The sequence below is a fragment of the Podarcis pityusensis genome (assembly GCF_964106645.2).
Source record: "Podarcis pityusensis genome assembly, chromosome: 6".
Taxonomy (NCBI): Eukaryota; Metazoa; Chordata; class Lepidosauria; order Squamata; family Lacertidae; genus Podarcis; species Podarcis pityusensis.
Window position 1 is genome coordinate 90704153 of NC_138030.1, and position 288358 is coordinate 90992510.

The window sequence follows — 288358 nt, forward strand, 5'->3', positions numbered from 1 at the left end:
CAGCGTCTCTCAAGGTATGGGAAACTTATTCTGGAAGATTATTGTGATTTCGAGGAGATTAGTTATCTGAAATCGTCAACTCTTCCTGTCTCTGGTTATCCACCTATCTCTTCCTGGCTCTGGTTATCTATGTTTTATTACTTTCTCTATCCCTTGTAAAAAGACTTTGATGTGTGATCTGTTGGCAAATGGCACTGGTCAGTAAAAGCCTTTGATATATGGCCTGGCTTTTTGTCTTTGATACCTAGTTTTTGAGCATGGCAGTCAGAAGTTTGCGCACAGGCTGTTGGCCACAGAGTTGTGCATCGAAGGCTACCTAGGGGTCACTTTGCCACTTCTTCAGGGCTTCTCAGTAGCAGATTGAAGTGTTGCTCGGTAATATACCGTATTTTTTGCTCTATAAGACTCACTTTTTCCCTCCTAAAAAGTAAGGGGAAATGTGTGTGTATCTTATGGAGTGAATGCAGGTTGCGCAGCTATCCCAGAAGCCAGAACAGCAAGAGGGATTGCTGCTTTCACTGCGCAGCAATCCCTCTTGCTGTTCTGGCTTCTGAGATTCAGAATATTATTTTTCTTGTTTTCCTCCTCCAAAAACTAGGTGCGTCTTGTGGTCTGGTGCGTCTTATAGAGCGAAAAATACGGTATATTTCACTTGCTGTTCAGAGTAAAATCTGTAATCTTCTCACCCACTTGCGCTTGGATTGCTTCTGAATCTAATTTTAAAAGAACCATCTTGCATTTGGCAAGACAGTAGGGCTGGGAGAGTGTTGGGATGAGTCTGGGGAGACGGGGGTATTTGGCAGGCCCCCAGCTGCTTCCAGCCCTCTGGCCGGCAGCCGGGAGAACTCCGGTTCTCAGAACAGCATCAAAAACTGCGACTCAAGCCTCAGAGACCTTTAAAGACTGAGCACGCAAGCCAGCAGAGATAAGAACTCTTTGCAACAGAAGTAGCAGACAGAGGCATATGTAAGCATATTTACAAGCATTTATTCAGCAGCAGGACAAAGGAAAAACATGTCTGCTTCCCTTCCTGTCCAAGCAAGCAGCATAAGCAAAGCTATATACAACAGAAGTTCCCAGCAGGCTGTGCTGGAAGTAAATAGACATGTGACATACAGCAACTCCACATGCCTGTTCTAAAGGTGGAATGGAACTATATCCTGATAGAGAGAACCCCGTCTGAAACCCTGCAAAGCCAATACCTGCCAGTTTTGACCATTCTGAGTTCATACTAGAGGCACCAACTTTTGAGGGAGAAAATGGGGGGATGATGTTGCAGCTTCAATGGCTGATGGCACCTTCTCCTCCTGCCACTATCAGCCAAGGACTGTTCCCCCACTTCCCCTCTGCGTCAGGAAGAGGAGCGGACAACTGAAGACATGCTTTGCTCGGCTCCACACTAGGCTCTGATTTTTTGGGAACATTGGGCACCCCAAAAATATTGGGGGCCCCAAAGTGTTGGGCCACCAGGAGTTGGCGCCCCTGGTTTATACCAATGGTCTGACATTGTATAAAGCAACTTCCTTCCTTTCTAATCCCATATTATGCATAGAGAGATGGACCTTCTGAACTCTTCCCTGTTCTGCACCACCTTACAAAGGTGACTGTCAGTCTTAAAAATCTCAAGATACCGGCTGGAATTATAGTCTCTCTGTGTGACTAGGGGAGTAAAAAAACACATTAATTCTTGTCATATATCCAACGCCACCAAACATACATCCCTGGGTATCTTTGAGAAGGCATATATGCAAGGGCCTGAAAAACACTATCAACGTTCTTGATAAAATACAGAAATCATTATTATGATTAGGAGTATTCCATTGTTATGTGGCATATATCACAGTGACTAGTGCATTGGCTCTTATTTATCCAGTTAAAGGAGGCCTTTTATAGGGATTTGTCTATTGAAGACGGCATTCATTTGAAAATTTACTATGGAGTCAGTTCTACTGAAATCAAACTATCGGTGGTACTTACTTCTGAGTGCAGAAGTATAGGATCTGCATGTTGAGTTTCACCAGCTCTTTAAAAACTAGGAATATGTTAAGCCCCCTGTTGTATGGACAGTCCGACCTTTGATTTTTGATGGCTAAAATATCAATTTTGTGCTCTAAAATACAGCTCTTTTTAATGCTATATATAGAAGAAACCAGGTCTCCCATTCCCCTAGGCACCCTTCTAAAGCATAATGTTAAATAATCCTGCAACCCAAGAGGCCAATAGTGATATCTCTTTTTGCCACAAATAGTTTTCTTGAATGGAGATAAAGTGATAAAAAGTTGGATTTAATTCCTGGCACACATATTTTTATGAATAAAATATTACCCACTGCAGCTTTCTTCTTCTTTTTATATTGCCTATAGGATGCAAAATGTCAAATCTTTAATCAGAATGAAAGACTGGTGGTCACTTATATCTTAAAGGCAGAAGGCATTAAAAATTCAACTTCTGCTACAAGGAGAAGTTTGGCAATGGGCAATTTACAGTTTGAACACGATGGTGTATATTAAACAGATCTTTACGAAAGTCATTGTCCTGATAATGGGGAAGGCATTTTAAGTGAGGCTAAAACTTCATTTTGACCTCCAATAGAATTTCACAAAGGCAAAACTAAACTAATAAGGGGGGGGGGAGAGAAACATGCACATTCTTTTATAGCACAACACACCACCAACCTACAGAAGTTGCTGCCAGAAAATCTGGAAAGTGTCAACAAAAGATTGAGGTCATTCCAAGGGAAAAGACAGCTCTATGTTTGCCAAGGTTGATTCCCAACCACAATATACACAGAGTGAACATTTTCTGCCTTTAGATCACATTTGTGGTAGTCATGAATGGGGAAACTCTGTCACCTGATAGGAGAAATTTGTTGTTGTTTTTGTTGTTGTTTAGTCATTTAGTCGTGCCCGATTCTTCGTGACCCCATGGACCAGAGCACACCAGGCACTTCTGTCTTCCACTGCCTCCCTCAGTTTGGTCAAACTCATGCTGGTAGCTTCAAGAACACTATCCAACCATCTCGTTCTCTGCCGTGCCCTTCTCCTTGTGCCCTCCATCTTTCCCAACATCAGGGTCTTTTCCAGGGAGTCTTCTCTTCTCATGAGGTGGCCAAAGTATTAGAGCCTCAGCTTCACTGTCCTTCCAGTGAGCACTCAGGGCTGATTTCCTTCAGAATGGATAGGTTTGATCTTCTTGCAGTCCATGGGACTCTCAAGAGTCTCCTCTAGCACCATAATTCAAAAGCATCAATTCTTCGGCGATCAGCCTTCTTTATGATCCAGCTTTCACTTCCATACATCACTACTGGGAAAACCATAGCTTTAACTATACGGACCTTTGTTGGCAAGGTGATGTCTCTACTTTTTAAGATGCTGTCTAGGTTTGTCATTGCTTTTCTCCCCAAGAAGCAGGCGTCTTTTAGCCTTTCTCCTGGGCATTGTCGGCCAATTGGTGCCAAAGAAGGACAGAACTACAGCAGCAAGAATACTCATTGCAAAGTATTGGAAGACACAAGATCTACCCACTCTGGAAGAATGGCAGATGAAGGTGATTGACTACATGGAATTGGCAGAAATGACTGGCAGAATCCGAGACCAGGGAGAAGAGTCGGTGAAAGAAGAAATTTAAAGACTATTTACAGAAATATTGTAAAATTAATGAATCATAGAAGGATGTTGGATAGAAACTAAGTGGTTTCCAGCTGTAATGCTTTAAGAGATACGAAAAAAGGTTTACAAATGGGTAAAAGCTTAATGGTAAGGATTTGCTGAACTAACAAACTGAATTGGAATACAAAAAAGGGAGGTATGAGGAGGTCCGGGGAAATAAGGGTAAAGAAGATATGCTATGGGAAGTTAACGTGTTTTTTAACTGTTTTTATCTTGTATGTTTTTCCTTATTTTTCTTTTTTTGTTATATTTTAAAAATTTTATTCTTTTTTCTGTATTTTGTATTTTCTTATATTTTTATTTTTTGTTTTTGTATTCTTTGAAACTTTAATAAATATCATTAAAAAAAGAAGAAGAAGCAGGCGTCTTTTAATTTTGTGGCTGCTGTCACCATCTGCAGTGATCATGGAGCTCAAGAAAGTAAAATCTCTCACTGCCTCCATTTCTTCCCCTTCTATTTGCCAGGAGGTGATGGGACCAGTGAGGAGAAATTTATTCATCCCCAAATAGTGGCAAAGCTACCTCAGGCATCCCTGGATTATTCATGGAATGCACATTATTTTTTATGATGACATCATGGCATATCTCTTAGAACAAAGATGGGGAGTTTGTGGTCCTCCAGATGTTGTTGGACTACAAATCCCACCATCCCTGACTACTGATCATGCTAATCATGCTAGCTGATGCTGATGGGACTTGATGAGTCCATCCTCAGGTCCTTCATCCCTGTCCCAGAGACTAACTTCTAAACTTCCAGGGACCCGTTTAATGTATTAGCTATTCCATACAATGCAACCCTATGCAATATAAGGGATTTCTGCAACTTGATGCAGGGAGTGAGGGATTGCCATAATTTTAGTTTTGTAGCAGTTATGTTTTATCGATGGTTAAAATTCTTCATCTGTGTTCTTCAGCTAGCTTGTTTCACCCTCCAAATCGTCTTTGACGCATACAGTGTGAAGAGTGTGACATGAAGAAGAAGAAGATCTCCACACTTACTCAGCTTAGTCTTATTTGGATTTTGAGAAGTGGCCTCTCTGGAACCGCAGCTAGCTGAGGCATATATATTGAGCTAGTGCTTAAATTTTGCCTCTGGGGAAAGATCGTTAGTCTCAAGATGAGAAAAGATGAAGAAAGTCAGGTAATGCTACACAGACAGTAATTAGTACAGCAGATTGCAACTCCTAGCTCTCCCCCTTCCTTTTTTATAGCGTGCAATTAATTTTCTTCATTATATGGAAGGTGGAGCTACGGGAAATTAGCTTGACTTCATTACGTACCCAAAAGTTGAACACTGAGCTGAACAACGGCAAACTTGAGTGCTTGTCAGTTCACAAATAATGAGGATATGGTACCCGCTGTTTGCTTTATTTTGCAATATGAAGGTCTGTCAAGGATTTTGCTTTGCATTTCCAATGGGAATTCCTGCCATATGATTCAGAATGTGATTAACCAACTTGAAATAGTTTGGTAAACAAAAGCAGAGTTAATAAGAACGAGAAAAAAAGTGGATATATACACACAAACATTGGGAGTTGTCAAGGCCTGTTCAGAAATGACAAGCCCTGTACACAACAAGAGCAGATGGCTAAATCTAGTGGTTGGTTGTTTATTATATGTATTTTTATGCCAACATTCAGATTATTCCCCAGGACAGTTTACAATAAGAATGAAACAATCAACATGTAAACACAAAGGGTTGTATACAGCATTAGTCGTACTCAGAGTAGAGCCATTGAAATAGATGGACATGATGAATCTAGGTCTAATTATTTGAATTGGTTTGCTCTGAGTGGAACTTAGTTGACTGCTCCCTCCCACACAAAACAAACTTTGGCTTCTCGACCATTCTGGACGCAGTTGTTTTGTTAGCTTTTCGCCTCTTTAAATTGTCCTTATTAGTTTGTCTTGTTGTCTCCCCACTCTCTTCTTATTTCATTATTATTATGGGTGCAATCCCTAATGAAATGTGATGCACACACACATGGTATCTGCATAGAGGATAAACCTGGGAAACAGTTTTGACCGTTGGCAACAATCACAGGAAGATTGGAATGTTGCTGAACCATCAATACGTGTTTATCAAGCACTTAACACTATGGAGAAAAAAAGGACTAATTGTACAAATGGTGTGTACGTTTGATTGCAACTGACAAAGCTACCTGCTGGTGCTCATGGTGGCTCTGGTCAGACAGTTTTTTAAAAAATCAATATTAATTAATTTTAATTTTAGTTAATTTTAATATTAAAATAATATTAAAATAAATATTAAACTTTGGTTTCTCGACATACGATTTGGGGATATTTTCAGCACAGTTTGGTGCATTTCAGTCCAGTAGTGTAAAAAAATTGCTCATTGGCATAGTGATTCTACTCATATACCATAAATGGAACACCAACATGCTCTTCTTGATCGGTTCCTCTTCCTCCTCGGTTCCCTCAGGAGGTTGTAGACTCTGCTTCCTTGGAGGTTTTTAAGCAGAGACTGGATGGTCATCTGTCATGGATGCTTTAGCTGAGATTCCTGCATTGCAGGGGGTTGAACTAGATGGAGTCCTTTCCAACTCTACAGTTCTATGATTCTATGCCCCTTTGAACACGTCAACATGGCAAGGGACGCGGGTGGCGCTGTGGTTTAAACCACTGGGCCTCTTGGGGTTGCTGATTGGAAGGTCAGCAGTTCAAATCCCCATGACGGGTTGAGCTCTCGTTGCTCTGTCCCAGCTCCTGCCAACCTAGCAGTTCAAAAGCACAAGTTTCAACCTAGCAGTTCAAAAGTGCAAGTAGATAAATAGGTACTGCTGTGGCAGGAAGGTAAAAGGTGTTTCCGTGCACTCTGGTTTCTGTCATGGTGTCCTGTTGCGCCAGAAGCTGGCCACATGACCCAGAAAGCTGTCTGTGGACAAACACTGGCTCCCTCAGCCTGAAAGCGAGATGAACGCCGCAACCCCACAGTCGCCTTTGACTGGACTTAACCATCCAGGGGTCCTTTACCTTTTTTTACCTTTACATGTCATAGGATGCCAGGATTAGACTCCCACCACTCCATTCTGAACAAGGGAGAGTGGTGAAGAGTTTTGCTGTGTGAGAGAGTTGCATGGATGGTGTGTGCACACACAATTTTGTTGTCCTGTCTCTTTTTCTGCTCTTTTGAATGTAGCAACCATTTTGCGACTGCCACCCCCGGCACTACCACAGAATTTTGAATGGGCTCACTGGCTAGATGCATAAAGAACTCTGCTATATTTCCTGCAGAATAATGTAGGAGTGAGTTTTTTTTTATGTCAATCCCAGTGGACTTTTTGCTGCTGTAAATAAATATGTTTAGGAATGGGCTGCCCTATGCCTTTAGGTTTCACACTTTCCCTATAATTGGCTTCATGAAAATAGAGAGAAATGTATATTTCAATGCATGGTTGAAATGTCAGCTTTTTCTCAGGTCTGTATACTGTACTCTGTTAATGAAGAGCATTACAGTAACTGGCAGCTGCAAATTTAGATAAGATAAGCTGACCAATAAACAAGGCACATCATTATGTAGAGAGAGAAATGTAAGTGTGATTATTATTATTTGTTTATTTTAGGCTTTGGCTTTTGCAAGTACATGACACACCATAGAAGCTGGAATCAGGGGGATGGAGATTGGCTTCTGTGTATCAAAGAAATAATTATGAAGCGAGCTCTTTGTCTTTAGTGCATCTCACTGTAGTCTACAAAGGGTAAAGGTTGAAGATTTCAAGAGATATATGCATCCAACTGGGTCTCTGGCTGGTTTCAACATTCTCCAGGTTTCTTCACAGTCCCTCCCTTATTCACAGATAAGTCTATATTCTTTGTGCCCTAGAAAATCCACTTCAGTGGGTGAAACTATTAAAATAAACACAGTGCACCTGCTCCATTTAGAGTTCACCTTGTTCCACTGTGTCCTCTTGGCACCATCATGTTGCATCTTTCCTTTCCATCCAACAGGTAAGTAATAATTCAATAGACTAGGATTGGGTGGCATATCATGCTTCCGCATATATCGATAGCATAAATTCTACTGTCAGGCAGAGTGAGGTATTCACTGCAGGTGGTGAATGCTGGGAGCCTTCCCGCCTGGTCATTTCCACATGGCCTATCCTGCATCCCATAAGCTATTCTGTTGCCATTGGGTACAGCAGAGGAGGACACTGGTCGCTCACCAGTTGAAATTCCACTGTCACTCTGGCTTCTGTGCATGTAGGTAAAGGTAAAGGGACCCCTGACCATTAGGTCCAGTTGTGACCGACTCTGGGGTTGCGGCGCTCATCTCGCTTTATTGGCCGAGGGAGCCGGCGTACAGCTTCCGGATCATGTGGCCAGCATGACTAAGCTGCTTCTAGAGAACCAGAGCAGCACACGGAAATGCCGTTTACCTTCCCGCTATTTATCTACTTGCACTTTGACGTGCTTTTGAACTGCTAGGTTGGCAGGAGCTGGGACCGAGCAACGGTAGCTCACCCCGTCGCGGGGATTCGAACCGCCGACCTTCTGATCAGCAAGTCCTAGGCTCTGTGGTTTAACCCACAGCGTCACCTGCGTCCCTTCCACAGCGCCACCTGCATGTAATGGGAAGCAAAGGGTCTATGTATTTATGCAAAACAATTAGATTGATTTTAAGCATTTCCTACCAATTTTTTTGTATTTGTTTCTGGCTTCTGCTGTGCAAGGATGGGGAAGGAGCAGCAAAAAACATTTGCTCACATCAGGAAGGAAAGTACAGCTTATCAAACTTCAACGACTTTTTTTTTATTATGATGATGATTTTCAGTTTTATACATTTCAATAATTTTACAAATAATTTTAACATTTCAAAGCTCGACTTCCTTCCCTTCTTTCTGCGCTTCCTTAAATTTATTTTTAATATTTTCTGCATATCCAGATTAACTTAATTTGCTCATTTATTCATCTACTTTAAATATATGCTCTTATAAAACTGCAGGTTATTACAATAATCCTGCCAATGTTCTTTCCTGTTTCAATGACTATTAAGCAGCCTTGTAGAAAACACACACAGACATACGCAGATAAACATTGATAACCGAGACTTTCTCTCATTGTTATTATTAAAAGCAGATAAATGCCTCCTCCTGGTTTTGGCAGGTTTAAAGGAGGAGGTCTGTATTTATTAGGGGATGCAGGTGGCACTGTGGTCTAAACCACAGAGCCTAGGACTTGCCGATCAGAAGGTCGGCGGTTCAAATCCCCGCGACGGGGTGAGCTCCCGTTGCTCGGTCCCTGCTCCTGCCAACCTAGCAGTCCGAAAGCACGTCAAAGTGCAAGTAGATAAATAGGTACCGCTCTGGTGGGAAGGTAAACAGCGTTTCCGTGCGCTGCTCTGGTTTGCCAGAAGCAGGTAAAGCGAGATGAGCATCACAACCCCAGAGTCATCCACGACTGGACCTAATGGTCAGGGGTCCCTTTACCTTTACTGTATTTATTGAATCACCCTGGTTTCCTTGGAGCAAGCAAGGTGGGAAGAGTTGCTTGCTAGGTATAAGCCCGCTAGGTGTTAAGAAGAGATTGGTATGCATATATGTCACTGTAACATTACCACTGTGTATGCCACTGACTGATGCCCACGTTACTTCTCTGAGACTGGGACCACAGCAAAGCACAGTACAAAGAGAGGAATAAAGCAGCTGGGTCGTAATGTCCCCACTTCTGTTTCTCTAAATAGTATGTGGCTCTGCATCTGCTAATATTAAATAATGTTCCTCAGAAGTTCTAAATATGAGGGGAACCTGGTGGCGTTGACTCTGGTCTGTGAAGCCTTATGCTACAATGCATTTGTTTGTTTTTAAGGAACTAGAAGAGCCTGTATCATTTTCTTCAGGTTACAGAGAGGCTGTGTTGCGTGTCGAGGTCCCCAAGCTACCCCCCAAATAACTCACAACGCACACTTCATTTTTGTTTAAGGTTTTTGGCATAATTTTGGCCACAACTTTATTTAAATACAAAACCGTGAGTGGTTGTTTAGGCATTGGTTAAGACTATCTGTCCCTCCGCCTGGGGACAGAACTGACTTCCGGGCACCACCGAAAGACAGTGCGGGGGAAAGCAAGTCGGGGAGAAATGGAGCTGAGTCACAGACCCTCAATTCTCATCCGCATGCTCCCCGAAGGCTTGCCGGCCCTAGTCCCATTCCAGGGATTGGACGAAAAGATGGCAAGCCCCAGGATTCCTTTAACGGAATTCGCTTTCCGCAGCAACCATGGAGGGGCAGACCCAGCCTATCCTAACCCCTCCTCCACCAATTTATAACCAATGCCTAACCGCAACCTTACAAGTTGTGACGATTTGCTACACAGTAGGCAAAAACCAAATGGCCCAGCCAATCAGCCAGATGGACAAAATTCCTACCAGGCCCCTGCCCCAACGGCAGACGACCCCATGACAGGCATAGCAAGGTCAATGCAACAACCCCTTACTCAAGGGCGGGGGGGCGGGTGATCCGTTGCACGCAGCAAAGAGAAAGCTCCAGGCTGTGTGCAGAGTATTTAAACATTTTACCCTTCCCACCAAAATTGCAACATAACTTTTACCCCAGCAACCCAGTGAACCAATCACTGCCCCAGGCCATCTTTAGAGACTCTGCCTGGTAACAGAGGGGTGGCTCAGCAGACCCCACTGCAACACGTGCTCTCCATGAAGGAGAACACGCTTTGGTGAATCACCATAAACTATGGTTTAGCACAAAGTGTGTTCTCCATAACAGAGAGCACGTGTTGCGGTGGGGCCCCTGAAAGCCACCCCACTGTTGTTGGGGCAAATTGGCCACATGCTGCGATTGGGCAAGGAGTGTTGTTGGGGAGATTGTTATGTTGCTAAATGGTGGGAGGGGTCAGAGGTCTTAAATACAGGGCTCGCAGCCTGGGGCCTTCTCTTGGGCTGCGTACATTGGATCACCTGCCCACCCTCCCTGAAAAGGGGGGGTTCGTTGTCCTCTGACCTTGCTATGCCTGTCATGGGGTCGTCTGCCTTGGGGCAAGGGCCTGGTAGGAATTTTGTCCATTTGGCTGATTGGCTGTTGCCATTTGGTTTTTGCCTACTGCGTAGCAAATCATCACAACTTGTAAGGTTGGCGGTTAGGCATTGGTTCAAATTGGTTGGTGGAGGGGTAAGTTCCTACCCCTCCAATGGTGGTGCTGCATAGGGAATTCCGTTAAAGGAATCCAGGGGCTTGCCATCCCTTTCCTCCTAGTCCCTGGCATCGGACTTGGGCTGTGCAAGCCCCAGGGGGCATGAGGGTGAGAGATGAGGGACTGATGCCCAGCTTCATTTCTCCCCAGTATGGTTCTCCCTGACTGGCTTCCGCTGGAATCCGGAAGTCAGTTCTGTCCCTGGGGCAAGGACAGATAGTCGTAATCAATGCCTAAGCAACTACTCACGTGTGTGTATTTAAATAAAGTTGTGGCCAAATTCATGCCAAAAACCTTAAACAAAAATTGATGTGTGAAGTGTGAGTTATTGGGGTGGCGTGGGGGACCTCGAAGTGCAACGCACATGAATTGCAGCAAGACTTGGGCTCATGTACTCCCATCCCTTTTTATGTTCCTACATGGCCAGGAGATGGTTTCAGAAATTTGTACAACCGGTTTTAGTTCACTGTGATTTGTTTTGTTGTCTGGTGCACAACCTTGTGGTTAATGCTAACTATATGCTAACAAGCCAGCTTGACACTCTGAAAGTTATGGTTGATGGCAATTCTGGGTCCAGGTCTGATGGCAAATTGTGGTTAATTAAAAGCAAATGCTAAAAGCTTTCAAAGATGCTCCTCTCAGCGATTTAGGGAAGGCAGAGTATGCATGCCTCAGGCTTGCTATGGCTCATGAACATTCTGCTGAACCATGGCTAAGGGTGGGGTAGCCAGGGGGAGAGGGCTCCAGGGACAGAACTGATTTATTCCAGTTTTCTTTCCATCCTCCTCTTGTGCAAATATCCTGTATGTGCCATGGAAGTGTGGACAGAGGACTCACACAGTCTCCTAAACAATTAGGTAAATGAAATCTATTATCATTGGCTTTGATTGATTGACTGCTTCCAAAATCCACATTTCTTAAAAATTAGAAACATTTAAAATAACAAATGAGCTACGAAGAAAGAAATGGGAAGCCATACAGGGGACTTAATCCTGTCTATTTTAACCAACGTCCACAGTGAATACCATGGAAAGACTATACACAAAGCAATCCGATAGATGTCTACTCAGAAGTAACTCCCAGGTAAGTGGGCGGGAGGTGCAACCGTATTGTATTATTTCTGCTCTAAACTTCCAGGAGTGTGTTCTTTTAAAAGTGCGAAGGCGCAGTTCAGCCTATGCTGAGTTCAAATTATTTCAGTGGAAGGAGTTAAGTAGTTACTCAATGAAGCTTAGAATTCCCATGATGGAAGAAAGACAGAATATAAATGTAATGGATACGTTTTAATAAAATGAAATTAAATGTTCCCCAGTGTGTGTGTTTTTACCACAGATTACCTCTTGCAACCAGAGCAGAATGTAATATTATGTTTATTTTAAATTATTATAAGATTTGAGGCATTTTGAAACAATCTGGAAATGTTGTTGTAATGCTCTGGAAACAAGCAAAGAGCCTTTGTTGTACAGTCAACTTGAATGGAATTGTTTGCAAAATGTCACCAGTATTTATGGTCTTGTGTTGTGCAGCAAATCACTTTGCAAACTGTGTCCATGTCACTTGTGACTAGTAGCCTTTATTAGGGAGTAAAATTTACTACAGATAGTAGGGTTATTCAGCCATGGCTGTTCAACTGCGGCAGAGCTAAAAAACTTACGTGGGGTGGTGTCAGGTTTCCTTTAAAAACCAAACCTCAGTGTTAGTAAAACACAGAGACATATATCACCATTTTTATATTGCTGTAATGGCAGCTATTTCAGTTGAAATGTTGCAGTATTGCAAGGCAATAGCTAGAAAGCTTGATTTGCAGTGGGATTTCACAGGCCAGGCCAAAGTAGGTAAGGTAAAGTAAAGCTAAAGGACCCCTGGACAGTTAAGTCAGAGGTGACTACGGGGTTGTGGCGCTCATCTCGCTTTTCAGGCCAAGGGAGCTGGCGTTTGTCCACAGACAGCTTTCCGGGTCCTGTGGCCAGCAGGACTAAACTGCTTCTGGCGCAACGGAGCACCATGATGGAAACCAGAGCGCACGGAAATGCCGTTTACCTTCCCGCTGCAGGGGTACCTATTTATCTACTTGCACTGGCGTGCTTTCGAACTTCTAGGTTGGCAGGAGCTGGAACAGAGCAATGGGAGCTCACCCCGCTGCGGGGATTTGAACCGTCGATCTTCCAATCGGCAAGCCCAAGAGGCTCGGTGGGTTAGACCACAGCGCCACCTGCATCCCCCAGGCAAAAGTAACGGGTATTGGAAGGCTCAGTTTACTTTTATGCTGTGTCTACAGGTTGTGGGAATTATTCTAGTATGACACATACATCTGGGCAGACTTGCTTGGTCTTATTGCTTCTGTGTGAGAGCTGAGTGTGCCCTACAGGGAAGAAACTGGTGTGATGGGCAGCACTACAGTGGTACCTCGGGTTACAGACGCTTCAGGTTACAGACTCCTCTAACCCAGAAATAGTACCTCAGGTTAAGAACTTTGCTTCAGGATGAGAACAGAAATTGTGTGGTGGTGCCGTGGCGGCAGCAGGAGGCCCCATTAGCTAAAGTGGTACCTCAGGTTAAGAACAATTTCAGGTTAAGAACGGACCTCCGGAACGAATTAAGTACTTAACCTGAGGTACCACTGTACTGCTAATCTTCATTTTGCGGAATGTCTTGTAGGTTTCTGAGAAACAACTTACGAAAATCTTGCTAGGATGGTATCTGAATGTACAGAGATTTCAAGGTCAAAATGACATACACAAGGCTCACGGATGACATCTAGGGAGATAGGAATGCTTTCTCTGTTGCAGAAAGCTATATATTGTGTGAGTGTGTGCTGATTAGGAAAACACTACATGTATCTGATTATGTGGACACAAAACCTTACAAGACTCTGTTATTAAGGCTCCTTGGGTGGAGCTTTGCACCATTACAGTGTTACCTCAGGTTAAGAACTTAATTTGTTCTGGAGGTCCGTTCTTAACCTGAAATTGTTCTTAACCTGAAGCACCACTTTAGCTAATGGGGCCTCCCACTGCCGCACGATTTCTGTTCTCATCCTGAAGCAAAATTCTTAACCCGAGGTACAATTTCTGGGTTAGCGGAGTCTGTAAACTGAAGCGTTTGTAACCTGAAGCATCTGTAACCCGAGGTACCACTGTACTCAGAATGGCTTTACCTATACAGTGCCCAAGCTGCTTGATTTCCAACCCTACCTTGTAGACATGTTGTTCTGTTACAGAAGCAGAAGTGAATCATCTTGTGAAAATAATACAACCCAGCATTGTACTCTCTTCAGTATGTTTCAACAAGGTGTTAGCTGAACCAAGCATCATACAAGGACTCCTGCAGCTGTGCATCTTGGTGTGGATCACATGGATGCAACATGAGCAAGGAAAATCACCCAAACTGATATAATACGTGTAATGAACCCAGTGGCTTTCAGATTACGTTCTAGGGGAGCAGTGGAGTTTCTTAGGAGTTTATCTGAGATTCCATAACGAGAAAGCCAATTTAGCAAAGATAGCACGCCTTATTCACATCAACATCCTACCCCTTTGTCCATGGAGATCAGGATAGCATATAAGATTTTTTGCTTTTGTTTTTCTCCACAGCAACCTTGTGAGGTATGTTACTGAGCTTCATAGTTGACCAAGGATTCAAACCCAGATCTGCCCATCCGAATAATAATAATAATAATAATAATAATAATAATAATAATTTATACCCCGCCCATCTGGCTGGGTTTCCCCAGCCACTCTGGGCAGCTTCCAACAGAACACTAAAATGCAAGTCCTTAGTCCAACACCTTATCCACTACAGCCCATTTGTCCTCCTTCCCCTGCAGCACAGAGCCATGGGGTAGTGTTGTTGGGAGTCATTCTGCACAGAAACATGTTTGTACCTTTAAGAACAGTTTCTGTAAGCTCTGGGCTGATTGGGTGCAGCTGGCCATGGCTACAAAAGGAGAAAAGCTGCAGTTTGTACTTTGCCTGCAGAAAAACACCCACAAGTTTTGCTGTTTGTTGTTTTGAAATAAAGCCTTTATTTAATTTGGTTTTACACCAGTCTCATAGTGTCACAGTCTCTGTCATCTGCCACCAGTGGAAAATCCCCCTCTAACAAGTGTTGGGTGTGTTTTATAGCAGAGGTGAGGAATCTTCAGCATTGGGGCGGCATGTGGCCCTTGGGCTTATTTTGAAAGTTGTCTGCCAGCTATATGGCAGAGAGCATTCAAAATAATAGCTACATATGTTCTTCCCTGCAACAGTTCACTGAAGGGGGAAAGGGGAGGGGAGGGGAGGGAGAGAGAGAGAGAGAGAGAAAGAGAGAGAGAGAGAGGTCTAGCAGAAAGTGGGGAAGGAAGGTCTGTGTGCAAGAGAGAAAAGAGATGGCTCTGATAGATTCCTCCAAATGAACCAAATGAATGAAGCCCTCAACAGAAGGGGGAAAAAAGTTTTTCGCCTCTGTTCCAGAGCATGCATGGGCAGAAGTTAGACCACAGTCACTGCAACAGATATGACATTATGATATAGAATAGTAGGAGGTGACAACTCATCTTTTCCCTATGAGGTTAGGGCAGTGGCCTTTATGGACCCAATCAATGAATGCTCTTCCAAGCCTGGAGAATGCATCTGATGGTGGCAGTGATAAACAGTCATGATTCTTAGACTATGGAAACCTGGGCGGGCCTGTGACATTCCATCTATTCAGAAATAATGCCTGTTGTTTTCATCCATTGATCAGATTCATGCCATTCATGAAACAGGACCTATAACAGCTCAGTGACCTCTGCAATAACATGACCATAGGTTCCCCCGCTTTTCTTCTCCAATACTTGTATCTGCAAAAATCATCATTTTTTTAATAAAGAAAAAGAAAAAAAGTCTTGTGATATATAGAGTAATTTGTGTATTTTCTGGGACCATACCTTAAGCAAGGATTTTCACACACACAGTTAAATTGCTGGATTGATAGCATCAGATGAACCATATGCCAGTGGCAAAGAAAAAAATGCATCTTGATTAAGAAAAAATAAATAACAAGAAATCTCTATAGGCTGTTTCAAATGCAGTTCACAGGCCCTGGAGGTCAAAATTGATTTTTGTAGTACCTGAATTGCTAGCTGGGAGATTAACACATAAGTCCAATAAGATGATTAAATCTTTACATGGGAAAAAAGAATCCAAATATTGCAAACTTTAGATGAAATGGAAGGATGCTCCTCCTGGAGAATGATTTAAGCCCAGTTCTTTTCTCCCACAGAAAAATAGAAATTGTCTTTCCCAAGTTGGTTGGACTTTTGTACGTTGCAAACGGCCATGTTAAAAAAAAAAATAATCTCCTGTTTTGGTCCTAAATTGTTAAGCCTCTTTCGTGCTTCTGTGCTACCACCCTATTTATGGAATCCCTTCTCCAGGCCTCAGCTGAACTACATATTTAAAGCACTATTATGCTACTTTAAACAACCATGGATATCCCCAAAGAATCATGGGAATGTACTTCGTTAAGAGTGCTAATAATTGTTTGGAGATCCCTATGCCCTTCACAGAGTTACAATTTCCAGGGTTGTTTGACAATCAGTCCCTCTTCCCACGGAACTCTGGGAACTCTAGCTTTGTGATGGAAAGAGGGGTCACCTAACACAACACAAGACCTTTTACAAACTACAGTTCCCAGGATCCTTTGAGGAGAAGCCATGACTATTTCAAGTGGTATAATACTGCTTTAAACCTATATTGAAGATAGAGGCACAGAGACACTTGCATGACATGAATCTTCTTGTCCTTTTGGTGCGAGTTTTATTCTCCTCTCCCTTTGGTGCTTGGTTTGACAGCTGGTGTTTATTGTGGCTGTTCTGCTGTTGTCTTATGTTAACTTACAGGATAGTTGTGGCTGAAGTGTAGGCAGCTGTCCAAGATGAGCCCAGAGAGTTGGGATCCAATGGAACATGCAAATGCATACAGGAACCAGGACAGCCTAGCTCCTCAGCCAAGAGCCCACCCCAAACAAGAGGCATTTTTCTAGCTCCTTCTGTCTAGGAGGGCTCTTCAGAAAGCTTGAGTGGCTAGGGGATAGCTCAGTCAGTAGGGTAGTGGAGCAGGGGTGTAGTGTGAGGAGGGCCAGTGGGCCATAGCTCACATAGCTCATAGTGTCTCTGGGTCCTGAAGCCTGGACTGGCCTTGCCATGCACTCGTCCCCCGTTGCTGAATGGCCGACCAGCCAGTGTTGGGGGGATGTGCCCACCAAGGGCTGCATTGCCTGGCTGGGCTCCCCCCTGCATGGGTGTACGGGCAGGTGGCGGCAAAGTTTGGGCTGGCATAGCAGGTTTCGTTCACCCTCTATGTCTAGCCCCTGGTCCTGCTTAGTGTGAAGATGTGCCCCGGGCACCAACAAAGGATGCTATGCCACCGGTGATGGGGCCTTTCTCATATCACCCAACTTTTTCAGGTCAAAAACTGGGATGTGCGTTTTCTGGGATGCGTTCCCAGGCAAGTCACGTTACCCACACCATGATCTTGCCCCCCCCCAAAAAAAACACTTTTTGGGGTGCGAACTTGCACAGCGCTCAAAAACACAGCCCTAATAAAGTGCTTTGGGGGGGGCAAGAGCATGGCATGAGAGCATGGCACGTGAAATGGCTATTGCACAAAAAATGGGATGCCCCCTTTTTTCTGGGACACTTGGTGGGTATGCCCCCCTTTTGGGGTCTGCCTACGAGTGTAGGATGTGGCCAAAGGGATAACCTGGGAGAGCAATAGATGCAGCTTCTTCTACAAAGGACTACATCCCAGCCACACAAGTCACGAGGTTTCTACACACACAGGCCGCTACATCCAGGTAAGCAAGGCACACCATCGCATTAACAACCCATTCCAGCCAGGCAAAAGCATTCAAGGAGTTGTGCTGGCATGTGCCAGTGAGGGCCAACCTTAGAGAGAGCTGTGGTGTGAGGATAGTCCCGAGGGTCAGAGTGATGGCGCTGGGCGGCTTCATTCAATGTCCCCACCCTGTTGTGTTAAATGATCACTTGAGTCTGTCTATTCTCCTTCAATTCCCCTGAAAGCTAGAATTCTCTTCAAGGATTGCTCCATGGTACCAACTCTCTCATTCCTTGTTTCTCAGAGTCTGCTTTTTCTTTTGTGAAGCCTTTGGCCAGCCACCTAGTTTTTCATAATGCCCACATAGGTCTGGCTACATTTGCTTATTCGTTCCGTGTTAGCCTGGACTCCCTCTCTCCCTCTGATCACTTCTTCTACTGAGGTTTCAGACTGTAAACCTCATTGAAAACGGCATCTTTTTCTTGCTTATTCTACTCTCTAAAGTGGCGTGCACACTGATGGCACTATATTAATAGATTCTGCGGGTGACGCTGATGACAATTAATAAGAGAAATCTTATTATCTGAAATTACAGCATTCTGAATTTGCCATGTATCTCCTATGTCAGGGTAGCTCAGTTTCAGCTGATTTCCCATTTATCCATCCCTTTGAAAGCCTTGAGTGCCCTCATTAAATATGGTTGTTTATATCTTATGTTGAAACCAGCTTTGCAGCAAAATTATTATAATGCGAGAATTGTGCACATTGATTAAATGTGTCTGGTTCTTGGATTCCTCCCCCCCACCCCTTGCAAGTTTTTGCCTTGCCAGAATTGTCAAGGAAATTGGGCATTCGAAATGAGGACAGCCTTCCGAGGATGCCTTTTTCGAAGCCTTCGGTGACATTCCACATAGCTGACTTCAATATTAAAGCTTAAAGATCATGATTGTTGCATGGCAAATCCCCCTCCCCCCTTGAGAAATAAAGACACAGGACATGGTATATAAGGTTAATGGGAGGAAAATGGCCACAACTTTATTGATTGCAGGAATTGAGCGGTATTGGCTTAGGCATTGGTCCTATCAGCTAACCGGCTTCAGCCCGATTGCATGAAGACCGGTGAGGATTAACCACCAGTAGGGGGAGTCCTACTGATGTACATCAACTAGGATCTCCTCTGGGGTCACCGCTCGGGGGCGTGCCTTAGGCCCACACCACCACAGGCTTTGGACAGGGCAACGCCCCCCAGAATCCTTTACTGGACTACCCTTTGCTTTGGGGGAAGGTGATGGCACTTCCTTCCCCCCTCATTTGCATAACAATACCCCTACCAATGCCTAACCGCCAATACCGAGAAGTTGTGATGATTTGCTACGAGGTAGGCGAAAAACCTAATGACAGGTGCCAATTCGCCAAGTGGAAAAATTCCTACCAGGCCCCTTGACGGCGATCAACCGAAGTCCATAGCAAGGTCAGAGGAGAAACTAAAGGGTGGGCAGGGTGGGAAACCTGATCAGCTGGAGCGGCGAGGGGTGAAGAGAGGGCGGTCTTTGGGCGCACCGGGCATAAATAGCCCAGGCCACGCCTCCCTGACCAGCCAATTGGCTAGGCAGGGAGCTGATGTGCCTGAGGATTCCCTCATTCTCGCGGGGACTGCAATCCAGCCCCCGCTTGTGTGGGGAGGGTGTGGGCCCGCAACCCCACCTCCTCGCCAGTTCGGAAGTGGCTTTGTAAAACAAAACAAAAAATAAACAATTCACATTCCATTGAGTGTATGGTTTGGTGTTTTCTTAACCTTCTTCGGTATATTTTTATATTTCAAGACAGCAGCTTGTAATATTCTGAATGCTGGGTTTTGTAGCTGGTTAGAGCACTGTGCTGAAAACACCAAGGTTGCAGGTTCGATCCTGGTATGAGAAAGCTGCATATTCCTACATTGCATGGGTTCAACTTTGGGTCTCTTCCAAGTCTACCATTCTGTTATGTTTTGCTGAGGATCATCTGGGTGTAGTTGAATTGAACTGGAAACTGAATATGAACCTGTGGCGTTCGTACAGAGCCCCTGGTCATTTCCCGAACTATTGACCTGTACACCATTGCTTTATTCTTCCGCTGCCACCAACCAGGTTTCTTCTGGTGAAATACTGAGTCTCAGTCAGGTTGTAAAGTCAACAACGAAGATTAAAGTTTATTGAAGAACAAAGAAGTTTTAAATATATTCAGAACGGTTTCTCAAATGTGCGCCCTTTAGATGTGGCACTACCTCACACTGTCACACTCTTCTCTCTCAGTTCTATCCCTGTTTATCGCTCTAGCTGTCACAACTGCTATGTTCGTCTTTTACTGGCGCTGTCTGGCTCTTCTGTCTCCCCATGGTAAAATCCCTAGGCTGAGCATCAAAACCAGGTAGGCTCCGCCTCTGAGCTTTCTCATTGGTCAATCTACATTAACCATTAACTGTACAAACAAAATCACAAGGAATGGGAAAACACCACAGAACCAAACTAATTTATTTTGTAAAGGGGCAAGCATGAAGTGGAACTAGTTCCTTTTCCAGCATGTTGAACTTGAACTGGAAGTAGTACTTTCTCAAAAATGAACTTTCTAAGCTCTCATGTTTCCAAATTTCAGTCACTGGGAAACAATATTGGGAGATGGTGATTGCCCTCATCTCCTGTTTGCAAGATTCCCAGAAGCACTTGGATAACCACTGTGGAAAAGTGGATGCTAAGCTGGGAAACTTTGGTTTTCTCCAGCATGACTTGTCTGGATATATGTCTTATAGGAATAGGGAATGATATTAGGGGGTGGGGGGAATTTGGTTCCGTTCACATTTAAAGGCGAATCTTCCTAACTTGAATTTTAATTAATGACTGATGTTTTACTATGTGATATATATATATACTGTAAGCCACCCAGAAAGTCTGGGGAAACCTAGCTAAATGGGTGGGGTATGATGATGATGATGATGATGATGATGATGATGATATTCCTGACAGAATATGTTAACTGAAACACAGGCATCCTTTGAAATTCGGAGAAGTGCAAATTTTACAATACAGTCCTCCAGCCAACTAATGTGTACAGAACTACATATACCAGGGTAAAGAGTGCATAAGAATGCATATATTAAGGGAGATAACAGACCAAAAGCATTATATTAGGAAGAATTGCTTTGCAAAAATGTGTGCATTAGGCAAAACTGCATATAAAATTCAGACTAAAATGCTGATGAGGACATTTATACAAACTCATGTGGAAATGTGGAGGCTGGATAAATCAGAAACAGAGAAACACATATCAGTGGGTTTTCCTGACCCCCCCTCCCATAACCTAGGAAACCTTCAACTATTTCCTAGATAATGGAATGAGGAAAAAGCAAAATGAGCTGTTTTTCATACAAAGAATTTATCATAAAGGCTGCCCTCCCCCTTTGATTTTTTAAAAATCTACTTGACTTGCTAGATGCGTTGAAAATCCTTTCATTGTTTGCAGAGCCTAACCAACTACAACACATCCAGACCCTTGTATTGAGGAAACTGTTTATTCATTATTACGGCGCTCACTTTTAAAATGCAGACAGAAATGGTTCAATAGTTGAAGGATTTAATCCTACCTATCGCAAGCCTCTGAAAAATGTGAGGAATTGACCTTTGGAAACTAGAGCTTGTGTTCCGCCAAATTCCAAAGCCTTTTGGAGCACTTTGGCTTCTGACTGCATTAACAGTACAGCGCCTGAAAGGACAGTGTTGTGCAAACGTGAAACACAAATAGCGGCGAGACTCCCCTTTTGTCTTATAGCACTGCCCATGCAGAACAGATGCAAATGTTGTACTCAATACAAGAGGGGACAAGCACTTATCTGGTGCCATTTGCCTCTGCCTGCGCACATTCCTTCTTTGTCAGAAGCGGACGCAATTGCATTTCGAGAAACACTCAGTGCACCCATTAATGTGATTTTTATTACCAGCTTCTGCTTGCTTAAGGGCTGCATCATCAATCAACTTCTCTGGGTTTTATTCAGCCTCAGACCCTGCTGCTGACTCATTCTACTCACTGAAGATACCATTCTCTGCCTGCTTCTCTCTCTCTCTCTCTCTCTGATGATAGCCGGCGTGGAGGGCAAAGTTCTGGGGAAAGTTGCTCTCCAATCTCCAAAACACATGGGGAGGTGAGACTCCTTACGGGGTCCTTGCTGCGAGATCACATTCACCCGGTGCTATACCAGCTGCACTGGCTCCCGGTGGGGTACAGGATCAGGTTTAAGGTGCTGCTTTTAACCTTTAAAGCCCTATACGGCCTAGGACCCTCGTACCTACGGGACCGCCTCTCCTGGTATGTCCCACAGAGGAACTTACGGTCTTCAAATAAAAACATCCTGAAGGTCCCAGGCCACAGAGAGGTTAGGCTGGCCTCAACTAGAGCCAGGGCTTTTTCGGCTGTGGCTCCGATCTGGTGGAACGCTCTGCCACAAGAGACTAGGGCCCTGCGGGACTTGACATCTTTCCGCAGGGCCTGCAAGACAGAGCTGTTCCACCAGGCCTTTGGTCAGGGCGCAGCCTGACTCCCTCCTTTGGCAATCTTCACAGAACTTTAGCCTAATGGTTGCCATCAATTTGATTTGAATTAATTTTATAATGAAATGATTTTAGAATGTTGTACTATTTTATTGTTGTTAGCCGCCCTGAGCCCGGCTTCAGCTGGGGAGGGCAGGATATAAATAAAATTTATTATTATTATTATTATTATTATTATTATTATTCATGTGATAATTGACGAGTGTGTGAAATTGGGATTGTCCATTATTATTCTCTTGGCCAAATGGGTGGGCTGAGACCGGAGACCAATTTTTCCCTCTGTCTGCAGAACTCCTTGTCAGCAGCATCTGCTGAGCTCTGCACTCATCCACACAGCCCCCTTTCTCAACATGTCAGTCAGGCATCACAAAGAGGTTGTTATGCTGTATCTTAGGTGATTAATTAGCACTGGGGGAGATGATGGCTAATGCGTAATAAGTGTGTCACTTTGCTTAGGGATGAGTATTAATTACAATCTACTGAAAGGAAGGAGAACGGATGGATGCAGGTCCTCACCCTATCATTTGCTGGTCCATTCTATCACTCCACTGATTTCTTCCTCCTCCAGTTTCTCTCCCCCTTCCTTACATATTTTCTTAGTAACATTATGAAGGAGCTACTAAATGCAGCCTGGTTGCTTGTACCTGGGGAATGCTGGCACAGTATCTTACCACATCCCCTTCCTTTTCCAACCAAGAACAAAAAGTTTGCTTATCACAGCCTTGTCTTTATCTGCCATTGCAGATTACAGAGGTTGACTCAATGTCCTCACTGTGGAAGGACGTGTGGATGCAGAATTGGCCTCCACAGTCACTTACGGGCTCATTGTTAAAACCGTGTTTATGGAAGACAATCTTATATGGATACGAGGGATCGCCAAAGAAGAAAGAAGAAGAAACAGAGGTTGAACTCCTTTTTCCAAGTTGTCTTGCCTGGGCTAAGACCTGAACTCTCAGGTTTAATTTCCCTGATGGGTTTACACCCAGAGATGAAGGGGAGAAATTCACTTTGGCTTGGATTTTAAATGTGAACCTATCTTGATTTCATGAAACACAGCAGTCCTTCAAAATTTGCACTTATCTGAATTTTGCGATGCATTTCTCCAACGAATAATGTGCAGAACAATGAGTACGTTCGGGGAAAGTGTGCATAAAAATGTATATACTGATGCAATTAGCATACAGAAATTACATTAGGGAAAACTGCTTACAAAAAACTGCCTTGTGGAAAATTGCACATAAAATAAAATAAAAATATATATATTAAGAGAGATACACAAAATAAGGCTGATGAATTTTCATGAGGGGAAGACTGTAAACAAATGAATAAACTGACAAATTGCTGTGGAGAACTAAACGTAAGTTTGGGGAAAACCAAGAACTGAGGCTGGTATCCCATTATCTAATTCTCTGTTTATGCAATAGAACTTGCCCCCTGCTTCTTTCCTTGCATGCATTGCCCCCCTGCAGCTCTGCACGTCTGCTATGGAGGGTTGGGAAAACCCCCAAACAGACTTGGGGGTCATGCAGGGAGATGGAAGAAAGTTCTGTTGTGCAAGCAGAAATCCTCGTGCTGACAAAACAAATTCATTAGGATACTGCCCTGAGAGATAGCAGAACCAGCAGGTCCCCCCATTCTTCAAACTCTCCATTTCCACCCAGGTTTTCCCCTCTACATTTTCTGCCCAGTTTAGGTGTTTGGTCTCATTGAATCTCAAAAATGTGACAAGGATTGAGGTCACATTTCTAAGCCCAACCCCCTCTGGCCTGTCATTTGTACACAGTGTGAGGGCAAAGATCTGTGCAGTTTAGATCCCTGAACATTTTTTAAAATTTCTGTTGTCTTAATTTTGCCTTGTTCTCACCTGCTGCCAAAATGATATGTCCCAGTAGTGGAAATACATCCTTCAATCTCTCACCTGTAGCAGCCACCTCTTTCTTGTGCACCTTCAAAATGACTTGAGGGAATTCCCCGCCCCCCATCAGCACTGAATCCTTTCAAAACATGTTTTAGCAGACATTTTAGCAGACATTTGGCCACAGGGAAATGCATTGCACGTGTTTTCAGCATGTACCAGTGCAAAGTCATGCTTTTCCTAATCAAATGCTAGTGTGTGTGCACATGGTCATGAATGTGAACCGTTGTGGAACGATGATGGGAGAAGGATGTTCAAATTGTCAAACTACCCTTAGTGCACAAATAATGCATATATAGTGAGTGGACTTCCCTGATTTTGTCTATCATCACAAAGGCTAGCAGGGAAATATATGCTCCTGGAAAAGGGACACTGCCAAGTAGAAGGTAGGGAAGAGGGAGCAATTCAATTCAGTCTGCAATTTCAATTATTTTGGGGGTGCTATGGCCCATCAGCCCCTGTCTGGGTGTCCTGACAGAATTAGCTTCCATTGGATCCCTTTAATGGATCCATTGGATCTGATTCCTTGGAGCAGGAAGCCAGAAGACCACTCAATATTGCCTCAGCAGCACTGGACAGCAACTGCTGCTTCCCTCCAGCTGGCAGTAAGTGTCCATTGTAACGTTCTGGTATTTCGCCAATTGCAGTAATACAACGTGGCAGTTCATAAAGATGTAACTGACTAGAAATTAATTCATATTTACTAGTGTGAGTCTTTCCCTTTGATTTTTTTCTTCTTCTGGGAAAGAACTTTTAAAAAGAAATTTCTTCTTGGAAAGTTACAAAGGCAGAAGCAAGAAACCTTCCCGTCTTCAAAAAAAGGCTGTCTTATTTCCTTATTTTCTTTCTGCCTCCCTTTTAGTTCCTTATCAAAGATGTTCAAAGACTGTTCAAGAATCTAGACTTCAGGATGCTTATCCAAACTGAACATCTAGCCCTTCTGAGATTAGCTCATGAATACAGTAGTTAACTTGCTGTCAAACCATTCACAGTTTTTTGTTGGGTTTTTTTTGGGGGGGGGGTAATTCAATGTAGCATAACTCTGTTCTGGAAGAGAATAAAGGCTTATGACATGTACGATGTTGATTGCTGCCATAGAAGTGCTGGTATTTAAGTGTTGCTAAAGTTGTGAGTTTTGAAGTTTTACACTAAAGTTACAGTCATACTCAGGGCTAGTGGGAAAGAGACTGAGTACTAACTGAGGAAACTCTTGATGGGGATGTCATCTTTGCCATGAAGTGACCTTAGGCAAGCTACTCCCAGCCTCAGTACCCGCATTTGCAACATGGGGATAATAATTATGGTTTATATTACATGAGTATTGCAAAAACTACATCTAAAAAAAAAAGGACACCCGGACAGTTAAGTCCAGCCAAAGGTGACTATGGGATTGTGGCGCTCATCTCACTTTCAGGCTGAGGGAGCCAGTGTTTGTCCACAGACAGCTTTCGGGGTCATGTGGCCAGCAGGACTAAACCGCTTCTGGTACAACGGGACACCGTGATGGAGGCCAGAGTGAATGGAAACACCGTTTACCTTCCTGCTGCAGCAGTACCTATTTATCTACTTGCACTGGTGTGCTTTCGGACTGCTAGGTTGGCAGGAGCATTGGGAACACACCCCGTTGTGGGGATTTGAACCACCAACCTTCTGATCAGGAAGCCCAAGAGGCTCAGTGGTTTAGACCACAGCGCCACCCTAGGGATGCTTCCAGTCTATCACTATTTGTGGTAGGCCACTATTTTTAATAATAATAATAATAATAATAATAATAATAATAATAATTATTATTATTTATTATTATTATTTATTTATACCCCGCCCTCCCCAGCCAAGGCCGGGCTCAGAGCGGCTTACAAGCAATAATAAAAACAAGATGAATGATTACAACTTAAAAACAAAAATAAAATACAACATTAAAATAATGGAACATTAAAATATTAAAATGTAGCCTCATCGCAGGAGGAGAAGGAAAAGAAAAAAGAAAGAGAGGGAGGGAGGGAATCAAATTGGCTCCAAGCCAAAGGCCAGGCGGAACAACTCTGTCTTACAGGCCCTGCGGAAAGAAATCAGATCCTGCAGGGCCCTGGTCTCATGAGGCAGAGTGTTCCACCAGGCCGGAGCCAGAGTTGAAAAGGCCCTGGCTCTGGTTGAGGCTAATCTAACTTCCTTAGGGCCTGGGACCACTAGGGTGTTGTTATTTATGGACCTTGAGGCTCTCCGTGGGGCATACCAGGAGAGGCGGTCCCGTAGGTACGAGGGTCCTAGGCCGTGAAGGGCTTTAAAGGTCAAAAGCAGCACCTTAAATCTGACCCTGTACTCCACCGGGAGCCAGTGCAGCTTGAAAAGCACTGGATGAATATGCTCCCATGGCAGAGACTCCATGAGGAGCCTCGCTGCAGCATTCTGTACCCGCTGGAGTTTCTGGAACAGCTTCAAGGGCAGCCCTGCGTAGAGCGAATTACAGTAGTCAAGCCTGGAGATGACCGTCGCATGGATCACTGTGGCCAGGTCGGGGCGGGAAAGGTAAGGGACCAACTGCTTGATGCAGCGAAGGTGGAAAAATGTCGCCTTGGCTGTTGCTGTAACTTGCGCCTCCATGGAAAGGGAGGCGTCAAGGATTACACCCAAACTCTTAATGGAAGGCAATGGCACTAATTGGGCCCCCGCAAGAGAAGGAAGTTGGTCCCTCATCCCCATGCCATCCCAACCTAGCCATAGGACCTCTGTCTTCGAAGGATTTAGTTTCAATCGGCTCCCACGAAACCATCCAGCCACAGCTTCCAAGCATCTGGTCAGTGTGTTCGGGGCCGAATCGGTGTGGCCATCCATCAGCAGATAGAGCTGAGTGTCATCAGCATATTGGTGACAGCCCAGCCCAAAGCTCCGGATAATCTGGGCAAGGGGGCGCATAAAGATGTTAAAAAGCATCGGGGAGAGAATTGCGCCCTGCGGCACTGCACACACCAAGGAGTGGCGCGACCACATTTCCCTCCCTAGTGCCACCCTCTGTCCCCGACCAGAGATAAAAGAGCACAACCAGTTACGGGCTATGCCCTGTATCCCCACGTCTGCGAGGCGGTGGTCCAGAAGATCATGATCGACCATGTCAAAGGCTGCTGACAAATCTAAAAGGGTCAGCAGTCCTGACCCGCCTCGATCCAGTTGTCTACGGAGATCATCTGTTAGGGCAACCAGAGCCGTCTCCGTCCCAAAACCAGGACGGAAACTGGACTGAAATGGATCAAATGCCGATGTTTCCTCCAGAAACCTACCAAGCTGTTCAGCAACCGCTCTCTCAATTACCTTACCCAGGTATGGAAGATTTGAAACTGGGCGGTAATTGGATAGGTCTAAGGGATCTAATGAAGTTTTCTTTAAGAGTGGACACACCACTGCTTCCTTCAGTTCCCCTGGGAATGTCCCCGTGTCAAGGGACAAATTGATAATTTCAACCAGGGGGGTTCGCGCAACATCTGGACACTCCCTAGTCAGCCAAGACGGGCACGGATCAAGGAGGCAGGTGGTGGGCCTACCAACATGGAGGAATCTATCCACATCAGTAGGGAGTACCCGATCGAAATGGTCCAACACTGGACCTGAAGTCAGTCAAGGGGCCTCCAGTTCAGTCACTGTATCTAAATTGGCAGGGAGGTCACGGCGGAGCAACAGGACTTTCTCCGCAAAAAAGCTCGCGAATGCCTCACAGCTGTGGGTCAAATTTGTGCTTAAATTTGGTTGTCCTCCTAAGCACGTTATTGACCTAATTATTCTAAAAAGTTGTGCCGGGCGAGAGCTAGCATATGCAATGGAAGCTGCAAAGTAAGATTTCTTAGCAGCTTTCATAGCCATCTCATAGGCTTTCATAAGCGTCCTATAAGATGTTCTTGAGGCTCCGTCACGAGTCCTTCGCCATACTCGCTCTAGCCGTCTGAGATCCCGCTTCATTTTCCGGAGCTCCTCAGTAAACCACCTAGAATGTGACCTGTGTGCAAACAAATCAAGATGAATGCTCTATAAACAGGCCATCTGGAAGGCACCTAGATAATACATGGGAAGCACTTTGAACAGTAGTTAAGCAGTATTATGTTAAATGGTAGTATAGCTGTGTGTGAGGGAATGAACCAGATAACACAAGAGACAGTAAACTTTCAGTTTGCTTGGAAATACAGCTAAACACTTAAACATAATTTACTTAAATGCGAGGCCATTAAGATGGCTGCAGAATGAAAAACAAATAGGTACTAGGTGCAGTGAGGAGAGAAGGGGGAACTGAAAAAGAAGGGTAAGTAGATGAAATACTGAAGGACTAGACAACGTTTTAATGCCTGGTTTCCAGATCTTCTGTTTTTGAAACTGACATATTGCCCTGGCAATGATAGAAGGATGCTAATTTACATTCTCTGTGAATCTGGATATACATCCCAATGTGCTGCCCAGCAGGAAAGCACTAAATCTGTTGAAATCCCCTGGCGGATGCCCCACTGTCATGTTTTACTGTATCTACACACACCCAAAGATGTTGATTCATGTAATAAGCATAAATATCAAAGGCAGCTAGCTTCCTGTGAGCTACTTTGTAGATACCCAGAAAAGGAAATAAAACTGGTGTGTCCCAATATAGTCTGATAATATCTCTTGAATTTAGCCATTTCACATGGCCAATACTTGGATTAGGAGAAGGTTAGTGGTTGTAATCTTGGGGCCCACTAGTTCTCACATTATTCTGGAGCCCATAGCTGCTTAAACCACTCATGGATATCTGAAGAAGTGTGCATGCACACAAAAGCTTATAGCAAGAACAAACGTAGTTGGTCTCTAAGGTGCTACTGGACAATTTTTTCACTCATGGACAGTCAGTCTCTATGATTTGACATCATCTAACCGTAAGAGCTTCATAAGTAAGGAAGACTCATACTCAGATCAGTGGCATAGTATGAAGGGGTCAGAGGGGTTGTTGTGTTGGGCACAAAATTTGTGTACACAAAATTTCAGAAGAAAAAGAAACTACTTTGAGGGCTTTCTCTTTTTTTAACAATCAAGTGGTGTGAAAATTTCATGAAATAAATAAAAATAGAATAAATGACCAGCACCACTCTCCCCTCCCCAGCTTCGATCTCCCTGCTCACCATCACTGCCATCACCCAACCCTGAGAGGAACCATGGGTTAGGGGGCACAATGCTTGCCTTGCCCTGGGCGTTGGCAACCCATGCTATGCCACTGACTCAGATAGTGTGAGGTCATTGAGGTGGCAGAGGAGTTGACATATTAGCTAAAATGGGGAGGAACTAGACTCAGCTGGAAGGCCAGATTCTGATGTGGCAAACCCATCTTTCAGTCACCTGGCATCATATTGACAGCAGGTCATTGAAAGTTCAAGCCAGGGCTACAAAGAGACATTCTTCCTTTGCAGTCCCATCTTGAATTCAAGCCAAAGTTGCAAAGGAAGAATCTTGGAACTTAGCCATGCCTGACATCAGATGCCCACAAAAGGTGGGTGTGGTTCACTCAACATTTGGTAGACCAACCTTTAAGGGCTGTTGTTGTTGTTTAGTCATTTAGTCGTGTCCAACTCTTCATGACCCCATGGACCAGAGCACGCTAGGCACTTCTGTCCTCCACTGCCTCCTGCAGTTTGGTCAAACTCATGCTGGTAGCGGCGGAAATGACTGGCAGAATCCGTGACCAGAGAGAAGAGTCGGTGGAAGAAGATTGGAAGAAATTTAAAGATTACCAACAGAAACATTGCAAAATTAAAGAATGTTAGAGTGATGATGGATCGAAATTAAGTGGTTTCTAGCTGTACAGGCTTTAAAGTTATATACAGATCAAGATTAAGGATCAGGATTAAAAAGGTTAAAAGAATGGAAAATTGGCTATTAATAGATAAAAATTTAATGTTATATTATATTGAGATTAAGGATTGGGATTAAAAAGGAGGGAAAGGAATTGCTGGACAAACAAACTGAATTGGAATACAAAAGAGGGAGGTATGAGGAGGTCCAGAAAATAAGTAAATTTAAAAGTAGTGATGAAAAGATGGAATTGTTTTTAACTGTTTTTTCTTTTTTTTTCTTTCTGTATGTTGTATTGTGTATTTTTCTTTTTACTTTTAAATTCTTTTTTTTATTGATGTGTCTCTTTTTATCTGAAACTTTAATAAATATCTTTTAAAAAACAAACAAACTCATGCTGGTAGCTTCGAGAACACCATCCAACCATCTCATCCTCTGTCATCCGCTTCTCCTTGTGCCCTCCATCTTTCCCAACATCAGGGTCTTTTCCAGGGAGTCTTCTCTTCTCATGAGGTGGCCAAAGTATTGGAGCCTCAGCTTCATGATCTGTCCTTCCAGTGAGCATTCAGGGCTGATTTCCTTCAGAATGGAGAGGTTTGATCTTCTTGCAGTCCATGGGACTCTCAAGAGTCTCCTCTAGCACCATAATTCAAAAGCATCAATTCTTCGGCAATCAGCCTTCTTTATGGTCCAAGGGCTAGGGGAGGACTAATTAAGCCCCTGGGATGGAGGTTTCCCACCAGTGACCTACAGAGCTTTCACACTATCCTACCTTTGCGGTGGGATTCCATCACATATGTATTCAGATTCTGCAATTATAATTAACTGGGAGGCCTTGGTCAATAAACCCACTTTGCCAAAAGATCAGCCTTTTAGCAATAAGGAAAGTGATGGGGGAATAACACTGAAAGTGTGAGACAACACTTGCTTTGATGCAGCAGTGTCCTAGTAAAGAAATCAGAACGCATTCTCATTAAATAGCAAAGTATAATCTCCCTGCAAGCAAATCAGGATGAATTGTTTTGTTTTGTTTTTTACAGAGGAAACTTTGTGCTTTTTTAAACAAAACAAAAAACAAAAAAACCCACACCACACACTTTGATTGCAATTTGGTAGAGCCACTGGGATTCAAATAAATTTATTTGAATGTCTCCTCTAGCCTGTGGCTCAGCAATTGTTCATCTTTGATTTCGGTCATTCGGTCTTTTTCTTCTTTGCAAGGGAAGAGAACAAGCATGTGCAAAGGTCTTGTAAAAATGAATAAAACTACAGAAGACTGAATGTGGCAAAGCTTGACCTGCAGAAAAGGTACTGAAGTGATTCATTCACCGGGAGAAACTCAAGACATCCCAAATGCCCAAGGATGGTGAAGTGCTATGTGAAGGGAAAGCAACTCAGGATATGTGAAATTGGTCAGAAAGTAGGTGAGTACCTTGGTTTTAGAACAGCTTGGTTTATGAACAACTTGGAAATCGAACGCTGCAAAGTCGGAAGTAGGTGCTCCAGTTTGTGAACTTTGCCTTGGAAGCTGAGCATGTTCAGCTTCCTGTTGAGTGTGTTCCATTTGTAAATGGAGCCCCCCACTGCTTCCTGTTGAGTCTGTTGGATGTTGAGTCCTGAGCACCCATGCAACACAGAGGTGATATTTAGAGCTTTTGTTTTTGCTTTTTTTGCATTTGTGTGTGTGTGTGTGTGTGTGTGTGTGTGTGTGTCGCTTTTTCATTTTTTTGACGATGATTTGTTCTTCGTTTTATGGGACTGACATGTGACTGTGGCTTTTGACTTTGTTTTTGTGACTGTGGCTTGTGACTTTGTTTTGTGACTGTGTGGAACCCAGTTCAGCTACTGATTGATTGATTGTGTGACTGCAGAAATGGATAAAAGCCCCTCCACCCAAACAATGACTATCATCAGTGCACGCAATAATTTTTTTTTTTTTTTATCATCTACAATACTGTCTTTTTTATTTTATAGTACAGTACATTGATTATTGCTTTCATTTTATGGATCAGTGGTCTCGTTAGATTGCAAAAACCATGTTAAATTGCTGTTTTAGGGGTTGTTTTTAAAAGTCTGGAACAGATTAATCCATTTTACATTACTTTCTATGGGAAAGCATGTCTAAGTTTTTGAACGCTTTGGTTTTGGAATTTACTTCTGGAACAGATTAAGTTTGGGAACCAAGGTTCCACTGTATGTGTTTGACTGAGATATTAAGTTATTGGGTTGGGTTGCAGTATAGCATCTATGATTTAGTGGGCTGGCCCAGTATACCTGAAGGAGCATCTCCACCCCCATCGTTCTACCCGGACACTGAGGTCCAGCACCGAGGGCCTTCTGGCAGTTCCCTCACCGCGAGAAGTGAGGTTACAGGGCACCAGGCAGAGGGCCTTCTCAGTAGTGGCACCCACCCTGTGGAACGCCCTCCCATCAGATGTCAAGGAAATAAACAACTATCTGACTTTTAATAAGACATTTGAAGGCAGTCCTGTTTAGGGAAGCTTTTAATGTTTGATGTTTGTTCATGTTTTTAATATTTTGTTGGAAGCCGCCCAGAGTGGCTGGGGAAACCCAACCAGATGGGTGGGGTATAAATAATAAATTATTATTATTATTATTATTATTATTATTATTATTATTATTATTAATTTGTTCTATTAGACCACAATGAAGGAATGATTTGCACCACCTCAAAAGTGAAGTTGAAACAGAAGCTGAGTTTTTAAAAAAGTGCTGGACTGAACATTTCAGAACTGCACTGATTTTAACCAAATTTTGCATGATGGTTCCTGAGATTTCATCTATGTTTGGATACATTTGGACACCATTTTGAATCAAGATGGCTGACTGACCCCTTCAGAACTGCACTGAGTTTAAAGACTGATTTCAAAACTGCACCAATTTTTTGGTTTCTTACCATTTATTTGCAATGCTGGGTAAGACACTGCTAGTACTATATATAATAACAGCCAAAGGGCACTCACACACTATGCTACAGAAAACATTGAATTTATGCTGCAAATGAGATGTGAAATAGTTTACTTTTGTTGCACTAGGAACGAACCAGGGGGTATGTGTATGCTTGTTAATTCTTGTTTGCAATTTGGTTCTCCGGAAGCTCAGCTGCAAGACCACTGGGAGAAACACAATTTGCACCCACTGATTGTCTGAGTACTTAAAGGCCGTGGAGTTTTAAAATGCATAAAAAGGTAAAGGGACCCCTGACCATTAGGTCCAGTCGTGACCGACTCTGGGGTTGCGGCACTCATCTCGCTTTACTGGCCGAGGGAGCCAACATACAGCTTCTGGGTCATGTGGCCAGCATGACTAAGCCACTTCTGGCAAACCAGAGCAGTGCACGGAAACGCCGTTTACCTTCCCACTGGAGCAGTACCTATTTATGTACTTGCACTGCGTGCTTTCGAACTGCTAGGTGGGCAGGAGCAGGGACCGAACAACGGGAGCTCACCCCATCGCAGGGATTCGAACCGTCGACCTTCTGATTGGCAAGCCCTAGGCTCAGTGGTTTAACCCAGAGTGCCACCTGCGTCCTTAAAATGCATACCAGGCCCTTAATGGTGTTTGTGTATGTGTGGATCTCTAGCAGTAGTTGAATTGTAAAAGCTGAGGTAGGAAATGATATCTTCGTAAACAGTTCTTTGAATTAGGAGCTGAAATCAGAGCTGTACTCAAGACATACTGATCTTCCAGTGTTAAGTTCTGCCTTGTATTATGGATGTCAAGATAGCTTAGTGCTACAGGATTGATAGGTGATAGGCAAGCTTTTATCTGTGCAGAGTTTCATACATTTTGTGTTTAATGCATTACTTTCTATGCAGTATTTTTAGAGCTTTGAGAAATGCCGCCTCTGTATTATAACTTTGGAGGCCCATGAGTTGAGTTGAGAGGAAAGTAAAGTTCCAGTTATTATCGCTATGTTGCACTGGTTCTGAGATTTGCTAGTTCATTCCACTTGTTCCACTGCCTCCCAGAATATCAGAAGGAAATTGTGGAAAATCAAAGTACAACTGAGAGCTTATTGGAACAATGGAATGTTAGTGATTGCTGTTATTTAGTTTATTCATTTATATACAACGTAATTCTCAGATGGCTTCTAAGCAGTTTACAAGCCATTAAAACTGATTGTACCACAAGATTTTTTGTTTTGTTTTGTTTTTTAATGTATAGGTTCCCTCAAAAGCAGAGAGTACATCCCCTTCTAAAACAAAATACATCAGAGCAAAAGTTTATTTTCTTCTCCAGTATACACCTCACCTGCTCTATCTAGAGGTAACATACAACAAATTTTTAATGCGTCATTTATCAATCTTATGGTTTATGGATGAGCTCTCAGACAGGGCATAATACTTGTCTCCCCCTCCTTCTCTGCCCCCTCTACAACACTCTTCCATAAAGGAGCAGAATAAGCAAAGCCACAGTAGTATTTAGCAACCAGATATGACTGGATTTCCTGAAGTAGAAGGGACCAGAGAGGCAGGCGTCTGTGTGACCTTCTAGTTACAGCTACACATGCAAGCAGTGTTTTGAATATCCCAATTCTACTTGCACATGTTATAACAGGCAGCTTAACATAGCAGCCTAAGAAGAGAGTCACGGAAATGGACCACATTTAGCACAGCTGGTCCTGTTACCAACATTGACTCTCCAGATGAGTCCAGGAAGTCCACAAGTAGGACAAAGAAATATTAAACCTCCCATTTTTTGTTCCCCAGCACCTGGAAGTCAGAGGTATTCTCTTTCATAATCATTGTAAATATTCATTAGTGATCCCTCTTAAAAGGTAAAGGTAAAGGGACCCCTGCAGTGGCGTAGCGTGGGGGGTGCAGGGGGGCCAGCCGCACCGGGCGCAACATCTGGGGGGTGCGCGCTCGCACTCGCAGCTCTCTGCCCCTACCTGGCTCACTCACTCTCTCTCACTGCAGTGCTGGCTGTGCGAATCCGATCCAAGCCACTGGGTCGCGCCCACTGTGGAGGGGGTGGGTGCCAGGCGTGCGGTGCGGAGAGAGAGCGAGGGACTATCTGGGGGAGGGACAGTGCAGCGGCCGCCCAGTGCAGCGCTGAGCGTGGGAGAGAACCACACCAGACCAGACCAGGCAGCAGCAAGAAGAAGCTGGCAGCGGCGGCAGGTTAGGGGTTAGGGGGCGCAAATTACTTGCCTTGCCCCGGGTTAGGGGGCGCAAATTACTTGCCTTGCCCCGGGTTAGGGGGCGCAAATTACTTGCCTTGCCCCGGGTGCTGACAACCCACGCTACGCCGCTGGACCCCTGACCGTTAGGCCCAGTCATGACCGACTCTGGGGTTGCGGCGCTCATCTCGCTTTATTGGCCGAGGGAGTCGGTGTACACCTTCCGGGTCATGTGGCCAGCATGACTAAGCCGCTTCTGGAAAACCAGAGCAGCACACGGAAACACTGTTTACCTTCCCGCCAGAGCGGTACCTATTTATCTACTTGCACTTTGACATGCTTTCGAATTGCTAGGTTGGCAGGAGCTGGGACCGAGCAATGGGAGCTCACCCCGTCGCGGGGATTCGAACCACCGACCTTCTGATCGGCAAGTCCTAGGCTCAGTGGTTTAACTCACAGCACCACCCGCACCCTGTGATTCCTCTTACTGGTGTCTAAACCAGTAGCCACAAATTGCAGCTCAGTAGTAGAGTGCCTGTCTTGCATGCAGGTCTCAGGTTCAATCCCCAGCATCTCCAGGGTCGGGTTGGTAGAGAACCCTGCTTGGAAACCTGGAGAGATGCCGCCGGTCAGGGTTGGCTGTATTTAGCTAGATAGATCAGTGGTCTGACTTGGCATTCATCATAAATGAAACAATAAAACCAAAATTACAAATAAAACCAACCAACAAAAAAAACAATAGATACAATACAGGTTTTTTGGCACTCATCTGTCTCAAGAGTCAATGGAGTGCACCTCTGGGGGTTTAGTCTAGGGTTACCATAGGTTCCCGGTTCCCAGGGACAGTCCCTGGATTTGCAAATCTGTCCCTGGGAAATGTGGCAGCGGCAGCCTCAGCAGCCCGGAGCCAGCCTGGAAGGGCAGTTGGCCCTGGCTGGCTTCAGGAGCTGCTCGTTGCTCACTGCCGTGGCATCCTTCATTTTTCCTCACTGGAAATCCCCATATGATGTGAGCAACACATCATATGGGGACTTCCAGTGAGGAAAAACGGCAGGTGCCACAGCAGCGTGCAGCTCCTGAAGCCAGCCAGAGCCAATTGCGCTACCAGGCTGGCTCCGGGCTGCTGAGGCTGCTGCCACCACTGCCAAAGGGGAACTGGGGATATCCAGCTCTACAGATCTCCTGCCCTCTTCCCCCTTTGTTTTTACTGATCAGGGGAGGCTCGGGAGTTGCGGGCGGGTGGCTGTTGCCCAGTTTTTAAAAAACCTGAGTATTTATGTTTCACAGGGTGCAAAAGAAGGACTTTGCACCTTTATACAATATGTATGTGTGTGCTTGGGCCCAGGATCTTTTGCCTCACCATCCCCACTACTGACTCCCTGTTGCCACTCAGCTTAAAAAAAAAAAAAAAAAAAAAAGTGTCCCTGGATTCATTGAAAAATATCTGGTAACTATAGTTTAGTCAAACCGCTGGAAAGCAGAGCAACATTTTGGGCATCAACTTGGCTGTGGCAGTTGCTGGAAGGAGGCGTACAAGACGCCATCCAACCATTTTAGGAAGAATCACAATCATATGGCAGTGAATTCCATCTCTGAGCAAGGGCATAGAATTCAGTACTAAAAATAGGCTGGCAGTTTCCCTGCCATCAGATACTAATTCATCTCTTTCAGGATATCATCTTAGCAGGTTGCACAATCATGGTTGATTTTTCCAAAAGAAGTTGACCCACTTTCCCAAAAACACAACTTGCTTGACATTGTGTAAAGCATGCATTGTCCTTTACAGTTTGCTGGGGTTTTTTGGATCCAGAATTGCTATCGGTGTTGCGTTCTTGTTGTTTTAAAAAAGGAAACAAACACAACTGACTACCTATCTTCATAACAGATTGCAATTATCTCGCCACATTTAGAAACGGAAGATCTGCAATGACTGATGTCAGATCACTTAAGCAAATTAAGAAATGATCCCTATCCATATTGTAATTTAGTTTCTTCAGATATGAAGTACATGGGCCATCTATGAATAACAGCCAAACAATTATATTTAATTCTATTCCTGAACAGAATAGAATTCTATTTAAAGAAGTTGAAAGAAATGAGAGTAGGGAGGTGATTATATATATATATATATATATATATATATATATATACACATACATACACTTTTGTATGGAGTAAAAAATGACCCAAGAGAGCCTTTGCGGGCATACATACATTACATAATTTATGTTCACTATCTACTAAATATTTGATTCTTTAATATTTAGACAGGAATTCTAGTGATGGAGCCCTAAAGGGATAAGCAATTCATGCTCCTGGAGGTTCCATTGAACTCAGCGATTCTTACTTCCAATGAAATGTGCTTGGATGGTCACCCTGCTGTTCTGGGGCTCATGAGTCAGTTCTGTGTACATTTTTGTGGAGGAGGAGGAGGAGGAGGAGGAGAAGAAGAAGAAGAAGAAGAAGAAGAAGAAGAAGTTGTTGAAGTTGTTATTGGGTGACTTGCAACATAATATTAATAATAATAAAGCGATCAAACATTAAAAACTTCCCTAAACAGGGCTGCCTTCAGATGTCTTCTAAAAGTCAGATAGTTGTTTATTTCCTCAACATCTGATGAGAGGGCTTTCTACAGGGCGGGCACCACTACCGAGAAGGCCCTCATCACAAAGAGAGTTGAGTTACTCCAGCATGCCATTTCCAAGGGTGGAAGAGCATTTCAAGCACATAACCCACCCCAGTCTCCAGCATGAAGTCTACAGTGGCATAGTCCAGAACTAGCTGCACCTCATCATCTCCTGGTTGTGTTGATCAGTCCCTCATGTGGAGAGAGGATTTGTCCTTCATGGTTAGTCTGGAAAACGCAAGTCAGAAAATCTTGGGAATTGTCTCTTCCATGATGAACCTGCCCAGAAGCTCCACCCTTTGGTGGAGGCTCTCCTCCGTGTCCCCTTAAGTTTGTTTGCCCAAGAGCGGAAGCTTCCACCCTGATCTGGTTTGCATGTAATGCTAAGCCAAACCATGGCTTAATGCAAGTGTGCGGGTTTCCAGAAATCACATATACCAAGGCTAGTTTTAAAGTGGCCCCTTCCTTCCTTCCCCCACATACAACCTGTGTGATGTGGGAGCCTACACTAAGCTTTAAAGATTTTTATGTAATGGAAAAGGGAGGGAGAAACACTGTGTGTTTGTGTGTTTTGCAACACTCTTAAAGGCAGGGGAAAAACTCTAATACACCTCAAAAACTTAAATGATGATAGTCTGCCACCCTGAAGAGATGAGGGATTTTTCTACCACTCCACAGTCTTTGGAGCATTTTCATTTTTATGCTTGCAGCCCCACAAAGTGTTGAATAAAAGGTAGACAATACATTTCAGCCTGGCATTATCAGACACTTGAGCAGTGTTTCCCAAACTTGGGCCTCCAGCGGTTTTTGTACTACAATTCCCATCATCCCTGACCACTGGACTTGCTAGCTAGGGATGATGGGAGTTGTAGTCCAATAATAGCTGGAGACCCAAGTTTGGGAAACACTACTCTAGAGAGTCACTGCTACTCAGTGTCACTGTACGCAATGGACTTATTATTTGGTAAAGTAACTTCCTATGTTAATCTGAGTTTTCCTACACACAATCTAAATCAGTGGAATTTTCTGGAAAGGGGAAAAGATATACACAAAATGAAAGTCCTGTTCACCATTGCAAGTGTCACATCTTTCTGTCTCTGCGGCTGGCAATCTTTTCCAGAACTTACGTTACAAATTATAGTGAATTGCCTCATATCTAGGGCTCTGCTCTCATCTACACTATCAATCATGCTGATTGTTGATATTCTGGGGCGAATGCACATGTTAAAATAACACTAAACTGACTTGAGGTCAATTGCATAAATCCATGTTGTCTGTTCCTTGTAATTTTGCGATAATTTCATTCTGATACACGTTGTCCTGAATAGTTGGAATGAAAAAGGGAAAGAGTTATATGCTGAAGGGACTACAATTATGGGCCCAGTTCCTGAAATGCTTGGTTGTCATTGCACCACTGGACAGGATGATTGTGTGTGTGTGAGTGCGAGACCATGAATTATTGTTGTCACATGAAATGTGGTACGAAAAGTGAAAGGGGTGGAGAAATGACTGCTGTAAAGATCATCCAAGTGGAGGACAATCATGTGAGATGGCATGACTGTGATGCTATGTCAGGGAGAACAAGAAGCTTGGGAGCAGTTTACAGCCAATACATGCAGGTATTGTCATCAGACTTTCTATTTTACTATATTTCATAGGTTCCTTGACCATCTGTGATCGTAAAGAAAAAGCATGCACACATACATTTTACTTTATGAAGCTCTTTAGATATGTTAAAGATACTTGCTCAATATGGGTGCTTTTAGATTATTGGAACAGATTGTTTCTGTCTAATGACTTGACAGCCATGTCATTTGCGGTTGTCAGGTGTGCATGCAGGAGCCAGGCCCTGTGACCAGTAGGGCTTCACAGGACTGGGGCTTTCCTAAGTTTGTTCTGAAGAGGCAAGGTGCGGCCACACAGGTGAGGCCGATTGGTAACTCACAGCACCTGGTGGCAAGAGCTGGGAAGGGATATAAAGTCAGCATTTCCCTTTGGCTCTTTGCCATAGCAATACGTTCCCTGCCCTGCTGGGTTTGGCTTTACTCCTTGCTTCTTGATCCTCAGAACCTTGGCTTCGTGACTCCTTGGTTCCTGACCCTCGGACCCTTGGCTTCGTGACTCCCGGCTCTCTGACCCTCGGACTCTTGGCTTCCTAACTCCTGGCTTCTGGACTCCCTTTCCTGCTCCCACCCCGCCATCTTCCCCCCAGTCCTGACGTCCCCAGACAGGACTTCAATCGCCCGTGAACCGGACCGTGACAGCAGTTTTCAGAGGGCAAGGAATCTTATCATCCAGAAAGATACAGCAACCATTTTCAACCATCTCATTAACAGTAATCCTTCCTTTAGAGAAGACACTTGTACACGATACACAGAGTGCCCAGCCTGCCACCCCCAGGAAGCACAACAAAGGGAAAATGGAACCACATATGGGTAAAACAGCCACAACTTTACTGAATACAGGAGGATGCAATGGAACTAACCCAAACTTTGGACAAAACAGGCCATAGTCAGAGCTCTCTTTTAAGGCTGAGGTAAGCCCTGCCTTTGCTAGAAATCTGCCTGCAGCAAGTACACTCTTGGTGAATCCCATGAAACCCACCAAGTTCAGATGCGGCTGCTACCTCTCTGGGACTGGCTGTGGAGGCCTCACAAGATGGCAGCGCCATGAAGAAGTGCAGAGAAGCCTGAGTTGTATTGCAAACTCACATTTTAAATCTGTGAGCAATAAATTGCTTTACCAACTGCCTAATGCTTCAGACATTTAAATAGGCTGATCTACTACCCATTCCAGTCCACATGACCCAGAAGCTGTCTGCAGACAAACACCAGCTCCCACAGCCAGTAAAGCGAGATGAGCGCCGCAACCCCAGAGTCGTCCGCAACTGGACCTAATGGTCAGGGGTCCCTTTACCTTACTACCTATTTACTCCAGAGCAAGTTAACAAAACTCTTGCAGAGTAAGTAGGTTGTAAATTGTGCCCAAAATTTCCCTCCAGGAGAAAGAGGGAGTCATTATGGGGGCAGGAGAAGTCCAATCATTTTGACTGTAAACTCTGGGCGTATTTTGACTGTGTAGTGGTTAACAAAGAGGCAGGTGCTAACTCTGGAGCATGGAGAAGCATGTTTTGAACAGAACACTTTATCTCATTTCAGTCTCTAGTAAAGAATGTTACAATGATGAATGACTTCCAATTCCCTCACATTCCTCCTTTCCAGTGTTAACAAAGTTTTACTCTGTACCGAACTTCAGTTCTACGTCATGTGGATTGTACTACACACAATGGGAAATCTTAATATATGAGAATGGAAAAATTTCTACCAGTAATAGGGGTTGTATGGGCTGTTAGTGGTAGGGAAGCAGTTGGCACTGTGGTCTAAACCACTGAGCCTCTTGGGCTTGCCGATAGGAAGGTTGGCGGTTCAAATCCATGCAACGGAGTGAGCTCCCATTGCTCTGTCCCAACCTAGCAGTTCGAAAGCATACCAGTGCAAGTAGATAAATAGGTACTGGGAACGTAAAACAGCATTTCTGTGTGCTCTGGCACTTGTCACAGTGTCCCATTGTGCCAGAAGTGGTTTAGTCACATGACCTGGAAAGCTGTCTGCAGACAAACGCCGGCTCCCTTGACCTGAAAAGCGATATGAGTGTCACCCCCCATAGCTGCCTTTGACTGGACTTAACCATCCAGGGGTCTTTTACCTTTATTTTACCGGAGGGGTAGTATCTCTGGTGGAGGAAATGTCCTGCTCACTTTTGTTCATCTTTGGTCCTCACCCTGCACTCAATTCTTACCTGTGGCTCCTCAAAGCTGTTAGCACATAACAGTGCCCCTTCACCGGGAAATGGCTTTGACTGGCCAGCTAAACCAGGTGAGGGTAGCCTATGGGTCTCAAACCCTTTGGTAAGTTAGGAACTTCTCCTGCATGCAAAGACTGGCTCCGGCGGATTGAGTGGACAAAATTAATAGTAGGTTCAATGGTCAATGGACACTGAGGTCCAGTGCCAAGGGCCTTCTAGCGGTTCCCTCACTGTGAGAAGCCAGGTTACAGGCAACCAGCCAGAGGGCCTTCTCGGTAGTGGCACCCGCCCTGTGGAACACCCTCCCACCGATGTCAAGGAGAAAAACAACTACCAGATTTTTAGAAGACATCTGAAGGAAGCCCTGTTTAGGGAAGCTTTTAATGTTTAATAGAATATTGTATTTTAATATTCTGTTGGAAGCCGCCCAGAGTGGCTGGGGAAACCCAGCCAGATGGGTGGGGTATAAATAAATAAAAATTATTATTATTATTATTATTATTATCATCAATAAGGCAAATTCTGCACATGCTGTAGAGGGAGGTGAGGGGCAGATGGGTCTCATCAGTCTGGGAAGGTAGCCCATCTAGGAGAAAGAAAACTCTGGTCCTAAACCTATGCTGCCTTGTGGGATATCTTTGGGAGAAGAAAAGGCTAAGGAGTAAACCTTACACAAATCTGGAACGAAGTCCTTAAGATGGTTTGATGGTGACTTGTACACTGCCTTCCTACAACTCTTTCAGCCAAGCTGGTGCCAAACATATTGTCCTGCTTTCCTTTAGACCACATCAGTGAGGCCGAGGGGGGGGGGTATGTCTTGCCATCTGGGCAGCCCAGGACTTCCATACACACCACCCAGGTTTGTGCCCTGGGGAGGTCACTTTGTTACTACTAACGGAGTGGATTGGCTTCACCCCCGAAGGCACACTCTATTGCCACTTGATACAGATGTATGCCAATAAGCTGGATCCCAATTTGGCATCCATAAAAGAGCCCAGTTTGGCTCAGACCAATTGAGACACTGCCAAATTTGGTTTGGGAGTATGAGCGCACTTAATTCTCCCCACTATTCACTATTGAGAGCCAGCTCTAGAGCTGAAGGCATAATCCAGTGGGCCTCCTATATATGCACAGTGTCCTGTTTTATTGGAGCTTAAGGCTCACAAGGAAAGTTTGGTGGTGCCTCATCAAGAGGCCAGATCAGGAGACCAGGACATCTGCAGCACCTTGGAGAGCTCCTATGATCATATTGTTGAAGACTTGCAAGTCATTTTTTTCTTCAGTCACCTAGTACCGGCCTTGCATATGTTGCTTAGATCTATAAAACCAATAATCCTTCCCCAGAAGAGCTGTCTGGCTGTTAAAGGACCCTCATCTTACTCTGCAGCCCTGAGGCTCAGGAGACAGGGGTACTATGGAAGACTGTCGCTCTGTATTGGTGGCAAGTTGGTAGGATCCTGAAGGCAGTTCTGGCAGTTCTTCCCCTACCAATGATGCTGGAGGCACATCCTCCATTGTGTAGTGTGTGGTATCTGGGTCATGACACCAGTTTGGCTGCCCTCTCTATGGTACATCGAGGGTCCAGGAGACTCTTTTAGTCATTGTGTCGGTTGTGACCATGCTTTTCCTCAACAATGGTCTAGAATGATTGTAAGAGGGCAAGCCCATAAATTTAGCAAGGTCTGGGAATCACAGCAGCTAACTTCCTCATGAGACAAGCCTGATGATGGTCGGTCATTGGAGAAACAAAGGAGCTGATGGACAGCTATTGGCTCCTGAATGGAAGTCATGAATCAGGCAGAAGACTCTTTCAGGCACAGAGGGAGAAGTTGCCAGGGTAACAAGGGGTATGATGTCACCACAGGAAAAAGTGTCATTTGCAGGAGGCTTTTGAAATGAAGCTTGCCAGAGTGATGGGGGGGGGGGATGCTGGAAGTGGGAGAGGGTGAGTTGTTTTCTGCAAAGGCTGCTGGGAAGGAAGAGGAAGCAGTGGGCAGAATTTCATATGCACTGGCTAGGAGAGGCTGCACTAAGAGACTGGGGGTGGGGCATGACTGTCTGCTCCTTGGACCCAAGCTTGCTAAAGATATGAGAGGAGCAATGAGAGACACTCTTTTCTGCACTCCCTCCATTGAAGGCTTCAGGTGTATATAGATTGGGGTGGCTCCTGCTCCAGAGTCCAGCATGGCGGTGTCAGGTCTGACTGCTGATCATTTGGTGAGAGGAAGGACTAGATTTCATCGTCCCTTTGAACAGATGTGATGTTAGCATTTAACAGACTTGGACCGAAAATGCACAAATCTTGAGCAGCCCCACAAAATGCGCGAACAGACTTGACATTGCAACCCTGGGATAAATAAATGCAGCTTATGACTCAGTGAGTTACATTTTTTTGTTTACAGCCCTCGTTGGCTGTTCCTATAGTAACAAATCAATATTGTACTTTCTGTAGGTGGAAAGCATAGCACACAGGGATAAATATCTGCTAAATGACTCTGGCGCACCTGTAGACTTCGGTTCAGGTATTCCACATCCACACTGGGAGTTAAGCCAGGTTTATTTTTATGCAAATACGTTTGCTACGTGTATGCTGGCATTCCAACAGTGTTTCTTGCACTAAACAGCAAATGTCTGGCTGATTCTGGTTCAGTATCAAGACCAGAAGATGTATGTCATCTTTTCACTGTAATTTTAACTGCTGTTGTAATTTACTGCTTGCTTGGACTGAAATGCTTTTATATTGTTATAATGAATTGTATCTTTGCCATTGTCCTGTAATTTTATTTGTGAACATGCGTAAGCGTTTTGGGTTTTTTGCCTGGGAAGACACCTGCATAGAAACACAGAACCATAGAGGTGGAAGGAACCCTGAGGTCATCTAGCCCAGGAATCCCCCAACTCGGCCCTCCATATGTTTTGGGACTACAACTCCCATCATCCCTAGCTAACAGGACCAGTGGTCAGGGATGATGGGAATTGTAGTCCCAAAACATCTGGAGGGCCGAGTTGGGGGATGCCTGATCTAGCCCAGTCCCATGCAGGAATCTCATGTCATGCATCTTTTTTTAAATGTCATGCAAAGTAACTAGTGCTGTGATCTGAGAAGTCAGTAATCTCTACATTGACTATGCTCTGATTTCATTATCAAAGGCAGTATGCCTCCGAATATCAGTTGCTAGAAATCACAGTTTGGGAGGATACTGTTGTACTCAGGTCTTGCTTGTGGGCTTTTCGGAGGCATTTGGCTGGTCACTGTGTGAAGAGAATGCTGAACTAGGTGCATATGGTAAGGTTGGTAGTACAATAGCTTTGTAAACAAGCATTTTGGTTTCCCTGTGAATGTCCCGGTCCTCAAAATTTTTACACATCACTTGGGAAGACAGGTGAACTACTATCAGGGTACCGGAAGAAGCAAAGATCACCAATGTCGAAGCAATGATTCTTCAACATCAACTTCGTTGGACTGGTCATGTTGTGCGGATGCCTGATGATCGTCTTCCAAAGCAACTACTCTATTCCGAACTTAAAAATGGAAAGCGTAATGCTGGTGGTCAACAAAAGAGGTTTAAAGACTGTCTCAAGGCAAATCTAAAAAAATGTAATATAAACACTGACAACTGGGAAACACTGGCCTGCGAGCGCTCCAATTGGAGAACAGCCTTTACCAAAGGTGTCATGGGCTTTGAAAACACTCGAACTCGGGACGCAAGGGAGAAATGTGCTAAGAGGAAGGCATGCTTGGCAAATCCACACCATGATCAACTCCTGCCTGGAAACCAATGTGGAAGGACTTGTGGATCCAGAACTGGCCTCCACAGTCACTTACGGACTCATTGTTAAAACCGTGTTTATGGAAGACAATCTTACTCAGCTACGAGTTATCACCAAAGAAGAGAAGAGAAGAAAGAAGAAGAAGAACTAGGTGGGTCTTTGAATTGATCTAGCTGGCTCTTCTTACATACTGACATGCAGCCTTGACTGCTGTTTCTGGCTCCACTTCCTTGTCCCATACATGGAGTGGCTTTTTATTTATTTTATCACAAAAGTTGATAACTTTGCAGGTGCAGGGCAGTAAATTAGTTCATCACATCAACATCATCATCAACTTTTTTTGCACTAGCCATAGGCCATGACATTATTCAGAAAAATAACAAAAGGAAAAACAGCAATAACCATAAAAATCCTTAGGCACCACACATACAATATAAACCACGGTCACAACTACTAAGATTGTTTGTTGCATTAAATAGAATAGCAGAAGATTCTCTAGTAAAATGTGCCAAATTAAATATCTGAATACCGTTTGCAGTTGACTGCTATTTTATCTAGTTCTTTCCTCCTGAACTTCTTAGCTGCCAACACATATAGTGCTACTTTATAAGTTACAAAGTCATCAGTATCCCTCAGCAGCCATTTTACCCTTTCCACCCTATTCAAGTGAGTTCCATTCGGAAAGAGGGGTTTTATGAATCGGTCTCTTGGGTCTATATATAACGGGCACTGCAATAAATAGTGGCACAGGTCCTCCACACAGGATTGCCCACACAGACAAAGTCTTTCTTCATAATGTACTTTGCCGTAGCATGCACCCAACACCACTGAGGGCATCGATTGGAATCGTAATTCTGTGAAAGCAATTCTAAGCATGGCAAGTGGGAGCTTTGACAGGTAACTGGCCTGGGTATACTCCATTTTAATAAGTGGGAACCATGGCAAACTCTTGGTAGAAGCCATCATGGTTAGATCCCTTTCTGCATCGGACCTGAAGAGACAATCTCTTAAGTGCCTCTTGTCCATCTTCATAGTCACCTGAAAATCTTGTAATTGGTATTGGGACAAGAGGCATTGGATACCATCCTTCCAACATTTGGTCTGTTTCTGTTCTGTGTGTGACATAGTGGGGAATCTCTCCTCTGAAAGTAAAGTAGTTAACAAGCAGCACCCATGAAACAAATAGCCACCTGTAGCCACCTTACTTCTTGTCAAGAATGACTTCTCATAAGTGGAAACTCTCCTCTTCCTCCTCCACATTACCAGATCTCCTCTGTTGGACTCCTACTTCACTTGAAATAAACACAGCCTATCAGTAATGCATGGTTTGCTCCTGATAGGAAATGCTGTTAATGCTGAGAGAGGGAAAACAGTAATTCTCATCCATCATTTTAGCACACTTCACTGTGACTGAGCAGAGATAAGGGATTCTTCTCACACTACCATTTCCAGCCTCCTCAAATCTCTTCCGTTTCCTTTTCGAGTGCCATAAATGTTTGTGAAGGAATTTATGACTGAACTCTCTGTGGAGTCACCTCTGCGATGTAGCTGTATGGACCCACAAATGATGTGAATCATAATAATTAATGGTAATAATATTAATAATAATTTTAAAGCATGGCTTTAAAAAAAAATCAGCTGCCTTGGAATTTTGGTTTTTGTTATTTGGCAAGGAGGCATTTCCCTCTGCAATTACTCTTCAGTCCTTTTGCATGTAAATTAGACTTGCGGCAAAATACCCCATTGCTCTGTAATGCAGAGTGTTTGCTGGATGGACAGTCATAAAGCCATGCACACCAGCTGTGCTGTGCTTAGTATCGTCATTTATTCACTGTTTTATGCTTCCTTGTGATATGTTAAATGCAAGATATTGCTTCAAGGGCATCAGGCTTTTATCTGTTGAATGTCACTTCTTAAAGAAGATGTACCCTTTATTCAGTGTAACAGGACCCCTTGCAGGGCAGAAAAAGCTCACCCCTACCCAAATGGAGATTGGTGCCAGGAAAAAGTAGGTGGTAGAGTCTGCCTGCAGGAGAAGAGGGGAAACTTGGAGACTTGGGAAGTGGGGAGGATTGGATTACAGAACTGGATGGGGAAAATGGTACTGGTCTGTTCCCTTACAGAATGGCAGGGGCTGAGTGGATGATGCCTGCTCATTCCTTTTGTGACGCAGCTCTTTTGGTGAGCTGAAGATGACAGACCTTATTCTTCACCTAAAGATAAACACCAGAGTTGAGGGAACTGGCCCTCCAGATGTTGCCAGACTCCATCAGCCTCTGTCAGCATGACCAATGGTCAAGCATGATGGGAGTTTTGGTACTCCAGGAATTGATGGGCTACAAATTTTGCTATCCTTGATGCATCTTGAAGTTGGGTTGCATGCAAGATCCATACTCAGATTCCCCAGGCTCTTCAGATCCTCGCCTGATTAACAAGAAGGCCCGACGATGGTTTAAAGCATGTTTAATGGCATTAATCCAGTGTCCAGTCAAAGGCGACTATGATGCTCATCTCGCTTTCAGGCCGAGGGAGCCGGTGTTTGTCCACAGAGAGCTGTCTGGGTCATGTGGCCAGCAGGACTAAACCGCTTCTGGCTTAACGGGACACCGTGACAGAAACCAGAGCGCACGGAAATGCTGTTTACCTTCCTGCCGCAGTAGTACCTATTTATCTACTTGCACTGGCATGTTTTTGAACTGCTAGGTTGGCAGGAGCTGGGACAGAGCAACGGGAGCTCACTCCGTTGTGGGGATTCGAACCACCGACCTTCTGATCAGCAAGCCCAAGAGGCTCAGTGGTTTAGACCACAGCGCCACCTGCGTCCCTGTTGGTTTGAGAAGAGTGAATTAGCTAGTTTCTTTTTCAAATGCAAACAAAAGTGAATTTCTTCCCCATCCCTGCTCTGATCTTCATGTGCTGAATCCTGCATTACCTACTATACCTACCTACTGACTTGTTGGCTTGTTCAACCGCTGTTGCCTGTAACTTCATAGCCATCTACTTGTGCAGCTACAATCAAGCTGCTCTTGACTGGAGTGGAGGATGTTCACCACCTCCATGGAATCGATAGAGATGGAACATTGTGAGGGAAATATGTATTTGCTCATCTGTATTTTTGAGCCCCTTCCTTTTTCTGCAATCCCCTCATGCGCTACATTTTGCCCACATTTAAAGCTAGTTTTAAATTGAACTGTAGCCTTGTTAACCCTTATTTGTGTAGCAATAAAAGCACGTATGGCATGCTGAATGAAATATCCACCCCTACTTTCTCCTTCCTCTTTCTTTTACACTTTAGGAAAGGATGGCTATTCACCCTTATCATTAAGGAAGCCATGTTGCTCTGGGATTTGAATGCGGTAATTAACTATAAACTAGAAAGAGATTTTGGTGGGCAGAACATCTAATAAAGGAGGTTAATTAGCTGGCTGAATGGCAACAGCACCATGATATAGGGGCACTGAATAAGCTGAAAGCAATTAAGGGAACTATACATACATCAGAATCTCTAATTTCATGAATGCTAGCAACTGCTTTGTATGATTAAAAATGGCTCGGCTCTTTAAAATACACCCGCACTACAGTGATTTCCCCTTCTAATTGCTTGTTTGTTGGGCTGCATTTCAGGAAATGTATTTAGTAATTAATTGTCGTAGGATACACTGCACTACTGTATACTTCTTTCTATTTTTTTTTTTAAGTAGAGATGCACTGTGGTAAAGTAAAGGAGGCGATCATTTAGCAATCTGCTACTTCAAATCTCCCTTAATAAGCCATAGCCATCTCCTTCTTATGTATATTGCTTGGGTGGCAGCTTTTGGGCTCATGGGTGACAACCTTAGAATGAGAGACCTTGAGCTTGTGCCTCCAGCCAAGTCAAAATACCTTTGGGGTGGGGTATAGCAGGCAAAGATGGAGAGGTTCGGCAAGTTCATACTCCACCCTCTCTGCTATCAACCCCTCCCTCTTCTTATATATGCAGAAAATCCAAAATGGTTGAATGTCTCCATCTTGTCTTTCTTTTGGCTGACATATGCAGCAGCTGCAAATTCCATGATAGAACTGGACTTTTCTTTATGTTTTTTGAGCTGCTGACATTGTGAAAAACACAACAGACACACAATGCTGTGTGGAAATGACCCTGGGTGGATCACAGTGACCACTGGGTGCTATCACATCTAGCCCTATTACCATAGCTGTCAACTTACAGATTTGAAAATAAGGGACCAGCAGCCTCAAAAATAAGGGATCAGCAGCCAAAATAAGGGATTTTCCAAGCACAGGTATGTTCAACTTCTGAGCCCCTCCAAGCCAAAGGCATAAAGCCCAGCCAGCAGCCAAACGAAGCCTCAAGCGGTGGTTCCCACAACGCAGCAACCCGACAGTGGGGTTGCAGCAAGGAAAACCACCGTCACCTCTCCGCTGGGAAGCGCTGAGCAAAGGCGAGTCCCCAGGCAACGCAGCCGATTTGATTGGCACAAGGCATGCAAGCTCCACCCCCCAGTCGTTCTTAGACACATTATTGGGTGAGCAACACAGCCAAGCAACACAGTTGGAGCCTCCCTCCTCCCTGGCCGGCAGGGAGGGAGGGAGAGGAGCTGCTTCCTTTGAAACCCGGAAAATTTAAGGGACATCATCAATAAGGGACAGCAGCGGGACACAGCGCTGGGATAAGGGACTTTCCCGCCAAATAAGGGACGGTTGACAGCTATGACTATTACAAATCCATCAGAAAGGTTCTGAATGCAATATAAGTGCACATTTAAATGTGAGGGATTTTTCCTTCTTTTTAACTTTGGGTGGAATTGCACTCTTCCAATCATTCTGTCTGCCCAAAGATTTCAGCTTGCCAGGTGGAGAAATCCCCACTCTTCTGTCTCCCCATCCCAAGCCTATTATCAGGGAGGTGCAACAGGAGAGCCCAGGGCACAGGGTTTCTGCTGATGGGGCTGGTTCTGGTTAGGTGAATCTTTGATAAATTGTTTGGTGCTCCCTTACAAACTACTCTCTCATTCTTACTTAATTCCCACTGAATTCAATGGCATTTACTCCCATATCAGTGTGTACAGCCTCAGTCTTGGAATGAATTAGTTCAGTTTAATAAAGTTCATTGAATTAGTTCCAAAATCTCAACTACACGCGAGAGTCGTTCCCATAGTTGCTGATGAACTGAAAGCAAATTAAGCTTCTTTGGGAGTAGAACTTTGAACAATTTCTTCAAGTTCATTTTCTTACATATGGTGTTTACTCTTTGGGTATCTAAAGATAATAAGAGTTGGCGGAAATAAATAATTCACATTCCACAGTGCATGTGTTGAAGTTTCCTTAGTCTTCTTAAGTATATTTATTCCCCAGCACAGCAGCTCACAACTTTCTGAATGCTGATCCCTCCCCCACCATTATCATTTGGGTGAACTTGAACTGTGAACTGAATGTGATCTGAACTAGTTCATTCTGGAAAGGGCTGAAGCTGAACTCGAATAACTTCCTTTTTTGGTCTCATCGAATTTGAACTAGAACTAGTTCCTTTTAAAAATGAACTTTCCAAAGTTTGGTCTTTAAAAAATATTATGCAGGAATACCATCCATACTCTGCTTTTGGTTCTCCTTTTCCACCCCTGCTCACTACAAAATTCATGAGTGTCTTGGCTATATACATCAAAGCTTAATTTCATATGTATAATATATGTACAGTCAAAAAGATATAAGGATGCTATTCGACCAGCTCATGTTTCAGGAAAAATAATAATAACTTGGCCTAGTTCTGTAGGCTTTTTTCTGATTAATTGGATGTAAACATAACAGGAAGGCTGGAAAGGCAGAAGGTTGAAACAGATACTTCAAAACAACAGCCTTCAAATGCCATCATATTTGGTGCATATAGCTGAGCCATATTACTACTTGCTAAACTGCTTATTCAAAACCTGACATCCTTTGGGGTGGAGGAAGAAATCCCTGTTATTTGGAGTAAGTTAGAGCTGTTAAAAATAGTAAAAAAAAGAAGAAAAAGGCAGAGTCAGACCACCTAATAAATACAGTATAGACCCATGCATGGTTTGGTCCACTGATTATGCATACATAAATAATTTTATTTGTATGCCCCCTTTCCACAGTTCAAACCATGCTCAACATGAAAAGAATACATAACTGCAACATAACAAAAGCAGATATAAACAACAAATAAAACATTTTAAAATGCACAATGAAACTGAACAATTTCCACAGAAATCACAAGATCTAAAATAAAGATACAAAAACTGAATCAAAACCAGCAAGGACCACCCCCAAAATGAAACCCCACAAACTTCACAGGACTCACAGCCAATATGTGGCTTAATCTGCCGATGAGAAGTTCTATCTGCACATCGGTCCAAGGGAGGAGAGATGGGGAGGCTTGCTCCAAAATGCACGGCAAACTTTTATCCTCCCCATCCCTAGTCCTTAACCGTGCAATGTCAAGGAGTTGTCAAGCGAGCCCAGGTCAACCACAGGGCAGGGAAAAATGGGAGGTATGCAATGTAATTAACTTTTTATTACCTGAAAATAACAACACAGTACAGTCCTCTGGTTCATCTTAATCCAGTTAAGACGTTGCTGAAACTGAACATGAGCCTCAGCCTTCCCCCTCTTGCCTCTCACTCTGGATCCCTCCCAAGCAGACGAAGGCTGCGTCAAGGAAGTGAGCTCTTCCTCTTGGCCTGTCTGGCCCGTTGCTCAGCAACATGCAGGACTCTCCTCGAGCAGGGTGACAGATGAGGAGGAGATCCAGCAGGACTGGGATTGTCCTGCTTCTTGGTAGCAAGGACAATCTCTGAGTCCTCTCTGTCAGAGTCTGCGCTCACACTGTCACTCTCAGCCTCTCAGCCTGTCCTGGAAGACCCTCCTTCTCCTGAACCCCCTTGATTGCTCAATCCCCCCTGCTTCTAGCACCTCCCTGCTCATTTCTTCTGCAGACTACTCTTCTACTCACTGAGTAGAGCCAGTGTGGTGTAGTGGTTAAGAGCGGTGGACTCGTAATCTGGTGAACCGGGTTTGCGTCTCCGCTCCTCCACATGCAGTTGCTGGGTGACCTTGGGCTAGTCACACTTCTTTGAAGTCTCTCAGCCCTACTCACCTCACAGAGTGTTTGTTGTGGGGGAGGAAGGGAAAGGAGAATGTTAGCCGCTTTGAGACTCCTTCGGGTAGTGATAAAGTAGGATATCAAACCCAAACTCTTCCTCTTCTTCAGTGTCCCACCATCACAATCCAGGATCTAAGTCATCATCTTCTGTGTCCTTCCTGGGACGGGAGCTCTTGGGTGGGCGGCTTCCACCACTCTTCCTCATCCAGCCAGTCCCTGACAGCAAATGAGATTGCTGCTATGGATGTAAGGAGGCCGTGATTTTCCTCCTGTCCTGCTTCCATTGCAATTAGTGCTATTTCCCTTCTGGGATGTGGGTGGTGATGTGGTCTAAACCACTGAGCCTTTTGGGCTTGCTGATCAAAAGTTCAGTGGTTTGAATCCCCACGAAGGGGTGAGCTCCCGTTGCTCTGTCCCAGCGCCTGCCAACCTAGCAGTTCGAAAGCATGCCAGTGCAAGTAGATAAATAGGTACCTCTGCAGCGGGAAGGTAAACGGTGTTTCCATGTGCTCTGGCACTCATCACGGTCCTCTGTGCGCCAGTAGTGGTTTAGTCATGCTGGCCACATCACCCGGAAAACTATCTGTGGACAAACGCCGGCTCCCTCGGCCTGAAAGCAAGATGAGGGCCGCAACCCCATAGTTGCCTTTGACTGAACTTAACCGTTTACCTTTTTACCTTTACCTTATTTCCCTTCCACTACATTAGATATTTTATTCCTCTCATTGCTATGGCCAAAACTCACTTAACTAATTAATTTCCATGCATTTCAATGGAAGAGAAAATAAAGAGGGAAGTTATTATTTACGTATTTCCAGAAAAGGGAGGGGGGCAGCAAATTTCCATTTCCTGAACATGCAGATTGTGGCCATTTCTGTTCCCATTTTCCTTTCTGATGGAATTCTCTGACATCCCTAATTACTCAATGGAAAAAGGACGAACCGGGGCGTAAGCATGACTTAACTTTGAGGGGTCTATATCCCAAATGGCATATTTTTGATTTCTTGTCTGTCTTCATAGCTTCTAAGTTACACTGCACTGAATGTCACTTATTTTCTATAATCTGTCAACAGTTGTCAACATGCAATCAATAACTTGCCCATGGATTTGTTATGCTGATACAGTAGTAAATAGAATGTTATTGATTCCTCGGCTTTGAACAAAAGTAATTTTTATGATGTTGCTCAGATCTGAAACTCAAAAGAATAGCTACTGAGTTTTGAAGAGCTCTTGTCAAACCAGAAACTAGTCCAGGAAATACTACCTTCCCTTTTCCTTTTTTAAAAGAATTGCCTTGGAAAGTACATATTTTTGTTTAAACCTGTGCTTGTCATATCTTCCACTTCCCAAAGTAGTGGCAATAAATGCCGGCCTTTAATGCTTTTTTGTTGCAAGAATAATCAATAGCTGAGTTCTGAGAATTGTGTTTTGCCACGTTCTATATAGCACTTGAGTTGGCACACAAAGCTATAATTCAATAGCAGCAGAAATCACATGGTGTCATGTGGCTTGTATATAATTTTGCTACCATTTCAAAGGGGGTTGGAAGGAGATTTCAGCTGTGCAGATATAATGTTGGTAACTGCTTTTTTGGACTTTATTCTTTCCTTTCCTTAAAAACATGAAACTTTCCAAAAGGGAAATCATTTAAGGTAGCATTGAGCCTGTTGCCTTGGAAGTGGGACGTATTTGTTTAAGCGCTTCCAAATCTTACTACACTGAGCACCACAACTTTAGGATGAGTTTATTTTATTGGTTCCGTTAACAAGGTTGTTTCACGGCTTTGCTCAAGGTCTGCACTTTCCTCTGCCGCCTTTCTGATTTCACATAGGCATTTCCTAAAATTAATTCAAATTCTGACACATACACAGCTTACTGCAGTATTCATGGTGGTTTCCCCCTGCTATTTGCCCTAATCTTTTCCCTTCCTAATACTATCCTTCTGCGTAAATGATCTTGTGTGGTGCCAGCCAAGACAGTTTGCTGCTGGACTCCAAACTCCAGATACCACCCTCGCTAAAGCCAGTATTTTGAAAAGTCTTGCTATACCTTTCACATGTCAACTCCTGCCATTGTCATCCATACAATGACGCCTGGAAAAGGTTGCTTCATCCTGCTGGATGACAAAGCTGACGAATCATGACGGTTGATAAAACCACACAAGCACTTCATGGTTTCTTTTTGTGCTGTGTTTTATTCAGTGTGCACACGATTGTGTGTGAGGGTGTGCAGTGAGCATGGGCAGAAATTAAAACAAAGATCCCAAACATCCCTCGAGGTGTCACTACTCTTTACAGAGAACTGGGAGGTGGGATGTGAAACTATATGGGTTTTAGCCTGGGATTCAGGGAGTATCATTCAATGCACCTGTTCCTCATTTGCTACGTGCCCCTGTTTTCAGCCCATGCTGATCTCTTTTTCATCTTGATATATCAAAATCATTTGTGAACACAGAGGGCACAGTATTGCAAAGTGCCTCGAGGTTCTTGCAGGGTATTGCTTGCTTGTTTACAATCAAACTGAATGTAGATTTTATGAAATAAATGCATAAACAGAGACTCTCCTGAATTATCTGTGTGTTTGGGCAAGGGATCAGGAGGGTTCTTCAAGGATTCTGGGAATCCATATTAAAATTAATACAAGAACCTTGAATGTGGCCAAGTAACTTATGGGGAATGGTGCAAGCTTTTTAAATATTGGTGTTATGCACTGGCCTTACATAAGCTTGGGGTTGGACTAGATGACCCTCGTGGCCCCTTCCAACGCTACAACGCTATGGTTCTATGAATCTCAAGTCTTTCTATGATGTCTCAGTAAGTCTAAAATTACTAATTACACCTGGTGAAGAAGTGTGTCCCTTCTACAAGCATATCAACCTGATTTATAATCCCTACATAGCCATGAAGTTCACAAGATGACCTTGAACGAGTCACTGTTTCCCAGCCCAATCTACCTCAGAGGATTGTTGTGCAAATAAAATGGGGAGGGGAGAACCACGCAAAGCCCGTTTAGCTTCTTGGAGGAAAATATTAAATGTATATAAATTGTCAGGAGTTCAGCCTACACTCGAGTAGGACCCTGGCAGAGACGCATGCCTGACTGGCATGTTCCCTCCCTCCTGGTCGATCGTTTGGGAGCTTCATAAGCTTTCTTCAGCCCAAACATCACAGCGACTGATGCCAACCAACACCGGCACACTTAGGGATCTGCAGAGTTTGCGCATCATGGGTGACAGACCTCAGCAACTCAGCGTTTTGGCTAATCTACTTTATTTACATATAAACACACATGGAGCACTGCAACATGGCTCCCTCTCTCTCTAGCATCAGACATAAAAGAGAAAAGGGACAATAGACCCACTTCACGGAACACAGTAACACAAACATCCTGTCTTCGTCACTTCCCACTCTGTGGAGTCAAAACATATACCGTCATGTGATAGACAAAAATCCCATGACTGCAATCATGGAGCAGGAATTCTAACATAAATGGCATAAACACATACATACAACATAACAAGAGTCACTCAGTAGAGCTGCCCAGAGAGAGATGGTGTCTGTGCTTCCGAGGAGTAGTGACATGTGGTCTGGAAGATGGGCTGAGACATAGTGGGGTGGAAAACTGATCCCCCTGTCCTCCATAAGTAGTTGGGACAGAGTTAAATATTTTTGCCTCTTAGGCCCCACCTGCTTTAAATGCATACTGCAGATGAAGCCAGGACTAGAGAATCTCTCACACATTTTTTGCTTCTGCCGACAGCATAAAAGATGCAGGCAGGGTGCTGGCTTTCCTTCAGCTCAACAGCTCTTCCAATATAATCTCTTAAATAGCATCCTTTTCTGGGTTTCTATTCTTTGTTTGACATTCCCCAGAAGACCTTTAATATGACAACCTCTGGTGTGTTTTTTGCTTTGTTTCTAAGCTCTTCTTTGGACTATTTTGCTAGTCATTTTTTAAAATTTACTTTTGGTGAATGTAAATACGGTACAAAACAGATAGCTCATTTGAAAGTGTCCTGGGAGAGGCAGAAATGTTGTCAATGCAGCAAGAAAAAGTGGCTTTCACCTATACAGCACTTGCCGGCTAATTTAAAATAATGAGCTCTCTTATAAATGCCAACACATTTATTTCTTTAATGCCGGATGGATGTGTTCCATGGCAACTTCTGTACAGCACATTTCTCCTCTGGGTTCATCCTACAGCAGAAAGTGGAGGTGGATACATTTTACTGCTTTAAATACATAGCATTCTAGAGGAGCCAGAGTTCAGTGGCAGAGCATGGGTCTTGAATATATGAGGGTCCATGTTAGGTCCCTGACATCTCTAGAGATAGTAAGAGACTCTCCATTAATAAGGCTGGGTTAGGATTCATCCTCGTTGATCTTGGAGAGATGTTTGCATCACCAGGCTACCTGAACTGATTAATCTGCCTTGTGTAGGATGGCTTCTTACAGTGCAGGGTATCATCCTGTTAAAAGTATAGCAATTGTTGTCAGCATTCATCTTTCTCAAGAGAAAATGGACTGCACCTGCAGGGGTGAAGTCAAACCGCTGGGTTTGCAGCATCAAATTGACCTCCCTGGGGTGCATGTCTGGGCAGTGTATATGGAGGTTCTGGGCTGCCTAGATGACAAGACCCCTCTCTTGGCCTCAATGATGTGGTCCAAAGGAAAGCAGAGCAATACTAATTTGGCTGTGGGAGTTGCCAGAAGGAGGGATACAAGGCACCATCTAACCATCTTAGGGACTCCACTCCAGGTATGTGTAGGGTTTATTAGCCTTTCCTTCTCCCGAAGATATCCTGCAAGGCAGTGGAGCTTTCCTTCCCAGGTTGATGGCCGCCATCTGCCCCTCACTTCCTTCTTGGTCGGAAGGGCCTTCTCGGTAGTGGTGCCCGCCCTGTGGAATGCCCTCCCATCAGATGTCAAAGAGATAAACAACTACCTGACATTTAGAAGACATCTGAAGGCAGCCCTGTTCAGGGAAGTTTTTAATGTGTGACATTTTAATGTATTTTTAATCTTTGTTGGCTGGGGAAACCCAGCCAGATGGGCAGAGTACAAATAATAAATTATTATTATTATTATTATTATTATTATTATTATTATTATTATTACTATTACTACTACTACTACTACTACTACTACTATTACTTCTCTCTACAGCACCTGCAGAAACTGCCTTCTTGACCGTTGGACTCCCTATTAATGTCATCTGCTCAATCTGTCCTTACACCTCAGTATTGCAATTATGGGAGTGCTGTTGTGTTCATGTCCTGGTTGTGGGCATCTGGTCATGTCAGGGACTGGACTGAAGGGGAAGAGATTGAGGAGGAATGGTGGAGATCACACACCCCTTCTTCTGAATCTTCCAGAGAAGAGGAAGGCAGTATTGAATTACAGTAATGGTTTGAGGAAGGTCACAGCTCAGAGACAGGTGAACAGAAGAGTTGGGATGTGTTGGGAAAAGAGAAAGGGGGAGACAGAGACAGAGCAGCCAGCTGACATGTTATCACTGGAGAGCATTTCTGACCCCCCTTTTCCAAGAACCTGGCGTGCGCTGAAAGTGGAAGAGCAAAGGACTCAAGAGACAATTAGCCCATGGTGGCCGCCGTAAGGGAAAGTGCTGTTGCTAGGAAGGGAGGGGGTGGAGTTCAGTTGGAGCAACACCATTAATGGGAGACAGACTGCATTCCTTTGTCTCACACCATGAAAATCGAATAAACTCATTAGCAGGAACTCTTCTTTGTTTTCTCTGCTGCTTGCTGCCACTGGGGGAGGGACAGAATTCCCCAAAGCCTGACAGGTTGGTCACCAGAACTGACTTTGCTCTGTCTACAGCCAGCAGGTTCTAGGCTTTCATTACTTCTTGAGTACTGTCAGTTTTCAATGAAGGCTTCAATTCTTATAGTGAATAGGAAAAAAACCACGGCTATGGTTTGAATTGTAGCAAAAACACTATTTCTTAAATCGTAACTATATTAATCTTCACTAAGAATGGATTTCATCAAACACTGACTTTTCAATTCCAGTTCACAAACTAAATCTTCTTCCCTTCCCAATTTTCTACCTATTCCTCATTCTCAAATTCCTTGTTGAAAAATCACGCAATTCCATAATTTGTAAACATTTGAATAGTGCAGTAAGGATAATTTATGAAGATGTGTGCAAATTGATCGGATCCACATTTGCACAGTGAATGGAGTTTATAAGCTTCCTTCGTAAAGGATTCAGATTTGGGGAGGTGGGTTTGCACTACAAAACCACCCTGCATATAATATGGCAAATTTACTGAAATTCAATTTTCTTTGTTGCCTTGCTTCAGCAGCTAAATGTCTGTTCATTAGGAAGTAGCACAGGAGACCAGCTTGGAAAAAACATTTGGCAACCTTCTATGGGGCCTGAGGGCAAGAGGAGCTGAGGGCATGTAGGTAGGATTAATATTCATCATAGGAACTTAGGAAGCTGCCTTATACCAAGTCAAACCAATGACGTATTTCCCTTAGTGCTGCCAGCACTGACTGTCAGCAGCTCTCCAGCAATTCATGAAAAGGGCTCAAACCATCTGTCTTAGATGGAACCTGGGATCCTCTGTATGAAAGACAAGTGCCCTGCCACTGAGTTATGACTGTTAGAATTCCTGCTCCATGACTGCAGTCATGGGATTTTTGTCTATTGCATGACGGTATATATTCTGACTCCACAGAGTGGGAAGTGACGGAAACAGGATGTTTGTGTTACTGTGTTCCATGAAGCGGGACTATTGTCCTTTGTTCATTTTCTCTTTGCTGTCTGATGCTAGAGAGAGAGGGAGCCACGTTGCAGTGCTCCGTGTGTGTTTATATGTAAATAAAGTAGATTAGCCAAAATGCTGAGTCGCTGAGGTCTGTTACGCAACTGCGCAGACTCTGCAGATCCCTAAGTGTGCCGGTGTCTGTTGGCATCGGTCACTGTGATGTTCAGGCTGAAGAAAGCTTTTGAAGCTCCAGAACGAATGACCAGGAGGAAGGGAACATGCCAGTCGGGCATGTGTCTCTGCCAGGGTCCGACTCGAGTGTAGGCTGAACTCCTAACAATGACCCCCACCCCCGTTCACCAATAGGGTTGTCAGCTTCTATTTTGTCCTTGCTCCTGTGCCTTTCAACAGCAACCTGAACACAAAAAATTAAGCTGGGGAACCTTTGCTCATCACTTCTTTTTGTATCAGTGATGAAAAAGTTACCAAGCTTCAGCACATCAGACTGGTGCTAAAAGCACAGGAGCAGGGCTTGGGGGGTAGGAGGGGGAGACTTGGCAACCAAAGCCATGCTACTTGGTGAGAGGAAAGAGCTTCAAGGCAGCAGGTCCTCAGGATATATATTCACATATATTTTAAAGCCCCAGGATCTACAGGTTGGTTGTACCCAAAGCTAGTCCTGAGAGCCAGTGTGGTGTAGTGGTTAACAGCGATAGACTCGTAATCTGGTGAACCGGGTTCTATTCCCTGCTCCTCCACATACAGCTGCTGGGTGACCTTGGGCTAGTCACACTTCTCTGAAGTCTCTCAGCCCCACTCACCTCACAGAGTGTTTGTTGTGGGGGGGAAAGGGAAAGGAGATTGTTAGCCGCTTTGAGACTCCTTCAGGTAGTGATAAAGCGGGATATCAAATCCAAACTTGTCCTCCTCCTCCTTGTTGTCTTCTAACACCTCTAACTACATTCAGATGTACAACATTGGACTTTGACTGAAAAGACTTGGGTTTGAATTTCTCAGTCAACTATGAAGAGTGACTTTGGAGAATCACCCAACATTATTTGAACTCTCGTAATTTCCGTAAACTAGAGGAGATTATATCCATAGACAAACGCCAATTAAGGGATTTCCATTTCTCCACTGCATGTAAATAAACTTCAAGTATGGGGTGGAGCTCAGGAAATGTGAAAACAGAGAGTATTAAGATCTCAGATCACCTCCACCTTTTGTTGGAGTGATTTCCTTACCAAGAAATATTCATATGTTGCAACCCCTGGTCTCTTGCCTTGCTGCAGTCTTGTGGTATACCAATCATAGACACACTGATCAGAACATCTTCTGCCCTGACATGCATAGGAAAAAACTGTTTTGAGGTAGACTGGACTGCCTACCTTTTCTCACAACTGCCCAAATGACCTCTGGTTCTGTAGAAACTGTTGATATTTGGAGGTGTCGCAGGTTGCTACGGTTACTCGCAAGGGCAGGTTCCAATTAGCTTACAAAGTAACAGGGTGTACTTATGTTTAGCATCGTTCTAAGTATTATTGGAATCTATTACCTACTTCCCATACCCCAGACCTTTCAAGGCAGCTCTTCTCCCATGAGAAATAATTAGGGCAAAGCACAATTGCTCAAAGTAGCTCAAAGGTTGGCGCAAGGTTCTGAGAAATGTTGATGTTGTAATGAGCTATTTGGTTGTTTAATTTTAAATACTAAAAAGTTTAATGTTAGCAATTTTGTGATCAGTCTTTTCTGCTAACATTCAATGGAGAAGAAGAGACCCTTAGATGATGGGACAATAAAAAAGTGAAAAATAAACATCATCTTCCGTATATGCTCTGAAAAGCATCTCTTCTCTGTTTTTTTATTTATTCATTCTGTTTATCAATTTAGAACCGTGTGTGCTGCCTTTCACTGTTGCAGGTCCCAGAGCAACCAACAAAGAAATTAACAATAAAACCATAAATACACTTGTCATTAAAATAATGTGTGTTCACAAAATAAAAAGCTGCAGGCAGTAAACACTTCCCAGGCTGAGATCCTATTCACTCTTATTCAGGAGTAAACCCTATTGAACCCAGAAGGCAGTCACCTCACCTTGGCCTCATGGGTGGGCTAGTCCTGCTCAGAAAGCCTTACTTCTGAAAAGACATGCATAACATTGCACTGTATATCAACTGTACTAAGTTACTGATGATGTCAATAGGACCCAAGTATCATCTAACTGGACCATAAAGTATCATCTAACTGGACCCAAGTATCATCTAGCTGGACCATAAAGAAGGCAGATCGCCAAAGAATTGATGCTTTTGAATTATGGTGCTGGAGGAGACTCTTGAGAGTCCCATGGACTGCAAGAAGATCAAACACATCCATTCTTAAGGAAATCAGCCCTGAGTGCTCACTGGAAGGACAGATCGTGAAGCTGAGGCTCCAATACTTTGGCCACCTCATGAGAAGAGAAGACTCCCTGGAAAAGACCCTGATGTTGGGAAAGATGGAGGGCACAAGGAGAAGGGGACGACAGAGGATGAGATGGTTGGACAGTGTTCTCGAAGCTACCAGCATGAGTCTGACCAAACTGCGGGAGGCAGTGGAAGACAGGAGTGCCTGGCGTGCTCTGGTCCATGGGGTCACGAAGAGTTGGACACGACTAAATGACTAAACAACAACATCTAACTTCTCCCACTGAAATCAATGGGAACAAAGTACAACTTACTTCATTTGGATCCAAACCATTGATTTCATTGAGATTTATATGTGAGGCAACCTTGGCAGCCATTTCAATCTTTCACTCTTTTCGAAAGGAACATAATATTTAATGATTTTTTTCTCTCCAAAAAAAGAGAACATGACATATAAACAGCCCAAATAACAATTGCCTTACAAACTTGCTGGAGGGGGTAGGAACTGCTTCAGGACTAATCTGTTTATTGTTGGAGTTAAGCTCCTATTCTTGGACAAGCAAATCTTTTTTCCCGGAGACTTTAGCTGTTTCTTTATTATCAGCTCTGAAGTTTTGTTTTCTCAGGCTCCTGTACTGTCTGATAACCCCCAAATGGTTTTGAATTAACACCCTGCTGTGTCTGTAGAGTAGCATGTATATCGTCCAGAAAGAAAACCAGTCATATCGCATAATAGACAAGAAAGGAGGGTGCTGTTATTCATTATTTTCCTCCCTAGTAGCTGCTGACTTTGGCAGAAATGCATTTTCAGGGCATTTGCAATCCTCATTGTTTATTTTCCATTTGCACTAGTAAATGTTACTGTCATGATAAATGTTTGCAAAGTAAGTTTCACAATCTCCAGAACAATTGTGTAGACCACTCTGCTTTATGCACAACATTTTGTGCCTGCGGTGGGAGTAGCAAGGAAGAAGAGAAACAATATCCAATGTTGACATGGAGATAGGCCACATTTTTTAAAGAACCCAGAGCTTCTTGTCACTCACAGTGGGGATGATTTAAGGAACATTCAGATGGATGCAAATGTCCTAGGTTATCCATTACGTTCTTGCCTTCAATGCACAGCTAGCCCATGATAACACAGCTGCCTCAGACAGTAGAAACAGAAGAAGGGGTACCTCTGCGAGTGCCCCACCTGCCCCACTGTTGCTGCAGAAGCAACCCATTTAAGGAAGGCTTCAATTGTTGCAGAGCAGAAGAATGTTCTACTGCCTAGCTTTGCTGCCAGTCTCCCCTGCCTCTAGGGGCAGAGATGGACAAGCAACAAAGCTCTGTGGGATCCCTCACCTCTCTCAAGTCAGCAAGAAGGGAGGCATTACACCACCCAGCTTTGGGCAGGAGGGAACTTTAAGACTTCGCAGGCACCAAAATAACTCACGCTGCCCTTGCCTTAGTAGACTACATTGTTCTCTCTGTGTTGTCTCAATTGGAGCATCCAGCACTGGTTGGTTCAACTCTAGCTCACTTCACTTTCTGTTTCCTCTAACTGGTCTCCTTGCCTCTTCTGTATGCTTGCTATTTTCTGTGGGTCTAGGCAGGAACTTGCGTCCTCCTCAAGTGCCTTCAGCTGTGATAATGGCTCTGGCTTGCTTGCCTTTATGGGTCTTTGACTTCTAGTTGGCTAAAATGTAGCCTACTGTACAAACGTGCCTGAAATATACTCGGAGTCCTGTAGAGATTTCATGCTCTTTATTGCAGCTTGTAAAACAGTGATTGAATTGCCCCCCAAACCTCAGGCTTTTGTATACATTATTTACACAAGTCCCGTGTGATTGGCTGATTCTGCTTCCCTCCTGGAGCCTGATTGGTCTTTTCCTGCAGGCCAATCAGTTGCTGCATTCTACGATCCTACCAGCCTAACAGGCTGATTAACTTCTTCCTGCAGCCTGATTGGTCTTCTCCTGCAAGCCAATCAGTTGTGGCATTCTAGGATCCTACTTGCCTATTGTTCTAGGATCCAAGGTTAGTACATAATACCACCATTCATTGCCACAGCCACTCTTTTGTCACTGGCCCTGCCCACCAGTGGTGTGTGGCATTCAGAAGGTTGCCCATGAGGGAATGTGGGCTTTGAGCTGGAAAACGGTCCCCACCTGTGTCCTAGGGTATTGTTGGAAACTTAAAATGGTAGCCACCAGACTGAGAAGCCAAGGAGCGCAAGTGAGTTTTACACATACACACACTCCAAAATTAGCTTTTAGGCCTGCCTTTTTGTGACCTCCAATTGGGACTGCAAAACAAAGGGGGTTTTGTTCATCCCATATCACGTTCTTGCATCGAGAGCCATGCATTTCTCTGCTAGTGAGACTAGAAGTACGTTCAAGAACCAAACCAATGATTCATAAATAATGGAGAGCCGTAAGTGCAGGGTGCTTGTGTATGGGGAAAACAAACATCTTCATGCTTTATATTTTAGAAAGCTCAGTGGAAAATCTCCCATCACGCTTGATGAAAATATGAGCAGGTTGCAGAGGCACGATGCGAAACAGAGCATTGTTAATGCCTCTGTTTCCTAAAGTTAATGCCTACAAATTTGTCTTTGTTACTATAAAAAAGAAACCACACTCTGCACCTACCCTGTGCAAACTATCCATTTCCATATGATTTTAATCTGAGATGATGAAAAGGGAAGTTACTTTGAAATCATCAGTTGCCTTTTCAGCTTGTCTGGATCTAGAGATGGGTGAGATGATTATTCACTGTGCTCCCTCTCCATTTTTGTTCTTTTGTTCTTTTTGTCTTTATTGAAGCCTGTTTGAATATATAACACTCTGTTTTCCATTGTTCGTAATCATTTCTCCAGGTTAATACTGACATAGTATATATATATACCAGAGGGAAAAGAACTGAGCAGGAGTTACAAGCCATGACATTCTATCTTAAAGATGGAGAACAGATATTTATAAATAGGTTCTTTTTGTAAAAACCCAGCCAATTCTGTTCTGATACTTACCCATGAGCTGTTTTGTTTCTAAAAAGGCTAGCTTCCACCCTGCTGTGTTCACTGTCTGTTTGCAATTAGAAACTTGCTTAAGTGCAACGTGCAAAAGACCCATGGCATCACATTTTAAAATATGAGCACTTCTGCATCAGTAGCTAATGTGTTCTTCCACATGGTTTTTGAAGCGGGATCTATAGGGGGGATGCTCCAGCTTTGCACACGCATGTAATTTCCTTATGTGCCATAGAAATAAATTTGCTGCTAGCTGTAATAGGGCAATTGTAAATAAAGCAGACCCTCCAAGTGTCCCTATTTTCCAGGAACAGTCCTGGATTTATAGAAACTGTCCCGGTTTCTGATTTGATCCCAGAATATCCCGCTTTTCCTTAGGACGTCTCTATTATTATGTAGAAGGGTATGGTAAAGGGACCCCTGACCATTAGGTCCAGTCGTGACCGACTCTGGGGTTGTGGAGCTCATCTCGCTTTATTGGCCGAGGGAGTCAGCGTACAGCTTCTGGGTCATGTGGCCAGCATGACTAAGCCACTTCTGGCAAACCAGAGCAGTGCACGGAAATGCTGTTTACCTTCCCGCCGGAGAAGGTACTTGCACTTTGAACTCTACTTGCACTTTGATGTGCTTTCAAACTGCTAGGTTGGCAGGAGCAGATTTATAGAAGAGCAGATTTCAAAGGATAGCTGTGTTTTGGCTCACATATTGTTTGGGAAAGCATGTATTTGGTAGGTTAGCCTTTAACTGAGACTCAAACTGAATTTCTGCCCCATCCCTAGCCAGTATCTGCTTCACTGTTGAAAGTGACTTTTACAGGCTTGTATGTATTAGGGTACGAGTAGTAGCAAGGTAAGCCATTGAGGAGGGATTAGCTGTATGCAGATGATTGGAAGGAAGGTAGCAGTTGACTTCTTCTGTAGCTGTAGATTTTGACCCAAGCTGCAGAAGAATTTTCAGGGTGTGAGCATTATAATGTTCACCTTGTATTTGAGGTAAGTATCATGAGCAACCAGAATCCACGCTTTGAGGATTCCAAACTTGGGTGGCATTTACTTTTTGTGGAGAGGGGGACAATTTTTAAAAAAAAAATCAAGTGGAAATAATGGGAACACTGAAATCAGTTGGCTTTTGTTAGAGGCCCTGTACGAAAGTCCATGAACATTAATAAAAAGATTCGCCTTGACCACATGGGAGGGCTTAAAGAGATCCATTTAGGTTGTGATTCAACAAACCAAGTGCTTTGCTGAATTATAGCCTTACAAAACTGTTGATTGCAGGGTATTTTTTTCAGAGCAGGGCCATCCGCTCTGGAACTCACTCCCACCTTTCAGTTAACCTTCAGGGCATGTTTCAGATCTGATTTATTTCCCAGGCTTTTGCTGAGAAAGAAATGTATTAAAAATGGAGGGTTCCATTTTTCACGGATAGTGATGGTGACATGGTGTGTTTGTCTTCTTTGTGTCTATGTTTCTGTAAATGCCAATGTATGTATTCACCAAATGTTAGGTAAGTACTGCGGTAGTGGGTTAATTACAGCAAGGGATGATGAGACTGTGTCGCCCCAAAATGAGCACTGTATATATATGAATTCCCAGGAGTGATGGCTCAGCCCTGTACAAGATGTCTGAATTAAGAGGCGATTGGAAGGCCTGGCCTCTTTTACACTACAGTATGGAGAATCCTCGGGTTACATACGCTTCAGGTTACATACGCTTCAGGTTACAGACTCCGCCAACCCAGAAATAGTACCTCGGGTTAAGAACTTTGCTTCAGGATGAGAACAGAAATCGTTCTCCGGCGGCGCGGTGGCAGCAGGAGGCCCCATTAGCTAAAGTGGTGCTTCAGGTTAAGAACAGTTTTAGGTTAAGAACGGACCTCCGGAATGAATTAAGTACTTAACCCAAGGTACCACTGTACAGAGAAAGAGAAACATGGGTAGGAACACGTGCAAGGACGTGATGCTAAATGCAATGGAAAAAATGTGTTTTCAGGATTTTAGCAGAAGAACCCAATATGTGTTGACACAAATATGTGTTTCCCTTCCACACAATCTGATGCTTTTTGAATGTGTTTACATCCTATTTCCTTAAAAAAAAAATATCGCAAGATTGTATGATAATTCACATTTAATTTGTATTTTAAACTTCTTTTTCTAAACTGTGTTGAAATGTTCAAGAAGTGTGAATGTCAGTAGATAATTAAGTTCCAAGCCACACATTTATCCAGGAAGTACAAATTAAGTTTCTTCACATTGGAATTCACAAATATCAAATTCCTTACAAATCCCTGTGCCAATCTCATTCCACATCCACGGAATGGATTGTGCTATTATAAGTCCTCAGTTCATTGTCCAGATCTCTCACTGCACATTAATATCGTATGCTTCCTACCCTGCAGAGTGAGCAGATAGCTGCTCAAAACTACATTTTCCCTTAGGGCATAGGAGTCAACTCCTAGGGGCCAAGGCCCCTTCACCCCCAATAAAATATTTGAGCCCCCCCCCCAGTTAATGGGCATTGCTATTCAAATGGTGTGTGTGTGCTTTGTCATGTAACTGATTATGCGGGGTGGGGCTTACCTGCCCCCTCCAATATTTTATTCAAGTTGGCCCCCCTGCCTTAATGTATGCAAAACTGGCAGAAGCATTTGCCAGCCGCTCTAATCCATTTTCCTCTAGAAAAGTAGAACTTGAAGCTCAGTCTATAGCTCAGTCTCTCATATCACAACCTTGACACCCACCTCCTCTTTCTTTGTCTCCCCGACACCCATGTTAGATAAGTTCAGCAACTCTTTCCACAACGAAACTCTCTTCCCAAGGAAGAACAACAAAGATTGTGGGCTGGGCTGCAGAATCTTAGAGAACAGGCTGCATCTCTTCTCCTTCAGCCATTGTTGTTGTTGTTTAGTCGTTTAGTCGTGTCTGACTCTTCGTGACCCCATGGACCAGAGCACGCCAGGCACTTCTGTCTTCCACTGCCTCCCTCAGTTTGGTCAAACTCATGCTGGTAGCTTCGACAACACCGTCCAATCATCTCGTTCTCTGTCGTCCCCTTCTCCTTGTGCCCTCCATCTTTCCCAACATCAGGGTCTTTTCCAGGGAGTCTTCTCTTCTTATGAGGTGGCCAAAGTATTGGAGCCTCAGCTTCAGGATCTGTCCTTCCAGTGAGCACTCAGGGCTGATTTCCTTCAGAATGGAGAGGTTTGATCTTCTTGAAGTCCATGGGACTCTCAAGAGTCTCCTCCAGCACCATAATTCAAGAATAAGATAGATGTCCTTTGGCTGATCACCCTGAAACAGATATTTCTAATCCCCAGCTAACCTTGGGGGAGCTATTGACCCTTCTACATCCTACTTCCCTGGAAAGGCATGACTTCCTCAAATAGTCACATCCACACTCTCTCCCTGTGGCTTTAAAGAGGCCACAAACAGAAGTTTTGTCAGGTGTGGATTTGAGTTTCAAATTGCTGCATGAACAGAAGAAGCCTGAAGTTAGTAAAAGATTCTGAACCTGGCAACTGAAAACATTCCAATTAATTAATATATAACCTATTTAGATCATTGCCAGGAACACTCCTGGTCACCTAGCAATTTTTTAAAAATAAAATGTTTGCTGTAACAGCCTCTTAAATTTAATCAATTGCAATATGCAGGGATACAAATTCTAGGTTGGTTCCTCACGCCGCCTCCACCTTTTAACCTTTTAAAAAATTATCTCTTCTGAGCATTATGCTTTTCAGATAATTATATTAACATGTATTAAAAGAAGTATACTGGGACTTGAAATTCACATACCAGAAAAGTGCCTCTATTCTGACTGCTAACCAGAGAGCAAGCATAACTTCAATGGTTAGTTAATGATAATGAAAAAAAGTTTCATCATTTCCAATTAGATCTTTTTAGGGAGCGCTAATTATTATCCTTTTCAGTCAGAGATACAAAGGACAGAGGAGTAAAGAGCTCTTCCATATAGTCGCCACTAACCTTGATCTGTCCTAAAGATTAGATCAGATTTAAAGAAATGTTCCCTACAATATTCATTTAATTCCTAATTGGCAGTCTTTAATAATTTAAAAGTGATTGCTAGTTTTTAATACTGTTTCACAATTTTAATTGTGTCTGGCAAGAGGCCTTTCACGTACTCAGAGCAAAAGGGGTAGTGATTCCATCTGTTCTAAAGGTTACAGTGGTCTCATCTACAAGATTTGACCTTCTTGCTAATTTCTATTCATGCAGGTTTACGGTGCGCACTCACACAACAGAAGGAACAAAATACCTGCGCACCTTTTATATAAACCCATTCTTTACATGAACTGGATATACTGATGATGAAGACACTGGGGCACTGTGGGAAATGGAACACAAACATGGACCTGAGCCACACTGGGAAATGTCATGTCAAGAACAGGACTTGAGAACTATGAGAAATGTAGCGGAAAAATTGGCCCACAAACATTATGACACTTTCTTTCTTACTTACTTTTCACTGAAAATGTTGTCCCCTTTGAAAGACTGATCATTGTATCACAAATCAGTATGCGACCACAGCTGCATGGAAGTTATTGGCCCAGAGATGGAAAGAAGACAGTGTCCTGACCAGAGAAGAATGGCAGATTAAGTTGATGGATTATGCCAAAATGGCAAAAATGACCGGAAGAGAAAGAAGGTACATTCACCCCTTCAGACATGGCACCCAGGGCACACCGCCCCCCACCCCCACCCCTTGCAATGCCACTGGTGTTAGCCAATCACATGAGAACTACTAGAGAACTCTCTAGAATTCAGTTACCAACCGATTAAATGTAGACACTCAGTAACACATTCAAGCATTTACAAATTCAGTGAGTTAAATTACTGTACTTAACTATCACTGCCATTTTTAGGTGCCAGGCTAAGCCATTTTTATTCACCCAATCTTATGGCAGTTAGGTTTTTGATATTGTATTGGTTTATTATTAACTTTGCTGCTGTGGTGCTAATTTCTTTTAGTGGAATGGGATTTGTCGTTTTTATTACAGTGTTGGAGGAGCAGTATAGGAAATTTAGTTTTGTACGTTGTTTTTTCATTGATCTAACCTGTTTGTATTTTAGTTTACTTTGAGAGACTTTTTAAAAACAAAATGACAAACAAATACAATAAACAAAAAACAACCTTGGAGTTTGACTTAATTGTCTGAATCTTCTGGAGAGTGCCATGTAAAAAATAACTACATTCTCTGGCATTGTAAATGTGTGTCCAAAGTTGTCCTGTCTCCTGAGTCAAATGCATATACTGTGACTTGTTTAATTGTTCCTAATTTCCTGCGTTTTTAGGTGGGTGGGGTGGGGAGAAGTAATTTAATATCTGAGTTGAGCAAGGATCCTTATCTGATAAATGCTGAATTATTTGCAAGTTGCAGCAATGGAAGTTCCATGAGAGATGTGACTACTTTTCAATTAGCAGCTGTCTCTGAAAACCTAATTTCACAGTTTCACAATTTAGATTCTCATTTCTAATGCAGTTATCTTTTCTTTCTTTCTTTTTTTTAAAGGAGCTTCTCAGAGTAGTAAATTGCATTTCAAGTTCTAAAACTACTATATAAAAATCCATTTTGAGAGATAAGGCCTGTTTTTTTAAAAAAGGCATGATGCATTGAATGGAGTAGGGGAGGAAAGTGCCCTAACAAAATTATTTCAGTATTACAGATGGACACTTTTTAAGTGAAGACTGAAACTGGATGATTGATTTGCAGGTGAATGATGCACTGACTCTGTCTGGTCCTTATAAAGAATCCAATTCCCTTCTGTTCATTACAAATAGTAAGAATGGAGAAAGATTGGCGTGTTCATAGTTTAGAAGAAGCCAAACTTTTGGAAATCAATTTTGTAGAGGAACCTTGGGGAAACCTTTTGCTACAGGAAACTGGGTAGCCCAATCAAGTAACAGATTACCGGTCTGACAAGTAAAACTGTGCTTTATTAGGTAGCCAATAGTGAGGTCTGAAAATCCAGTAAGTTCTGCCATCTTCTTGGCTTTCCGTGCAACCTATCAGATGCAGCCAGGCTGAAACCATATGGCAGCCAAAGCTCCACCCCAGTTCAGACTAATACACAAAATTCTCTGTAGTTTGCCTCCTCTTTTATTCACCACATTCCATTCTGACTCAATTCCTGAACTGCTTGCTTTACCCATAACCCACCTAACACTGCCTCCTTACTCACCGGGCTTTGTTGCCCACAATGGCGTATCATGGGGGTCAGTTGCCCCGGGTGCAAAATTGTTAGGGGTGCAAAATTTCAACACCCAGTGCTGCCTCAATACAGCTGTGTGCTTCTGTCACTGGGTTCCACTGAAAATGGCTTCTCCATGAGAACCAGGAAGTGAACTCTCCGGATAATGGAATAACTCTTCTTTCCTTATTTCTGTGCTCTCCTGGGTGACACAGATACTGTTAGGCAGTTGAATGTGCATGCGTAGTCCATCTGTTTTCCTTCTCTCCAACTCCCTGCTCTGCACGGCCCTAGGTGCTAGCAACCCACACCATGCCACTGGCTGCCCACCCCACTAGAGAGAATAATTGAGCTGGCATGACAGGCAATTGAACAATCTGACATCTGAACAATCAAACCTGATGACATCATGCAATGGCAGCAGGGCCAGCTTGGGATCTTGCTCTGGTTCAATTTCTCCCTATCCAAGCACCATACTACAGCTTTCTGCTGCCTATGGGGATCTTACTGCCCACCTGCAATGGGGTTTAGGATTGCTACCTATGTCTGTCCTTTTCACAGTTTTGATAGATTTCTCTTTCTCTCTGTGTTTGCATTTTTGAGCAGCTGAATTATATATTTGCACTTGTGGCGGATAATAATTCGAGGATAATTACATTGCAACACAAGCCAACATGGGCATGAACCTTAGCTTGGCATCCTCTCGCATCACGAATTTAATATGCAAAATGCACTGATATTTGCTCTGACCATCCTGCTTGCTATGAATTCCTGATCTGGCCCTCTGGGCTGAATAAGCTGCATGTCCTTCTTCTAATTAATTGATACGGTCAATGTAGAATTCAACTGAAATAGATGGGGTTGGGAGGGGTGGCAGTGGAATGCAAGAAATAATATTTCCTTATCCACAGTACTGGAACAACCTTTGTGTCTATTCCTTGAAATGCTCACTGGAGCAAAGGCAGAATGAAACGTGTCCATTTGGCTGATTTCAATCATCTATTTTATACATTCTGCCAAAGTGTAGGCAGAATCCATTCTGTACTCTGGCTTGCCTGATGGGAGCACAGAGACGGTAAATACAGTTTGCAGTTAATGTGCTGCCATGATTTACTGCTTAAGTATAGTGAGGGACAGGTTTTATGGGGCAGACTTTCAGTATGATGAGGCAAAGATTGAGAAGCACATCACATGGCCCCATAGACAGGGCAATAAAGACAGTGAGGAGGTGTTGCTCACACATGAGAATAAAAAAAATCTATTGATTTTCAAATTTAAGCAAGCATTTATGCTTATGAATGTCACAGCATCATAGCCTTGTAGAGGCTGTATTTTTTTAAGGCTTTACATTATTCACAATGGAAGCTGCTCCATAATGCAGAGAAGCAAAGTGAACTTGATTCTCCTTTCCTTCTCACGGTGCCGTGAACTTCAATCTATTCTGAATAATCACTTGCTTAGCAGTAAAACTGTAGAAAAGCAGAGGTACATACTCCTCAAGTTTCTGCCCTGCAGATTCATTCAGACCTTTGCCATGTTACTCTTGCTGCTGTTATTCTAGTTTTGGTAGTGATTTGTATACCGCTTTCAAACCAAGAAGCATTTCAAGGTTGTTTTCAGAGAAAAGGATGGAAGCAAGCACAAATGTATTAAATACATTCCAAATAAAACTGGGAACAGAAGAAGAGCAGCAAACTTCCATTTCAGTTACTGCCAGACTGCAGGGGGTTGGATGCTGAAGTTGGTTCAGAATGTAGTATCAAGAGTGCTGCCTCAATCTGCCATCACCAACTAACATCTTTGTTGATGGAACCACACTGGCTGCCTATATACCATTGGGCAAATTTTATGGTCTGGTGTTAGTATATAAAGTCCCTAAGAGCTTGGGATTTTGCTACTTGAGAAGATCAATACCCCACATAATGCACCTTATCTTTTATACTCCATAATAGCTGCCACAAAAGGGATGCGGGTGGCGCTGTGGGTTAAACCACAGAGCCTAGGACTTGCCGATCAGAAGGTCAGCAGTTCGAATCCCTGGGATGGGGTGAGCTCCCGTTGCTCGGTCCCTGCTCCTGCCAACCTAGCAGTTCAAAAGCACGTCAAAGTGCAAGTAGATAAAAAGGTACCGCTCCGGCAGGAAGGTAAACGGCGTTTCCGTGTGCTGCTCTGGTTTGCCAGAAGCGGCTTAGTCATGCTGGCCACATGACCCGGAAGCTGTCTGCGGACAAACACCAGCTCCCTTGGCCAGTAAAGCGAGATGAGCGCCGCAACCCCAGAGTCAGTCACGACTGGACCTAATGGTCAGGGGTCCCCTTTACCTTTAATGGCTGCCACACTGAAGTAATCAGTAGGGAGTTATTTTGGTTGTGCCATATGTCTCCAAATTCTCATCCATGATAGCAACTGAGCCTCTTGGGTTTGCCTATCGGAAAGTCAGCAGTTCGAATCCCCGCAATGGGGTGAGCTCCCATTGCTCTGTCCCAGCTCCTGCCAACCTAGCAGTTCAAAAGCCAGTGCAAGTAGATAAATAGGTACTGCTGCGGAGGGAAAGTTAGCGGTGTTTTCGTGCGCTCTGGTTTCCATCACGGTGTCCCGTTGTGCCAGAAGCAGTTTATGACCCAGAAAGCTGTCTGTGGACAAACACCAGCTCACTCGGCCTGAAAGTGAGATGAGCACTGCAACCCCATAGTTGCCCTTGACTGGATTTAACCGTCCAGTACTTTTGTTTTACCATGAAATTCTCTTCCAGTTACTATTAGACAGGTGTCAACCCTGTTGAGATATCAGTGCCTACTGAAGTTTCTAGAACGTCATTGCAGATGAAGCCTGAAATAAAACACTGATGCCCATAGCTGGGTTTAACTACGGGACACTTCAAACATGAAAAGAACATGCAAAGGGAAAGTTATCAGTGCAGGAGCTAAACAGCCATATTTCAAGCACATGCCTGCAGCTGTAAGGGCAACAAGCCCCTGTCCTTCTGCCCTGAACCATTTCCTTCTGCCCCCAAAACAACCTTCTGCATCACCATTCTCCAGGGCCCTAAACCACCAAGTGGATGAACACGTTGTCCCCAAAGTCTTCCTGAGTTACAAGCTCATCACTTTCAGAGGTCCCTAAGGAGGTCACCAAGCTGTCCTACCCACTTCCCTTCCTGTACCTCCTTGCCACAAAAGAGGAATGAAACACAATTTATTCCCACTTTACTGCCAAGGAGAACTTTTTAATGATCTGCCTTGCCCCTCGCATTGCCACACACAGCTTAAGCACACAACCAGAAGCAAGCCCTGATTTTATTGTGCAGGACAATCTGGCCTCAGGGTATGAATCCACAGCATGGTCTCCTCAGCCAATCTGAAGTGATGAGGAAGTTCATATGGGAGCCAGGGCTCCTGGAGATATCCAGGTGACCAATGACTCTAAATTGGTAGAGGAGCCTCCATGCACAGATCAGGCTCCCTGCTTCAGAAGTTATGCCCCTACATGGTGGACGTGTAAGTGCTGTGTAACTTGGGAGACAGGGCTAAATGAGTCACCCTACTGCTCCCTTCACCACGGTTTCCCCCTTCATGTGAGAAACAATGTTGAAAGACAATTGGAGACTGTAATCCTGTACCTCAGGGACAACTGACCTCTGGCCTGGGAGCCAAATGTGGCCTACAAGTTCTCTCTTAGACTACATCCACCCTTGGTCCAGAATTTTGAGTCTACTGTTTAAAGTGTTCATTGTTTTCTGCTATTTTTACCACCATTTTATGGATTTTACTCTTATTGCCGTTGTTGTGCACTGCCTTGTTGTTGCATTTTGGGGCAGAGACTGGGTGTGTGAGACCCATACATTCTGAGCAACAAACAAAACTGTAGAACGTACCTCCCTCGCCTGTCTCTGAGCGGTGGCCTATATTTGGAGCATTTTATTGGTGTGACATTGAAATAGACTCTGTGACCTGGTTTCTAAGAGCAGAAGCAACCGTTCGCTCCATTTCTCCCCCTTGTATTTAACTACATTAACCCGCTTGCATTGTTACAATCATTAGTGGCATTAAGCAAATTGCCTCCCTTGCACATTAGATAATAGCATTACAGGTGCTTTTATCCCCTGCTGGTTAGGAAAGACATGTGGTCATGGAGGCAAAAGAAGGGAAACAACAGAAAACAAGCCTCTCTTACATTACGGTACCTTAGAAAGACCGAGCCACCATCTTCTGAAGTCTTTGGAGAATGCCCCATTGAACTGAGCAGGTGTTGAATTTGTCTTTTAAAAACCTCAGAGCACTTCTTGATTTTTTCCCCTTATCTCTGAGTATCTAGGTCACCAGTGCAAAAGCATCTCACAAATGCAGCAATTTCATGCCACAGACTTCCTCAGCTTTGAGCTGGGGCGTAAGTGTTGTGGGTGCATCCGTAAGCCTAAACAGGTAAGAGTGGAAATTCAATCCTTTGCTGGAACCTTTTTGTAAATAATAAATAAGTAGCTAAGTCCCATTCCATAATGAGAGGGACTCAGTCAAACTAGGAAGACTTGGCGAGCCCAAACCTCTATTTTCTGCCAGTTAAAAGGACAAAAAGTCAAAAGCAGTATGTTGTTGTTGTTTTTTAATTGCCAAGAGAGCCGGATTTTGGACACTAACAAGCGTATTCAGAGCTCTTTGAGGTTGCTTCCTGACATTAACCCATTAGCTTCACATCTGGATGGCTGTATTTCTTTATGCCTTTGAATTCCACCCATTGCCTCATCTGGGTGTGAAATTGGGACACAGATGCTCGTGTCAACCCAACTCCACCCCAGATTTGAAACAACACAATGGTCAGTAAAAATGAGAATGAATAAATAAGAACTTGTTTTGTAAAAAAAGAAAGAAAAAGGGAACAAGCAATGCAAATAATCAATGCAGGGAACAGAACTGATGTTTACCTTCAGGACTGGTGCCAGCAATCGGCCAAGTTGGGCACTGACTGCAGGCTCCAGGGGCTCAATAGGACCTCAACCTACCTGGGCCCCCTTAATCTTTGGCACAAATTGGTGCCTCTGTTTGCGGCCCAGGTAATTTAGAACTTAATTGCTAACATAGGCACCATAAATCTGGCCCAAAAGGCAACCAGCGTAGCTGCTTCAAAATTTGTTTTATATGTGAGCATCTCCAGGCACGTACCAGCTGTTGAGCCACTGCATTTTGCAACTAGTTGCAACTTTTCAATGGCTGCCCAACATAGAGCATATTGCCTATATTGGAATTTAACAGGACATGGGAAACTGTGGCAAAGCTGTCCTTTGGGATAGCTCCCTCAGGAGGATATAAACTGGGATATAAATTGAATAAATAATAAAAATCCATCAATCGACGAATCTTTGTCCAGAAATTGTTATAGCTGGCACACCAGCTGAACTGAGCAAAGGGACACTTTGCCTCTAGTGGCAAAGATGACTGAAGGAGCACCCCTAAACTATGCGACTGTTCCTTCAAGGGGAGTGCAACCCACCTACTGCTAACGGTGGAGCATATGCCAGCACTGCCCAGGGCAGGCGTGCTCCCGAGGGGCATGGGGCATGCTCCCAAGGGGGGGTGCACTCCTGAGGGGCATGAAGGGTGCCCTCCCATGTGCCACAGTTCAGGGTGTGGGAATGTTCAGGGATGCAGGAGAGCATATATTGTTTGATTATAGCCTTTCCAACTTGTGTTCACAATCTAGCAGAGTAACATTCCCCTTTTTAAACTTACAGCGGATGTGTTTGCTCAGGCTCGCTAATGCCTCTATAATAACTGTCCTGGTATTTCCCCCTTATTCTCTTATAAAAGATAAGACATGACACAGTCTTCTGTAAAAGTATAAAAAGAGTTTACTCACATTCTGTTCACAATCGGATTCCAGAAGGCAGACTTAGCTTAGAAAAGTAACATACACCTTCTCATAAGGAAACAGTCCCTTTGTCCGCCAAGAAAGCATCTTTGGCTAAGCAGATGTTGCTTCTTCGATGCATGTAGTCAAAAAGAGAGAGATGGCTGCCCTGCCCTGTGCTTTTGTTGTTACCTGCACAGGTGAGGCCACACCCACCTCTAGTCACATGCAGAGGAAGTCTGCCCCAGGCCAGAAGGAAACAGGAAGTTTACCTGCTGGGTGGACAAACATTCCTCCCCATGTGTAAACATGTTCACTCTAGGAATGTTGTACTTGACTGCTCTTGTGTTTCACATCCCACACAGGGTAGGAGAGGGGCGAGGAAGCTGCTGCTCACTCTCCTCCTGCTCTCTGCAGCCGAGTCAGACACAACCTGGCAATGGGTGCACCTCGCCACGACTGAGGAGGGCTGCTCTCTGCCGCCAGGTCAGAAGAGCTGCTGCCGCTGGGCACGAGGTGTGCCGCCCACTCACCTTCCATTTTGTCACCCCCTCAGGCATGACACCCAGGGTGGATCGCACCCGCCACACCCCTCTTCCTACCCCTCTGCCTACAGCAGGTTGACCAAGCAATTCCAGGACCTGAGAACCACCACCCACCCACAGAACCTTCATCTTGTCTGCATTCAACTTCAATTTATCAGCCCACATCCACCATGTTACCACCTTTGGCCCTGCACTGCCTCTCCTGATTCAGATGGTACTGAGAGATAGTGAAAGAGAGTACTGGGATTTAATCATTGTTTTCTTCTTGACGAGCATGATGAATTTCTTGGTAGAACCTGATAAGCAAAGGTAGATGCATCTGCTGTTCGGAAACCAGACTTCTTTAGTGAAATTTATTGGTTTAGCCAATATAGGTGAAAAGCAAATAACATAGCAAAGAGCTGAGGTTCAGTACTGCTGCTGGGATATGAAGGACTCAAATGTGGCTTTTGCCAGCTGGGCTAAAAATGTGATGCCTTACCTTCACCCTGTAGTGGGTTGTTTCCAGATTTGATGATGGATAGCCCTGTCACTCTTGGGCACTGGGTCATATTTTGTAGAGAGCATCAGAGATGGTTGCCAGCACTGGATCAAGTAATTGCTCAACACAGTTTCTGAATTCTGTGATGTACTGTATATTCAGACACACAGTCAATCACTGCTCACTTTACAACCAGTGGAGGCCAAAGAAAATATTCACTTCTAGGGAAACTTGATCAAATTATTGAGATACCCTAAATATTCTGTCACTTATATTGAGGTATTCATTTAGTTGCTGTCCCTTCTGTAAATCAATTGGACAGTCTTTAAATAAAATGGAAAATGCACCTGAGGAAAGCATGCCTAGTTTTAAATTAGGCTCTATCTGATAATTATGTAGAGAAGGTGGTTAAAACACTTCTTTAAGAGTTGTGTGTATATCTAGACTAAGAATGTAAAAAAGGCATCATTTGCTGTTCCACCCACTATTTGTTGCATGCAACACTGTTTCATTTCTACTGTAGTTCACCTTCCACAAAAGAATTGCAATATTTGCCTTGATATCAGCTGTGGGGGACTTAAGTTAATTGTTATCACGTTATTCTGTTACATTCATTTAAATGCAAATTGTGTGTGTGTGTGTGTCTAATCAATTGCATATTGTTTGTGGACTGAATGCAACAACAGTGAATACTAATCATATTTCCTGGATTTATTTCCATTCCAAACATGAGGATCATGAGCAAACAACTGGGAATTTCCATTCCTGTTTTCATTAGAATTCTCTGGTATTCCAAATTTATACAAGACCTATGAAGGCTGCACATGCAGACAGCCTAGAACACTAGAAGGGGCTTCTAGAGATTTCAGATTTGCAAAAAAAAAAAAAAAAAAAAAAAAAAAGATTACAAAGTGGGATGACGTAAGGCATCATCCCTTTACCTACAAAAAAACTCTGTTCCCCCTCAGTAATATGAAGCTAGACTATCTTTCATAATCCCTTCCCTCTCCTTTATTCTGTCCAAGCGATGAGGGAGAGGAAGTTGCTGGAACACATCCCTATGTCTGCAGTTTTTGCACCAATCGCCCACAATACACTAGGGATGAAATAATATCTTTTCTCACCCTCCCCAAACTTGCAGGAAAATCAGTGCCGCTATCTTTTTTGAAATTTAGCAGGATACATGCCATCAGAAAGTGTAACGTTACCTGCCAATTTAAACCCCCACTCACACACACGGGAGGGGGGTGTTATAAATATGGTATTTTAAAAATGTAAAGATGTCCAACACAAAAGGCTATTTGGACCTATTTGAAATTTGGCAGGTTTCACCCACACTGTAGAGGCCAGCGTGACTGAAAATGTCATCAACTTCTCCTAAAAAGAAAAAAAGTTAAAGTTGTGTGTTCCATCCCCCCAAACACAAAAAAACCAAATGGTGGTGGTAGAAATAATGAAACAGACTCAGACCAGCCTTCAGCTGGAATGAGCCATCTATAAAACATCTCCCACTGAGGTGGGCTGTTTCCTGAAGCTCTATATTGGACTCTGAATAAAATCTTATGGTCGATGCAGCTTCCAACTTTGGGGAGTTAAAAAGATCAACTTCCAAATATATTTTATTTAATTCCTGTCACTTGTTTGTGATGTGCTAGGAGCCCTACTTATATGTTATTGCCTGTTCTCAGATTGGGAGAAACAGGGCTATATATATTGATATTCCAGTGTTCCCATTGTTTTATGTCGAGGATTATTAGTGCGCTTACTCAAATGCACATAGATAGCTGCCCGATAGAGTCAGACCTTTGGCCCATACCGCTCAGTATTGCCAACACCAACTAGCGATGCCTCTCCAAAGTTTTAGGGCAGAGGTCTTCTTCATTCCTACTTGAAGATGCTGGGATTGAATTTGGGACCTTCAGCATGCAAACCAGATTGTCTGCCACTAAGCTACAGACGTTGGGGACGAGGCCTAAGCTAGTAACATCCATTTATCCTTCCCATGTTAAATCTTTAGAAAGAGAAGAGATGGTGACCACTGTTGTGCCATTAACTTGTAACATGTGAGAGAGCCATCTTCTGATCAGCTAGCTGCATCAGTTCAACATCACTAGTATTATAATTTTTCAAGGTGAGAACAATTTGCATACATTTTAAAAGCCACCTGACTTTTCTGTTTGCAACTCTGTGTGTGTTTGTTATGCTTTCTGAATGGCTCTTGAAAGTGGAATATGAAAATAATTTTCTGTGCCAAAGCGTCACAGTTTCAAACTCAGGTCTCTGGTCCATAAGTCTGTCACTGCTGCTCAGCTTAATTTTGAACTGAATCAACACCTCTTCACAATAAAATTCAGGAACTGTAAATGATGGATACTTGTTTTAGTCTATATGGATTTTATTTGGGTGATTGTGTTAGCATGGGCGATCTGGTTCTCCGTAAATTCCTGCCAGATCGTCCGAATCCCTTTTGATATTTATGACAAAAACCTGCCATAGGTTCACTAATTCCGAATGGAATACATCCAGCACAAGGACTATGCATTCCTTTTATATTAGGCCATTGCTTTCATGTAGCCCTTGCATAATCTGAACTAAAAAGCGCTGGCCAAGACATCTCCATTCTGGCAACTTGATGCCTTCGACTTGAGAGTGGCTTAATTGTGTACACCAATGGCCAGGAACCAAAATTTTCCTTAATGATCCTGTGTTCAAGGGAAGCAAACATAACTTGTTAACAATACATAATTAAACATCATTAAGTGGAGCATTTGACAGCAAAGTCCTCTCCTTCAATCAATTTATTCACTTGGCTGGATTTAATCTTCTTCCACTTCCCATTCTTTCAGCTCCGGTTAATTAATGCATGGCACACTATGTTCTCGCAACCTGGGAGCTGTCAAACTAAGTTGTTTACTATTGTTCATGTAGAACATTTGCCTTTAAGGGGAAGAGGACTTGAGGACAACCTAATATTCCTCCTCCTGCCTCGAATACAGATGAACCCGGTGCAAGGCAAAAAAAGGTCTCCATGCAGTTGGTTTATCTCCACTTTATCTCAGAGAGAAATGCTGGAGTTTGCTGCATTAGGATACATAGCAAACAGAGCATAAGTGGCATGCTGGGTGGTTGGGCATCTGCTGTGCTAGCTTCCTGACAGGTCAGTCACTGTTGCTTACTGGGAGCAAGAGGGGCAAGGCAGTGGGGAGGTCCTCACAGTGAAAGCGCATTGGTGAAGGCAATCACCTTCCCAGCCTTTCCCTTCTCAGTAAGCAACAGCAACCCATCCAGCAATAAACTAGCTTTGTGAGTCCACTCCAGTGGGCCAGGCATTTCTGAAACACAGCCAGAAGTATTTGTCAAAATCAGCTGTAGCAAGAAGACCTTGAAAGTACCTTTTTTTATTTTTAGAAGCAAGGAAAATAAGGACAGGAGCCCAGATACAGACTGCAAAAAACAACGCCAAGCAAAAAGGCATTGATGGAGTTATTGTTTGCGAAGTCTTTGAGGTGTAATTTTAATTTGAGGTGCAGCGGCCAGTGGGTGGGCACTGGGCAGAACTTGGTCTAATTTGGAGCTCCCTGCTGCGGCATCTGCAGGCATTTCAAGGGAGAATACAATAGCTTGGACAAGGAGATTTGCGTGTCGAGGTCCCCCAAGCCACCCCTAAATAATTCACAATTAACACATAATTTTTGTTTAAGGTTTTTGGCATAAATTTGGCCACAACTTTATTAAAATACATAAATGTGAGTGGTTGCTTAGGCATTGGTTATTGTCCCCTGCCTGGGGACAGAACTGACTTCTGGATTCCAGCGAAAGCCAGTAAGGGAAAACAATATTGGGGAGAGCATGGAGCCGGGCACCAGACCCTCACCCCAACCCCCCCTCGCATGCTCCCAGGGGCTTACACAGCCCTAAGCCCCATTCAGGGGTACGGACAAAAGAGTGGCAATCCCCTGGATTCCTTTAATGGAATTCCCTTTCCACAGCAGCATTGGAGCGGCAGGCACTGCCAATCCTTACCCCTCCACCAACCAATTTTTTAACCAATGCCTAACCACAACCTTACAAGTTGTGATGATTTGCTATGCAGTAGGCAAAAACCAAATGGCACCAGCCAATCAGCCAAATGGACAAAATTCCTACCAGGCTCCTGCCCCAAAAGCAGATGACCCCATGACAGGCATAGCAAGGTCAAGCAAACAGCCTAACATTAGGGAGGGAGGGCGGGTGATCCGATGCATGCAGCAAGAGAGTCCAGTCAGCACTGCATGACTTGATTTTATAACCTTTGTTCCGTCCCCCTAAATGGCAACACCAAAATTTGCCCAGTAACCCAACCGCCCAATCACTGCGGATGGTCATCCATACTAACCCACCCAGCAACAGAGGGGTGGCCTGTCAGACCCCACTGCAACACGTGCTCTCTATGAAGGAGAACACGCTTTGCAAGATTTGCAGATCTGCAATTGCTGGAAGATTTCTCAGTAATGAATATGAACTGAATTTGGAGGTTCCAACTCAGGCAAAATGTATGCCCAATGGAAATGATTACTATTTCAGTGGGAGATTTAAATTTATGGTTGAATCTTTGCTATGAAATTAATTGAGCTCCTGAGAACAATGGGATTGGATCATGTCTTAGCATAGCCTGGATAAGATAAACAAACAGTCAGACATATGTTTCTATCTTTTTTTAAAAAATAATAATAATCAGTGAGACTCAGATGCATTTAGATGTGGTAGGCTCATGTTCAATGTCATAAAAAGGTGGCTTAAAATAATCAATAAAAGTATTTTTTTTATTGGAAAATTAATAAACGCTTAAAAAAAATCAATAAAAGTATGAGAGGTGTTAGCACTGCGCCCAAGTAGTCTGTTCCGTATTTTAGATGACATTTCCATATCTCATTTCCTTCTGCACATTTTTCTACATTATTGTTATTATTATTAGGAATTTGCATTCTGGAACAAGCTCTGGCAATCCAGTGAAGATTATGTGCTTTTGATAGAATTCCTAGAATCACATCTTTCCAATCTCTTTTAATAGCAGTTTCCCTCTCAGGAGTAAGATTCTGCAATATGCTTCAGAAGCTACATGGCATGCGGCATGAGCTTGTTTATTCATATGGCAATAACCCAAACAGGTTTTATTGTCAACCACTGCATAAAATTCAGATGTGGTGCTCTGCAAATTCCATTTTTGTATAGGGAATGGAAATGTGTCTTGCTGAAGGATCATGACTCACTGGAAGTGGTAATTATGTTCCTTCTGACAAGTTAGCATTAAAAATATGCCCCGCTTCCTAAATGTACATAATTTTCATTTTCTCTCTCTCTCCGTCTCATTGTTGAGAACAGAATTTTTCGGTACATGCAAACGTAGTGATGAAATCAGGCGTCTGCTGAATTTGCAGATGCTGAGAAAATGCATAAGGCTTCTGACCAGAGTACATTTATACAGATAACAACTATCATATTCAAGCTACACATCTGAAAAAAACACAGTTCCATTTATTACTGCTTTTTCTCGTATCGTTGCAATGCAGTACATCAGCTTTTAGAATGATGTGACACAATATACACATTTCTGCTCTGCATCGGAATTTCTGCAGATCCATTAAGAAAGGTCATTTAGAAAAAGGGGGGAAAGAAAAATCCATGCTTAGCTTGATTCATTGGTTTCTCTCTACCCACTCTGATCAGGTTATTTGCAGAACATAATAATACTTCTAAATCTTTTCCTATTCCATTTGCTCCATATCTTCAGTAAGCTGTAATGTCAAAAATCTTTAGTCTTCTGATATAGCAGTTTCAACCTGCAAAGTGCTTCTAGTTAATGAAGCAATTTTGTTAACATTAATGTTGTTCCCAATAGATGTGAGAAATAACTTGTCTGTATCCCATGCTATTTCATCTAGATATATTTGCATGGCTCTAAGCAGCATTGGAGGATTGCAAAAAGGCATGATGAGACAAATACATCTGGGCACATTGACCAATAGCCTCCTCTGTGCTTTCTCTCATTTCCCATTCTGAAACTTATCCTGCCCCTTCCTCCTTCCCAGCACGCGCACATCAATCCTAATTCTTACGCAACTCTAATGGTATTCTCAGAATTGTTATTGTTTCAATAAAATTATGAATGAAGAAGAGAAGAAGAAGAGTTTGGATTTGGGTTAAACCACAGAGCCTAGGACTTGCTGATCAGAAGGTGGGCGGTTCGAATCCCCGCGATGGGGTGAGCTCCTGTTGCTCGGTCCCTGCTCCAGCCAACCTAGCAGTTTGAAAGCACGTCAAGTGCAAGTAGATAAATAGGTACCGCTCCGGCGGGAAGCTAAACGGCGTTTCCGTGCACTGCTCTGCTTCGCCAGAAGCGGCTTAGTCATGTTGGCCACATGACCCAGAAGCTGTCTGCGGACAAATGCCAGCTCCCTCTGCCCATAGAGCGAGATGAGTGCCACAACCCCAGAGTCGGTCACGACTGGACCTAATGGTCAGGGGTACCTTTACCTTTACCTTTACAAGGAGTCTCAAAGCAGCTAACATTCTCCTTTCCCTTCCTCCCCCACAACAAACACTCTGTGAGGTGAGTGGGGCTGAGAGACTTCAGATAAGTGTGACTAGCCCAAGATCACCCAGCAGCTGCATGTGGAGGAGTGGGGAATCGAACCCGGTTCACCATATTACGAGTCTATCGCTCTTAACCACTACACCACACACATTGTCAGGGGCTGGGCAGAGGAGGAATGGTGGAAACTGCTTCCCCAGCTTGATCCTTCCAGAGAAGAAGAGGACAGTTCAGAATTACAACAGGGGCTTGAGGGAGAACACAGCTCAGAGGCAGATGAGGGGAAAAGCTGGGAAATAATGGGAGAGCAGGAGTAGGAAGCACCAGGAGAGCAACAGCTAATGGACACAGTGTCTTTAGAAAGCATTCCAGGCACCCTCCCCCCTCTCCCAGAACCCAGTGAGCCCTGAAAGTAGTAGAGCAAAGGGCTCAGAAGCAAAGGGCCCTCAGTGCCACTCATAGGGGAGAAGGTGATGAATGAGGAAGTGGGGGGAAAGGGGGATGGAGATTCACTCAAGACAACACCATTATTCCAAGAGGCTGCATTCATTCCAAGCCTCTATGTGTAAATATTGAATAAAAAAGCAGATGGTAAGGACTTTTCCTTGTCTTACCCATTCCTGGCAACCTGCCGTGGGGGTTTCTTCCTCTGCTGCCTGACACACATATACAGTGGTACCTCAGGTTAAGAACTTAATTCATTCTGGAGGTCCGTTCTTAACCTGAAACTGTTCTTAATCTGAGGTACCACTTTAGCTAATGGGGCCTTGTTGGGTTGAAATGAGCGACAGACGAATGGCAAGGTGTCATACGAGAGGCATCTCTCGAGCAAGTCTCGGAGAGTCCCTTTTATTGAATATTACAGCATTTGCCACATATGTGCTTATTGCTGATTGGTTAACACAAGTACAAAGCAAAGGTTACATATTACATTAATCACCAATAGATTAAAGGTTGGGAAAGGGAGCACAGAACTAGACAGGCATGAAACCTCCTAATTAAATTATAACTAGTGATTGATATAGCAAGACTTGAACAATTACTAGTGACTGATCATGACATGAAAGAACATAACAATCGCGTTCCATAGATGTGGTCAACTATGCATTAAGAACAGGTCAGAGTATAATGTTTTCATGAACTCAATATGAACTGAACATTCTAAGATGATGAGGGAATGTCTTGGTATTAGAACGGTTTGTGCAGCATGTGCAGAAGAAAAGCTTAGAAGCAAGACTTCCCATCATGCCACAGTCATGTGCAGAAGCAAAGCTTCCCTTCAGGGCCTCCCGCTGCCACCGCGCCGCCACTGCATGATTTCTGTTCTCATCCTGAAGCAAAGTTCTTAACCCGAGGTATTATTTCTGGGTTAGCGGAGTCTGTAACCTGAAGCATATGTAACCTGAAGTGTATGTAACCCGAGGTACCACTGTACAAAGTAGTCAGTTACACTAACTGTTGTGCATGGGTAGCCTAAATATTTGATTAGAGCCATGGTTCCCAACATGGGGCACACGCCCCACAGGGGGGCAATTGGATTTTTAAGGGGGACAACTTGGAAGCTTGTTTAGACCATGTTAATGGCCTTTAAGGCTTCTTCCACATGAATATGAGTTCACTTTTTGAATAATAAGAATTATATGTCATGCGGGGGGCATCAGGATTTGACAGGTTTTTAGGTCGGTCAGGGCCAAAAAAAGGTTGGGAACCACTGGATTAGAGTAAAATCACCCTTCCTCCCACAGACACACAGACCAAGTTTTAAAGTTATCTAGCAAATAAATTGGCCATGACATATATACTAATTTCTTCTGTCCTACTATAAGCTCTGCTCAAAGCATTTTTGCCGGGTTTTCAGTGAACTTGATAATCATTCAAAATCCGTTTGCCAGCAACAACAGCAGGATGGAACACCATAAGCCTGCTGTCTGAGCTCTGCAGCCATCACATGAGGTCCTCCTACCTGACCTTCTGTCATTTTAGGTTAGTTTATGTCCAGCAGATGGCCTTTTCAGTCATGGTGCCCAGTTGATGGATTAGCCTCCTTGCCTATGCCCACCTGGATCAGGTTAGATGTCATTTTGGAATCAGGTGAAAACCTTTTTACTTGTTCAGCACTGCATGATCTAGCATATGATGCAAGTTGCTTTGCTTATGGCTTCATCCATTCTGCTTTTGGAAGGCAGAAACTATACATGGAAATATTAAGGAAGCAGGAACTTGACTGGGACTGGACATCCTTTATTTGATTATAAAAAGAGACTACTATTTTTGCTTTTTTGTTTCTTGCCTTTGAAAACTAACATACTAACATAATTATATCTAATACGACACAAGGTTATTGGGATTTGATAATACTTTAAAGGGTATTGAAGGGTTTCTCTGTTCTTTTGGTCATGAAGTTTTGATTGAAACCAAGGGGAGTACGATATTAAGAAAAATAAGGAGATATAAGGAAAGTGGTAAGAAAATAGATTTGTAAACGTGTTAAAATCTGTTAAAGACACAGAAAGGGTAAGAGAGAAATTGTGCGCCCTCTAGGGGAGAGAGTGGAAACTAAAGCTGATTATTGAGAAAATACCCGCAAAATGTCAGGGAAAAATGGGAAAAAAGTAGGAGGGACACCAGGAGATAGAAAGGCATCCTGACAAGAGGAAATTAAAGATTTAGACATTTTGTGGTTAAAAATTAAGGAGGAATTTAAGCAAAGTGAATTACATATGGAAAGCAAACTAGGAGAAATCCAGGAACAGATAGACAGAAAGATAGAAGGCACTGTAGGAGAACTCTCTAGTAAGATACAAGATTTTACAGTTAAGTCAAAAATAATTGAAGAGACAAACAAAAAAATTCAAAAAGAAATGAAGGATCAAAAGAAAGAGACAGAAAAAATAAAGGACGAAATAAAAGAGTTAAATAAAACGCAAGATCAAATATGGGATAATTTAGCCATGGCAGAAATGCGTCAGAAACAACTTAATTTGAAATTTAGAAGCGTGGGAGAAGAAGTGAATGAGAACATAAAAGAAAAAATGATCAAAGAACTTGCAAAATGGTTGGAGATAAAAGAAGAACAGGTAGCATACACGGTAGAAAATGCATTCAGAATAAGAGTGAAATCCCAACAAACTAAGTCAAAAAAACTTCCTGGCGATTGTTTAGTTATATTTAACTCAATTGAAATGAAGAACACAATATTAAGAACAAGCTATTAAAAAAAATTAATGATTGGAGGTCGGCCAATTATTATTTTTAAAGAAATTCCAATCAGAATCCTGTGCAAAAGGGAAGGATACAGACAAATAATAAATGTCCTGAAAAGAAATGAAATACAGTATTGATGGGAGTTCCCAGAGGGAATTTCCTTCTATTACAAGGACAAAAGATTTAAACTGACAGACTCGCAAGAAGTGAAAAAGTTTTTGAGAAGATATGAAAAGGAACTTGGAAAAGAAGAAGAAATTTGCTCTATGCGGGGCTGCCCTTGAAGTTGTCCCAGAAACTCCAGAGGGTGCAGAATGCTGCAGCGAGGCTCCTCACGGGGTCTCTGTCATGGGAGCATATTCACCCAGTGCTTTTCCAGCTGCACTGGCTCCCGGTGGAGTACAGGGTCAGATTTAAGGTGCTGGTTTTTACCTTTATAGCCCTTCATGGCCTAGGACCCTCGTACCTATGGGACCGCCTCTGCCAGTATGCCCCATGGAGGACCTTAAGATCCATAAATAGCAACACCATAATGGTCCTGGGCCCTAAGGAAGTTAGATTAGCCGCAACCAGAGCCAGGGCTTTTTCAACACTGGCTCTGGCCTGGTGAAACGCTCTGCCTCATGAGACCAGGGCCCTGCAGGATCTGATTTCTTTCCGCAGGGCTTGTAAGACAAAATTGTTCCGCCTGGCCTTTGGCTTGGAGTCAATTTGATTCCCTCCTCCTCTTTCTTTTTTTCGTTTCTCCTCCTGTGATGAGGCTGCATTTTAATGTTTTTAATGTTTTAATGTTGTATTTTAATCTTGTTTTTAAGTTGTACTCATTCAACTTGTTTTTATTATTGGTTGTTAGCTGCCCTGAGCCTGGCCTTGGCTGGGGAGGGCGGGGTACAAATTATTATTATTATTATTATTATTATTATTATTATTATTATTAATATGGACACCTTGTCCTTCCCCTGCTTATTGAAAAGACCAACCTAAACCCCCATAAGCTGTGCCTCCAAATAGTTCTTTCTAAACTTGGAAGGCAATGGCATAGCCGTCATGAAAGAAAGCAAAACAGCCTCTCAAAGGGAATTTGAATAAATGCCTTCAGTGGGACAATTGAAGGTTGCGGATTCCGGAACACTTCCTCCATGTACAGGCTGTTCACATTTTCCTATCTGCCTGAATTGAACCATTCTTTAACATAAGTAGTAGTCTTCTTTCCATTATCAACCCCCTCCCCTTGTTGGTTGGGAAAGCAGATGCATATTGTGTTCTTGAATCTGCATCTGGATAGATAAAAACAATAGCATTGACATCAAGCCCACCAGCCTCCCAGGCTGTCCAAGCAATCTTTGTGTTGCACAAAGTTAGCCTCTTGCAGTTGCCAGGTTTTCACACCCTGAATTATGAATGTTCTCCTCTGAATATGGTTTATTTCCTGGGATATGGTACCCTGGGACATTATGCAAGCTCTTTTCCAGCTTTTCCGTGGACCAAAGCCAGGGTTTAGCGTACACAAGGCAGTGTGAGCCAGGCCATTTCTTCCTGCTGAAGAAAAAGAAGGGGAAAGAAAGTCCTTAATATATTCAAAGATGTTTGCAAGTGCTTTGCAATCTTTTCTTTTTTTTTTTTCAAAAAAAATATTTTTAATTTGATTTTACAAGTCTGAAATTATAATATTTGTAGATTCCTCCAAATCTCTGGACTTCCCACCTTCCCCTCCATGGGTCCTATTGTTAACCTTTTCAACTGCATATTATTCAATAGTCCATTTTTTTTATATCACTCCATTATCTCCGTGGTACTTGCTACATTATAAGTGCTATTGCAATCCTGCTAATGTTTTCATCTGCAAGATAAACTATATATATTTCCCCCCATTCTTTGCTAAAGTTTTGGTCTTCTTGGTTCCTGAGCTTTCTGGTCAATTTTGTGCTTTGCAATCTCAAGTGCGCAAATTAATAGAATTATATTAAAGACATCTGTGGTTTTGCCTTTGCCTTTATGTAATATAACCTGGTTATGGCAATTGTTTTTTCTTATAGTACTTTGCCCGTTCCACCTATTATGATGGAATTATGATGGTAATGCCTCTCTAAACACCCACCTGGTGCCACTCCACTCTTTCCCTCAAACCATAACTTCATGCCACCTCTTCCACTGAAGCCTTTGCCTTAACCTCGTTTCAAACCCAAACTTTAATTTGTACCCTTTCTACCCTTTCCATTTCCCCCCAGTTGGTCTCCACCTGTCAAAATTTAGATTGTAAGATCCCTGGATACAACAAGTCTCAAGAGACCTGTTGTTTTGAATCTCCAGATTGGAGTGGTCTTCTACTTTTGGAAGAACCTCCTCTGGCGGAACGACAGGACTGGCAGCCTCAGACAGGACCTGTCTGGCTTGCAGTTAGCAGGACTGCGGTGGAGCAAATCCTCATGCTGTTGATGCCAAAGTTATTTCTCCCTGCTTTTTGGTTTCCCGCTGCATGCCTTCCCTCTTCTCCTTTCCCTAACTAGGGAATGGAACAATTTTCACCTGGTTTGGGGCTAAGAAACAAGAGCATTGTTTTAGGCTTCTCAGCTTAGATTTCCACCACACCACAAGACTGCTGAACTGAACGAACTAGGGTTACCTACAGGGCCGTCTTAAGGATATCCAGTGCCATGGAGCAAAGATCACTCCGGTCCACCCCACCCCCCGTTTCCTAGAGTTGTCAAGCTGTTTTAAGGGAGGGACCCCAAAGTTGTTGACCTTTTTTAGGAAAGGCTGCTCCCGCCCTCTCTCGCTGCTGCCCCATGCTGCTCCCACATTGGCTCCCGCGGCAGAATCATGGGGTGGGGCTGTGCAGGCGGGCATGAAGGGGATGGCACGGGGGGCAGGCGGGGGTCTCGCCTGGGTAGGGACAGGTGAAGCAAGCTGGACCGCCCGCATCGCCGCAGCAGAGAAGTGCGCTCACTCAGCCGCAGTCTCGCCATCCTTGCTTGGGGAGGAAGAAGGAGGGAGGAGAGAGCGTGACTGGGAGGAGATCAGGGAGGGGAAGGAAACACGTTTGTGTGAAGGAGTGCAGAGGTGGTGGGGGCAACGGGAGGAGGCAGGCTCTGTGCAAGGCAGTAGAGAAGCAGGGGAAGGAGGGAGGGGCACTGGGGGCAGCAGTTGCAGCATGTAGCCTTGAGCGTGGGGATCTTTTGAGGTAGAGTGGACGGGGGAGGGTTGGTAGAGTCACATTTATTATGCGAAGAGCTTGGGATGCAAGCACACACCACACAGCCGAGGAGGTGGTGTGTTACGGAGCCAGCGGAGAGAGCTCTGGACTGCGGGAAAGCATCTGGAGCCTTCCCCGCCTCCAACGGGCACTGGAGGCGCGCAGGCACCAAGCCCCTGTTCTGCCTCACTTACCTCCCTGCTCTCCCCTCCCCGGCTTCTCTACCTGGCGCCCTGCACTGCTTGGCGCCCTCGTTCACCGCGCCACTAAACCAATGGTAAAGACGTCCCTGGTTACCTGGAACAAGCAGACAGACTCCACAAGGAAGAACAGCATGCCCATGCCTCAGGAACATCAAGTGCTTCCCAGCAGACCCCTGGACTGGAGCTGTTCCTTACCTCATGGAGTGAAAAGCTAGCCCAAACAGTTGGACACACTTCAGGTCAGCCACCGCAGAGCTGAGTCTTCTTCTCCCCACCCATATTGGACTGGGAGTAGAGACAAGGTCTGAAGGACACCAAGTCAGGAAAGCATCTTTGCCACCACAGGGTCAGCTCTGTCCCACCAATACTGCCTCACCAATGCGCCTTGCCTTTTGCAGCCACAACGGAGTCAGAGACCCTGTGTAGACAAGCTCTCTCCCCTTAGGCAGTGAGTCATATCAGTTCCTTGCAGTGCCAACTTGAAAAACATATGGTCAGGGCCCAGATAAGCCCTGCCCCACATAACTGATCACGTGACACAGTGCACACCCCCCCCATTTGAATGGGAATGCCCATCAACTTTGTGGGGGCCCAGCCCCCTCAAATACTTTATTGTGGGGGGCCAAATCCCTCACGGCCTCTAGGAGTTGGCTCCTATGGTTCCTTGCTTGGGGGGGGGGGGACATCTCTTCTTCTGAACTTTATTTCCCTAGGGGAGGGAGTCCATATAAAGTTCCTGCCATGGACCAGAAATGGAATAGACCAGGAAAGTCATTGTAAAGGAAGCAGCTACTGGTGGGCTACCCCAATGACATCCTGAGAGGAAAAGATATAAGAAATGTAATATGAGTAAGTCACCATCATACAATCTGCAGTGGCAGATTCATGGGACACAAAAGCACTGGTCTCACCCTCTTTCTGGATTACATCATAATGAGGAATTATCTGGCTCTAGAGTCTTTTTCAAAGAAGGAAAATGAAGTGACCTTATAGTCACCATCACCTTCTGTCTCTTGGCAATGGGGGGGGGGGAGCACACTCCTTTCTCACAGGTCTGGCACTGACTCAGGATCTGACTAGACCTCTTTCCCTGAGCAGGGAGAGCTATCAGAAGAGGAAAGTAGAAAGGTCACAGGTCAAGAAAGATTTTTCTCTCCCAATTTATTTCTTCTTCAAGTTTCTCGGGGTTCTAGAACTGCAGGAACAATATGATGATGCTGGCAGATGGAAGGCATCTAAAGAGGCCAACCAGGGCCGTCTTACCCATAGGTGCTAGGGGTGCAGGGCACCCGGGTGCTGGGCTCTCAGGGGCGCCGGGCTGAGAGTCTGGGGCCGAGATTTGGAGTTCAGGGATTGGGAAGAGCCGACAGCCGCTGCCAAGTGGAACAGAGCCTCGCGGAGCACCACAACTCTTCTGCTCCTCCCTCCTACATGCCTGGGATTTGCAGGCCATCAAGAGGCCCGCCCAACATACGCTGCTCACACGAGCCTCAAACTCGACTGTTGTTGCGCTGGGCTCTGCTTGCCCCCCCCCCAAGCACCCGGCCCCGGCCTTGCTCTGCTGCCACCTCAGGCTCCTCCGTTGCTGCTGAGGCAGCCAGCCAGGCCAGCTCTGCCGTGCATGCCTCGCCAGCCCGCCCTAAAAAAGGTCAACAACTTTAGGGGGTCACCAGGCAGATCTTTGGACCCCGGCACCGCATATGCTTAAAACGGCCCTGAGGCCAATGCTGCTTTTCCCTAGGGGAATTTGACATTTTCTCTCATCCTCCCCCCTGCAGTACTTGACAGAGTAATCCAAAAGGAACAGGGCACACCTGTCAGAAGTTGGGCACCTTATTGTATCACCTCTGCATTTTACACTGTGAACCAAGAATTGGGGGGGGGGGGAGAGTCAGCTGGCAGTTTGCATCAGTGGGATGCTCCGTTTGGTAGATGAATTAATCAGCTACAAAGTTAGGGGTTTGTAGTCTAGGCTTAGGGAACCAGGGTTAGGGAAATAGTCTAGAAAATGTGTAGGTATTATTTGTTCTAGTGGGTAATGAATCAAATGGCAAAGCCCCCCCCCCCCCGCTTAAAAATGGTTTAACTTGTTGCCTTGCTAAAAAGTAAAAATACAGATTGGGGTTTTTGGGGGGAGGGGGAGTGAAGGTCTGAGCCATTGTTACTCACCTCACAACTAGGTGCTCTGCCACTCAACCCAATACAAGGAGCCAGTAAATGTCCAAAAGTTCAACGTGATTTGTAGTGGAGGCAACCAAGGATGGAGAGGAGATATCTGCTTGGTGGCAGTGGCAAGAATTGTTGTTTAGTTGTTGTCGTTGCCTTCCTTTCCCCTCATGGTTCAAGCTGCAGCCCATGCTGTCACACCATGCCATCCCTTTATCCAGTGTGGTGTAGTGGTTAGGAGCAGCGGACTCGTAATCTGGGGAACCGGGTTCGCATCTCCGCTCCTCCACATGCAGCTGCTGGGTGACCTTGGGCCAGTCACACTTCTCTGAAGTCTCTCAGCTTCACTCACCTCACAGAGTGTTTGTTGTGGGGGAGGAAGGGAAAGGAGAATGTTAGCCGCTTTGAGACTCCTTTGGGTAGCGATAAAGCAGGATATCAAATCCAAACTCTTCTTTCTGTTGAAACATACTGAATAAGTATGGCTGGCCATTTGAAATGATAGCAGAGGAGCTTCCCAACAGGTGAGGCATTGTAGCAAACCAGACGTCATACTATTTTCACACAAGGGGCATGTTATCTATCCATTGTTTTCCTGCATGCATTGCAGGGGGGGAAATGTGTTCATGATTGAGCTGCAAACCAGCTCTAAGTTGGTTTTGTCTTTGCCTTTGTAACACAACCACCTGCAGACATACCACAGGATCATACGCCCACTAGGAGTTGAATTAGTTTCTCCATGAGAGTTGTCACAGCTGGAACCAAACTGAAGAGAAAGAAAGCCTCTGCCTGACGCAGAAAGAAAAACTTCCTAAATAAATAACAGTAGGATTTAGGTGCTACCTCAAGGGACAGATGCGAAGGAACAAATAAGTCAACATTCTGTTTTAGATGCTTGGTAATAGGTCACTTCCCTGCTGCTCAGCTTATTGTAAACACTTCACATATCGGATGATGTATTCCCTCCGTGATTCTCTTGGAGCTGGTTTGATCCTCTTTGAGTCACTAAGCAATAGCACATCTGTAGCAGGCAAAGGCCTCCCCAAAGCAATTGCTCTTACTGCAGCATGAAGCTGATATGACTTTGCTAAACTCAAAAAGCCTTTTTGAGATTAGAATTAAGGTGGGTGCTGTCTACACACACATAACCGAATAAGACTTGCTGTGGTAGGAAAGCTTCAAACAAGCTGAAACAAGTTTTGATTTTTTGGACAGACTGGTTTGATGAGCTCAAGCCACTTGTATTATTTCATATTTTAGCAGCATCAAGGAGGCTCTCCCATCTTTGATAGTTTTATGGGGTTCATTTTAATTAATTTATGTTTTCTTCTTCTTCTTCTTGCTTCATTCTCAAATGACTTCACTTGCCTTCCTCTTATGGTCAATATATGCATCCCCACTGCTGAGGCAATGAGGAGGCAATGTGTGTATATGTATGTAATGACTAGATTAGACTGATGATATGGTTTTATTTGTAGATGTGTATTTTTTTGTTTTTTGTTCTTTTTTCTTTTATGTTTTTTTTTCCTTTTCCTTTTCTTGTTTGTACTGTTTTATTTGGGACTCAATGTTTGTAATTTTTGTTGTAATTTTGCATTGAAAATAAAAAATAAAATGAAAACAAAAACAAAAAAACAAAAAAACAGTTAAAACAGATTACAATCTCAGGATTGAAACTTGTTCATGTCTTATCCACATATAGAGCAACTGGGGTGGGTGGCTTTGATGCCATGTTTTTAGATCCATGCCTGGTGCCACCTCTACTTCGTGTGTGGATTCCACTATGCATTGTCCACACTTGCCTATAAGGAAACTTCAGTCTGTGATCTCCAGCTCCTGTACTGGATAGTCAAAGGATGGGGGACACCTAAAGTGATTGGTGTCCCAATCATGTGGGATCGACACATGAGCAGAAGCTCACACCACATTCCCCCCCCCCTTACATACAGCTGCACACAATCTGCATTTGTTCTAGGTAAAGGTAAAGGGACCCCTGGCCATTAGGTCCAGTCATGGCCGACTCTGGGGTTGCGGTGCTTATCTCACTTTATTGGCCGAGGGAGCCGGCGTACAGCTTCCAGGTCATGTGGCCAGCATGACTAAGCCACTTCTGGTGAACCAGAGCAGTGCACGGAAATGCCATTTACCTTCCCGCCGGAGCGGTGCCTATTTATCTACTTGCACTTTGATGTGCTTTTGAACTGCTAGGTTGGCAGGAGCAGGGACCGAGCAAAGGGAGCTCACCCTGTCGTGGGGATTCGAACCACTGACCTTCTGATCCGCAAGTCCTAGGCTCTGTGGTTTAACCCACAGTGCCACCTGCGGAAGTGGTAAAAAAGAAAGATAAAGGACCCCTGAATGGTTAAGTTCAGTCAAAGGCAACTTTGGGGTTGCCGCACTCATCTCACTTTTAGGCTGAGGGAGCTGGTGTTTGTCCACAGACAGCTTTCCAGGTCATGTGGCCAGCATGACTGAACCACTTCGGGCACAACAGAAGAAACACTGTGACGGAAACCAGAGTGCAGTGGTACCTATTTATCTACTTGTACTGGCATGCTTTCGAACTGCTAGGTTGGCAGGAGCTGGGACAGAGCAACGGGAGCTCAACCTGTCATGGGGATTCAAACCGCCAACCTTCCGATCGGCAAGCCCAAGTGGCTCAGTGGCTTAGACCACAGCACCACCCACGCCCCTTTTACATGTAGAACAATACATTTACAGCATAGGGTGCGCCAGTTCAAAGAGGAGTAAAACTAAAATCAAGGTCCTTTGGCCCTAACCAGTATGGACAATGGTTAGAGAAGATGGGAGATGTAACCCAACAGTATCTAAATAGCACGGCATTGTCCATCTTTGCTACAGGCTAATGGCACAGAGTGCTGGCTTAGGACTGTGGAGATCTGGGCTCAAATCCTGACTCAGATATAAAACTTTCTGGGTCATCACAGTCTCTCAGCCTAACCTACTGCACCAGGTTTCTGTGAAACAACCATGTATTCTGCCCTGAGCTTCTTGGAAGGAGGCAAGAGAGAAATTCAACAAACACCAGTTTGCTGTCTTGGCTTCCTCAAACTAACCTGTGAATTGTTGTATGAAGCAGGTGCTATGAATATGCTGACAGAAATATAATTTTGCAGTTTGCTGGGGAAAGAGAAACAACTGCAAAAGTAACTTCTGGTGTACATAATCGGTATGTCCACAGTAAACGAAGGTTTTAAAAATATACTAGCATCACAATGCAATATGATCTGGAACCTTGTTTTGATCCCAGTGGTTTCATTTAGCTTGAATGCATGCAGAATTCGAAAATAAACTCTCCCTCTCTTGTCAGTGGCATTCTAAGGACTTTGACATTTAGCCAAGGTGACCACAAGTAGCTAACTTTTTCTCCCTCTCTTCATTTAACAAAATCGATAATGCAAATCGCAATGTCTTAGAAATACCAGGGCGAGGGTCAGCTTTATAGAAAATTCACTTTAACTTGCATCATTGCATCTTATTACAGAGAGAGGGTAGGGGGAAGTCACTGGTTTAATTAATGCCTATGCTATGTGGCGCTGAAGGGACAGCTTATACAGGCAGCCTGCCAGTGGGGGCTTTTATTTTGCTTCGTTAATAAAGGGGAACAAATGGTCTAATTTGAAGCTTGCCTACTTGTCTTTTGTTAGGTGCCAAGCTGTCAATGCGAACACATGCAAGCATGGAAAGGGATTTTGACGCTCAGCAGCTACCTCATGCTTCGGTGGTCATAACTGATAACTTGCTTGTAGTACAGAACAAGTCCAGTTATTTTACATATAACATACATCAAAGCCCAGGGTAAGTGTGGGGTTTTTTGGGGGGAGTGTTCTTTCTTCCTTCTCCTCTTGTTCTTCTCATTCCAGCCTGGATATAAGATTCAGAAATTAATTCAGGAAAGCAACAACGCAAGGAAGCAGAGCAGGTAAAAGCCCACCTGAGTCTTTGGGATGGGTGATGCATTTAAATATGCATAAACACATGCCTGCAGGGCAAATGTAGCCCCTCTGAGATCAACCCCTGCAAAACTCTGAGCTGATGCCTCCCCAAGGAGAAATGAAAGCAGTGGGGATTTTCAGGAAGAGGTATCAGTGGACAGGAAGGCATAGAGGATCAACAGTTTATTGGCCCAAGAACAGACACCAACAATGGGAAACATTTTAATAAAAATTCAGAGGAGCCTCTAAGACCTTCTGCCATAACTGAAACAGCAGGCCTAAGAAACTGCCCAGGTCAGGTAGCCCTCAAACTACCAGGTCCTTATCAGTAAAAGAGTATCAGCCAATTACAAGCTCTGCCATAACAGGGGAGAGAAGGAGAGTAGGATAGGGAGTCTCACCAATGCATCACCTCTTCCCCATGTTCCTGCCATTTCAACAGTTTTAGAAGCATGAGACCTTTAGTGTTCTGGGACAGCCCTTGTGACTCACAGAATTGAAAGGAAATTCTAAACTGCCATGTGAGAAAAATTCTAAACTGCCATGTGAGAGAAAAACAGAATCCTCTTTCATGAGAGAAATTGGAGGCTAGGTTTTGGGCCCAGCGCAACGCCCAAGATCACCATTGCCATAGAATCAGTGAGAAGGAGGGGGGGAAATGCCTTGATGCAATGAAATCCATACTGGGCTTAGTGGGGGGTGGTTGGTTGTATTATTATTATTATTATTATTATTATTATTATTAGTATACCACCATATACCCACAAGTCTCAGGGCAGTTAAAACATAAAATCACAATATAAAAACACAAAATGCATAATATTAAATTAATAAAATGGAAAACAAAAACAACCAAGTAAACTGCCCCCCTCTCCAACACATTTTAAAATGGCACTAGGTGTCAATCAGCCAAAGACCTGGTTAAAGAGGAACACCTTTGCCAGGTGCCTAATGTCAGGAGCTCGTCCTACACTCGAGTAGGACCCTGGTAGAGACACATACACGACTGGCATGTTCTCTCCCTCCTGGTCAGTTGTTCGGGAGCTTCAAAAGCTTTCTTCTGCCTGAACATCACAGTGACCGATGCAAACAGACATCAGCACACTTAGGAATCCGCAGAGTCTGCACAGTTTGCGTGACAGACCTCAGCAACTCAGCATTTTGGCTAATCTACTTTATTTACATATAAACACACACGGAGCACTGCAACATGGCTCCCTCTCTCTCTAGCATCAGACAGCAAAGAGAAAAAGGACAATGGACAATAGTCCCACTTCACGGAACACAGTAACACAAACATCCTGTCTCCGTCACTTCCCACTCTGTGGAGTCAAAACATATACCGTCCTGTGATAGACAAAAATCCCACGACTGCAGTCATGGAGCAGGAATTCTAACACCTAAACGTGTATAATGAAGGCTTCAGCTGAACCTCCCTAAAAGGAGCTGGTAGCAACCTGACTTCCTGAATTATGATCAGAAGTGCTTCCTTAGCCAAACCCACAGGCTCCACACTTTAAGCCATTAGGTTATATAACTAAACTAAACGATAGCATTCATTTTCATGTCCCCTTCATACTGGGGGAATCTCACCCCCCCTTCCCCATTTTTCAGATGATATATATCCATAGGGAAGTGTGTTATATGGATTTTGTGTTAAGTCGTTTTCTATTCCGCCATCAATCCTCAAAATTAAAGTCACACTGACTTTGCCTCAACTGTGTATTCCCTGATGTTCCCTTCATCTGATGCATTTTAAAAGAATAAAGTCTTGTTCATTTTGTGTGAGAGAGGGAGAGGTGGAACAAAAAGGAAAACAACTTCATGTGAACAGCGTTGTTCTACTTGACCTTCAGTTTCCAATAATAGTTCGTAATACAAAGTATTTCCTCAGAACAGCTGTTGTGGATATGCTTCTGTGCCTCCCCGGGTTTAATGGCTTTTTAATAGGTAGAATTGTTTGAAGCATTCTGCCGTTGAAAAATATTTCTCACTTCTTAAATAAAGGAGAGTGTCTTATTGACTTTTAAAGAATTACACTATTTTTATGCATTGGAGCTGTTCTCACCTAATTCCTTTCCCACTTCTTCAGCTAAGTAGATTTACAGGCAGCAATCCTATGCAGACTTCCTTGGAGTAAGTCTGATTCCATTTTTACCTCATTGGGATCAGGCTGTTAGGGCACATTCACACAGAACGTGTTGATTAATGGATGGCAGGAAAATCAAGTGTGGGAATTTGCATGTGTGAATGAGAAACATCACTTTGAATCAGTTCAAAAGCTCTGTACTTGTCAGATTATTGGTGGTGCAACAAGCATTGAGGGCCCTCCTCAACCGTTATACTACTGAGGAAATTTTTGTGACCGGCTTTTGGACTTCCTCAATGTTCTAGAACAGCTGTGTCTGTATTCTTTATTATTCTTTATTAAACTTATTAGTTGCTTGTCACCTGAAGGTCTCCTAGTGACTTACGGCAATATACTGTGGTACCTAATGGGGCCTCCTGCTGCTGCCGCGCTGCCGGAGCATGATTTCTGTTCTCATCCTGAACCAAAATTCTTAACCTGAGGTACAATTTCTGGGTTAGCGGAGTCTGTAACCTGAAGCGTATGTAACCTGAAGCGTATGTAACCCGAGGTACCACTGTACAGTAAAACCCTGTTATATTAATAATGCTTAGGCTTTCCTTCCATGTAAATTATTTCTCAAAGAGCTAACAAATAAAAAATTAGTGAGACTTAACACCATGTTGCTGCCTGTAACCTGAAGCATATGTAACCCGAGGTACCACTGTACAGTACATAATAGGTAAAGGTAAAGGACCCCTGGGTGGTTAAGTCCAGTCAAAGGCGACTATGGGGTTGTGGTGCTCATCTCGCTTTCAGGCCAAGGGAGCCGGCGTTTGTCCACAGACAGCTTTCCAGGTCATGTGGCCAGCAGGACTAAACCACTTCTGGTGCAACAGAACACCATGACAGAAACCAGAGTGCAAAGAAACACTGTTTACCTTCCTGCAGCAGCGGTTCCTATTTATCTACTTCCGCTGGCATGCTTTCGAACTTCTAGGTTGGCAGGAGCTGGGACAGAGCAACGGGAGCTCACTCCGTCACGGGGATTCAAACTGCCGACCTTCTGATTAGCAAGCGCAAGAGGCTCAGTGGTTTAGACCACAGCACCACCCATGATATGTACCTTTAGTACATAATACCATAGGGGGGAAAGAAGGGAAACCATATAATACATTAATATTTCATATAAGCTAACATCCTGGGGGGGGGGGCACACATACTAGCCATATAAATGCTAGTGAGCAACATTAACAAAAACTCAACCCCCCCATGAAAAAAATCACTCACATTTCCCCCCCCATTTAACCTGCCCATCCCATCCAGAAGTCTGGTGTCAAGGCCAGCTCTTACAAATCAGTGGAAGGTGGATTGGCAAAGATTGACTCAATCCCTCTTCCGCTCCCTTGGATCAAAAAGCCTTCTGTCCACAGAGGGGCACCAACTGTGTGCTCTGTTTGCAACACAGTTCCAATACTTATTTTAAGTTATTTTCTTTTATATCCCTGGAGTCTAAGACTCAGGAACCACTGCTCAAGTCTTTGCTAGGGATAAGAAAGGAAGAAGCATTCATTGTCTGCATTTTTTGCAGCCGACTGATCCAATTTGACAATTCCAAACTTGCTTGCAGATTGGAACTCAGTGCCTGATCAGATTTCACACATCTCTGGAATTTGCAAAGTAGTGTGCAACAAGTGTGCACAAAAATGTGCATTTTATGGTTAATATGTGTATCTTCTGGAGAAATGCACTGCAAAGCACTAAAAAAATAGGATTCATCTCAATAATTTTATGCATTATTACTGCTTGTGTATTTTTAGAAACTGCCCTGGGAGCACAATGGCATGATGGATGTTCTACAGATTGGAGGAATAAACAGACAAATCTGCTTTATATTTTGGAAATTTGTTGTTGTTAAGGTATCATTACTAAATATTGCATGAAAGTTCCTGAGATAAAGGAGCAGGTTTTCATCTATGTTTGGATAAAATTGGATGCCATTTTGCATCAATATGGTATACTAAATCTTCCAGAGCCGCATTTTTTTGTTTCTTAGAATTCCCAAGCAAAGATGAGTATGAGGCTGTTAATAAATAAATAACAGGAGATGAAAAACATTTCATCCAACAATTTGACACATACCAGACAAAAGAGAATCAGTTTCCTTCCAACTGAACAGTTTCTGGAGGTGGAATAGAAGCAACGCAACAACTGACATATCCCAGGAGCAGGGCAAACATTTTATAAAGGTACAAAACACAAAGTTGAGTCTCACATCATCATTGTCAAGATGACTGGAAAATTAGTAGTCTGAACCAAACCAAAATGCTAATTTTCATCTGCTTTAGAAAGATTAATTTTTGTGTGAGAGAAAGCTATGGAAGAATGCTTTGCTTAAACACATTCACCCATTTTTCCCTACCGAAAACTAAACAAATATCAAAAATCCATAGCTGTGCTTTCAAATAGATTCTGTAATAAAGTTGAATCAATACTACACATGGCTAGGAAATATAACCAAATAACAATGACAAACATGCAATTTCTAATCCTATTTAAACACACTTTGAATTACTAATCTGGTACAAGTTATAGTATGTAATAGACATTTTAGCAAGGGAAAGGTGAATTTTTTCTCCTTAAGTGATGGATATTTTACTCCTGTATCCCTAATATTCAAGGGAAGACTTTGCCAAGATACAGTAAAACCCTGTTATATTAATAATGCTTAGGCTTTCCTTCCATGTATATTATTTCTCAAAGAGCTAACAAATAAAAAATTAGTGAGACTTAACACCATGTTGCTGTGTATCCCCATCTTTAAGAGGAGTTCTCCAATTTTAGAGGAGTCTTGTAAACTGTTCAGGCCTCTTTGGAGGGAAGGGATTGCAGGATGAAGGATAAGGGATAAAAGTAATCAATTCCTCCCCCCACCCTCGAGGGCTGTGTGATCATTTTGTAGCTACATAGCCAATGGATTTGAGGAGAGTACCCCTAGAACCAGGCAAAGGGCCTTTTCGGTAGTGGCGCCCTCCCATCAGATGTCAATGACATAAACAACTATTTGACTTTTAGAAGACATCTGAAGGCAGCCCTGTTTGGGGAAATATTTAATGTGTGGTTTTTATTCTGTTTTTAATCTGTTGGCAGCCACCCAGAGTGGCTGGGGAAAACCAGCTGGATGGGTGGGGTATAAATAAATTATTTATTATTATTATTATTATTATTATTATTATTATTATTAGCTGGTGATGTGTTTCCCCCCATTTATGGGTGGGGTGAATTTGTCACACTCCTCCTCTCCTAGAAAAAAAGTACAGGCAATATTTTCCTATGGGAGAATGCTATGGCCTGAGGGCAATATTTCTCAATGGGGAAAGGTGGTGATAGACTATGTAAATCTGTTCTGCCCTGCATTCTCCCTTCTTAATCAGCAACAACCCTCTCGACCTTTTTCAGTGTGGGCCTACAAGCTAGTCTTCTGCTTTCTAGAGGCTGAGTAGATATATTTTTGGGAGACTCTAATTTGCTCTGGGTTTTCTCTTTTTCACCTACTCCACACTGTTGAGTGATGTTGTCTGTTGGAGTGATGTTCCTTCAATTTGGGTAATTGGTATGTAGTCTGGACAGGTGAGAAGATTTCAGAAAGGATGACAGTGATGGGTTGTGGGTGTACTTTAGTCACTGTTGTCAGGCATGGCCTGTGGGTACTGGGGACCTTTTGACCTGATGGGCACATTGGAGTGAACTTTGGTCAACAAGGCAATATGAATAAATGAGTAAATTAAGATACTTTGGAGTGTGCAGAATATATATATTTATAAATTAAGGAACAGCAGAAAGAGGAGGAAGGAAGTCAAGTTTTGAAATGTTAAAATGATTGTAAAATTAATGAAACGTATAAAATTGAAAATCGTAAATAATAAAAAAGGAATGTCCTCCTAGGCATTTTGGTCCTCCAGGAAAAAAGCCACAAGTGGGGTGCCACAGGGTTATGGCCTGGGCACATTGCTGTTCAATGGCTTTACAAATGACTTGGATGAAGGAGCTGAGGGGATGCTCATCAAATTTTCAGATGACACCAAACTGGGAGGGGTATCTATTGCTGCAGAAGACAGAATCAGGATTCAAAATGACATTAACAGATTAGAGAACTGAGCACAAGCTAACAAAATGAATATCAATAGAGACAAATGTAAGGTTTTGCATTTAGGCAAAAAGAACCAGATTCACAAATATAGGAGGGGGGGACACCTGGCTTACTAGCAGTAGAAGTGAAAAGGATCTAAGGGTCTTGGTGGACAACAAGCTTAACATGAGTCAACAGTGTGATGCAGCAGCAAAAAAAGGCTAATGCTATTCTTGGCTGCATCAACAGAAGTATCATGTCCAAGTTGTTGTGACGTGGGGTTTGTGATTTCAGCTCTCCTGATATAACATGCTGGAGACAGTTCTCTAGTAACACTTCTTTATTAAAGCAACAAGACTCACTACTGGGGAGAGGAAAGCTACATTTATAGGGACAGGGAACTAGCAAGAAAGGATACATTTTGGAGGGAACAATATCAGGCAATCACAGTCCTGCCTTTTGGAGGGAACCAATAAGACAGAGGATCCAAATACAGCAGCTTAAATGAACCAATAGTAGCTGTACCCTCTGGAACCAAAAGGCAGTTACTTTACTCTAATGCAAATACAGACAATAATAATACAGATATAAAATCCTTTGACTCAATACACAACACCCCTTCCCCCCTAGTGAGCACAGCAGACGTAATCTCTCAGGTACTGTGGGGGCCTACAACTTCTACTTGATCTCCTGACAACAGGTGTTGCAGGTTCTGAATTGGGTGTTACCTGTGGTAGAGGGGCTGCTCTAGGGGTTTCGTCAGGAACAGATGGAGTCCCCGACATCTCAGGGTCCCCTATCTGTACCTCGTCATCGTGAGAACTAGCAGACCCTGGTTCATTTGTTAAAGCCCCTGGTGATTGCACCTCTGTGCCATTTTCACTCTGGTCTTGCAGCTCTGCGTCGTTAGCCAAGGATGAATTATCTGGCTCCTCCCTGCTGAGCGCCCGGCGCCTCAGCTGATCTATATGTCTCTTCCACACTTGCCCATTTTCCAAGGTCACATAATAGGACACAGGTCCACTAGCCCGGGTGACCACACCAGCCACCCACCGCGAACCTCGTGAATAGTTCCTCACCCAGACCAGATCTTCAGGGGCGAGATACCTTGTTGTGTCAGTCTCAGCCTGCCCATTGGAGGATGGGTGAAAGGGCGCGGATGTGACCCCTCTTATGAAGTTATCAGCCAAGAATGCCCTGAATTCTTGGGATACAAAAGCTGCCCCATTATCTGATACAATGGTCTCAGGTAACCCGTGGGTTGCAAACAGCTGCCTCAACACCTTGATGACGGCAGCTGATGCCATGCTAGGGACCATCGCCACTTCTAACCATTTGGAATATGCATCAACGATAACCAAAAAAACCTTTCCTTGGAATGGCCCAGCAAAATCTAAGTGCAGCCGGCTGCAGGGAGATCTGGACTGCTCCCACCAGTGGACTGGTGCTCTGGCCACTTCCGGCCGCACCTCTTGGCATGCCTTGCATGTTCGTACCCATTGTTCTATGTTCTGGTCCATTCCAGGCCACCACACATAACATCGGGCTAGCGACTTCATCCTGACCATTCCCGGGTGTCCCATGTGAAGCGTCTCAAGAACCCTGTTTCTCAGTGGTGCTGGGATGATCACCCTATCTCCCCACAGGAGACAACCCTTATGCATGGACAACTCGTGCTGCCTAGTCGCATAAGGCCTGAATTTGTCTTCATGCGGACCACCTGGCCACCCCCTCCCCATCCAAGTGAGCACACGGGAGAGAACAGCATCTTTCCTCGTTTTCTCAGCTATATCAGTAGCCGTTACAGGAGCCCCCGGAAGTGTTTCCAGCATCATTATGTGCTCCGCTGGAGCAGGATCCTCAGTGCTCCCGCCAGGAAGGGGCAATCGACTCAGCGCATCCGCGTGGCACAACCGTTTCCCCGGCACATGGGTCAAGGTGTACTGGAACCCGTTCAGGAATATAGACCAACGTAACATTCTGGGGGAGAGAATTTGTGGCGTTTGTTTGTTCGGGTTGAACAACCCTAACAGTGGCTTGTGGTCCGTTTCAATGTAGAAAAGGCAACCGTACACATAATCATGGAACTTTTTGATTCCTGCCACAATTGCAAGCGCCTCTTTGTCAATTTGAGCATAGTTGTGCTCCGTGGGCGACAACGTACGGGAATAGAAAGAGATGGGCTTTTCCGACCCATCCGGTTCCCTATGACTTAGCACCGCCCCCAGGCCGTATTGAGAGGCATCACATGCCAGGACCAGAGGCTTTGACTCGTCATAATGAGCAAGGACACTCCTGCTACTCAGCATTCCTCGCAAGGAGTCAAAAGCCTTCTGCTGCCCCTGCCCCCATCGCCACACATTCTTTTTCTGCAACAGTCTATGTAATGGTTCAGCTACCGAAGCTTTCTGGGGTAAGAACGAATGATAAAAGTTAATAAGTCCCAGGAATGACTGCAACTCCGTCTTGTTCTGTGGTTGTGGCGCCTCGATGATGGCCTTAATCTTAGCATCTGTGGGGTGGATGCCTGATGCATCAATTTTAAACCCCAAGAAATCCACAGTTGGCACCCCAAAACTGCATTTTTCCTTTTTCAGTTGCAACCCCACCTCCTTGAACTTGAGCAACACTGCACGAACACGCGCAACCAGTTCCTGTGGGTCTTTTCCAGCAATCAAAACGTCATCAAAAAATGGCAAGACCCCCGGCAGACCTCTTAACAGGTGTTCCATGAGCCCTTGAAAAATCCCTGGGGCCACACAAACTCCAAATTGTAATCTGTTAACTCTGAACGCCCCTTTATGTGTGACAATAGTCTGTGCTTCCGCTGATTGTGGGGTTACTGGCAGCTGTTGGTAAGCTTGTGCCAGGTCAATTTTGGCGAACACCTTGCCCCCAGCCAGTTTAGCCAACAGATGTGATACGACTGGAATGGGGTATGAGTTTCCCCTGAGTGCCTTATTGATAGTACATTTGTAATCTGCACAGATCCTGACTTCCCCATTTGCTTTAAGGGGTGTGACGATTGGAGTCTCCCACTTAGCAGAGTCCACGGGTGAGAGAACTCCCTGCTTGACCAATTTCTCCAGCTCTGCTTCGATCTTGGGTTGCAGTGCAAATGGCACTCGCCTTGGTTTGAGTCGGATTGGGGCCACCCCAGGGTCCAACTCCAAGTCAACTGGGGGCCCTTTATAACAACCCAGTTTTCCATTAAAGAGACCAGCAAATTCTTTGCATAATGCCTCGCTCATCTCAGGGCAGGTTTGGATTGAATTAAGCCCTGATATACTCAGTCCTAGGGCGGGGAACCAGTCAGTGCCCAGGAGACTGGGGCGACTGCCCTTCGCAATCACCAGTTTGAGTACAGCCTGTTTGTCCAGGAACTGTACTCTCACGGCACACATTCCCATAACATGGATGCGGCCCGCTGAGTATGACTGCAAGGTTGCCGGGAAGGGTTCCAGAGGGGGCAACTTACCCCTGGGGAAGAATGTCCTCGCGGTCTGGTCCGACACGATAGTGAATCCAGATCCGGAGTCCACCTCCATGTCGCACTGCTGACCCTCAATCTTCACCTTGACGTGTACCTTGCCTTGTGCTGGAAACTGCACGACCCTCCCGTTGATCTCCGTAACGTAGTGGCAGTCCTTTAGAAAATGGGTTGCTGCGGGCGGTCTGCGATGCTCCGGTCTAGGTGCTCCTGTCGCTCCCAACGCCGCCGATCTACAGATCCTGGCGATGTGACCTGTCTTCCCGCACGTCCGGCACATAGCATCCCGGAAACGACAACTCTTCCGCTCATGGTTTCCGCCACAACCTGGGCACCTGCCTCGGTGATCTTTGTGCACTGTGCAGGCCTGACTCACTGACTCGACCCCACGGACTGGGCTCTGGCTCGGAGTAGCCTCTAGCTCGTCCATGGCATGCGCAACTTCTATCTGTGGCTTAGGGGCCTTGAGACTGGCATCAAGCTCCTCTCTTTCATACTTCTCCGTGGCGGTGGCCTCCTTCAAGGCTGAAGCAAGGGTAACCTCTTCTTTAGCCACGATGCGTCTTCTGGCCTTCTTGCTGCTCAGACCACCGATAAACCGATCCAGGAGAGTCTCTTCCAGATTTTGGAAGTCACAGTGCTGAGCGAGCTTCCGCAGTTCAGCCAGAAATGCAGATACAGACTCCCCAGCATGCTGCTGCCTCTTATGAAACTCCATCCGCCGAGCCATCTTGGTCTCAGTAGGCGCCAAGTGGCTTGTCAGGCCGGCAAGAATATCTTTGAGAGATGTCTCACTTAGCTTCGCTGGAGCAAGCAATGCCTTGGCCAGCTTGAAGAAGAAGAAGAAGAAGAGTTTGGATTTGATATCCCGCCTTTCACTCCCCTTCAGGAGTCTCAAAGCGGCTAACATTCTCCTTTCCCTTCCTCCCCCACAACAAACACTCTGTGAGGTGAGTGGGGCTGAGAGACTTCAAAGAAGTGTGACTGGCCCAAGGTCACCCAGCAGCTGCATGTGGAGGAGCGGAGACACGAACCCGGTTACCCAGATTACGTGACTACCGCTCTTAACCACTACACCACACTGGCTCTCTGAAGGTCTCAGGCCCACAGTAGCTCAGGAATGTGGCCCTTCTTTTGCTGGCATCGGTGATCCCTTGAGCCTCTGCGAAGAACTCGAAGCGTTCGACGTAGTCTTCCCACGTGTCGGGCTCTGATGGCTGGAAGGGCTCCAATACCCTTGGACTCTCCATTGTCCTGTGGCAGGGTCGTCTTCTCAGCTGGCCAGTGAGTCTTGTTCTTAGCTGCAATCCGGACTCTGAGGCAGGGCTGCGTTTAACCGCTCCTCAGCATTCCGGATCCCATCCTCGTCGCCAGTTGTTGTGACGTGGGGTTTGTGATTTCAGCTCTCCTGATATAACATGCTGGAGACAGTTCTCTAGTAACACTTCTTTATTAAAGCAACAAGACTGACTACTGGGGAGAGGAAAGCTACATTTATAGGGACAGGGAACTAGCAAGAAAGGATACATTTTGGAGGGAACAATATCAGGCAATCACAGTCCCGCCTTTTGGAGGGAACCAATAAGACAGAGGATCCAAATACAGCAGCTTAAATGAACCAATAGTAGCTGTACCCTCTGGAACCAAAAGGCAGTTACTTTACTCTAATGCAAATACAGACAATAATAATACAGATCTAAAATCCTTTGACTCAATACACAACACAGATGAAGGGAAGTAATTGTGCCACTCGATTCTGCCTTGGTCAGGCCACACCTGGAATACTGTGTCCAATTCTGGGCACCACAATTTAAGAAGGATGTTGTCAAGCTGGAACATGTGCAGAAGAGGGTGACCAAGATGATCAAGGGTCTGGAAACTAAGCCTTACGATGAACGCTTGAAGGATCTGGGTATGTGTGCTGGTCCCGTGGGTTACCCAAGAGGCGGGGTCCAAGTCCGGTCCATCGTCAAAGGTGCAACATGGAGGCAGTCCGTAGTAGCTGACACTGGGTGCAGGGCAGGGAGTCGGGTGAAGTCAGGAACAGACATGCAAGCAGGGAGCCAGGGCGTGTCAGTAGCTCAGGCAGGAAAGCAGGACAGGGTTCAGGCAGGAACTAGCAACCAACAATGTTCCTCCAGCAATTTGGGACCGGGGCTGGCCGGCTTTTATCAGCCCGAGGCACAGGGCGGCCCTGATTCTCTGGTGACTCGCCTCTCCTGGCCTGGAGGCGAGCACTCCTCCTGCGGGAACTTAGTTCCCTCCGCCTCTCTGCCCTGAGCCTCTGCAGCTCAGGAGAGACTGGAGGGTTACCGGACCCAGAGGCAACCTCAGCTTCCTCTGACGGGGCTGAGAGTGGAGCACCTGCAGGCAATGGGTCCTCCATCACCTCAGAAGCCAGAGCAGACTCAGCTGGTGCCTGCACCTGAGGATCCAGCACAGGTGAGGACCCTTCAGGCTCATGCCCCAGCCCCGGCTCAGCTGGTTCTGGAGGTGGGGAATCCTGTGCAGGCTGGATCCCTCAGGTTCAGCATCCGAGTCCGAATCCCAGGCCATGACAGTATGTTCAGCCTGGAAATGAGAATTCTGAGAGGAGATCTGATAGCCATCTTCAGATATCTTAAGGGCTGTCACATGGAAGAGGGAGGATGCTTGTTTTCTCCTGCTCTGGAGGGTAGGACTCGAAACAAGAAAGGAGATTCCAACTAAACATTTGTAAAATAAAACTTTCTAACAGTAAGAGCTGTTTGTCAGTCAAACAGACTCCCACGAGAGGTGGTGGGCTCTCCATCCTCAGAGGTTTTTAAGCAGAGGTTGGCTGGCCATCTGTCAGGGATGCTTTCACTGAGATTCCTCCATTGCAGGGGGTTGGACTAGATGACTGTTGGGGTTCCTTCCAGCTGTATGATTCTAGGAATCTGATGCATCTAACCTAACTTATTTCAAAGGGTTGTTATGGGGATTAAATGAGGAGGGGGAAGAGAACCATGTATGCCATCTTGAACTCCTTGGACAGAAGGTTGGGCAAAAAAAAAAAAAAATGTAATAAAAGAGCTTGATAGAAGAGGTACCTTAGCTGCAAGTTTCCTGGTAGCAGCATCACTGCAGCTTACCGGAAGAGGGGCAAGGTGGGTGGGGGGCAGGCAGCACTGTGCAGGTGAATGCTGACAGGAATGACCTGCCTTTCTCTTTTTTATATATATTTCATTTATGATTTTCAGTTTTATACAAACCATGCATCAAAAAGAAACTGCAGTCTCTGTTGTACCTCATTCCTTTTTTAAAATGATTTTCAATTTTACACATTTCAGTAATTTTACAATCATCTTAACATTTCAAAACTTGACTTCCTTCCCCCTCTTTCTGCAATTCCTTAAATTTGTTTTTTTATATTTTCTGCATATCCAAATTAACTTTGTTTGCTCATTTATACAGCTACTTTAAATACTCTTATAAAACTGCAGGTTATTACAATAATCCTGCTAATCTTCTTATCTGTTTACAGTTTATTTCTAAATATTCAATAAACCATTTGCGTACATGAATAAATTTTATACAATTTAGGTAGTTCTGTCCCTATAATTCCTTAAAGAAAACCTTCTGGGTTTTTTAAAAAAATAAAAGTTATTTTGTGCATCCTTTTCAATTCATTATATATCATTTCCCAGTAAGCTTTAACCTTACTGCAAGACCACATATGATAAAAAGAACCTTCTTTCTCTTTACACTTCCAACACTTATTTGATTTAGATTTATACATTTTTGCCATTTACTCAGTATTACGTACCATTGATATAACATTTTCATATAATTTTCTTTCATGCTGTAAGTTTTATATCCATATTCCACAATTGTTCCCATGCTCCCATATCTACATTATAACCAGTATCTATTGCCTAATGTATCATTGAGGAATTTACTTGCTCATCCTTGGTCTCCCATTCCAATAATATCTTATACATTTTAGACAGCACTTTTACATTACATTCCAACAGATCTCTCTCCAGTTGTGATATTTGTTCCCCAAACCCTCGTATCACATCTTTCTTAAATACTTGGTCCAAATGATGATATGGTATTCATGTTGTAAAACAGCATGATAATTCCTTAAATTCTTTTAATTGATACTTCCTCTCTCATTTTAATAAGAAATATCTAAAAAGTTTGTTATCTTGATTTTTTATTTTTCCGGTAAGATTTGCCATTTCTGCATATTCCATAAGTTTTTGTATCCATTCTTCTTTTGCTGGGACTTCTTCCTCTTCTTTCCATTAACATGACAAAAGACTAGCATATTTGTAATACAACCTTTATTAGAATAGAAGAAAAAATATTTAATTGGGGAAGGGGGAACTGGACTGTGGTGGGGGAGCTCAGCTTGAGCTGCTGGCCTCACTGTTGCTGCTGCCTGGAAGAGAAAAGAACAGAAAAGGTTCTTAAAATTTTCATTTATTATTACTGCAAGGATCTCCAAGTGGCCCACATTATTCTCCCTTCCTCATCCAATCCCTACACTCTTCTTAAATCAGGGAGCTGCCTCCCCCCCCCACCCCCCAGCCAGCCAGATTCTCTCTGGCCTCCCTGTTTTTCATGAACCAAGATCAACACTCACCACTGGTGGAAGCACTGGTGGCATCCATCGCCTGGTCCTTTGGTCTCACATAGATGGTTCTCACTTTAATTCTCCTTCCTTCCACGATTACACTTTCTTCCCTCATACAGTCCAGGGGATGGATTTTGATGGAGCGGCAACAGGAGGCCAGCAGCTCTCGAATCCCTCACAGACCGGAACATCTAGGGAAGAAAAAAAAGAAGGTCACGAAATGGATTCTAGTTATTTCCTCGATACTCTCTATCTCTGCACTGCAAGCCATTTCCCTCAAAGCATCTACGGGGGCCCTGAGGACAATCTTTAAAAATAATTCTAACCATGACCTGGTTCCCTATGTTTCCAAATCTTAAGGAATAGCAAAAGAAACAGACTGTGGAAAGAATAAGAGATCCTACTTAAAAGCGTGATGAAGAAATCTTAATTTTTTTTCAGCAAACACAATTCACCCAAACCAACTTGTTTCTCACTCAATAACCTCAAATAGTTGCTCTACCCAAAGTTCTCAGCAGGGGAACGTGTCACAATGGAGGGCATGACACGGTTACTTTAGCTACCTTCCTTAACAATGGGCATTGTTCCCCTTAATATTTATTTCTCAAATATATCTTTCAGTGGGTTAAGTGGTTTTATTCAATTTATTTAGAAAAGATCTAGAGCTGGCTTCATCCAGCACGGTGCTTTTCTGGACAGGACAAGAAACACCTTGCAAACACACACACACTTTTCAACATGGAGGGGTCACCAAGGGACAACACTTCTGGCCTAGATGACGGCTGCTGTTTCTCACCTAAGAGTTAAAAATAACCCCTCTCAACACCCTGTAGTAATCTGTCCAGTATTATGATGGACAGGAGCAGGGCTTCACCCTTAGACCTCCTCATCCCCATTTCTTTCAGTTTCTGCCTAGTGTGTTCTGCCAATAAACAGTTTTCCTTAGGCTGCAAGGAAGTAAAATGCTATGAGTTTGTGGGTGCCAGACTCCACTGTGCCATAAGTTTCTGGGTGCCAGGCACTGAACCCCTGGACACTGAGCATCTGGGGAGTTGATCTAAGCTTTGTTTAAAGGAAGCCCAAGCTCTACATTTGATTATTGGCTATTAAAAACTGGTTGAAACCATTGTATTTCATTCACAAAAGAAAATATGACATGTGATTATGATAAAGGTTTATAGACAATGGGTGACACATTTATTGATCCTTCTTGTAGGTTATTATTTGTCTACTTTAATGTTTTATTTATGTATAGTAATCAGTAAGGAGTTGAGGTGGGAAGCAGTTTTGAATATGAACTGGTGAATGACTGTCATTAATCCAGATCCATTTCATAGAATCATAAAATATTAGAGTTGTAAGGAACCCATGGGTCATCTAGTCTAACAGACTATCACAAGAAGTAGTGGACTCTCCTTCCTTGGAGGTTTTTAAACAGAAGCTGGATGACCATCTGCCATGGATGCTTTCACTGAGATTCCTGCATTGCAGAGGGTTGGACTAGATCTCATACTATATATAACTTACTATATATATCTTACTATATATAAATTAAACATTGGACATATAATAACTTACGGAAAGGATCAATAAATGTGTCACCCATTGTCTATAAACCTTTATCATAATCACGTCAGCTTTTCTTTTGTGAATGAAATGCAGTGGTTTCAACCAGTTTTTAATAGCCAGTAATCAAATGTAGAGCTTGGGCTTCCTTTAAACAAAGCTTAGATCAACTCCCCAGATGTTCAGTGTCCAAGGGTTCAATGCCTGGCACCCAGAAACACATGGCATAGGAGAGTCTGTCACCCACAAACTCATAACATTTCACTTCCTTAAGGGGGGAAATTCATACTGTTAAGCAAGGTCGCTAAAGTAATGGTGTCATGTCTACTATTATGACACATCCCCCTGCTGAGTGACTTGGCTGAGAAATTTGGGAAGAGCAACTATTTGAGAACAGTTGCTCAGAAGAAAAGAGGTTTTTCAGAAAATGCAATTGACACAATGAAGATTTCTTCATCCCGCTTATAAATAGGATCTCTTATTCTTTACATAGTCTGTTTCTTTTGCTATCCATTAAGATTTAGAAATATAGGTAATCAGGTCATGGTTAGATTAATTTTTAAAAAATTGTCCTCGGAGCCACCTTAGATGCTTTGGGGAAAATGTCTAGAACCCATTCCCTGATTATCTTCCCTCTTCTTCCCTAGATTTCAAAGTCTCCAAAGACTCTGTGGGCTGCTGGTCTCCTGCTGCCGAATTTGGAAAATCCATCCCCTGGTCTGTGAACAGTGGGAGGAGGTTGATGTAATCAAAACGGGAAGCTGGAGGTGGTAAAAATAAGACAAATATATGTAAGACCATGACCATGGGTCATGTGGCCATCATGACTATGCCACTTCTGGCAAACCAGAGCAGCTCACGGAAACACCGTTTACCTTCCCGCTGGAGTAGTTCCTACTTTGAAGTGCTTTCAAACTGCTAGGGTGGCAGGAGCAGGGACCGAGGAACGGGAGCTCACCCCGTCACGGGGATTCGAACCGCCAACCTTCCAATCGGCAAGCCCTAGGCTCTGTGGTTTAGACCACAGCGCCCTTTCCAGCCTTGGGAGGAGTGCAGGGAGCATTCATGCAACACATCCATGCACTGCAGCCAATACACTAACATGTCACGCCACACTGTTGGGAAAGCTCTGCTCTAACCACTATACAACACTGGTTCTCTTGATCCAAAGAAAGAAACATAAGAATAGCATTCTCTCCATTGTTGTTAGGTGGATCAATTGAACCAAGTGGTAGCAAGGAAAATAGAACATGTACAAACACCCCCCCACCCCACACCCACCCCACACTCCTGCAAACAAAGGATGGAGGGGGAAGAGTGCATTTGTTGCCGGGGGGTGGGGATCAGCTTTGTTGAGTGACCTAGCAAAGTCTCTCTGTTTCTGAGTGGAGAGCTGAGTGGATACGATTTCTGCACTGCACACACTTCCGCAAGACACTCTCCTGCAAATGGGATGCTGCTGCAGCTCAGAAGATGCCCTTATCTCGAAAAGCCAAAAGTGTAGAATACAACAAGGCAGAGGAAGAAGAGGAACAACTTCAGAACGATGTGGCTAAGTGTCAGAGGCAGCCACAATAAAAGGAGGGGGGAGAGAGAGAGGCAAGGCAGTTGTGATGGAGACTGAAAAGGAACATTGGCAAATCCGACTTTCTCTTTCACAGGTAGGAGAATGGCTTTGAAAAAAGCCGAACTTGTGCAGTTCCCATTGTGCATCTGTGGGCGGGAAGGGGGGCAGGCCAGGTGGACAGAATCCAAAGATGAACAAGCTGCCTGCACACTGTGTAACTGTCCTTTGTGAAGACTTCCAAGAAACTGTCTTAAAAGGAGGAACGAGCGCAGGAAAGAATACTGATGAGGGACCCTGGCCTAATAAAGAGTGGAAACAGACATTGTAGGCTGCAACCTACAGATTGCTTACGTAAGGGTAGCATTACCGAGTTCAACAGGATTACTCTGGAGAAAGTGGCTTGACGATAAAGACTTCTCTCCGCGGAAACTGAGGCATTCAGAGGTTTCTCCCCCTGCCACACTCCACTGTTTTAAACAAACACTTCAGAGTACAATTCCACATGAACCAATTTGATAAGATTAATGGAGTCTGCTTTATTGAGTCTATGGATGGACACCTTGTACCACAGACAAGCTTTTGAGAACTCATTCAGGGCTTAACACAGGGGCTCCAATGGTGCCAACGTGTATGCCATTAAAAATGACAAGGGAGAAAACAATGGTTAGGGTGCAGCTCAGTATATAAAGCTTCAGCCAGTGAAATGTTTGCAAACCAGAACCCCTCTCCCCATGTTACTTAAGATAAGCCCTAGCATTTGGCCCTCCAGATGTTTTGGACTACAATTCCCATCATCCCTGACTACTGGTCCTGTTAGCTAAGAATCATGGGAGTTGTAGGCGAAAACATCTGGAGGGCCAAAGGTTGGGGATGCCCGCCCTAAGCCAACATGGGACGAGTGCAGGTGGGGGGTTCTGCCCCTTGTTGCTGTTGTCACTGTTTCTGAAGAAAGTGATGCTAGCCTTGGGAGGAGCTGCAGTCTCCCTCAGAGTGAGGCATTCTGGGTAAGATAGCTGAGAGAGCCCCTGTGCCCTGGTGTGGTTTGCCTTAGCAATGAAAATGCTACCGATTTAGAAATAAAGCTTAACACTACTAAGTTAGTCAGTGACTTTCAACTCCCTACCTCCCTTAAATTTAAACTACTTGCTGTGGAAACCCACAGTGCCACAGGAACTCTCACAACTGCATTCTCCAGAGCACGTTGTTCTGAGGAAGCACTCCCTTGGCTGTTGCTAGAGTGAGGCCTGGAGGAAGGGGTAGTGATCCTGGTGGTGGCAGCAGAAGCAGCACACTCATGGAAAAAATGAGCAGTGCAACCGGAAAACAATTTCCTGCATCTGAGAAAAATCGGCTTGGGCCTATCTCATCGTTCCATTCACAGTAGCACATGTTAGAAGGAAAGAGAAAGCCCTGATATTCACATCCCTGTAATAAGCTTGGCTGGACTGGTCTTGTTCAGGCTGTGAGGGCTCCAAAATCCTCTTTGCTATGGTGGCGAGCCCATGCAAACAATTATCATTTGTGATGATTCAGTCGCCCAATTTACACATGTTCAATATGTGCACAATCGCTCATACGGCATCGCACCGAACCCAGAATTGACCCCAAAATGTCACAAATGTATCGCAAAAAAGGGGCGGAACAGGGTGTTTGAAGGTTTTCTCAATGGCTCTTATGGTAGCTCAGAACATTACCCCGTGTAAATTGGGGGTGGGAGTGGTTGCTTGTTCTTTGTGTTGAGAATATTTGAGTATTTTCTCCTGTTTTGAAACCGCTTTCATTTGATAGAAGACTTATTAAACTCACTGTAACCTTTCAGAATATAACAGGGGCAAAGCAGTACTGCCCACAGTAAGATTAATCACTGACAGCAAAGGAAATGGGGAACATATTTCCTCATCTGCAACCTCTGCCCTGGCAGTAGACCTGGTTTCAGCATCGAAGGGGAATGTCGGGTATGGCTTTGTCCCACTTTGACATTCTAGTGAAAACGTGGCCTTTCCTTACTTCCCATCTGCGACAGACACTCTCTGCAGGGTGGTTTATTAATTATCCCTAAATATAAATAGAAATCAGCAGGTGTGTGAATTTCTAGAAATGGCACTTTAATTGAATTGCCGAGCTATACTTGCACTGGACCATCAGTCCTTACACATGCATGCTCAAAATAAAAAACACAAATAAATGTCCCATACCCCACCCTGCGAAGAATTGATGCTTTTGAATTATGGTGCTGGAGGAGACTCTTGAGAGTCCCATGGACTGCAAGAAGATCAAACCTCTCCATTCTTAAGGGAATCAGCCCTGAGTGCTCACTGGAAAGACAGGTCCTGAAGCTGAGGCTCCAATACTTTGGCCACCTCATGAGAAGAGAAGACTCCCTGGAAAAGACCCTGATGTTGGGAAAGATGGAGGGCACAAGGAGAAGGGGACGACAGAGGACGAGATGGTTGGATAGTGTTCTCGAAGCTACCAGCATGAGTTTGACTAAACTGCGGGAGGCAGTGGAAGACAGAAATGCCTGGCGTGCTCTGGTCCAGGGGGTCACGAAGAGTCAGACATGACTAAATGACTAAACAACAACAACAACACCCCACCCTGCATTATTTTATATTTCTTTTATTTGCACGGGTCCTTTTGCATTTCTTTTAAAAAAAAGACTTACTGTAAAATGGGATTTTACTGCATGCTTGTCACTCAAGTGGATGATGGCAGTTCTAGTAAAGGTAAAGGTAAAGGACCCCTGGATGGTTAAGTCCAGTCAAAGGCGATTATGGGGTTGGGGTTCATCTCGCTTTCAGGCCAAGGGAGCTGCTGTTTGTCCACAGACAGCTTTCTGGGTCATGTGGCCAGCATGATTTCTGGCGAAACCAGAGCAGCACATGGAAATGGCATTTACCTTCCCGTCACAGTGGTACCTATTTATCTACTTGCACTGGTGTGCTTTCGAACTGCTAGGTTGGCAGGAGATGGGACAGAGCAACGGGAGCTCACCCCGACATGGGGATTCGAACTGCCGACCTTCTGATTTGCAAGCCCAAGAGGCTCAGTGGTTTAGACCACAGTGCCACTTGCATTTCTATATGAGCTCTACTTCTAGCCCCATGAGGCAGTGGTTATTTTGGAATCCCAAAAATTCAGAAGTCCAACTTGATGCTGGGCAATGCATTTGGGGAGGATTCTAAAATGGCTGTCTCCTCAAAAGGATGAGAGTCGAGTGGTTCCCATAGAGATGTATCATCACTTGCTTGGGTAAGGATGTGGGAGCGGGAAGGGGTGACGGGGGAAAGAAAACAGAGCAAAGGGAAGTAGGGTAAGAGTAACTGGCGGGGAAGGAGGAGAAACTAGCAAAGAGGAAGGAAAGCATCAGACAGGGATCAGGGAAAAAAGAGAAGTAAACAATTTATTAGTTTGTCTTAGGGTGATATTGAGAGAGGAGGGTAGCCATTTTCTGAAGGCCTTATCCCCACATGGTATAGATTTTAATGCTTTAATTTCCAACATGGCCCAAGTGATCTACATACAGGTCCATAATCAAGAGACAGAAGAATGGAAGCTGCTCTTCACAAACACTGAAATGAATCTACAGTTTTCTTCAAAACACGAATGCCCCATATTCACATGGTGGTGGCAGCAATGAAAGAAATTCATAATTTTCACTGGGGGAAAGGCAAGGAAACCCCAACCTAGTGCAAACCTGGTTGGGAGGGGAGGAATGGTTTCCAGCCCTAGTCCACCAGTGACCCAAAATAGCCCAGTGAAGGCTAACTTAAGGGTGGGTGGGAAGCTCATGGGGCAAAATGCTCCTGAACTCCAGTGTGGGAAGCCTCTACTCCCTCCCACTCCCATGGGGCTCCATGGAGATAATGACATCAGCAAAAACTCTTGCCCACCATTGCTCCTCACCAGCCATGGGCAAAGGGGTTCCAGAACCTAATTTGGCCTAGAATGCAGCTTCTTGGGGGGGGGGGGGGGTTTAAGGTTACCAGATTTTTTTCAATGAATCCAGGGACACTTTTCCACTTCCTACTAAATAGATGGATTTTGTCAGGGGACTGATTTGTAAATCCGGGGTCTGTCCCGGCAAACAGGGACGCCTGGTAACCTTAGGTTAAGTGGGATGATGTTACAGTAGAACAACAACAACAACAACAACAACAACAACAACAACAACAACATTTTATTTTTTTATACCCTGCCCTCCCTTGCTGAGATAAGATGGCGCCTGGCACACTTCCCCTGTGCTGATAGGAAAAACTTGAACTCTTAGCAGAGTTCATAGCAGAGTTCTGCAGCGGTAGAAAGTGTTGCCTTGTGTGTGGGTAATAAATCAGACTGAACGCAGGCTTCTTGCTAATCTCTAACAGCCTTTAATGAGAAGAAAAACATCATAAATCTGTCCCGGCGAGAGAGCAGACATTCTTTCGTCTCTCAGCCAAAAACGAAAGGAAACTCTCACACAAAGAAAGATTCCCGTATGTGAACCAAACCACGCGTCAGAATGTGAGACGTCACACAGAACTGTTTAACCCTGTAAGTTCTGGTTCTCCTCACTTCCCTAGCCAAGACCAGGCTCAGGGCAGCTAACAACCAATGATAAAAATATGTTGATTAAAATACGATTTAAAAAACAAGATTAAAGTACAACATTAAAACATTAGGATGCAGCCTCTTCACAGGAGGAGAAAGGAAAAAGAAAGAGGGGGAGGGAATCAAACTGATTCTAAGCCAAAGGCCAGGTGGAACACCTCTGTCTTACAGGCCCTGCGGAAAGAAATGAGATCCCGCAGGGCCCTGGTCTCATGAGACAGAGCGTTCCACCAGGCCGGAGCCAATGTTGAGAAGGCCCTGGCTCTGGTTGAGGCTAATCTAACTTCCTTAGGGCCAGGGACCTCTAGGGTGTTGCTATTTATGGACCTTAAGGTCCTCCGTGGGAGGACTGCATGTGCCATCAGAACTTTGTGTGTCACTTCATGCAAGACTTCTGCAATAAATACAGCATGGAAAGCTTATTGCCGAAGATAGAAGCTGCTGTTCGTTTTTAAAGGTGGCTTTCCTCATATCTTTGGTGGAAAAGCATGCATACAAACTCTTTTACATACTTATGGGTCATCTATGAATCTTTGCTGACACCATGTTCGTTGCCAGTTTTCTCAGGAAGTTTTTCCTACGAAAGGGTGGCTTTACTTTTGGGGATCAGGAAACTTTTTATTTCTTTCCCAATGTAAGCATTTTTATGTTATTTTTTTGGGGAGGGATCATTGTGGAGGAGAAAAAGTAGATTGTTTAGCAGTCTAGGCTAACCTACATTTCTTTCTCCCTGATTTCTATAACTCTTTACCAGACAGCCATCAATTTTTCATTCAAATTATTTCAGATATTTGTGACTAACCTACATTTGTGCAGTTCTGGCAGCTCTGGATTAAACTCCTCTCTGGAGAAGATATGTATATCAAATGTGCAACATAATTCTCATGCAAACGTCTTATCTGAAAATGAATGGTCAGGAAAGAAATATATGTTTTTTTCAAAGATTATCACAAAATTGTTCTAGTGCATAATTTTAAAAATGTGCCATGGAACCAGGGGGTGGGGTGGGGAAGAAAAATTGGGATTTGTTCTATCAAATCCAGTAGCAACATGATCATAGCTTGTGCTCTACACCCACCTGCTTTAAAATAGCAGAGTGTTGAATTCCACCCCTTTACTACAAACATTTCAACATAAATTAACATGAATGTTATACTTCAGCCGATGAACACACACGGCCATTTCCTGTAATAATAATAATAATAATAATAATAATAATAATAATAATAATAATATTTATTTATACCCCGCCCTCCCCAGCCAAGGCCGGGCTCAGGGCGGCTTACAAGCAATAATAAAAACAAGTTGAATGATTACAACTTAAAAACAAAATTAAAATACAACATTAAAATATTGAAACATTAAAATATTAAAATGTAGCCTCATCGCAGGAGGAGAAAGGAAAAGAAAAAAGAAAGAGAAGGAGGGAATCAAATTGGCTCCAAGCCAAAGGCCAGGTGGAACAACTCTGCCTTACAGGCCCTGCGGAAAGAAATCAGATCCTGCAGGGCCCTGGTCTCTTGAGACAGAGCGTTCCACCAGGCCGGAGCCAGAGTTGAAAAGGCCCTGGCTCTGGTTGAAGCTAATCTAACTTCCTTAGTGTCTGGGACCACTAGGGTGTTGCTGTTTATGGACCTTGAGGCTCTCCGTGGGGAATACGGGGAGAGGCGGTCCCGTAGGTACGAGGGTCCTAAGTTGTGAAGGGCTTTAATGGTCAAAACCAGCACCTTAAATCTGACCCTGTACTCCACCGGGAGCCAGTGCAGCTGGAAAAGCACTGGGTGAATATGCTCCCATGGCAGAGACCCCATGAGGAGCCTTGCTGCAGCATTCTGCATCCGCTGGAGTTTCTTGGACAGCTTCAAGGGCAGCCCCGCATAGAGCAAATTACAGTAGTCAAGCCTGGAGGTGACCGTCGCATGGGTCACTGTGGCCAGGTCAAAAGAATATGCATTTCTGGAATAAAATGCGCAGTTGAAAGAAGGATTTATATGTGGTTCAGTGGCAGTACAGGGAGCAAAGAAAATGTCTGTAAAAAGTGTGACTTGCCCACAGCAATCCATATAATCCAGGACACCGAGCAAAATTTTGAGTGCTAAGTGGTCCCTCCCTGATGCTTGAGTAAAGAGAATGCGAGAGGATGACAAGCTTGCACTGAAAACCTCATTAAGCAGCATCTTGAGATGGGTGTTTTTAGCTCCCCCCACCCACCCTTTGCTTTGGAAGCCTTATAAGAATCTGCTGAAGGTGACGGACAATGGGGAACATCAAGGGAGGGGTGTTTCTAGGACTAAAGAGAAATTCCCTTGTTATTTTTGCTGTTGGTGCTGCATGCTTTTTAAGTACAGTGGTACCTCGGGTTACAGACGCTTCAGGTTACAGATGCTTCAGGTTACAGACTCCGCTAACCCAGAAATAGCACCTCAGGTTAAGAACTTTGCTTCAGGATGAGAACAGAAATCAGGCAGCGGCGGTGTGGCGGCAGCAGGAGGCCCCATTAGCTAAAGTGATACCTCAAGTTAAGAACATTTTCAGGTTCAGAACGGACCTCCAGAACTAATTAAGTTCTTAACCCGAGGTACCACTGTAACCTTGTTATATTTGTAGTATTGGAATGTACCATATTTTTCCGTGTATAACACACCTTCATGTATAAGACTATTTTGGGGGACTCAAATTTAAGAAAATAGAGTTGTTGAGCTTTTTTGGGGGGGCGGAATGAAGAAAATCACTAACCCGGATGACAAACGCTCAGAATTGCTCGTGTCGCAGAAGCCAACTGCCGTCTGTCCACTCACCAACAGCAGCCGGAATTCGAATGCCCAACTGCCACAGTGGCACCCAATCAATGGCAGCCCTTGCCGCAGCAACCAATCACCCACCAAATCTTCTCTGACAAGCTGTGGCTCGGAGCTGCAACCAATCACCCGTGCCCACAATGCACTGCCCGTGTATAAGCCCGTTTATTAACATTGTTTTTGAGTAAAAAAAACACCTAGTCTTATACATTGAAAAGTATAGTAATTTTTTGGGATGTTCCATTTCTGGTTGATTTGCAATGCTATTGGCATTGGTGAGGACTGTAGGGCCTGCTCCCTTTCAAGGCTTTCACCAGCCAGCCTAGTTGGTGGGGCCCAGGCCCTCACACTTCCAGGTACTTACTTACCCTGGGAAGCTGAGGAATCGGAGGGGCCACTGGGGCGCATTGGAAGATGGCTGACAATAACATCTCTCCGACCCACAGGGGGTAATTAGGAGGCTGTGATGGGAGTAAATAGCCTCCCTACCCCCCCCCCAGGATTGTGGGGGGGGGGTTGTCCTTGCCTGCTGTGCCCTATACCACCCCCGAATTTGACGGCATGGGGGCATTAGGCAGAATGCCCTCCTGTGGATTTCGGCGCTCCTGGACGCCGTCTCTGATCCGCGTCGCTAGCTGAAAGAACTTCAAAAGGAACAATTAGGAAGAAGCGAATGCACATATTTCAAGGAAGGAGGGGGAGTAAAGACTGCTAACTGAAGAGTTCTCTGATAAACAAGATGAGTCGGAAGAACAAGAATCAATTTTGAGAAGACAGCCAAGACTCGGTATGGCAAAAGGACTGGATTGGGAGGGGGGGAAAAACCTCTATGTGATTAAACAAGAACCCCCCCCCCCAAGTCAGAAATGCCACTTTAATGACTTAAGCTGTGGATTTACGACTGTGTGGAGATAAAGTTTCTAACCAAAGCATGTTTTAAGAAAAGCGTGGAAAGTTTAAGAGCTCTGGAATGACGCAGTTAAAAATACCGTCGCCATATTGGTAAGCTCTGTCGGAGGACTTGTGTCTGGGAGGAGGAAAGAGCTGTTTTTATACTATGGGTGAGACTCCTCAGTGGGACTTAAGAACGACAGACCCTGAGATTAATGATGGAAAGAGCGATGTTATTTATGAAAGTGATGATATATGGAAACCATCACGATATGAGGATTGGTCGAACGGAAAAATCCACACAGGATATAATTGGTGTTTATCTGCTTAAGGAGATTATCTGAAGAGAGCATAAAGGAAAAAGAAAAATGTACGAGCAAGATGAGGCGTGGAAACAGCAAGATAAGACTGGATAGAATTATGAACTTTATCTGGACTGATTTGGATATGAACGCAGTAGCAAGAAGATGATCGGAATCCCCCTTTGAAACTTGAAATATGGGTCCCCTCAACAAAAATTTAAAATTCGGCTTTGTAATTCGGAATTTATGTGATGTGATTTGATTTGATTTGATTTGATTTGATTGGTCGGTTAATAAAAATTATATTTTTTTTTAAAAGGGAAGCTGAGGAATCATCTGCTGCAGAGAGGACTGCATGGCCCATTGCGCAGGGCTGGACTCACTGGAGTGAACTCCTGGGGAAGTGATGGGGGCGGGCGGATGTTCTGCTGTTGCTTCCCTGCTCCAACTGTCCATGTGTTTTGAAATGTTCTTACACAGTAGGTGGCATTTTTGTTTTTTTGCTCTGTTCCTGGTGGGTTGGATGTTTGGTTGGGGCTCTGGGTTGGTTTAGTTTTTGTCGGGAATGAGCCAGCTCCTAGTGAAACTCCACAGCCAGCTGCAGAACAGAGAGAGTTAGATTTGCAGCCGGCTGAACAGCGGCCAGTGCCCAGTGCAACTGCCACAGGCATTGGAATGCTGGTTGCCGAGGGAACGATGGAGAGTGGGCTGGAATGCAGCCAAAGCTCTCTGGGAGATCAATTAGGCACAAACAGGCAAGGAGATAGTCTGTCTGAACCAGATCAGGTTGGAGCTAAGCCAATAAGTCCCAAAAGCTGGCGAATTGGGGGGGGGGGGAGGGGGGTTGCTAGACAGGAAGAAAAACCAAAGACGTAAGAGTCGTAAGTTGAATATCTTCTGTAGATCCCAGAATGACTTTTTAGAAGGGTCATCTGAGTAATGATGCCGGATGCTTTGTTTAAGCTACCTGTTGTTTTTGGCAATAATGCTCCTTTTTAATTACCTACACCAGGCATGTATAACAGGATGATCACGATTTACTGGTCGATCGTGGGGATGTAACAGGTTGATCACGGGGTGTTCTGTGGTGATCCCCAAAAGATGCTTAGAAATTGTTTTGCACCTCCTTTCCCCCCCAAAAAAGCTCAACAACTCTGGGCAATAACAATGGGTAGATCACTGTCAATTTTTTAATACTGGGAGTAGATTGCAGTCTCTTGCGAGTTGGATGTGCCTGACCTACGCTTACTGTGTTATCAAGCTGAGAACCTGGACTCCTGACAGTTTTGGTATAATTGTATTCCCCCCCCCCACTGTTTTATTGGCTATTGTATTGTTTATACTTTGATCTTAAGGGGAGAGGGTCAGGGCTGCCTGGCAGTGGGCCCCAGCCAACAGAATGGCTAGTGCAGGTTTCATGGGCAGGGGGGATGCACTGGGACACCCGATCTCAGTGATCATGGGCAGCAGGAGGACTTACGCTAAGACCAGACCATGTCATTACTGAGGAGGCAGGTTTAGTCATTGTTTGAAGACTATCCCCGCCTCTGGGCCTGGTTTTGACTGGAAAGATACTGGAATCAACAAGGGAGACCCACATAACCTCCAGGTGCTGCTGTGCAATGCCACGTCAATTATTCATAAGACCACTGCCATCCATGACTTGATCGTGGATGGAGGACTTGATCTGGCATGTGTAACAGAGACTTGCTTAGATGAAGCAGATGGGCCAGATCTTGCCACTGCTTGTCCACCAGGTTTCTCTTACGCACAGCAACCCTGGTCATAAACCCCCATCGTTTAGCCCACACACTGAGGTCCAGCGGTGAGGGCCTTCTGGCGGTTCCCTCCCTGTGAGAAGTGGGGTTACAGGGAACCAGGCAGAGGGCCTTCTCAGTGGTGGCACCCCCCTGTGGAATGCTCTCCCATCAGATGTCAAGGAAATAAACAACTATCCGACTTTTAGGAGACATCTGAAGGCAGCCCTCTTTAAGGAAGTATTTAATGATTGATTCTATGAATATTCTGTTGGGAAACCCAGCCAATATTTATATTTTATTATTATTATAAATAATAAATGATGATGATGATGAAGATGTTTTAATACATCCCTGTTTCTTTGTTGTAAGCTGCTTTGAGCATGATTTCTTTGTAGAAAAGCAGCCTACAATGAAAATGAAGGAAGGAATGAAATCAAGCCACCCAGATAGGTTGCAATCCTAACAAGACTTACCTTGGCCCTCTTTAATTCAATGGGACTGACAGCTGAGTAGACATAGTTAGGATTACAGCCATGGATGGCTTTGTGATGGTCCAATAACTCCTTCATTCGCTTTGACTTTAGGGCACCACAGGACTCTGTTGCTTTTGCTATCAAAGACTAACAAGGCCTGCGAACTGCAAATTTATGAACTGGAAAAGGAAACACACAGGCAAGGTAACTGATCTGTAAATATTTGTTGACAACTGAGAAATATGTGTTCATTGGGTGCTATGTTACATAAAAAATAGGTATATTTCCACATCAGTGGATGTTGAAATGGAACAAAAGCTTGTGCAAAATAATACAGTTGCAGCAGAACTAAAAGTACTGGATACAAACAATAGTTAGAATGGACTGGGGCACGTTTGTACATTCCTAGTTTGAACTGGAGATATACACTATTTTCCTCCCACTCTCTTAGTCATCAGGTGACACCTTACACAAACCTCTGAGCTTTCCATTGCACAGACATTCATTGATGGCAGACAGATTAAAAATGTTAATCATATTCACTTTCTAACAATTTCACCAAAGAAGTCCATGGGACTTACCTTATTTTATTCTCTCAGTACGCTGAAGAATTGATGTTTTTGAATTATGGTGCTGGAGGAGACTCTTGAGAGTACCATGGACTGCAAGAAGATCAAACCTATCCATTCTTAAGGAAATCAGCCCTGAGTGTTCACTGGAAGGACAGATCGTGAAGCTGAGGCTCCAATACTTTGGCCACCTCATGAGAAGAGAAGACTCCCTGGAAAAGACCCTGATGTTGGGAAAGATGGAGGGCACAAGGAGAAGGAGAAGGCAGAGGACAAGATGGTTGGATAGTGTTCTCGAAACTACCAGCATGAGTCTGACCAAACTGTGTCGGACACGACTAAACGACTAAACAACAACAACAACAAGCCCTGTGAGGTGCGCTAGAACAAGGGAGAGTGGCTGGCTCAAAGTCACCAGATAAACTTGTGAGTGATTGAAAAATTGCGTCCCAGTCTCTCCAGCACTCTTTCTGCTCCATTCACTTTGGGTGGCAGAAAAGAAAAGTAAGGTGCCCTGCCAGGAAATAAAAGATTTTCTATCTCTTTTAACATCAGATGTAAAGCCAGCACCCAAGAACCACACTGAAATGCTTTCTGAAATCATCCTCATTGTGCAAGATTTTCTCCTCTTCTCTCAAAAGCAGGTGGTTGTGGAGGAAGACAGTCAACCTCCCATTCCATCCAAGTCTCCTGCTGTGATTAGAAACTCAAATCATTTTTCTTCTTCTCTTGTAAAAAAAAGGAAGAAAAAAGTTCCAGGTGTAGAAATATTACTTTTGGTGCGTTGATTACTATGACAACCCTTCAGAGATTTGTATCTATCTTTACGTCTGAGGTTTTGCTCTCACTGAAAAGAAGAATTACCTGGGTTGGATCTTGATGGCCATTTATTTTTAATCATTTTCTTTGGATACCATCCTGACAGAGAAAAGGAAATCTGCCTGGATGCATCCAGATTTATTTTTTTTAAGGTCTCTTGCAACAAATTCTGTACTTCACATTCTCTGCTAGTCTTTTAAATAGGAAAAGGAGCTCCCCACCTTGCAAGAATTGAGGGGAAATTGTTTTAAGAAGTCTAACGAACAAACAGGGATATCAAACAAAAGCTGAGGATTAAGAGATAGGCAGTTTATAGAAGAATTTCATTCCAATAGATGGGCATTGGTCTTTTCAAAGCTTAGTTGTGAAGCTGGCCCATGTAACTTTTTCAGCTGTTAAATGTTGAAGAAAATTAAGCACAACAAAGTATCAAACATTAAAAACTTCCCTATACAGAGCTGCCTTCAGATATCTTCTAAAAGTCAGGTAATTGTTTATTTCTTTGACATCTGATGGGAGGGTGTTCCACAAGGCAAGAAGGCCCCTTTGCTTGGTTCCCTGTACCTTCACTTCTCGCAATGAGGGAACCGCCAGAAAGCCCCTGGGGCTGGATTTCAGTGTCTAGGCTGAACCAATTCCCTAGATTGCTGCCTCCCTGTTTCCTCTGCTTGTAATTGATGTAGAGAATCCAAATGCTGCAACACTGAGGTAAAGTTGTTGTAAGTAAAAGGAGATATATTGCCATAAAGACATACTGCTGGAGGGGGTGGGGCAGTACTAAGCCTATAATAGTTGAAGCCTGTTCCACCATTTGGTTTTCTGTAGAATGTTTCCTTTCAGTAGGAAAATAGCTCAAATGGTGTTCGGTTGTGATTTGTGTTGCATGTGATATAAGTGAATGGGACACAAAGGCAGTCTTTCACTTTTATGTGCGCGTAATGTGATTTGTTTGTTTGTGCTAGAGTACTTTGTGCCCACAGCTAATGGATTCTCTTGACTCACCTGGGTTGCATAAAGAAAATTAATAGGACTACAGAATATGAGGGAGAGGAGATGGGGCAACTTTCATTTTCCACAGTTAACATTTCTGTTCTTCCTACATTGTTTTAACTTATTTGACTGAAGATGGAAAGTTCACTGGTGATGAAGGAGTCAATTCAGCTGTTACACATCTGGAACCCTTTGAATGGGGCTATAAAACTGCAAATCTTCATATATAAATCTTCTTGTGAATTAAGGATGTTCGAGGAATTCATTCTTTTGAATTCTGATCTGTGCCTCCACAGATGCTTTCTTAGATCATCCTGGTACTACACTTCCTAATATTCCATCAGAGATCTTGGCTAGCAACAAAAAGGTGTTGTTGTTGTTGTTTAGTCATTTAGTCGTGTCCGACTCTTCGTGACCCCATGGACCAGAGCACGCCGGGCAAAAAGGTAGCCAAATGCAAAAGAAAGCTGTTTAGAAAAGTTCGTTTCGGGAGAAAATTAGTTTAAAGCCCATATTTATATGTGATTTGTGTGTAGACTTGAACAATAAATAATTATCACACTGATGCAGGAATGGAACAGATTTGTGAGTGAACACGCAGGAAACTCCTATGAACAGGAACCTGACTGATTTACCTGTCTCTGCTGGAAAATACATTTGCTGAACTTTGAAACTGAAATAGTACTGCACTGCCTGGAAATGTGCTAGGTACCATTGCTTACTCTGAGATTCAGTAATTTATTTCTGCATTCCAAATTTGATACAGCCTAAGCAAGAAGAACAATGGTTTTCAAGCACATTCTCATCCATTTCTCTTTAGCATTACAAATAGTAGCTTGCATAGCTATTCCTTCGTTCTGTGATGGAAAGAAGAAAGGCAAAGGCTGTCAGGGGAAGCTGGTTACCCTAGGGAAGGTCTTATTCATTTATTTATTTTTAAATAATATTTATTAGTAGTTTCAGAATTATAGAAAATAAAGAAAAAATAAAAAGCAACACAATAATACATAAAAAAAAAAAAAACCGCAGAAACCAATACAACAGTACAGCAAAAAGATAAAAAGAAAAAAGGAAGACAAAAAAAACAACACAAATCCCAAATTACATATCTATAACTTCCATTTGCTTGTTTCATTGACCTCCTCACACCTCCCTTCTTGCATTCTAGTTCAATTAGTTATTTCAGCAAATTCTTTCCATCTTTCTCAATTTTTGTTACAAAATTTATCTTAACAATTTAACCTAATAATTAGCTCAACAAATCCTTTCCATCTTTCCCCATATTCTGTTATTCAAATTACCTTAGTTTATTTAACCTTATCTTACCCTAAAATACCTTAAAGCTTAAGTCTTAGTTTTCAAACATACATAACTCCTGATATCATTTCTGCTAGAGTCATATAGTTTCATTCCAACATTTTCCCTAATATTCATTAATTTTAAGCTAATTCCCTAAATAGAAAGTTTTTATTTATAATTTTTTCCCAATCTTCATCCAGCGTCTCTTCTTCCTGGTCTCGGATCGTGTCAGTCCTTACTGTCTATTCCATCTAGTCCATCAACCTGGAAGCCTTATGTCTGAGGCCCTTAAGTCTCTTCCATGTCCCTTCTGCAGTTCTTCTACTTCTTGTTTATACTTGCCCTTTTCCTTGTCTTTTGTTGGTCTATTTCTTAATTTCTTTCCTTTCTCATTGAGGAGTAGGTCCCTGGGGAATTCCAACCCAAAATTGTCTCCATCTCTCTTCATCAAACCCGCCCATTCCCCACAGACCCACTCCCCACAGTCATCGATATAATCCAAAAAGTATTTAAAGGCATGTTTCCAGGTCTCTCCAAAGTTAGGAACCTTCTCAGCTCCAAACTCCCCCTGGCCCACTCCAGCTTCAATCTTCAATGACAGGTCTTATTCAAAGTGACCATAAGAATGCACAAGCACACCAACGTTCAAAAAATTAGGTACTATGCAGGTATGGGCCAGTGTTTCCCAAAATGGGCAATACCACCACCTTGGGGAGCAGTATTAGCCTCATTTGCAATTGGGAGGCATTGAATAAAAATAAGGAGGCAGTGGAAGCATAAAAAAGAGGAAACTTTCTGTATCCAGGAAACAATTCCAAGAAACAATTCTGTATCCAGGGCAGCTGTCTACCAGCTCCATCTGGTACGCAGGCTGAGACCCACCCTGCCCGCAGACTGTCTCGCCAGAGTGGAGCCTACTCAGCTTATCTCCCGCTTGGACTACTGCAATGCGCTCTCTGTGGGGCTACTTTTGAAGGTGACCTGGAAACAACAACTCATCCAGAACGTGGCAGCTAGACTGGTGACTGGGAGTGGCCGCCCAGACCACATAACACCAGTCTTGAAAGACCTACATTGGCTCCCAGTACGTTTCCGAGCACAATTCAAAGCGTTGGTACTGACCTTTAAAGCCCTAAACAGCCTCGGCCCAGTATACCTGAAGGAGCATCTCCACCCCCATCGTTCTGCCCGGACACTGAGGTCCATCTCCGAGGGCCTTCTGGCAGTTCCCTCACTGTGAGAAGTGAGGTTACAGGGAACTAGACAGAGGGCCTTCTCGGTAGTGGCGCCCGCCCTGTGGAATGCCCTCCCATCAGATGTCAAATAGATAAAAAACTACCTGATATTTAGAAGACATCTGAAGGCAGCCCTGTTCAGGGAAGTTTCTAATGTGTGACATTTTAATGTATATTTAATCTTTGTTGGAAGCCGCCCAGAGTGGCTGGGGAAACCCAGCCAGATGAGCAGGATACAAATAATAAATTATTATTATTATTATTATTATTATTATTATTATTATTATTACTTTTGGAAAACCACTGAAACATGTTCCATCTGTTGTGTAATGATGCTTACCACCCGCTTGGGCACTGTTGCAGGACAGCGACAACGCCTCCCCAGGATCTGGCAGTCATGCTGGAGGCGAGGGGTTTTCCTGCACTTGGATGAACCCAAGGGATTCATCCCTTTTGGGATACCGTTTTGGGATACCGTTTGGGATGGTAGCCTCTAGCTACCATCCCAAACATACCAAACAGTCCATTGTATATAGCCAGGCACTACGTTACAGCCGCATCTGTTCCAATTCTACAGACAGAGACTCTCACCTAAGAGATCTACAGCAAACCTTTTCAGAACTAAAATACCCAGCAGATGAAGTTAGACAACAGATCAACAGAGCCAGACTTATACCCAGAGAGAACTTGCTGCAAGACAGACCCAAAAAAGAAAATAACAGAACACCTCTAGTCATCACATACAGCTCCCAAGTTAAAACAGTACAACGCATCATCAGAGATCTACAACCTCTCCTGGACAATGACAGTTCTCTTTCTCAAGCTCTGGGAGGAAGACCTTTCATTGCCTACAGACAGCCACCCAATCTTAAACAACTCCTAACCCACAATAATACTACAACCAGACTTAACACGGACACTGGCAGCAGAGCCTGCAATAAACCCAGATGCCAACTTTGCTGCCACATACACCCGGACAACACCATTACTGGCCCCAACAACATCACACATACCATCTCGGGACTATTCAATTGCTCATCATCTAACATTGTGTATGGCATCAAATGCCAACAGTGTCCTTCAGCTCTCTATATTGGACAAACAGGCCAAACCTTACGCCAAAGAATAAATGGACATAAATCTGACATCAAGAATCACAAAACAGAGAAACCAGTAGGAGAACACTTCAATCTCCCAGGACATTCTATACAAGATCTCAAAGTAGCTGTTTTACTACAAAGGAATTTCAGAAATAGACTGGAAAGAGAAGCTGCTGAATTGCAACTCATTACCAAACTTAAAACCATGGAGAAACCTGGTTTGAACAAAGACATTGGATTCTTATCCCATTATACATGACTAAGCCATTTCTCACCTTCTCACCCCTTGCCTTTTCCTGTAAGACCCATTACAGTCGTTAAGAGTCGTCAGCAGGCTCATCCCAGCTATCTGCCAATCTCCCATTCCCACCACCCTTCTGAGTAATACCCCTCCCCACCTTCTCACTATATAGAAGGATCTACTTCTGTTTCAGTGTATCTGAAGAAGTGTGCTTGCACACGAAAGCTCATACCAAGAACTAACTTAGTTTGTCTTAAAGGTGCTACTGGAAGGATTTTTCTTATTTTGACTATGGCAGACCAACACGGCTACCTATCTGTAATTGGATGAACCCTGTGTGTAATTTGAATATTACTATGGTGTCATATTTCTTCTTCATGGATCACTGCCTTGTCAAGGCGAAGGGGCTTGAATAACTCAGAGAAGCTATGAGCTATGCCGTGCAGGGCCACCCAAGATGGACAGGTCATAGTGGAGAGTTTTGACTAATCATGATCCACCTGGAGCAGCAACCAGCAAGCCACTCAAGTATCCCTGCCAAGAAAATTCAGTGGACAAAAACAAAATATGGTCTGAAGCTCAACATCAAAAAAACTAAGATCATGGCCACTGGTCCCATCACCTCCTGGCAAATAGAAGGGGAAGAAATGGAGGCAGTGAGAGATTTTACTTTCTTGGGCTCCATGATCACTGCAGATGGTGACAGCAGTCATGAAATTAAAAGACACCTGCTTCTTGGGAGAAAAGCAATGACAAACCTAGACAGCATCTTAAAAAGCAGAGACATCACCTTGCTGGCAAAAGTCCATAGAGTTAAAGCTATGGTTTTCCCAGTAGTGATGTATGGAAGTGAGAGGTGGACCATAAAGAAGGCTGATCGCCAAAGAATTGATGCTTTTGAATTGATGCTTTTGAATGATGCTGGAGGAGACTCTTGAGAGTCCCATGGACTGCAAGAACTTCAAACCAATCCATTCTTAAGGAAATCAGCCCTGAATGCTCACTGGAAGGACAGATCATGAAGCAGATGCTCCAATACTTTGGCCACCTCGTGAGAAGATAATACTCCCTGGAAATGACCGTTATGTTGAAAGATTGAGGGCACAAGGAGAAGAGGACGACAGAGAATGAAATGGTTGGACAGTGTACTCAAAGCTACCAGCATGAGTCTGACCAAACTGCGGGAGGCAGTGGAACACAGGAGTGCCTGGCATGCTCTGGTCCATGGGGTCACAAAGAGTCGGACACGACTAAATGACTAAAGAACAGCAACAAATGGTGTCATATTTACAACATCATTTCCTTTACTATGTTGTAGGATGTAGGTGGAAATAAAAATGTGTAAAAGAATGCAAATTGGTCACTGCATGGTGGATTGGTTAAATTCAGATCTACAGATTAGTCTGGGAGGTGTATATCTTTCACCAGGTACAACAAATACATTGGGGTTGGTGCAGTGACTCTTCAGGGTCTATGACCTCTTCCTTTTTCTTACTTTGGTACCTGAATCCTTTTAATTGGAGATACTTTGGATTGCACTTGCAGCTTCTTGTATGCAAAGCAGGTGCTTTACACTCACATTTGGTCATTTCCCCTAACCCTCATTTTTTTTAAAGCCTGCACAAGTGAAGTTTCATGGCACTGGAGAACAGTGGCTAGGACAATGGGGATTAATAGAAACTGACAATATTCCCCTCATCCCTGCCCCTAATTTGGATCTGCATTGATACAAATCTAGAGGGGATGTGCTGCAAAACTGTTTAGTCCCAGCTCATTAATTGACCACTTTATTTCTTTTCCTTAAATACATGAACAAAGCAATTTAACGGGGCTGTTAAATTACCATTGGCTAAGACCAAGCATAAGCTGTGATTTGAACAGCGATGGAGAAATCCAGGTGAATCGGAGCAGTAAGACGCACAAAGGAAAACATCATAAATCCATTCATCTTGCACAGCATCTCTTTTCCATGATTCACACCAGTTTCCTGCAGCCCCTGCAATTTCAGGATGATTTCACAAGATTTTCTTTAAAAAGGAATCCCTGTGCTGATAATCAACGGATCTGCTTTTCGGCCCCTGCGATGCTTCCAATGAGTGCCTTCCACGTCACCAAAGTTGGTGAAGTTGAGGCTGGAGGATGTTCTGCATCTTCCTTAGCTTCAGGGAAGATTTGGTACTTTTTCGCAGCTAATTAAACTGCAGAGTTAGTTCACAGTTACGAATAGATCAAGAGCAAAGTGGTCCGTGATTCTCCGAGACATGTCAAAATCTCAAGGGGAAGCTTTGTTTAAAAATCTTCCACCCACTATTCTACTGCCACACAGCTTCTTGAGCCCTCACAGACATGCTCCTTCTAGGTGCATGTAAAAAAGGTAAAGGACCCCTGGACGCTTAAGTCCAGTCAAAGGCAACTATGGGGTTGCAGTGCTCATTTAGAAGACATCTGAAGGGACCCCTGTTCAGGGAAGTTTTTAATGTGTGACATTTTAATGTATTTTTAATCTTTGTTGGAAGCTGCCCAGAGTGGCTGGGGAAACCCAGCCAGATGGGCGGGGTACAAATACAGTGGTGCCTCACAAGACGAAATTAATCCGTTCCGCGAGTCTCTTCGTCTTGCGGTTTTTTCGTCTTGCGAAGCACAGCAATTAGCGGCTTAGCGGCTTAGCGGCTATTAGCAGCTTAGCGGCTTAGCGGCTATTAACGGCTTAGCGGCTTAGCGGCTTTAAGAAAAAGGAAACAAACTCGCAAGAACTCGCAAGACGTTTCGTCTTGCGAAGCAAGCCCATAGGGAAATTCGTCTTGCGGAACGACTCAAAAAACGGAAAACTCTTTCATCTAGCGAGTTTTTCGTCTTGTGAGGCATTCGTCTTGCGGGGCACCACTGTATTTGTACCCCGCCCATTATTATTATTATTATTATTAATCTCGCTTTCAGGCCAAGGGAGCTGGCGTTTGATCACAAACAGCTTTCCAGCTTAGACAAAATCACTTCTGGTGCAATGGAACACCGTGACAAAAACCATAGCACACGAAATGCCATTTACCTTCCTGCCACAGCAGTACCTATTTATCTACTTGCACTGGTGTGCTTTTGAACTGCTAGGTTGGCAGGGGAGGTCCATATACCTCTCAGCAGTAAAATGGCCTTTGTAATGGCTTGTAGATTTCCTGTTCAAGATATTTTTTAAGAAGAGCTTCAGTGTAGAACAGCAGCCTTGGCAACTGGTAGATCTGTATTTGGTGAAACTAAAGACAAATCTCTGGGTTCCACCTCAGGCAAAGCAGCTGAGGAAAATGAAACGATTTCTGAAAGCATCACAAACATTCCTTGGGCACAGGGAATCCTACATGGAGCTCATAGAATGGTTTTCTTGTTGGTGGCAGAGGAGGAGGATATCTTTCAGTTCATATTTAAGGGTGGGCCTGCTTCCCGGAACAATACATGAAACTGAACTGAATTACAGACACCCTTCAAAATTTGCACTTCTCTGAATTTTGCAATGTAGTCCATTCAGTCAAAGAATGTACACAAAAATGCATATACGAGGATGAAGTGGGTACAGTAATGTATAACTTCTTGAAAACACCACAAATAAAAATGCATTATATTTGTGTAGATTAGGAAAAGTTGCATGTAAAAATGTGTAGACCAGGATAAATTTGATGATGAATTTTGATGAGCTTTTTAAAAAAAAGAAAATGTGAAGAATTGAACTTTAGATTGGAAAATAGAGAAACTGAAATTGACAGAATTGCTCGTCCCTAGTTGCCTCAAATACCAGAATGCTTTGCTGGGCTTCCAAAACAACAACAACAAGCACAAAGTAGGAGGTTTTTGTACTGCAAAATCCTCTTGTTTATTAGCTGATCTGGCAGGAGTTCTAATGCCCCATGAGGCATTTTCTACAGTACTGTGCTGAAAATTTAATCCATGCTTTCCCCATTCTTCATCAATTAATGGGGAAAGAAATTTCACTTGGAAATTATCAAAGCACACAGAGAGAAAATACAAAATAGTCATGGGTGGGGTTTTTGTTGTGCGTACCTTGCTTTCAAGGTGACAGGGGTGTGTGGGAGCCTCCTTCACAAGGAAATCAAGTCTCATTAAATTGGAGGTTTGAGTAAAGCAAGCACCTTTTATTTATGTTTAAATGAAACTAGCCAACAAGCCAAATGTGGTTTCCTCTAACCATTTTCCTCAGTCCATGTACAAGGTATGTTCCTTAACATTCCCCTTCTATTGGCAATAACAAGACCACTGGCAATTACCTCCTGCAGCATAAGGGCCAGTGAGGAGATGTGAAGAGAAAACTATCTAGCTATGCTCTCCAGGAAAAAGTTCTGTGTCATATGAATATCCTAGTCTCCCTGGATCTTTTAGGAGAAGCGTATTCCTTGAAGCATCCCTTTTTGAAGTTAAGTTGGTTGCTTCCAAGAGTATGATCTTATCTGTGGTGACTCAACAGTTATTGAACTCACTTTCTCAGGTCAATGTGATTCACTCTTTAAAAACCACCTGGAATGACATGGATGCTTCCTTTTCTCCCCCAGAAAGTGTTTGGAGCAGGGTGAAGGATGGCTTTAATTTGTGTTGCTGCAATGTCTTTTTATGATGGTTTCGTCAGTGATTGTTTTTGTTTACAGTGCTACCTCGCAAGATGAATGCCTCGCAAGACGAAAAACTCACAAGACGAAAGAGTTTTTCGTTTTTTGAGTTGTTTCGCAAGACGAATTTCCCTATGGGCTTGCTTCGCAAGACGAAAACGTCTTGCAAGTTTGTTTCCTTTTGGATTTTCAATGCATTCCTATGGGAAACCGTGCTTCGCAAGACGAAAAAACTCGCAGAACGAATTAATTTTGTCTTGCGAGACACCACTGTACTATATAAACTGATGGATTACATTACAGTGGTACCTCGGGTTACAGACATTTCAGGTTACAGATTCTGCTAACCCTGAAATAGTACCTCGGGTTAAGAACTTTGCTTCAGGATGAGAACAGAAATTGTGCGGTGGCGGCAGCGGGAGGCCTCATTAGCTAAAGTGGTACCTCATGTTAAGAACAGTTTCAGGTTAAGAACGGACCTTCAAAACGAATTAAGTTCTTAACCAGAGGTACCACTGTACTGAATGTATAACTTCCCTTGGGTCCACGATCTTGAGGAAGGCAGGGAAGAAAGGAAATAAATAACTATAGTTAAGTCTCATTTGATCCACATGGGACTTTACTGCACAGTCAACTGTGCATTTAGATGAGATGGTGATAAAAATAAGAGCACTGATAAAATCAGGAGGATGGAAAACAAAGCCCCAAACTGGCTACTAAACAGGTGTGAGCATAGGTTGGTGAAATCATAATACATTTTCATTCACAACTGCTAGCCATGCAAATATTTCAAAGCCTCTAAGGAAGGCTGCATCAATAAATGATGTTTCTGCAGGTTATGACTATTGGAGTGATAATGGGATTTCAAGGTACTTATCATCCATCTTCTTACAAACAAATCTGTTCAGGCTAATTCTCCCAGACTCGTAGTAATCTTACACCTGTCACTTTCATTTTATATTTTAAAGTTGGACCTAAGAAAAACATTATTGTTTTGCCTTCAGCAGTGGGGTGGGGAATTGTATAGAAAAGCTCAAACGAGGAACAGAGAAGAAAATTAGCCATGTGTGGAAGTTGTGTTGGTAGAGTGAGAATGACATTTGCCCCACTGAATTCATCTTATACCAGTTTTATTTTTTCTTCTTCATTCACTTTATAGTAATCTAACTCGACTGCTACTGAATCTGTAAGCATCAGTTAGATGAAGGAGCAGAAGAGACTGGGTCTCATATAAGAGAAAATATTCATTTCTCTAACCCATGCATTGGTGGCACAGATTGAACATGTGAAGTAGGGCTGTGCGGACCACTTTTGATTCAATGTGGGACCCAATTTGGTGATCCCAGTTAGGCCCCAGTCAGACCTGAACTGCTCTTGACCCAGCCTGATCTTGACGAGAGGCTTGAAATGAATAGGGGGACTTGCACAGTCCCCAATATAAAATGAATATTTCAAACCCCAATTAAACATGTAGTAGGTGGCATCATCTGCCCACTCCACCCAACATGCATGTTGAATCAGAGCTTTAAACCCAAATTAAATATGTGGTTGATGGTGAGTCTGGGGGATGTAGGAGATGGTGTAGGCAAAAGTCTCTCCTCCCTCTTTGGTAGCCATAGATGACTCCAGGTGGAACCAGCCTGGAGTGATCTAGGATTGCCTTGACACATTCCAGACTAGAGCTAAAGAAGTAGTACTGCACAGGTATTTTGAGGCTGCAATCTTACACCTACTTTCCTGTGAGGAAGTTCCACTGATCTAAGTAGGACTTAGACTTGAATCAGTATTTTACTGTGGTACAGGACAGAACAAAAAACTGTTGTGTGTCTGTACAAAAATGCATCTTAATTTATTTTTAGGAAATATAGCAGTTCAGCAGTTGACATACTGGGTATATTCTCTTTGATATAGAAGTTGAAATGATGAGCATGCTGTTCATGCTCTCTCTATATCATTTCAACTTCAGTATCAAACAGATTACCCAATGGGATGTGTTCCATTGGGAATTTCCCAACATGGAACCCCATAACAGTTCCACACTTTCTCAAGGTGTTCATTTTGGGATTGTCATCATGTATGAACAAGCCTATGGAGCTAAATGAGGTATTTGAAGGTTAAGAATGGTAGAGACCTAGGCACGAGACCCAAAGAGTTAATGTGCTATGGTGCAAAGAATATGCCAGACTGAACTGATGGAATTTCAGAAATGAACTCTTCCATTACCACCTGCCTCACTGGTGCTTCACTCACAATTAAATTAAGTTGACTGTAAACACTTCTTTCACATCCACATTAATATTCCTTGTCAGTGCACAGCACTCACTTTCTGAAACCTCAAATTGGATCTTGCCTTGCTGATTCTCTCTGACAATTGTTCTCATTTCTTCAGAACTATGTGAGAATGTCAGAATTCGCCCTCCAGCTGCCGCCATCATTCAATTGCTTCCATATTTTAGACCCCAGGAGAAGTTCGTCTTTGCCATAATATTACTGTGTGTGTCAAACGACTCACGACATTTAATGTGTACCATGCAATTACATTCCTGGTCTTTCTTTAATTACAGGTGTTTGAGGGTTATTTTTATCTGGACCAAAGTGGGTTGTGGGGTATCTCTCCTCCCTAGCTAGTTATCATGATGAAAAACACCCCCCTGTGCAGCTAAGACGTTTCAGAAATAATTCTCACAAAGGTAGCTTTTCTTCCAGCTCTGTATATGTGTGACTTTCACCCTGACTGCACCTGCAGGTTGGGGTGAGAGTGAAAATCAACTTCCCTTCCCTGCCATGTTGTGGTCCAGAAAGGAATCCTCCCATTTCTATTTATATAGATAGAGAGATAGAGATATGTACATGGAGGCAGGCTGAACGCTACACATTAAGACATGACATGTAGTTTGACAATAAGGCTATTATCCTATTCACCTGAGCGCAACTTACATGTGAGTTTTCAGACACTCTGATTTGTGGTTTCAAGCAGAAAAAGCCGGGAATTCAAGAACTATAATTTTTGTTTTGAGGAGTAATAATGACATACACAACAGTAAATGTGCTACAAATATCTCTCAAAGAGGTAAATCAACCAATCAACCATTTGTTGATCAAAACAGCTGGCATCTTACATGTAAAAGTAAAAAAGATACAGGACCCCTGGACAGTTAAGTCCAGTCGGAGGCAACTATGGGGTGTGGCGCTCATCTCGCTTTCAGGTCGAGGGAGCTGGCATTTGTCCACAGACAGCTTTCCAGGTCATGTGGCCAGCATGACTAAACTCCTTCTGGTGCAACAGGACACTGTGATGGAAACCAGAGCACATGGCAATGCTGTTTACCTTCCTGCTGCAGTGGTACCCATTTTTGGCATGCTTTCAAAGAGCTAGGTTGGCAGGAGCTGGGACAGAGCAACGAGAGCTTACTCCATCACAGGGATTCGAACCGCTGACCTTCTGATTGGCAAGCCCAAGAGGCTCAGTGGTTTAGACCACAGCACCAATGTTGCTGGTACCTTGGACAGCGGGAGACCAGAACTGTAACAGCAGGCCTGTTACCATTTTAAATGGCAAAGTATAAGTAGTCAAACTTCTTCTTCCCTAATAGTGAACAGTCTTTTCTTTTCAATATAAGCTAGGGATGAGAAACTTGTGGCCCTTCAAATGTTGCTGGACTCCACCTCCCATGAGCCTCAGTGGGAATGGCTAATTATCAAGGATGATGAACGTCATTTGGAGGGTGGCACTCTCCTTCTTCATCCTTGATATAAAGGAAAAGAGGTGCCCCATATTGACTTTTGTGAATAGCAAACCACTTGAGCTTTCATTGTGTACATCCATTACTTTCCCACAACCCCCTTGATCAGATTCTTTAATACTTCAAAAACTCACAAACTTATTTGAGATTATACTGGTACAAAGCATACCATGTGTCCGCAACTTGTAACTCACAAAGTTGACCACAGTACACACTCTATGCTGGATAACCAGGAGTTTAATAAACCTCCTGTTTCTACTGCTGGCTTGGGATGACCAACAAACCAACAAACCAGCAGAATTCACAGAGAAGCAATTGTGTTTTGATGTCCAACCGGATTTTAGCATCTACAGAAAAGGATAAAAGTTGAAGCATCATGTGCACTCCCAAACAGCAATGAACAGTATGGAATTCAATTACTACCAAACGTGATTATAGCCATTAGGTTAAATGGCATTTTAATAAAGATTAGACAAATTTATGGAGGTCTATTAGTGTCCGAAGCTCATGATAGCTAAATGGAATCTCCATGTTCAGGTCCATTGTAGATCTCATTATGATGGAACCAAAGCACAGAGATTAGCTATCACAATAATGCTCTTCCTGGGAGTTTTCAGAAGCTAGGTGCTCTTGGAAACATAGCGCTGGTCAAATCCAGCAAAGCAATTCTTGAAAAAGATGTTTAGATTTTCATTTGAAAAAACCCAGGTATCTCCTAGGTATCATGTCAGAGGAAATAAAAAGAACGGTCAGACCAATACTTATGTATGCGACTACGGTGGTAATGTTATTAATTGCCAAAAATTGGAAAAGCAGCAGCGTCCCAACTAAAAGAGACTGGCTATCTAAAATGATGGAATACATCCATATTGCCGAATTAACAGGGAGGATAAGAGGAGATATGGTACAAAAAGTGAATAAGGAGTGGGCTATCTTTAAGGAATACATCAAAATCTATGTGGAAAAAGTAGAACTTTTGACAGATACTGAGTGAATCCAGAAAATGATTAGAGTGAAAGGAGAGTAAAGTTAAGATAGAAGAAGAGATTAAAGAAATAATGAAATGTGTTTAAGCTAATTGGAAAAATAAAGTCAAGTCACTTGGTGGGTGTCCGTGTGGGGTAGGTATGTAGGTATGTTGATATGTATAGTATAGGTAGGTATAATATAGAGTAATGTAGGTATGTTTTATGCTATGGAAATAAGATAGTGTGTTGTGTATATGTATTGTGTAAATGGAAATGTATGCGTTTTATATGTTAATAAAATAAAATAAATAAATCCAGCAAAGCAATTCTTATGTTCAGGCTTAGGTGTATATCACAATGTTGGAGATTTTTTTCCCCTTTAAGCTGCAAAATTCAGCACTTATTAACAGACCCCGCTTATTCCCCTCTCTGATATTCTTCAATTGCTAGGCAAATTATTATTATCATTATTATTAACAGTAGTAGTAGTAGTCATATTACTAAAAATAATTCAAACAGGTTTTGTTTTTGTTGAGCTGACCCCCCCTCCCCATTTACTGTTTATCTTAATATGTTTTAATGTGGCTGCTGTTGGCATTTTTTATTTGTTTTACCTTATTGTTATAGACTTCTTGAAAATTGTTGGCTTTTTCTTTCAAAAATGGTTCATTAGTTTATTATTATCACCATTTAGTGGTGGCAAGTGCCCATTGGATCTGGTAGGGTTGAAGGTGGTGGTGGCGGCGACAGGCAGAGACAACACCAATGACAGTTGGGCCAACTAATTCCAATGTCAACCCCATCTTCTCCCTTGATGAGTTCTGCAACAGCAACGGTAAGGAGGAGAAGGAAGCAGACAGAGCATGCCATGCCTTGGAATTGTAAGTAAGAAGGCAGGCTGGTAGGGGTGGTTGAGAACAAACTGAGGTTGGTGAGTAGGGAGGCATGTGCCCTAATAAACCAGCTGTCGGAATCTCTGTTTGACCGAGCTGATAAAGCTCATCTTCCGGAATCGCCCTCCGACGATGATTAATGACCTGAGGCTTTGAAGAGGCTCCAGGCACATTCCCATTCAGCAGAGAATCAAAGCAGCACGCAGAAGTAATGAGATTTATGGCTACATCGCTATGCTTTATTTCTTACTACGCAGACAGAAAACACATCCTCTCTCTGTGAAAGCAGAGAGCAACTGAACAAAGGAACAGGAAACCAGTAACGTCACATCCGTCTCCCGTCTCCCGTGAGACTTCCAACAGTATGGGATGTGTGGAATGTAAACAGAGTCTTGTGACTCTATAGCACTGCACAGTGGCAAACAGAAACTAACACCAGCCTCCACTGCAGCTGTAAGCTGCCTTGGGTGCTATACGTAGTAAGGTGTGACATGCACAAACCTATTGTTGCATGGCGCCCCAATCTCTGAGCACAGAGCAGCTTCCTTTGCCAGAATAAGGACCATATTTAGGTCATAATCATGGCCCTTGCTTGGCTAATTCAACAATGGAATCTTCCATTAGACGTTAAGCCTTGTTTGATACAGGAATTTGAAGGGACTCTTTCATCATGCAGCCTACCCCCAAATCACAACAATATTAATATTGCGATTGCCAACACTTATAATAACAACATCGGCAGTCATCGGCAGTCCTTTTTTTTTTCTTTACAAAATGTTTAGGGGTACACTCATTTTCCTACTCATATTGAAATACTGGCCCTTCAACGAGGCCAAACTTAGATTCACAAAATGTTTAGGGGTGTGCGTACACCCCCCCCCCCCAGAAAAAAAGCACTGGCCATTGTTACTAATAGCCATTGACAGACTTGATCTTCCAGGAATTAATCCAATCGAGCCTGCGCCAACCTGTTTCAAATTACAACAAAGGCTGCAAGAAATTCATCATTTGTGCATATCTGTGTACACAGAGCTATTTTTCCAGAAAATGAGGTGTCAGAGCTCACCACGAAGTATTTCTCTTAGAATGTCTATGGCACCCATCCCCAACAGCCCCAGCCAGCACGACAATCCTGGCTCAGGATGATGGGCAATGTCATCTAAAATATCTGGAGACTGCCATATTGGTGAAGGTTGGTCTAATCTCTTTTTAACTTCCTGAAAATCTTGTGGTTTTTTGTTTGTTTGTTTTTTGTTTAAGCAGAAGACCAACTTTCTAAGCAGGTTGCAAACATATGCTTTAAGGAGCATCATATGTATCTCGCAGAACAGAAAAATAGCTAAATACAGTAAGCAATTTTTTTAAAAAAAGCTTTCTGTCCCTCCACAAGTTGAGGACAAGGGAAGCACACTGAAAAGCACATTCATAACAATTCAGAATAAATGATTTAAAATAGGAGAGAGCATGTAGATTTGCATATTCTTTATGGGCTGCAGAATCCCTGTTTCGTTGTCATAGATTTTGGGTTCTTTTCACACACATTTTTATTGCTTCAGCAGTTAGTTCATGCAGCTTTGCTAATGCCTCTTTTTAAAAAAAAATCACAACCATGAAAATAAACAAAAAAACAAGCCACCAATTGGCTTGCAAGCACTAAAGCAAAGCACTAAAACGCTACTTTTACTTACTTTTGAGCTTCTTAGAGAAGAGAAAGGTCAATCGCAGTTTGAGGATTTTGTCTGTCATACTTAATTGCAACATGCACCAGAGATTCTTTGGGGGCAGGGAGAGAGTCGTGCATTGTATTTTTCCCCCAACCTGTTGTCATCATTGATAAAAGATGTCACTACTCCTTATACTTAGCCCATAGTTTCCCAGGGCCTGACATTGCCTCCTTTGGCTGGAATGCATTCTAAAGACACAAGGACTGTAAATTCCCTTCATTTAAGCTAAGAGTGACATACAGATTGAAATCATCATACAGCAAGGGAGAAAAAGAAAGCCTCTCATCCTCCAAGAAGGGAGGTGTTGTGGGCGGGACGCGATTTCTGTGTCACGCAGGGGGCGTTATACCCCCTGCCCCACTCTCCTGGCTGGCGCACCACGCCCACACAGGTAAGCGCCCAACCGGGCGGCTTGGAGGGGGCGTGGTTTGCGATTTAAGGTACTGCTGCACCAGCCATTCCACCTCACGTTTCACCTTCTCGTCGCGAGTCAGCTTGGAGTCAGCTAGGAGTCATCGTCACGGTTAGCAGAAGCCAGGGAAGAGCTCAGCCACGAGGTTTGGAGTCGGGGTGTGTGTGTGTGTGTGTGTGTGTGGAGGCTTCCTGGTTCCTGGCTTGCCTTTTAAATTTAGGAGGCTTGCGTGCGCTCATTGCTTTACTGCTTTAAAAACCCAGGCATCCAGGTTCGCTATCTGTGTTAATTTTCGCAATCTGCCTTTCGGTGACATCAGGGGAGAGCTTATAGTTGTATTAGCATCAGCAGGCTCCACCTACTGGTGAATAAACCCCCCTTTAGGCTCACCCCTCTCCGAGTGGGTGGAGTCAATCTTCCGTGGTCCAATGCCTAAGCCAATACCTTCTCACTTGCTGTAATCAATAAAGTTGTGGCCTTTTCTTGCCCATTAACCTTATACACTGTGTCCGTGTGTCTTCATTCCACAAAGCGGGGATCAGGTCCTCGAACCACAAACTCCACCATTGAAAAGCACTTACTATAGCAAAAAACAAAACAAAACAAAAACCAGCATGTGCAGGGTTCTTCAGACCCCAGACACCTCCAGTTCCCGTCAGCTCTCATTAGCTTTAGCAAGTGACAATGAGATAGGAGCAAGCATGCAAACTTAGCCCAGCAATCTTACCAAATCTGAAAACACATCACTGATTCTCTTAGGAAATTGGATAAATGCAGCTATCAGAAGGGGGTGTCAGTACATTCTGGGTGCAGCAGAAGGAGAATGTTATACATAACATTATTTTTCAAAACAAACAAACAAACAAACAAACAAACAAACAAAATAAAAACCCAAAAAACCAAGGGTCTCCAATGTGATGCCCTTCACATGCCGCTGTATTCCCATCCTTCCTGGCCATTGGTCACAGTGGCTAAGACTGATGGGAGATGGAGCTCAACATTATCTGAAGAATGCCACATTAGGCTTGCTCTGATTTAATTACTCCAGTCTTTCCTAAACCTGATGCACTCTTGACAGAGTTATGGCATATCCAAGTGCTCTACAAAGAGAGTAAACAGTTTCTTGGAATATTTCATAAGTTATTGCCTTCCCTTGAAAGCATAAGTTTTTATCTAATTTCCCTTAATCAAACATGGGGTTCTGGAGGGATAATATGCAGTAATTTGTAGTCAGAGGGTAGATTTTGGTTCTTTGAGTAAATGAGATTCTGCTTGCTCTCATGTGTGCATTGATATATCAGCCTTACTGTTTAACTGATATTGTTGAAGCAGGCAGCGATAAGAGTGTACAGCTGCACAAATTTGCAGATTCCCTTTCATTCATTCATCTTGATGACTCCCTTTAGGGTAGAGATCCAGACACTCTCAGAGGAAAGTGCCATTTCAAAAAGAGTTTAGACCAAGTCTGGACACAGAAACTGCTTTGGTTCCCCTGTATGATTACCACTGTCTGGTAACCTCTAGGTTAGATTGCTCTGATGCATTATACATGGGGCTACCTCTGAAGATGGTTTGGAAACTTCAGCTGGTGCAGAATTTAGCAGCCAGGTTTGAGGATATAACACCAATCCTTGTCCAACTGCACTGGCCGCCAGTTAGTTCCCAGGTCCATACAAAGTACTGGCTTTTAAAAACTTATTTTAACTTCAGACCACCTCTTCCTGTATAAACCAACCCGGATCATTCAATAATCATCTGAGGCCCTTCTTTGTGACCCTCCTTCATGAGAAGTCCAGAGGGTGGCGACATGAGAGAAAGCTTTTTCTGCAATGGCTCCCTGCAATGGCAAAATGCCTAGGGCCTTCATTACATATCTTAGGGCATCAGGCAAAAAAAATTCCTCTTCTCACTGGCCTTTGGCTAATTAAACAATCTGTGGCTCTTCAAACTGCAAAGGCTGACTGGGAATGAACCTTGATCCTAAATGTCAAAATAAGCTGCAGTGGAAAAAATAATAATAACCAGCCGCAGGTAGTGATATAAGCAAGATAAATATTCCCATTTAGCCACTTTCTTCTTAATACCTTCCATTTGTATTCACATTTTTATTAACATAACAACATTCACCCCAATCTTTATAAAATCCTACTTTAGAATACTAATGCTCATCTTTCCTTTTCTAATATTATTTCGCCAAGAGAGTCAAAGCTTTGTAGGCTTAGAACAGCATATAAACTCTGACATTCTGTATCTCTGTGATGAATAACAATGACAAAATATGCTTAAAAAGGATTTGGTATTCTAATTGCTGATAATTGTTAGAATACTTATTATTATGTGTAAGGGCTGGGCACTGGTCCCAAGATTTGTCTTGTATCACTAGCAGACCCTCCAAGTGTCCCTATTTTCCAGGAACAGTTCTGGATTTACAGAAGCTGTCCTGGTTTCTGATTTGATCCCGGAATATCCCACTTTTCCTTTTTTTTTTTTTATAAATAATTTTTATTAAAATTTTAAACAACAAAAAAAAGAAAAGAAAAATATACCCAATACATATCTCAAAGAAAAAATAACAAAAACACACACACAAAAAACACAATTCATCAATAAAAAACAAAAAAATAACAATTAAAAACAATATCTCTTTTCCATTTCCATTTTTTTAGTTACCGTATTTTTCGCTCTATAGGACGCACTTTTTCCCCTTCAAAAATGAAGGGGAAATGTGTGTGCGTCCTATGGAGCGAAGATGCCATAGCCCCGCGACCCTCTCCCGGCTGGAGAGGTGACGCGTGGCTATGGCAGGAACCTCTACAGCCCCGTGTCACCTCTCCAGCCGGGAGAGTGTGCGCGCGGGGCTAAAGCAGCCCCCCGCGACCCTCTCCCGGCTGCAGAGGTGACGCGCGGCTATGGCAGGAGCCTCTCTGCTGCGCCTTTCCGCTGCTCCCTGACGTGCTCTTTGGGGCTGGTGGTGGGCTTCCCCCCGCCAGCCCCAAAGAGCAGGTCGAAAGGAACCTGAAGCCTGGAGAGCGAGAGGGGTCAGTGCACACCGACCCCTCTCGCTCTCCAGGCTTCCAAGGTAGCCGCCTGAACGCACCTTAAACGGCACCTTGTTTTAGAGCGGGAAAACAAGAGGGGGAAAGTTCTCCCCCTCTCTGTGCAGCGCCTCCTGCTGCTTCACTGAAGGGGCGCTGGGCAGAGAGGGGGAAAAATTTTTTTTCTTGTTCTCCCCGCTCTAAAACAAAGTGCGTCCTATTGTCCGGTGCGTCCTATGGTGCGAAAAATTCGGTAACTTATTTTCTGGACTTCCTCATACCTCCTTCTTTTGTATTCCAATCCAAATTGTTTGTCCAGCAGTTTCTTTTCAACTTTTTTAAACCCAATCTTTCACTTTAATATAATATTGTAATATATGACTTCAACTTCTTTAAACCTCATCTTTAATCTTAATATAATATAACATTAAAATTTTTCCTCTTAATTGTCAAATTTCCATTTCTTTAAACATCATTAATCCTAATCTTTAATCTTAATCTATCATTAACTTTAACCTGTACAGCTGGAAGCCGCTTATTTTCAGTCCAACATCACTCTAATATTCTTTAATTTTGCAGTGTTTCTGAAGATAGTCTTTGAATTTCTTCCAATCTTCCTCCACCGACTCTTCTCCCTGGTCACGGATTCTACCAGTCATTTCCGCCAGTTCCATATAGTCCATAAGTTTCATCTGCCATTCCTCCAGCGTGGGAAATTCTTGTGTCTTCCAATACTTTGCGATGAGTATTCTTGCTGCTGTTGTGGCATACATAAAGAAAGTTCTATCCTTTTTTAACGCCATTTGGCCGACTATGCCCAGGAGAAAGGCCTCTGGTTTCTCAGAGAAGGTATACTTAAATACCTTTTTTAATTCATTATATATCATTTCCCAGAAAGCCTTAATCTTTGGGCACGTCCACCAAAGGTGAAAAAATGTACCTTCAGTTTCTTTACATTTCCAACATTTGTTATCGGGCAAGTGATAAATTTTTGCAAGCTTGACTGGGGTTATGTACCACCTGTATATCATTTTCATAATATTCTCTCTTAAGGCATTACATGCCGTAAATTTCATACCTGTGGTCCACAACTGTTCCCAGTCAGCAAACATAATGTTATGTCCAATGTCCTGTGCCCATTTAATCATAGCCGATTTTACCGTTTCATCCTGGGTATTCCATTTCAGCAGCAACTTATACATTCTTGACAAATTCTTAGTTTTGGGTTCTAACAGTTCTGTTTCTAATTTTGATCTTTCCACCTGGAAGCCAATTTTCCTGTCCAATTTAAATGCCTCCATTATCTGATAATAATGAAGCCAGTCTCGCACTTTGTTTTTTCTCGCACTTTTCCTTAGGAAATCCCTATTTTCATTGGAGAAATGTTGGAGGGTATGGAATTATCCAATCCCAAGCTCTCTGAAGGCAGCACTGTATATGAAAGTTTTAAAATGTTTAATGATTTATTGTTTTTATATGTGTTGGAAGCAACCCAAAGTGGCTAAGACAACCCAGCCAGATGGGTGGGGTATTAACAGCAACAACGACAATGACGACTAGGACGTCCCTGTTTTCATTGGAGAAATGTTGGAGAGTATGCCATAAATGGGATCCTCATAACAGAGGGTCCTGGTTGCATGAGAGACCCAAGAGCTCACCTGATAGGGTTAAAATGGGGGGGGGGGGTAGGAGCAAGAAGTCCTGGCCATTCCCCTGGGATCACACCAGGCGATTTTAGTCAATAGCCAGTGGTGGCGTGATCCCAGGGGCTTTAAAAACAGCAGTGTGATGCAAGGAGGGGCACTTGCTTCGCACTGTTGAACACCCACCCACCCTCCCTAGTTTAGTTAGTTGCTTCGCCTTGCTTTGGTTTGGGTCGCCTGTTTTGGAACAGGGGCTGGGTAGGAATTTTTCCATTTGGCAGATTGGCTTTAGCCATTTGGTTTTCGCCTACCCCTTAGCAAATCGTCACAACTTGTAAGGTGGCGGTTAGGCATTGGCTCAGTTGGATTGTGGGGAGGGGAGGGGCGGCCATCACCTGCCCCTCCAGGAACTGGGTATTCCGGTAAAGGAATCTGGGGGTCCTGGATCTCATCCAAAGTCCGCTTGAGGGGCTAGGGCCATGCCAGGACCACAGGAACCCCGGGGTGAGCTTAGGTTGGTCCTCATTGGCCTAGCTCCCTCGTTTGGTTTACCCCATTTGACGATCACCCTGAGAGGTGGAGCCAGTTATAGTGGGGAGTCAGTGCCTAAGCCAATACCGCTCACGCGATTGTATTTCAATAAAGTTGTGGCCAAAAAATTTGCCCCAAAACTTAAACTAATATAAGTGTCTGTGTTTATTTATTTGGGGGTGGGTCTTGGGGCCTCGAGGAGCAAACCCATTCTGGCCTGTTTCTGATTTGCTCTCTCCACTCCAATCTGGGGTTATGATCCACTCTGTATAAAAGAAAGCTCCGTATTCCCCACTCACTATAACAGGAAATCTAAAAACAGCAATATTTTCCCCCTTTTGGCCAAAGTGGATGAAATTTACAAGCATGGGAGTCCCTGCAGAGTGGATTAAGCCTGTCAAATTGTAGACAAATAGGTCCAGAGACCTTTGTAGGAGAACTTTCTTCTATAATGAACATTAGGGCAATAGTTTTACTAAGCCAACTAAAACTCCCAAATCCATATTAGTTCCATATATTTTAAAGCAGGAGCTAGCATTTCTCTCTTGTTCTTTGTTACCTTGAAATAATTATGAGATGGTCAAGTGATGGGTAATTTTTATTGTACATTTTAAAAACATTTCCAGTGCTTGTCTGTGTCTTCTGAGTTGCCTTCAGGCCTCCAATAAGCATTACAACATGAGTCTGTCTGGGGGCATATAGAGTTCTGAAGAGCTCTGGGTTTATTTGTTTGTTTTGTTAAAGCAGAACAATGTAGAATAGTAATAAAAAAAACCTTAAATGAAGCTTTAAACTTTTTTTTTAAGCCTCTCTGTTGCTGTGCTTCAACAACAACAAAACAACCCAGAACCCTTTAGTCCTCCACAGGCAACATTTTGTATAGCTTTACTTCTTGCAAGGCCCCCCCCCCCACATTAAAACATACAGAAACATTGAAATATACAGAAACATAAAACTATTTTATCAGAAAAGCACGGGGGTGGGGTGAGGGAAGCAACAGAGCAAGATGAGGTTTTGTGGGAGCCTTGGTCAAATTCAGAGGGGTACTGACCTTGTGTTTTGACTCAGGAGGGGAGAAGACCCTAACTCACCTCATTATTTGGCCTCCTCACAAAGATGATACACATCCCTTTTATATGCAGCTATGCGGTGCTTTTTCCCCCTAAAAAATGTTTAGGGGTACTCTCATTTTGATTCAATAAAATCACCATTTTATAGTTGAATTCAGGAAAAATAAATACAGTAAATGGACAAAAGTACAAAGATTCACAAAATGTTTAGGGGTATATGTACCCCTGTGTCCCCCCAGAAAAGAAAGCACTGCAGCTATGTGTTAAGTTGTGGGCGAACATATCAGACGACACAGCGATTCTTCCAAAGCAGCTCTTTATTTGTAAGCTGGAACAGAACTGAACTGAGGCGCTCAGTCAGCCTGCTTATATAGAGCTCCACTAGAATGCAACAGTAACCATTTTCTGTAACTAGCCAACCACTGAACGTCACTTTCGATCCTTCATTTGCATACAAACTATCCAATCACTGAACGTCACTTTCGATCCTTCATTTGCATAACTATCTACAGTATCCCCCTGCTGGCCCAGGGTGAGAACTTCAGTACATAACACTATGTATATGCTGTGAAATAAGTTTACTCACTATAACTAACACACACACATACATACATACACACACAATTTATACATTCACTATTATATATTCATTGAAACACAAACACCCAAAATAAAAACAAACATCTAGAAACAAATTACAAATTTGGAGGCAGGGATGTTGATGAACACAAGCACAAATCATCAGATAGGTGAAATTCAAAGGAAGTTATTTTGCTTGGTGTGGGGCTGACAAAATGTGTCCAGTCAGAAATGGCTGGAAGGGCTAAAGATTTGATTGGAATGTTAAATATGTGATATTAATTGCTAGTGCTAGCTTGAGGAGCTGAATTTTCTAAGCATGTTCACACAGTGACATTCATCATTTTGAATAAGAAATGGCTTTCCTCTCGTGCCAGCCATGGTTCAGTGCTTCCAAAGTGAAATCACCATGCCACAGGAACAGACTTTCATCATTCTCTCTTTGTCATTTCCAAGAATTCTGTGGAGGCTCTCCATGCTTATATACTGAGCAAGTTTCATCACAATCAAGGGGGCAGATCCTATCCTACAGTATGTATTAATAGGATGCAGTTATGGAGTCTTCAAACATTTTTTGGTACTCTGTATCTTTTGAAAGACAATAGTGGGTCCAACGGTCAAGAATGCTATAGGCTAGAGGGAAGTGAGGGGCAGTTGGGGACCTTCAGCCTGGAAAGGTAGCCCATCTTGGAGAAGAGAAATTCTGATCCTAAAACTCCACTGCCTTGCAAAATATCTTTGGGAGATAAAAGGCTAAAGAGTAAACCCTACACAAATGCTAGTGGAGTCCCTTAGATGTTTGGATGGAGCCTTGTATGCCCCCTCCTGGCAACTCCTGGTGCCAAACGTATTGCTCTTCTTTGCTTTGAACCACATAAGCAATGCCAAGAGTGGGGTCTTGTCATCTGGGCAGCCCAGGACCTCCATACCCACCCACTGCCAAGGCTTGTGCTGTAAACAGAGTAGTTTGACTTAACCCCTAGAGGCACACTCAAGACAAATGGATGCCAACAAGAACAGTATTTCTGTTTATCCTTTCATTGTGAAGGCTTAATTCAAGTTATGGGTTTGCTTCATTTAACATGTCTATAACTTGCCTTCAGTCCAGCGGTGTAGCTAGCCGCTCAGGCACTCGGGGGCAGGGCACGTTGCCCACAGGATGAGGTGAGCCAGGGCAGGGCACAGTGCGCAGAGCCTCCATGGAGTCCGCCTGCTGCTTCCCCCTCAGCTGTAGGGTGGAGAGACACATGGCTTGGGCATGCTGCAGGCCCCCAGAGTGCCACCCCCGCAATGTGGTACCCAGTGTGCCCTGCCCCCATGAGCTACACCTCTGCTTCAGCCTTCATAAACCTGAATGGGGAGGGAAAGATGATGAGGATTTTTTCTCATCTCTTGCAGGCCAGTTCATACACTTGGCGGGGAGGCAGGGGCAGATATTTGGCTCAGCACAGGGTGCAGACTGAAGGAAGCCTCCCCTCCTCAGCCAGTTTTGTTTTTTTCCTGGGTAAACTGATGATGTTACCAGCAAATGTGTACACTGAATTTTGCATATGCAGGCATTGTTGAATTGATGCCATGGCACACCCCCCCCCCTCATTCTTCTGTATAAAGTAGGCCTGGAAATATCATCTAAAGTGGCCTTGGTTTGCTTCATTAAGTGAATACAAGAAACAACCATCCCATTTTGATTTCTAAACTGATCTTTTTTCTCTCCTGGCATGCTGCTTTTTGTCATGTGTATAGATTTGATTATCCTAATGAAGTTGTTAAATAGGCATCTAGCTTCATTTAGCATCTCTCAAAGAAGATATAAAATAAAGGGAAACAGATAAGGATTTTCAGATAAGTCCTGATTTCACAGTTATCATTCACCAGCCATTCACCATTTATTTCCACCAGTACTTGACTTATTTGGAAGTGGGGAGGTAGAAGAGACAATAAAATCTAAGCTCCCCACAACTCCTTCAACTTTAAGCCAAATCATGCAGCTGCTATCCCCTTCTAAAAACTGAGCTCCCCCTGTGATCCTAGTTCTGATTTTCACAAAGCCAAAGAAGCCATCACCAACAGCCTCTTGGGACTGACTGTCTACTAACATTCTCTCTTTGGTAGTTGATGCTACAAAATCCCAGTGCTTTTGTGTCCATTTGTATGAATCCAACTTCATTTGATGTGCCTGGAAAGATTCTGAAAGAAACTAGCTGCTCAGTCCTGTGAAAGCTATGAACATTAAAATACATGGAACCTTAAAAATCAATAGGCACCTGTGTGACGGTAAAGTCCTCCAGCCTACCTGGGATCAGGCTAAAGCCCTTAAAGCATTCGGACTCAATCCCAAGGCATGCTAGGATAAATTGAAATTCATTTCAAAGCCCAACAGAATATTTAATTCTGAAGTGTGCAAAGTGGACCGGCGCCACCTGAGGCCCACTGAATCATGCAAATCTTTGGAGCCGCATATTTTGCCTACCAAGTGATTATTGTCCTTCTGCTTTGGCAGTCCATGTAAGCAGGGAAACTGCTTTACTGAGCTCCTGTTGGGCTGCCAACCATGGGTGGTGGGCTGTGTTCAACTTGGAGAGTCAAGAGCTGTTTAAGGCACATATACATAACCATCTAGTTTGAACTTAGCATGGAAATTGGGTTTGTTTTATCAACAATTGGGTGCAAGACTCTCCCTTGCATGCTGGAAAGCGTTACTAAATAGTTCCCACGTGGCTGATTTGGTGGTAGATTCATGTTCTTTCCATGGCACCATTGCTTTGGTTTCCAAGAGGGGCAATACCAGTCTGGGAAGGAGGCTAGTCCATTAGGATGGATGTAGTCATGTCCCACCAATCTCAGTCTGCCCTCAACCAGTGGCTCAGAACTGCAATGCCTCAAGGACCACCTCTTTTCATATGAACCTACCCAGACCCTGAGATCATCTTCTGAGGCCCTTCTTCATGTGCCTCCTCCTTGAGAGATCTGGAGGGTGGCAACATGAGAACAGGCCTTGTCTGTAGTGGCTCCCCATCTGTGGAATGCTCTCCCCAGGGAAGTTTGCCTGGCGCCTTCATTATACACCTTTAGGCGCCAGGCAAAAACGTTCCTTATTAACCAGGCCTTTGTTTGATCTGATTTACATCCTATGCCCTTTTAAAATGTGGGAGGTTTTTGGGGGGGAGGGGGGATATTTGGTTGTTGTTGCTTTTTTATTATTTATTTTGTGGTTTTATATCTTGATTTTATTCTGTGAACCGCCCTGAAACCCCCAGGTATAGGGCAATATATAAACTCAGTAAATAATAATGATAATAATTTCCTACTTATGTTCAGCCATGGGGGTGGCACTGGCTGTCAGCTTCCTCCTTCTTAGTCTCAGTGTTGCTCTTGTAGAACTCTGTAGAGAGATGGATGGGGACATAACTATAATTTAGTTGCCTTTGCCTTCCATTGGCTCCAGGTACTATTGACCTCCTTGCCTCTCACCCTGCTGGTCCTAAGGTGCACAAGCCATGACTGAAGGAACTGTATGGTTGTGACCTGAAGCTCCCCACATTATCTTTGCAGCATGAGAAAAGAGCTCAACTTCCATTGGCTTCCATTCTACAGCACCAGGGGCTTCCATACTACAAAGGTAATGAGTCAACAGAGTCTCTGTCCCTAAATTGGGAGCCCTATGTCACCCTGCATAACCTTGCTTGGCCAGACACACAAAGGGAAACTTTACATTCACTATTTTAAAGATGTGTGCTGCCTGCCACTCTCAGCTCTGTGAAATGTATTTCTTTTCAGAAACTGTCTGCTCTATGGCAGTACCTGAGAACTGGTACAAACAGCACCTTTCCTCGTGCCTGAAGGCAAAGAAACAAATGTTCAGGCTTTCACGAGTGCAACTGGGGAAAACAAAGGCAAATGGTAAACCTTGCAGTTATTCGGAGGGGTTTTTTTGTTTGTTTGCTCAGGGACATACAGAAGAAAAGCAAGGAGTTTGCCTTTGGGCCATTGGGCCACAGCACACTCCCTGAGCAAAACTCAAAATGAATTTGGAACATCCTGCTCAGGTAAACTATCCACAGCCACTTTGAGCAAAAAGAATAGGATTTGGTTAAGATTAGTGAAATATCTCAAGGTTTATTTTTCCTGCTCACAACTCTACCCTTAAGGAAGCAAGACACTCCAGTGTCTTGATTGATCCCAGTGCTGATCATCAACACCCATAAGGCATCAATCATGAAGGTTGTCATCTGTCTGTTGCCTGGATAGCATAGACAAGCATAGTAGGACTGAAATAAGGTTTGCCAAAATATCATTATAGTGATCGTTGTGGTAAGGATGTAAGAAGGTATTGATTTTCATTCAACCCTATGCTCACCAAGTTCAACACTGTTTCTGTTTCACTGCAGTCCAGCTTTCAGCAAAAAACACATTATTTGCCTGGCTGTTCACAATGATGAGATTTTGCATATTTAATTACATTATAATCATGTCATTTCACACCATTCATTCCAATGCAAAGGAAACAAATTGCAAATTGGCTGGGGGATCATCAATTACACATTGTCTGTTGACTGAAAATAGCAACAGTGAACACTTATATTCTCCAGACTGATTTCTGTTCTGGACATGCTAACTCTGGCAATTTCTACTCCCAGTTCCGTTTTCATTTAAAGTCTCTGACATTCCTACTTCGTGGTGGTGAATTTGTCCTCCTAAAAGTCATTGGCATAGAAAAGCCCAGGAGAACTGCTTGCCTCATTAATTGAGGGTACGCCTTTTTTTCTTTGTCAAATTGGGCGGTGGCAATAAGAGGACCAATCTTTTCTGACAGCATGTGCTGACATGTTTTAGGACCTCAACATGCCCCAGACATCCCAGGGCACTGTGGGAGCAAAATGGCTGCCATCACAAGGTGACAAAAGATGTAGTGGGGGAAGGATGCTGGAGAGGGGAGGGGAGAGGAGTTGAAGACAGTACTGAGAGCAGGTCTAGCATGGTTGCATAGTATGAATGGATAAAATAAGCAACAACTTATTTATCAGAATGCCCATCATTTTGCCTGCAGGCAGAGGAAGGGTGTATATTTTGGAGGACTCCAGGGTGCACCTGGGTGCTCTGTGCTTACATCGATGATGGTGGTGATACTGCAACTTTTATGCTGCTGCTCTGTACAAAAAGTCCTCTCAAAGTGGCTCACAAGGCACAGCCAAGCCCAGAAAAAGTGGAGGCCAAGCAAGCTCTGCCTTTTGCACCAAATGTGCCCCAAGATGGCAGCCAATCAAAGCCAATGAAAACCAAGCCTGACTCAACATGTTGAAATGAGCCTCTTGTCATGCTTGAGTTCCGTGACTTCAGAAATTCCAGGAATGGTTTTCTTATATATGATGGTTCAAGTTATTAATCTGTGTAGTTAAAGCTTGTTGCAAATCTATTCTAATCAGGGCTATTAGCATGAAGGGTGTTTCAGCTTTTCCTGTTTCTCAGTAATTAGAGTGTCTTTTAATAGGGCAAAATCAATTCCAAGTAATCATCTTAACTGCAACTTCAGCACCATTTTTTTCCCATGAAAATGTTAATGATGATTGCAATTTCCACTGATCCATTTATCTTGGTGTCAACAGAAGGGAACCAAAGAGGCATAAAAAGGTATAAATACAGCAGCATACTGTTAAAATGCTACTTTAATGAACTCTAAAACCTACAGAGAAAAAAGAACATACCCATGTCAATTTATCTTTTTGCTTTTCTCTGCTGAGCTTTCTCTGCCTGAAAGGGTAGTACAAAAACAAAACAAACAAAGCAAGTATATAGAATGTTTAATAACTTCCAGCCACTTAATTTCAGCATCTTACTTATACTCTGAGAAACACCATGTAAAAAATGTGATACTTCACTTTACTTTAGTGGTTGGAATCATAGTTGTGGAGGACATTTGTGGAATAATCTTAGGGAAATTGTATTTTTGTGTGAGAAGAAATTTATTATTATAGCACTATTTATAATTTTATAATTGTTAAGGTGTGCCTTGTCTTATGATAGAAGGACCATAATGCTAGAAAGAAAAGAATGAAGTACCGTATTTTTTGCTCTATAAGACTCACTTTTTCCCTCCTAAAAAGTAAGGGGAAATGTGTGTGCGTCTTATGGAGCGAATGCAGGCTGCGCAGCTATCACAGAAGCCAGAACAGCAAGAGGGATTGCTGCTTTCACTGCGCAGCGATCCCTCTTGCTGTTCTGGCTTCTGAGATTCAGAATATTTTTTTCCTTGTTTTCCTCCTCCAAAAACTAGGTGCGTCTTGTGGTCTGGTGCATCTTAAAGAGCGAAAAATACGGTACATTTCAAAAACTTTACTTCTGATTAGGAGTAACATGTCAAAAGAATTTTGCCAATGTCTTTAAGATAGATGTAAGACATCTGTACCATTTGCAACTCATCCTATTGTACTTGGGGGCTGGGGGATAATAATAAAATATTATCTCCCATAATGCTTGCATCCACGGCTTAATGATGGTGGATTATGCTGCAGAAAGAGGGCAACTCTTGTAAGCTTAACTCAATTCATCCTTCCTCACTTAACTATCAGATCTGGTCTACAATATCTTTTGGTTTTTGAGAATCATAGAATCTTTGAGTTGGAAAGGACCCAAGGGTCATCTAGTCTAACCCCCTGCAACACAGGAATCTCAGTGAAACCATCCATGACTGATGTCTATCCAACCTCTGCTTAAAAACCTCCAAGGGTGGAGAGCCCACCACCTCTCATGGGAGTCTGTTCGACTGCCAAACAGCCCTTACTGTCAGAAAGTTTTTTACGAATGATTAGTCAGAATCTCCTTTCTTTTTACTTGTAGCCATTTGTTCGAATCCTACCATCCGGAGCAGGATAAAACAAGCATCCTCCCTCTTCCATGTGACAGCCCTTAGGATATTTGAAGCTCTCCTCTCAGTCTCCTCTTTTCAAGGCTGAACATACCCAGATCCTTCAAGCGTTCATCGTAAGCCTTAGTTTCCACACCCTTGATCATCTTGGTCACCCTCCTCTGCACATGTTCCAGCTTGACAACATCCTTCTTAAATTGTGATGCCCAGAATTGGACACAGTATTCCAGGTGTGGTCTGACCAAGGCTAAATCGAGTGGCACTATTGCTTCCCTTGATCTGGACACTATACAGTTACTATACTGGTTATGAACTTAATTTGTTCTGGAGGTCCATTCTTAACCTGAAACTGTTCTTAATTTGAGGTACCACTTTAGCTAATGGGGCCTCCCACTGCCACCATGCCACCGGCGCGCGATTTCTGTTCTCATCCTGAGGTAAAGTTCTTAACCCAAGGTACTGCTTCTGGGTTAGTGGAGTCTGTAACCCAAAGTGTTTGTAAACCGAGGTACCACTGTACTTCTGTTGATGCAGCCTAGAATAGCATTAGCTTTTTTTGCTGCTGCATCACACTGTTGACTCATGTTAAGCTTGTGGTCCACCAAGACCCTTAGATCCTTTTCACTTGTACTGCTAGTAAGCAAGGTGTCCCCCCCCCCCCCATATTTGTGAATCTGGTTCTTTCTGCCTAAATGCAAAACCTTATATTTGTAAAGCCATTGAACAGCGATGCGCCCAGGACATAACCCTGTGGCACCCCACTTGTGGCTTTTTTCCTGGAAGACCAAAAAGTCCAGGAGGACATTCTTTTTTTATTACCAGTATTTATGATTTTCAATTTTATACATTTCAATTGTTTTTCAATCATTTTAACATTTCAAAATTTGACTTCCATCCCCCTCTTTCTACTGTTCCTTAAATTTTATTTTTTATAAATTTTCTGCATATCCAAATTTGCTCATTTATTCATCTACTGTAAATATATATATACTTTTATAAAACTGCAAGTTATTGCAATGTTCTTTTCCATTTACAGTTTATTTGTAAATATTCAGTAAACCATTTCCACTCTTTTATAAACAGAATTTATCTTTTATTAACAGAATTTATAAACAGAATTAATCAGTTTATCTTAATTTCTTGTTTTTCCGGTAGGCTTCACCATTTCTGCATCTTCCATAGGATATGGTATCCATTCTTCTTTCACTAGGGCTTCTTCTTCTTTCCTTTTTGGGGAAAGTATCCACAAGGGAAGGAGCCAAACCATAGACTCCTGCAGCAAGACCCGGGCTTCCTCCCATGCCCACAACTGTTGGACAAAAGAAGAGAAACGATTCTTAATATTACCTTTCTACAACAATCTCAAGGTGGCTTACATTATTCTACCTTTCTCCTTTCCTCATCCCATTCCTGAACTCTTCTTGATTCAGAGAGCTGCCCCCCCCCCCCAGTGATCCAAATTCTCTCTGGCCTCCCTGTTCCTGATGAACAAAGATCAGCACTCAGCATCCATGTTGGTATCGGTGGCATCCACTCCCTGGTTGCATGGTCTTACGAATATCCTTCTTATTTCCACCTTCTCCAGCTTGTCGTTGTTTATTACATCCACCTCCTCATCCCAGACCAGGGGGTGGATCTTCGGCTTGTGACAGCAGGAGACCAGCAGCCCACAGATCCTTCAGAGCCTTCGAAACCTAGGGAAGAAGAAGGAAAATAATAAGGAAATGAGTTCTAGATACTTCATTGATTATATCTCTGTGCTGAATTTGGGGCACCTGGCAGCTAAACCTACCCTATGTTTCTAAATCTTGAGGGATAGTGAAAGAAGCAGAATGCAGAAAGAATTAGAAATCCTACTTACACTTGAGACAAAAAGAGTCTCTTCAATCCCTCATGGACCATCTCCAATTTTTAAGACAGCATCTTAAAAAGCGAGACATCACCTTGTCGACAAAGGTCCTTATACTTAAATCTATGGTTTTCCCAGTAGTGATGTATGGAAGTGAGAGCTGGACCATAAAGAAGGCTGATCGCCAAAGAATTGATGCTTTTGAATTATGGTGCTGGAGGAGACTCTTGAGAGTCCCATGGATTGCAAGAAGACCAAACCTATCCATTCTGAAGGAAATCAGCCCTGAGTGCTCACTGGAAGGACAGATCCTGAAGCTGAGGCTCCAATACTTTGGCCACCTCATGAGAAGAGAAGACTCCCTGGAAAAGACCCTGATGTTGGGAAAGAATGAGGGCACAAGGAGAAGGGGACGACAGAGGACGAGATGGTTGGACAGTGTTCTCGAAGCTACTAACATGAGTTTGACCAAACTGCGGGAGGCAGTGGAAGACAGGAGTGCCTGATGTGCTCTGGTCCATGGGGTCACGAAGAGTCGGACACGACTAAATGACTAAACAACAACAACAACAATAGGAAGAAGAAGAAGAAGAAGAAGAAGAAGAAGAAGAAGAAGAAGACGACGACGACGACCGGGAAGTGGAAATGTGACCTTTCTATTCACATGTCATTTTTACATAGTATTTTTGATGGCATCCTGTTTCTTTGTAATTATCACCTGCAATTGGAATGGGTGATATTCCTTTATCGTTGCTGGTATTTTCTTTATATAATCTTGCAATAGCAAGGCCCCATCCATACTACACATTTAGAGCAGCATCATACCACTTGGTTTCCCCCAAAGAATCCAGGGAACTGTAGTTTGTTAAGGGTGCTGAGAGTTCTTAGGAGACCTCCTATTCCCTCAAACAGAACTACAATTCCCAGAGTTCCCTGGAAAGGGGATTAAGTGCCAAACCACCCAATCAGAATTGTAGTTCTGTGATGGTCATCAAACATCTCTCAGAACCCTTAACAAACTACAGTTCCCAGGATTCTTTGGGGATAGCCAGGACTGTTTAAAGTGGTATAATGATACTTTAAATCCATAGTATAGTTGGGGTCCTAGTCTGAGATCCATTAATGAAATCAACACAAGACTAAAACAACGTGGATATATAAATGTTCCAGTAGAATGTGGTTGCTTTAAAATATAACTTTCCTTTTAATATTCTGTTGGTAATTGTAGGCCACAATAGGCTCATTGCTGAAGTTTAGGGAGTTGTTCAAGTTTAAAGAATACATCTCCATAGAGGTCCTTGCAGGACTGGGTTACTTACAGTGGAACCTCAGGTTGTGAACGTGATCCGTGCGGGAGGCACGTTCGCAACCCGCAGCGTTCGCAACCTGCAGTGTCGCATCTCCGCACACGCGGGTCGTGATTTGGCACTTCTGCACATGCGCAAAGCGTGATTCAGCACTTCTGCGCATGCGCGAGCGCCAAAACCCAGAAGTAACTTCTGGGTTTGGCGTGGTGTACAACCTGAAAACGCGTAACCTGAAGTGTCCATAACCCGAGGTACCACTGTATTTGTCTATTTGGAAATGGATGTCCTAGTTTGGTTCCCATGGAAACCTTGCACTGAGGCTTGCGAGAAGCCAGTCAGCTGGTGCATATTTCACTTGGTTTCATTTCCCCCTTTTCTGCTGCAGTTAATTGTTTTTTTCCCCTAATGTTTAATAGTCTGAAGAATGTTAAATGACTGAAAATTTCAAATGTTTTGCTGAAACCTTCTAAAATTACTTCCCTGCTTGAAGAAGATAAGGCACCAAAATGTCTGATTCATGCTCACTCCTCCTTGCTTCCCTCAGTCTTTAGGCAATATTAGTTATGTTAATGATTTTACATTTCTTGTGTGGGGTTTTGATAAATGTGGCAATGCAATATATCTCGTGCTTAAGTATTATTGCTTTTATTTATTTTACAGGGCCAATTCTGCATGATTTTATTACTCTAGCATGCTTGGGGGGGGAGCACATTGATGGCGACTCTGTTATCTTTCTTTTTCTTTTCTGCTATTTGGGTGACACCTGAAGGTTACTCTCTGAAGAACATTGTGCTAAAAGATGTGGATAGGCCAGGTGGCATCAATCAGCTGTGTGTTTCAATGACATAAAAGGCCACTGCTGTCTGAAGGCGCATCTAGATTTCTTCAAGGTTCAAATCCCTCTGGGGAGCATTTGCACTATACAGTGTCCCAGTTTCAAAGCGACTGTTGCTACCTTGAACAGCCACAAGTTCTTCAGCTAGCTCAAAGGAGAGGAAGAACACTCTGCCTCCTTGAAGGCATAAGAAACAAATCACTTGCTTGGAGGAAAAATAGAATCAAGCTATATCCTTGCGCCTTCTATGACAGCCAAAAAGAAAACAAAAGCCCAAACCAACCTTTTCCAGCATTTCTTGTGCTCCCCAATTTTCTTCCTGAATTCCACATGTATATCCAGACATATACTCATGAATGTATTTGTAAATATTATGTTATGTGGGGAGGAAATGTAATTATACCTAGTTTTATCAGCATGTGGATATTCATGAATGGCAATGTACCAAACCTCGCTTTCTTGATACGGAAGGGGCCAAAGATCAGTGTTAGAGCAGAAGTAGCTCTAACAGTCTAAGTTTTCAATTTAAAACAATAGATTGCATGAGAGCACAATGAGAGAACCAGTAAGGTAAATGGTAAAGGACCCCTGGACGGTTAAGTCCAGTCAAAGGCGACTATAGGTTTGCAGCGCTCATCTCGCTTTCAGGCTGAGGGAGCCGGCATTTGTCCAGAGACAGCTTTCCGGGTCATGTGGCCAGCAGGACTAAACCACTTCTGGCGCAACAGAACACTGTGACAGAAACCAGAGTGCATGGAAATGCTATTTACCTTCCTGCTGCAGCGGCACCTATTTATCTACTTGCATGAACTGCTAGGTTGGCAGGAGCTGGGACAGAGCAACGGCAGCTCACCCCATCGTGGGGATTCGAACCACCGACCTTCTGATTGCCAAGACCAAGAGGCTCAGTAGTTTAGACCACAGCACCACCCGCACCACTACAAGAGAGAAGCAGTGTGGTGTAGAAATTAGAGTGTCCAACTAGGATCTGGAAGACCAGGGTTCAAATCCCGACTTGGCCATGAAGCTCCATGGGTGACCTAGGGCCAATCATTGCCTCTCAGCCTAATTTACCTCACAGGGTAATGCAATGTAATGTGATACAGTACAGTACAGTACAATACATAAAGCTCTCACAAATATCAAGGCCTAGGGCTTTCTGAGTACTTTCAGAAAACAGTCCCCTCATCTTTGGGTGATGACCTTTGAAGGAACATTGTCTCAAAGGACAGCAAAATTCTTTACTCACTGAAATGAAAACCAACGTTTTCTTCCAACTCAGTAAATAAAAGACATAATGGTGCTAAAACAGCTACAGAATGGGGGAAACATGGCCATGAACAACGACAAAAAGTGGTTGTTCTCAATATTAGGTCCTGACACCCTTCAAAAATAATATTTAAGGCAACTGTTTTGACCTCAAAACTCAAGCCTCAAAATGGGTAAAACTTTGGTGCAGCTCTTGATGGAGAGCTCTTGCCAGCTCAGAATAAACAAAACTGGGCTGCATCGTCTGTACAGAAAGCTCTTACCATTACACAGTATTGAAAGTATGCTTTTCACATGCACACTCTCCAAGTATTTTTCCTACTACATAGAAAGGACATGTGCAGCTCCTTGCTTAATGATCACCCCCAAGAAACCACCAGGCTCCCCATTTTCCACAACTGCCCCCCCTTTAAAAAGCCGGACCACATCTGCCTTTTGAGAGGCAGTTATGGCAAAGATGCATTTTGCTCATGTGCATGGATGAGTTATTTCCCTGTGTGACACAGCAGTAGGACTGCGCACTGAATTATTTATCTGCCATCAGATTCCACCTATGGTGCAATTCAGCTGCCCCTGTAACAATTTCTAAGAGGAGATATATTCCAATGCTACTGAAAACCGTAAGAAAACCATTGCATGCATTATTTTTCTCCATAAGCAAATGTCTGTCTGTCTGTCTGTCTGTCTGTGCCACATACAGCATTCCAAAATGTGATGAGATTCTGTTTCAGGCCATGACTCCAAATTTCTCTTTCTTCTGGCTGTCTGTGGAATCTAGGATAACATGAAATGCCCTTGAAATAATTCTAAAAACAAACAGTGACATTAAAGACAGGAAACGTACAAGGTGAGTGTAGGAGATGGATTCACCAAGCAACGGGCTTTGAGTATTCCACCCCCTGCCCCACTATAAAGAATAATGGCTTGTAATGAAAAAAATAAAAAGACATACATTTCCTTGATGTCTGTGACGGCCGCTTCCCAGCCACCCTGGTTCTGGTGTTGCCTGTGGAAGAGAGATCCGGGTCACAGCAGTGTATTCCCTTCTGCTTGCACCTTCCCATTCCCACTTTAAGAACTCATTGCCACCAGATAAAGGGGGGAATTCTCTCTACCAGTCTGCTCCCTATCAAATGGCCTAAATGCTTCCCTGGGGGTCTTCCTGAAACCTCTCCAAGTAGCAGAGGTTATGGCTTCCAGGTGTGAGGGTCTTTATATTATATTAAAAAGAGACCACAAAGATTTACGAAACATGTTGTTCAAGATTCCGAGTTTTAAGAAAAAGATATTGTATGCAAAAAGTTGCAGAAAACCAGCAGATTCCCCAACAGAGCAGAAGAACAAATAAAGATTAAATGCAATCCTCTGCACCATCTCTCAGTGCCTTCTCTCAAGATAGATTTTTATGCAAGCTCCTTTGTTCTTCTCACGCAGTCCTCGTTTTTCTGCCTTTCTCTCCCACGTGTAGAAAAGCCTTTCCTTATTAAGCTGAGATCCACCTTGATCTGCCCACTTCCAGAGTAGCTGCCTTTTTAAAAAGCCCTTTACATCACTGGTTCTTCCCAGCAAGCTACACTGGTTAACCCTAAAATCCCCAGGAAACAGACAGAAAAATATACCGTATTTTTCGCCCGATAGGGCACACCGGCCCATAGGGTACACTTATTTTTTTGGGGGGGGGGAATAAAGAAAAAATATATATTTCCCCCCCGCCCGAGCCCCAAAGAGCAAAGAAGGCATGACAGCGAGCGGGATGGATCCCGCTAGCTGTCTTGGCTTCGTTTTTAGCCTTGGGGCTGGGGGTCCGGGAGCGAAGGCAAGCCTGTGGCGCCTGGCGGGAATTCCCGCCGGGCGCCGCAGGCTTGAGGATAGCTGTGCTAAGCCCGGGTTGCGCAATGCCGCGCTCCCCGGACTTCAGGCTGCAAGCACCTATCCGCAAGCCTGCGGAGCCCGGCGGGAACTCCTGCCAGGTGCTGCAGGCTTGCGGGTAGCTGCCCTAAGCCCGGGGTGCGCAGTGCCGTGCTCCCCGGGCTTCAGGCTTCAGGCAGCTATCTGCAAGCCTTCGGAGCCCACGGGAGTTCCCGCCGCTTGCTGATAGCTTCCTGAAGCCTGCATTCGCCCCATAGGACACACAGACATTTCCCCTTCATTTCTGGAGGGGGAAAAGTGCGTCCTATAGGGCGAAAAATACGGTATGCATTCCCATACAAAACACAACAGTCCATATAAGTAAGGCCCAATTCCTTCCAAATGTCTATGAAACTAAGTTATTTTAAGTGGGGTAGCCATACCTATTGCTCTCTTCCCCTGCAGTAAGTAAGCTTTCACTTGCAGGGGGCAGGGGGAGTGACAATGGAAGTGGGGCTACAGAGATTTATGCAAGCACTTGAGCGGAGCTCTTGAAAAAAGTGCTGAATCTTAGGAAATCAAAACAGCACCATCCACACGCAACAGGGATATTGGGGGGGGGGGGGACCCTCAAGACTCATTGAAGTAGCAAAAAAAGGTGGGCATAGAAAATTCACCCTGAAGAGGAACACTCAACAATGCAACATTTTGCTGCAGGTCCCACTCTTCAGCATCTGTTAGCTATGCCAAGATACTTCAGATTTCAAATGTTGTATATTTCTGAATGTCAGATGTTGAAAACATGCAACAGGGAAGGGCTTCTATCTTCATACTGTATATACTTTTTAGAAGGCATCTGGCTCTCCATAGCTGACGTGAGATGCTGTAAAATAAGGTTCCTTAGTCAGATTCCAGCAGGAATCTTCTTATGTTGAAGAAGAAGAAGAAGAGTTTGGATTTGATATCCCGCCTTTCACTCCCTTTAAGGAGTCTCAAAGTAGCTAACATTCTCCTTTCCCTTCCTCCCCCACAGCAAACACTCTGTGAGGTGAGTGGGGCTGAGAGACTTCAAAGAAGTTTGACTGGCCCAAGGTCACCCAGCAGCTGCATGTGGAAGAGTGGAGACGCGAACCCGGTTCCCCAGATTACGAGACTACCGCTCTTAACCACTACCACACTGGCTCTCAATGTTTTGAAGCAATGTTGTCATTGCTTCAAAAGCTAACCAGTTTCAGATATATGATCTGGAGTGAGCAACACTCAGATCACACAAACAAACATTTGAACTCACGGAAGCAAGGAGAAAAGACAGGCTAAATGAGCCTGCTAAACCTTCCCTCCCTCTCCACTGTGACAAACTCAAAGGAGAATCAATGTGGTGCATTCCCAGAAATATATGAGTTCAAATTCCTGAAACATAACGTTGGGTGGCCTTCAGGAAATGATACGGTGGTCCAACACAGCACAGTTTGAGTACACAATGAGACAGACCTCAGGTACACCAACCTGAGCTGTTTGGAACATGGCTGGAATTTTTAAAATTGGGGGAGAATTGTTCAGAATTCATTTGTAATATCTCAAGTTCCACACCTAATGTACAGAGCAAAGTAATATATATATATATATATATATATATATATATATATACCATGCTCAGGATACTGCATACACTAGAATTTAAATCGGCAAAGTGTTACTTGGCTGGAATCAAGCAATGGATGTCATTCACAGTGAATATTATTTCCTTTCCATCAATACCCTAGACAGTAGGGATGGCTTCTCACATGCATTTTTGAATATCCAGCATCCTGTATTAATTTGTAATGCATGCAGTAGCATCCCAAGATGCACATGCAGCATAGAGTAATTTTGCATTTCAGCATTCTGTCATAGAGTGAAATGTCCGTAATAACTCACACAATATGTTTGCCTCTGTGGCTTTTCCCTGTGCAAAAATCTAGCATTACAGGCCATTCTGTCAGATGGCCAGAGGAATCAGGAAGAATATTATGTGTGCCAGAAGGAAGTGTCATTCCCAATCAGTTGCAAAGGTGATCTCCATTTTGCACCTGTGCTATCTTTATTCTGACTGCTGATGAAATAGGGCTTCGGCTTGTATTGATGTACAGCTAGTGCTCTTGGGGGATGTTTTGTGTATCATTTTTCCTACATGGAAAACAGAGAGGTATAGCAGAAAGTGCCCAGCACTGCCAAGGAATTTTGGGAAATGGAAAAATATTGTGCTTTTTAAATGGGTAGTGTGATTTATGAGTTTTGGGCCGTGCCAAATTGAATAAAGTCATGCCAAAGCCACACTTTGGTCCACTAACTGGACTCAAAAAAGCACCCGGCATTCAAATATTGAGGAAGATCTCCACCTCAGGAACCCTTGTGTTGAGTTCAGAGATGATATAGAATCATAGAATCATAGAATCATAGAGTTGGAAGAGACCACAAGGGCCATCGAGTCCAACCCCCTGCCAAGCAGGAAACACCATCAGAGCACTCCTGACATATGGTTGTCAAGCCTCTGCTTAAAGACCTCCAAAGAAGGAGACTCCACCACACTCCTTGGCAGCAAATTCCACTGTCGAACACCTCTTACTGTCAGGAAGTTCTTCCTAATGTTTAGGTGGAATCTTCGTTCTTGTAGTTTGGATCCATTGCTCCGTGTCCGCTTCTCTGGAGCAGCAGAAAACAACCTTTCTCCCTCCTCTATGTGACATCCTTTTATATATTTGAACATGGCTATCATATCACCCCTTAACCTCCTCTTCTCCAGGCTAAACATGCCCAGCTCTCTTAGCCGTTCCTAATAAGGCATCGTTTCCAGGCCTTTGACCATTTTGGTTGCCCTCCTCTGGACACGTTCCAGTTTGTCAATGTCCTTCTTGAACTGTGGTGCCCAGAACTGGACACAGTACTCCAGGTGAGGTCTGACCAGAGCAGAATACAGTGGCACTATTACTTCCCTTGATCTAGATGCTATACTCCTATTGATGCAGCCCAGAATTGCATTGGCTTTTTTAGCTGCCGCGTCACACTGTTGGCTCATGTCAAGTTTGTGGTCAACCAAGACTCCTAGATCCTTTTCACATGTACTGCTCTCAAGCCAGGTGTCCCCCATCTTGTATTTGTGCCTCTCATTTTTTTTGCCCAAGTGCAATACTTTACATTTCTCCCTGTTAAAATTCATCTTGTTTGTTTTGGCCCAGTTCTCTAATCTGTCAAGGTCATTTTGAAGTGTGATCCTGTCCTCTGGGGTGTTAGCCACCCCTCCCAATTTGGTGTCATCTGCAAATTTGATCAGGATGCCCTTGAGTCCATCATCCAAGTCGTTGATAAAGATGTTGAATAAGACCGGGCCCAAGACAGAACCCTGTGGCACCCCACTAGTCACTCTTATCCAGGATGAAGAGGAACCATTGATGAGCACCCTTTGGGTTCGGTCAGTCAGCCAGTTACAAATCCACTGAGTGGTAGCATAGTCAAGACCACATTTTACCAGCTTCTTTACAAGAATATCATGAGGCACCTTGTCAAATGCCTTGCTGAAATCAAGGTAGGCTACATCCACTGCGTTCCCTTCATCTACCAGGCTTGTAATTCTGTCAAAAAACGAGATCAGGTTAGTCTGACATGACTTATTTTTCAGAAATCCATGCTGACTATTGGTGATCACAGCATTCCTTTCTAGGTGCTCACAGACTGTTTGCTTAATGATCTGCTCCAGAATCTTCCCTGGTATTGATGTCAGACTGACTGGGCGGTAATTATTTGGGTCCTCTCTTTCCCCCTTTTTGAAAATAGGGACAACATTTGCCCTCCTCCAGTCTGTCGGGACTTCGCCTGTTCTCCAGGAATTCTCAAAGATGACTGTCAGTGGTTCTGAGATCACATCTGCCAGTTCTTTTAATACTCTTGGATGCAGTTCATCTGGCCCTGGAGACTTGAATACATCTAAACTAGCCAAGTATTCTTGTACTATCTCCTTAGTTATTCTGGGCTGTGTTTCCTTTGCTGAATCATTTGCTCCAAATTCTTCAGGTCGGGCATTGTTTTCTTTATCGGAGAAGACTGAGGCAAAGAAGGCATTGAGGAGTTCAGCTCTTTCTGTGTCCCCTGTTTGCATTTCACCATCTTCTCCTCTGAGTGACCCCACTGTTTCTTTGTTCTTCCTTTTGCTACGGACATACCCATAAAAGCCTTTTTTGTTGCTTTTAACCTCTCTAGCAAGCCTGAGTTCATTCTGTGCTTTAGCTTTTCTGACTTTGTGTCTACACGTGCTGGCTATTTGTTTGAATTCCTCTTTGGTGGTTTCCCCCCTTTTCCATTTTTTGTACACATCCTTTTTTAATCTTAACTCAGTTAAAAGTTCTTTAGATAGCCACCCTGGCTTCTTTAGGCACCTTCCATGTTTCTGTCTCATTGGTATTGCCTGACGTTGTGCTTTTACTATCTCCCTCTTAACAAACTCCCAGCCATCATGAACTCCCTTTCCTTTTAGTATTACTGTCCATGGGATCTCACCCAGCACTTCCCTAAGTTTTATGAAGTCAGCTTTCTTAAAGTCAAGAAATTGAGTCCTAGTATGCTTGGCTGCTCCTTTCCGCTGTATAGTAAACTTCAGAAGAGCATGATCACTCGCGCCTAATGATCCTTCCACTTCTACCCCACTAACCAGGTCATCAACATTGGTTAGGACCAGATCTAAAATGGCTGTTCCTCTTGTTGCTTCTCCCACTTTCTGGACAATGAAGTTGTCTGCAAGGCCAGTGAGGAATCTGTTTGACCTTATGCTCTTGGCTGAGTTTGACATCCAACAAATATCCGGGTAATTGAAGTCCCCCATTACTACTATCTCCCTTCCTTTTGCATGCTTGGCCATCTGTTCCAGGAAGGCATCATCTATGTCCTCCGTTTGGCTTGGGGATCTATAGTAAACTCCCACAATGAGGTCACTGTTATTCTTCTCTCCCTTAATTTTGACCCAAATGCTCTCACTTTGGCTTTGAGGTTCTAAATCTTGGATCTCTTCACAGGTATACACATCCCTGACATATAACGCCACTCCTCCTCCTTTCTTGTCTGGTCTGTTTCTCTGAAATAGATTGTATCCCCCCATTATTACATTCCAATCGTGGGACTTATCCCACCAGGTTTCAGTGATGCCTATTATGTCATATTTAGTTTGCTGTACCAAGAGCTCAAGCTCATCTTGTTTATTTCCCATGCTTTGCGCATTAGTGTACAGACATTGAAGTCCATTAATCATTCCCCCGTGACTCTTATTTAAGGATTTTTTCCTCCCACCACTAGGTCTGTGTGCTGTTTGCTCCATTTGGTCTATGACATTTGGATGATCATCAATTGATAGACTCCTACCTTCAGGAGCACTGTCTCCCTCCCCCACATTAGTCAGTTTAAAGCCCTCCTGATGAGGTTTCTGAGATTTTTGGCAAAAACATTTCTCCCATACGTTGTGAGGTGCAGCCCATCGCTTGCCAGAAGTCCATCTTCAAGAAACTGCAGTCCGTGATCTAAGAATCCAAACCGTTCCTGTTTACACCATTTGCGAAGCCAGCTGTTCACTTCCACTATTTCCCCCTCTCTCCCTGGGCCACGTCGTTCAACTGGGAGGACAGATGAGATCACAATTTGTGCATTTAATTGCTTCAATTTCCTGCCCAGAGCCTCGTAGTCTCTTTTGATCTTCTGGAGGCTATTGCTTGCAGTGTCATTGGTTCCCACATGAACCAAGAGGAAGGGGTATTTGTCAGTGGGTTTTATGATTCCTTGCAGTCGTTCAGTTACATCTTGGATCTTAGCCCCGGGGAGAGAGCACACTTCCCGAGACATCTTGTCAGGCCCACAGATCACTGCTTCTGTTCCCCTCAGTAGGGAATCCCCTATCACCACTACACGCCTCCTCTTAGGTTTGGTCGGGGTTCTTCCGTGAGCTGTCCGCTCCAAGGTCGCCTGCACATTCCCTGAGGACTGACTTTGCTGCTCGTCTTCATATACCTGATCGACTGTAATGAGGGAGAGATCCTCAAATGGAGTCTGCTCTTCCTCTTCCATGCTAGGGGAGAGGATCTCAAAGCGATTGTGTATTTCTAAACAATTAGAGCGAACCCTGGGCCTCCTACTTCTTTGAGTCACGTTTCTCCATATATCTGGCTCCTGGGTTGGTGAACTAGCGTCCTTCTCAGGGGAGTCCCCTGTCTCCTCCTTGGTGGAGACGGTGTGCTCTGTTGCTTCCAAGAAGAGCTCCAGCTCTCTAATTCTTTGGAGCGTAGCTACACATTCCTCCAGTTGCTGGACTTTGTCTTTTAAGAGGGCAATCAACATGCAATTGCTGCAGGTAAAGCTGCCTGCAACCTTTGGCAAGATGGCAAACATTGCGCAGGAACCGCAGGCGACTGCAGCTGTTCCCTCCCCCTCCGTCTTGAGAACGTGTCGTTGGGGGTGGCTACAGCGGTCCTCCATCATAAAAAGCGTGAAGACAGGAAAAATAACTCCCCCCACAAAAACACCTAGGTCTCCCCCAACAAACGTTTGAGACTAGCTCCCCTAAATCTAAAAGATGGATCAAACTGCGCCCTGCCCCCTCTGACCTTTGCACAGGGAGAGCAGCTAATCAGAGGCATCCGAATGAGCAGAGTTGCAAACCTTCATGCCAAAACTTGGGCAATAATATATTAAGAGTAATCCAAATAGGCACAGTTTGGACCTATGGCACCAAACTGGGTGAAGGCACACCAAGGTCACGTTTCACTCCCCCTCCCCCCCCTTTTTAACTTTTATTGATAAATGCAATACTTACAAACACAAACCAGAACACTAAACAAACTTATTCTACTTATTCTACATTCTACATGCACCTCTCAACTTAGATTACAAAAAAGAAAACAAACATACTGTCAGGGAACTGACATCGGAGCGAGAGGCGAAGGGGAGGCTCCTAGATGATGCTGGAGAAGGACCCAGCAGCAGGGGGAGATACAGCTCAGTGGAGGGGGAAGCATTTAAGCGCAACACCAGGGATAAAGGGGGGCAGATGGGGGAATCGGAGAGAGGGCTCCAGGACTCTTCACTGGAACTCAGTGAGGAGGGGACAGGTCCTCCGCTACCCACGCCCTCCCTGCGCAGAAGACTCCCGCGCAGTGAGAGGAGGAGGAGACTGGGTGTCAAACAACTTTTATGTTGGAAGAGGTTCAAGAAACGCCCACTGACGGATTCTGCCAGTGACTGAGGCAGTCACAATTAGAAAGGGCTGTGCAGTCAGAAAGGTTTAACAAGGCAAATCAGCCTAGAGAGGCACCAGTTTACGCACGAGTAACTCATACTCATCACAGCAATCCGTCAGTCCCTGAAAGTTGCTCGTGCGCAGCAGCAGGCAGGCAGCATCATGAGCAAACCCGGAGAAGCAAGCACCCAGGGGGGAGCAGCTGGAGGGCAAACGCTGGTGGAGAGGAACCGAGAGTTGGAGCAGCATGTGGCCATTCTGACGGCGCGGCTGGACGAAAGGCGGTCTCAAGATGCACAGGTCAGGCCCACCCCCATAGCAAGGAAGGTACCGGGACTGGTGCACAAATTTGGGGGGAAGCCGCAGGAATATAGTACGTTTCGAACGGAAATAGAGTATGCATTGGAACTGCAGCATGACGATTTTGAAGACGGTGCGTCGCGGGTGGCATATATTGTGGGTCACCTGCAGGACGGGGCCAGGGAATGGGTCAGGCCCCTTATGGCGACGCAGAATGCCGCCATGCAGGACCTGAGGAAATTCTTCCAGGGAATGGACGCAATGTTTTCCAGTGATGTACAACAAAGTGTGACAAAGCGGGAACTGATGAACTGTAAACAGGGGAGCCAGTCAGTTAGGGACTACTGGTTGCGCTTTGCCATGATAGTTCACCGCCTTGGGTGGCAACTGGACTCCGAACCCATACAAATGTTATTCGAGGAGGGGTTGTCCCCAATGGTTAAGGATGAACTTTCCCGCGCACCCCGCCCACAGGGGATGGATCAGCTGACCAAGGCTGTGCTTGCGATTGGCGTGCGGCAGGAAGCGCGGGCCCAGGAGAGGTGGGAAGGGAGAGAGCAACGTTGCCATGACTACCGCATTCCTGAAATACCAAGGCAGCCTTCCCCGCCAGCAGAGCCAATGGAAATAGATGGGGCACGCGCGCGGGAAGTTTCAAGCGCCAGCGAAGGGCGCAAGAAGGAGGGAAAGGATTGGAAAACCTCCAAGAAGTGTTTCCTTTGCCAGCGGCCAGGACATTTTGCCAGAGCCTGCCCTCAAAGAAAGGCCTGGCAAGGAATGGTGGGAGCCGCAGGGGGTGAGGAGGAGGTTGTAAAGGAACAGGAACAGGGAAACGGGAACGCATGGCTGCCAATCAAGGGGCACAGCAGCCAGGCCAGCCACCAGTAAAAGTGCCCCAACCAGACCCCCCCAAGGCAGCAATAGCCATCGAAGTGGTGCTAGAACTCCCGAACGGGCACCCAGTCAAGGTGAAAGGGATGCTGGATTCAGGCAGCTCATGTAATTTCTTCAGCAAAGACTTTGCATTAGAGCACCAGCTCCACTTACTGCCTTTGGATTTTCCCTTGCAAGTGACCACCATTGATGGCAGGGAGCTTCTAGGAGGGGAAGTGACACACCAGACCCCACCAATGAGAATGAGGGTGTCCAGGCACTCGGAGACCATCGCCTTTCATGTCGCCTCACTAGCAGGGCCCCCAATAATATTAGGGATGAGCTGGCTAGCACAACATGATCCAGTGGTGGCGTGGCATCAGAGGACAGTCACCTTTGGGTCAGCTTACTGCCTGGAAAACTGTCTAGGGGGGGAAGCCCCAAGAATGACTGTGGCCAGGGTGGCTGGGATGGCTGTGGAGCGGAAAGGGGAGGTGCCGCCGCAATACGCAGATCTGCGGGAGGTCTTCAGCGAGAAGGAGGCAGATAGACTGCCACCCCATAGGCCTTTTGACTGCCAGATCAACTTGCTTCCGGGGGCTCAGCTGCCAGTGGGTAAGCTGTATGCCATGTCTGACAGGGAGATGACGGAGTTGCGAGAATTTATTGACAAGAACCTGAAAAGAGGCTTCATAAGAGAATCAAAGGCGGTGGGGGGCAGTCCGGTGTTCTTTGTGGACAAAAAGGACACAAATAAACCCAGGCTCGTAGTGGACTATAGGGCTGTCAATTTGGTGTCAGAACCCGTGACCTTCCCGATGCCCAGGATTGACGACATTTTAACGCGAGTGAGGAAAGGCAAAATTTTTACCAAGCTGGACCTCAGGGGAGCATACAATTTGATCAGGATGAGGGAGGGGGACGAATGGAAGACCACAATGTTCACACCCCTAGGTGCCTTTGAGTACTTAGTTATGCCTTTTGGATTACAGTCGGGCTCCGCCTGTTTTCAAGCTTTCATGCACCACGTGTTGGGGTCTCTGCTGTACAAGAACTGCGTAGCCTTCTTGGACGACGTCTTAATTTATTCGGACAACAAGGAGCAACATGTTAGAGACATCAGGGAAGTGTTACAACGACTGCAGAAGCACCAGTTGTGGGTCAAGCTGGAAAAATGTCAGTTTCACGCCAGAGAAGTCGAGTTTCTGGGGTACAAGTTGTCTGACAAAGGCTTAGCGATGGACCCAAGCAAGGTGCAGGCAGTGCTGGAGTGGAAGGCTCCCAAAACACGGAAGGATGTACAGAGGTTCCTAGGGTTCAGCAACTTCTACAGGAAGTTCATCAAGAACTCCGCCCACTTGACAGCGCCCATCACGGATTGTCTCAGTAGCAAAAAGAAGTTTGTGTGGACAGAAGAGGCCCAGCAATCCTTCGAAAAACTGAAGAAGGCGTTCGCATCGGAAGAGCAACTCCTGCACGTAGATCTGGAGAAACCCCTGAGGCTAGAGACCGACGCGTCCGACAGAGCCGTAGGGGCGGTCCTTTTGCAGCCAGGGAGGGGCAAGCAGGAATGGAAACCGTGTGCCTTTTTCTCGAGAAAACTGAGCAAGTCAGAGCAAAACTATACAGTGTATGACCGTGAACTGCTGGCAATCTACGCGGCCTTTCGTCGTTGGCGTCATCTACTGATAGGGGCGCAACAACAGATCCAGGTTTGCACAGATCACAAGAACTTGGAGTAATGGAGGACCGCACGAGTACTCAACCAGAGACAGATTCGATGGGCACAGGAGTTCTCCAAGTTTTTCTTTGAAATCCGATACGTGCCCGGAGAGGAAAACGTAAGAGCAGACGCTCTCTCGCGTAAACTGGAGTACCTGGAAGGAGAGGGGGCGCCGGAGAAACGACACGTGATCCCTGAGGACCGATGGGTGTGTGTGGGAACTTTGGTGGGGAAACGAGAACTAGCCGGGCTGACCAGAAACGACGTGTTCGCGCAAACTAAAATCTGGGAACTACGAGACGGAAGAGGGACCCAAGAAGGGTTTGAGGAGAAGGAAGGGGTACTGTACTATAGGGGAGCGCTGTACGTACCGGGGGAGACCCTGAGGGGAAAGGTACTCAAACAACTCCACGACAACCCCACAGCAGGGCACTTTGGACAGCACAAAACCATGATGCTCGTGACCGGGCAGTTCTGGTGGCCCAGGGTGAGGGAGGATGTACGGGAATATGTACGGGGGTGCGACCGCTGCCAAAGGGCAAAGGGGGAGCGGGCTGCCCCCGCAGGATTACTGGAACCCTTACCCACGCCGGGAAAACCCTGGGAGGTGGTATCCATTGATTTTATGACAGATTTGCCCAAGTCCCGGGGAAAGACAGCGGTCATGGTAGTGGTCGACCTACTGACAAAAATGTGCCATTTTATAGCTTGCTCACATGCTGTAACGGCAGAGGAAACAGCCCGGTTGTTTGTGGAGCACATATTCCGGCTGCATGGCGCCCCCTTGAGGGTTATCTCCGACCGCGGAAAACAATTTACTTCCCGGTTCTGGAGGAAGCTCATGAGCTTGCTGCAGGTGGAGGTGGGTTTCTCGACGGCGAGACACCCAGAGACCAACGGGCAAGCAGAAAGAGCAAACAGTATACTCCAGCAATACCTACGCTGCTACATCAGCGAGAGGCAGAACGATTGGGTAGAAAAACTAGCGCTGGCTGAATTCGCGTACAACAACGCGGAACACGTGTCCACGGGAATGAGCCCATTCATGGCCAACCATGGGTGTCATCCCAGGGCCTTCCCGGGGAGTGGAGAGGAACACTGGAGCGTACCCGCTGCAGAGCAGTTTGTGGAAGAAATGGAGGCCCTGCACCAGCAACTTAAGATGAACTTGGAGCGGGCCAAGGAAACTTACAAGAGGCAGGCAGACAAGCACCGCAGGGAAGGGGAGACCATACGGGTGGGGGACCGGGTGTGGTTGTCCACCCAAGGTCTACCTTTCAAAGGGGGGTGCAAGAAGTTGCAGCCCAGACGGCTGGGACCTTTTGAGGTAACACAGCAAGTTAATCCCGTGGCATTTAAGCTCAAGTTGCCTGATAGCATGAAAATACACCCGGTTTTCCACAGGTCCCTGCTCTCACTGCATAGGGAAGGGCGGGAATTCCAGGGGCAAGAGGGAGAAGTCACCACACACCCGCAGGTAGAAGAAAGGGAACACCATCACAGGACCACGGAGATACTGGACTCAAGGTGGCGAGGGCGCCAGGTGGAGTATTTGGTAGCGTGGGAGGGGGAACCTGGGTCCGAAAACACATGGGTTCCCACGGAAGCCTTCGAGGACAGGTATCTGGTGGAGGTATTCCACCGCCGGTTGCCGGACAAACCCAAACCCCTGGAGAGATTCTGGGAGGAGCAATTTGGAACCACAGATGATGAAGAGGTTTTTGAGGGATTTTCTGACTCCGAGGAGGAGGGAGGAGAGGTTTCGGAGGAAGAAGAATCAGACTGGGAGGACCACCCCGTTGGCAGGTGTAAGAGCGGGTGGGAAGTGGGTTTCGAATCCACAGAAGATGGTGACAGTTCCTTCCGGGGGTTCCCCGCCTTGTCGGCCGACGAAGGGGACGAAGTTGATCCCACAGGTCGGTCCAGGGGTAGAGGGGATTCTGGGGGGGAGGTGGATGTCAGGGAACTGACATCGGAGCGAGAGGCGAAGGGGAGGCTCCTAGATGATGCTGGAGAAGGACCCAGCAGCAGGGGGAGATACAGCTCAGTTGAGGGGGAAGCATTTAAGCGCAACACCAGGGATAAAGGTGGGCAGATGGGGGAATCGGAGAGAGGGCTCCAGGACTCTTCACTGGAACTCAGTGAGGAGGGCACAGGTCCTCCGCTACCCACGCCCTCCCTGCGCAGAAGACTCCCGCGCAGTGAGAGGAGGAGGAGACTGGGTGTCAAACAACTTTTATGTTGGAAGAGGTTCAAGAAACGCCCACTGACGGATTCTGCCAGTGACTGAGGCAGTCACAATTAGAAAGGGCTGTGCAGTCAGAAAGGTTTAACAAGGCAAATTAGCCTAGAGAGGCACCAGTTTATGCACGAGTAACTCATACTCATCACACATACAAACTAAACATAGACATAAATCTTGACTTTCCTCCACCTATATGTGGATTCCTTTGTTTCTTTTCTTCTTCTCACTGTGTTATCAATATTATTTTTGACTATCTCATCTTATACCCATTTTTCTTAATTTTTTTACTCTGTAAGTTCCATTCATTGCATATCAGTATATTAATACCAGAACAATGATTTTTGATGTATTCCTTCAAGCAAGTCCACTCCTCTATCAGTTTTTGGTCCGACTGGCCTCTTACCACTGCTGTAAGTCTTGCTGATATTCACAAAATCTTTTTTTGCCATTCTCTTATTGAGGGAGTTTTTTCTCCCTTCCCATTTTTTGCTATAATCATTCTGGCTGCAGCAGTTGCATATAAGAAAAATGTTTCTGTCCACCATCTTGATTCAAAATGGTACCAGGTGTTCAAACGTAGACAAACACCAATTCCCCTTGGGAACACTCCTGTTGAGTTAGACAACGGTGTCTTTAGAAGCTTCTAAATCAGAACAGGTTGGAATCTGGATGCCAAATTTGATGAAGTCCCGCCAAATGGGGTGACAATGATATCTTCAGTGGCATCCAAAGTGGCACACTTTGGGTGAAGCCATGCAAAGTCACATTTCCTTCCACCATCTTGATTTTAAATACACCCCGCATCCCAGGGTCAACAAAGACCACCCGCTCCCCATCTCATGAACCCTTGAGCTGAGTTTGGTAATGATATGTTGAGAAGCATCCAAACCAACAGAGAACAGACAAACAAGCAAATGGATAAGCAGACAAACAACTTTCCAAAACATATACTGTATCTATAGATAGATAAAGATATCCATGTCCATGGATGTATGAAAATTACATGGATATAAATTTTGCTGTGTGCAAAACAGGTGTGATTTTTACCCCTCAAAGTGAAGTATGTAATGGCTAGGATCCAGAAACACACGCAGCTTATTCCATGCACCCAAGAGATCTTGTGCTAATGTTCCTTAAACAATAAGAAATGGCATGTTGTCGTAATGCCACACAGAAAAATGTTTCTGAATCTAAGAGACTTTCAAAAGCAGTGGGATAGGATATCTGGAGTTTAAAGGCATAAAGATTAAAAAATCCCACTTGGGATGTCAAAAGTAGCTCAGTTGTTTATTCCAGCTGTGTACAGTTATGTAGAAATCTGTTCAGTTCATGTGTTTCCTGTGAGTAATGGTCATGGATTGGGACACGCAACATCAGCAGACACATCCATGAAGTCCGGTGGAGACCAGAACAGCATCCCCACCTGCTGTCTGCAGGCATCTCCTTTTCTAGATGAGTGGGCATGTGTGAAGTGGACCTCATACTATGATCACCACCATGACCATAGATCCAGTGCAGTGTAAAAAGAAATGGGAAATCACAAACAAGTTCTAAGGAAACAGGAAAGTTCAGGGGGAAATGATATTAAAACATTTCACTCAGCTTTGTACTCGGTTGGTTGTCATGAGTATGTGAGTTGTCATTTAGCACAAAGCTTCCTTCCATACAGGCGCATTCTGTCACAGATATGTCAGTCCACATTGGATCTTGCAGCTCCAGTGAAGCAACAATCCAATAAACAATTTTGGGGAACTGAAGTAAGAGATTGTCTATCTTGTGCACAGAATCTGAATTACTTTCCTTTTTATTAAACTGAACTTTCTTACTTTGGTAGCTGGGCTGCTCCAATAATTTAATGCATCGCTATATACCATCAGCACAGAATACGAGTGGTTTAATGTAGCATTCCTTTTTTCAAACTTTTGGTCTTGTTCCTTCTTTCAAATTACAACAGTTTCAAATATTTACTCCTCTCCTCTGTCCTGGTGTGGAAATATCAGATGAGCCACAATATTAAAACAATTTATGTGTGTCTCCATACTTCATCCAGTAGCATAATTGAAGAAACAAATCTGCATAGTTAAATTCACAAATAAACATAAATAATGAAGTAGATAACAACAAGATAGAAAATGTAAGAATTGTGAGGGGAATTCAGTCTATCATAATTCTTAACAGAGATGCAGTAGACTGGGGAATCTCGGGCCACAGGGCAAAATATAGACATCTAAGTCTCTGTATCTGGGCCTTGAAATTCTTCCCAGGCCATTCCTCTTCTCCACAGGCCCACATCCCTCACTAGATTTGCTTTGAACCTTGCATATTTTTGCCCCTCAATAGTATCTCTTGCTTGTCTGAATGAAGGATAGACAGGGGATAGACACTTTGGGCCAGTAACAACTTTTGATTTGAGACAACTTCTCACAGATGTTGCACATATTGAAGGAGAAGTCCATCTGTGTGCTCCGAGGAATATTTTAAGAAATATGGGTCAGGCAAGTCACTGTTCCTATATACAGTGCAATCTGCTTTACCCCAAAGCCATGGGGAGTGGGTGGATATGATTTATAGTATCACTGCTGCTGCTTAAAGGTTTAGATAATCAGAAGCGCAGTTCGAAAAATACTGCAATTCACAACGGGATACACAGATATCATACACTGTGGGAAGACGTTTGAGAAATTCAGATAAGATGCATCAGACACCCACAATTCACGTAATGAGAGTTCTGCTGTATAATACTTCTGAATGTTGATCAGCATTCCAATCCCAGTTGTCTTGTATATGCTCTCCAGAGGAAAATAAACTTTTGTGGTCTTTTATCAGCTGTCTTGTAGATGATCTCAAAAGGGAAATAAACAACACATCTCTAGGAAATACTAGTGATTTATATGATTTTATTATACATTTTACCGGTTGTGGCAAACTTTATGGGTACTGTTCCCAGGAATTAATGTCTGTCTCTGTGTGGTGTGGTGTGGTGTGGTGTGGTGTGGTGTGGTGTGATGTTCTGTTCACAAGGACCACAGGGTTACGGCCTATCCATCAACTTGCCATTTATTTGAATTGAAAGAAAATTATATGAAAATGATGTATAGATGGTATATAACACCAATACAGATAGCAAAAATGTATAAAACCGGGTCAAACACAAGTTGGAAATGTAAAGAAAAAAAGAAGGGACTTTTTATCATATGTGATGGGAATGCAGAGAAGTTTAAAAAAAATGGGAAATGATATATAATGAATTGGGGAAAAAAATGTTTAAAGTGACATTTGTAAAAAAAACCAGAAGCATTTTTTTTAGGGATTGTAGGACAAGACCTTCCAAGAAAAATAAAGAACTTATTCATGTATGCTACAACAGCAGCAAGAGTCTTGTTAGCACAAGGATGGAAGAATGAGGAAATCCCAACGAAAGAACAGTAGCAAGAAAAATTGATGAGTTATGTGGAATTGGCCAAATTGACATATAAGTTACGTGAGAAGGACAACCGTGACTTAAAGGAAGAATGGGAACCTTTAACAAATTACTTAAAAAGACAACAAAATGATCTGGACTCCTTGGCAGGTTTTGAATAAACATCCACAAATTTATTAGTTGAACACATGATAGATAAACCAAGGATATGTATAATTTTATAATATGCAGAGAACAATATGTGCAAAGAAATCAGAGAGAGGAGCTGAGGGAAGTCCTGGGGGGGGGGGAGGGAAAAAATAATGTGATTGATTATGTGGTTTGATATCTTGTTATGTTGAAATTGTTTAATAAAAATACTCTATTAAAAAAAAACTTGCCATTTATTGACAGGCGCCATTCATGTAGTACACAGCCACATGCTCCACCCTAACCTCTTTTGCTATAGATGTTACCCAGAGTATACCCTGGGAGTGACTATGGTTCCAATAGCTACCATACCACTGCAAGTACTAAGCAAATTAGGATTAACTGTAGGTCTCCTACAGTCTGTCCTGGCTGCTGCCCAAGAATAACAACGGATGCCCTTTCTTGTAAGGAAAGAAGCCAAGGTTTACTCTAGCACACTGGCAGTGTAAATTAAGCACAAGAGAAGAGATGGAATTAGTTCTGATGCCCTTAGATGCCTGGGATGCAGCAAGGAAACAAGGCCAGGGGTCAGGATTCTAGGCAGAGATATACCTAGGGTGTCTTGTGGTCTTGGTAAGGAGCTATATCAGTGCTCCTGGGAAGAAGCTGTATCAGCTATTCATGGGAATGCCTACCCCACTAAGGTAAAGGTAAAAAGGTCAAGGACCCCTGGCTGGTTAAGTCCAGTTAAAGGTGACTATGACGTTGCGGCACTCATCTTGCTTTCAGGCCGAGGGAGCTGCCATTTGTCCACAGACAGCTTTCCGGGTCATGTGGTCAGCATGACTAAACCACTTCCGGCAAACCAGAACACCGTGACGGAAACCAGAGCGCATGGAAATGCCATTTACCTTCCCGTCGTAGCAATACCTATTTATCTACTTGCACTGCCATGTTTGTGAACTGCTAGGTTGGCAGGAGCTGGGACAGAGCAATGGGAACTCACCCCGTCGTGGGGTTTTGAACTGCCGACCTTCTGATCAGCAAGCCCAAGAGGCTTAGTGATTTAGACCACAACACCACCTCCGTCCCCTACCCCACTAAGAGTCCCTAGGCTGAAGTGAGACACACCTTCTTGGTGGCTGGGCCTCTTGATGTGCTGCAATTGCCTTGAAGACAGTGCAAAATCCCCCCTCCCCCCGCCCAACAGCTCCATCTGTGCTGTGGAGCTCCCCTCCCATCTGACAGGGAAGTGGCCTGCCTGACCAGGCTGGTGTTATTATTTGGCCAACTAAACAGTTGCCTAGGGTGTGAACCTCTGAGGGGCACAGTGCTGACATTTGTGGGGCACAGTTTTAGACAGATTAGTTTTTCTTAGAACTTATAAAATACCTGGTGATATTTTACTGTTACAGTCATACCTCAGCTCCCAAACGCCTTGGGAGTCAAACATTACGGCTCCCGAACAATCAAAAACCGGAAGTGAGTGTTCCAGTTTTTCAACATTCTTTTAGAAGCCAAACAGCCAGTGGGGCTTCTGTGGCTTCTGATTGGCTGCAAGAACTTCCTGCAGCCAATCAGAAGCAATGCTTTGGAAGTCAAATGTTTCAGAATTGGAATGGACTTCCAAAATGGATTCTGTTTGACTTCTGAGGTACAACTGTATTTTATATTTTGAAGAATTTTATCCTTTTTGAAGCAATTCATACATCAGAAAAGAGGTGGTAAGGGAAGAACTAGCTACTTTAAATGAATTCAAGATAGAACTCAAAATGTTTCAAGACAGAAGCTCTGGAAGGCGTGCCATCTCTCTGTATTTCTTACCAGTCACTCCTACCACCCCACGTTTTTACAATAATACCCCATGTATTACAATAATGTAATATGTAGGAACTAGAGAAATCCACTTGTTTTGTGTTTGAGTTACTTATAATGTGGCTACATCCCAGCTGCAGTCTTAGTGAAAATACAGATAAATGTGAACATCAGTAATTTCTGGTGAAGATGGGTTGAAATCTGTCTGGTGTGTGTCATGGGAAATAACTTGAGTTGCACAGGATAACTGATCACTTTCCTAAAGGAAACTTGCTGGAATTTTACTGTGTTCATTCTACAGATTTCTTTAAAAGTAGAAGATACTAGGGCCTGTGCCCCTGCTCACCCGAGTCACCCCCTATATTTCCCTCACATTAACCCCCAGTTCTTCCCCTTCACACCCCACTTATATATTTCCCAGACCACTTATCTATTTTTTATACAAATTGCTTGGCTGGCAAACTGTATTGCAAAATTCAGAGGAGTGCAAATATTAAAGGTTGTTTGTGTTTTCTTTCAGATACATTCACATTGAATTGCATTTCTCCCCCACCTCCCTATATACCACGGAGTTATGGTCTCTCTGCCACAGGCACAAGAATGTGGGCAGATTGTATGGGTGAAATGTGTGAAGTATGGAGCTGAGTATTAGAACTGGTGGTGTTGAACTGAGCAGATTCGGAAGCACCCCCCACTTCAAGCTGCATGCTGCAGTCAGAGTTTGCCCCTGCCAAAATTTGAGCTCATGCTCCACCTCCAATATTTTAAGATGGAGATTAAGTGGTTTACAAGCCCCCATGAGTCTAACTGCAAATGGCAGCCCTTTGAAAGGTTTCTAGCTTCAGGAGTGTCATTGCAGCAAAAGCATGGGGCTATAGAGGTAAGGAAGGCTCATTGTGCAAGCTCACCATTCAATCAAACATTGACTTGGAGGCAAGTCAATGTTTTCATAGGGATTTTATTCATTCAGATTTTTTTTTTTGCTGTCATTAATTGAATTTTTATGCTGTTTAACCCCAGCACTACTCCTCAGCCCACTCTGGACTTCACTTCTGAGGACAATCCCAGGAACAGATTTCTATCTTTTATTTCAAGAGCTGGCAAAGTTACTGCTATGGGCATCAGGCACACTGTGATGGCAGTTGCTGCACATATAAAACTTTGATCTTTCTTAAGGATTTTAACGGGGCGAGAACCCCTGGCCTGTTTTGAAATATAGCCATCCTAAAACCGTCCTCAATCCCTCAGCTTAGAGAACATGCATTTTCCAGAACTATTATTTATGAATGCGTAGTCTTGGAAATCTATATTTTTTGTGAGTGATTTAACAGCCTTATAAAGGACTTTTGCCATAGGGAACCTCCTGGCTAGCCAGTCAAACCATATTGCACAGCAGCGAATGCCAAATTGTCTGGCAAAGCCTCTCTTGAGCACCCAAGCTATGAATACATCTACTAAACAACCGAGTTCTGAATTCTTGACAAGGAGATATTAACATAAATGCAATAATCAGAAATGGTATAGAAAGTAAATCATAATTATATACATTTCCAAATTGCCTGTGGTGTGTGTTTTCTGGTTCTAGATAGCATGCACTAGCATTTAAGCTTAAAGAAAACAAGATGCAAATTGCCACTTTGAAATTTGCATTCTTTGGGCTCCCCTCTGAGCAGCATACAAGTAGTTAGGGCAACAGTCTCTCTAATCAGTATGAACTGCAATCCTGTGCATGTTTACTCAGAAGCCAGCTCTAATGTAATCAATGGGACTTGCTGTTGGAAGCCCTCTCTGAATAGGAGTTTTACGGCTACAAATAGTGCTGATTTTAGCAAATGACTTTTGGGCTTGGAAAGGTATGTTTCCAGACTGAGGCTGTTGCTTCTTCACTGTATGAATCAGCGCCAGAAGAATTAATCTGAACAACCCTTGTGCAAATCAGCCATGCCCCAACAGCTGTGCATTCTACGGTTCGGGGAAGAGGCCCTGCATAGCAGTAGCGTAGCATGTGGGTGCCACAGGGATGGTTCCCTCGGGTGCAAAATTCTTAGGGGTGCAAAATTTCAACACCTGGTGCTGCCTCAATAGAGCTGTGTGCTTCCCTTGCTGAGCTATGTTCTCATGTGAACGAGAAAGTGGCCTCTCCAGACAATGGAATGACTCTTCTTTTCTTATCTCTATGCCTGCAATCTCCTGGGTGATGCGGGAGCCATCAGGCAGTTGAATGTTCACGCATACTCTGTCCATTTCCCTCTCTTCCAACCGCCTCTATGCGGCCCCAAGCACTGGCAACCCATGCTATGCTACTGCTACGAAGGGTGAAGATACATCCTCATTCTGAGGAGTTTTTTGCGCATATGTTAGTAGCACCTTGATACAGCTACTACATGTGTAGCAGGCAAACCAGTGTGTGTGCGTATGGGAGAGCTACAAAGCATGACCCCACATGCTTCTCACACATTTTGTCAATGGTGGTTGGGAAAAGGGATGCTTATCTCCCCACTTCCATCCATGGCTTTTCCCCTATAACTTGTCCCAAGTGTTCCCTCCCCACTTACCCCAATCTGGGATCCCAGATACATATTTTCCTAATGCTCCTCTTACCCATGACTTCTCTGCAGATCAACCACTCCCAAAATGATTTAATGTACCATGCCGTCTTGGATTAAGAAGTCTGGGTAAATTAAATAGGCACAACTATATAAACACATTCTTACTGTATATAGAAAACATGGAAATAATGACCACAGCCTTTGCAGTAAATCATTAACTTTGCAGAGATAATGGTCAAAAAGATCCAAGCTCTCAGCAAATCACCATTACTTAATTTAGCTTGGCGGAATAACACTGATTTATAATCATTCTCACCTAATGAGGATGGAAAGCTGTTTCCCAAGTTATCCATTGCACTCCACAGAAGATTTCTGTGCCCACTCAAAAGAGTGGGAGGGAGTTTATTAAATTTGATTAGTTGAACAAATCCATGGTTAGTATTCAGCGTGTCTTCATGACAGAACTGAACCATGATTGCTCATTTTGACTGTGCTGATTTATCTGCTTCACGTTGAGAGCAGCCTCTTTGTGCAGCATTAAGAAGCTAAATGGATAGCTCACCATGGAAACAAATTGTTGACTGGTGTGAAGAGGAATATTGAGCTCACTTGTTAGCATTAGAGCTGAAACAAATTATTTAAAAAGACTAACCAGAATTCAAAAACCGAGACACAAAGGACATGAAAATATTGTATGTGTTGTGGGAGATGATGGCTATTCCCCAGTTTTGATCTATCGCCTTTTCACTTTGATATCTGGGCGTTGGGTTTTGAAAGGAGATACCTGAGTTTTGGTTCTGTGGAATGCAAACTGCATCAGAAAATTAGGATTTAAATAATTCTTAAAGTTTTCCTTTATTTGAGATGATGGGTTGTATCCAACTAAGTTCTACTCAGCATAAACCCATTGAAATTAAAAGTCCTAAACTAGTCATACCCGTTGGTGTCAGTGGCTCTGTTCTAAATGTACAATCGTATTTGGCTGTGTCTAAATTCAACCATTCCCAATGGCCTTGTGAAATTTCTTGGTGTAGGAGGCACATTTATACTTATAGGTAAAGGGTAAAGGGTAAAGGTATCCCTGACCATTAGGTCCAGTTGTGGACGACTCTGGGGTTGTGGCACTTATCTCGCTTTATTGGCTGAGGGAGCTGGCGTACAGCTTCCAGGTCATGTGACCAGCATGATTAAGCTGCTTCTGGCGAACCAGAGCAGCGCACGGAAACACGGTTTACCTTCCCGCCGGAGTGGTACCTATTTATCTACTTGCACTTTGATGTGCTTTCGAACTGCTAGGTTGGCAGGAGCAGGGACCGAGCAACGGGAGTTCACTCCGTCGTGGGGATTAGAACTGCCGACCTTCTGATCGGCAAGCCCTAGGCTCTGTGGTTTAACCCACAGCGCCACCTGTGTCCCTACTTCTACTTAGGACATAAATCTTTCTGGACAAGGTCTCCAGATGAGTGCAGGTGCCATGTGGATAACTCGTGAGTCCAGGGCTTTGTAAAAGATGTCCACAGAGGAACTAAAGCTGATTAGACCTGGAACGACAGTTTCCACTGAATTTCATCTAGAGCAGTTGTTCCCAATCTTTTTTTGTTTTGCCATGCCCTACTTAAGCAGCTCTAAAAAAAGGTCAACTGGTATTCAGTGCAGGAAATACTATTGAGAACAGCTGTTCACTTATGTTTTTTATAGTTTCCAGTGGCTACATGAATGTGCAAAGGTTGTATTTTATATGGGGCTGTAAACTTTTGTGCATTTAAACTGGGTTTGGTTGTTGAACAACAACTTCCATCACACCTAACATTCTGGCTAGGATTGATGGGAATTGGGAGTCCAATGTTATCAGGAGGGTTGTTCTTCATCTCTGGTTTAACTGGTGGATAATGTTGAAATTCATGGAAACAGACGTAGTAAAATACAAGCCAACATTCCATGCATGAAACCTCTCTGGCTTTATTGAGAGTGAACATTCTCAAAAGACGGACTGAATGCCAAAAAGTATAGTATAAAACTATCATATTTCACATGTTAATGACATTTAACTTTATTGTAATTCTGTAACGCTTATGCCACTGGTCTTCAACTGGTGTGTCGGGATCCACTGCTGGGTTGCAGCCTGATCTAAAGTGAGCCGCAAAAAAGTCAAAAAGTGTACCCGCAAATGCATCTATTGAGTCACAGGTGGGTCTGAAAAAGTTGAAGTCTATTGCAGCACTTAAAAGAAAGATATGTGTTAATAAGCCTTCTGTTCAGCAAAGATATATGGGCCTCTCCTCTTTTGTAAGAGGCCTGAGTCTCAGCAAATTCTGTACAAGCCCCAAACTTATGTGTTTATCCTGACTCAGGGTTAACTCACAGCTTTCATCTCTGGGGGAAAAAAATAAGAGTGTTGCCGAATCCTTTGAAATATGCAGAACCTTCCCTTTAGGATGGTCAGATACAAAAGAGGACAAGACTCTTGTTAGTTTTTTTTATATGAGAACATAAGAGACTTGTCTAGTTAAACGTCCTTTTCTCACAGTGGCCAACCAGATGCCTATGGGAAGTCTACAAATAAAACATGAGTGGAATCATTTTCCACTTGTGATTCCCAGCAACTGATATTCAGACACCTGCACTCTCTAATACTGGAGGTGGTACACGGTTATCATGAGTGGTAGCCATTGAGATCCTTCATGAATTTGTCAAAATCTATCCCACATGGCAATGATCAGGGATACTGGGAGTAGACATCCACCACACCTATAGACTGTCAGGAGCTCAGCCAACACTCGAGGAAGACCCTGGCAGAGACACATGCCCAAATGGCATGTTCCCTCCCTCCTGGTCGATCTTTCGGGAGCTTCAAAAGTTTTCTTCAGCCCGAACATCACAGCAACTGATGCCAACAGACATCAACACACTTAGGGATCCGCAGAGTTTGTGCACCTTGTGTGACAGACCTCAGCAACTCAGCATTTTGGCTAATCTACTTTATTTGCATATAAACACACACAGAGCACTGCAACATGGCTCCCTCTCTCTCTAGCATCAGACAGCAAAGAGAAAAAGAACAAAGGACAATAGTCCAACTTCACAGAACACAGTAACACAAACATCCTGTCTTCGTCACTTCCCACTCTGTGGAGTCAAAACATATACCGTCATGTGATAGACAACAATCCCATGACTGCAATCATGGAGCAGGAATTCTAACATAGAAACCCAGGTTGAAGGTGGCGTCCCTTTATACCACTTTTCTGGAATTGGATAGTGCTGTGCACTTTGAATAAATGCAGAAGTTATGATGGCGTGAATTTGCATTTTAGAAGCGAGCGGTGCTAAATTTAAATTATTTACTGGCTGCGGTAAATCTGCTTGACGCTTCAGGTGTATTTATTTATTGCAGAAGACACCAAATGATGTCTGTTTATAGCTCCTTAACTACTACAATTATGTAACGTCCTCTTTTCAGACTCTTAACCTTCTAGAAATAAATATTCTATATCCAGGTCTCCAGTGGCACACTATATAGCAAAGCTCAGACCCAGTTTGTGTTGTCTCTTATCTTTTAACCAGATAGAGGTTACACATGGTACAGGCATAAGACTGAGGATGCAGCTCATGGCTTTTCATACCACCTACTCACCAGGTGTAGTTGTCCCATTTGAAAGGCACTGGGGGTTATTATTTGCTGTTGAATTGCATCTAGTCATGCAAAACAATAGGCACAGGAAGCTGCCTCATATTTAGCTGAATCCTTGTTCTGTTACTGGCTGTTCTGTGGGCGGTTATGGATTTTGGGGGTCCTATGTAGGTCAGTTTTCAAGTGCTGCTACCTGAGTTAGGAACAGAAACCACACAAGCGAATATGATCCAATATTTATTATCACCACTGTTGTTTTTAAGTCTGCAAATGTTACAGAAATAGTTATGTAATTTTCTGCATTGTTTTTTGTGTTTCCCTTCCATTGAAAAACACATTGGAATTACAGTGGTACCTCAGGTTACAGATGCTTCAGGTTACAGACTCTGCTAACCCAGAAATAGTACCTTGGGTTAAGAACTTTGCTGCAGGATGAGAACAGAAATCGTGCTCCGGCGGTGCGGCAGCGGCAGGAGGCCTCATTAGCTAAAGTGGTGCTTCAGGTTAAGAACAGTTTCAGGTTAAGAACAGACCTCCGGAATGAATTAAGTTCTTAACCTGAGGTACCACTGTAATTACATTTGTTTCAGTGATAGCAGATGGTGAGATTAATAGTGTGGATTTCAGTGGAAGCTGAACTGTGGCAGCATAGAAACAGCGCTAGTTGTGATGAACCCAGAACATGGCAGAAATTACTGCTTCCTTACATCTGTATTCAATAAACCTTTCGATAAAGATTTGGACACAGCTATGCCTGAGACCCTTTTAAAATATGGGGCGCTGGGAACTGGGCCTGGGAACTTTAGCACACAATGCAATTATCCTACGATTGAGCTTTAGATTGTGCTCAAGGAATCCTGCTCCCATCTTGGTCTGCGGAAGTTATGGAAGTTCTATAAACTGAACCTACTCCTCTTACATTTGTCCTTCTTCTTGTTCCTTATATTATTGAATATATATTCATATATGTTTGAGGGGAATATATATATATATAAACTAGTAGCAAGATAACAACAAAGACAGAAACCGAAAAGTTTACAAATACTATTATAATACCTGGAGGCATTTCATTTCATGAGAAGCCATGTTTATTTTTCACTACAGCTAATAATGAAAGAGGTTTGAAAGCTGCTTTTGAGCTCTTTTCCTTCTCCATTTGCTCATCCAAAAAAGAGCCTCAAAAGCTTGATAGGATATTGGCCTGAGGTAAAAAAAAAAAAAAAAAAAAAAAAAAGGCACAGATTGTAGTTGGATCTTTCAGAACAGCCTCTGGAGTTGAAATTGCCTATGGTGAGGTAAACATGAGGTAAATGAAAAGGATAATGATAGCTTTCCCTGAGATGAGAGGCTTTTTATGAAGAATACTGAAAGGCACTGAAATTATTAAGGGTGAATTTGCTTGTATGTTATTTTGCCTTACTCCCCAAAAGGGTGTTTATTCGGTATTTAAAGTGATTTTTCCTCCTCTCCCTCACCCATTGGCAATTACAAACATTCTTTCAAAATTCCAAACGAGGGACTTTGGAGTTGCTACAATATTCTCTAGTGGGGTCTCTGCCTTTAACAGCTGCACAAAAAGCAGAAATACAGTAGGAGAAGTTTTCAGAGCTGGGGAAAGTTTCATTTGTTGAATGTCACACTGTAATTAAAGGCACAGGAGCCCCACTGGAAAAAGAAAGATGGCAACCCCATTTGCAATTGACATAGGCCATGAAAATTTCACATGACTACATGCGTAGCCAGAGAGCACTGTCATTCTGTGTGTTCCTTATCTCATTGTCTCTAAAAGGTTACATTTTTTGTCTGGAAATAAAAAGCTCTCTGGGCTTGAGGTTCCCCACCCAGGGAATAAATGATCCAAAAGTTACTTACCCATGGCTTCTTTGGGAATTTTAATTAGAATTACAGTTTCATACTAGCTGTATTGGACACATGGGACAGAGCCAAAGTCACAATGGGAATCATTTCTCCATTTGAGTTGAATTCACTCTAGTCATTCAAGTTCTGAAATGTCTTAATCTCTTAACACAAAGGCTCCTACAGACATTTTTGGATGTGCAGCCTGAGCAAGCAAAGTAACAATGTGCAACCCCTGAATCTTACCAAATTTCATTTAATTTTGCTAAGCAAGTCTTAACAATAGAACAGTACAGGACTCTTCATGGCCACAATGAGTTTCACTGTGGAATTTGTAACTAATTTCACCAGAATCAATATCTGAAGCAATTTTGAAATCAAAACATTTGCAAGGAACATTGCTGGTAGGGATAAATGTTTTTGAAAAGATCAGGTATTTCAGGCAACTCTTTTTAAAAATGTGAAATCTTATGACAACATTCATTTTTATGTATTTAGCATATCTGGAATCTATCCATTGCACGAGGAGTTCAGGGTGGCATATAGTTGGAGTCACCCCATTTTTTCCTTGCTTTTCAGGCTGGGGGAGCCAGCGTTTACGTTGTCCACAGACAGTTTTCCGGGTCATGTGGCGAGCAGGACTAAACCGCTTCTGGCGCAATGGGGCACCGTGACAGAAACCAGAGCACATGGAAATGCCGTTTACCTTCCTGCCGCAGCAGTACTTATTTATCTACTTGCACTGGTGTGCTTTCAAACAGCTGACAGGAGGTTGACAGGACAGAGCAACGGGAGCTCACCCCATTGTGTGGATTCGAACCGCTGACATTTCGATTGGCAAGCCCAATAGGCTCAGTGGTTTAGACCACAGCACCACCCATGTCCCTTTGCCTTTACCTTTTGTCTTCAGAATATCCCTGTGGGGTAACTAAGGATGAAAATATTGTGACTTCTGCATGGCCATCTAGAAGTATTGAGCAAGCATCAGAAGCAAGACCTCACTGGTTCTTCAGATGTTGTTGGACTACGAATCCCAATTTAGTGCCGTGCGGTAATTTTTTTTTGTAGAGGAACAGTTAGGACCAGAGAAGGCCACTTGCAAGGGCGATTGGGGGGACAGGACGTCATGCATGTGATGTCCTGACATCACACTTGTGAGCATTGCACCTTCCTCCTTAAGCCGGGCAAAAGCTTCCTGGGTTTTGAGAAGGAGGTCCAAGGGAACATCTAGGGGATAGTCTAGTCCCCCAAGTCCACTGGCCACATGCCACTGAATCCCATCATTCTGGCTCAAGGCCGTTCAGTCTTGCTGGGTGGGGCTGATGGGTGCTTGAGTTCAACAGCATTTGGAGGGTTGTAGGTTCCCCATCTCTGATCTACTACATCAGAAGATTTTAAACTTTCCACCTGTAAACAACACTTTCCACATTATTATGTCTGCTGAGGAATATGTTGGAGAGCCTTCTGTTCTAGGGTGTAAGTTCAATTCCCATGGGAAGTTTATCTAGATGATTCTCACTCCGTATAATAAACTCAGTTTGTGTTAAACACGCCCAACCTTTTCTAGTAGTGATGCCCTCTAGGGGAAGATCTGTGGTGGAGCCTGTGCATCATCACTCATAATCTCATTGAAGAACCCTTGACAAGCCTTTATTACCAGCAAATACTTGAAGAGTGTTAAACAGGCCAAATCAATCATTCAAATACGTTATCTACAGATTTTCAGGACTGCTTACAATTTGCCTTATCAGCCTTTAACTCCTTCATGGCAACCTGTTTCTCCTCATTATGCCCTTGCCTCTTTCAGTTTGAATGAATATGTAAGCTCATAAGGCACCTATGAGCCTTCTCGGCAGCTTACCATTCAGACACTGAAATCATCCTCTGCTATGTAGGAAATGGATAACTCTATTTTATATTGAGGGCTTCAGTCCTTCATGTGAAATCTTCGGAGTCCACACATCTGCGGTAGGTTTGTCCAGAGTTATCTGTGTGTTGTGCTGGAGCCCAAAGTAGGCAGAACCAGACCTGGTGTCTGGCCGCCTATTTTATACCTACCACCTTATTAATTCTCATCTACTGAGGGCCAGTTTTTATAGTCAGCAGAATCAAGTGGTAAAGTTTTCCAGAGTTGCTCAATTTTTGGCTGCTGTTGGATGGGTTGAATGTTTGAATGCTCCCACATACAGAAAAAAAACCCCACACCTTATGGCATACAAATTGTTACTGAGAACATAGAAGTATATAAAAAAGAAGCAGCATAGCAGGAATTTGTTGATATGAAAGGGAAAAGAAAATGAGAAATCTCTGGGTGTGTGGCTTTCATTCTCCTGCTTGAAAGCCAAGGGGCAAAGCTATAATGTACATTCCACTTTTATTTTACTTACATTAATGGATTTTTCTTCCACACCCACAGGAACAAGAGTCTTGCAGACTCACTGGCCAACTATCGGAAGTTGCGACCCATACCTAACCTACAGAGACCAGCACCTATGGAGATAAAAGGGTACTTCAGTCTCTGAAAATGCTCAACTTTTGATCTTTCGGAATGAAATGCTAACAATAGACTACAGACTGTTCTGTGTTATGATCCGAGCAAAGCTTTAGCTCCCGGTATCTCATCAGGTTAATAAAGTGAGTGAATTTTCTTTTGAAGCAACATCCTAATATTAGAAGTGGATAAATTATCTCAGGTCCTGATTCTAGAAGGAGCAACATCTGTACAGTCAGGGGAGTCTGGTTCCCACTGAAAATGGTAAGGTGGAATGCAGAGAGATCAACACAAGAGGAACAAAAAAAAATGGCTGGTGGAGCTAGAGTCAATAATAAGCGAAGCCAACTAAATCTTGTTTTGTCCTCCTCTCCCTATCTACATTATGAGGTTTAAAATAGTGATATATCTTACAGAGTTGTCAGAAGGCTAACGGGGCTACTAGATGAGAATTGCTTTGGATATTCTAAAGCTTTATATAAATCTTAAGCATTATTATTCCTACCGCTCACATCCAGGTTTTGGTTGTAGCTGAATTCTAGGAATTGAATCAAGGGCCTTCAGAACTGACTCCAATACAGCCATGTGATCCCTTTTGCCAAGCACACAAAATAAGTGCAACTTCTAGACACTGAATATTGAAAGTGTGAGGAAAGGATTTCCCTACTGCTGAAACATTTGTTTAAGTAGGAAAAAAATAGAACTGTAAGAAATTGAGATGAAAGCCTCAACCTCGACATATTATTAGAGGCTTGTTCATAGGAAGGCAATGCCATTTGATTTGGTCCATTAAGCAGGGCAATCTAAATTGCTCTTATGCTGGTTGTGAGGAAACGCATTTCATTGGATTCTTATTTCTTGGTGAGCCAAAAGAAAAGGAAGGGAGGAGAGGAATTAAAGAGCAAAACATTGATTCTGTCGTGTAATTGTAGGCCATTTCTTTCCCCTCTGCTGAATCAATCTCTGAATAAGTATTGACTCCATATTTAAACCTTGTGGAGCCTTGTGGCTTGGTGAGTCTGTGTTCTTTTTCTCATAGCTAAAAAACTACATGCCCCCAAACCCAGCTAGCATACCTTGCTGGCTCTTGTTTCCAGTGCACAAGCTGCGTATACATAGAGGGTTCTTCCTGGTACCCTGGGCTCATGCTAGTAAGAGAAAAAATATTGGCAAAAACAGACAGGACTGCTGTGCTTTTTAATAGTCGGGAAGATATGATTGCCATCAGAGGTGCCGATTTCCATGTAACATGGAGGGGGGCCTTGTCACTTGTGTGTGACCTCACAAGTGTGACATCACATGTGTGACATCATGGTGTCAGGCCATGAGGCACTCCACCACCACGGGGTGGCACTGCATGGAGGCCTGGTGGGGCCTGGCCGCTCAAGATTGGAGGGCTCAGCCATGTTCCCACATAATGGGGGTGGGGCTGAGCTGCCCTGTGCATGTATGATTGCCATTTCATCTTCACAATAAATCAGGCATTCTGGATAAGTTCCCTAGAGCACGCACAGTGTGTCTTTCCTTTGGGAAAGGGATGCTTCCTCACATACTTTATGGAGACTTTATGGAGGATGCTATCTATCTACCTGCCTGCCTGCCTGCCTGCCTGTCTGCCTAGATGGCAGTACCCCTCTGCCCCCACCTCCAATAGCCCAAGAGAGAGGACTCAGCTATACAGCTGCAAATATAACATTCTAAATGCGTTTTTAAGTGCATTATACAAATGTGACACTAGGTGCTTATGGGAAATTCAATATATTTTTCAAAACGCTTTAAAAAAACAATAACACACATTTTCACAGCATCTTTTATATGTGTCTAGATTCCAACAGAGTCTGAGATGGCAACCAAGTACTCTGCTGAAGGGAAGATATACCTCAACAATAGTGAGGAAATGAACACGCACACATGGGCACTGTGGCCAAATGCACTCAGCAAAATGATGAGGGTCACCTCCGCAATCCCCTCCTTATCAAGGCATGACAGCGCAGTACATGCATTTCCCTTCACATTACACTGCCTGCACATTGCATACATTGACACAATAGGGAAAGGGTTTTAGTGAATATGCATGTGCTGTGTCCACACACACACACACACACACACACTGCATAGACAAAGACAAATGTATGGTATTTGCGGTGAGCATTCTTCAGCTGGAGATAGACGCTATTTATAACCGAGTGGTCTTGCAAGTTGGATGACAAAATCTCAACATGCTGAATTTATAATTAGGTGCCCTTTAAACTTGCCTTTATTTAATTACGAAGCATATTAGAGAGAATGGAGAGGGGGAGGCTGTATATATACCATGCATTTAAAGCTTACACTTCTCAAGTATCCCGGGAAATGTAGATTTCTTCTTATAGAACCATAATTCCCAGCACCCTTAACAAACTATGGTTTCCAGGATTATTATTGGGGGGGTAGTCCTTTAAATGTGTGTTGTGTACACAACCTGAAATTCTGTTGTCTGAACACAGGTACACAAATCCCTTGCATTCTGAGCACTTTGCTCTGTAGAATTTAGAAATCAACAACAACTTAGCATTTATTACATGAGTCATGGACGTGCTCCTGTTTTTCATACCCATTATGCTAATTTAAATGCTAGTTAGCTAAGACTTAACTCATTTGGAGTATCAGTCAAATTACATTTTAAAACTGCCTTCTGGCGTGGTTCGGCTGTGACTCTGTACATATAGACTGACAGGCTTATAAATCTGGAGCCAAGGTTTATATTTATCAGCCAAGTTTCTCCCACAATCTGAGCTTTGCATGCTGTCCAGTGTGTACACTGCTCACGTCCGTCTTGACACTTCTTTGGCTTGATTTCCACTCTTATCTCTGTGCATTCCCTGCATGGTCTTACTGGTTATTTGTTGCAAAGCTCTCCCAACGCATGCCATTAAAGATATGTCCTATAGTCTGCATTTCTTTTTTTTTCTTTTTAAATGAAATTACATAGGAGACCCAGGCATTTAATGAATGCCCTTCCATGGAGAGATAAAACTGGCTGGTTCTCTCCTACTTGCTTTTAATGGCTTTTTCTTCTTCAAATACTACAAATACATAAATAAATATGACCTCGGTGTCAAGAGTGCAATTCACACAATTAACACCTGTGTGAGTAGCTCTTAAAAATTACCAGTGGGTGTTGGGGGCAATCTGTAACTGGAATGCAGCACTGGGCAAAGGTTTAATTCCCCTCCCACCTCCATGATTGTCTTTCCAAATGCAAGGTTGTTCTTTTAAAATGAGATTCAGAAGTGATACAAAACACAAGTGAGCAAGAAGATTAAAGATTTTATTCTAAACAGCAAGCAATTTATACATACCAAGCCAGCACCTCAATCTGCCACTTGGAAGCCCTCAAGAAGCAGCAAAGTGACTTTCCGGTAGCCTCACGTTGCAGGCCCTCAGTCGGTGCCCGAGCTTCTCTCTAAACTATGCCCCAAACCATCCAATTTATAGATAGCTAACCTGTGGTCTAAACCACAGAGCCTAAGGCTTGCCAATCGGAAGGTCGGCAGTTCGAATCCCCGTGACAGGGTGAGCTCCCGTTGCTCGGTCCCTGCTCCTGCCCATCTAGAAGTTCGAAAGCACGTCAAAGTGCAAGCAGATAAATAGGTACTGCTACAGCGAAAAGGTAAACGCCGTTTCCGTGCGCTGCTCTGGTTTGCCAGAAGCGGCTTAGTCATGCTGGCCACATGACCCGGAAGCTGTACGCCGGCTCCCTTGGCCAGTAAAGCAAGATGAGCACTGCAACCCCAAAGTCATTGGGGTGGGCTGGACCTAAGGTCAGGCGTCCCTTCACCTTTAACCTGTGTGGTTTGCCTGACTCACTAGGTGCAGATCACTAGTTACATGTAGATTATTCATTAGTCACCCTCTCCCAATGCCTCACTTTCTCCAAACAATGTCCAACATCAAAGAAGGTACCTAGCCCTAGCACTTCCTTCTAACACATTAGGACAGGGGTAGGCAACCTAAGGCCCGGGGGCCAGATCCAGACAAATTTCCTTCTAAATCTGGCCTGCGGACGATCCAGGAATCAGTGTGTTTTTACATGAGTAGAATCTGCCTTTTTATTTAAAATGCACCTCTGGGTTATTTGAGGGCCTGCCTGGTGTTTTTACATGAGTAGAATGTGTGCTTTTATTTAAAATGCATCTCTGGGTTATTTGTGGGACATAGGAATTCGTTCATTTCCCCTCCCCCCCTAAAAAAAAAAAACATATAGTCAGGCCCACCACATGGTCTGAGGGACAGTGGACCAGCCCATGGCTGAAAAAGGTTGCTGACCCCTGGATTAGGACATTAAAGGCTGTTCTCATGCCATCAAAGAATTTAACAAGAGATAAGAAGAGGAAGGAACAGAGGCAGGAAGGGCAAGCATGTTAGATCACTAACCTCAATACAATTTATCTTCCAGATAGATTGCCCATACAATGATCCCAAGCATCCCAGACAAGTAAGCAAGGGAATGGTTAACCATGCAGGACCCTCAATTCATCCAACCCAAGACAATTTAATATTCTTGGTGAGAGATGTGGCCCCTTCTCCCTTCATTTCAGCACTAGCTCACCCTCCTCCCTGAACTGTTCATTGCATAACCAATATGATTCCTGCCCCCCTTAATGTTGGTGTTATAGGCATTTTTGCAAATAAATGAATACAATCCTTAGAAAATGCCATAACTGCCATTTTAGAAAAGGTACAATATAAAGGACATGTTTCTGGCAATAATCAGTTAGTTTTTGAAATTTCCCCATTCAGTTCAGTACCATGGACAGATCACATCTGGGCCACCGAAAGCTTTGAAGAAATGTCTCAACCAACTTCCCTTCCCACTCTTTATGAGTTTGGTCACAGAACTGAAACAATGAAATTGTCGGAAGCTTCATTAAAGATGATGTCCAAAATGCTATGCCCCAAGTTTCATGCACTCCGTGAAGCTTGGACTCCTGCTCTTTGGTACTGCCCTGACCACCGCCTTGCCAAGGAGTTCTTTTTGGATTCAGGTAGATGATGAATGAAACACCAAGTTGCACTTTAGCAGGCTTATTTGCTAGCTAATAATGCGAAGAACTCCCCCCCTCTACTTTTTAAGAGACATCACCTTGCCAACAAAGGTCCGTATAGTAAAGCTATGGTTTTCCCAGTAGTGATGTATGGAAGTGAAAGCTGGACCATAAAGAAGGCTGATTGCCAAAGAATTGATGCTTTTGAATTATGGTGCTGGAGGAAACTCTTGAGAGTCCCACGGACTGCAAGAAGATCAAACCTCTCCATTCTTAAGGAAATCAGCTTTGAGCGATTACTGGAAGGACAGATCCTGAAGCTGAGGCTCCAGTACTTTGGCCACCTCATGAGAAGAGAAGACTCCCTGGAAAAGACCCTGGTGTTGGGAAAGATGGAGGGCACAAGGAGAAGGGGACGACAGAGGATGAGATGGTTGGATAGTGTTCTCGAAGCTACGAACATGAGTCTGACCAAACTGCGGGAGGCAGTGGAAGACAGGAGTGCCTGGCGTGCTCTGGTCCATGGGGTCACGAAGAGTTAGACACGACTAAACGACTAAACAACAACAACAACAACAATACAAAGCACAAAACAAATAAAGCAGATTTCTCATGTTCCTTTGAGTTGCTAGGAAATTTCTTCCTGAGCAAAGCACATTCTTTCTTTCCTCCAGTCTCTCACAGATGGTCTCCAAATCTTCTACTAAGCAGGTGCATTACTGAGCTTTATAATATTTATAGTATCTTAAAATGAAGTCACCCACATTCCACTATCGCTCTTATGGCTGTGTTATTTCAAAGGAATGGTTAGTGGCCAAGGGAGATAGCTCATTACTCCCATGCAAACCTCATGCATCTAAGATGCCTGGGCAGCTATCCAAGGACTTATGAATACCTTTAGGGAAGCCCACTCCCCCTATATCTGTACTGTCTCACACTGTGGACTTGCTTGAAGCACTTTCTTGTGACATCATACACAATTCTAGATCCAATTCCTTAAAATACACAGCCAAAAGGATTCTATTAGCTAAGCAGTTTCAGGTCACTCTGCATAAAACATCAGAGAGATAACCTGTTGGATGTGTCTCTCTCTCCTCGTGATAACATATCTTTCACATTTTCCAACACATCACTATACACCAGTTAACAATTTCTGAAATTAAGAGGCCTTTCCAAAACAAGAAGTTGAGATTAGAAACTGTTTCCAGAGGTACTTTAAACAATTATATACACAAGGGCCACAGAAAGAAATTGACGTAGACCGATTTTTGAAAACAAATGGATTACAAAAAATGTCTCAAGAAAATAAATTAATGTTGAACTATAAAATAACTGAACAGGAGGTAGAAGGTGCCATTCAGAATATGCAACTAGGTAAATCTCCAGGACTGGATGGATTGACTTCTAGATACTACAGATCTTTAAAAGAATGGCTAGTAAAACCTTTAAAAGAAGTCTGTAATGAAATAATGGGAGGAAAAAGGGCACCAGAGTCATGGAAAGAAGCGTATATTACACTTGTACCGAAAACAGAGACTGAAAAGACTCAGCTCAAGAACTACCGCCCCATATCATTGCTCAGTGTGGATTACAAAATCTTTGCAGACATTTTGGCTAAAAGACTAAAAATTGTGCTAGTGGAAGAGATACATAAAGACCAAGCAGTCTTTCTCCCGGGTAGACATCTGTCTGATAATGTGAGAAACATAATTAATATTTTAGAAAAATTACAAGTGAACATAAATACTAAGGCAGTTTTGATATTTCTGGGCGTGGAGAAAGCTTTTGACAACATTTCTTGGAGTTTTATGAAGAAGAAGAACCTACAGGGGATGGGGGTAGGCCAAGGTTTTGAAAACGGTATAAGTGCAATTTATTCAGAACAAAAGGCTAAATTAATTGTAAATAATGTGGTGACGGAAGAATTTAAGATAGAAAAAGGGACACGACAAGGTTGCCCAATCTCCCCACTGCTTTTTATATCGGTCCTGGAGGTTCTGCTGAATATGATTAGAAGGGACCAGCTGGTTAAAGGTATACAAGTCGGAGCTAAACAGTACAAGTTGAGAGCATTTGCAGATGACTTAGTATTGACGTTACAGGAGCCAGAATCTAGTACTAAAAGGGTTTTGGAACTGATTCAAGAATTTGGTCAGGTTGCAGGATTTAAACTGAATAAGTTAAAAACTAAGGTTTTAGAGAAAAACTTAACTGTGATGGAGAAAGAGAGGTTTCAGAATGAGAAAGGTTTAACAGTGGTTAAGAAAGTGAAATACCTGGGGATTAACATGACAGCTAAAAATGGGAATCTATTTAAAGACAATTATGAAAAATGTTGGACTGAAGTGAAAAAAGACTTAGAAATCTGGTCAAATTTAAAGCTTTCACTGCTAGGCCGTATCGCTGCTATAAAAATGAATGTATTGCCTAGAATGTTGTTTCTGTTTCAAACATTGCAAATTTTGGACAAAATGGACTGTTTCAAGAAGTGGCAGAGAGACATTTCTAAATTTGTCTGGCAGGGCAAGAAGCCTAGAATAAAATTCAAAATACTAACGGATGCAAAAGAAAGAGGTGGATTTGCCCTGCCAGACCTTAAACTTTATTATGAATCAGCAGCTTTTTGCTGGTTGAAAGAATGGCTGCTTCTGGAAAACGCAGACATTTTGGACTTAGAAGGTTTTAACAATGTATTTGGGTGGCATGCATACTTGTGGTATGATAAGGTCAAAGCACATAAAGCATTTAAAAACCATATTGTGAGGAAAGCATTGTTCAATGTTTGGATAAGATATAAGGATCTACTTGAAAATAAAACTCCAAGATGGCTGTCACCGATGGAAGCAAAGGCTCTGAAAAAGCTCAATATGGAGGCCAAATGGCCGAAATATTGGGAAATTCTGGAACAAGAGGGAGATAAACTGAAATTGCAGAGTTTTGAAAAACTAAAAAATAAAGTGCGAGATTGGCTTCATTATTATCAGATAATGGAGGCATACAATCTGGACAAGAAAATTGGCTTCCAGGTGGAAAAATCAAAATTGGAAACAGAACTGTTAGATCCCAAAACTAAGAATTTGTCACGAATGTATAACTTGCTGTTGAAATGGAATATTCAAGATGAAACAGTGAAATCTGCTATGATTAAATGGGCACAAGATGTTGGACATAACATAATGATGGCTGACTGGGAACAGTTATGGACCACAGGTATGAAGTTCACGGCATGTAATGCCTTAAGAGAGAATATTATGAAAATGATTTACAGGTGGTACATGACACCAGTCAAGCTTGCAAAAATCTATCATTTGCCCGACAATAAATGTTGGAAATGTAAAGAAACTGAAGGTACATTCTTTCACCTTTGGTGGACGTGCCCAAGGATTAAGGCTTTCTGGGAGATGATTTATAATGAAATGAAAAGGGTATTTAAATATATCTTTCTGAAGAAACCAGAGGCCTTTCTCCTGGGCATGGTCGGCCAAATGGTGCCAAAGAAGGACAGAACTTTCTTTATGTATGCTACAACAGCAGCAAGAATACTTATTGCAAAGTATTGGAAGACACAAGATCTACCCACTCTGGAAGAATGGCAGATGAAGGTGATGGACTACATGGAATTGGCGGAAATGACTGGCAGAATCCGAGACCAGGGTGAAGAGTCGGTGGAAGAAGATTGGAAGAAATTTAAAAACTATTTACAGAAAAATTGTAAAATTAATGAATGTTAGAATGATGTCAGAATGAAATTAAGTGGTTCTAGCAGCAATGTCATAAAGGTGTATGAAAAAATGGCTGGTTAATAGGTGAGAATTTAAAGCTATAATATATTAAGTTAAAGGACTAAGACAAAAACAAAGAGGGAAAGGAATTGCTGAATTAACCAATTGAACCGGAATACAAAAAATGGAGGTGAGAGGAGGTCAGGAAAGCAAGGAAATGAAATGTAAGATACGAAAGGATAAATTTGTTTCTAAGTGTTCTTTCTATATTTTTTATATATATACTTTGCATTTTGTATGTTTTTTCTCTTTTTTCCCCTATATTTTTCATTGTCTTTTATGTAATTTTTTGTTTTTGAAATCTCAATAAATATCATTTAAAAACAAACAAAACAAACAACAAGAAGAAGTTTCCTTACAATTGTACACATGTGACTGTTGATATAATCTAATAGAGCCGTACCTTGGTTTTCGAACACCTTGTGACTCGAACATTTTGGCTCCCGAATGTCGCAAACCCGGAAGTGAGTGTTCTGGTTTGCGAACTTTTTTTGGAAGCCAAAAATCTGACGTGGCGTCCGTAGCTTCCGGTTGAGTGCAAGAAGCTCCTGCAGCCAATTAGAAGCCGTGCCTTGGTTTTCGAACATTTTCGGAAATCAAACGGACTTCCGGAATGGATTCCGTTCAAAAACCAAGGTACGACTGTACACACATTAGTACCAGACCTGATTGATCATTGATTCTATGAATTGGTGATGCCAATCAAGAGTTCAGAAGCCTAAGCAAACTAACGATATGCAAAGGAGGCTAAATGTGAATAGCCGAAATATTTCAGTCTGTATCAGAGAGACAGCAATTCAGTCTTCAATATCTGTACAGAAGGAAGAATTCCAACAGTTAAAGTTCCCTCTTTCACATAAATATTAAAGGCTCAGGAGCTCTGCCATCTTTTTCATCTAGCTACTGTACTGGTCATATTAGCAAGCAGCAAGTTAGTGCAAATAGGAAATCATCTGTCAGCTCTGCCTTATCCTTGCTAACTATCACTCTGTCTCTTTGGCTTGCCTGTCAACCCCCTACCAACCAACAAATCACAACCTATCTGGTCTCAATTCTCCTCTCAACAATTCATTTCTTGGATCTAGTTGCCACACACTGTCCTGCCCCTCTGTCCCCATATGCCTCTTTCATCCATCCTTCTTTCTAGCCTGAGTTCACTTTCTTCTTACCTGCCCCACATTTCCTCCAGCCCTCTTGTTTCTGTTCTTTGGGTCCTCTGTCTTCTTAGACCTCTTCATGTTCCTGCTCAGATTCCCAGCCATTTCCCTCTACAGCAAATTGTTTGTCTTGTACTTAGTCCCTATATGAGGTTTATATCCCAGGGAAACTAACCCTTCACTTCTCTTATAGGGTTGTCAGCATTTAATTTACTGAGCACCATTCACCTCCGCTGTGGGGATATTTTGAAGATATCCTGCCATCATAGAAAGTCAGCCAATGACTAGGTGAAACTCACAGAGTAGCTTCTTTTCCTTTTGATTTAGAAAATTTATAAACTTTTATGTATTGGATTTGGGATTATAGGCTGCTGCAGGTTTTTAAATGCTAATTTGAGTAAACTCTATTCAACTCGGTGAGACTTATTTTTAGTAAAACAGACTCACATCCTAAGCAAACTTTCTTGAAAGCAAATTTCACTGAAAGGAATGAGATTACCTTTGAGTAATCATGGCATGGATTGGATTATTAGAAGTATGATTTCTTGTCCCACTGGCCTCCCTAAAGCAAGGTTTATAGGCATGTCTAGCCAAAAAATATTGAAATAGCATTTAATGGATTGTAGGAAAGTTTGAACTCATTTGCCCTGTTTAGCAGGAGATACTTGAAGAAGTTATAAGCTTAGTAAATCAACAGCAGACTCTATTTACTCTTGATTTATTTCCAGTATTTATGCTGTGCTTAATAGATTGTTGGGGCAGTAAAAAAAAAAAAAAACCCTTCCCATAAATATGCAAGAGCAATCTCATACAGTTTAGTCTAGCAATGAACCTAGAGATAAATTAGTGCCTGGTGACACTGCAGCATCTCTAAATTAGATAAACAAAATGAATACTAAATGAGTTTGTTTAGACCATTTTGCACATTACTTTTGCGAAAAGCAAAGGCTGTTGTGAAGGTATGGGGTCCCATGAGTAGCCATCAAGGAAGTCCCTTATACAGGAAGTGCAGAATAATCAGTCAGGAGTGGGCATGGAGGCAGACAACAGGGGCATGCTAGAGTTTGACTTATAAGGAGGCAATCTATGGAAAGATCTGATGGGATGAATAGCTTAGAATGTAGCAAAGTTCTGGCTCTGTAGCAGAACACTGCTGTAACTAGGGGTATTAACAGATTGCACTCAACAAGTGCACAGTGGTACCTCAGGTTAAGTATTTAATTCGTTCTGGAGGTCTGTTCTTAACCTGAAACTGTTCTTAACCTGAAGCACCACTTTAGCTAATGGGGCCTCCTGCTGCCGCCGGACCGCTGGAGCACGATTTCTGTTCTCAACCTGAAGCAAAGTTCTTAACCCGAGGTAATATTTCTGGGCTAGCGGCGTATGTAACCTGAAGCGTCTGTAATCTGAAGCGTATGTAACCCGAGGTACCACTGTACAATCTGTGTACCTGGGTAGACATATAATTCAGCTGGACAAATCAATAAGTGGACACTCATTCACACAAACACTTCTACACAGCTAGTACCTGTTGCAGATATTACTATTGCACAGTTTGAAACAACCGGAAGCATAAGGACCGACTCCCTTTGGAGGAAATCATTGTCCAGGCTCATAAAAAGAGCATTCAGTTTTTACTAGCAGAACTCTTCAGAAGCAAAACAAAATACAGTAAATGATACATCCAAAACATGCATACAATGTATTGTGCTGTCCAGCACAGGCTCAACATCTTAGAAATGAAAGATAACCCTAAGCTGACCTATTAAGAAAGGTCTCTCTCTCTTTAACACTATCCATTTCCCTGGAGCTGTTTGCCTCAAGATCTTCATTTACATCCTTCTGCTCTCAGTCATGTTCAAAGAAAGACTAACAGCCAGCACCCTTTCAAGATGGCGAATTTGCAACTCAATACCTTTGTCACCTGATCTAAGGGTACAGAAGTGAGTAACAGAAAACAATCAACAGTCATTAACCCATTTAGGAGCATAGAGTCCCTTAAAAAACTACTGCAGAAAAATCCTTCCATTTAGAATCATAGAACTGTGGAGTTGGAAGGGACCATGAGGATAATCTAATCCAGGGATGTCCAACAGGTTGATCACGATCTACTGGTAGATCCCCAGCAGGTTTTGGTAGTTTTTGGTGGATCGTTGGGTCCCTTTCCTTTTCATTGTTAAAATAGGACCCAGCCCCAGCCCTTCGCCCTGCCCTCCATTGTTGCATGATCTGCAGAATGGCAGACAGAGTATACTCATCATTGAGGCTGCTCATTGAGGTTGGTGAGTGGCTGTCCCTCTTTCTCCCTATAAACAGCTTAGCCTTGAACTTCCGAAAAATGGGGCTTTGCTCCTTCCTAAAAAGCTCAACAACTTTGACCTGGGGGTAGACCACTGCCAGTTTTTAATTCTGTGAGTAGATCACAGTCTCTTGGGAGCTGGTCCAACTCCTGGTCCAACTTCCTGCAATACAAAAATACACAACTGTCCCATACGGGGATCAAACCTGCAACTTTGGCGTTATCAGCACCATCCTCTAACCAACTGAGCTATCATGAATACACATACGTTTTCCATTTCTGTGTCAATTAAATCAGTTATGCTACTTAACAGTGCCTGTGTCCAGTGCAATGCTTGAACAAGCCTTCTGTTAATTAGACTAAGCAGTGTTAATAAATAATAATAAAATAAATAATAATAAAATTTCATTTATATCCTGCCCTCCCCAGCCAAAGCCGGGCTCAGAGCGGCTAACAACAATAAAAGTAACACAACATTCTAAAATCAATTCATTCTAAAATCAATTCAAAATCAAATTAATGGCAACTATTCGGCTAGAGATCTATGAGGATTACCAAAGGATTGGCCAATGTTGGATTACATGGAGTAATGGCCTCGCATGTAGCTGAACGGCTGTGCTTACCTTGGTGGGACACATCTTATAGGCATGATCTGAGAGTACAGACCTTCCAAATGAAATTTCCTTGAAGCACTTGTGAAAAGTTCTACACTGCAGTGTATATATAACTCGGTTGATGAGACAAGTGTTGAATATCAGGTCCCATCCTGGGAGTCAAAGTGAAAAATAGGTTATTTCCTATAACCTAAGTGCTTTGGTAGTACATGATGGTTCTCAACATACTATTGTGGGGAGGGAATAAAGCCACAGGCCTCATTTATCAGTCTTCTTCCAAGCACATGCTGACATTTCTAGGACATACAGAATGGTGTAGAAACTGCTGTCAGCCTTTAATTAGGGAGGAGACTGGGACACACACAGCTTGTCTTCATCTTGAATTCTGTCCTTTAACTCTACTGTAAAGCAATGTAAAATAGGTATTGCCTCATGACCTTGTAAACTAAAATGATGAGTGTGGCAGTGAGATTTTAATCGTACCACTTGTGATCTGTGCAGTGTGTCTAGAAAGTTCCCATTTTATATGGAAATATCTGAAATAATTAAGGTGAATGGTGCTAAGAACCTCTGTGTGTGTGTGTGTGTGTGTGTGAATATTAGCTCTGTTGAATTAATACATTTCTACCTAGTCTGTTTTAGTAAGCATTTAATCTACCGTCATTGCACTTGCCAGCATGTTTTTTTTATTATTAAGAAAAATCTGATTATATTTTATAAGCCCAAATTGTCCTTAGTTCCATTCCATGGTGAGCTAATCAAAACATCCCAAGCTCCAATAAATAACACAATTAAGCATTCAAATGACATCCCCCTCTTTCATAACAGAGACCAATGTGAAAGCAAAAGGCTGTTTATGAATTAGTTTAAATTGGATTGGAAACAAGCACAAACAGCACAATCCATTGATAAAATATAAAATGTGGTTTTAATCAGACAGATAAATTCTAGGGTTCTCATCTCAAACCTTATTTTTCAAGTGGAAGAATCTGCTGTCTTTTGCTGATTAGTAACCAGATTTTCATTAATTTGAATATCATCAATACCTCTCTGGATACGAGTCTCTTTTTGAGATATTGAAGGAAGCGTATGATAACTTGTAGTTCTTAAAACACATACTGTAGGAAACAGCAGTTCATCTGCATCTGCCTTTCTTGGCCCCTCCTCCAGATGTCAGGGAGTGAACTACAGACATTTTGCATGCAAGGGCATCTTCCGTACCTCTGAGCTATGACCCAATTCCTGCTCACTGTTACAAGGAAAGACATTTTCTGCTTCATTTCCTATTACTGTAACTTTCTCCAGCCATAATAGCTTCTGGTAACAAATAGGTATGTCTGTAACTCACAGCCCTACCTATTAAAGTTGACCTACCGCCAATTACACAATTAACACTTTAGTTGGCTAATTAATTTATGGGCAGAACAATCCAAAAGGTAGCAGGAGTCGGAACCCAAGATGGATGATCCACCTTTTGCAGGGCCCTGCCAGGCTTGCGCTGACAGGGCGGAAGAAAGAGCCTTAACCTTTCTTTTTTTAATACCGTTTTCCAGTGGGAGGGAAAACAGATGCACCTGTTTCAGGGCTGGTATGTGTATGCATCCATTTTAGGGGAGTGTTGGGAGACTGCATCCGTCAACTTCCACTGATCTGCTCCAGCACGCTGCCTTTCCCCACTGCCAATGCTGGAACTTCACTGTGGGTAAGGGAAGAGTGGCAGAGATTTCTGCACTGGCAGGGAGTGGTCTTATGGGTTGCGGACACGGGTGGCGCTGTGGTCTAAACCACTGAGCCTCTTGGACTTGCCAATCAGAAGGTCGGAGGTTCGAATCCCCATGACGGAGTGACCTCCCGTTGCTCTGTCCCAGCTCCTGCCAACCTAGCAGTTCGAAAGCACGCCAGTGCAAGTAGATAAATAGGTACCGCTGCGGTGGGAAGGTAAACGGCGTTTCCGTGCACTCTGGTTTCCGTCACAGTGTCCCGTTGCACCAAAAGCGGTTTAGTCATGCTGGCCACATGATCTAGAAAGCTGTCTGCAGACAAATGATGGCTCCCTCGGCCTGAAAGCGAGATGAGCGCTGCAACCCCACAGTTGCCTTTGACTGGACTTAACCATCCAGGGGTACTTTACCTTTATCTTTAACTTATGGGGTCTTTACAAGGGTGGAACTCTGTGTTCTCATGCTTAGAGAAGGAGATCTGAAGAAGCCTATAGCAGAGGTGCCGCCTTGGGTCACAAATATACACAAATAAAGCTGTATTTGATATCTATGATGTCTGACATGATTGAGAACTGTAGAACCAGAGATGGAGAACTTTAAAGCATTAAAATCGAGATGTGGAAAATATGGAAATAACGAGGAGAGGCAGGACTGAGATTTGGAGATATGCTTCAGAGGTCCAGACTATGGGGAGCCCCCAAAAATCAATAATTATAATTTGGATGATAATTTGGTCTTTTTTATTTTAGTTTTCTATTTTAATTGGATTATGATTGGCTATGTTAATTGGATGTTTTTTATTGGAAAATTAATAAAAATGATTTTTTAAAAAGCTTGGGCAGCAGTGCATCATGTGCCTGTGATGTAATGCGCATGGTGCGTGGCGTGCAGGTTGTCAGTGGGAGGCCTTGCCCAGTGATGCACAACTTCTCCTCAACTCTTGCACTCACGAGGAGCCTGCGTTTGATGCCACGCTGCTCTCGGCTCAGCAGCTCAGTCTCCCTCACTCCCTAAATATTGGGGTGGGATGGGGCTGAAACCACTGCTAAGGAACATTGAGGGGGCTGATGACACCTCCGCCCCCTAGAGTTGGCGCGCCTGCCCTATAGTATAACTTTATTTATTTATTTATTTATTTATTTATTTATGTATGTATGTATGTATGTATGTTTATAAACCACCCTTCCTCCCATAGGAAGCCAGGACAGTGAAAACACAAGATAAAATTGTAGAGCAGTTCCTTTAGAGTTTAATTCGAGCATAACACGGATAAAATCGGAAGCATCAAAATCACCAGGCCTACTCGCAGACATTCCCCCAAATGCCAGTAAGATATGATGTGTTTTAAGTGAGAGAAACAGAGATAGAGAGTTGTACAAACTGAGGGTCATGTTCACTGATGTAACTGTTAGACAAGCCTTTCCTACAGAATTCAGGGCCTGACATGCAGTGGTGGCACCATAAAAAATTTATATGCCTAGGTGGGTGAGCTGTGTCTCACATGTTCAGATCCTTGAAAGAAAAATCACAAATATGTTAATGACAGAGTCCAGCAATCAGGGAGAGGGAACTAGGGGATGAGATCTTGGGGGGGGGGGCATACTGCCCCCCCAGCAGCACCCATGCTGACCTGGCAGTAAAGTAAGGTCCTCGTGCCATTTCCTTATGAAAGCATGTCCAGCACTATTTATAATTTAAAATACAGTATAGAAACGAAACAAAAATATATTGAGAATGCATACCAGTAACTTAGATTACATATATTTCCATGAAGGTCACTGGACTATATCTTACATATATTTGCATGGTTATATCTCATTTGATTATTTCACAACTACCTGTTGTTGTTTTTTGCTTGCCTGCTTGCTTGTTCATTTTAACATGACAGTTCTCCATAGGCTACAGAATGGATTTCATTTTTCTCCCATCTTGGCAGTGCTCTGAATCAGATCTGCTTAATTTTTTTTCTGTACTAGGAGTGAATCTTGTATCTTCATACTATACTTTGGAACTTTAAATGTCATTTCTTATTACTTGACCAGTTTTACAGTATATAGGCCAAATAAACCACGAGACCTACAATCTCAATATTAATAAACTTGAATTGGATAAGGAAGAACAAATCTTTAAAGCCCAGACCAAAATTTGCATTTCATTAGAAACCTCATTGTGAAGAAACAAGACTCCTTTTCGTTGATATGAAACTATTAATTCTTGATATCTGTATTCTAGGAAGAAATTGACTTGCCTCCATTTATTGAAATAACTAGAGCCAGTGCTCTAAACCCTTTTGTAATAATCTTATTTTGCATTTGCTTTTGGCAATGATAGGCAACGTATATTCAGCAAAGACATGGGGAACCATGACTTTTGAAAGCCGTTTGGCAATAGACACATTTCAGTGTTCACTAAAGAACCTCTGTGTGTATGTTCCTGAATCAATACATCCTGCCTAGGGGTGATAAAGGTAAAGGAACCCCTGACCATTAGGTCCAGTTGTGACTGACTCTGGGGTTGCGGTGCTCATCTCGCTTTATTGGCCGAGGGAGCCGGCGTACAGCTTCTGGGTCATGTGGCCAGCATGACTAAGCCGCTTCTGGCGAACCAGAGCAGCACACGGAAATGCCATTTACCTTCCCGCCGGAGCGGTACCTATTTATCTACTTGCACTTTGATGTGCTTTCGAACTGCTAGATTGGCAGGAACAGGGACTGAGCAACGGGAGCTCACCCCGTTGCGGGGATTCGAACCACCGACCTTCTGATCGGCAAGTCCTAGGCTCTGTGGTTTAACCCACAGCGCCACCCACATCCCTGCCTAGGGGTGAACTGGACCTTTAATTTTGCTTTTGTTTTTCCTGAAAACCACCACACCTGTTTGGAATATATTTGATGCTCTCTATAGCAAAATACCTTGTGCACACCCAGTTCAAATTGATGAGTGGAATTCCAGACAAGCTGAGATTTCAAGTTACTAGATCTCATGCTAATAATACTACTGGCAAGGACTTTTACATCCCAGTTGTGTCTGTCACATGAATTATTGGGATTTATCAACTATTTCAACTCCCCATGATCTCTTAAGACCACAGAGTCTTCACTGCCCCCAGATCACCTCCTTGCTGTTTCTTTCCTGATTTTACTAAAGCAAAGATCCAACTCTTGTTTCCTGCTTGGCAGGGGGTTGGACTCGATGGCCCTTGTGGTCTCTTCCAACTCTATGATTCTATGATTCTTGAGACACCTGCTGAGCTTAACACAATTAGAAAGACATGCTGTATAAAAGGGTTTTCCCCCCCATTCCCTTTCTAGCTTTTTGGTTAGCGTAGCTTCGCCAGATATTTTCAAGTTAGCAGAGATCACACAGGCTTGGCCCCCCGCCACCTTAAAAGAGACAATCTAGTTACCGTGCATGATTATAGCAAAAGCGAAAAAGTTAATTGCATTAAAAAAGACGCGTCTGAAAATTGATTTCTGACTTCATGTAATGGCTTTATAGAATCAGCAAGTTGGAAGGGTCTCCAAAAGTCTAGTACAACCCCATGCAATGCAGGAACTGCAGCGAAAGAATCCCTGATAGATGGCCACCCAACCTCTGTTTATAAACCTTCAGTGACCTTTTCCTATTCTAACTTGCTTCCTGTGGCGTTAACTAGAACATTTCCCTTTACCTTGACTTCCAAAGTACTCCAATATTTTGATTATAAGGTTAAGGTAAAGGGACCCCTGACCATTAGGTCCAGTCGTGGCTGACTCTAGGGTTGCGGCGCTCATCTCACTTTATTGGCTGAGGGAGCCGGCATACAGCTTCCGGGTCATGTGGCCAGCATGACTAAGCTGCTTCTGGCAAACCAGAGCAGCGCATGGAAACGCTGTTTACCTTCCTGCCGGAGCGGTACCTATTTATCTACTTGCACTTTGACGTGCTTTCGAACTGCTAGGTTGGCAGGAGCAGGGACCGGGCAACATGAACTCACCCCGTCGCGGGGATTCAAACCGCCGACCTTCTGATCGGCAAGCCCTTGGCTCTGTGGTTTAACCCACAGTGCCACCCGTGTCTGTGAAACTTGGTTATACTCGGGGCCTAACACAAAACACTTGCAATGTGCATGCACCTGTTCAGGGTGCCAGTCAGCCATTTCTAAGATATTCCATTCTATGCTCCCTGCCCTCTGATTTTCTGCCCTTCCTGCCCCCCTTCACCCCAGCAACAGACACACAATCTTCTATGACCACTGAACATGGGGTGTTGGGGGCTTTTGTCACCTCCTTTGAGTCCCCTCCTCAACTAAAGGTACCTTTCTCTTTTCTCACTAACCCTGTTTAGGCTGTATAGCCATTACCACTCAGCCCTAAGTTTCTTATTTATATATATTAAGGCCTTGGTATGGGTGCTGACCTTCTGTGCCTTGTACACATTGCATTGCAAAATTCAGAGAAGAGATTGTGTTTGGGTTCAAGTACGTATCTTTTCGGAAAGTAATAATTAAATAGGTTTCCCTTTCTTCTTCTTTGTATTTTGAAGTCCATCAAAAGAGCACAGGGGAACCATGGGAATAAACTCTCACGAGAGGAGGAGAGAGGAGAGGACTTTTCACACTGTGAACTTCCCACTCACCCTCGGGTTAGAACCTTCTCTGGGATTTTCTGGTCACTGGTTGACTAAGACGGAAATATTTTTTTTTGTCTTCCAGCCTGATTGGCACTTGGCTGTTGTTGTTTTTAAGCCTTTCTCACAGTGAAAATTACGGCTTCATTTTGTTGGTGGAATAACTTTTTGTATAAGGGTGAAACTGGCATTGGGCATGATCAACATTGTAAAATGGGGGCCATAAGAAGTGGGAATTGACCCTGGCACCCCCAAGCTGCAGTTCGGGTCTCTGCCTGGTTGGTATCTTCATCCCGGTCACTCAACAAGACTTGGCTGGTTTGGCTTGTACCATGACAATGTTCAATACTAGGTGACTCCCAAGGAACAGGTTTGGCACGGTCCAACCTCAGCTGATTCTATTCCACCAGCATGCCAGCCTTTGCTAGAGCCATGCCAGCCCTTACCCTGCCTGCTGCAGTCAATAAATATTTGACTTGTTTTTCATCTAAACCCCTGGTGTCCTGTCTTCTTCTTTGTTGCTCCTCTGAGCCACATAATGCGCCTACCAAAGCAATCAGTTTCTCATGCCATTGGAACTTGACGCTGTCGCTTGTGAAACAATTGTTTCATTTAGAGGTGATATATATATTTTTCGTATTCTACTACAGCAGCTGGTATTTAAATTTCACATTAGGCTAAGATTTCAAAGACACATTTATCCTGTTGAAATTTCAAACTAAAAAAAGTATATGTAACATATTTTTGGCACTATCCTGCTTTAACAGCAGCAGGTTGTGATGAAATGCTGGCTCAGCTTTGCTAACCTCTGACTAAAATGGTTTAGCTCCCACAGTTGAGGAGAAGGATGCCTCCTTCTCCAAATTTTGGCTCATCACTATCACCACCCTAACTTCATCCCTGCACACAGGGTCCTTCAGCCCTCCATAAAGTGTTGCTAATAGGCAAATGGCATTCCCTTCCAAGTAAAGGTGTATAGTGAGTGTGCCCAATAAGGTGGTACCTTGGTTCTCAAATTTAATCCGTTCCGGGAGTCCGTTCGACTCCTGAAACCGTTCGAAGACCAAGGCGCGGCTTCTGATTGGCTGCAGGCGCTTCCTTCACTAATTCAGAAGCTTCGTCAGACATTCGGCTTCCGAAAAACATTCGCAAAACAGCTCCCTTCCGGGTTTGCGGCGTTCGGGAGTTGATTTGTTTGACAACTAAGCCGTTCGGAAACCAAGGTACCACTGTATTGCCTTGGTTATTTTGACACTTGCAGCAGAAAATGTCACAAATGCCAGTCCTTTATTCTGGAAGTAAAAAAAGGACATTGACTATCAATTTGTTGTCTTTCCATGATACCCAGAAACAGTTGCCTTAGATGATTTCCTAATGCCAGGGCCTCCCCAATTAAAGTGTATATATACTAAAGCAGCACGCTTTTGAACTTGATTTCTTTTGCACTCTTACCAAACCAAAAGCACTGTACTAGCACATGAATCCCATGCAAAACTGTACTGTGGCAAAAGAATTTGGCTGGGTTCTGGCCTGGAAAAATTGCTGCAGTTTCTAATTGTTCCAAACAGTACATAACCAATTGCTTGGAGTTACCTAATGAAAGCCTACTGTGCTGCTTGTTTCAAACAGCAAGCAAGTGGCACAGGAAATCTTATTTAGCATGGTAAATAATTGGCTATTTCTGCTCCTATTACCATGTTCCTTTGACTGCCTTGGGAAATAGTTGAGATTATCTCTTCCCATCCTGCAAGGAAGCTGTTCTGGAGGTATTAGTTTAGACTGGAATGTAATGCTGTAATCTAGGGAAATACACTAGTGTATGATTGCAATAATTGTCGTTTTATTTGCTTTTATGTTTATGGGTTTAATGGTTTTATTACTCCCTTGCTGCCTAGTTATTTTATATTATTGTAAGTGATTTCAATAAGTAATTTGATTAGCAAGGCTGAACATCTCATTTATAGGCAGCCTCCTGGCTCTAAGGTAACAAGGACCTTTCTAAAGAGTTGTGTATATGTTTTTTTCTTCAACTACGTGTGAATACCCATGGTATTGTGAGCAATATAGGTGCCCATATACTAAGGAAGTATATGCCATGAAGAACTACAAGTTATACTGGGCATGAAGCTGCTCTAAAAAAATGACATCCCTCTATCAACATTTCCCCCATAATGTTTAGAAACACCCTTGCAGATAAACCACATATTTTTCCTGCCCAGCTGCTGGCATAGCCAAGAAAGCACAGAATATAATAAGGTTGCAACATGGGTACATTTGATGATGTGCAAGAGTTTTTGTTTACCTATTGTGATGAGTATGAGTTACTCGTGCGTAAACTGGTGCCTCTCTAGGCTAATTTGCCTTGTTAAACCTTTCTGACTGCACAGCCCTTTCTAATTGTGACTGCCTCAGTCACTGGCAGAATCCGTCAGTGGGCGTTTCTTGAACCTCTTCCAACATAAAAGTTGTTTGACACCCAGTCTCCTCCTCCTCTCACTGCGCGGGAGTCTTCTGCGCAGGGAGGGCGTGGGTAGCGGAGGACCTGTCCCCTCCTCACTGAGTTCCAGTGAAGAGTCCTGGAGCCCTCTCTCCGATTCCCCCATCTGCCCACCTTTATTCCTGGTGTTGCGCTTAAATGCTTCCCCCTCAACTGAGCTGTTTCTCCCCCTGCTGCTGGGTCCTTCTCCAGCATCATCTAGGAGCCTCCCCTTCGCCTCTCGCTCCGATGTCAGTTCCCTGACACCTATGTTACTCCATTTTTGTTTGCTAAAGGTCAGCATTCATTCATTTAAAAAAAAACACTTTGCAGAGTGGACAGGATAGCCATGTTAGACAATAAAATTACCTTAAAGACCAACTCATTTATTAAGTCACAAGCTTTCATGCTCCAGAACAATGCATGCAATGTTATTACAGGGCAAGATTTCACCAAGACATTTTGCCATCTGATGTGTGAAATCCAAGTGGCTTTTGCATCACAGTGCAATGGCATTTACCATTATTTTTATTTTCTGCCTTTGAAATCCCTGGCACATCTGAACTAGAGCATTGTAATATTACAGCCAAAATGTCACAAAACAGCAGAGACTCCCACCAGCGCATTGGTTTCCCACTAGCCACACTGGTGTGCTTACCAGACGGGAGAAGAGGAAAGGCAAGGCAGTGGGAAGACGTGTACAGTGTGGGAGCAGCAGCAGGAGTGTCAAATTGGCTTTGAAAGCTGCAGTGTGCAAGCTCTCATGTTCTCCAGAACGCTTTACCAGGTTGGATGGTAAACATAGCAAGGAGAGGACGAAAAAAAGGCACATGCTGAAACCACAGAGTCTGCAATTGTTTGCAATCTTCAGAGGGAATGTGGGAAGTGGAAGCAGACATTGAAATTGGAGTCTATTGTGCGATATTGTGTGCTCTCACACTGGTGAGAGCCAGTGTGGTGTAGTGGTTAAGAGCGGTAGTCTTGCAATCTGGGGAACTGGGTTCACCAGATTACGAGTCCACCAAACTACACTTGTCATTAAATGCATCTTGGCATTTAATTGCACGTTCTTGTTGTTTTAAATGCAAATGGTGGCCAGCGCCTTTTCCCCTAACAGGGACTCAAGGCAGCTTACAGCTAAAATCTTGTTTTATTCCCTTTATCTGTTGACTGTGTTTTGCACGATCCCTTTCCTCACATATTTTTCCTTTACAACAATTCTGTGAGGTAGGTTCGACGGAGAGGTTGTAATTGCCTCAAGCTGCCCCTTGACTCGTAATCTGGTGAACCAGGTTCGCTTCCCCACTCCTCCACATGCAGCTGCTGGGTGACCTTGGGCTAGTCACACTTCTCTGAAGTCTCTCAGCCTCACTCACCTCACAGAGTGTTTGTTGTGGGGGAGGAAGGGAAAGGAGAATGTTAGCCGCTTTGAGACTCCTTAGGGTAGTGATAAAGTGGGATATCAAATCCAAACTCTTCTTCTTTTCAGGTTTCAGGTTGTACAAAGGCTGACGGGAAGAAGAAACACACAGAAAAGTTGAATCCTTCATTTTTGGAAACAGAAAATCCAGCTGATGCTCATATTGGCCTCCATCCTCAGGCTAATCATTCTGCTTCCTTGGTTGGAAAACAGCAATAAAGGAAAACTAGGCAGTTCAGAAATTCAGATGGTATAAGACTGTTTTCCTCCAGTTTAGGAACCTGCTGTTGAGCATGCCAAAAGTTTCTCAGGTTGGTTTCCTGTAGACAGCTTCTGCCTGTGTTGGGGCAGACCGAATCTCTGGAATGGCATTTGAATATTCTTCTGCTGAGCTCAATATAGTCAAACCTCAGTTCTCAAACAGCTCAGTTTTTCGAACGTTTTGGCTCCCGAACTCTGAAAACCTGCAAGTAAATGCTCTGGTTTTTTGTTTTTTGTTTTTTTTTATAATGATATTTATTAAAGTTTCAAAAAATACATGAAAATACAAAATGGAGAAAAAAGTATAAAGTTTTGAGATATAACAAAAAAGTAGAAAATAAGGAAAAACATACAAAATAAAACAGTTAAAAACACAATAATTTTCCATAACCTATCTTCCTTGCTCTTATTTCCCCAGACCTCCTCGTACCTCCCTTTTTTGTATTCCAGTTCAGTTTGTTAGTTCAGCAAATCCTTACCATTAAGCTTTTACCCAATTGTAAACCTTTTTTCATATCTCTTAAAGCATTACAGCTAAAAACCTCTTAGTTTCTATCCAACATCCTTCTAAGATTACTTAATTTTACAATATTTCTGTAAATAGTCTTTAAATTTCTTCCAGTCTTCTTTCACCGACTCTTCTCCCTGGTCTCGGATTCTGCCAGTCATTTCCGCCAAAGGTTTTCAAACATTTTCTGGAAATCGAATGTCTGATGTGACTTCCGCTTGAGTGCAAGAAGCACTTGCAACTAATCGGAAGCCGTACCTCGGTTGTCAAAAGTTTCGGAAGTCGAACGGCCTTCCGGAACGGATTACATTCAACAGCCAAGGTTTGACTCTAATAGAAGGGAGTAATCAGTAATTGTGGGCCTTAAACTGAATTTATAGAAGTTTGTTTCCCTAAGAGGTTTCACTTAGAGCATATATCCTTTCAAATAAATAAAAGGTTGTTGTTGTTTTTCACTTGGATATTTGTCCACTGTGGACCACACCTTGATCTGAGCTGTGGTTTTTGTATATAGTCTCATTTAAACCTGACTTGACTGGGACAGAATTGATCCGAGTACCAGCATTTGCCTTAATTGGATTGTAGATCAGCCTTGTTATTCTGTGAAACAATGAATCACACCAAGAGCTAACACTTGTGTTCATAAATAAGTGGCTCCCTCAATTTCATATAAATATCCATTGTTCCAAAATGTTCCTTTTAAATTTAGGGAGACCAAATCTAATTTAGCTGTGCCACCGATAGTAAATCGTCCTGCCGCCCTATAGATCAAATGTTTGCAAAAAAGCAGCTGGCATGTAATAATCTCTGGATGAGAAAGACAAAGAGCACCAGCCATCTGCTGACCACTTGGAAACCAGCCTAACAATGTGGAAACTGGAGCCAAACGCTGGACCTGCTTCCAACAACCCCAGTAAAATTGTAAAGCAAAATCAGGAATGAAGAAATAATATTGCACTTCACATGACCCTAAGGATGTCCTTGTGGCATCACGATATGGGTATTAATCCTTTATGAGATATCTGGGAGTCAATAAATGGGATTTTTGAGTGTGGAAGCAGAAATAGATTCAGTTTAATGAGTCATCTAAAAGCCTTTAATATAATAAGAAATATTGTTCTCCGGGTTTAAGAGTCATGGCAGACTGGCGGAGGTTTTCCTTTAGTCGATCGTACACAGACAAATCGAGATGTGCTTTACGTGCTGAGATATGAAGATTTGTTGCTTGCTTTTGTATCGGGGCTGACTTTCACTTGACACTTTGTACTCAGTTGGCATACCTGAGTACAAAACACCCTCGCATCACACCACTGCAGTTTGCAGTTTTAGCTCCACTCCACTTTAAAATACACATGAATGGGATAAACAGGAATGCATTGTGTTCCCCTGTCTTTGGGAAAATTGGATCCTGTAAAAAACAGCACTAAGCCTAAGGCAGACCATGATTTTACCACTTAGCCCTATTGGTAAAGGGTATCATCCTTAGTGGGATGATACAGGGCCAAACTACACTTGTCATTAAATGCATCTTGGCATTTAATTGCACGTTCTTGTTGTTTTCAATGCAAATGGTGGCCAGCGCCTTTTCCCCTAACAAGGACTCAAGGCAGCTTACAGCTAAAATCTTGTTTTATTCCCTTTATCTGTTGACTGTGTTTTGCACGATCCCTTTCCTCACATATTTTTCCTTTACAACAATTCTGTGAGGTAGGTTCGACGGAGAGGTTGTAATTGCCTCAAGCTGCCCCTTGACTCGTAATCTGGTGAACCAGGTTCGCTTCCCCGCTCCTCCACATGCAGCTGCTGGGTGACCTTGGGCTAGTCACACTTCTCTGAAGTCTCTCAGCCCCACTCACCTCACAGAGTGTTTGTTGTGAGGGAGGAAGGGAAATGAGAATGTTAGCTGCTTTGAGACTCCTTAGGGTAGTGATAAAGTGGGGTATCAAATCCAAACTCCTCCTCCTCCTCTTCTTCTTCTATTTTCATCTGAGAAGCATTGGAGGGTACGTCAGTGTCCTTCGGGAGGAAAGGGCTGGTTTGAACTCTTCCCTCAACCTCTCAATGCTGTGATATGATTAATTATCATGCTTTCGCCAGAAGCTGTTGTTTGAATTTTACAATTTCAGAAAATGTGCATGTTGAATGTAAAGATGTATTTAACATCATGTCTCATTGGGTCCACAGGTGACCTAGCTACCTTGGGCTGATAAAACAGACTCTAGGGTGGTAGTTTAGTTATTTGCATGGTTTAATGAAGGCCCTCCAGATGTTTTGGGACTACAACTCCCATCATCCCTAGCTAACAGGACCAGTGGTCGGGGTGATGGGAATTGTAGTCCCAAAACATCTGGGGGGGCGAGTTTGGGGATGCCTGGTTTAATGCATATGGTGGAATATGGGAACATAGACAAACACTTCTACTCATTCCTTGAAGTAGCCTTTTGCGTCATTCACATTTACAGCCTGCTTTTATATTACATTTTTTTTTATTAATAACTTTCATTAGTTAGCTTTCATAATTTGCCAACAACATTCTAGGTTTCATTACTATTTTCTTTGCTCTTCAATCTTGGGCAGGGAGGATGTGAAGAAATGACCCTGTTAGTATTCAGTCAACTTAGGTGTTCAGTCAAACTTTGGAAATGCCCCTAAAATAAATGTAATAATCAGGAGTTCAGCAATAGTTTGGTACAGTGCAAATGTTTGGGGACAGATTACTGAAACGCATCTACTGATAAAAAGAGGCAGAGCAAACGTCGGTGGGATATAATGAATAAGACAAAATAAAAACAGAGCAAGGATTTTGAATAAAAATGTCTAAACCCCACGGAGAGAAGCAGTAATTGAAACAAAATCCGTTTCCAACTTACACATCTGAATAGTGGGATAAAATTATGCTAATCTAATGTATCTGCCCTATTGTGCTTTTCTCTTCATTATGCTGCATGCATAAATATGAGGTGGTTATTATCCCTTTGATAATATTCCATACTTAACTGCTTCAAATTGGGATACTCTCTTTACGCAGTGCAAATACACTCTTTTGAAGGATCTTGTTTACCAAAGCTTCCTTGGCTTGTTATATCGTATTTTAATTTAGCTTTGTTTACAGCGTGTAGAACGTGTTACAAATTATATTTGCTGGTTTGCATTGTAGGTTATGCGATGCTTACATAATATTACTGGGCCCCTCCCATTTCATCTCTGGAGCAGTAGCTCTTCAAAATCTCATGCCTCAGCATTTAAAAGATTTTATTTCCATCTAAAATCTGCTGCTGGGCAGAGCTTTGGAAGACTTCAGCTGGATCTAGACACATCAAAGAAGCGTTTCAGTTAAACGCATTTTTAGGTTTGTATGAGAAATCAGGTTAGCAAAAATGGTACTCCACAGCGCCATCTGGTGTCAGTGTTAGAATGCATAAGCAACACATATAAAGTGCTTTTTCTTTGCCAGTGTAGCTGAGTCCTACATTTTCATTGTGGAGTTAATACTGGATTACACTAGGAATATTTTCTTTTTCTTTCTTTTTTTCTTACACCGAATACTTAAACATGAAAACATGGTTTGTGTACGAACATTTGCTGTAGTGATGGTGTGCTGACTATGGCTATTTGGGAGCACGCACTGTCTAAATACATTGGGGAAGTCTGGAATGTGTTTAGATGTGAAGGTGAACTCCATTTTAATAAAGGAAAAACCCTTTACGTAATGAATTTTCCTTTTAGCTGCCTTTTGCTGTGCCTCAGTAAGTATGAAGGAAGGTGCAAGGAATGGCTGTGGTTCGTGGCAAAACGGCCTGTTGAAGGACTTGCTATGAGAAATATTTAGCTTGCTAAATAAGGCTTAACGGTGCAAGCAAAGAATGACAAAAATAGGAATAACGAACTGAAGCTGTCCATTCATTGATCAGGTTGAAGAATGCCTGATCACAATATGGATGCTCAAGGAGTTGGTGATGTATGCAATGTGTCATAAATTGGGTCGTCCCTTAAAGAGGGCACGTATTGCGGTGAGACCTGGACAACCGACACCCTGTGTTGTGGGTGAGTACATTTGGTCAGCCACAACACCCGATTGGTAGGTCCCTCGAAGCTGGGTACAATCCCAACCAATGGAACACAGTCCAAATGGTTCAAGGGACCTATTTATGCCCAGGCACGTGACCCAGAGCTTTCTCTTTCGGCGTGTGCATTCGGAACACCCGCCCACCTCTCCCTACTTTTAGGGCTTGTTGCGCTTGACCTTGCTATGCCGTTGTATGTCTGTTGTTGGGATAGGGGCACGGCAGGAATTTCCCCACTTGGCTGATTGGCTGTTGCCATTTGGGTTTCACCTGCCGGGTAGCAAATCATCACAACTTGTAAGGTTGCGGATAGGCCCTAGTTCAGGTGATAGGGATGGGAGAACGCTCTTGCCATCCCTATGTGAAGGGTATTCTGTTAAAGGAATCCAGGGATTCGATGGTTTGGTCAACCCCTGAGAGGGGGTTGTGCCTGTGCCTGAGTCCAGGGGGACATTTGGGTGGTGGAGATAGCCCCTTCCCAGCTTTCTGCTTATCTAGGTGTTCACCTTTGGCTGACCTATGCTGGTGCCCTGGGTCAGCGCTACCTGCATGGCAGGGAGCTAGTTGAACAGAGTCTATGCAACCAGTCACTTTCTGTAATCAATAAAGTTGTGGCCTAAATTCTGCCAAAAAGCAAACCAAAAATTTGAGTAAAGTGTGAATTTCTTTAGGGGTGAGGTTTCTGGGTCTGAACATGCAAAAGATCATGCATGCTATAGAGTATTATGCTGGACTGTTTTGAATCTTTTTGTGTTGTCACGCTATAACTGTACTTGAGGGACACAGGTGGCACTGTGGTCTAAACCACTGAGACTCTTGGGCTTGCCGATTAGAAGGTTGGCGGTTCGAATCCCCGCGACGGAGTGAGCCCCCGTTGCTCTGTCCCAGCTCCTGCCAACCTAGCAGTTCGAAAGCACAGCAGTGCAAGTGGATAAATAGGTACCAACTGTGGCGGGAAGGTAAACAGCATTTCCATGCACTCCTGGCTTCTGTCACAGTGTTCTGTTGTGCTAGAAGTAGTTTAGTCCTGCTGGCCACATGACCCAGAAAGCTGTCTGCGGACAAACACCAGCTCCCTCGGCCTGAAAGTGAGATGAGCTCCGCAACCCCATAGTCGCCTTTGACTGGACTTAACAGTCCAGGGGTCCTTTACCTTTACCTTTATAACTGTACTTACACTCTCCATCCAACCCTGCAGAAGTTAGCTTATGTCCTTATTTTTGCATTCAGTTGGAATTGTTTTATTCCCAGCCCTGTACATTAATTTCTGCACAGTTCAGGTGTTTTGTTTGAAATGAAGAAGAAGAAGAAGAAGAGTTTGGTTTTGATATCCTGCTTTATCACTACCCTAAGGAGTCTCAAAGTGGCTAACAATCTCCTTTTCCTTCCTCCCCCACAACAAATACTCTGTGAGGTGAGTGAGGCTGAGAGACTTCAGAGAGAAGTGTGACTAGCCCAAGGTCACCCAGCAGCTGCATGTGGAGGAGAGGGGAATCGAACCCGGTTCACCAGATTACGAGTCCACCACTCTTAACCACTACACCACACTGGCTCCACACTGATAAGAAGCGGAATTGGTATGAGAAGGTGAGTGGTGAATGAGTGACAGGCAACAGGGAGCTTAGAGCAGGGAGACAGTAACTGAAGATAGCTGGATGGGGAAAGGCAAGGTACATGAAAGCTCTCCCTCTGCCCACCTCTTTACAGATGCTGTTTGTCACCATTATGGCAGCTAAAATGGAAGCGCACCTGCATGGACATCTGGTGTATGGAATCACTGAAAATGAACAGCCCTAATTAGACAGATCCTTTTGAATGGATTGCAAAAGACTCTACCAATATGGTAGTAGTAGGAATATCTGATTATATGCTTTCCGCCATCTGCGTTTTTCCAAGTTTGTTTTTCACATTTCACATCTCTCAGCTCACCTCAGTCCAAGGGTCCAGATGAGCAGCAACATACTAACTGTTCCTCAAAAACTCTCCCTCCCTGTAGCCCAGTTGGAATAATAGTACATTACATCACTTCCACAACATGCATTTTACATAAGAACAGAAGTGGAAAATGACTGCCTCATTTTCCCGACCATGCAACTTTATCATGGCCTTTTGCTTCAGTGAGTTCCTTGTGGTGGAGCAGACTCTGACAATGTCAGTCTTATGCCTTTTGCTTTGATGATTCGAGCCACAACAAAGGAGCATAGCCATGATCACATATGCTCCAACTGTTCTTATTCCCCAGGGACAGATCCTATTTTCTAGGATTTGCCCTTCAGAAAAATCTGTCGATATTTCCCTTTTTGAGGATGCTCCTCAAGTATGCACATCCATGTTCTAGAGTTCTTCTGGCTTCAGCTGCTTCCTTTAAATTTCTAGAAGTTATATCTTTTGAGCGTAGGACTGGCTGCATCTTTGCTGTAGTGCACAAAACGTTTCAGTGGACGTGCATGAATGCAAAATGTCCATTCATAGCATATGCCTTCTGCGCCTCCATATCTGCCTACTGCAAGTAGTAAATGTTGCAACTCAATCTCACATTGCGGTATGGCTGGGTAGTCAAATAAAATGTCACTATAATGTTTGAAGCCTGGAGGTATGTCATCTCTGTTTCCAATTTCAATTAAACATATCTGAATCCATTTACAAGAAAGATTTGATTTGATTTTTCAGTGGGTTTTTTGCCATTGTCCATTGTTTTGTTAATCTTTGCTATTATAATATGGATTTTGTAAAATGTTTGCTACTGTTGTTATTATTTATTTGATTTCTTATCCACAATACTCTGTGTGTGTGTGTGTGTGTTTGTGTGTGTGTGTGTGTTTAAAAAAAATAGTCACAAATATAGCATGCCTGTTTTGTTATTCCAATAAATTATTGTTGTTGTTCAGTCGTTCAGTCGTGTCCGACTCTTCGTGACCCCATGGACCAGAGCACACCAGGCACACCTGTCTTCCATTGCCTTCCACAGTTTGGTCAAACTCATGTTAGTAGCAATAAATTATTATTATTATTATTATTATTATTATTATTATTATTATTATTATATTAAAAGTATGATGCTACGCATATTTACTTGGAAGTAAATCACACTATTTTGAATAGGTCTTGCTTCTTAAAATGTGTTGTTAGGAGGATAGCAGCCTGAAATGTCCAATTAAACATTTTCTTAAATATCCTTGAAGGGAGCTATTAGGGCAAGTTTACTAACAAATCTTCCAGAAGGAAGTGCAGAACAAGCTGTTGCACAGTATACAGCAAGCAAAGGAAGCAGGTAGACAGGTGTGTGTGGGTGCATGTGTGTGTGTGTGTTTTCTCTGTGTGTACACACAAATAGAGACAGCAATTCTTGGTACAATAATAGCTGTAAAAATATACAAGTATATAAAGTATGCAAGTATATAAATTTCATCTTGAAATGCTGGATAGTATGTGACTGATATGACCCAGATAGCCAGGAGTTTTATACACAAGTGAATATAGAGAAATTATAAACCCATGAATAATGAAGGGAGAAATGCCACCATTAAAACTTAAGTTTGCAAACTGGTGCCCACTCTGCTTGACTTATGAGTAAAGTGTAGAAATAATGTAGACTCAGTAGAGGAGAATTAGTCAATATAATTTCCCCGCACAAACAAAAGCCTTATTGGACATTTGCTATTCAGAAGGAACAAAAACATTAAAAACTGATGTGTGCATGGTTCTGGCAAGCATCCTTTTGGAGACGTTGATTGACATCTGGAATATTTGGCAGAAAAATCCCAAGGCTATAGATGGCTACAAGAGTTCTGTGCTTTATTAATTGTTTGATTTGATTTTAAAATTTTATAACCCACCCTTCTGTTTATGTGCTCCGAGCAGCTTTTATAATCACCCAAAAAATACGCCAATACGTAATGAAAACCCAAATACAACAGCAAATGTCATTTTCTGTGCATCTGATTAGAAAGGTTCACCTTCATGCAACACTATCTGTTTTTTAAAAAATTATTTAGGCGTATTTATACCCCACCTACTAACCAAAGTTCTAGAGGAGGCTTACATTATATATTCAAGTAGCAATATAATAGTCACTACAGCAGAGGATATTGAGTGTAGCACCTTAACAGCATCATCTTTTAAAATTTTAAATAGTTCAGCTGGAATATCATCACTTCCACTGGCCTTGTTATTAGCAGTGCTTTCTAAGGGCCATTTGACTTCACTCTCCAGGATGTCTGGCTCAAGTTCAGCAACCACACTACCTGGATTGTACAAGACATCCATATCTTTCTGGTATAATTCCTCTGTGTATTCTTGCCACCTCTTCTTGATGTCTTCTGCTTCTGTTAGGTCCTTACCACTTTTGTCCTTTATTATGATAATCTTTGCACAAAATGTTCCTTTCATATCCCCGATTTTCTTGAACAGATCTCTGGTTTTTCCCATTCTATTGTTTTCCTCTATTTCTTTTCATTGCTCGTTTAAGAAGGCCCTCTTGTCTGTCCTTACTATTCTTTGGAAATCTGCATTCAGTTTCCTGTATCTTTCACTATCTCCCTCGCATTTTGCTTGCCTTCTCTCCTCCGCTATCTGTAAGGCCTCCCGCTGCTGCCGTACTGCCGGAGCACAATTTCTGTTCTCATCCTGAAGCAAAGTTCTTAACCTGAACCTGGTTGGACAGCCACTTTGCTTTCTTGCATTTCCTTTTCATTGGGATGGTTTTCGTTGCTGCCTCCTGTATAATGTTACAAGCCTCCGTCCATAGTTCCTCAGGCACTCTGTCCACCAAATCTAAATCCTTAAAACTGTTCCTCACTTCCACTGTGTATTCATAAGGGATTTGATTTAGATTGCATATTACTGGCCCAGTGGCTTTCCCTACTTTCTTCAGTTTAAGCTTGAATTTTGCTATAAGAAGCCGATGATCTGAGCAACAGTCAGCTCCAGGTCTTGTTTTTGCTGATTGTAAAGAGCTTCTCCATCTTTGGCTGCAAAGAATATAATCAATCTGATTTTGATGCTGCCCACCTGGTGATGTCCATGTGTAGAGCTGTCTCTTGTGTTGTTGGAAAAGAGTGCTTGTGATGACCAGCTTGTTCTCTTGATAGAACTCTATTAGCCTTTGCCCTGCTTTGTTTTGTCCATGGGTGTCATGAAGAGTCGGACACGACTAAACAACTAAACAACAACAGCAGAGCAACAATGTATGTGTAAGTCCCTACTCCTCTTCTTGTCTAATGGCCTAGCACATGCCCTTCTGCAGCTCTTGAAGACGTTAGATGCCAGTCCCAAACAGACCAGGATGTCATCACTGAGTAGCTGCTACTGATGTGTCATGAACAGGCAGAGACTCTGTATCTGCTCAACCTTCTCCGTTGATGGACCATGGCTTGGCTGCTTCGGTAACAGCACTGGATTGTGACTTCAGGACTGACCCCAGATGTTCCAACCCTGAATCTTCTGCAGAGGTGGGAATCCAACCTTGCAGACTGAGTTAAGACATTACTGATTGCATTGAACCTGGACCGGTATTTGACCATTTGGATTATGTGATTACTTGCCAGTGTTGCCCTTGGGACTGTGTCCGCTATCAGAACTTACCTCTGGGTATGCCGGGGTTCAGGACATGGTGTTTCTCACAGCCCCAGTCCTGGTGGCAGATTGTCAGCTCCATGAAACTCAAGCCTCTCGTACCTCCGCTGACAGAGCCTGAGAATGCAAGGGATGTGATTGGGTTGGAATGTGAAGGGGGGGGGAGGAGCAGCCAAGCTGCAGTAGAAGCCTAATTTCACAGAACAAAGAGCAGGAAGAGGAGAAGCTGGGGAGGGGGAGACCCCGGAAATAGCCCGTCCAAAAAAATTGTAGGCTCGAGAGAATCTGCGAGAAGAGGGAAAAAGAAAGAGAGCGAAAGTGGGGGCTTAATTGCTGAAGGAGGAAAGGGCGGAGCTCAGACTCAGCAACTGCAAGCTGGGATGAACACACCGAAGACTGAGCTCCGCAGTGATTTATGAGTTTGAGCAATAAACCTGAGATAATTACTGCTGGAGTTGTCTCGCGTCTGTGTGGGAGAACCAAGCCATTGCACAGATGCAGGAGGTGCCGGGTAGAGCAAAAACGTTGCATGCCTCCCTCCCAGTTCTCAAATGGATTCCCTGTGATGGAATAGACACTGACAGCATGAATCTCCTTTGTTTTGTGTTGAGCCTAGTCATCAAGGGTATGGGCGAATTGGTATCATCTCAACCTAAAGCAGGCAAACTGTGGGTGCCCCGTTAGAGGGGTCTAGGTGGAAGTCTCTGTCCAGAAGCCAATTGGGGGCAGACATACCATGGAGCTTCCAGCAGCAGTCTGAGGGTGGCCACCTCAGTAGATTAGCATCTTAAAAAGGTAAAGGGACCCCGGACTGTTAGGTTCAGTCACAGACGACTCTGGGGTTGCGGCGCTCATCTTGCTTTATTGGCTGAGGGAGCCGGCATACAGCTTCCGGGTCATGTGGCCAGCATGACTAAGCCACTTCTAGCGAACCAGAGCAGCGCACGGAAACGCCATTTACCTTTCCGCCAGAGCCTTCCTTATTTATCTACTTTCACTTTGACATGCTTTCGAACTGCTAGGTTGACAGGAGCAGGGACCGAGCAACGGGAGCTCACCCCATCACGGGGATTCGAACCGCTGACCTTCTGATCGGCAAGCCCTAGGCTTTGTGGTTTAACCCACAGTGTGACCTGCGTCCCCAGATTAGCATTTTAGGGGGGGCATAATCCTTGGCAGGACCATGTTCAAGTTTCAGCCCTCCAGCAGGAGGCTAAAATGAATTTACAGCCAATGCCCAAGTCAAAGTCTACTTACAATGTGCAATCAATAGAGTTGTGGCCATTTTTATCTCAGATTGTTGTATTGCCAAATCTGTTCCTTTACACAGAACTATTTCCCTTTCGTCTTCACACTGAGGAGAGGTAGGGTGCTGCAACTTGGCCCACAACATGATATACAACAACCACAAACATCTTAAAAGCCCTAAACAAAACAAAAACGTTGCATAAGTACAGAACTGAAAAGTCCTACCCAGGGTCAGAAGAGGCTTGAGTAAAGGACTTCCGGGGGCGGCGCGAACGGCAATGGCGGTCCTCTTCTGAATGGGAGAGGAGGCTCCGCAGGCAACGGGTCGTCCGCTACGGCGAAGCGGAGACCCATTCTGGAAAACCCCAGGCGGCAAGAGCCTGGGGTCTTGAGGCTCGGTGGGCGCCTTGAGCGACCCTCCAAGCGCAAAAGGAACCCCGTAAGGGGCTCCGGAGCGCGGAGGGGGGTTGCGGCGCTGAGAGCTGCTTCACAGCCTGAGGAGCGAAGCCGCGCTGCTGCTGCCGGTGAGCGCTGATCCCTTTTCCTGCTAAATTACGGATTCAGACGAAAAGCAACTAACTTGTGAGTAAAAGACTGAGTCACTTGAAATTAGAGACTTTAAAGGGAAAATCTAAATTGGCTTGAACTTGGCTGAAAGCGGAGAGACGTGGAAGCAGGAAGTCCGTCTTCCGCAGCCATTGAACTTGAAAAAAGCAATCAGCTGGAGGAGTGGAGGCTGAAAGAAAGACCTAAGCTTTACAGATCTAAGCATCTATTGAACTTGCATCTTAAAGTAAAGACTTTAAGCTAAAGATTTGGGATTATTATTTGCACTTGACTTTCCTCCTTTTATTGGATTACAAATTAGAAGGTGAAACCCAGAGTCAGGAGCTGCCTGAGCACTAAGGGAGCTGTCAGTACTGCAGATTTGGATACTGTATATTGGAACTTGAAACAATCTGAGGGTATTGAGACCTTTTAAATTTGAAACATTCTTTTTGGAGATAAATAAGCACTGTCTGTAACAAAGTGACCATTTATAAACTCTGCTAAACATTTGTATTTGAAGGTTCTTGGACATTAAATTAGACTCTGAAAGACATTTTAAGCTCCCTCTAGAGGATTGGATTAAAACAGTGACTTTACATGCACATTTTACTTTCGATTCCCTTGTTGTTTGCTTGCTCTGGACCTTTCCATTCCCATGGGAATAACTCAGTGTGACCTTGACTGACAGATAACGTTGGAATGAGTGGCACAAGAAAAAGAGGGAGAGCTAAACAAACAACTTTAACAACTCTAACCTCAGCCTCGCAGACATGTAGATCATCTGTACCTACTTTGCCCTCAGAAGTGGAGGGAGAGGGCGAAGCAGAGCAGTTACAATTGGAAGATATGGCCTCAGGAGTATCTGTTTCTGTTCTAGACAAAATTTTTGAAAAATTGGAAGCTTTGGACAAGAAAGTAGATGTGCAATCAGCAAAGATTGACAAAAATACAGAATGTCTAAATAAATTAACTACACAAGTGGTACAGAATGCACAAGCAATTGGACAGTTAACGGAGGCCTCAGCAGAAAATCGGAAATTGGCTGAGGACACCAGACAAAAATTAGAAAATTTAGAGCAAGAGGTAAGACCACTCACTAAACAAGTTGGGGAACATCAGATTTATCTCTCCATGATAGAACTGCGAAATCGTGAGAATAACTTGAGGATTAGATCATTACAAGAGGCAGAAGAAGGACATCTAACTGAGTTTTTGACCAAAGAATTCTCCAAGTTCTGGAATTTGGAAGAAAAGGACTTTAAAATCGTGTCAGCTTTCAGACTTGGAAGATTCATAAAGAAGGAGAGGCCCAGAGACTGTTTGATAACATTGAGATCAAAGGAGGAAAGGGATAAGATCTTGGGCCTACATTTCGTAAAATCACTGGAGGTTTTGGATAGAAGAATTGAAATCTATAAAGATATCCCAAGACTACTGCTGGATCTTAGAGCCGCCTATTCTGAACTTGCTAAACTACTAAGGAGCAACGCAATTCCATTCAGGTGGGAATTTCCCCAAGGAATATCTTTTACCTTTAGAGGGAGAAAGGTTAAAGTAAGAACACTGGAAGAGAGAGACAAATTCCTGTCTACATACGGAGAGGACCTTCAAAAAGGAATTGAACTACCTTCTGGGCCTGAGGCAACGCCAGTACCAACACCAGCACCTGTGGAACCTGAAGATCCTGAGAACAAGATACCACCCCTTGAAAAATAACCAGATAATTCAGGATGTCTCTGCAAATGTTGAGCTGGAATATTAATGGTTGTAACATTCCGGAAAAAAGGAAGAAAATATTTCATATATTAAAAAAAGAACAATTGGACATTATTTGTTTACAAGAAACACATGTGACGAGGCTCCACAGAAAAGTGTTAATAAATAAAAGATTGGGCCAGGAATTTGTATCGTCGGACAAAGTTAAGAAGAGAGGCGTGGTGATATATGCAAAAGAGAGCCTGTCACCTAAATTCCTATTTAAAGATGAACATGGAAGAATTTTGGCTATTGAGATACAATATCAAGGAGAGAAACTGCTGATATTAGGAATCTATGCACCTAATGAAGGGAAATCGGAATTTTACAAGAAGCTGCAGGAGACAATGCTGGACTATCTGGACTACAACAACATCATAATGATGGGAGATATGAATGGGGTCGTATCAACTAACATGGACAAGTCACAAAGTCAAAATGTTACAAAAGACGGCAGACTACCTAAAACTTTTTTTGAAATGACTGACAATATGGATTTGATTGACATTTGGAGGACAAAGAACCCACTAGGAAGAGAGGGAACATTTTTTTCTGAAGTCCAACTGACCTGGACAAGAATCGACCAAATATGGATTTCTAGAGGCCTGGTACCTAAGGTCAGAAAAGTGGAAATCTGCCCAAAGACCTGCTCCGACCATAATGCAGTAAAGATGGATATGACACTATTACCAACTGGATCCTTTAGATGGAAGATGAATGACAATTTGTTTAGAGATCAGGAAATTACCAAGAAGGCCCAAAAAGTTTTGAAGGACTGCTTTGAGATAAACATGAATAATATGGTGGAAAAAAGAATAATCTGGGACGCAAGCAAAGCTGTAATGAGGGGATTCTTGATACAACAGAATGCAGTAAAGAAAAGAACACAAAATGAGAAAAAAGATAAGATCTTGGATAAAATAAAAGAATTAGAGAAGAAATTAAGAGTGAATCCGAAGTCACAGCCAACTCTGAGAGAAATTAAACTTTATCAAACACAATATTCTAAATTGATAAATCAGGAAATTGAATGGAAGGTTAAATTAATGAAACAAAAAACGTTTGAGTCGGCGAATAAATGTGGAAAACTGCTAGCTTGGCAGTTGAAGAGAAGACAAAGATTAAATACTGTTAAAAACTTAGAGGTTGATGGAAAAAACATCCAGAATCCAGTGGATATCAGAAAGTGTTTCCAGAGATACTTCAAAAAATTATACACCCAAGGGCCGCAAGACGATGTTGAGATTAAACAATTTTTGGCAAAAAACGGACTATCTAAATTGTCACAAGAAAATAGGACAATCCTGAATTCTAAAATAACACGACAGGAGATCGAACAAGCCATCCAGAACATGCAACTTGGCAAATCTCCAGGACCAGATGGGCTGACCTCCAAGTACTATAAGACATTAAAAGACTATTTGATACAACCTTTGATGGAGGTCAGCAATGAAATTATGGAGGGGAAGAGGGCACCGGAGTCTTGGAAGGAAGCGTTCATCACATTAATACCAAAGTCGGAAGCTGAAAAGACACAACTTAAGAACTACCGTCCCATCTCTCTTTTAAATGTGGATTACAAAATATTTGCAGACATTTTGGCAAATAGATTTAAAAAAGTTTTAAATGAAGTAATTCATAAGGACCAGGCCGGCTTTCTCCCAGGTAGACATCTGTTTGCTAATACAAGGAACATTATTGACATTTTGGAACTTTTGCAAACAGATATAAATACAAAAGCAGTTTTAATTTTTATAGACGCGGAGAAGGCCTTTGACAATATCTCCTGGAAATTTATGATGGGAAATTTAAAAGAGATGGGAGTGGGACGGGGTTTTGAGAATGGGATTGAGGCGATATATTCAGAACAGAAAGCTAAACTGATAGTTAATAATGTGGTTACAGAAGAGTTTAAAATTGAAAAAGGGACACGACAAGGTTGCCCTATTTCCCCTTTGTTATTCATTTCGGTTCTGGAAGTGCTATTGAACATGATTAGAGGGGATCGGTTGGTGGAAGGAATTCAGGTCGGTCAGAAACAATATAAATTAAAAGCTTTCGCAGATGACCTGGTTTTGACCTTGCAGAAGCCAGAGCCCAGTACGAAAAGAGTATTACAACTGATTAATGACTTTGGTCGGGTGGCTGGATTTAAACTAAATAAACAGAAAACTAAGGTTTTGGGGAAAAATTTGACTGATACAGAGTCAGAACGGTTTCAGAATGAGACGGAACTTAATGTGGTTAAAAAAGTAAAATACCTAGGGGTAAACATAACAGTAAAAAATCTAAGTCTATTTAAGGACAATTATGAAAAATGCTGGACAGAAATTAAGAGAGACTTAGATAGTTGGTCAAAATTGAAACTTTCTTTGTTAGGCCGAATTGCTGCTATCAAGATGAATGTATTGCCAAGGATGTTGTTTTTATTTCAAACACTTCAGGTTTTGGACAAAACGGAGTGCTTCCAGAAGTGGCAGAGAGACATTTCTAAGTTTGTCTGGCAGGGCAAAAAGCCCAGAATTAAGTTTAAGATTTTAACCGATGCAAAACAAAGAGGGGGCTTTGCCCTGCCAGACTTAAAGTTGTATTATGAAGCCGCAGCGTTCTGCTGGCTAAAAGACTGGCTACTTCTTGAAGACACTGATGTGTTAGATTTGGAAGGGTTTAACAATGCCTTTGGATGGCATGCATATTTATGGTATGACAAGGTTAAAGCAAATAAGGCCTTTAAGAACCATATTGTCAGAAAATCATTGTTTAATGTCTGGACAAAATATAAAGACTTGCTGGAAAATAAAACACCAAGGTGGCTTTCACCTTTGGAAGCCAAGGCCCGAAAAAGACCCAATATGGAGGCTAAATGGCCAAAATATTGGGAAATACTAGAAAAGGATGGAGACAATTGGAAATTGCAGAGTTTGGAGAAAATGAAAGACAAAGTGCGAGATTGGTTACATTACGCTCAGATTAAAGAAGTTTTTAAAAATGATAAGAAACTAGGGTTCCAGGTGGAGAAATCGAAATTAGAAACAGAATTGCTAGAACCAAAGATTAAGGTACTTTCAAGGATGTATAACTTGCTGTTGAAATGGAATACACAAGACGAAACGGTTAAATCGGCTATGATAAGGTGGGCACAGGACATTGGGCACAATATCATGTTTGAGGACTGGGAGAGGTTGTGGAGTAATGGATTGAAATTTACTGCATGTAACGCTCTGAAAGAAAATGTAATGAAAATGATTTATAGATGGTATATGACCCCAGTCAAACTTGCCAAAATTTACCACCTGTCTGATAATAAGTGTTGGAAATGCAAAGAGTGTGAGGGAACGTTCTTCCACCTCTGGTGGACTTGCCCTAAAGTGAAGGCGTTCTGGGAAATGATTTATAATGAACTGAAAAAGGTATTTAAATATACCTTCACTAAGAAACCAGAGGGTTTCCTTTTGGGTATTGTCGGCCAAGGGGTGGCAAAGAAGGACCAGACATTTTTTATGTATGCAACAACAGCAGCAAGGATACTTCTCGCAAAACATTGGAAAACTCAAGATCTACCCACACTGGAAGAATGGCAGATACAACTGATAGACTACATGGAACTGGCTGAAATGACCGGCAGAATCCGTGACCTGGGAGAAGAGAGGATTGAGGAGGACTGGAAGAAATTTAAGAACTATTTACAAAAGTATTGTAATTTGACTGAATGCTAAATAAGATGCTAGATCAAAATAACTGAGCACCACTAAATTTAGAAGTTTTTAAGAAAATAAGTAAGACCGTGAAATTTAGCTCCTTCTGAGAATTATAAGATTATGAAACATAGAAGGGATATAAGAATTTAAATAAGATGATAAATTGCTGACAAAATGTTACAACGATGAAAGTGGGAGCGGGAGATGTGAGGAAGTCCAAAGAAAATGTGAAAATATGTTAAGATCAATGTTATATTGCTTATTATGTTTATTTTTATTGTAAAACCTAATAAATTGCTTTAAAAAAAAAAAAGAAGAGGCTTGAGTAAAAAAACGTATGTTTTCAGGAGGCACTTCAAAAAACCAAAACCTGTTTTGGATGCCAGTCCCAGCACAATCTTCCCATGTGAAAATGATGGAAGAAGAAGAAAATGAAAATGTTTAGCATTTATATGGAACTTTGTGAGTATTTGAAATACTTCAGATACATTAGCCAAGTATTGCTTACAAAAGGGGAGACATCCAGATGTTTTTGTACGGCAATTTCCATTATTCCTGGGAAGCATTGTAAATGGGAATTGTTTTCTCTTCAACCTTAATTTTTAAATTTGAAACTTGGGTTTGGACTGTATCTATAATGGTATGGGGTTGCTCGTGCGTAAGTTGCCGCCTCTCCTGGCTATGTTGCCTTGTTAAACCTTTCTGTCTGGACAGCCCTTCAATTCGTGGCTGCCTCAGTCGCTAGCAGAATCCGTCAGTGGGCGTTTCTTAAACCTCTTCCAACATAAAAGTTGTTTGACACCCAGTCTCCTCCTACTCTCTCTGCGTGGAAGCCTTCTGCGCAGGGAGGGCGTGGGTAGAGGAGGACCCGTGCTCTCCCCGCTGGTGTCCGGTGAAGAGTCTGGGAGCCCTCTCTCCGATTCCCCCATCTGCCCCTCCTTATTCCTGGTGTTGCACTGAATTGCTTCCCCATCTGCTGAGCTGCCTCTCTCCCTGCTGGGCCTTTCTCCAGCATCATTGGAGAGCCTTCCCTCCACCTCTAGCTCCGATGTCAGTTACCTGACAGTATCCTTTGACAACTCAAGTATCTTCCCCAGGGTCCAAGATTGCACTTTGACACTGCAAGCTTTGAACTCAGTCATCAGTAACAACAACAACAACAACAACAACAACAACAACAACACTTTATTATTTATACCCTGCCCATCTGGCTGGGTTTCCCCAGCCACTATAGGTGGCTCCCAACAGAATAATAATAATAATAATAATAATAATAATAATAAAGCAATAAAACATCAAACATTAAAAACTTCCCTAAACAGGGCTGCCTTCAGATGTCTTCTAAAAGTCAGATAGTTGTTTATTTCCTTGACATCTTATGGGAGGGCGTTCTACAGGGCAGGCGCCACCACCGAGAAGGCCCTCTGCCTGGTTCCCCGTAACCTCACTTTTGGCAGTGAGGGAACTGCCAGAAGGCCCTCGGCGCTGGATCTCAGTTTCCATGCTGAACAATGGGGGTGGAGATGCTCCTTCAGGTATACAGGACAGAGGCCATTTAGGGCTTTAAAGGTCAGCACCAACACTTTGAATTGTGCTCGGAAATGAACTGGGAGCCAATGTAGGTCTTTCAGGACCGGTGTTATATGGTCTCGGCGGCCACTCCCAGTCAGTAACTGGGGAGTGACCTGGCAGTTGTGTATGCGTGGAAAATTAACCAGCAAAGCTTGAAGTTCCTCTCACTCAGAGATAAGGGTGAATCATGAGGCAGGGGCAGTCATAACAATGTTTTTTATCGTGTTTTTATTATGATCATCTGTAAAATGTGTTCTTCATGTTGTACACCACCCTGGGATCTTTTGATAAAGGGTAGTATAGAAGTTGAATAAAAATAAGAAGTTTGGGTGTTGCAAACCAGCCTTGCCCTCTAGCCCATGGGTAGCCAATGGAGTCTGTTCCAGATGCTGTTATTTTGTTGCTATTTTATTTGTGCTTTTGCCTTTTTTTATCTTGTGAACTGCCCTGAGATCATGTGAGGAAGGGTGGTATATAAATCTGATTCATAAATAATAAATAAATAAATATGGCAGGACAGAGTCTCAAACCAAGATACCCAAGCCTCCCAAGATCTCCCAAGCCTACATTCCCAGCATGTTCAGACTCCTGTCTCAGCAACATCTGCACTGGGTTGCTCATGTCCACAGAATGAAAGATAGCAGTAGCCTCAAGATGTCTGCAAATGTGATCTGAAGGCTGGCAACATGAACCCCGCCATGTGGGAATCACTTGCAGATGACTGCAGTGCCTGGAGACAGTCAGGTCGTGCATCCATAGCAGTGACCAGAGAAGGAAGGACCAATGGGAGGAGCACACAGAGAAAAAACACGGTGTTGCATCTGCAGCAGCACGATCAGATACCTGCATCTGTCCTAGCTACAACAAAATATGTCTCTCAATCAATCAATGTTATTGTTGGTAGACATTGACCAGATGTCTCTCATATCAGTGTCCATAGTCACAGCAGGCGTTGTAACCTTCCAACAGTTTGACTTCATACTGGCCTCAGTCCAGTATACCTGAAGAAGCATCTCCACCCCCATCGTTCTGCCTGGACACTGAGGTCCAGTGCCGAGGGCCTTCTGGCGGTTCCCTCGCTGCGAGAAGCCAAGTTACAGGGAACCAGGCAGAGGGCCTTCTCGGTAGTGGCACTCGCCCTGTGGAACGCCCTCCCACCAGATGTCAAAAAGAACAACGACTACCAGACTTTTAGAAGACATCTGAAGGCAGCCCTGTTTAGGGAAGTTTTTAATGTTTAATAGATTATTGTGTTTTAATATTCTGTTGGAAGCCGCCCAGAGTGGCTGGGGAAACTCAGCCAGATGGGCGGGGTATAAAGAAAAAAATATTATTATTATTATTATTATTATTATTATTATTATTATTATTATTCAAAGGTGCACTCCTCTATTGTTTCCCAAGACGGATGCCAACAGTTCCCATCACCTCAGCCATAGGCTATGCTAGCTTCAGCTGATGGGAGTTGTAGTCCAAAAATATCTGGAGGTCAACACATTGGTTGTCCCTTCTTCAGGCAATTGGGCATCTCCATGGGCGTGGCCTGAAACAGTCTGTTCCCATTCTTATTGAAAGCTCCTGTGACCTTTGCAACCAGGTAACCACCCAAATCTTTTCTTTTTTCACCTGCACATTTGCATCCATGGAGGTCTGGGATTTGGGAATTACTCAGGAAGATTCAAACTATGAAGTGTGTCAGAAAATTTACATAGAGATAAATAGGTGATGTCATCCCCCCACTACATTTTAACTGCATATTAATCACTACAAGTGAATGCAATACACGTAAAAAAAAAAAAAAAAAAAATGATGAAAGGTGAGATGAATGGAAAATTCAGGGTTTTTAATAGCTTTGATCCCTATTGTTTATACAAAGCACTGGAAATTTGTGTATTATATAAAGGCACGGACTATTCTACTTTGTACCAATAGGGTAATAGGTTCTATGAATAATGCACGTAATGTGATTTAATGCATAAACTCTAAAACATAAGCCATAAATCCAACTTGTCAGAAACCTACTTTCATAAAATGGAGTCTATTTCATACTGCTTCATCACAGTATTTAAATAAGCACTCTGGAAATACACTGTAGGTGTTCCAGGGCCTGATCCTTCCCATCACCTATATTAGGATGTTTGGAACTCTTATCCAAAGGAGTCTACAATCATGTGCTGCATAATAGTTCAACTGAAATTCATCCAAATGAACTTTTTAGTTAATATCAAAATCATCCTCGAGGGCAGGCGGAATTGACATTCTGCATGTTACAAGCTGCTGTTCTGAAGCATAGGATGCAAAAGTAATTCAGGGGCCACGAACAAGAAGTAACTGCATTTCCATATTGAATTTCCGAAGCCTTACCTTGAGAGGGAGGGAGATTTTAAAGGCACAAGGAATCAAACATTTTGTTCCTGTACTACTTGCTGCTGGCTGCTCCTCTTGGCAGAGAATGAATTTGTGCAGCATGATAGATACAGGAAATTCCTTACATTCCTTCCTTCTGATTGCTTAGCAACAGTGATTAAGTGAATAAGCAACCTTAGCAATAGCAGTGTCTCCGTATCTGCCTAATAAGCCTTAGAACATTCCCTCCTCGTTTTCCTTTCTACCTTTCATTATTGATTTCCTTTTTAAAAATTGGGAGCTAAGACATTTGGTTCTACATTTGGGCGGGGAGGGAGAGAATGAATGTGAGGCGAATGAGAAAAAAGAAAAATGAAATCATTCAAAGTTGTACCCACAAATGAACTTAATTCACCTTAAGCTCACCCAGCCATTATTGAAACTACTTTCACACATAGTTCAGAGATTTTTTTAAAAAATTCAACCAGTTCATTCCAAGTACTGCATAATGCATGTGGTATAACTGGGGATCATATTCTGCATTCAGAAGCCAATATACATTTCTAATCAGGTTGTTATCCACATTTGGTTTAACTGTGGAACACCTTATATATATGATCACCATTTTTTGGGGGGGGGAGTACAGATCCTGAGATGATATTCTTGAAGACACTGCCTTTGTGAAACAGTTATATCCACACCCAGCTTTTACACCAAAGGTTAAGATATTATGGATATTCGCAATATCCACAACATTTTCATGGACTACATGGAATTGGCGGAAATGACTGGTAGAATCCGTGACCAGGGAGAAGAGTCGGTGGAAGAAGATTGGAAGAACTTTAAAGACTATTTACAGAAATACTGTAAAATTAATGAATGTTAGAATGATGTTGGATTGAAGTTAAGTGGTTTCTAGTTGTACAGGTACAAAAGAATATGGAAAAATTGGTTTTTAATATGTAAAAATTTAAAGTTATAATATATCAAGATTAAAGATTAGGATTAAAAAGGAGGGAAAGGAATTGTTGGATTAACAAATTTAATTGGAATACAAAAGAGGGAGGTATGAGGAGGTCCGGGAAACAAGTAAACGTAAAAGAAGTGAGGAAAAGATGGAATTGTTTTTAACTGTTTTTTCTTTTTTTTCTACTTTGTATTTTTCTTTTTCATTGTTAATTTTTTTTTACTAATGTGATTTTTTTTCCTTTGAAACTTTAATAAATATTATTTTTTTTAAAAAAAAACATTTTTAGTGGCTGCCGCTTAGCTTTAGACTTCAGTTCTTGTTAGGAACCATCAGATGTGGTGTTGTGTGGAAAAGATGTTACACCTTTTAATTAAAACAGATATCTAGTGACAGGGGATATGAGAATGATTATTTCCTTTTTGTGTGTATTAGTCATTTTTAAAAATCCCTTCCTTTCCCAGAGGCTTTACTGAAATGCAATGTATTTAAAATAAAAAATGAACATCTCTCCAGTGCACATTTGAACAATATACAATTCTGCAGAAGGCCAAAAAAATATTAAAGTAGCAATGTATCTCCACAAAAGAGAAACTGGGTGTCAAAGAGCTTCACACTACAGATTATGCAGCATAGCAGGTAATTCTGTTCCATTGTCATAGGACTATATAATTGAACCAAAGGGAGGCTTCGATTTCGAAATGGCATCAGTTGCCTGTTGGTAAATCTGTTTTCTCATTCAAATAAATGATTATATCTGTTGCACAATTTTATTAAACATCAATACAGTGTCCATATATGGTGGTGGGGAAATGGAAGGGAAGAGACCAAGGGCGATGAGTCAAAATGGATGCCTCAAGTGAAACAATAAAGGCCTTCTGTGAATGCAAGGCATGCCAAACCATGCGTGCTACAATTAAGGATGCTTGGGAAATTCAACCTTTGCAAATTCAAACACCAACTTAACAGATCCTTATGTGCTGGGCTAATATGTACAGTGGTACCTCGGGTTACATACGCTTCAGATTACAGACTCTTCAGGTTACAGACTACGCTAACCCAGAAATAGTACCTCAGGTTAAGAACTTTGCTTCAGGATGAGAACAGAAATTGTGCTCCAGCGGCGTGACGGCAGCGGGAGGCCCCATTAGCTAAAGTGGTGCTTCAGGTTAAGAACAGTTTCAGGTTAAGAACGGACCTCCAGAACAAATTAAATACTTAACCCGAGGTACCACTGTAGATCCGAATGCAGTGATCCTTTCGCTCACACACTTCTCCAAGTTTTGCAATGCAGTTCTCAGCTAAAAGAAAACATGCCAAGATCAATATACATTTAGAAACATAGACTTAATTAAAGAAAAGTTTCAAAATGTATTTTTTGAGAAAATAATACTTTAGTACAATTTCCAGTGTGCTCTTACATACAAATGTATGCGTAGATTTCTCAGATTAATGAGCACTCACACTTTACATTGTGGGTGCTCTTTGCGGGATTGTGCGTGGTGCTACAGTTCCCAGGGAACTTACCGGCAAACAGGGGCTGGCCTGCCTCTCAGTGTTAATTTTTGGAGGTTCATGCCTAGCCTAAGTAGTCAAGTTTCATTGCTGGGAGGTGGGGCCAGCCCCATTTATATATAGAGGGTGGAGCTGACAATAGCCAGGCAGTCGGCTCTGGAGATTCACCCTTCCTATCCTCCCTTAGTGTAACGTTTTTTTGTTTGCAGGTTAACTTTTTCTTCCTGTTTAGCAAGTGCTGCTACGGTCTTTGACTGGTTGCTGTTGAAGGACCGGGAAGAAATTTTCCTGCATTGGCAGGTTTTGTCTTCCCAGTAACAATTCATCACAACTTTGGTGGTTTATGGCCTTGGGTGGAATCCTTTAGTCTTTTCTTCCCTATAATGGTGGGGGGTGGCGTGAAGTGGTGACTCACCCCCCCCTGCAGTGGCAATTCCAGGGTCCCCCTCTTAAAGGGGTTATATATATGGGTGTCACTGGCCATACACTGAAAGGTCGTCAGTGAACTACCCTGCGTGCAGGGATATGGGCTGGTCTGCTTGCTACACTTACGTCTCGCAGAGCACCCGCATATCCCATTTACCCTGATGACCACCAGTTCCCCCTGGCTGGGGGGCTGGGAGGGATACACGCCCAAGGCCTAAGCCGAGGTCTTCCTACATTTGGAAGTTTAATAAAGTTGTGGCCTAATTTTAATTCCATAACACGTCAGAGTCTTTATTCCTTCCTTATGATCCCTGGGGGCTGGGGCTGTCGCCCCCTGGTCACACAATGTGTAACAAAATGACACTCACCTGAGATTGACTGATCCAACCATCTCTAGATGCAGTCATATGATCAGTAGGGTCTGTCAGTGATTTGCTCACGTCTCTTCACAATGCTGAGTGCTGCTGCCAGTTATCAAGAGACGGGAGCACTGGGAAGCTCAACATTGTGTGGGCGTCATATTGGCTTCACCACTGTGCCTGCAGCGGGCTCTCTGCCCCTTCTCTTGGGAACTGGCAGCAACACTTAGCATTGGGGAGCTGGGAAGCAATTCCCACCCCCTCACCCCCGCTGACTGCTATGGAGTACAGTGCTTGGTTAAGGGCAATATTGCAGGGGAAAGGAATGTAATGCAGGATTCCATAACATGCTCCATATTCAGTGGTCCCCGATGTTGTTGGACCACAGTTCCCACAACCCCCAGTCAGTGGGGGTCAGGGAAGATGAAGGTATGACCAATAACCAGTGTTTTTATTTCTAAAAATGATATGTTTAGGGGTACTCTCATTTTCCTGCTCATATTGAAATACTGCCCCTCATTGAGGCCAAACGTAGATTCACAAAATGTTAAGAAATAAGGAATGTTGGAAATGTACAGAAAAGGAAAGGAATTTTTACCACATGTGGTGGACTTGTGATAAAGTAAAGGCATATTGGGAAATGATATATAATGAGTTAAAGAAAATGTATAAGAATACCTTGGTTAAAAAACAGGAAGCATTTTATTGGGTATCGAAGAGATACCAAAGGGAGGCCAAAAATTGTTTATATATGCAACTACTGCAGCAAGGACTATTTTAGCCCAAAAATGGAAGCAAAAAGAAATACCAATGATAGAAGAGTGGCAGATGAAGACGATGGACTATGCAGAACTGGTAGAACTGACCGGGAAAATCCGAAACCAGTGGAACTTTGAAGTGTCAGGCATAGCCCTATTGGCTTTAGCCCAAACGTAGCAGAGTTTTCCTGCACAGCGAGGAAGCTAGTTGCGGCGGTAATGACTAGTCAGCTAGACTCAGAATAACTATTTACCGGATTTATTAAAAGGAAAAAATAAAACCAGCAGAGTTTCTGCATACAAATCAAAGCAAAATAAATCCTTTCTTTCTCTCTCTCTCTCATAACCATACACAGCACTTCTACTCCTAACACACCTCACACCAAACTGTGCTAGCAATCCTAGATAACAGAGTTGAGTGCTGGTCGTTAACCAATCAGAGTAAGTAGTTTCTAGGTCAAGCAGACCTGGGCTTTCTGCCAAGGGTAAATTGACACTGCCTTGAGTTAATTGTGTGAAGCCAGAATCTGTAAGTTTCCCATGAGAATCAATTAACAGAAACTGAACACCCCCTCACAGATTCTGCTGGACAATTAACATCAAAAAACACCTATGTAGGAGATTATTTTTCCAGCAAACCTAAACCCTTGCACATTTGCTTGTTCTTTATCTTTGCCAATGGTTTAGTTAATACATCTGCTACATTTTCTTCACTTGATACATAAGTACATGTGATTATATTGTCTTGTACACAGCAACGTACATTTTGGTATTTTACAGAGATATGTTTGGAACGTGATTTGAAACCCTCTGTTTTATTTAAGGTTATACAAGCTTGATTATCAATGTAAACTTGTACTGGTTCTCCACAATTTACATTTAAATCTGTTAACAAATGCTTGAAATAAATCACCTCGTTACACAATTCACTCAATGCGGCGTACTCTGATTCCGTTGATGACACACTTACAACGTCTTGCTTGCGTGACCGCCAGCTGATTAAAGCTCCACCGACCATTATGACTAGTCCTGTGACAGATTTTCTATCTGGCAAATTTCCCCAGTCACTATCACAGTAGCAACTCAACATTTCGTCCTCGGAAGAATTTAATTGTAACATATAGCCAATTGTCTGTTTGAGGTATCTCAGAACTTGTTTTACCCCTTTCCAGGCATTTAGTGTGGGTTTTGAGACCAATCTACTTAATATGCCTACTGCGTAGCTAATATCAGGTCTGGACCACTGTGCTAGATACAATAAACTTCCAATTACAGAGTGATATACATCAGGATGTTCAAATTCAGGACTCTCAACTATATGAAGTGTTTTTATGAAACCTGGATCCATAGGCACCGTTGCCCCTTTGCAATCCTGCATCCTGTATGTAGTCAGTAGTTGTTTAACTTTGTTCTGCTGACTAATTAGGCAGCTGCCATCTTGGGCCCAGCACACTTCCAACCCTAGATATGTCCTAACCGGGCCTAAGTCTTTCACTTTGAACTTACTGGACAATTGCTTGGCAAACCTTTTAGTTTGTTTATCTGTTTTACAGGCATACAATACATCATCTACATAAATCAGACAAAACTCTTGATCACTGCCTGTACCACGTACATAAACACAATTGTCAGCTGTACTCTGCTTGAAACCAAATGACACTAAGGCCTCATGGAAACACTTGTTCCAAGATCTTGCAGCCTGTTTGAGACCATATAGAGCTTTGTTTAATTTTAACACTCTATTGGAACCTGTCTCATAACCAGGCGGTTCGGCTAGATACAGGTCTTCTGATATTGATGCATGTAAATATGCAGTCTGGATATCAAAATGGTTTAACAGGAGTTTTCTCTTTGCTCCAAGCGTTAGAATCAGCCTTACACTGTCCCCCTTAGCAGTAGGGGAAAAAGTTTCATCATAATCTTTTCCAGGCCTCTGAGAATATCCTTGAGCCACTAAACGAGCTTTGTATTTGTACTTTCCTGTCACCAGAGGTTTAAGTTTGTACACCCACCTGCAGCCTACAATCTTTGCCCCCTCAGGCGCTGCTACTGGTGTAAAAACCTTGTGCTCATTCAGAGAGGACATCTCTTCCTCCATTGCCTGTTTCCAGAGCTCTTTTGGTAACTTTAACACCTCCTGAAAACTCTTGGGTTCTGCAATTACACTAAACACATTTGCAGTATCTGGAGAAAAACGCACCGGAGGCACTCCTTTGTTTTGTCTTTTAGATCTTCTGGGAGAAAATTTTTCTTCTGACCCACTTTCCTCCTCAGAACTACGACCTCTCTTTTGCTGCTTAGCAACTGGTCTCTGGCTAACTCCACTTTCTTGAGAGCTCTTATCTGAACTTTCCTCCCCCTCAGACTCTGATTCTCTGTGTTTACCTTCAGAGTCATGAAGCCCCTGGGAAGGTTCAAACCAAACCTCAGTATTGGCATGTAGTCTCTCCCAGCCACTATGTTCACAAAAACTGGCATTCCTGGAGATCACAATGCCATTTGTCCCTTCAGCAAAGCGGAAACGGAAACCTTTTCCCAGCTCCTGGTAACCCACAAACACTAACTGTTTGGTCTTAGGATCTCCTTCTTTCTCATTTGTTTCGGAATTAATACCCAGGCTTTTGATCCAAACACATGCAAATGGTCAATTTTAGGTTTTTTCTGAAACAATTTAAAGTACGGAGTTGTACCTATTGTTTGATGAAAGAGCCTATTTTGGAGATAACACGCGGTGAGCATGCTCTCCCCCCAATAAGACATGGGCAAATCAGCATCATCAAGCATGGCAAACATCATATCTTGTAAAGATCTGTTTTTCGCTCTGCAACGCCATTCTCCTCTGGGGAAAAAACGTTGGTTTTCCTATGCCCAATGCCACGCTTTTGTAACCAATCTCTAAAGGCATTTGACATAAATTCGCCACCTCTGTCCGTCTGAATCCTTCTGAGTTTAATGGACAGAAATCTTTCCACAGATGCCACCCAGCCCTTAAACTTAGTGAATACGTCACCCTTATTTTTCATGGGAAAAACCCAAGAGTAACGCGTGGCGTCATCCACAATTGTTAGTGAAAAGCGCGCTCCACCCCTGCTTACAGCAAATGGACCAATTACGTCCATGTGAACCAGCTGTAGCGGTGACTCACTAACTCTGTCACTTCTGGGGTAAGAGACTCTGTGGGTTTTAACCTTTTTACAAACATTACAATCAAGGTACTTGTTACAACTCTTTAAATTACCCCATCAGCCAATTCAGACATTTTTAGTACACTTTTCCAGCAAGCATGCCCCATTTTCTATGCAATAAGTGCACACAGTTGTCATGTATAGCTTTGTTATTCACTGCAGGCTGAGATTTACTGACTACTGCTGCAACTTGAGATCCTGCTTTAAAGCCAAAACAAGCCTCCCTCTGACTTAGCAGTGCCTAAAATCTCACCAGCCTTCTTAATAAATGCAACTGTCTCCTTCAAAATACACTTTAAAACCCAGCTTTTAGCAAACAATCTACAGACATCAGATTGCTCCTTAATGAAGGCACACAAAGTACATTTTGCAGGCATTCACGAAGACAAGGAACAAAAACTGCACCCCCCGAAATCACTTCGGAAGTACTTCCGTCTGCTAGAGCCACCTGGCTGCGCTGTGCTGAGTTCTTGGAAACAAACAATTCATCTGAATTTACGATGTGCCGAGACGCTCCCGAATCGACCACCCAGACAGCTTGTTTCTCATCAGCAATCTTGACCTCGGCGGTCACCAGCTGAGCCGACTGTTTTTGTTTGAAGAATTTCTTTTTACGCTGCTGCTGCTGCTGATCTCGTCTCTGCTCCTGCACCGGCAACTGAGACTTGACCAACTCCGGACATTGTCATTTTAGATGCGCTGAAGACCCACATCGGAAACAACGCCTAACAGCAAACGCTGACTCCTCACCAGTACGCTGCTTTTGCTTCACCTCTGGCACGGCATGAGAACTCCTTCCAAACCGTCCACCAGTAGAAGCCTCTGCAGCCAACGCCCTTTCTTGCCTCTTCTGCCATTCTTCAATCAAAGCCCAGTAACGTAACTGACTGATAATCACGCTCCTGTATGCCTTCTAGAGACAAACTAAATTATCCCAGCTTTCCGGGAGAGAACTCAAAATAATAGCCACCTTCTCCTGCTGGTCTAACGCACAGTCTCTTTCCTGTAGCGCAGCAAACTTTAACTGCAAACTGTGTAGGTGTTCCTGCATTGTAACCCCAGGCTGTAACATTGCCTTGTACAATGCCTTGCGAATGAACAGCTTGGAAACCGCTGTCTCACGCACATGGAGTTCTTTAAGTGCTTGCCACACACCTCTAGCTGTCTTGATTCCCTCACATACGGCAACTGGGAATCTTCCAGCCCCAAGACAATTGTGGCCCTTGCTCTTTGGTCTTTATCGAGGTCTTCATCATCAGGCTTTGCAGGAAACTTACTCACCACTTGCCAGGAGACGATCCCTCTGCAGCACTGCCTGCATGCGTTCCGACCACAGCAAGTAATTGGAGTCATTCAGACGCTCAAAAGCCATCTGAACTGGTTGTGAGGCCATCTTGAGAGCGATGTCCCTGGAACCCGGAACCAGCTACTCACGACCACCGAGAGAGAAAACAGGAACCACAGCACCCAGCACTCACACGCTGCAGCTGTTGTCCTTGTGTCCACTGCGTCACCAGCTCACAACAGTCAGGAACCAGCCAGTGTCCATCTGCTGCACCAACAGAACAACAACTTCTGGAACTACTGGAACCAACACCGCTGATGCTGACACCACCACAACTCAGGCTGGCAGCACAATGCCCATAACCTCATGGAACTTTGAAGTGTCAGGCATAGCCCTATTGGCTTTAGCCCAAACGTAGCAGAGTTTTCCTGCACAGCGAGGAAGCTAGTTGCAGCGGTAATGACTAGTCAGCTAGACTCAGAATAACTATTTACCGGATTTATTAAAAGGAAAAAATAAAACCAGCAGAGTTTCTGCATACAAATCAAAGCAAAATAAATCCTTTCTTTCTCCTCTCTCTCATAACCATACACAGCACTTCTACTCCTAACACACCTCACACCAAACTGTGCTAGCAATCCTAGATAACAGAGTTGAGTGCTGGTCGTTAACCAATCAGAGTAAGTAGTTTCTAGGTCAAGCAGACCTGGGCTTTCTGCCAAGAGTAAATTGACACTGCCTTGAGTTAATTGTGTGAAGCCAGAATCTGTAAGTTTCCCATGAGAATCAATTAACAGAAACTGAACAGGTATGACCAATAACCAGTGTTTTTATTTCTAAAAATGATATGTTTAGGGGTACTCTCATTTTCCTGCTCATATTGAAATACTGCCCCTCATTGAGGCCAAACGTAGATTCACAAAATGTTAAGAAATAAGGAATGTTGGAAATGTACAGAAAAGGAAAGGAATTTTTACCACATGTGGTGGACTTGTGATAAAGTAAAGGCATATTGGGAAATGATATATAATGAGTTAAAGAAAATGTATAAGAATACCTTGGTTAAAAAACAGGAAGCATTTTATTGGGTATCGAAGAGATACCAAAGGGAGGCCAAAAATTGTTTATATATGCAACTACTGCAGCAAGGACTATTTTAGCCCAAAAATGGAAGCAAAAAGAAATACCAATGATAGAAGAGTGGCAGATGAAGACGATGGACTATGCAGAACTGGTAGAACTGACCGGGAAAATCCGAAACCAGTGTGATCAAGCTTTCCAAAAAGCCTTGAGCAAATTTGTACAATATTTGAAGGACCATTGTAAGCAGTTAACAACACTAGCAGGGTTGTAAGAAGTCTTGTAACGACAATGATTAGTACCTTTTTACTTTTACTTAAAAAATGAGATAAATTGAATGAGAAAAATGGAAAATGGAAGATGTATAAATGCTATGATATAAAGATGATATTTGAAAGCCATGAGGTGTGAGGGAGGGAAGTCGACAGGCTCATGTGAGCAAAAAGTAGAGTGGATAATAAGAATATGTTTAAATATTAAAAATGGAAATGCAATAAAAATATTACCTAAAAAAAAAGATTCACAAAATGTTTAGGGGTATGCGTACCCCTTCGTTCCCCCCCAGAGAAAAGGCCCTGCCAATAACCTCTGGGGACCTAAGGTTGAGAAGCATTGTTCTATAAGTAGCCCCTCTGCAATAAGACCAGCATCAACATCTGCCAGCTTCAAGCAGTCATAGGGGCTACAGTGCCCTAGTAGGCCCCATGCTTGCTTTCTCCTTTTGCCTGGGTCCCTGACTTTGTGGACAGCTGCACTGGATGGTCATTTTCGTTTTCCCAAATGTCCTGATATAGAGTCACTCTGGGACATGGTGATATATATATAAATATATTTTTTAAAAAACCTGCTGCTACAAGGGACCCACCAGGGTAGATGTTGACCACCAGAAGGCACTTTGCCACTGAGATCTTCATCCACCAAAAACACACCTGGAGTTGCCCTTTCTCTACAAAGTGCTTTCCCTGACCAGGGAGAGCAGGAGCTGAGCATCACTCGTTAGAAAATGATCCTTTGAAAAGCGATAATGCTATAGTCAGACCAAGCTGTCATGCGCAGTTTTCCTTCCTGAACCAGAAAAGAGTGGGGTTTTTTTTCTTTCTTTCTAATAAGAGAATTCTTAATACAACACAACTTTTGAAAGAGCTGTTTTAATGAGACTATTTTTAGCACTCCCATTTCACATTTCATGTGAGAGGACAAGCTCAATTGGAACATTCCGGAGCGATGAACTAAAATTTGTGGGGTGGGGGAGCGCTTGGGCTGTGTGCAAGAGAGAACGTCTCAGCAGTGACAGGCAGATACTTATTTTACATATCTGTGATGAGCAGGGTTTAATCTCCCACTGGCTTTTATAATGTGCATCGGATATTGCTTCTTTTTCACTTTTTAGCAAGCCAGCAGGAAGCTTAATCATAAAACAATCACTTGCCGCTGAAAGGCCTCTGAAGATACACTGTCAAAATAATGGTGACATCTGACTTGGCATAGCAAGGCAAGGAAATCTCATATGCCGTAGCTTGTACAAAGCTTTCTCTCATTAACACTTATTTATCATATTTGTATTTCCCCTCCCAGTTCCTCCAAGAAACTCAGGGCGAGCAACTCCATTTTAGCCTCCTGCCAATTCTGCATGGTGGAATTCATTTATTGCAAGACGTTCATCCTGCCTTTCTATGCAATGCACCTACAAGTCAGTTTGCAAGTATTTAACACGAAACAGCAAAATCAATTAAAATCCAATGAGACAGCAAATAGTCAAACAGTGAGAAAAATGCTCCAGAAGGCCTTAACCTTTTCAGTTTAGTTCGTAAGTTTATTGTTCTAGCCAAAGGTCATGACAAACCTGTAGCAATAGTATCAATAAAATAATACAGAACATATATCCAAAACATAAGCCAACATCCATGATGCAAGAGAGAGAAGATACCAGATAAATCAACAAGCTTAAACCTTAACTAACTAAAAAGAAAAAGTCAGCTGAAATCAAAATGGAAGTACAGGGCAGACCCAGTAATTTCAATAGGTCTACTCTGAGTTTACCTTAGTTGGATGTTCCAATGCACAAGCTGAAATGTAGCCATCCAGATTTCACACACCTCCAGATGGAGATCTCAGCTCCAGCATGTATCAAAATTTATCTTAAAAGGTAAATAGCTTGAGAGTAAACACATTTAGAAAAGTGCCACATCGGGCAATAGATATAGGTCACAATATAGATTTTAACCTCTGGGGAAAACTCTGGGAAAGTGATTTGAAGTTCAAAGCATGCTATTCTTCAAAGGAGAACTACTTGGAAATGATTTGCAGGTGGTCTTTAACTCTGAGTAGGCTTGCTAAGATGTATAAGACTGAATAAGATAAGTGCTGGAGATACAAATGAGGTTCTTTCATATGTGGTGGACTTGTAAAAGGGTAAAAGAGTATTGGGAAATGATCCATAATGAATTAAAAAAAAATGTTTAAAAGTACTCCCCCCCCCCCCAAAAAAAACCAGAGTCCTTTTTGTTCGGGATAATTAAGACTGAAATTCCCATGTGTCAAAAAAGGTTATTTATGTATGCCACTACTGTGGCCCGTGTTTTGTTAGCCCCCAAATGGAAAACGAGTGAGGTCCCAACTAAAGAAGAGTGGCAACTTAAACTGATAGAATATGCACAGCTTGCAGACTTACCATATAGAATAAGAGAACAAGAAGAACATACGTTTAGAGAAGATTGGAAAATGATTATTGAATATATGGGAAATAACTGTGTACAGCTAAAAACGCTGGCAGCATTAAGATAAATTCAGCAGTGTAAATAGGTTGTGATGGAGGTAATAATGGAATCTTGAATGGTATAGTTTCTGCAAAATATGCAGGGATTTATGATATGTAAAATGAACCATAGAAAGGGAAGAAGGGAAGTCATTGATATCTTAAAGGTAAAGGGACCCCTGACCATTAGGTCCAGTCGTGGCCAACGCTGGGTTTGCGGCACTCAACTTGCTTTATTGGCCGAGGGAGCCAGCATACAGCTTCCGGGTCATGTGGCCAGCATGACTAAGCCACTTCTGGAGAACCAGAGCAGCGCACGGAAATGCCGTTTCCCTTCCCACTGGAGCGGTACCTATTTATCTACTGCACTTTGACGTGCTTTCGAACTGCTAGGTTGGCAGGAGCAGGGACCGAATAACGGGAGCTCACCCTGTCATGGGGATTCGAACCAGCGACCTTCTGATCGGCAAGTCCTAGGCTCTATGGTTTAACCCACAGCGCCACCCGTGCCCCTCATTCATATCTTAAGGATGTGTAAATGAGTGCTTTAAATTGAAAAACAGAAAATTTAATCAAAATTATATATACATAATGTTCATTCCACTATTGTAAGCAATTGATCTTTAGCATGGCAGCAGCTACACTTTTGGAACTCCCTGCTCACTTACATTAGGCAGGTACTTTCACTGAACTGTATATATGGTGCCTGCTTTAAAAAAAGTGTTTGGGTAAGCATACCTTATAAAGTATTTTGGGTCAACTTGTTTTAACTTCTGGCTTTAATCTATTATTTTAATGTATAATTTATTATTTTATTTAAAACACAATATTTTAAAAAACAATTAAGCAGTGGTATCAATTCTTTAAATAAAATGAAATGCATAATTTGGGAGGAGAGAGCAAGCTAGTTTTCATGCAAAGTGCTGTGCAGATTTGTTTGCTCTTGTACATTAATGTGAACAGGATATGGAATGAATGGATACATGCAATATTGAATGAATGAATAAATACATGACATGGACCAGAATCAGACTAATTTGCTCATCCTTCATTCTGGGCCACTTCAGTTTTGTGGAGAAGTGGTGGTACAAATGCCTAGTTAAGGAAGAACTGTCAGATTTTACTTGACACAAAATATCAGTGGCAACCCTAGTATCCGTGGAAATAAATTCTGTTTCAGAGAATCCCTCCATTTGTATTTCATAATATTCCGCCCCACCTGCCCCTGTTATTGATGTGTTCGTTTAATTTATGGATGTTTGTAGTACAAGAAGATGATATCAGATCCATAGTAATAATGCACAACTGTGATCTTTTCTAAGGAAATTTTTCTGGCAGTTGGCATCAATTAACATTAGCAGAAACATGTGTGTCACTCTGGATATATTTATTGTAAATGGCCAATTAAACTTACTCGTGCTTTTAACTCTTTGGATATTCATGCTGTATAAAATCAATCCTTTGCAACCAACATATGATTACTAATTGGCCACAAAAACATTCCTCTTATGCTAATATATCAACACTGGAAATTACCTGGAAGTTTGATTTAATGTGTTTGTTTTTATACAGGTATCAGGGAATCAAGCAGAGGTCTTGAGCCTTTAGTGAATATCATTGAAACATGCTTTTCATTCCCCATGCCCCCTTGCTACTCTGGATGAGATTTGGAACATTGTTTTCTATTTTTACTGTGCTAGACGCAGCAAAGAGAACTGAATGAAAGATGTAAAAGCTGCAGGGATGAACCATCAACCTCAGTGGGGATTCCCATAGGAGTGAATGGAATCCTTTATTCTTCTGGGTTTGGACCTGAGCTGAGCAGCTTCCAGGTATGAAGTATCCCCTGGATAAAGTAAATTCTCACAACAGTGGCCCCCAGCATGTTAACTGGCAGAACTGAACAGCGGCAAACATTATTACTATAATTTGTATACCACTTAATGCCCAAATAGGCTCCTAAGCAGTTTTCAAGTATAAAAACCAGTTATACAAGCATTACAAATATAAACATCCACAACAAAAATACATAATAAAACAGTCCCGTTTAAATATTAAAATACGGGGGGGGGGGGGGGGAGGACACACAACTCTTTTAAAACAGGAGATTCACCCCGAGAGATCAAGGGAATGCCTGCATAAACAGATGCACCTGCAAACATAGGAGAGACAGCAGCAAGGTCAGTTACAAACACCCAGGAATTATGCTATGCTTTGTGTGGCATTTTGTAGGAAATTAATATGGTGAGCAGTCCATTAATTGTTGTAAGTTAAGATGGTGGCTGGAATGAGTTCAGAATATTGAGTTTGTGGTTTTATTTTATTTTTTAAGGGTGGTCTTTGGCAAGCACCTGTCAGGACATTACAGTGGTACCTTGCTTCTCAAACTTAATCCATTCTGGAAGTCTGTTCCAAAACCAAAGCGTTCCAAAACCAAGGCACGCTTTCCCATAGAAAGTAATGCAAAATGGATTAGTCCGTTCCAGACTTTTAAAAATAACCCCTAAAACAGCAATTTAACATGAATTTTACTATCCAACAAGACCATTGTTCCATAAAATGAAAGCAATAAACAATGTACTGCAGTCACATATTCAATTAATCAGTAGCTGAACTGGGTTCCACACAGCCACAAAAACAACACACAAAAAGCCACAAAAACGCAAAATAAATAAAAAAAAATCCTTCCAGTAGCACCTTTAAGACCAACTAAGTTAGTTCTTGGTATGAGCTTTCGTGTGCAAGCACACTTCTTCAGATACACTGAAACAGAAGTTGCCAGATCCTTCTATATAGTGAGAAGGTGGGGAGGGGTATTACTCAGAAGGGTGGTGGGAATGGGAGATTCTGTTTCAGTGTATCTGAAGAAGTGTGCTTGCACACGAAAGCTCATACCAAGAACTAACTTAGTTGGTCTTAAAGGTGCTACTGGAAGGATTTTTTTTTATTTTGACTATGGCAGACCAACACGGCTACCTATCTGTAGCAAAATAAATACTGTAGCAAAAACAGACAGACCTCAGCATAACACTCAAAACAGAAGTGTGGCACTCAAATCGGAAGCGTAACACTCAAAATGGAGCATGTTCGACTTCCGAAAAAAAGTTCACTTACTTCCGGGTTTGCAGTGTTTGGGTTCCAAGTTGTTTGAATACCAAGGTGTTTGAGAACCAAGGTACCACTGTACTTAGATCCCTGGTGACTCTCTCCAGGGATACAGGGTTGTGACACCTTCCTACAGCATGAATAATTTCGTGGCACATGTTTCCATCCAGCTGAGGGCCAGAAGGGAATGAAGAGCGTGGAAAGAGATGAATCTAGTCTTACTGGGCCCCCCTCTCCCTATCACATCAAAACAATTCCTAATCAAGGAAAATGAATTGAAATTATATTATTACAGCTATGCTCTCTTCTTCCAACAACATGCTCAGTGCTGCTTGATCCTTAGCTGTTGACAGGTTGGCTGATTAAGACGATCGTTAGGCTTGTGGAATGTGTCGGATGTTCAAAGTAGGGCGAGAGGCTAAAACTGCACTTGGCGTGGAGGGTAATCTGCAAGTGGCAACTCTTGCAGTCAAAATTTCATGGGGGAAAGCTATTGTTTCTGAAACGTACACTTCAGACTGCAGGTGGGTGGTCACATGATTAAAGGCTTGCACCCAGAACCTGGGAATAATTAGCGGGAGGCATGGATAAATGGACTGAACTAGGGACATGTTTATTTTGAAATGGCAAACAATATCTGCGGAGGAAAATGGCAATGTGGGAAGCTAACCCTCTTAATGAGGGTGAAAAAGGAAAGCACAAAATATGGTCTGAAGCTCAACATCAAAAAAACGAAGATCATGGACACTGGTCCCATCACCTCCTGGCAAATAGAAGGGGAAGAAATGGAGGCAGTGAGAGATTTTACTTTCTTGGGCTCCATGATCACTGCAGATGGTGACAGCCGTCATGAAATTAAAAGACACCTGCTTCGTGGGAGAAAAGCAATGACAAACCTAGAGAGCATCATAAAAAGCAGAGACATCACCTTGCCGACAAAGGTCCATATAGTTAAAGCTATGGTTTTGCCAGTAGTGATGTATGGAAGGGAGAGCTGGACCATAAAGAAGGCTGATCACCAAAGAATTGATGCTTTTGAATTATGGTGCTGGAGGAGACTCTTAAGAGTCCCATGGACTGCAAGAAGATTAAACGTCTCCATTCTGAAGGAAATCAGCCCTGAGTGCTTCACTGGAAGGACAGATCCTGAAGCTGAGGCTCCAATAATTTGGCCACCTCATGAGAAGAGAAGACTCCCTGGAAAAGACCCTGATGTTGGGAAAGATGGCGGGCACAAGGAGAAGGGGACAACAGAGGACGAGATGGTTGGATAGTGTTCTTGAAGCTACCAGCATGAGTTTGACCAAACTGCGGGAGGGAGTGGAAGACAGGAGGGCCTGGCGTGCTCTGGTCCATGGGGTCAAGAAGAGTCGCAAACGACTAAACAACTAAACAACACTTCTTGAAGTATCCTGCAGCAGTACGAATCAGGCATTACTCAGTTGCCTTTCTAGTAATTTTTAGTATGACGTTGCAGTTATATGTGTTGTTATTTAAACAGCACTGTATTTAGACTTTGATTTGTGTGTGAATCACTTTGAGCACAGATTTACTTGTGGGGAATGTGGTATATAAATACATTGACAATGACAATGCCTTTCCAAAGTCGAGTGTTGGTGCCAATTCCTGAGCAGGAGAAAGGTAAGGAAAAGGAGGTGGAGGGTGGCTTTCATCAGTTGTATAAGCAAACTACAACTGCAAATCAGTACCTAACACAAATCAGATGGTTATTGCTTGCAAAACCTTGCTAATAATAATAATAATAATAATAATAATAATAATAATAATACCCCGTCCTTCCCGGTTTAAAAACTGGGCTCAGGGCGGCTAACAGCAAATATAAAACATTGATTAAAATGCGACTTTAAAACAGCAAAAAATGCAGCATCAATATAAATAAAATTCAAAAAATCAGGGGTCCTTTGGGGGGGGGGGACCCCAGTCGGTAGACATCGAATGATCACCAGGGCTAACTGGCCAAGCTGGTCCTATGAGGGCCAGCAAGGAGACCAGGGATGAATTTAAATGTGGGATCCCAAAAAGGGTTTCTTCAGAGAAGAGGAAAGGGAAAAGGGAATAGATGATCAGGCTAATTCAAACTGAAGGCCAGGCAGAATAGCTCTGTCTTACAGGCCCTGTGGAAGGAGATCAAGTCCTGCAGGGCCCTAGTTTCATGGGACAGAGCATTCCACCCGGTCGGAGCCATCACTGAAAAAGCCCTGGCCCTGGTGGAGGATAGTCTGGAATCCTTAGGGCAAAACAACACCAAAACAAACCCACACGAAGTGTATAAAAGCTATGCCTTATTTTATCTATTCTTGTTCTGTACTGTTTGGCCAGTGCATTTGTAAAACTAATGAGGATCTCAAAATATGAATGTTTCTTGGCATCTCCTCCAGAGGCTTGACTCTTTAGAGGATGGAGTGGAATGGCTGGGTGCTGTAAATCTTCAGTGGTCTCCTGCAGCTACTTTAAAGAGCCTTCTGCCTTGGAATCGGTATTCTGTCTAATGCTAATGGCAAGCTTTTCAGCTTCTAGTCATTGTACGGATGAAGTTGTTTTGTCTTTTTGTTCAATGTGAAATGCCATTTTATGGAGGGGAAGCGGCTCAGATAAGCTATCATTGTAGCATAATGCAGAAGTTGTAACCTGTGGAGAAGTGAATTGTGAAACTCGCCCAAGACCAGAGTTGCTAAATGGCTCTTTATTTACCTTGAAATGGGATCCATTTGAAATGCAGGCTATTTCTGGTTACCGGGATTGGAGTCTGCAGGATGGTTAGGCTGGATCTTTTAGCCCAAGTAGCAGTCAATTTTACAAGGCAGGAACAAAATGAGATAGAAGTTCCTGTTTTTAAAACACAAAATTCAATGTGCGGCCTAGCTTAGAAGGAACATCAATTTAACACACACACACATCACAGTATCAAATGTTTTCAGCAGGCACCAGGGATGGTAGTGAAATTAATTTCAGTTTAGATTGAAAACCAGATCTCCCAAATTTCTGAAACAATAGGAGAAAACAGCCATTCATAGAACTGTAGAATTGGAAGGGACCCGAGGGTCATTTAGTCCAACCCCCTGCAATGCAGGAATCTCAACTAAATTGGGTTCTCCCTTAAAGAGGGCATGTATTGTGGTGAGACCTGGACAACCGACACCCTGTGTTGTGGGTGGGTACAATTGGTCAGCCACACACCCGATTGGTAGGTCCTTCAATGCTGGGTACAATCTGGCCAATGGGACACAGTCCAAATGGTTCGAGGGACCTGTTTATGCCCATGTATGTGACCCAGAGCTTTCTCTTTTAGCGTGTGCATTCGGAACACCTGTCCACCTCTCCCTACTTTTAGGGCTTGTTGTGCTTGACCTTGCTATGCCATCGTGTGTCGTCTGTCATTGGGACTGGGGCATGGCAGGAATTTTCCCCACTTGGCTGATTGACTGTTGCCATTTGGGTTTCGCCTGCTGCGTAGCAAATCATCACAACTTGTAAGGTTGTGGATAGGCTCTGGTTCAGGTGATAGGGATGGGAGAACACTCTCACCATCCCTATGTGAAAGGTATTCCGTTAAAGGAATCCAGGGACTCAATGGTTTGGTCAACCCCTGAGAGGGGGTTGTGCCCGTGCCTGAGTCCAGGGGGACATTTGGGTGGTGGGGATAGCCCCTTCCTGGCTTTCCGCTTATCCAGGTGTTCACCCTTGGCTGACCTATGCTGGTGCCCTGGGTCAGCGCTACCTGCATGGCAGAGAGCTAGTCGAACCAGAGCCCATGCAACCAGTCACTTTCTGTAATCAATAATGTTGTAGCCTAAATTCTGCCAAAAACCAAAACCAAAAATTTAAGTCAAGTGTGAATTTATTTAGGGGGGAGGTTTCTGGGTGTGAACACGAAAAGCATCCCTGACAGATGGCCATGCAACCTCTGCTTCAAAATTCTCTATCCGAATTTTGTGGCTCAGTTCTCCAAACAATGTGCAACAAAATGCATAGTTAAAGGGAAAGTGTGCATAAAAACGAAGATATTTGTGAACATAACATTAAAATGCATCATATTAGAACAATTGCTTGCAAAACTGTTTATGTTTCTTCACCCCCCCCCCAAAAAACTGCATTAAAAATTGTGGGGTTTTTGCTAAAATGCTAAAGAAATTTCACAAGGATTTTTTTTAAAATTAAAAATTGCAAATTCCTGCAGAAGTTTAGAGAACTGGATTTAAGATGGGGAAAATGGGAAACTGAGAGAACCAAAACTAGCTGGCATACTTTTATATATCATCAACACAAAACAGCTATATTTGGGCAATCTTCTGCATCAAGGGTTGGGAACATTTTTCTTTTCTTTTCAGTCTGAGCGCTGCATTCCCTTTTAGACAACCTTACAAGGGCCACATGGAAGCAACGGGCCGAGGCAGGACCAAACGTAGATGGAGCAAGGCATGTTAATTTACTGACATATACCTCTCCATTCTGCAACTAGGCAAGCAAGAAGCTCTATGAGAATTCAAAGGCACATTCTAGTCAGGCAAATACCACTCAAGGACAGTGAAAAGGGTGGGTGACTTGGAACAAAGGTGTGTGACTGGGGAAGAGGTGTTGCGTGGCGAGTTCCCGCCTCCCCATCGGAAATAAAGACACAAGACACCAATATTTTAGGTTAATGGGCGAAAATAGGCCACAACTTTTATTGATTACAGGAATTGAGCGGTATTGGCTTAGGCATTGGTCCTATCGACTAACCGGTTTCAGCCTGATTGCTTGAAGACCGGCAAGGGTTAACCACCAGTAGGGGGAGTCCTGCTGATGTACATCAACTAGGAGCTCCCCCAGGGTCACCGCTCGGGGGTGTGCCTTAGGCCCACACCTCCATAGGCTTTGGACAGGGCAACACCCCCCGGAATCCTTTACCGGACTACCCTTCGATATGGGGGAAGGTGATGGCACTTCCTCCCCCCCCCCCATCTGCATAACAATACCCTTACCAATGCCTAACCGCCAATGCCGAGGAAGTTGTGACGATTTGCTAAGAGGTAGGTGAAAAAACCAAATGGCTGGTGCCAATTTGCCAAGTGGAAAAAATTCCTACCAGGCCCCTTGATGGCGACCAACCGAAGTCCATAGCAATGTCAGAGAGCCAAACCAAAGGGTGGGAGGGTGGGAAACTGGAGCAGCTGGAGCGGAGAAGGAGGGAAATCCTCAGCCGCACCAGCCCTAAATAGCGTGGGCCATGCCTCCCGGGCCAGCCGATTGGCTGGCAAAGGAGATGACGCGTCCGAGGATTCCCCCAGTCTCGCGGGAGCTGTAAGCCAGCCCCCACGCACATGGGGAGGGCTTGAAGCCCGCAACCCCACCTCCTCTCCAGCTTGGAAGTGGCTTTGCCCGGAATGTGTCTCCAGGGCCAGGTAGAGGGTCCTGGATCTGAGGTTCCCAATTCCCAATTCCTGTTCTACATGATCATAACTGCATGGAGGAAGAAAGCAAGCCAAATTTTCTGGCCTCATTCTCATCATTGCATCTTCTTTTGTTGCTTGCCCCCAGCTCAATGCTTTCGGTGACACACTGGCACCCATAAGAGCTTATTGCTGGTACAAAGCCTCAAAACACTACCAAACCCTTTGTCAGGAAATACAATCTATTCCGTTCTTATGTTAGCAATATCCACAATGTGGAATTCTTATATCAACAGCACATGCACGGCGAAACAAGGTATTATCCTGGAATCCTTGTCTTATTTTCTGCATGTGCCATTCTTCTAAGTCTTTTGTCTGAAACCTGCATACAAAGAACACTAGAATTATTTAAAGCATCTTCACGTGGAACATTACAAGATTGATATAAGAATTCCACATCGTGGATATTGCTAACAAAAGAACTGAATAGATTGTATTTCCTGGTCAATCTGCTGGAATCTAATTTCTCATAATATGCTTTATATGATAAGTTGGTCTACAGAACCATATATTTTGATATGACACAATGAATTGTATTTTAAAAAAGAATTAAATAAGAATTTTTAAAATGAATTCATATAATTACATACAGTCTGTCACGTTGTGTGTGTGGTACAAATGCCTCAGCCAACCCATTGATTGTGTAGATCATTTTTCCCATTTCATCCTTGTCACACAGCCTAGAGAGATTAACAACATGTGTGTGTGTGTTTAGTTGTTTAGTCGTGTCCGACTATATATATATATATATATATATAGCCTTTATTTCCCATAATTACAGATTGCGTGAAGGGAAGGTTTTCTATTAGCTTTTCTCTTTGTTAAGTTGTGCTTTCTAATTATTTCTTTGAGCTTGAGAAAGAGTATTTTCCCCTCACAGTGCTGTTTTCTTTCAAAATATTTATTTCTGTAAAGTTGGTTTTAGTAAGTGTTCATTGTGGCTTTCATTGGTACCATTTCTCCATTATCTTCCTGCAGTTTAATTGAATTGAATACACACACACAGCCCTCAGAAATGTGAAAATGTAATCTATTAATTTCACTAGCAGTTCTTTTCAAGGAACTGAGCATAGGATTACAGTTTTACAGTTTGAGCCCATGAACAGGATTTCTGCGATAGCAATGGACTGTGGTGATTCTACAGAACACAGAAAATGCAACGACTTGAGCACTCATTTTTTTTTTTAATAAGATATTTATTAAAGTTTTCAATGTTTTACAAAACACACAAAGAAAAAAAAAGAAAAAAAAGAAAATACATAGTAAAAATATAAAAACAATTCTTTCCTTCCATTACTTAACCTTCATTTACTTATTTCCAGGACCTCCTCACACCTTCCTTTTTTGTATTCCAGTTCAATTATTTTGTTCAGCAAGTCCCTCCCCTCTTTTAATATCCTAATCATTAATCATAAAAATGTTATAATTTTAGATTTTTACATATTACATAATAAACCCTTTTTTCATCTTCCCTTCCCTTCCCACTTAGTTTCTATCCAGCATCATTCTAACATTCATTAATTTTACAATATTTCTGTAAATAATCTTTAAACTTTTTCCAATCTTCCTCCATCGACTCTTCTCCCTGGTCTCGGATTCTGCCAGTCATTTCCGCCAGTTACATGTAGTCCATCACCTTCATCTGCCATTCTTCCAAGGTGGGTAGTTCTTGTGTCTTCCAATACTTTGCAATAAGAATTCTTGCTGCTGTTGTAGCATACATAAAGAAAGTTCTGTCCCTCTTTAGCACCAATTGGCCAACTATGCCCAAGAGAAAGGCCTCTGGTTTCTTCATGAAGGTATATTTAAATACCTTTTTCAATTCATTATATATCATTTCCCAGAAAGCCTTAATCTTTGGGCACGTCCACCAAAGGTGGAAAAAAGTACCTTCATTTTCCTTACATTTCCAACATTTATTATCGGGCACATGGTAGATTTTTGCAAGCTTGACTGGTGTCATGTACCACCTGTATATCATTTTCATAATATTCTCTCTTAAGGCATTACATGCCGTAAATTTCATACCTGTGGTCCACAACTGTTCCCAGTCAGCAAACATGATATTATGTCCTAGATCTTGTGCCCATTTAATCATAGCAGATTTCACAGTTTCATCCTGAGTATTCCATTTCAGCAACAAGTTATACATTCTTGACTGTGTCATAGTATTGGGTTCTAACAGTTCTGTTTCTAGTTTTGATTTTTCCACCTGGAAGCCAATTTTCTTATCCAAATTGTATGCCTCCATTATCTGATAGTAATGAAGCCAGTCTCGCACTTTATCTTTTAATTTCTCAAAGCTCTGCAATTTCAATTTGTCTCCTTCTTGTTCCAAAATTTCCCAATATTTCAGCCATTTGGCCTCCATATTGAGCCTTTTCTGAGCCTTTGCTTTCATCGGTGACAACCACCTAGGGGTTTTGTTTTCCAGTAAGTCCTTGTATCTTATCCAGACATTTAACAATGCTTTTCTGACAATATGGTTTTTAAATGCTTTATGTGCTTTAACCTTGTCATACCACAAATATGCGTGCCACCCAAAAACATTGTTGAAACCTTCTAAATCCAAAATGTCTGTGTTTTCAAGAAGCAGCCATTCTTTCAACCAGCAGAATGCTGCTGATTCATAATAGAGTCTAAGGTCTGGCAGCGCAAATCCACCTCTATCCTTTGCATCAGTTAATATTTTAAATTTTATTCTGGGCTTTTTGCCCTGCCAGACAAATTTCGAAATATCTCTCTGCCACTTCTTGAAACAGTCCATTTTGTCCACAATTTGCAATGATTGAAAGAGAAATAACATTCTTGGCAATACATTCATCTTTTGAGCACTCAGTAAAGATTTCAGTTTCCTGAGAGACCAGGCTTTTAATTAAAAACAAGTTCCTACCCTTTAGGGCAGAGCTTTCCAAATTTTTCATGTTGGTGACACGCTTTTTAGACGTGCATCATTTTGCGACACAGTAATTCAGTTTTACCAGCAAGCCAGAAGTTAATCTAAACTCTTGGAGGAGCGCAGGGCTGTTCTTATAATGAGAACTCACACTTTACATTGTGGGTGCGTTTCTTGCTGGTAGGTGGGGCCAGCCCCATTTATAAATAGGGGGTGGAGCCGACAATAGCCAGGGAGTCGGCTCTGGAGACTCACCCTCCCTACCCTCCCTTTGTTTAATGTTCCTTGCTTGCAAGTTAACTTTTTCTTCTTGTTTAGCAGGTGCTGACTGGTTGCTGTTGGGACTGGGAAGAAATTTTCCTGCATTGGCAGGTTTTGTCTTCCCCGTAGCAATTCGTCACAACTTTGGCAGTTATGGCCTTGGGTGGAATCCTTTAGTCTTTTCTTCCCTATATGGGGGGGATGAAGTGGTGACTCACCCCCCTGTGGTGGCGATTCCAGGGTCCCCTCTTAAAGGGGTTATATATATGGGTGTCACTGGCCATACACTGAAAGGTCATCCGTGAACTACCCTGTGTAAGGGGATATGGCTTGGCTGCCTGCTACACCTATGTCTCACAGAGCACCCCTATTTCCCATTTACCCTGATGAGCCCCAGTTCCCCCGGCTGGGGGCCTGGGAGGGATACACGCCCAAGGCCTAAGCCAAGGTCTTCTTACATTCAGAAGTTTAATAAAGTTGTGGCCTAATTTTAATTCCATAGCACGTTGTCAGAGTCTTTACTCCTTCCTTATGATCCCTGGGGGCTGGGGCTCTCGCTGCTTGGTCACGCAATGCATCTACACACTGCAGCCGACACACTAACACGTCACGACACACCATTTGGAAAGCTCTGCCTTAGGGGATGCGAAAATGTGTTTTTATTTTTTATTTTTTTTATAATTTTTTATTAAAGTTTTAAACAACAAAACAAGAAAAACAACACACACAAAAAAAAATACAAAACTTAACAATAAAAACACAAAACACAACAATTAAAAACAAACTCTCTTTTCCATTTCCAATTTTAAATTACTTATTTTCTAGACTTCCTCATACCTCCCTCTTTTGTATTCCAGTCCACATTATTTGTTCAGCAGTTTCTTTTCCACTTTTTTAATCCCAATCTTTAATTTAATAAAATGTTAAAATATATAACTTCAACTTTTTTAAACCTAATCCTTAATCTTAATATCATATAACTTTAAAGTTTTCCCTTTTAATATCAAATTTCCATTTCTTTAAACATCTTTAATCTTGATCTTTAATCTTAATCTATCCTTAACTTTAACCTGTGCAGCTGGAAACCACTTGTTTTCAGTCCAACATCACTCTAACATTCCTTAATTTTGCAGTGTTTCTGAAGATAGTCTTTGAATTTCTTCCAGTCTTCCTCCATCGACTCCCTGGTCACGGATTCTACCAGTCATTTCAGCCAGTTCCATATATTCCATAAGTTTCATCTGCCATTCCTCCAGCGTGGGAAGTTCTTGTGTCTTCCAATACTTTGCGATGAGTATTCTTGCTGCTGTTGTTGCATACATAAAGAAAGTTCTATCCTTTTTTTAACACCATTTGGCCGACTATGCCCAGGAGAAAGGCCTCTGGTTTCTTAGGGAAGGTATACTTAAATACCTTTTTTAATTCATTATATATCATTTCCCAGAAAGCCTTAATCTTTGGGCACGTCCACCAAAGGTGAAAAAATGTACCTTCAGTTTCTTTACATTTCCAACATTTGTTATTGGGCAAGTGATAGATTTTCGCAAGCTTGACTGGGGTTATGTACCACCTGTATATCATTTTCATAATATTCTCTCTTAAGGCATTACATGCCGTAAATTTCATACCTGTGGTCCATAACTGTTCCCAGTCAGCAAACATAATGTTATGTCCAACGTCCTGTGCCCATTTAATCATAGCCGATTTTACCGTTTCATCTTGAGTATTCCATTTCAGCAGCAAGTTATACATTCTTGACAAATTCTTAGTCTTGGGTTCTAACAATTCTGTTTCTAATTTGGATCTTTCCACCTGGAAGCCAATTTTCCTGTCCATCGAAAATGTGTTTTTAAAAAGTGTTTGGGCAAAACCTCCCTCACGCTGTGATCATCATGATACCTCATGCTTTTTTTTTTTTTTATGCCAAAACAAAAATGAATAACATGGTTTGCCATTAAAATAAACAAATAAATGCCATCAACTACTCTAATATGAAATGACTAGAAGGGAAATAATATTTTTGGATGTGTATTCATTCACCTATTCTATGTGGCAATCCTGGTCTAGCTACCTCAGAGAAGATAGGCAGCAATAAGTCTGCAATGAACTCAGTCATTGGATAACATCAGGTACTTCATTCCTCCCGGCTTTTGTCCCAAGAGAATGGGTAGGAATTATGTCATGCAGTTTGCACCTCTTTTGATGCAATTTGGTGTAGTCTATCTCCATTTTGTTTTCCTAGTGCTTTTTATATTTACTGTTTCCATTAACATACTGTATACAAGTGAGACATTTTACTGAATGATGGCATGAGAAATATTGAAATAAATCAATGGGCTGGCTTTCTGAAGCCACCTTGTATTGTGTAATCTGCAGAAAAGCAGATAGAGAAAAGCTTTTATCCCTCCCTCACAGTACTAGAAGACATCCCATCAGTGCTATTTTTCTAGAAAAAGAGGTGCCGGAACTCACTGTGAGTTCAATTTTTATTTTTTATTTTTGCTTAGAATGGCAATGGCACTCACCTGAGAGGTTCTGGAACCCACCTGAAAGGTGCTGGAACTGAGTTCTGGTGAGTTTCCCCTAAAAAAGCCCTGAATCCAATGAAATTGAACGTTCGAAGATTTAGAACTGACAGGCTTCAGGAAATCGGCTCCCTCCCCCGAGGCGGTAAACAAAAGATGAAAAGATGAAATGAAAGGAAGTCTTACCAGTTAGAAACTGTAATAATCACAGTGAGAGAACAAAGAACACATCTCCTAGATTGGTGGTGCTCCCAATTAAGGCTTACATCTCCTTCATCCCTATTAATCTACGTCTCTCCTATGTTTTGTAATCTGAGTTTGTACCCTCTGTGCATTCTGTTCTGAGACTTCCTGAGTTCTTCTTGACCTTGGGGAGAGTAGAAGAATGCTGTCAAACAACTGTGAATCTGTTAACCCTCTCTCTTCCAGCGTTTCTTCTCGTAGCTGTTCCCCATCCAGTATTTCCCAGCTTCTGCCTTCTGAACTATGCCCCTCTGCAAACCACTGTTCCAAATCTATACTGTCCTCCTGCTCCTGGGAAGATTCAGGATCCAGAGCAGGATCGGGGGAGGTGGAGACTCCCACCAGTGCAGCCCTCCTCAGCACGATCCCTGACAAGAACAGACAAAACAAAGTACCTTCTCACACGGCACATAGTTAAATTAGGGGATTTGTTTCCATACGAGGCAGGGATGGCCACCACCTTGAACGGCTTTAAAAAAGTATCAGAGGCAGTATGTCTCTGAACACCAGTTGCTCTGAACACAGGTGGGGAGAGTGCCACTTCACTCATATTCTGCTTAGAGGCTTCCCATGGGCATTTGGTTGAGCACCGTGAAAGCAGAATGCTAGACTAGCTCTTATGACTTTAAGTCCTTATGATGCATTCTGGCCACCTTGTGTGCAAGAGGAAGATTGTCTTGAGGACGTCATGAGGTACATTTGTAAGCCACTTTCTATCCACTGAGCTTCCAGTGTGATGAGTGGGCAATATTCTCACCAGACAATCTTGGAATATGTAAGACATTCTGAGACTCTGTTGTAGTTAATAAAAACAACTCCATCCACTGTGTGGTATGTGTGAGGGCATCCTGCTCCAAAAATGCTTCTGACACTGAGTTTTCCTTCCCAAATCCCAGCATGCAGAATTCAGGAACATCTCCAATTCCTTCAGGTCACACTGATTGGGTTTATTGGTACATAATTGGTTTAACCTTTTTCCAGCATTTGATGGGAAGTTGCATGGCCCAGAATTTAAACACACACATTACCTGCTTACATGGCCAAGTTCACATCCAGTCAGGAAGAAGGCTAGTTGAGAACCTCTGGACCCTTAGCTGTGCCAGTTTGTGGGTACTGAGAATTTTGTATTGTGATCCTCAACCAGCAAGTGCTACAGTCCACATAGAGCTGAATCAAAGTATTATGATATTTATGTTGCTTGGGTGTCAAAGCTTGGCTCGCAGGAGAACACTTAACTTTGTTAGTTAAAAAAAAATAAAAAAAAAATTCTATTGCAAAGTATTTTTGTACCAGACCATGTATCTCAAATATTAAATCTCTAAAATAAACCCAGGGATCCAACCAACAAAGCAATAATAGGAACTGAGGTAAGTTATAAAAAACAAATATGTGAAATCAGTCACAGAAAAACTGTTGTGGACTGTCAATACATTCAGTAAATGTAACCTCTGGTTAAGAACTTAATTTGTTCTGGAAGTCCGTTCTTAACCTGCAACTGTTCTTAACCTGAGGCACCACTTTAGCTAATGGGGCCTCCCTCTGCTGCCACGCTGCTGCTGTGCGATTTCTGTTCTCATCTTGAAGTAAAGTTCTTAAACCGAGTTACTATTTCTGGGTTAGCGGAGTCTGTAACCTGAAGCATCTGTAACCAGAAGCACCTGTAACTCGAGGTACCACCGTAAAGGTAAAGGTACCCCTGACCGTTAGGTTCAGTTGCGGATGACTCTGGGGTTGCGGTGCTCATCTCGCTTTATTGGCCGAGGGAGCCTGCGTACAGCTTCCAGGTCATGTGGCCAGCATGACTTAGACGCTTCTGGTGAACGCTGATTACCTGCCCGCTGGAGTGGTACCTATTTATCTACTCGCACTTTGACGTGCTTTCGAACTGCTAGGTTGGCAGGAGCAGGGACCGAGCAACGGGAGTGCAATTAAATTTTGATGTTTTCCCTTTAACTCTGTTACAGCTGGAGCAGCCTTGGACCCAAAAAATAATCCTCAAAAGTCTTGTCTACAAATCTGGATGTAAAATATTTTACCAGACACTGGATAAAAAAACAACAACTGAGCTCTGATACCCATGCAAGTTGACCCAGAAGAAGACGACCATGAGCCGTGCTGGATTTACTTATAAGCTAAACAAGCTATAGTTTAGCGCCCCTCTCTCTTGGGGGCCCCAAAAAAAATTAAGGGAAAAAAACTGGATGTACATTTCCAAAATATAAGATTAAAAAACAAATAAAATTAAACCTACATACAGCAATAGTGTTTTGTGTTGTGTGGGCTCCTATGATGTAAGTAATGGGCCCCGCCTGCTAGCCTGCTCCCTAAAATGTCACTGGTTTGCTCATTTCTATATACAGTGGTACCTTGGTTCTGAAACTTAATCTGTTCCGGAAGTCCTTTCCAAAACCAAAGCATTCCAAAACCAAAGCATTCCCGTAGAAAGTAATGCAAAACGGATTAACCCGTTCCAGACTTTTAAAAACAACCCCTAAAACAGCAATTTAACATGAATTTTACTATCGAATGAGACCACTGATCCATAAAATGAAAGCAATAATCAATGTACTGTACTATAAAATAAATAAAGCAGTATTGTAGATGATAAAAAATAGAATTATTATTTTTTTCTTACCTGCACTGATGATAGTCATTGTTTGGATGGGGGACTTTTATCCATTTCTGCAGTCAAAGGACAGCTGGACGTATAAAGGGCCCCATTACCTTCAGTAGCTTAGGGCCTTATCAAACCTCAATCAGGCCCTGACCATGAGCAATGGTATCAAAGGTTGCAGAGAGATTAGCATATGCCAGATCGACACCATGCATTTAAAGGACATGACTTCCCTCGAAGAACCTTTGGAATTGTAGTTTCACTGCAAGAGCTACAGGTGCAAGCACTATTAATTCCCAGAATTCCTTTGGGGAAGTGTTGTTGTTGTTGTTTAGTTGTTTAGTCGTGTCCGACTCTTCGTGACCCCATGAACCAGAGCATGCCAGGCACTCCTGCCTTCCACTGCCTCCCGCAGTTTGGTCAAACTCATGCTGGTAGCTTCGAGAACACTATCCAGCCATCTCATCCTCTGTCGTCCCCTTCTCCTTGTGCCCTCCATCTTTCCCAACATCAGGGTCTTTTCCAGGGAGTCTTCTCTTCTCATGAGGTGGCCAAAGTATTGGAGCCTCAGCTTCAGGATCTGTCCTTCCAGTGAGCACTCAGGGCTGATTTCCTTAAGAATGGATAGGTTTGATCTTCTTGCAGTCCATGGGACTCTCAAGAGTCTCCTCCAGCACCATAATTCAAAAGCATCAATTCTTTGGCGATCAGCCTTCTTTATGGTCCAGCTCTCACTTCCATACATCACTACTGGGAAAACCATAGCTTTTAATATACGGACCTTTGCTGGCAAGGTGATGTCTCTACTTTTTAAGATGCTGTCTAGGTTTGTCATTGCTTTCCTCCCAAGAAGCAGGCGTCTTTTAATTTCGTGGCTGCTGTCACCATCTGCAGTGATCATGGAGCCCAAGAAAGTAAAATCTCTCATTGCCTCCATTTCTTCCCCTTCTATTTGCCAGGAGAAGTAATGAGCTTTAAATGTCCGTTAGATGTGTACGGTATGGATCTGATCACATCTGCCTCCAGCATGTGTAATTCATTAGGATAACCAGGGCAGGTTTGCTCCCAAAACAGAATCTGAAACATACCTGAAAATGTTCCAGATAACTAAGTGTTTCATCTCAATGCAATTTTGATATTGTTGCCTTTAAATTCAGACACGCTGTATATTTATTTGTTTATTCAGTCAACTTTTATACCAATGTTTGTTGGATTAAGATCCAAGGGTGGTTTGGAATGTCGTACAGAAAACAGAAAACAACAACAACAACCCAGCAATCTACCACCAAGAAGGCAAAAATAAGAAGTTAAGCATTAACATAAAATTATCAGCCAAACTCAGTCCAGCATCCTTATCCCCCCCTTTTTTTTTCTGAAGAGAGGATATTTGTTTGATGTTGCCAAAATCCATTTTTGCCAATATATGAACAAGGTGTCTTTTTTCTTGATCCAATTTATCATCAAGAGAAAACTTTACAAAGAATGCCTCATAAGCATGGCACCTGGCCACAATCTTAATTGAGACATAGCTAACTGAGAAAGTTAAATAGGTGCGAGTACAGACTTCTATATATGCACCTTTATTGAAGCATACAATCTGCATCCTGTTTTATATAGGTTGCATTGGGGAAGGATGGGCAATAATTTGTAGGTTAATGGTCCATCTTTGCTGAGAAATTTGATTTAATGAAGTGAAGTAGAACAGAACGCAATAGGGCATTTCATGTGAATAATAATTTAACCTTGATGACTTACACAATTTTTGTTAACTAGCTAGAAATGAAATTAACCATAGTGAGTTACCCAATCAGTTACACATTGACTAATGTTATGTTAACCACATAGGTCTGCATTAGCAGTGCTGGTAAGATGGGGGGGGGGGGTCACGTAAGCTTCAAAATATTCTTTCAACAGATTTATTTAGCAGTATTGCTCCAGCCTAGGCATATTCGGGACCAATTTATTTATGCAAGGGCTCTTTTTAAAATCAGTAAGTTTCTTTTTTTAAAAAAATGATATTTATTAAGGTTTCAAAAAAAGGTTACATTGATAAGAAAAAGAAAAATAGAGAAAAGAAAAATACAAAATACAAAAAAAAAACAATTAAAAACAATTCCATCTTTTCATCACTTATCTTTCATTTACTTGTTTCCCGGACCTCCTCATGCCTCCCTTTTTTGTATTCCAGTTCAATTTATTAGTTCAGCAATTCCTTTCCCTCCCTATTTTATCCTAATCTTTAATCTTAATATATTGAAAATCCAATTTTTCCATATTCTTTTATACCATTACAGCTAGAAACCACTTAACTTCAATCCAACATCATTCTAACATTCATTAATTTTGCAATATTTCTGTAAACAGTCTTTAAATTTCTTCCAATCTTCTTCCACCGACTCTTCTCCCTGGTCTCGGATTCTGCCAGTCATTTCCGCCAATTCCATGTAGTCCATCATTTTCATCTGCCATTCTTCCAGTGTGGGTAGCTCTTGTGTCTTCCAATGCTTTGCAATAAGTATTCTTGCTGCTGTTGTAGCATACATAAAGAAAGTTCTGTCCTTCTTTAACACCGATTGGCCGACTATGCCCAGGAGAAAGGCCTCTGGTTTCTTTAAGAAGGTATATTTAAATACCTTTTTTAATTCATTATAAATCATCTCCCAGAAAACCTTAATCCTTGGGCACTTCCACCAAAGGTGAAAGAATGTACCTTCAGTTTCTTTACATTTCCAAAATCAGTAAGTTTCGCTCAATTCATTCTGGGAACCCTTCTTAAGGACACTTTCTGGTGTAAATAATATCATGGAAGTAGGGATGAGGGGAGGGACGCGGGTGGTGCTGTGGGTTAAACCACAGAGCCTAGGACTTGCCAATCAGAAGGTCGGCGGTTTGAATCCCCGTGACGGGGTGAGCTCCCGTTGCTCGGCCAACCTAGCAGTTCGAAAGCATGCCAAAAGTGCAAGTAGATTTATAGGTACCGCTCCGGCGGGAAGGTAAACGGCATTTCTGTGTGCTGCTCTGGTTTGCCAGAAGCGGCTTAGTCATGCTGGCCACATGACCCGGAAGCTGTCTGCGGACAAACGCAGGCTCCCTCGGCCTATAGAGTGAGATGAGCGCGCAACCCCAGAGTCGGTCACGACTGGACCTAATGGTCAGGGTTCCCTTTACTTTTACCTTTAGGGATGAGGGGATCTGTCAGTTTTGGTTCTCAAGCTTAAATTTAGCTCACCACCTTTTACAGCAATTTGCTATTTTTAAAAACAAAAACTTTGCAAATGCTAAATCAGCATTTTAGTGTGCATTTTCCCTAAGAAACACATTTCTATCTCCAGGTAAGCATATATGCAAACATTCCCCCCGTCAAAGGAATGCATTTTTGTCTGCAGTTTCCACTAATATATTCATTTTTACGCACACTTTCTCATAATATATGCATTTTTGAAACGTAAGTTGGAGAACTGCATCGAAAAATTCAGATTAGTGTGAACATTGAAAAAGATAGCTGTGTTTTCCTTTGCATATTGTTTGGGAAAGGGAGAATGAGATAGGTACAGTTTTAAATGCGTACCTAATTGGATTCCTCCCATCCCTACAGGGGAGTGACCACAGCTGTCTTCTCTAGAAGTACAGTGGTACCTCTGGTTAAGTACTTAATTCATTCCGGAGGTCCGTACTTAACCTGAAACTGTTCTTAAACTGAAGCAGCACTTTAGCCAATGGGGCCTCCTGCTGCTGCCGCGCCGCCAGAGCACAATTTCTGTTCTCATCCTGAAGCAAAGTTCTTAACCTGAAGCAATATGTCTGGGTTAGTGGAGTCTGTAACCTGAAGCGTATGTAACCTGAAGCGTATGTAACCCGTACAGTACCACTGTATCAGAAAACCTGGGCCTTGGGGGAGGAGTCCAGAACATGGCTCCCTTCCCTGCCAGCTTTACCCCTTGTGGCCAGAAGTCATGGCATGAGGTCTTCACATGGCCTTGGCCTTCTGATATTTCTGCACTGATGGGTGAGAAACACATTGTGTCTCCACCCCCATCGTTCAGCCCGGACACTGAGATCCAGCGCCGAGGGCCTTCTGGCGGTTCCCTCATTGTGAGAAGTGAGGTTACAGGGAACCAGACAGAGGGCCTTCTCGGCAGTAGCGCCTGCCTTATGGAAGGCCCTCCCTTCAGATGTGAAGGAAATAAGCAGCTATCTTCTCTTTAAAAGACATCTGAAGGCAGCCCTGTTTAGGGAAGTTTTTAATATTTAATGCTGTATTGTTTTTAACACTTGATTGGAAGCCGCCCAGAGTGGCTGGGGAAATTCAGCCAGATGGGCGGGGTATAAATAATAAATTGTTATTATTATTATTACATGTTTCAGAAGATTCTTTGCTATGAATGGAATCAGGAGCTTAAGAGGTGTGATAGGAGTGTGCCAGCCAGTAATCACACAGTTCAAAGATGGAGGCAACTCTATTAGCAAAAACATGACCTCCATAGACTTGGTTGAGCACCTGGCCTAATAAGCAGAGTAGCCCATTCCCAGTGAAAATCATGAAAATCAGTTGCCAAGACGGAAAGTTCCCACCTCCTCGTAGCTGCGCAAGCAATCGAAGGATGCACTTCTGTGCAGCCAACCTCTCCTCCATGCTTTTCATGCATCTTCTGGTTCTTGGAGACCAGGGAGGAGGGGAGCTTTCCACAGCAGGATGGGGAGACACCCATAACTCTTCACCAACCTGACTAGTCTCTGCCACTTGGCCTCCCTCCTCCCTTCAGCTTCTGCCTCTGATTCTCTCTGCCACAGACTCTTCCAGCTCTCTAAGTCCTGTTACCTCTTCAGCTTCTGACACCTCCTCCTCCCAGTCCTTCCCTCTTCTCCCTCTGACCATTCATCAGTGTCCCACCACTACTCCCTGGGCTCTTAGCCTTCTTCCTTGGTGGTTCCCCAGATGGTTCCTTCCACCATTCCACCTTGTGCCCTCCATCTTTCCCAACATCAGGGTCTTTTCCAGGGAGTCTTCGCTTCTCATGAGGTGGCCAAAGTATTGGAGCCTCAGCTTCAGGATCTGTCCTTCCAGTGAGCACTCAGGGCTGATTACCTTAAGAATTCTGTGCCCAACCAGTCCATGACAAGAAGAAAGACTGAGGAGAGGTGACACAGAAGAACACTACTAATCAGGCCTGATCAATCCCTTTCACATTTCTGCTTGTTGTTGGACACAAATTATAGGGCTAATAGGAGCTGCTGAGAGCCCCATGGACTGCAAGAAGATCAAACCTATCCATTCTTAAGGAAATCAGCCCTGAGTGCTCACTGGAAGGACAGATCCTGAAGCTGAGGCTCCAATACTTTGGCCACCTCATGAGAAGAAAGGACTCCCTGGAAAAGACCCTGATGTTGGGAAAGATGGAGGGCACAAGGAGAAGGGGACGACAGAGGACGAGATGGTTGGACAGTGTTCTCAAAGCTACCAGCGTGAGTTTGACCAAACTGCGGGAGGCCGTGGAAGACAGGAGTGCCTGGCGTGCTCTGGTCCATGGGGTCACAAAGAGTCGGACACGACTAAATGACTAAACAACAAAATATGACCTGCATTCCAACAACAGGTGGGGGACCATGGCCTACACACCCTTAGTTTAACTTAACCAGGAGCGGTTAATCTGTGCTGCTCCAAATGATGCTGAACTACACTTTTTATCATCCTTGACCATGCCGGTTGGGGCTGATGGGAGTTAGGCAATCAAATAACATCTGTAGGGACACAGATTAGCCACCCCTGAAATAATTTGATTTTATTGGTATTTTTAGATGTGCATTAATATTGCTTTACATAAACTGATCAGATTTTATGATTAAGTACAAACACACACCCACACACCCACACACACCCACACACCCCATGTTAAATAAATAAGACGAGTAATAGTCATTTTTCTTTCTCTGAGAGAGATGGCAACTCTACACAGGTTGTGCCTTCTCTAAAACAGCCTTCCCACACCTGATGTTCTCCATATGTTTTTCATCTCCCATAATTCCCAACCAGCATCAGGGATAATGAGCATTGTAGTCCTGAACATCTGGTGGTCACCTGGCATGGGAAAGCTACTCTAAAACACCTCCTGTGACAACTGAACAACCTTTCACAAATATTTCTTTAGCCTGTCCCTTAAAATGTGACCAGAAGAGAGGTTCTTTTCAGACAGAACACTTCTGAAATATTCTGTGAAGCAAGCCCAAATCAGCCACTGTCAGATAATTGCTACCCATTATGATCTGCATTGAATATTAGTGTCGAGAAATGAAGTGGCTCTCTTCAGACAGAATGCAAGGCTGCCAACATGCCTACCAGAAAGAAAGAAAGAAAATGAATAGAAATTATATATAGCAGTGGGGTTGCTTCAGAAGATGCTGGGATAACTGAATGCATTCCTCATGCCATTGTCACATGCCTTTTGTTCAAGGGAAAGAAACAAGGATGACAAACAAACCAAAGGACTGAAAGGATGAGAGCATGAAAAGCAGTTCAGGTTCTGTGTGATTTGGTGCTGTCGGTTCCTTAGAATTACCCTAAGACTAAACACATACAGGGCAAAACAGTTCATGACAAAACGTGTTTGTGGTTTTTAACTACAGCTGCCGGGTTGGCGTGACCTTTCCACTCCACTAAGGAATGTCACCATCTTATTAGTTTAGAAGAACGGTCAGCAAAATGATACAATAGAATAATATCCTCCTACTAAAAGACAGCAGTTATTGAAGGGCTTGCATTGCAAACATCTCCTCAATACAGAGCTCGCATTGCCTGTCTTTTACTGCCTTGGAGAGCCCAGATTATTAAAACAATTCTTCTAATGTTTCAGTATACTGCAAAGCTTTTATGTCAGTGGCAAGTTGTTCCCCTCTGTCACTGCTTTGCCGTATAAGCCTCATGCTCAGTGGGCCAGCCCTGTCTGCCTACCTGAAAGTTGGTGGTAGGCCAAGGAAATAGTCTGAAAGCACTTGATGCAGCCATGTTGCGCAAGCTAAGCAGGGCTGCATCTGGTCAATGCTTGGATGGGAGACTTTCAAGGAATGGGACAAGTGCTGCTTTGTTGTTGAGATTCTGTCCTCAAACAGAAGATTGGTGGACCATGTGGTCATAGTGTAGGGGAAGAGTTAGAGGGTACCAGTGGCACCCTCTAACAGGAGCATAGAAGCCTAGCTATTTCACTGACTCAGACCTATTTCACTGACTCTCCTTTTGTAGTCCAAAAACATCTGGAGACCCAAGTTTGGGAAACTCTGGACTAGATGGTCCTGAGGGTTCCCTTTCAACAATACACTTCTACAATTCTATGATTCCCCTCCTGTGTTACGGGCATAAGCCTCCTGATTCAATAGATTAGGGAATGGATGCAGAACATTTTTGGCCTAGTGGGCCAGATCTATATTTCCCCTCACCGTGCAGTCCAGCTTTGGCAGATGGGCACAGCTAGTAAATTGCCAGTCATTGTTGGCATGATGATGATGCCAAATAACTGATAGGTGGTTAGCCCCCTCCCCACTTGTCAATGCTGACCTCTGGAGGGGGGTGAGGTCTGCTTCACCAGTGCATAAAAGGTAAAGGGACCCCTGACCGTTAAGTCCAGTCATGGACGACTCTGGGGTTGCGGTGCTCATCTCGCTTTATTGGCTGAGGGAGCCGGCGTACAGCTTCCGGGTCACGTGGCCAGCATGACTAAGCCACTTCTGGCGAACCAGAGCAGCACACGGAAATGTCGTTTACCTTCCTGCCAGAGTGGTACCTATTTATCTACTTGCACTTTGTGCTTTCGAACTGCTAGGTTGGCAGGAGCTGGAACACAGCAACAGGAGCTCACCCCATTGCAGGGATTCGAACTGCCGACCTTCTGATCAGCAAGTCTTAGGCTCTGTGGTTTAGACCTGCATCAAACACACTGGTGAAACAGCACCAGAAAGGCTGAAATCTCCACTCACCAGCTGAAGTCTGGAAGATTCAATCCTGCTCCCTCCTTGGGTCTTCACCAGCCTGTTCTCCTTAGGGAATGAGCTGGAAAAGCACCCCCCAGCAGGTCTGAATTCTGATCCTCTCCACCCATCAGCTGACATCACCCAGTGATGTCAGTTGATTGGCATGTGGGTACTGTGATGGGGAAATACTGTCAGAGGCAGAATGGCTCTAAGTACCAGGAGAGGAGAGTGCTGTTGTGCCCAGATCTTGCTTGTGGGCTTCCCGTAGAGAGCTGAGAGGAAAAAAAAGTCAAACTAAATGGGTTTCTGGTCTGATCTAGCAAAGGTTTTTCTATATTCTCACTGTTTTCTGAGCATCCTTTTAGTATATTATTAGATAAAAAGTGAAATACAGAGTTCTATAACCGAAACTTATGTATCTTCCCCCACTCCCAAGGCCTGAATACTTATGATTTCACGGATTTCTTCTCCCCCACCAAAGCACTCATCTTCGGAACAGTAAATGGTGCCAAGAACATTTTGATGTTGTTCCTGGATTGATGTTGGCAGCAGGTCAATGTCTGAAAAGTAATGGCCCTCCACTGATGATCAATAGCCAGCTGTCAGAGGACTGCTGTATAATGTTGTTGGCTTGTTCAGTTCCTGCTTCATGTTACTTTCTATAAGGGGCGAATTACCTGAACTGACATCGGGGCTGGGCCTTTGACACAAATTTCCGAGAGCTGCCTTCAGTTTATGCGTGCTTTCAGATTAACCAGCATGTTGAAAGGGCTAAATTGGCTCTGAAGCAATAAAAGTTGATCTTGAAATGATCTGGGCAACTGCTGTCATTTTCTCTGACAGAGTCACTGACTCAAAAACAAATAAATAAGAGCCAGGCTAGGAAAGTTGATCAATGTGGTCAGTGAGTAATGTACGTGTGCCCCGCCCCACTCATCAAACAAACCCACAACTAAGCAGCAAATGGAGCTTTAATTCAAATTATTTTAACGCATCCCTTTGACCGGCTGAAGACATGCCGTCAGTGGTTATTTTGTCCTGTGGAAACAACTGGTCTCTCTTCTGACTCCATGATAGACTTAAGACAAACAACTAGAAGTTTTTAAGGGCTTTATGCAAAAAGAAATAGTCAGTGGAGAATGAGATCTGAAATAGATCTGGCTGCTATTTCTTTCTCTCTCTCTCTCTCTCTCTCTCTATCGTTCATGTGTGTGTTAACATAAACAGAAATGGCCCCCCAAACTGTAATAGTGGTAGAACAAATCTGTGAAATTGGTGGGTGGGTTTTATTCAGTTTAGTTAGATGAGATTGCTGAGGGTTCTTAAAATTCTTTTTTTACTTTAAAAAAACAACAACAGTGTGGAGGCTTGAAGCAGCTATCCAACATTCAAGGCTCTCTGCATGTTTCTCAAGGGCTGCATCAGAAATCTGTGTTTTACTCAGAAGAAGGTCCTACTCTATTGAATGCTGCACATTTCTCCTAGGTAAGTGAGCATCCCACTGCAGCCTAAGGGATGTGCATATGCTGTTGCAAGTCGCACAGCTGCTTCAGGTAGCTACCCTTGAAGGTAAAAAAAGGTAAAGGACCCCTGGACAGTTAAATCTAGTCAAAGGCGACTAAGGGGTTGCGGCGCTCATCTCGCTTTCAGGCCGAGGGAGCCAGCGTTTGTTCACAGACAGCTTTCCAGGTCATGTGGCCACAGGATTAAACCGCTTCTGGCACAACGGAACACCATGATGGAAGCCAGAGAGTATGGAAACACTATTTACCTTCCCACCACAGTGGTACCTATTTATCTACTTGAACTGGTGTGCTTTTGAACTGCTAGGTTGGCTGGGACAGAGCAATGGGAGCTCACTCCATCACGGAATTCGAACCGCCGACCTTCCAGTCCGCAAGCCCAAGAGGCTCAGTGGTTTAGACCACAGCGCCACCTGCCATCCTTTAAAAAACACACACAATCAAAACCATATATAAAAACCCTTCAGCCACCTTGCCTAACATAAACCCAATTTCCACAGAATTTCTCTCTCTCTCTCTCTCTCTCTCTCACACACACACACACACACCAAAGCAAAAGAGAACCTCCCACTACCCCCATGTTCGTGGGAAATGAAAAGTTTCACAAAAGTGCAGGGGATTTTCGACCCATATTTCAGTACCTAAGCATAGATTCTACCTTCCTGAGAATCTCAGAGTTATTGTTATTTGACAAAAGGCGAGCTTCTGTCACATAGGTTTCTGTGGAGGGGATATATTCATTGAAAATGCTGTATTGTAATTTTTGAATATATGTTTTTTATTAAAAGAAAAGAAAAGGCAAGCTTCTAGTTCTAAGTGCTGGTTTTTTAAAAAATGGTTCAGTGTGCATGAGCAATGCTTGCTTAAATTTCAGAAGTAAGAAGGCTTGTTATTTAAAATCCCCCATTCTTAGAGGCAAAGTTTCTGTGCACTGTATAGCTCTTTCCCAATTTCAATGGCTAACAAATCCTGAATTAGTTAAGCAAAATATTAAAAACTGCAAAATACATTACCCAAAATGAATTATGCTAATTGGCTCAATTGTCATAATGCATACGCAGGTCACAGAAACCAGTTTTCTTTACCACAGAATCTGGATCGCCTGGGTGCAGAATTTTAATTATCTTAAGACTACACCAATAGTCCTTTAATTATTCCTCCCACTTATGCAGTCAACTCCCTCAATATCAGCTTCTCTTTGAGGAATTTTTTCCTTTTCCTTTTTACAGATCAGTCCAGTTCGTTGTCATGATTGCAAAGGATATATTTATTCCAGTAAGTTCAGCTTTATGTGTTACAGGATAGGATGAATAGGCGTTTCTTTCTTCAACCCTGTTTCAGATCACAGATTCTTACTGATCTTGTAGCTCTGGAGGCAGAACAAAAACAGGACAGTTAATTGAACGGAACAAGACGACGTTGGTAATAGGGACTCAGTGCTCATCAAACTTCATGTCCCAAGAAATATTGCACTCATGGCAACCCATGACTTGCCCTTAAGGCTGAACTGGCTTGTCTCATTGATTTTTTTTCTACCCAATTTGGAAACCACAGACATGCTTCTTTTAAAAAAATAAAATAAAATACAAGTACAGGGACTGTACAAAGAGAGGAAAATTCCAGAGAGAGTGTCTGGGAACCTGCACGGCTTACACATAGGAGACCAGAATCTTAATCCCACTGTGACTAATGACTTGCCAGAGGACCCTGAGGGAAATCTCAGCCATTTTTGTCAATTGTGATACGGTAAAGGCAAACTGGTGCCTCACAAAATACAGACCCCAAGCTCATGTTTGCCCTGGTGCATGCAGGCCAGTCTTGAATGACAACTGCAATGCACTGAGAGAGCTGAATGCACACAACTCAGTATTGTTGTGGATTCTTTGTGGGTTTTATCATGGACCAGGGGAAGAGAACATTGCATGTTGCTGCTATTCCTACGTTGCCTCAGAGAATGCTGATCAGAAATGAGTTTTGCTTGAAGGACACACCCAAGACCTTCTCGGTGTGTTTTCCACAGCATGTGGCCATGTTCAGATTCAGCAGACCAGAGCCTCTGAGGTCAGTTGATGGAAATGAGGGATTGAATTGGGGCTTGAGCCAGAGCCAGAGCTAGGTCTGGAGTTGTGGCTACTGCTGGAGCTGAGCATCCTGATATTGCCACCATTCCCTTGGGAGCTGTCCAGTAGGTTTCCAAGCAAGTTGTAGAAGTGCCGAACTACCTACCAAGTCTCAGTAACCAAGCCAGATGAGATGTTTACATGTTAAGGCTAGGGATCCTATTCCTTGGAGGAAGTCTCACATGTTAAGAGGGCGGTGGTGATACTTCATTTCCATGGAGAAGTGAAGATAACCAGCAGAAGACCTTGACTTGTAGTAGTTCTATCACTGCAGATTGCCTACCAACCACAGGGCACAAGGCATCATACTTTCTGTGCCTGAAAAATGGCCCTGTTGCCTGAACTCACACAGTTCCAGATAACTGAAGAGGCTAGGAGGTTCTATCCTCAAACAACTTTCTCAGAGGTTCAGGACTTTGGAGTTCCTTTCTGATAAGCACCTTACTTGAAATTAAGCATAGATTGCCTCAATGCTGCTGCTGTAGAGAGAAGCCAATGAAAGTGGGCCCTGCCCACAAGGTACACATTGGGTGGTGCTGTCGGTTAAACCACAGAGCCTAGGACTTGCTGATCAGAAGGTCAGTGGTTCGAATCCCTGTGACAGGGTGAGCTCCCGTTGCTCTGTCCCAGCTCCTGCCAACCTAGCAGTTCGAAAGCATGTCAAAGTGCAAGTAGATAAATAGGTACAGCTCCGGAGGGAAGGTAAACGGCGTTTCCGTGCGCTGCTCTGGTTTGCCAGAAGCGGCTTAGTCATGCTGGCCACATGACCCAGAAGATGTACGCTGGCTCCCTTGGCCAATAAAGCGAGATGAGCACTGCAACCCCAGAGTCCTTCGCGACTGGACCTGATGGTCAGGGGTCCTTTTACCTTTACCTTTACACATTGCATATATTTAGATCCCCACTGAATTCTACTTAAAGGGAAAGTTTGATGAGTCTTCCCACTTTGAGTCCTGCCCTTCCCTTGCTGAAATCTTCCCCACTCCAATCTAAAATAATGCCCTTTATTTGGATGCTGCTGATCTATTGGGGTGTGGAGGTGTGCGGTGAGATGAGTTAACTGGGATCCACTAGATTTAATGATTCATTTCTATAGTGGTATAGAAATGACTAATTCATGCCGCTTTGAGTTATTAGATTCAGAAGCATGAACACACATTAGACTTGCCTGTAGAGCACAGGATACAAGCATCAGAAAATTCTTCAGCAAAAGCTGATACAAGTAACAACTTCTTCTTCTTCTTCTTCTTCTTCTTCTTCTTCTTCTTCTTCTTCTTCTTCTTCTTCCTTGGACTGCTGATCTACCCAAGCATCTGCCAGCCAAGATTCAGGTTGGGGTCATTTGGAGTAACTTGCTTAGAAAGGAAGCCTTTGAGCAGGCTTCACTATCAGCCCTGTGGCTACCTTTTTATTTTGTGTGTTGGTCCCTGAAAGTGGATATAGAGATTACATTTCAAAATAAGTGCATTTCTGATGCTAATTGCCTCTAATGAAAAGCTGGGCTTCAGTTGGGGCATTTTTCATCCAGCTTTGTGAATACTGCACAACATATGCCAACATCCTTTATTAGCAATACAGTGGTACCTTGGCTTACATACGCTTCATGTTACAGACTCCGCTAACCCATAAATAGGTGCTTCAGGTTAAGAACTTTGCTTCAGGATGAGAACAGAAATCGTGCTCCGGCGGCGCGGTGGCAGCAGGAGGCCCCATTAGCTAAAGTGGTGCTTCAGGTTAAGAACAGTTTCAGGTTAAGAATGGACCTCCGGAACGAATTAAGTACTTAACCCGAGGTACCACTGTACCTGCAAAGCAGGATGCAGCAGCCTTATGATGAGAAAGTACTATCCATGCAAAGACATGTTTCAATCATGGGAGAAAAGGCAACAGATCCTGCCTCGACTCCTGAATTGTGCCACCTCCATAGCCTTCTAAAAACAAAGGTGGGGCATCACAAAAGTGGGTTAGGCCCTCTCTGCCTCCACGTAATTCAAGCATTGAACATGAGGGGAACTGAATAGACAGCTTGAGGAAACAGACCACTGCCGTCTTCCGCATATGTGCCACTGGGGTGCAAAGTTCTGCCCAGCACCCCCAAAAAACTAAAATCGCGTGTTGAAACGCATGTGTAGTAAAGCCCTAAGTACTAAGTAGTTAGTCGAAGAAAATGCTGACAATTAGCAAAAATAAACATTTTTTTTTAATGTTCTCTAAACGAATTTAAACTGTAAATGATTAAATTAAAACATGCCGTTGTGAATGACAAGCGCTGCTGCTGGCGCGGCGCGTCTTTGGTAAATGAGCGCACAAAGTCGAAAATCCTTTAGTGAAACAGTAGGTATGCATTTCGGTAATACCTAGGTAGGTATGTATTTTGTTTTTCTAGCTTGATCAAAATTATTTAGTATTTCTTAACAGGTAGATAGTTAAGAGCTTAGGCGGCTACAGTGGCGGGCGCCTAGCACCCCCCAGAATTTGGCACCCGGGTGCCCTGCACCCCTTGCACCCCCGAGTAAAGACGGCCCTGGCTAACAGAGCAATCCTAAAGTTCTGTAGGAAGCCTGCAGAACTTATGTTGTTCAGGATCAGGGCTACTGCCAGCTGAGCAAAACGAAGCCTGGCAGAGGGAAAGCAAGTCTTTAAAACAGAGTTTGACTTACACCACCTGTTTTGCAGCTGTAAATTCCACCAGATTGTCAGGTCACATGAATGAGCTGGAAACCAGAAGCCAGATTGTTGGCAGCTTTTCTGGGGGGCACTATATATTGCTTTGTAGAGGTGCATGCAGCCCATGGTCTACAAGTTAGCTTACCAGTGGTGCCAGTGTGGTGTAGTGGTTAAGAGCGGTAGTCTTGTAATCTGGTGAACCAGGTTCGCTTCCCCGCTCCTCCACATGCAGCTGCTGGGTGACCTTGGGCTAGTCACACTTCTCTGAAGTCTCTCAGCCCCACTCACCTCACAGAGTGTTTGTTGTGGGGGACAAAGGGAAAGGAGATTGTTAGCCGCTTTGAGACTCCTTAAGGGCAGTGAAAGGCGGGATATCAAGTCCAAACTCTTCTTCTTCCTCCTCCTCCTCCTCCTCCTCCTCCTCCTCCTCCTCCTCCTCTTCCCTTCCTTTAGATGCAGCTCATCTTATGTTGGGTCTAATGACAGTCCCTTCATGCATAGTCACAGGGAGGAATCATGACCTGACTATTATCCTCCATCCTACAATGGTGGAGCAAGAAAAGAGCACCAGAAGTGTTTCTTTTGAAATAAATGTGTTTTTGTTTTCAGCTCCAAAGAGCACACTGATGCCAATTAATGTTGATTTTAAAATGTGTGAAAGTAGCTATGAATTAACAAACTTGCAGCTAATTAATTACAAGAAATGCTATTCTTCAAACCAGATGAACAGTCAGATTATCAGATTGGATTTCTCTCCCCCTGGAAATAGGTCTACAGCAATGCTTTATTTGTTTATTCCTAGTTTTATCCCACTCCACCTAAAAGAGTTATCGTCACTGACAGCACATTTTAACAGATACAGTTGGAATTTATAAAAGCTACAAGATGCCTTATCAGTTTCATCCTATTTCTCTAATTAGAGAACAGCTTGAATTCATTTTTTGGGGTTGTTTTTTTTTTTTACATTTTTATTGATATGTGGGAACTAGAGTTTTTCAAGCTCCCTCCAAAGCTGTCAATAATTCTCTTTTTGACCATTCCTTGGGTGGGTGGAGTAGACACAAAACCACCCCAAAATATTATTACACTATGGGGAAGAGGGATGAGAAAAGAAATGTCACCTATATTTTTTATATGCACTCTACCTTGAGCTATATAGCAAGGCACAGCCTTGTAGAGAAAGCATGTCTAACAGCCCTCTTGAGTGCTGTGCTACTTACAGGAATGCTACATGCATTTTCTGAATATGAAATACATACAACCTTTAGCATTGTATGTATGTAGGTATGGGAATGTTTGACTATTCTCATACATTGAGAAAACGATTGTTGTTATTTGAGCATAACCAAATAGATCAGCTGTAGACAACCTGTTACATTTTTCATGGCATATCTCTCTTACTCCTACTGGAAAAGGTCATGTCTTCTGCAAATCAAGGCTCTGATCTGCACTTGGCAGTGAGGAGAGCCATACTTTGCATTAAATATATATTTATTGAAAGTCTGGCATTTTGTGAACCTTGGAAAATGAGCCATTTAAAAACTTTTTCTCACCAACCTTTAGTTATTTGGAACACACACGCTTGAGACTGACCCAGAAACTCCAGCGGGTGCAGAATGCTGCAGCGAGACTCCTGACGGGGTCTTCGCTGCGAGATCACATTCACCCAGTGCTATACCAGCTGCACTGGCTGCCGGTCGAGTACAGGATCAGGTTTAAGGTGCTGGTTTTAACCTTTAAAGCCCTATACGGCCTAGGACCCTCGTACCTACGGGACCGCCTCTCCTGGTATGCCCCACAGAGAAACTTACGGTCTTCAAATAAAAACATCTTGACGGTCCCAGGCCACAGAGAAGTTAGGCTGGCCTCAACTAGAGCCAGGGCTTTTTCGGCCGTGGCTCCGATCTGGTGGAACGCTCTGTCACAAGAGACCAGGGCCCTGCGGGACTTGACATCTTTCCGCAGGGCCTGCAAGACAGAGCTGTTCCACCAGGCCTTTGGCCAGGGCACAGCCTGACTCCCTCCTTCAGCAATGTTTGTGGAGCTCTGGCCCAATGGTTGCCAGTGGCTTGAATTAATTAATTTTATAATGAATGATTTTAGAGTGTTGTTTGTGCTGTACTTTTGTACTGTTTTATTGTTGTTAGCCGCCCTGAGCCCGGCTTCGGCTGGGGAGGGCGGGATATAAATAAAATTTATTATTATTATTATTATTATTATTATTAAATGTTTCATAGGCTGCGGTCCTATTATGCACTATTGCTTGGGTACCAATGAATTAAATAGGATGGACATCTGAGTAAATAAATGTAGGATTGGGCTGCATTGGAAACAAAGGGCAGTACTTTTCTAGATGGAGCTCTAGGAAAGCCCTGCAGAGAAACACTCTGCATTCTTCTAGAACTGTCAAAAAGTATGAGAAAACTGAATATCCACAATCTAAAAAAACCCAAAGAGTAAAGGTCAAGCTTGCTGTGACATTATTCCTACAATTGCTAATTGCATTTTTAAAAATAGCAGGCATGAAGACTAATTCAAATTGTGGTATACATGGGGGGAGCTTTTTTTTTTTAATTAGTTTTTATTAACGATTTTATTGTGCTACAAACGAAGAAATAAACGGGGGAAAGTACATCTTTTGTCTCTACTATCAATTCATAGAGTCTTTTTCACTGTTTGTTTACATGTAGTGAGAGACGCTTTTGCAGGGACATCCTGAGATTGGGGGGAAAGAGAGGGAAGAGAGAGTGGTAGGGAGAGAGATAGGTTTGTTGTTCTTTTCTTCTTTTGTGTAGTGTTAGTGTAGGAGTTTTGTCAGCATCACGTGGATAGGTCATGTGTGTGTGTGTGTGTGTGTGTGTGTGTAGACATTGCAAGAGTTTAAGGGGTCCAGAGCTTAATTGGTAGCAGTGTAGGCTGTTTGTATGTTTGTGCAGGGAGTAAGTTGTTGGGTCACATTAGCCAAATTGATTTGTGTGCTGTTGTAGGGGATAGGTCATTGTCCTATTGCGCTGTGTATGTGATAAAAAGGAACCACAACCATCTGGACCAGGACCTCTCATGGCAGCTATTTGCACTGGGAAGAAATCACCCACTGTCATCAATGGACCTGATCAAGACCTGGACCACTCTGAGAACAAAGGGTTTAAGCCACCAACACTATGGTCTTATCCAGATCCCCCTCTTTCCTACTACCTTTTTATGACACAATAACTAGATGTGAATAATGTCTTTGGTGGTGAGTGAAGGTAGGTAAAGGTAAAGGACTCCTGGACGGTTAAGTCCAGTCAAAGGCAACTATTAGGTTGCAGCACTCATCTCACTTTCAGGCCAGGGGAGCTGGTGTTTGTCCACAGACAGCTTTCTGAGTCATGTGGTCATCATGACTAAACCACTTCTGGCACAACGGAACACCATGACAGAAGCCAGAGTGCATGGAAACGGCATTTACCTTCCCGCTGCAGTGGTACCTATTTATCTACTTGCACTGGCCTGCTTTTGAACTGCTAAGTTGGCAGGAGCTGGGACAGAGCAACAGGAGCTCACTCTGTTGCGGGGATTCGAACCGCCACACTTCTGATCAGCAAGCCCAAGAGGCTCAGTGGTTTAGACCACAGCGCCACACACGAGTGCATAGCTTTATCCCACCCATTGGGTTTGACATTTTTGTTATGAACAAAATCAGTTCATCTTGTGTGACAAACCTCTTTGAAATTTGCTCAAACTTTCAAAAACATATGACTATATTTCAATGTATGTAGTTGCCTTATAGTGAACCAAACGATCAGTCCATTGGGTGTCCATCTAGTGCCTGCTTTCACTCTCGGTGGCCCTGTGGAGATGTCTTTTGCAACCCTGCAAGCTAATACTTTCCAGAGAGAGAGAGAGAGAGAGAGAGAGAGAGGTCTGTAAGATAACATATATAAAATAACTAAAGTGCCTTATCGCTGCTAAACATTATTAATTCCAGGAAATCAAAGTAATATTAATTCCAGGAATTTTCATTTTAAGTCATCATGTACCTTTTAGCAACCAGAGGCTACAGATTTTATTATTATAATGTAAGCCACTCTGCTGAGGTTTCAGAATGTTGTGTGTCTTCTTTCAGGCAGAAGTAAATTCAGGAGCTGTCTTATGTGCTATTTATGGGGAAAGGGTGAGATATGATGGAAAATATTTTCCAGCTCTAGATAGGAGAATGGAAGGCCAGAATAGATTCTGATCATCAAAAATCTATGTACAAATGTTGACCTTCACAGTTGGTTCCTAATGTACTATCTGCCTTACATATCTCTTAGTCTTCCCTATGGCTATTTGAGCTTTTTTAAGAAGTAGAGATATGATATGCTTTATCACGGAATTCAGGAAACTGTAAACACAACTTTGCTCTTGCAATGCAGGCTTTGAAAATTGTATCAATGGGAGAAATTTTATTGGTTAGAGGTAAATATTTTCTAAAATGATCTTTAGATTCTTGTTCTTTTTTAAAAAATTAGTAAACACAGCAATCTTTCTGGGAAGGATGTTCCACCAGAAACAATAGGAGTTACTTCTGAATGAACATGGTGAGTGTAACAGTGTGGAAATTATTATCATTTATTGAAATGTGCCCTGGAAGGCGATAAAGGTAAAGGGACCCCTAACCATTAGGTCCAGTCGTGGCCGACTCTGGGGTTGCAGCACTCATCTCGCTTTATTGGCCGAGGGAGCCAGTGTACAGCTTCCGGGTCATGTGGCCAGCATGACTAAGCCGCTTCTGGCGAACCAGAGCAGCGCACGGAAATGCCATTTAACTTCCCGCTGGAGCGGTACCTATTTATCTACTTGCACTTCGACGTGCTTTCGAACTGCTAGGTTGGCAGGAGCAGGGACCGAGCAACAGGAGCTTACCCCGTCATGGGGATTTGAACCGCCGACCTCCTGATCGGCAAGTCCTAGCCTCTGTGGTTTAACCCACAGCGCCACCAGGAGGCCAAAAATCACTATTTTTGTGCCATGATCTCTGGTAGGAGCAGGGAACCCATGTCCCCCCAGACTCTACACTCCAGCTCCCATCAATTCCCCCTCACATGGTCAATAGCCAGAGATGGTGTGAGCTATAGTCTAGCAATATCTGGAGGACCACATATTCCTTGTGTCCAGGATGTTGTGTAGACATTTTTGCTGCCTTCCCTCGTTGCTTAGTTAATATGAGATGTTCTGGTAAGGAGGGGTGAGTCATTTTATTTCCAGGCTGCGTCACTTTCTGCATTTATCTATGTTTTATTTTTATTTTTTAAAAACTTGCATATGAAATGCACGTTTTCACATATTTTCCCTCAAAATACAAACTTCTAAACATATTTTCAGTCAAAATACTCATTCCCAATTGCACTTTCTCTCAAAGCACACACATTTTAAAACAATCTGTCTGCCAAGAACTATTTCAGAACATCTGGGAAATGTAGAGACCATTGGATATCTATGTTTAAATCTGTACCTTAGCCTGGGAGATGTATATAAATTTAATTTATATACTAATTATTGGGGGGGGGATTCATTAAGTGTCCTTATATTCCAGTGGCAGAAAATCTCATACAGTCCTCCAGGTCCCCTTTGGCAGGGCAGTATGCTTTTGCGAAGCAAAAAGGCTTTTACCTGACACTTCCATGGCACACTTTGAGAGCCTCCAGATCAAATTCATTAATCATCATTAAATCCTCAAATCAAATTCAAGATTAAAATTTAAGAATAAATTGGCAGCTGTAAATACTAATAAATAATATAATTAAAGTAGCAACAGATGCATTTCTGCCCACCAGTATGGGTTTTCTTTAAGACCTCTTTATTTTTCACTCTTGTGAGGATATTATGGAGCAGAAGAAACTTAGTATTTTTGTGGATTCCTCTCCCTCCCTCCCTCCCTTTCCCGGACACACTTCTTCTTAATTGCATTGCAAACAGCTGTGTCACAGGGGTTTTCCAGACCATTTCTAAAATATCACTCTTTCTTTTCTGTTTCCATGTCAGGATATGATTAATTAGTTTTAAGTTATTTGCAATGGAGCTGCTATGAATCTACCAGCACAACTCTGACCTCTAGTGAATAAAATAAATAAGCTGCAAAACCAGCAGTGCAGTGTCACTGTGTTGCAGAAAAAGTTCCTTTGGTGTGCGGCTGGCTGAAGAGGAGCTCCAGTATTCTGGGACCTGTCCTTGATAAATCGCCCGCTCTCCTCATTTTGTCTTTTGGGAGAAGTTTTAGAAATGTTTCTACGCACCATGTTAAAAGTCTGTGCAGTGGAAGGGTTATTTATCAGAGCTGGCTCCAGAGGAATGGAAAGGCTGGTCATTTGGGAAGGCTGCAAGAATGGTAAAAGAGAACCCAAACCGTGCAACACTTCTCACTTGGATGAGCATGCAGCACACACGATGTCCAGAGATCTGTAATGCCTCTTCCATTGGAGTGCCATGTTCAAAAGGCCCCTGAAATCCAGGAGCCAGCACTGTTCATTCATCATTCATTCAGGTCTCTCCCTCCAATTTCTAGATCAGGCATCCCCAAATTCGGCCCTCCAGCTGTTTTGGGACTACAACTCCCATCATCCCTAGCTAACAGGACCAGTGGTCAGGGATGCTGGGGGTTGTAGTCCCAAAACATCTGGAGGGCCGAGTTTGGGGATGCCTGCTCTAGATCTCCAGGTGTTACCCACAACGGGCATATTGTATGGCCTGCTGCTGTAATTCCCAAACTGCATCACATCTGGAGGGGCAAAGGTTAGGCACCCGTCTCCAGAGCTCAATATGGGTGGATGTGCAGCCAATCTTGTTTCTTGCACACATTAATAGAAATGCATGCAATGTGTATGACCACTAAGACACAGCCTGCCATTTCATAGAAACATAAAATTGTAGAGTTGGAAGGGACCCTGAGGATCATGTAAGCTAGTGTTACCCAACCTTGTGTCTCCAGCTGTTTTCAGACTACAATTCCCATCATTCCTGACCACTGGTCTTGCCAGCTAGGCATGATGGGAGTTCTAGTCCAACAACAGCTGGAGACACAAGGTTGGGAAACAGGGATCTAGTCCAACTCCCTGCAATGCAGGAATATGCAGCTGCTCATACAGGGATCAAACAGGCAACCTTGAAATTGCC

General features: G+C 43.2%; 1 protein-coding gene and 4 long non-coding RNA genes across 7 annotated transcripts; 2 read left to right on the forward strand and 3 right to left on the reverse strand.

The window, feature by feature from the left end:
• Positions 1-475: 475 nt before the first annotated feature.
• LOC308480582 (uncharacterized protein) lies at positions 476-27076 on the reverse strand. The gene is made up of 2 exons (XM_081012307.1): positions 25981-27076; positions 476-532 (listed from the first exon to the last, which is right to left on the reverse strand). Exon 1 carries the CDS (start codon positions 27052-27054, stop codon positions 26128-26130), a length of 927 nt encoding a protein of 308 aa, XP_080868433.1. The 5' UTR covers positions 27055-27076; the 3' UTR covers positions 476-532; positions 25981-26127.
• Positions 27077-88787: 61711 nt separating this feature from the next.
• Positions 88788-121724, reverse strand: LOC308480647. Of its 2 annotated transcripts, none has more exons than XR_013988182.1 (4): positions 121651-121724; positions 119721-119813; positions 89674-89920; positions 88788-88922 (listed from the first exon to the last, which is right to left on the reverse strand). It is a non-coding gene; the product is annotated as an uncharacterized lncRNA (long non-coding RNA). The 2 variants fall into 2 exon arrangements; XR_013988183.1 differs by having other exon boundaries at positions 119717-119813.
• Positions 91805-100873, forward strand: LOC308480659. The gene is made up of 3 exons (XR_013988197.1): positions 91805-91914; positions 96614-96764; positions 100790-100873. It is a non-coding gene; the product is annotated as an uncharacterized lncRNA (long non-coding RNA).
• LOC308480671 lies at positions 109874-112387 on the reverse strand. The gene is made up of 2 exons (XR_013988212.1): positions 111201-112387; positions 109874-110996 (listed from the first exon to the last, which is right to left on the reverse strand). It is a non-coding gene; the product is annotated as an uncharacterized lncRNA (long non-coding RNA).
• Positions 121725-121760: 36 nt separating the features above from the next.
• LOC308480675 lies at positions 121761-193103 on the forward strand. 2 transcript variants are annotated; one of them, XR_013988216.1, is made up of 3 exons: positions 121761-122068; positions 125250-125342; positions 192775-193103. It is a non-coding gene; the product is annotated as an uncharacterized lncRNA (long non-coding RNA). The 2 variants fall into 2 exon arrangements; XR_013988217.1 differs by lacking the exon at positions 192775-193103 and adding an exon at positions 134329-134427.
• The last annotated feature ends 95255 nt before the right edge of the window (positions 193104-288358 follow it).

Bases quoted from the DNA above. Each gene is read 5' to 3' on its own strand.
- LOC308480582 (XM_081012307.1), bottom strand. From the start codon at position 27,054: ATGCTTTTTAACATCTTTATGCGCCCCCTTGCCCAGATTATCCGGAGC.